This window comes from Patagioenas fasciata, chromosome 8 (assembly GCF_037038585.1).
Source record: "Patagioenas fasciata isolate bPatFas1 chromosome 8, bPatFas1.hap1, whole genome shotgun sequence".
NCBI classification, from domain to species: domain Eukaryota; kingdom Metazoa; phylum Chordata; class Aves; order Columbiformes; family Columbidae; genus Patagioenas; species Patagioenas fasciata.
Window position 1 is genome coordinate 17112342 of NC_092527.1, and position 288358 is coordinate 17400699.

The window sequence follows — 288358 nt, forward strand, 5'->3', positions numbered from 1 at the left end:
CTAGTGCGATACAGTTCTCTGAGGGAACTATTACTCTATATATTGAAATTGGGCTGTATCTGACCATTCTTTCTATTCAACTCTAAAGGGGAGTGATCATGGAGAGACTGTGAGCTGGTGGAGACTGAATGGAAGGAAAATGCTGGCTTTGAAGCCCACTCATCCACAGGAGTTCTCAGACCTACACTACAGCTGGGACTGATCAGTAGATGATGCTTTTTCTCTGGGTTTTTCATGTTGCTTCCTAGACAGCACTGACTTGAACTAATGCAAGCAGATACTTTCAAACCTAAATCTACATGCCTCAGGGTAGCAATTCAAAGTTTAATTTGTTGATGTACGTCAAGGAAGACATAACTCAAAAGGCTTCTATCTGTACAATGGTTCATACACATCTAACCCTGGGATTTCTTAATCTCTCAGTTAGAGGAGTGGGTCAGGAAACTAGAATTCTGTTATTGCTAACACTCCCTTAGTACAACATGTGCTGTGGGATCATTTTCTTCCTGTGTATTTGGTTTCCTCATCTATCAAACCAGCCATAGAATAACTTCTGTTGGAAGAGACCCTCAGGATCATCGAGTCCAACCATAATCTAACTGTAGCACTAAACCACGTCCCTAAGAACCTCATCTAAATGCCTTTTAAACACCTCCAGGGATGGTGATTGCACCACTGCCCAGGGCAGCCTGTTCCAATGCCTGACAAGCCTTTCCATGAAGAATTTTTTCCTAATATCCCACCTACACCTCCCCTGGCACAACTTGAGGCCACTTCCTCTTATCCTATCACTTGCTACTTGAGAGAAGAGACCAACACCCTCTGTGCTACAATCTCCTTTCAGGTAGCTGTAGACAGTGGTAAGGTCTCCCCTCAGCCTCCTTTTCTCCTAGCTAAACAGCCCTAATCTCCCCTAACCAGTCATCACAAGACTTGTGCTCCAGACCCCTCATCAGCTTTGTCACCCTCCTCTGCACTCTCTCTAGTATTTCAATGTCTTGCTTATGATGAGGGGCCAAAAACTGAACACAGGATTCAAGGTGCGGGTCTCACCAGCACTGAGTAGAGTGGCACAATCACTTCTCTAGTTCTGCTGGCCACACTATTCCTGATACAAGTCAGGATGCTGTTGGCCTTTTTGGTCACCTGGGCATACTGCTGCATATTCAGCTGGCTGTCAATCAACACCCCAGATCCTTTTCTGCCAGGTAGCTTTCCAGTCACTAGAGTCTATAATAATAATTTAGATTTTTAAGTGTACTTCTAATTTTTTTTAATTAGATTCTATAAAATATTTTGAAATTTCCACATATTTGTGTTTTCATGTGCATGCTTCCTAGTCTTGCTCTTGTAAGATGTTTCCTAAGTACATGAGACTGCAGTTAGGGAAATATGGGGGAACGGTGTGTTACACATCAGTTGAAATTAGGGTCACCTAAGCATTGCACATGAAGCATGTGTCTTCCTCATCAATTTGATCTCAGTGTGAAGGAATAAGAAATATTTGTGCAGGCTTTTCTGATGAAAAATCAGAACTGTTCTTAATCTGAATGTCATCTTAAAGAAGCACGCAGGAACCAATTCTGTCTTTCAGCCACAACTAAGCGTTGCAAAGCTACTCTGAAATCTCAGGGGAAAAAAACCAAACAAACAAACAAAACAAACAGTATGCAGCCACTGTTCAAAAGCTCAGCCCTACATACTACCTGGTTGAAAGGCTGAGATGCAACAAAGCATTAGAGAAGAAATGCAGAAGGACACAGCAAAGAAGATCTGCAGGTGAGGGCTAACTGACAGGTTTTTTGCTAAATGAATGGCAAAACCCATTAAGTATTAAAAAAGATGACCATACAGAATAGCAGATTAATGTACAGCTCTGAAACATGAGTCTTGATCCAGATTCACAGCTTAGCATGTATGCTGGATAAAACCTCAGAGCCTGACTTTTGCAAAGATTATTAAAGATTGTATTAATTCTTCTGATGCCTAGGAAGCAACTGTGACTGAGCCCTCCTGCGAAAGGCTCTTATCCAAGAATAGTTGGCAGGATCTAAAGGTGAATCTTGACAAGACCAGAGTTAGAGCACATTTATTTAGGAGTTTTAATCCCTTTTCTGGCATGCAGGACAGTCCCTTCCTCTACTACTCTATGGGTTCTTTTGCGTGCTGCCAGTGTTGTGACCCTTGATTCTCCCCTTCTGAGCAAAAGAAGCATCTGCCAAGATTCACACACACTTTCTGAACCTGGGAGCCCCTTCAGCTTATCCCAAGTACTAAACAAATATAATGTATCCAGAGTGAATGATGAGACATTGGTAAACATCACTTTAGTTCTGTAACTTGAGAGGTGAAAGGTGACTAATTAGGAAGAAAAACACAGAAGGAAGAACGAAGAGATAACAATAATGAGGCAGGGGAGAAAAGAAAGAAGCAGGTGTTTAGTGACTCCCATGAAGAACAGAAAGGTATGAAAGTAACTATTCAGGAATAGGCAGACTCTAATTGAGCCTTTTTCTGTGCCACTCTGCTATTGTAAATAGCTGAAGGCAAAGCATTCTGAAAGAAACAAGCATGGATTACAAAAGAAGAGGAAGCAATATTCATGAAGCATTTAATAATAAAAATTATCAACAGATTTCCTAATGCAATGCCTCATCTCAAATATTAGAAATGCTTTGAAGTCAGATGGCTGTTCTCTCTCTTCTTCCTCTCCAAAAATGTGGTCATCTAAAGGTACAATGTTATCCAACAGAAACATACTTCAAAAAATTTCAAATGTTGCCAAAGAGGGAGTTTGTTTTCTTTCATGTGATGACAAATAGTTTTGCTTTTGTAATTCTATTAAGAGGGCTCTACGGGTCCAAAATCAGGTATTAGGAGTTTTTGGTTGTGGAACAAAACAGGTACTCCCTCAAAATGGAGGAGGAAGGAACTGAAATTTGTGAGATGACACTGGGTATCAATCATACTCTAGGAATACCAGAGAATTACAAGGAAGTAATCTTTGACTAATGGTTGCACCAGTAAAACATACGCTGAACAATCTCCTGTAATGCACTGATTCATTCAGATGTCAGTCTGATGACAGGCTGACATCTACTAAATTCCTTTTGGTATCATAAAAGCTGTAGTAACTGAAGGTCTCTGTTTTGAGGACACTGGCTAAACCCAAGCTCAGTACACTGTAGTTTGTACACAAAGCTGCTGGAAGACACTATTTCTAGCTAAAAATGTTGTAAGAACTTTCAGCACAAATACTGATAAACTCCATATATATTGCTTAGGAATATTTCAAAAACTCGTGAAACAGCAGCCCTTCTTTTAGCTGAGAAACGGATGTCAAATAATACACCTACCACGGAAAAGGCCGCCATGTCAAGCATCCAAGGATAACTCCCTGAATGCTTTCCTAAGCTGTGGTCAAGCAAGCCAGTAGAAAAGTAGACATTTTGGTTAGAAGCACTCCTAATGTTCAGCAAAGCTTGTAAGATCGGTGTTTCTGTAAGGCACCCAGGTGCTGAGATGTGAGACCGGGACATCTTTCGATCTGCACAGTGCTGCCTCCATGGCTCTTGCTGTATGCTTGGCACATCTATCCCCTGCTCTCTGCATCTACCCCCTGTTCTGTAGGGGTGAGGAAGTGGTGCAACATTAAAGTATAGTTTGCTACCCCTTTATCTATCTTGTCATTCTAACAGGTAGAAGGAGGCAGGAGGACCTTTCTCCTTTACTCTGAGGGGGAAGGTCTAGCTGGCTCTCTTGCTAGATAGAATGGACCATCCAAAAAAGCTTCTTGAGATAGCATGGCCCCAGAGATGGACCTGATGTTTTGTATTTAGAGGTGGCCTCTGTATAATTAGATAATGGCATTTAAATTTAGCAGATGCATACAATTAAAGTGATAAAAGTGTGGAACGGGTAGTATAAGAGAAGTGGCAGTTCTAGCTTTTTCTCTTAAATGTTGTCCTCTTCAAGGAAATCTTTGTTATCTTATTCTGTCCTGGTAATGTTTCCTTTTCTGCTGTATTTGCATATCTCGCAGAACTATGGGAAAAGGTTCAGTCACACAGTTTAATTGCACTGTGTTTGTACCATCTTAATCTTAGGCCCCCAGGTTTCTTCTGACGTACTCATGGGGGATCAGGAAGAATTTTTTTTTTATTTTTTTTGATACACTATGTGGCTTTGGGGTATTATTTCTACTAACTTCTGCAGCATTGGGGTTTGGCTCCAGCTACAGGTAGGATTTTGGCAAGGAACACATAGTAATCTGCACTTGATGTATTATATTTTTCACACAAGAGAAAATCCGAATTCTGTGGAGAACATGTGTTACTAAGCTGACAGAAAGAGCAAAGAGCATGAAATTCAGATGTGTTTGGTTGGTGTTTTGCTAATCCACTTAGCATAAAGCCAGGCACAGATATGGAGCCAAATGGGAATTTTCTTTGCATCAGATCATGAGCAGGTATTAAGGTTTGTTTTCTACCCTCCTCTACAGAGTCAGCCATGATCTTTCACCAGGCTCACCCAGGAGCTTTATTTAGGAAAGTCACTGCTCTTACAGGAATTCTGTTAGCCCCCTGACTCCATTATTACTGCTCCACCTGTGCGAAATTACAGCACATTTAAGTAGGTCTGATGAATGGGCATGAGGAAGTATTGTGTCTCTTCAGCTGTGAGATGCTGCTTGGACCTGTGTACAAGAGTCATTGCTGGAATTTTTAATGAATGGCTTTGGAGCCAGGACCTCATGGGTCAGGAAGACCCTTTAAACTCTGTGCTCCTGAGCCAGTGTAGTCTGTGCACTGCTGAACCCCTCCAGCAAATGGAACAGGTAGGCAAGGGCCTCTTTTGTGAGCATTGGCAGAGCTTTTAAGTGTAACCTAGACACCAAGCAGATCTATGCTATCATGCCACTGATGCCTGAGTGCATTAGAGCAGTGAAAACTTAAGAGCCTGTGCAATGTCACATATGGAAACTTAAGCATCAACAACGTTATATCAAGGGTTTTTTGACAGTGATGCCTAAATATTGGAAAAAGGCCAGAAAGGAGAGCTCCACTTGCACATAGCCCTAAGTCTTGTTCTTTTAATGCCAAGAAAATGCCATATACTTCCATGGTGAGTGATTTCTACTTCATGAGAAATAGCAAAGCCGGAAAGAACAAAAAGTTGGCACCTTTGCTTTTGAGCGCAGCCTGTGCAATGTGAGCAGCCCCGCCAGGGGCAGGCAGGGAGGTAGAAGGCAGCAGAGCAGAGAAGGTGAGCTCTGCACCTGGCTTCCAGTTTTACAACATAAAGTTTAATGGATGAATGGTTTCAGCTTTTATGGTCAGATGCTTATTCATAACAATTTCTGCTGTTTTTCAAATTCTACTTGATCTTTGTGTTAGACTTGGTAGTGAGGCCTTCTTCAAGTTCAGAAAGTTTTTATTGGAGTAGTTCTGGTTCCTCTCTTTTATATGTGCTGGTTTTGTTCAACCAGCCTTTTGCACATGCTTTATCTTTTGACAAACTGACTCGCTTGGCTTTTGAATGCATTCAAATTCTGTGCAGTACGTCTTGCTCACATAAACCCAGAGAAAGCACACCATAATCTCCTCATGAACTACTATTTCACCAGAGCTCTGCTGTGAGCATGTATTAGAAAGCTGACAACGACCAAAGAGCTGTATTTCTGATCACACCAGAAAGATAATTGTGCTCAGCTTAAAACTTGAAGAGTTTTCAGTGTTTTTTGCTACTCGGTGAGAGTTGGAGACCCTCAGGTACTGTCCTTCTAGATCTGGTCAGAAACTTGCAAGGAGACTTGGAGCCTCCGGTGCAGACACCAGCGCCTTGCCGGGCACACAGCGCTGAGTGACCGTCGGGCAGCAAGGCGTTAACGGGCACGCGGCGCTGAGTGACCGTTGGGCAGCAAGGCGTTAACGGGCACGCGGCGCTGAGTGACCGTTGGGCAGCAAGGCGTTAACGGGCACGCGGGTCGCAAGACGCTGTGGGCTAATTAAATGCCGCTGGGGGCAACAGTCTTGTCTTTCCTCTCTCGGAGCCAGCGCGTTAGGGCTGTGGCGGCCGCGGAGCTTCTCGGTAATTACTGCGCGGGGCCGTCAGGCAGGGGCTCGGCGGGACGTGGGGGGCCGGGCCAGGGGGGTGGTGCGGGCCGCCGTTCGGGGCTGGCGGCAGCTAGCGGCTGCGGTGTGTGCACACAGGAGCAGCGGGGCGGTGCGGAGGTGCTGGTTCAGCCCGTACCGGCGGGCTGCAGACTCCTGTTGGCTGGTGTGGTGTGTTCGGCTGCGCGGCCGGCCGTGTTTGACAGGTTTCCGTATTCGTTAAGCCAAACAGCGGGTTTAATGAGAGGCAGCAATATGAAGTTTTGAATAAGGGTGAATGCGTAAGCGTGGCTTTGTGATGACTGGAAATTGTTAATGGTAACGTTTGAGGTGTTGCCTGGGAATTGTCCTCTGCACGTGGGTTGAATTAAAACCAACTTGTTGCTGTGGTTTCCTGCCCGGGATATCTTAGTTGGGACTCTTTAAAAAAAGTATTCTTTGGGTTTTTTGGGTTTTTTTTTTTTGTTTGTTTTTTTTTTTGTTTGTTTGTTTGTTTTTTTTGTTGTTATTTTTGCTTTTGATATCTCATGTTAGAACTGTACAGCAGTTTCCTTTAGCAAACTCCCTGTAGTTGCAGAGGCTAGGGCACGGGTGCCTGCCTGCTTTACTCCTCAGGTATATTATAAATATGGCTCTAAGTTTTTTCTTCGTGTTGGGTGCATTTTGTGGGCATTATGCACACTAGTGCAAGAAGAAAGTCTGGCTGACACTGTTGAGCAGGACGTGTATGAGAGTGGTGAGAGAAGAGTAGGGGACTTGAGGACCCAGGTAGTCCCTTGGCATCTGCTGTTTACTCACTGTAATTCTCTCTGCGGAGCCTGAGATTTTGATAGTCAAGCTAACAGGAGGCTTCCATGCTGCATAATTTCATTGTAAATGTTGCTTAGCGTAAATTCCAAATAGAAACTTTTTTGTTTTGTCGGGTGGTAGAAGTGATTTTTCGTTCTTTTATTTTTTTGAGCTTTTATTATAATGTGTGGCTACTTCAAAAATGTCTTTAAATTTTGAATAGGAAAGTAACATCTGGTTTGTTTTCAGTAGTGTTTTGAGCAGCAAATGCAAATAGAGCTTTGTATTTTAACAAAGCGCTCTTGGATTGTCATTGTAATGAAAGTTTCTTACGTCCCAATTATCCTAATATCAGGGATTTGCTGGATATTGTTTCAGCTGAAAAAGAAACTTGCTAAGCATTTCAGTGCAAAACTTATCCCTCAGGAAGACTTTCCTTTTTAATAGCAGTAGCTAATCTGCATCTTGCAGTTTCTTCTACTTATCATATTTTAAAGTCTCCAGGTAATATATAAAATCTCTTTATAGGTTTCCAGTGCAGATTGTATCAGACATGGACTATTTCTGATATACTGACATGTAGTTCTTCACACACACACAAGACTAAGTAAAAGCTGTATGGGAAAGAAATGCTGATCTGGGAGTATTAGGAGTGTCTTCAGCATTTTATTGGGGTGTATATGTGACTTGAGAGAAGGTTCTTCTGAGAATCTTCTTCATACCAACATTTCTTATTGGTTTTGTTTCTTGAATTTAATTTGTATGCCTGCTGTGGTTTGCTGTCCACTGTTTTGTTTGGGTTTTTAAGTCTGTGTTCTGTGTTGCATCGTTTGCTTCATGATTGAAAACAAAAAATGAAGTCTTTCTCCAACTGTTCTGTATCATTGTGCTAAACTTGGCTCAATATCAGTGAGAGAATGATGAATAAAGCATTATGGTTATTTAATTTTGTTAATGTCTCTTTATTATAACTTCAGCAAATAACAGTAAGGTATCAATTGGGTTGTATTCCTTTTTTTCTTGTCCTCATACTAAGCTGTTTTTTCTACTGAACTCAATGAGTGTGACTTAGAAACTGCTACCTAGAAATTAGTCCTAGAACATAAGTTTAGTGGGAAGAAGTGTGACTTTCTGAAGCAGATAAAGGACTTCACAGAAGAGACTTATTTGTTGTATTGCCTTGTGTAGAGCTCTTTTCCAGACTTTTTAAGAAAAATCTAAAATAACAGATATGATAAAGTCTCCTTCACACATAAGAGATAATAAAATGCAGAATATTCGGATTTGGAGTGGGAAAAGTGAAAACCAAAACAAAATAGTAGCAGGCCCAACGAGAACTCCTGTTTTAAAAGTTCGGGAAGTTTGCAATTTGGTTGAAAGTGTTAACTAGAGCTGTTCAGAACTTTATTTCTAAGGATTTCTCTTGAAACTTCTATATTGGATAACTGTTTTGTACTACAAAAGTGTCTAACTATCGTGCACATTATTTGACAGAAGAAAACAAAACCAAAATACTGCCTTCACTGTAAAGTTTTCATCTGTGCATATGAAACATTTTCTTTGTCCCTTGTAAGGACGAAAGATTTGGTTCTTCAAATAATTTACTCTTTCTCCTCTCTCTCATTAGGGAATAGAACTTCCCTAATGCTCTTTATAATGATCTGTAATTTGCATCCTCTAGAGAAGCATGGTGAAATAAAAGATGAGGAGGGCAATGGAATTGCCATAAATCAGACTTATTAAACAATTGGTTTTCTTGTGTGTTGTGGCATTGCAATATTGCGTTAGCAAGCTTCAGAGAAGGAAACGTGAAGAAAGTAAGTGTTGGAGTACTCAGAGCTGGTGTGACAGATGTGTTTCCATCAGTTTACTGTTTCTTTTGAGTTATGACCTACCTGGTGGTGTCTCATTTCTCTTCCCTGAATGAGTAATTCCTCAAAAGAACCTAGAAAGAACTATGAAAAGTACCTCTACTGAAAAACCTGGAAGTACTCATGGGGTGTTGCTGGTAAATAACCAGGGTGGAGGATCAGTTTGATATAGCATTTGTGAGTGTTTTCTAACCTTCTCTTTCCATATTATATTCTCATCTGCTGACACAAATCGATTAATATTTTGTTTCTGTATCAGTTTCTCCTCTACACACAGAGTTTTATATGATGTGGTCATTGAACTGGAGCACAATCCACTATTTAAATTATGAAAAGCTTTCCAGGTTGGTTCAGAACCCAAAATGATGGGATCAAAATCAAGTAGACCTGGCACTTCTGGCTATTGTTAAAGCTCGTTATCAGCTGGTTGCTGGCTCTGTCCTTTGACCTACTTTCGTTCCATTCTACTACTCTACGCTGAAGAGATTTTAGGTAGTTTAAGTGAAGCTGTTATTTAGCTGAGGTAGAAAGATACTCTGATAGTCATTAATAAAACCAAATCCACCTCACTGTGTAATGCTTACACTTGACTGTCTCCACAATACTGGGCTTTTAAATCCATTTTAATTTTCAAGTCTGTTTTGTTGATTGGGATCTAGGATTTTCTCCGCAGTACTCCAAAGTATTTTCTGTTGTGTAGGATACTTATGTAAGGAACTAAGTTTTACAGGATGGGCATCTTTGTATTTCTATTTATAAATTGATTTATTTTAAAACAGTTCTTTTCAAATTAATTGTGAATTTTGTGTAGCATCTCTGATTTTATTTAATTGACATGACATTAGTGTTGCCCCAGTCATGCAGTATTTGCATATAGATAATATCACTGAAATCTTGTTAGACTATAGTTTACTTCGCTGTAGAGAGAATTCAGCTGGTGTCATTATGCAAAAGGCATCCCAAAGGCTTGAGATTTGTTCTTAAGCTCTGCTAGGAGAGATGTAGCTATTTCAGCCAGAGACTTGAAGCAAGCAATAAAAAAGCCATAGTCATACCATTCTGCATAACTTCCACCAGACCTTTGAAGAGTACTGACTGTTTTCAGTAGAATTCCAATCCTACAGTTTCCTTGCTCCACATAGCTGCATTAGAAGTCTCTGTGTGGACAAGGACAGCTAATAGCCTGTTCAGCAGCATGTGTAATTGCATGAAGAACAGGTCTTACTACATTGTGTTTTGCTACATTAGCTGGAACTGTTGTTTTAACAACGTGCCGGGTAAAGCAATAAGAGAGAACTTGACCTAAACAGTGTGGAGTTCATGGTTGCCTTCTTCATTAGTAAACCAACGAAACACCACAGCTTGTTTCAAGAGGACTTACCTAGAGAAATATGTGGCATTGCTGGCATTTGGAAGAAATTTGTGTCAGATTTCCCAGCTTTCCTTTTCTTGCACATTTTCTAGTGCTTCTGCACAAGCCAGAAGGATTCCTCTTAATGTTTTAAGGTTTAAAAACCTGTTTCTTTTTTCTTCCTGTTGTGTCAATAGATAATAAGATGTGAAAACTTGTCTTTTGCTGAATAATCAGGAAAATGGTTACAACTGCATTTGAATCTGAAGAAAGCAGGTTTGGGGAAATGTAGAGTAGTACCATCAAATGCTTATCTAGTGTATCTTGTTTCTTTTTGAATACTTCATTCCTGCATATTCTATTTTTTTCCATATTAAAGGATAATCCCGTGTCCTTTCAATGCATCTTTCCAGAAGTTCTAAGCTGCGTGGTTGTACTCAGATGCATATGGTAGGAGATGGGGAATAACGTGAATAGGATGGAACATAGCTGTGTATGAGAAAAGCAGGTTTAACTGTTTGGATGAGAGCACAGTACTTCAAAGCTTTTCGAAAACACTGATGAGCTCTTCAGTGGTTGTAGATGTTCAGAGTGAGAATAACATTCACAGCCAGGTGTGTAATCTGAAATTTGAAGCTGTTTTTCTGTTATTAGACTTCATATTATCCTATGTAATTCATGGCCATAGGTTGAACTTTTTGTTGGAGAAAAATAGCCTCTACCATCACACACCAAATTCAATAGCCACACAGCATCAAAACAAGAATGCTGTTCTCTTCCTGAAAGCAAACAAGTTATGTTGCTGACCTCTGGAACACTTGTCTAGCTATTTTGAAGGACACAACAGAATTTCAGGTGTGAAACGGAATGACAGATGTCAGTGAGGTTTTTTTCATTTAAAATCAAATATAACTTTACCAGCTGCACAGTGGTCTCCAGAGACTTGGTCTCCAAAGGCTTGAGTTAGCTTCTGCATACTTACAGATTAAGCTGGGCACGTTTGAAATATATGCTTAGAAAGTTGTGCAAAAACTGACAGTATTTGACTTTGAGCCAGTTTAAGTTACCTCATGCCTAGGATTTTTCTGTGAATCTTCATTCTTGTCTCCTGAACTGTTCTTTTAGTTTTTCTCCATTTGTTCAACAGCTTAATGACAACACAGTTTGGCAGGAACAATTGCTACCATGTTCTTTTAGTTTTTCTCCATTTGTTCAACAGTTTAATGACAACACAGTTTGGCAGGAACAATTGCTACCATGTTTAGCCCACTACCTTCATAGGGTGTTTTCTTCTTTCTTATGGTAAGTAGCTGACATCAAGAACAATCTCTGAGCTCTCCTAGTTAGCATTCATTGTGCACTGAACAAATCTTGCTAAGACAGCCAGCTAACTTTCACATTTCAATATGAGTCTCTTTGATGTATGGCATACATTTTCCATGGCTACTTTCAATTACGTTTACCTATACACACAAGAAGACTTTGAGATCTGCATAAAGGAACACAGAATTTCTTAATTGATGGTTGCTTTTCAAAGACTATAAGGTTTATATGTTAGATTTTTTCATACCACTGATGAGCCAACCTTGTCTGTTTCATTTTTTTTATTGTTGTCTCTTCAAGTTTATTTTAATTTGTCCTCAGCTTCTTTCTGTTTCTTTGAGCAATGAAGACTGAAGTTCTAATGTTCTGTTACAGGAATGCTGCACAAGAGAAAAACAAGGTAGTCATAGTCACAGCTGGTCGTGGAGATTGCTGGAGTTAGTGGTTATGGAAGCATGAATATGTGATGGGAATATCAAGCTCAGAGTCACTAGACTCCTTTTTGGTGACTTGAAATGCACAAAGAGTAGAGCTCAAATTTTAAACATGGTTTATAACATTAGGGTCAGAGAAAAACAAAACACTGCAAACAAAACCAAAGCATTCTAGATTGTAAACCCTCATCTTAGTTGACCTGACTGCAGAGCTCCAACTGCAAATAAAGTAGGAGGGGAACTGGCAACCCTGAACCAAGAAAGTTGATTATTTTTGCATGGTACAGACGGAAAAAATGTAACACCAGCTGGTTAATTCCTGTAAAAAGAGGCAAGAGATGAGATTAAAACTGGCCATCAATTCTAGTATAGAAATATCAAAACATCTGTCAAATATTTGACACATACGAAACCAAACTTTGTTCACTCTGGCAGTGCTGGAGGAGCATCTGGGGAAAAAAAAAAAAAAGAGGCAGAACTGGAACAACTTCAAACAACCTGCTCCTGTAAGAGCATTGCTATGGTAACAAAGTTATCTTAACCTCACTCAGATCAATATGTTCCTCTTCCCATTAGACTAGCCAAAAAAGCATTAAAATGACCTGCAGGTAATAAAGATTCACAGTGCAAGTTTAGTATTTGTAGTACTGAACATATTTTGGTATTCTTTTTCAGATAGCTTACAACTCCTTATATTCTTAGAAATTCGGTCTCTAATACTAAATGACTAAGGAGTGAAGCTGAAAACTAAATGCAGTGTGGCAGTTTCCATGGAACTTGCCACTTTGGGAGTGAATATTGTAATGAATACTCAGGAAATCTTGGTGGTGGTTTATTTCTTCTGTGTAAAAGGCCCCATACATAGCCCAAGGTTTCCATCATGATGGGAAATTATAAAATGCTTAGCTAATCTGTTCATTTTCCATTTTATTTTTCTGACAAAGTATACCTCCTTTACCATAGTTGTATTTTAAATCTTATCTTGAAAGATTTTTGTTGTATTGGCAAAAGATGAAAGCATGAGAGTAGACCTCAGGAAGTCACATATATGATGGCAATCTTACTTACTAATTATGTATATTGGAAGTATAATTTAGCTTCACAGCTACAGCTCTGCTATCTTTAAATGGAGATGAAATTTGTTTGTCACATAAAATTGTTCTGAGAATTAATTGATTAATGTGGTATGTATGGACTGCTTTGAAAATTTTAGCATATAGGTGATGAACATTATTACCAAGTAGTTATTAATAATATACTGAGTTCTAATTAAAACAACTTTTGGGAGATAGAGGTAGTGTCTAATTCTCCGTTTTGATTTCAAGAATGCTACATTCATAAATCCAATATAATATGGTGAAGAAGCAGCTCTGGGAATAGCTGCTACTTTTATGGAATCCCTTCCATCACTATAACCTAATGATAAGTAAATTTTTGCATTTACTCTGGTAAGGGAGTTTTAACTAAGACTACAGGCAGACAGGCAGAGCTGTCAAATGAAGTAGGGGTCCTGCACGTCTCTGAACAGGTGATTAGTGGTATCTGGCAGCATCTTGAGTTGTCTTTTGTGGCTACAGAGGTAAACGGTGCTGAGTTGTGTAGTGGTTTTGTCATGTTTTTCACATCTGTATTAAATGAAGGACATTTATTAAAACGAAATGTCTTGGCAACTGTGTACATGAATGTGAACAGGTCATTGTGTTAGAGTAGGAAAAGCTCTGAGTGCTGATCATATATTGAGAGTTTAGTACCCAGGCTGGGGCTGAAGGCTGTGATTTATGACAGTGGATAAAGACTAAATGTCTATGGGATCTAAGGAGTTCTGTGCACTCAGTGTCTCAAAATCAGAGTATTAGAAATACACAGTTAAAATTATCTGCTGTAGACTGGGTGATTATTTAGTAACATACTATAGTGCAATTTCACCTGAATTAACAGCTCCTTCAACTTCAGTAGTGCTGCAATTAAGAAATGATAGCCAGTAAATACACTGTCTGAGTATCTTACCTCATATGTACCTACCAGCACAACAGGTAGTAAAGAGAATTTGTTAAATTTGCATCTGTTTGTTGGGAGGAATGTAACAAAACCCACAAGATGGAGGATTTGGAGGGTTAATTCATTAAGTGGTGTTATTCACATTCAAAACCACCTTATAAGTCAAATAGATACTGAAAAGGAAGATAACTGTTTATTTCCACTTTACCTTGTACCAGAGTGTGCCACTAAAATGTTACTGTTAAGTAGCAATCTCAGAAGATCTGAATGTGTGTCATGTGTCTTGCTGCTGCAGTAAACGATTGTAAAATACTGTCCCATGTTTCAGGGTAGCTCTAATTCATCATTGATGGTGCATCATTATTTTGATGGTAAATTTGTAATTTGTTAGACGTTTTTTCCTAGGTCTGAAATATTTTGCGAGCCTGACGGTGTCATGAATATTGTTAAATATTAATATATTGTGCTAATTCTTGAATGATCCCTTAAGTGATCATACTAACCTAACAACGTGTTTGTATTAGCCAATTTATTTTCAAGCATAAAGCTTAATAAAGGAGCTAATTTAACATTTACATTCTTATATTTAATCACTTGGTGTGTCCTAGTTTTCCTTCAAATAGTATTAAGTTGGTACAAAAGTAACTACAGTTTTGGACTGTGAATTTTAAATCATTATAACTAGGCTTTATTAATCAAAATAGGTACCATTACAATCAACACATTTTTGCCAATGAGAAATAAGTTTGTTGGAAAGCATTTTCTGCATCCTGCTGGTTGTGGAAGTGTTTTCCCTGTAAAAGGTTGTCGAGATCCTTGAAGTAGTAGTCAGTTGGCAAGAGGTCAGGTGAATATAGCGGATGAGGAAAAGCTTCATAGCCCAATTCATTCAACTTTAGAAGCGTTGGTTGTACGATGTGCGGTCAGGTGTTGTCATGGAGGAGAATTGAGTGCTTTATTTTGGCTGATGCGGGCTGCAGGCATTGCAGTTTTCGGTGCATCTCACAGAATCGCAGAATGTTAGGGATTGGAAGGGACCTCAAAAGATCATCTAGTGCAATCCCCCTGCCGGAGCAGGAACACTTATATTTGTAAACATTAGTAAGGTTACCCCTCAGTCTCCTCTTCTCCAAGCTAAAGAGACCCAGCTCCCTCAGCTCCCTCATAAGGGAGATGCTCCACTCCCTTAATCATCTGCGTTGCTCTGTGCTGGACCCTCTCCAGCAGTTCCTTGTCCTTCTGGAACTGAGGGGCCCAGAACTGGACACAATATTCCAGATGAGGTCTCACCAGGGCGGAGTAGAGGGGAAGGAGGACCTCTCTCGATCTACTGACCACCCCCCTTGTAATACACTCGAGGACGCCATTGGCCTTCCGGGCTCCAGGTAGACTACAAACTTCCCTAGTGCACAAGTTACCACACCTGCTGTTGCAGCACAGTGTGGGTGCTACTCACCCGCATCACAAGCCGATTGCCCCTTCCAGCACCTGGTGGGCCGTGACGCGTCGCTACCTTCCTGAAGGCTTTTTCAAGATGAGGGGCAGGGGTGTGATCGCCCTCGCCGCGGTAACACCTACTCCACGTGAGCTGCTCTAGCAAGGGCTGCTGGGAGCTTCCAGGTCTCTCGAGAATGAAAGTGCCCGATTGAGAGGAAAAAAAAACAAACAAACAAAAAAAGGCTTCTCTGTACCTCAAATATTTCGCTTAATCGGGAATCCTTGTGACACTCACCCTTTACATATTTATAAACATTAATGAGGTCACCCCTCAGTTTCCTTCAAGCTAAAGAGACACAGCTCCCTCAGCCTTTCCTTATAAAAGAGATGCTCCACTCCCTTGTCTAACATAATTTCCATAATATAAAGAGCAAGCAGTAAGTCAGTAGCAAAAAAAGTAAAGTGAGAGGAGTGCATTCAAATGATGTATAACATAACCACATTTATTTAAGAATACATTCCAATATCAAACGTCAGATTTCAACAGTGCAAAAACTGCCATTACTTCTGCATTAACCTTATAGTTCTGTTCTTTTGTCTTGCTGCTGTTTATAAAGGTCTAACATTAAGAATGATATTGGCAAAATTGTTTTTTAGCATAACATTTGCATGAATTTTATCCATGTAGCCAATGGATCCTGGCTGGATCCACCTGGATCATTATGATACAAGTCACTTTTCTGTGCTCATTTGCAAAATTCACTTTTAATGGAAGCATTTCAGTTCAGTTTAATTATCATTTTTTATTCAACACTTTCTGTAATATTTAGTTTCTTGCCAATATCTGAGGGGAAATGTTTAGTGACCTGCTACACCATTTGGACACCCACAAGTCTGGTGGGCCAGATGGGAAACACACAAGGGTGCTGAGGGAGCGCTAGCTCCATTTTCTATCAGCAATCTTGGCTAACTGGGGAGGTCCCAGTTGACTGAAAGTTGGCTAACATGATGCCCATCTACAAGAAGGGATGGAAGGAGGATCCGGGGAACTACAGACCTGTCAGTCTAACCTTGGTGCTGAGGAAGGTCATACAGCAAATCATCCTGACTGATACCACACGGCATGTACAAGACAACCAAGTGATCAGGCCCAGTCATCATGGGATTATGAAAGGCAAGTCCTGTTTGACCAACCTGATCTCCTATGACAAGGTGACCCACCTTGTAGATTAGGGAAAGATTGTGGATTTTGTGTACTTAGACTTCAGTAAAGCCCACAGCATTTTACTGGAGAAATTGGCAGCTCATAACCTGGGTGGGTGTACTCTTCGATGGACCAGGAATTGGTTGGATGGCCAGACTCAAAGAGTTGTGGTGAATGGAGCCAAATCCAGTTGGCAGCCAGTCATGGGTGGTGTTCCCCAGGGCCCAGTATTGGGACCAGCGTTGTTTAATCTCTTTATCAATGATCTAGATGAGGGGATTGAGTGCACCCTTAGTAAGTTTGCAGATGACACCAAATTGGGTGGGAGTGTGGATCTGCTGGAGGGTAGGAAGGCCATACAGAGGGGTCTGGACCGGCTGGATAGTTGGGCTGAGGCCATCAGTATGAGGTTCAACAAGGCCAAGTGCTGGGTCCTGCACTTGGGTCACAACAACCCCAGGCAGCGCTACAGGCGTGGGGAAGGGTGGCTGGAAAGCTACCTGGCAGAATAAGATCTGTGGGTGTTGACTGACAGCCAGCTGAGCATGAGCCAGTAGTGTGCCCAGGTGGCCAAAAAGACCAACAATATCCTGGCTTGTATTATAAATAGTGTGGCTAGCAGGACTAGAGAAGTGATCTGATTGTGCCACTGTAATCAGCACAGGTGAGGTTCCACCTTGAATCCTGTGTTCAGTTTTGGGCCCCTCATCCTAAGAAAGACATTAAGGTGCTGGAGGGAGTGCAGAGGAGGGCGATGAAGCTGATGAGGGGTCTGGAGCACAAGTCTTGTGATGACTGGTTGAGGGAGCTGGGGCTGTATAGCCTGGAGAAAAGGAGGCTGAGGGGAGACCTTACCGCTATCTACAACTACCTGAAAGGAGGTTGTAGCACAGAGGGTGTTGGTCTCTTCTCTCAAGTAGCAAGTGATAGGACAAGAAGAAATGCCCTCAAGTTGTGCCAGGGAAGGTTTATGTGGAATATTAGGAAAAAATTCTTCATGGAAAGGGTTGTCAGGCATTGGAACAGGCTGCCCTGGGCAGTGGTGCAATCACCATCCCTGGAGGTGTTTAAAAGGTGTTCAGACGAGGTTCTTAGGGACATACTTTAGTGCTAGAGTTAGGTTATGGTTGGACTTGATGATCCTGAGGGTCTCTTCCAGCAGAAATTATTTTGTGATTATAATCTAAACAGATGGTATGAATGTATGTGCAATGATGGGGAAACTTGTTAACATGTGGGTTGGTGGACAGAGTTCCAGCCAGTAGAGGATGAATCGCAATAGTACAACTTCACTCTCTCTCTGTGTTGTCCCCTTAAACTGAATTGTAGAAGAAACAAAGAATGTAGAAAAAATGGCTTCCATCTGCCAGAGACCTTTCCAAAATCTTGAGCTGAAAGTGATACATTCTTTTCTATGGAAAGGTGATTGTAGTAATGCATAATTAATCAGATATGTATTATGAAGTCATCATGTCTCAAAAGAAATTTGGTATATTTTCTCATGGATAAGACAGCTTTGAAATACTTCTTGTTATGTGGGTTAAAAACTAAACCCAAGAAGAAAAGTGCAGAGTGAGTAAATGACTTGAAGTTCCTTCATAACTAAAATAAATTGTGGAGAAAATGGAAAGAAGACCTATTTTCATTTTAGAGCATTTTTACCAGGAGATAATTCATTCCTCATGGGTAATTTTTTCTGAAAATAGCTCCAAAAAATGAGGGCACTGTGAAAGTTTTAGTTAGAAAAGGAATATGAAATTTTAAGTTAAGCATCTTTTTGGTGAAAGTCAAGCAGTCATAACTTAATTACTATTGGACAATGAGAAAGGCACTCAATCGGGGATCCCGTGTAGAACACAGACAGAAACAATTCAAGTTTGTTTTTGGCTTTGTCTGTCATCTAAAAACTTAACACCTGCAGCAATGTTAAAGGAACTGGCAGGATGAGTGAGGACAGAATTATCATGAATATCGTGCAGATTGTGGGAAATAAATTTTACCATACCATTGGTTCTGTTTTTAATGGCAAACTGCCCAAAACCAAAAATGAGTGAATAAAAGACATTTCCCTTTAATTCACTGAAAAATCAGCAGTCTGATTTATACTGCATGCTTCTGTTCCTGGTTGTTGCCGTCTGCCAATAAGGCCTCCTGTCTCTGTAATGCTAGTTCTTTAGAAAGCGTATGGCATGTTGGACTCTAAAGCAGATCCAGATTTGATAATTTTGTAAAACTGTACTGAAGATCAGGCATATAATTAAAACAAAGAATAATTCTTCCTGCTTTTAGAAGAATTTGATGTTTAAACATATCCTAATTTTTTATGTTATAAAGTTTACATCTCCCTCAAATGGATATTTTAATTTTAATTATGTAGTCACTGAAGGAAACTTAAAATTACTTACTAGTAGCTTCATAGTGTTAAATATGTTGTTTTCATCCCAGGTAGTTATACCAATGCTATATTACTATATCACTTAAAACTGACAGAACAGTACTGATGTTTTGTATGGGCCTTCTATCCAAAAGGGCCTTGTTGCATGATATGTTCTAATTCTGAAGCGAATCACTCGGATAAACATGAAGTTAGTTTGTTGGTGCCTTTCTGCAGGTTTCCTTGATCTCTGACTGTTCTTGGTCATTGTTCCATAAATATTTATTGTAAGAGGTTGTTGTAACATACAGATCATTAAATATGTTGGTACAGCACATTTTCACATATGAAAGGATACAACTTTCAGCACCCTGGCGAATGTTAGTGTACTGGTGGACCAGATCCACCAAAGCTGCAATAGGGAGATATAAATTATTAGTGAGTCCCCTACTCTCTGGGTTGTCCTTCAGAAAATTACTGTTATATAAACCTTCTTGATAGGAACTGCTGTAAACTGGTTAAAATCCCAAAGTCTTAGCTCCTTAGCTTATATAAGTCAGAGTTAGGGTTTGCCAAAATTGAGTGATTCCTTCTTCATAACACTTCTAGGAAAGTAAAGAAGACAACTTGAAGCAGCAGTTTTGTCAGCTAATCATGTAGCTGTGTTTTTGAAGGTCAGGATAGAGGAAAAGTGTCTGTAAGAAATGGTCATCTAGGTATGTTATCTGTATATCATGTGTCTTTTGTGTTGAAATAATTATTTTCTCCAGAGTAACTGTCCTTACCAGAAAATAAAGCTTTTAGGATGCCAAAAGTATTGCATGGTCTGGACAAATTCTGTTAGGTTACTCCTATTCTTTTGACCTGCTACTTGTCATGAGAACATATCAAAGTAGAACTTTCTTCCATTTGATGTAAAAATTAAATGTCATTGGTTGAAAATTTAATAATGTATGAGGAAAAAAAAGCCAAAACAACATCGTTTAGTTAACACAACTTTAATCAAGGCTGCACTAGATAACTCCGTCTAATGGGACCCAGGAGGCCACACATTCTTTTCTGGTTCCCTTTCACTAAAACACAATTAACTGAACAGAGAGCAAATATGTAGGTGTTTCAGGTTGCAGTATATACTGTTATCAGAAATAAAGGCTCAAAGCTAACCAATGACAATCTGTATATATGGTGAAGACTCAGTGGATTTTTACCAACTTCACTGCTGTTAATCTGTACAGTGTTATTTTCCCAACTGTATTTATGTGGGTACTGCTGCAAATGCACACTGCCTGATGGAAACAAAAATACCATGATGACGTTCTTTATCCACTAATGAAGGCTTTCCAAAACCTTCTTTCCAGAGGCTGAAAAATGCGGAGCATAGTAGTCTTTGACTTCTGGAATGTAAAAGTACTACACAAAGAATGTCTTGGAAGATATCTGTCGAGGTAATAAATTAGAATGTCTTAGGTAATATTCCTGTAGGGTCATTCCAATATTTTATTATATTGTAAGCTTTTTGAGCTTATACTTGATTCACTGTTTTTCTTAAGAAATATATTGTTGAAGTCTGTAAGAAACATCAGTCAGGGTCACTTGAACTATTCTCTGTTTCCATGAATTCTTTGGAAATAACACTGACTTTTAGAAACATTGGTTATTTATTGTCTTTTGAGAGAGATGCTTTTTAGAATAGCTTATAGCATATAATAAGCTATTGTGATTAGGGTATGATATTTGGGTTTTTTAATTTGAATAATAATTTGCCGCATAGAATAACATATATTTATATTCAAATTAGATACACAGTAGAACAGAAGTGATTTGGTCTAATTAAGCTGCAGAGGACTACTTTAGGAGAAAAGGTAGAGTAACAGTGGGTATTTTATACAAAACTTTCTAAACAGAAGCATCACTTCATGGGGTAAAAAGATCAAAACCAGTCCATAAAAACTATAGAGTCATGTAGAACATGGTTCTGAGGACAGGCTCACAAAGGCCTTGTTCATTTCAGTCCTTTAACTTGAAGTACACACAACTTTTCTGTAAACATAGCAACAATACTTGTTTTCATAATATAGTCTCTTACATTGTAGATTATGTGACCTACAAGTTACTGCAAGATGAAGTGCAAGCGCTTTTCTGGTTGCTATGCAGCAGCAGTACCTGGCAGTTGCAGAATGAAAGACAGCAGAACCCAAATCAAAGTCAGTCTCTGGATCTCAGCTTCAGAACTCTGACATGCTTGTAAATGCATTTGATCTGCTGAAATTTAAGCAGGAACAAGTAAATGATTTTGCTACAACATCTGTCCTAAATGCAGAGAATAAATTCTAGCATTGCTGTTATCCTTCAAAACTTACAGGAAAGATTTCCCCAAATTCTGTATTCCCTGCCCCTCTTGTTTGTCTTTTTCTTTTTTTTTCCTTCTATATTATATGAGCTTTGTACCAATAGTCTAATGCCTCTGCTGTGGTAGTTATCTGTCAGTTCTGTGCTTCTTGGACAAATCACTAAGCAAACCTGTTTCAGTTTGTCACTACCCTCAAAGACAGAGCTGGGCACAGCTGCCCAGACGTGCTTGTCCTAACACAATGCTGTCCTGGAGAAAAGGTTAAGCGGCCAAGATGGTGTCCTTCCGCTGTGAGGTTCTTTCAAGTGCTTCTGTCAGATTGAAGGACTGCACCAAGCTCTGGACTGAGTGTTTATGTCAGCCCCATACAGATATGGAGAGAGTTCTTGGGTTACTCGTCTTTACTTAAGTAAATGAAGAGTGATGTTCTTTCTCTTTCGTCATCTTTATTAGTTTAAGCCTTTTGAATATTGTTATTTATTTTCATGATTTTGCAACTGAATTTTTAAAGTAATTTTGCTGTTAAGATGACTAAGCTTAAAAGGCAGTTCAGCAGGTTTGCTTGTATATACAGAGTTCCATTCTCATGAGAAGTGGAACATTCTAGCTGTGCCTACAATCCCTGTGCTACCTAAGGAGAACTGGGTGCCTTTGTGTGTAGCTGTACAGGCTAGCCTGGGGATTTGCAATGTGGAGGAAGAGATTTCTGTTGGCTGGCTTTGGGCAGCAGTAGGGTAATAGATTGAGGACCTGAACTTCCTTAAGCAGTTTGTAATGAAGATATCATGTGAAATTATCAGCTATGTAGTGAAAAAGAGGATTAGAGCATGTGCTTTTTTGAAAAAGAGCATTATTGGCAAAACTAACCTTTCTATTCTCACAAATAACACAAATTTTTCAGTACAAGCTCACATAATGGTACTGTTAAAATGCAACTGGTGCTACTCCACAAGCTCACTGAAAATAAAATGTGCTGGTAAGTACAGGAGAGCCAAGCCTATAAATACCCCAGTGTAATTAAGGTCACTGTAGCGTTGCCATCAAGCTTATTTTAGATGTTCATATAAACCTCTACTGTACTGTTATGCCTTTTTCTTTCTAATGGAACCTATATTTATGATCTTGTAGTGTGCCTTCTGTTTAGCATTGTCAGCAAAAGGTAGTGCATGTGGCTCAGTGTGTTGCTGCCCTGTGGCTAGGTGCCTAGAAGACAGTAAAACAGGGAGTGATTAAACACTAGGTGTTGTGGTGATGAGTTTTTAAGCACTGACATTTTCTTCAGTGGTTTTGCAGTTAACATAGTGTATCAGAAGAAACTTGTACAGAGAGAGAACCTGGATACATTGCCTTGCTCAACTGAGTGGTATTCAGCAACAGTCCAAGAGGTTAGTCATCTGTGCTGATTTTTGAAAAGAACAGAAATGTAAGATGAGACAGATGAAAACCAATTATAACTTTCACCAGAATCAACTCAGTATCATTGGCAGATATTTAGCTTTCTTTTGCTAAAATGCTTCAGAAGGTGATTTCTACTGCTTGACATACTAATGGTTTGTTCCTTATTGGTGCTGAGCAGACAAGCTGGCAGAGCTTCTAGATGTCATAATAGAAGCAATGGTAAACTGTCCTGAAACAACTGATTGTCAGATCAGGCAGTGTCTGTTTGAAATGCTTGATTTAATAAAGTTTTAATTATCTATAAGTAACTGTGTGTAGCCTCAGTTTTAAATCACTTGGAATGTATTTGCATTTCAGTAGTCATAAGGCCTTCACACAGCTTCACAGCTTGAGCTAAGTAGTCCTGTGATAGTTAAGATGTTTTATAATGTTTTATAGCATTTCCATAAAACAATCTAAATTATTCTTCCTGGCTTTTCGTAGTCTGTCCCATTTAATGTGTGATTACTTTAAAGAATTGCTTGGAACCAGAAAGGCACCTTCTGACAGTTCTTAGCTTTCAGTTTGTCAAAAGTGATCAGTATGTCCTCATTTTGCCAAGTTGTAGCTTCAAAGATGGTTGGGCTATTCATTGCTGGCAGTAAAAATAATAATAATAAAAATCTGTCAGAGGCATCAGGAAATCATGAAAAGGAACAATTTATGTCTGTTGCATCTCTTAACCTAGAAGGAATGGCTTAGCTTTCTATATATTCCAAAAGGAAAAATTAAAAAAGCAAGTAGTTATTATGCAACTTCATTCTTACTTAAAAAGGTCCTTCATCTTGAAGTTGAGAGCTTTCACTAAATCAACTAAATTCAGAATGAGAAAAATGGGCAAGGCAATTGAAATAAGGCATAGTCTGCTAGCATTAAATCTGGGCTGAAACTCATCTCTGGTTTTGACATGGCAACCTGCACTACCTGTCCAGAAAACTTTGCCATGAACTGAAGATAAACTGCTTTCTGGAAGAAGAGTAAAATAATACGAAAGCTGGGTATGCTAAAAACAAAGGTCTCTGGTACATAGTAGTGATAGAAATGGATATAGGTGTAACAGAAATATGCAAGATATTCTAGCACTTCATGTCAACTGTTAAAGAAGAACAGATCAATATGGGAATGGCAAGAAGATGGTGAAAGTTGTGAAGTACTGTCGTACATTTGAAAAAGTCAGAACTTTGTTCCCTAATAGGTACATCTGTTTGGTTGACTTTATTCCTAAAAGATTCAGTTTTCCAAGGCTCAGGCCTGTTGGTTACCTTGGAATTGTTTTTCCAGAGTTCCCCATCTAAATGATGCGTTCACTCTGTTGTTAGTTATCTGAATTTCTCAGGCTGAGAGGCAGTAGTGGAAATGTAAATTTTATTGCTGTACTAAGTGGTTATCAGTTAACAGTGATAAAGATTCAAAAGCTGGTTAGAGCCTTGAATTTAATTAGTTTGGGATTAATTTGAACTTGGCAAATCCCTTTTTAACTGGAAAAAATGAATAAAGTTTTTCACAGTTATTTCTAGGACAGTGTCTTTGTTTTCTTTTAATCAGTATTATGCTTGGTATTTCCCAGTGGGTTTCTTTGACAAGATCTGGAGTATGTAGGTTTTTGAAAGATAGGTATCTGAACGTGTTGTTCTAAACTTTAAGAAGGTACCTTCTCTCTCTGAGGGACTAATTATGAGCCTTGTGCTATACCTAGCCTAATACTGTCATGGAGAGGAGGGGACATCAGTCAGGCAGGCTAGTGGAAGTTCTCTCTGTTTTAAGTTTGCACTTGAATTCCTTTGACCTTTGATGGAAGACCAAATTGTTCTTGCATGTACCATTGTGTCCAATGTTGTGCCCATTTTCTGTGGCTGTCACCCAGTATGTACTGCACAATGCTGATAATATGTTTTATAGAGGGAGGGCTGCATGGTGGTAGAAAATGCTACAAAACAGGGAATTGTTTGTCCAAGCATGATTCATATTCCCTTTGCTATTTTTTTCACCTTGATTTGCCAAAGTAGCTTGAAAAAGTGCAATACCTCAACTGTGATGAGAGGGGAGAGGAGCCATCCCTCTTCTCTGTCATAAGGATTGCTTTTAAATACTGTGGTATGTAGACTGTATGAATTCTTTAGCAATAAAATAGGAAATAAGGGGCACCTATGCAATTCTCTTGTGCAGCTGGGCTCATACCTTGTGACATGCTAAATTTGGGGAAGCAAAAAAATATATCTATTTACTACCAAAACTTAAAAGCCATGACACTGCACTGACAGAATATGATTCAGCAGAAGGGTCACTGTGAGGACCCTGTGAGAAGTGCAGGTTCCTCACTCCATAGTTAAGGTCTAGCACAGTGCTAGGTCATCGAGTGTGGGTCGCTTTTCGCAGTTGGGAACACAGCCATGAATATAACTAAATACTGGCCAATATTTTGGAAGCCTGAAATGTTTGAGAATTTGAAACATGAAACCTAGATGCTGTAAAAGAGCTGAGTTTTCTGAAGCATTAATATAGGATTTGAAATAAAGTGGTTTTGACCATTATAGCTCTACTGCTGACAATTTGTGGAACTGCTGTGCAGAAGCAACACGGAATATATTTTTCCTCTGGTCTTCCCACACCTGCATATTATTGGTTTAGAACAAGACTATCAAGCTCTTGCTGTATGCACTTTTAGTTTGCCCATAACGCTGTGTGTGTCCCTCAGATGTGTATATTTCATTGAGTTCTTGTGAATGAGAAAGTAATGTTTAGCAAGGTTTGTTTGCTGAGTTTATTACTTAAACCCACCATAAATTGCAGTTTTGTATTGGGGGGGGGAAGTTGCTCAAATGTCAGCTGCTCAGCGTGAAACTCCTGGGAGACAGGATTTACAGTCCTGACCTGAATGCATGCAAACACTCTGAATTCTGGATTGCCAAAGTGGTGTGTTGTCACTGTAAAACAGCGCTGTGCTATCAGTATGCCAACAGCAATGAAGATGTACTGCATGTGTCTCATGAATACTTAATTCTCATTCGAAGTTCAGATAGAAAGTTTCACATGCATCAGTCATGTTTGTTTTTCTTGGAGTTATCTCCTGGTTCCATATGCAAACATTTCAAAATAAGCTTCTAATGGTTAAACTGTATAAAAGAAATTAACATTGGAGACAAAACTCTTAGAGAGGTTAATGATATGTTCAGTGCGAACTCCTTTATTGATTGATTCTGAATGACATCACTTGAGGATTCAACAATTAAAGATCCACTTAGCTATTTTATTCTAAATTACTCTTGTATTCTCTTTCCCACCCCTCAGTAAACTCCAAAGTCATGTAAAATGGCAGAATTAATAGTTGATACTAGTAGACTTACTGCTTACATCTGTACAGCTAAATTAAATCTGCTTGAGCCCATTCTCAGGCAGTGAGGTCAACTGGCATGGGAAAAAACATGTCTGTATTATGAAACTGTTTTACCCTCCAGCACAAGGGACAGGTGGGAAACATTCAAGCTGTCATGTTTTTTCTGGGAATTATCCTTGTTATCTGCTGTCTCCAGAACCAGGGAATTTTGTTTATGGGAGTGCAATTTGCTACATGCCAAAACTGTTTGAGACTTAAAAATGTAACAGTCTAAACAAGTAAATTCCAATGCCCTATAACAGTGTGGTCTCTTTCCTGGCAATGCTTAATTTGCTAGTGTAAATGTACCTTTGGATAGGGTTCATTTCACCTTAACAAATAGTTAAATAGTTAAAAGCTAGAAATCTAAGATGTTGGGCAACAGCTAATAGAGAAATCACAAGATAATTCTTCCAATACTAACCTCTCTGTCTTGAGTTACCCACTAAACATATCAACATCCATAAAGCAGGAATGTGCACAAGCAGATTTCATTAACCTGTTTAAATTTCAGCACTACCTTGGAGGAGATATCTGTACAGGATGGCTAAGTGTTAGTTTGAAGTAAAGTCAGAAGCAGATAATAGAACTGTAGGGTGAGAATTTTATGTATGTAAGGTGATGTAGAGAAAAGCACAAAGGTAAAATGAGGAGCATAATTGTGGAGTGTTGGAGAAGGACCCTCTAATGAAAAGTAGGGGTGTGACAGATCCTGGAGGAGAAACAGCAATGGAGAAACAACGTAGAAGATTATAGTGGTGTTAAAGGAAGGTCAAAGTAAATGGAAGTGGACAGACCAGAGTTTTAAACAAGTGAAAAATCTTGAGTAGTCTGAGAGCCAGTTTAGTAAAATTTAGCCATTTAAAAGGGTCAATCCCTCCAATTTAAAAATTATGTATTTGGAGTACTTTGGAAAAAAATCTTAGCTAAGTGTCTGCTATGGTGCAAATACTTTGTAATTAAATTCTAGTCTGCTTGATTCATATTCTGACAGATATTAGAATCCTTGCCTCATTGCATAATTAGACAGTAAAATAAAAATGTTCCTTTCTAATAGATACATAAAGCAATAAGGATATTTTAAAATTCCTGTCAAATCACTCCATGTAAATTACCTAATCAGATACCATAGCTACATAATGTAATGTTAAAACCATCAGAATTACACTATTACAGAAATCAGCTAGCCCTGTTATAGATTACAGGGGTTTATAATTACAACGTTTCTTCATCAACCCACTCCACTTCATGCTGCCACATATCTTTGGAATAGTTACACACATTTATCTTTGTATAAGTTTCAATCTTCTTAAAAATGCATGTTTTTCAAATATTTTTTTCTAGATATCCTCTTTTTTTAATGAATGCTGATGTTGGCATGTTGGATGTATACTAGTTAGTGTAGTGGCAAAATGGAGGCTCTGCAGAGTACTTTTTATTCAGGAAAAACTAAGCAACCTCCTGTCTCATCACCACTATATCCATATGTGTAAATCCACAACAGTGGGCAGTGATGAAACTCACCCTAAATGGCAGACCATGAAAAACCTGAATGTTGAGAGCTGCTTCATCTTACAGATGCTCTGAGGCCTTGACCTATGCTATTGTCAAATGATGTAAGAATGCTGTGGTTATGCAAGTTTTTAAAGGAAATTAGATTATGTGTGGTAATCATTAGCAAGATACTCTTTAAACACTGAAGAATTTGATAAAATGGTACAGTGCATTTAGATCTGATCTGAATCACATCAGTATCAGTAAGAAATGGATGTATATAGGTTCTCTTCAAATAGGAATACTATGTCCCTGGTATTTCATCTCTTCCTCTGCAAGGAAGAAATTATACAGATGAAAGATCTTTGTGCAAGAAATAAAAGGGGATGAGCAAGACAGCTTTCTGGTACCAAGTGGAAGACAGTTCACACTTAAGTGAGTTTCTCCCAAAGATGCAATCATAGCAATGAGTTTGACTCCCTTAAGCTGAAGGTCTGCAAACCGCTCTTTAAAAACTCAGATGTTTAGGTATGTTCCTGAAAACACTAGTACATGTGGAAAGCTATGGCATAGCTGTACCATGGAAGCAGATGCTTGATTTGGCTCTGGGTAGCTCCACAAAACAAGAACCATGGCAGAATATGGTGCAAAGACATCCAAACAGATCATGTGTGCTGCACTACTGGAAGCACTATGACCTGATTAGCATGAAGGATTGTATAGCTATAGGCCTTACTTCATAGCACAGCTTGAAGATATAACAACATAGGCAGGCATTAGGTGAGCACGTTTTGCTTGTGACATTTTTGCAAATTTAGTATATTTGAAACTGAGTCTAATAATGGACTGGACTTCCTACGAATATAGAATATTGGAGACTTGTTTCTAATGGAAAAATTTACTATGAAATGAAAAAGTTTTTTGTATTTACCTCTTTAATTCTGAAACAGTAAATTTGATCAAATTTCTGAGAGATTTAACATGCTCAGAGTCAAGTCAGAAGTAGAGAACAAGTCTTTATGCCAGTTAGATTTCTTTGTCAGCTTCACATTCTTTTCTCAAATAAAAGGCTTTGTGCTATTTGAAAGAAATCAACTAAATTTATCCTCACTCTACAGTTTTCTCCTGTGTTCAGTTCCATTAAAATCCTTTCCATAATACAAGCCTCTTTCTAGATATGACTTCTTGTGGTTTACCCCAGATGGAAACATGCACCACACAGCCACTCACTAACTTTCTTCCCCACAAGATGAGAGGGAGAGAATTGGAAGGGTAAAAGTGAGAAAACTCTTGTGTTAAGTGCAGTTTACTAACTGAAATAAAATAATAATACTACTAATAATAATATAATGAAAAGGAAGATAACGAAGAGAGATAAACCCCAAGACAAGTTATGCAAATGCAAAAACTTGCGCACCACCAACTGACCAATGGCCGTCTAGTCCTTGAGCCAACTTTCTGCCTAATTTTATTGCTGAGCATGATGTCATATGGTGTGAAATATATCCTTTTGGTTAGTTGGGGTCAGCTGTTGGGGCTGTGTACCCTCCCAACTTCTTGCCCACCCCCAGGCCACTTGCTGGTGATGGGATGGGTGGTATGAGAAGCCAAAAAGGCCTTGGTTCTGTGCAAGCATTGCTTAGCAATAACAAAACCATTCCTGTGTTGTCAGCACTGTTTTCAGCACAGATCCAAAACATAGCCCCATACTAGCTATTGTGAAGAAAATCAACTCTACCTCAGCCAAAACCAGCACAGACAAGATCAAGTGTTTGTTTTTCTGCTTTTCTGTACATTAAATGCACAATAAAACAGAAATAATCCTGTTAATGATTTTAATCAAGGCAGAGATTCTAAACATCTCAAATCCCCTTTCCCTGCTATACCAAAGGTCCAGGATAATGAAAGTAAAATACAGAAAAAAGACTGATATTTTTAACATGTAGCAATTTCAGTTTACTATTAGCCAGATTCATCTTTATAGTGGCTGACTTGGGTTGGTATTTTTGCAAGTATGTAAATTAAAGTGTTGTTAAGACATGTTGATTGCAATGTCTAATGCTTTTAGTCCAAGGCTGGCAGGAAGTTATTTCAGCCAGCATCTGTCACTGTCATTTTCATATGAAGACCTAATACTGGAACACAATTAAAAACCCAAGTCTCTGATTGTTGCTTTGTCAGTACTGTTCTCTTTTTCTTCTAGCTTTCTTCTATGAAAGTGAAAATAAGGGGGACCTGTCAGAGTCCAGTACTGTCTGACTGGGTTCTTTTTAAGTTTTCCATGCAAGGAGTTTTTCCTTTACATTTCAAGTCCTAAGTGAAGTATTAAGATTTATCTTAATTGAGACAGCTCTAATTTGGGGAGGGATGAAAAATCTAAACTATGATAATTTGATAGGCACAAGAACAGGTGCCCATTTTTTCAGGGAGAGCATCTGTCTGAGAGCTTGTGCTGGTTTATTGTCAGGCTACTCTTGGAATGAAAAGAGAAGATTTGAAAACCTTCTGGAGCTAATGAACTAGTTTTATCAATAGCATTTACTAAAGTGATGTTACTCTAAGCAAGTTTTTTGTCTCCTAATCACTGAATACTTTCAGAAACAAATTAGATGCTTTATATCCTACATTTCAGATCTCTAAAAGGTGATCCACACTTCCCTGTTTCAGATGCTTCTGTAAACTAGGAAAGGAAAATAGTTATTATTAGGTGGGTATAAATTCATAGAAATCTTAAGTGAGGGGTAAAGCGCTCCTCCCTACCTCCCCTCCCCCCCCCAATAAGGAACATTACTTCATTTGTTTTGTTGACTTGAAAATTCCTTCACAGAAGAGGTTGTCCAGCATTGGAACAGGCTGCCCGCGGAAGTGGTTGAGTCGCCATCCCTGGATGAATTTAAAAGATGTGTAGATATGACACTTAGGAACGTGGTTTAGTGGTAGACTTGGCAGCACTAGGTTAACGGTTGGACTTGATGATCTTAAAGGTCTTTTCCCACCAAAATGTTTCTATGATTTAATGTTCAACTATCTAGTTTACTTATTTGATATATTGGGTGTTCTGTGGGATTTTGATTTAGCACAGTGATACAGCAATATACTGAAATCACCACACAAACACAATATCGCAAGGTGAATGTGATTCCTGTTACCAGTCCCTGTGTGCTCACTGTCATGATGCTGAGTGTTCACAATCATTGGGAAAGAATATGTGGGTTGAAGCCAGCTGAAGCCTATTGCTGTCTTTGAAGTTTGTTTCATTAGTAGTCCAGTTTTCAGAATTTATATTGAGCTGAGCCATATGTATGCTTCCCCACCCCCACTTATCCCAGGAAAGGCTGTTCTTACAACCTGGTGACCCACTGGTACAGCAGTATACCTAAAAACTAAGGTTACCCCTAGCCCTCCTTATGTTGAAACTATCAGCTTGCTCTATGGTAACTGATGGTCATTATGTTATTCCCTGAGCTCATTACTTTTGTCTATCTCCTCTGAGCTGCTTTCCGTTGTGGGGCTGTGTTAGTCGGTTGCGTTCCACCTCTTGGCTCAGACAAACATTACTGGTGTTACACAGTGAGCTTAATACGTTCATCATATGAGTGACGAGCAGTCTTACAAGACCAAATTCTGTAGTCTCAATAGTTTCAGAGAGACTTGAGTAGACTTCAGAGTAGTGTTTGACCCTTCGCTAATTACGCTGATTTTCAAAATACTTTGGCGATACACATAAATGAATCGTTGACCAGGATGGAAGCATTTAATGGGATACTGGTGCCCTAAGAAAGATTTCTGATCTAGAAGAATTAATCATAAAATCATAGAATTGTTTAGTCTGGAAACGACCTTTAAGATCATAAGAGTCCTACTGTTAACCTAGCACTGCCAAGTCTGCCACTAAACAATGTCAGTAAGTGCCACATCCACAGTGTTACCATAATGGATGTTTCTGATTTGATAGTGCTAGTATTTTTTTCTGTAGTGGATTATCTTCTCTGGAGGCTAATATAATGCATGAAAACCATGGTTCACTTCAAAGATTTTGGTAATCCTAAAGATCAAAGGTATCTGGAAAAAACACCTAGAAACCCTTAAATTCATATAACGGAACTATGGGATTTAGAAAACATTGAATTAAAGGCACATTTGAAAGCTTTATGTCTGTATTGCTTTACCATTCTTCCACTCTTCTGTTTTACACACTCTTGTTGAACAGAAACTGTTCTCAGTAACAAAACTCTGACTATCAGGATAAGCCAAAGGTCAGGACTGCTCTTCAGCTCTCTCTGGTCCACAGCATACATTTTGACTGTTCATTCTCAACTATCCTTCCATCCTGCCTAAAAAACCTTTACAGCTGACATGTACCAGTTAATAGCAACTCAGAAGGCAAAGAAGTGCTGGTCAGGAAAGGAATTAAATTCAAGATGCATTCAATTTCCAGCTAATTGGTTCTGGTTTTCTGCTGGTTTTATTTTTGATACTTTCATTTCCAATCACTAGTAGAGTCTGAAAAAGAACCCAGAAGAAAGTACCAGGGAAGGCTGGCAGAAAAACTGAGTCTGGTTCACCAGTGTTGTGAACATAACACTGACTCAGACTGAAATAACAGTTTAGCACCAAAATAAATATTCCCTCTTCTGTGGAAGATGTGAGGGAGGAAAAGGATATCTGGCTTACACAGGAGATGAATCTGTTTATACAATGCAATGCAAGTTTCCTTAGCTGAAGGTGACCTGGGGAAGAAAGATGCATCTGTGGCTTAGCCAAAATAAGGCTGACCAGAAAAATTCTCATAAGTCATTTTCTTCATAGGAATATAGGAAAGAACCACCTCAGTTGTAGTTCATTCCTTCAAAGTAACAAATTGCTGTGCAGCTTTGTTGGAACTTGCTGGTTTGCTGAAATTACATCATTTTGCTCAGAGCATTTTCATTTCAGCAAAGCTGAGATACGGCTCTGGTAGATTCCTGCTAGGTTTCTGCTGGCTCTCCTGCCTCAGCCTTTGGTAAGATGCCTGGCGGAGTGATAAGCAACAGAGAGCCTGACAAAGGAGGAGTTTCTGGTACCTCTCTTCATTGCTCCTTGGTAGGTGAAATCTGCAGGCTTTTTAAGACTCATAATTCCAAGGCAGCTTGGTAGGTGGACTGCCACTGACTGAGGATTTGCTTTCCTATTTAAACTGTGGGGGGATAAGAATATGACCAGCATTGAATGCTGATCACAGATTACAGCTTTTTAAATAGGTTTGCAGACAGATAGGCAGGAAAAAATAAGTCAAAAGTTTTCGTAACATGTGAAGGGCAAGCCTTTCATGTGAAAAGATGGGGTTTTTCTTTATTTGAGAAGAAAATAAATATATGCTGTTTTAATTGAATTAAAATATTTATTTGATATTGCTGTTGCTTAATAGCAAAATCCAAAAATAAAGTTGCAATATATTACCACAGTAATAAGACTATCTTACTGGGCTGCTGTATGTTTTTGTCAGTAACTGAAAATTAGATATTCTAAATCTTGTTATCACACATAGATTGGAAAATTCATATGTGAAGTAGATCAAATGAAATATAGAAGGTTTGTTCTTTGACGCTTGCCCTGTCTGATAGTTTTTATCACCAAATTGTCCAGTTTTGGCTGAATGTGTTGAAAGAGGGGGAAAAAGTAACAAACTGTTAAGGCTTATCCATTCATTAATAAATGTTAGCCTGACTTCAGAAATAACTGTGGCACCCTCAAATAGCTTGTCAGTGGTTATAGATGAGTCTAGGAGAAGTGGCAAAGTATTAATTGGGCTCTATTAATAGGGGTTATACCACCTAGTCTGATGCAGACTAACGTTTCTGATATCACAGCGACAATTCAGAATTAGATTTGGTCCTTTTGCAGAAAGATTACATCTGTTCTTTGAAAATACAACCCCCTACCACCACCACCTTACTCCCCTATTCATACACAGTGGCATTTTTTCTCTGTGGTCTCATGTATTTTTGCCTCTGGCATTTCCAGTGTCTGAGGTTCCATCTCCCAATAAGGACTGACGGAACAGATGGAATGTGGAGACTCTCTGCAACTCTCCTTTCTTGAGGTTGCATTAGCCTTACTCTCTTTCATTTCTCTCCTGAGTGATGGTTGAATTGAAATGTAAATGTATTCTGAACATTTTTTTCTAAAAGGGATTTGATTCAGGCAATTTTATATATACCTGAAAGATTTGCTTTAAGAGAATGAAATAAATTTGCAGTGCCGTCTTGCAAATATGTCTTCAAACCCTGTTAGCTTTCATCTCATTTTGATCAGCTACTTGCTGTTTTGTTAAGCACATGATTTCTGTTGATGTCTTGAGGTCAAGCAGGAAGTGGCTGTGAACATGGTCTTCAGGGTCACAGGGAAAATATTTCCTTTCAATATCATTCTGCAATTGTTATTCCATCTAGGATATGCATGATACAAACCCTTCTTGATCACTGTCCTAACTTTTTTCTTTCCTTTCACCTCCTAATGATTTCCAGGTCTGGCTTCTCAGCTTGCCCTGGAGGAGCTCTACTGTAATTTCCCATAATATTCCAACCATATATCTTTCAATTCAGTACAAATTGGCAGTGCTACTGCAGCCAACATGTATATATCTTCCCGTCTGCCTTGGGCTGCTCCTCCTTCTAGAATGTATTTCTACACCCGTTTCTGTCTATAGGAATCCATACTTTCTATAGACTTTTTTCTGGAAGTTAAGTAGTGCTGTCAGCTTCCTGATTAGAGCAGGTCTCACAGGCTGCAATTACTTCATGTTTCTTCTTAGATTCACATACTTGAGTTCCCCCTTTCTTGTTTATTATGTCTTGCATTCTCAGAGAAAGAATGGAAGGATGCCCACATGTTGTGTCACTGGCTTCTACATAATAATTCTTAACCCCATCTTTTTTCACTTGCTAGCCATGACCTCATTATTTCTTTCTGGTTCGATAACAGTTATCCATCAGTGGCTTTTTCCCTGAATAGTGTAGGTTTCCTTTTTATCCTTTAAAGCCGTTTTGTTTTATTTCAGATCCAATGTGTGTGGTAGCTACTGTGAATAGCTATTACACGTCCTCTTCCTTTATTGAAGTAGAGATTTCAATATAGGAAGTTTAAGATAAAAACAAACAAAAAACCCTACCAAAAAGCAGTTTGAGCTACATTTTCCTTAACCTGTGTTTGTAACAGGGTGGAAGATATTATGCAGGCATGTCCTTATAAGGGCTCTGATTGAAATAGGAAAGTTAAAGCCTCAAGCAGCATTGTTAAAGTTTACTTCTCGTACCTGACCTGCCATCTCATAAGCCAGCTGCCTTTCCAGCTCTGCACCAACAGGGATTTCAGTTGTTTCCACCACAGCCAAGAAGATCAAGCATGAAGACTAGGATCTAGCCCTGTTCTGTATTGTTCTTGGATTAGTTACTGCTCAGTGATTTTCATAATTTTCTCCATTCCCTTTGGAACTACTTCCCACTGTTAATGGTTCATTATAATTCTCTTGAAGGCCATGGAATCTATCAGGATCATTGTCGAGTTCAATTATTTATTTCACTGGTTGTTTCTGGACAGGCATTGCCAGCTTTCTTTTCATTAGTTTTCCCTGGTTTTAGTGTTGGCCTTTATACACAAAGCTCACCCTAGGGCTTATCCACTACTCATCTATTCTAATTCCCAACATATGTATGTGGAGGCTCTCACAAGGGACTAGGAGATAATGGTTTGTGATGGTAGAGCTAGCACAATAGACAGTTTTTCTATGCTCTCTTTGTGTTATTCCACTAGAATGAGAATATGTATTTTTTTTCTATACCATCTTTCTGAGCTGTTCCTTCCCACCCTGTCCATACACAGGGAGAAATCGTGCAACAAAAATAATTGCAAACATTTCTTCTCTGTGCAGCAGAGAGATCAGTGAGCTTGTGAATTTTCATGTGACACAGAGCAGCACGACAGGTGCTGTCATATATCTAAAAGTCATTGTCTGGGGTGATTACTTTTTTAGCCAACGGAAGAGTATGTGTATTTAATAAAATGCATTTTAAATATAATCTGAGTGCTATTGTGCTTTGTGGCAATTGCAACAGGAGTCTCCTTTGGTTCCCTAAGTTGATTTCTGCTGAAATGTTATAATAGATAGAAGCATAATTGCATAATCCATAAAATTGCATGTTGCCATCTCATATGCATTCAGATCTGATTAAAATAATCTCTTCTGCCATCCTGTTTGTATATTTGCAAAGGTCAAATGTGATATTAGGCTTGACTATTCAACTGCAGGATATAGAGGAGTTTTAATAACATCTGTAATGTGATATACATGGAAGCCTTTCTGTTTACAAAATGATGCCTACTGATCTAGAGGGTCACAGGCACATTTTTTTCTAATCTATTTAATTGCAAGTTGTGGTACAAAACCTAGTCAAGTCAGAGGGTAAAGTGTGAACCTGACTGGAAAACTTTGCTGTTGCCTTGATGATGCTCAATATTGAAATGCTATTAGTCTTCAGTCAATTATCTTTTTTTTTTTTTTTGATCTTTACACTCATGTTGCATTCAGAACACTTACTGCAATAGTTATTTATGGGGAAGCATGTATAATGTCCTTTCTCTTTCCCCTCTCTTTGAACAAGTAGAACATGGTTCACAATACATTAAGTGCAGTATATTTGAATGCTATAGCTGTTTTCAGTGGACCTGTGACCCAGCTACAACCGACTAATACCCTGCCGGAGTAGCACTTGGACACGTAAACCTGCCAGTATTCACAGAAATGCCAGAACACTTTGTGTGAGGTGTGTTTCAAGTAATTTTGACAAATACCTTTAATGCTCTGGAGAAGTCAGAAGGACTTTGAGAAGTGCTGTTATATAATCGTATTCTGTGTATTTCATGTGGACTTATGCGTGTAGATCACAGAATCACAGAATGTTAGGGATTGGAAGGGGCCTCAAAAGATCACGTAGTCCAATCTCCCTGCTGGAGCAGGAACACCTAAATGAGGCTACACAGGAATGTGTCCAGGCAGGTTTTGAATGTCTTCAGAGAAGGAGACTCCACAACCCCCCTGGGCAGCCTGTTCCAGTGTTCTGTTACCCTCACTGAGAAGAAGTTTCTTCTCAACTTTAAGTGGAACCTCTTGTGTTCCAGTTTGAACCCATTACCCTTTGACCTATCATTGGTTGTCACTGAGGAGAGCCTGGCTCCATCCTCATGACACTCCCTCTTTATATATTTGTAAACATTAATAAGGTCACCCCTCAGTCTCCTCCAAGCTAAAGACACCCAGCTCTCTCAACCTTTCCTCATAAGGGAGATGCTCCACTCCCTTAATCATCTTGGTTGCCCTGTGCTGGACTCTCTCCAGCAGTTCCCTGTCCTTCTTGAACAGAGGGGCCCAGAACTGGACACAATATTCCAGGTATGGTCTCACCAGGGCAGAGTAGAGGAGAAGGAGAACCTCTCTTGATCTACTGACCACCCACCTTCTAATCCAGCCCAGGATGCCATTGACCTTCCTGGCCATAAAGGGCACAGTGCTGGTTCATGGTCATCCTGCTGTCCATATGAAGGAACTGTATTGATGGTAGCATTGTGATACCACGTAAGTGTTCAGGATTTTGCTTTAAGTTATATTCCTGTTTTAATATGGAAACTGGAGAGACTGGAAATGTGCAGTCTGGCAAGACACCAAACATGTCAAACAACAGAGGTTTTGATTCAGATCTTGGCCTGAGGAGGTCTGAATTTCATTTTCAGATCCATAACAGATTCCCTATGTTATTTTAAACAAATTATTTTGTCATTCAGTGCTGGAGCTTGCTCTTTATAGAAAGAGGCAAAAATTATTGCAGTGCTGTTTGCAATTTTGTAATATCTCCTGTGGTATACACTCATACTTTTCTTTGAATCAGAAGCTCCTTTGGCACTGTTGCTCTTTGTACCTTTTTGTACCTTCTGAAAAGTCTGCTCAGAACCTTCCTAAATTAGGTCAAGGTTAATTGTTACTTTAGAAAGGATATTAAACACTTAAGCAGACTGACTTTTCTACTGAAGGTGAACTCTAAGGGACCCTTTGTAACACAAATCCAAAGGGCCTTTAGATTTGTTCTTAGTGTCTCTTATATAACTAGAATTGATTTGCAGCAACCAGCAGCTGGATAATCTATGTGAAATCAGTTGGTGTTTTCATCCTGTTTTCTCTGTCTTGCAGTTTCCTCCTCCTTTTAATCAATAATGTTGTGGTTATTAGCAGTCCCTAGAAAGGCCAAAAATACAACAATATTGAAAGTATGTGGGTGAGGTCATAAAGGCTGAATGATGGATTACATGGGTATTCCTAGGCAAGCTTTGATTGGCTTGTACCTTCAGACAACTCCTGTTATGATTATTCTACAAATGAGTATATGCACTGTTTGTTGGGGGGGTTATATTGTTTAAATAAATGTTTTTTAACAACAAAATTTTCATAATTTGATCTTGGTTCAATCAAAGTAAAACAAAATAGTTACCCTGAATTAATATGATACAACTGACAGATCAGACCCTTTCCTTCTCTTGTTATTATATCCCCTTGTAGTCAGAATGCTGTGGCCCTCTAGCAAAAAGAGTTCAGACAATGTGAAATAAATTCACTCTCACAATCAGTTCTTCCATTTCCACATCCAAAACTCATTAGAACTAAACAGAAGTATTCAAAATTAAATAAACTTTCCTACTTGGACAATGATTTGGACCCATTCCTCTCGTTATACAGCACCTTTTTACATCCTTCAGATGTTACATCTTGATTCTTTAAAAATGAATGAAATGGGAAAATTAAGTGTGTTTTTTGTTCTCCACCTCTGTTGGCAGATTATCTTTTGCATGGCTGCATCAGTGACAAACCAGAAGCTGTTCTTTCACAAGCCTGTGAGTCTCACCTGAAAGTATTTATGTCTGAACTTAGTTTTAGGTTACATTCAATTTGAGCCACATTTGTTTCCAGTATATTAAAAAAATGAGATAAATATCTATATTTTAGAAATCACTTGCACTGCGTGGAAAATATTTACACAATATACTGGTTGTCAATGAAGTCTAAACAATATGTACTCTTCAATGCAACCTACTGATATTACAGGTGTTAACTACCTACCTACGCCTATACATGGACATCTTCAGATGGCATTCTTGGATTGAGTATTCTGTGCAGGAGCTTTGTGATTAACCAAAAGCAGTCAGAGCTTTATTACCTACCCCTGCCTTCCCTGGTTGTCTCCTACCACTTTAAAACTTTTACTAGTGTTTTCTCTTGTATCTAAGATTCTGGATTATATAGACTCTGATCTGATTTGGCAGGGCAATTGCAGTTGTTCAGTGCACTGGTATGATGCAGGTTGAAGTGCTCTGTTTAATCTCATTACATTAGTAGTCATGGGACAAATTGGCAGAGGGCAGACAAACCAGGATGCAGCTGGGACAGTGTAGACACGTGCTCTAAACAGAGTTATTGTCTACCTACAGCAAGATGTTAGGGTCAATGCAGTAGTTCTGTGTCTTAAGAGAAGACATGACCTGTTTTTTGTTTTGTGACCTGGTCGATCATGCACATAGCCTCTCTAATTCTTAAGAATATTTGAGGATAACCCTGCAAAGAATTCAATACCTTCTCTTCTTGTAAGAGTAATTCCTTGGAAACTCAATGTCCATCTATTGCAGAAACCCATCATGACAACTGCTCCCATGCTTTTCCATTGCTCAGGACAGGGACAGTCTAGGCCCTTGACAAACTGTCCATCATTGATCATTAACTTTACGGGATTTTAGCTCAGTGCAGCAAACCATGTAAACACGTTAAATAATTATCCTTTGATTCCTCCAAGTTTGTGGGTTTTATTGCTTCTGTGGTTCCTAAGAGAAACTATCATGGTCCTTTGTTTTGAAGCTCTCACGTTTGTTTTGGTTTTGTTTTTTTCCTTGATTTTGTTTTCCTTTGTTCATGGATCGTAGAAGGGGTACTTGAGCTATCCTGAACCACTGATCTTTCCCTGTGCTGTTCTGCTATGTGGGAGCAAGTGATCCATGCTAACTTCAGTCCCAGTTTTGAATATTTATGAAGAGCAGCGGCTAATCTTTCCTATCTGTAATCTCATGATTCTTCAGGATGTTATTTCACTCTGCCTAGCTTTTCCATTATGCATTTACTCTCTCTACTTCAGTACATTTCCCTCTTACTACTCAGCTTTTTTTTTTTTTTGGTAGGAAATAATGATGCTTTCCTTGGTTTTGAAAGAAACTTATCTGTCTAATGTTCAAGCTTTTCAACTTTTATATGTCAGTGCTGTAAGCAATTTGCTGAAAAGCAAGGGGTTTTGGTTTTTTTTCCTGAATGCACGAGGTAGAAGCAAAGAGGAGTTGATATGTGTAAATTTTAGCCCTCTATGGATGCAAATAACAGTCCATAGAATGGGTTATTTTAGTCTTGGATAAGATTTTCTATAAGAAGTTGACTATTTCATGAAGAGATGTATCAGAAGTAGGTATTTAGATATATGTGTGTGTGCATATATATGTAGTAGCTATTTTTATTTAAAAGAAAAAGTATTAAACAGAGCACAAAAATCCAGAGTTGGCATTATATATAATGAGAAAAAGGTAGAAGAGAACAAGTTCTAGGGGTAGATCATAGTGCCTGTATACATGATGCAGCAGTTTAGGCCTGGAGATGCTTCTGCAACCACTGTTTGAAGCAGAAGCTTCTCTTCAGCTAGGGAAAAAATATGGGTTACTGTTTTGAAAACATCTGAAACTTTGATGCAGTACCTAAACTGATTCTGTTCTCATTAGCATAGCTTTTGAGCCTTCAACTTAATTGGCCTCAATTACTGTTATACAATGCCAATGTAGTGGCAGGTGGCAGTTGAAGCCTGAGAAGTCTAAATTGTAGTGAGAATGGATTTGCAAACTTGATTTTTCTTTTTTTTTTTTTAAACCCTTAAAATGTAGGGAGAGATTTGCTCTAAAGGAAAGAAAGGGGGGGGGGGGGGGGGGGGGGCGGGAAGACAACTCTGTGTTTCCTAAATGTTGAACTGCTACTAATTGAAAGGATAGAACTGGCTTAGAAATGTTCATGGGAACAAAAGGTGATCATTCAAATGGCAAGGTTATGACAAGTCTCTTATACCGTTTTCTTACAGATATTCTCCTCAAATGGGAAATGCCTGATGTTTAACAGCTGATCAAAGTGGATGTGCAGTCTCTGAATAAGATCTTACCGCTTCTGTAGGAGACAACTTCCTGAAATTGCTTCTAGAAGAGCAGCGGCTTCTTCCAAAAGGAAAGGTAAGCCTTTGTGATGTGAGACAGTATGTGCCTTCCCTGAAAGATGTGAAATACAGCAAGAGCCTGAGAAGTATTTATCAGACTGCAGAAACATCGCCCTCTTCTGGGAACAGAAATACCAAGTAAGTTGTTGAGGATGTTTTTCAAAAATGCAAACGAGGTGCTTTGAACTCTTTTATATTTATGACTGTATTACTCTGAGGCTGTTAAGAGTTTTAATTTTGTAGTTACCCCACCTGCTGTTTCGTTATTAAAACCTTAGGTCTGATTAATCAAAAATGTATTCTGCAGTCACGTCATACAAGTTCTATAGAATTTGTATGCATGAGTATACTGTAGAAGCTGTCCATGTCTGAAATAATCTGTAAAGTTTCTGATAGTGTCTTATGAGAAAGCAGTGTTGTGAAACAGGAGTATTGTACCTAGAGTCAAAACATGATGCTGCTCTGAGAAACTTCCTTTCATGGTATATTACACACGCACACGTTACATGCAAAGGGAGAATTCATGCAATGCTTATTTTCATTAACACTTAAAGATGCAGTATGCCAAAAGAGTATGGCTGACAAAATGGCAAAAATAGTGGAGCACCTTACTGAATACTTTGCTTACAACAGAAAAGCATGATGAGAAATTGTATTGCAGTTCATGTTTTCATGAAGATCTTCATTGGATATCTGAATAGTGAAGCCTTCACTCTTTCATGTAGTCTAGGGATAATTTAATTCTTCAGTCTATTCATAACTCCTGTTGTGGAAATTATTCTTTTCTGGCCTATGTTTGTAGAGAACCTAGAACTGGAATGTTGCTGTGTATCTGGACTTCTGTTCTTTGCTGCAGTTGTTTATAGCTTGCATAGGAGATCAGGCAGGTAAGTTCTGCTGGTCGTGTTAGTTATTTTCCCACACTGGTGCTGTCACATCCAGCAAGTATAATGAGAGAAAAAATAGTAAATTTGAGGACACTAGTGTCCAGAGTTGAAAAGGGACAGAAGGTAACAGCAGTGGGGCTCACGTGGAGGACAGTATTTGTGTTACTTTTGCAATACAAACAAATATTAGCAGTGATAGTGTCGGCAGGTAAATGCTTCAGAGTAGTTGTTTCAGTGCAGCTGAACACTAAATCACAGCTTTCCCTAGTCTATTAGACTCAAACAGAATGAAAACAGCTTGTCTAATGTCTGGAGCAATTCAGAGAAACAGTTAATATTAATTCACAAGGAATATATTGCAGGAGGTCTGTTAAGATTAAATTTACAAAGCATAATTTCTAATCAGATGAGGTACCTTTTAAAGAAATAAAATGGACTTGCTTTTGGGAGCCCAGTCCTTAGCTGACCTTTCTGGTTGCAAAGCAATTAGTTTCATACACGGTGCTTATGCAGTATAAAAAGCACTGTGGAATGGCAAAATGTGTAAAACTTAGTGGCAGTGAATGAAATTTCTAAAGAAAAAGAACTGCTAAAAATAGACGTGCACCTCACAAGATCTTATTCAAGTTTCATGTACTTAACTTTATGCTGAGGCAAGTGAATTGGATCCAGGTACACGTATGTCTGAAAGTTCTTCCTTGCCATGACTTGACCACGTGAGCATTCATGTATGTCCTTAACTTTCCTCTCCTTTGTAGTCTGATTGCTTTCATCAACTATCACTGGTCATTTCTGATGCATATGTTGTGCTTCTGCTAAAAAATGGAAATGTAGCTCTGTATTTGGAGCTTATCAGGGTCGTTGCTTCTTCCTTCCAAGAATCATGGACTGATACTTGCTTTATTGCTTCCTGTGAGATCTGGAAGACTCAGACCACTACAGCAGGGTGCAGCAAGAGTGGGCTGCTCTGCAAGAAAAAGTGACAGCAAAGGTAGGTGGGGCAACGGTTTCTCTTGAGCGAGAACAGCAGGTGTGGTTACAGTACCCAGGGCTAACAAGCACCCAGGGATCATCAGACAGACCTGTAGTGATAAGGCAAGTTTGAAGTCAAGTCAGCAAGGGAAGTCTGGAATCAGAGAGGTACAAAGCTGGGCAGAGTGTCACATACAGCATGACGAGGGCAAGGGTCTGAGCTTCAAAGCAGTTAATGAGTCAAGAGGAAGAGACCCGCCCTGCACATAGGGCTTCTCACAGCTACTTGTTGCACAGCTCTTTCTCAGAGCTTAGTGGTTTTCACAGCACTCTGATCCAAGGTTACATAGCTGGTGCCATAGCAGAGTTTTGGCAGCTAATCCCCTCTGAGAGAGCTTGCAAAGCCTGCTGGTACATTCAAGTTGCTGACATATGCTAACAGCCAGAGGATAGGAGGATTCTAGAACCATTATTGAGGCAGCCGCTAAAACCAGCCTTGTACTTTGTAATTATGCAGGGAAATTGGCTGGGTAGAAGTTGGACAGCTGAAAGAGTATTTGGTCTGAACAGGATTCCCTTCCCTAACAGTTCTGGGCTTGTAACTACTCTCATTTATGCACTGTTTAGCTCAAAGAAAGGGAGTGTCATTTTCTGAACATGTTTGATCTAGCCAGTTAAAGACTAATACCAAGCTCCTGGAACAAGTCATCCAGCTCCAGATGGTTACCCACATGTTCTGACAGTAGTACCATCAGAGGAGAATTCAATGTGACAATGTATCTGGCTTTTGACTATATTTCATTTCCCAGTGCTATCTTTGGCAGAAAATGTGGCGGGCTGGAACTTAGCTTTAGGTATCAGAAGCCCAGTGCTAAGTATTGGCAACATCATTTAGCATTTTCAGAGGAGACTAAAGTGGATATTAAGCTCCTTGAATTTTGTTGTACCATTGAGTTATGTGCATCTCACGTTCTCTGCATTTATCTCGTTTGCCCTCATAGGATGGCCAGTTACTCTAGAGAAGTCTTACCAAAAGAAAATGGAATATAGACTATTTCAGCCTTTGAAACTCAAATTCCCAGCCTCCTTTCACGTATGCTGGGAATGTGATGCTATAAAAGAGATTGAATCTGAAGCTTGTGGTAATAAGCTACTGAATGAGGTGCCTTGGAGGGATTTGATCTTTTAAATAGCATTTTAAAAAGACTCTAAGTAATGTAAAGGTATACCAGCTTGTTTTCAGGGGAGCATGTCATGATTCTCGTATGGTGCATAGTGTGTGCAGAAAAAGTGTGTTGCAATTTAGCATGGAAACATGCTAGATTCAACATCCTATGTTGACACCAAAGAAGCTGTTGTTCAACCTAGTACTAGTCATTTCTGTCATCTGCAAAGATCAGCTGTTGAGACCAAGAATGAGATGTTTTTAAGACTTGTTACCTCATGTGGTGTTTAAGGTTCCGAGCTTTGCCTGAGCAGGTGTGTGCATCAGAACAGGCAAAGAGTTGCTTTCATTTAAACTCTTTTCAGGAACATCACAGGAAAACTTTGCTATTCAGGATTACTTCAGTTGCAGGGACTGTAGGCATCAATAAGAACAAGGTTTTACCTCCCGCAGACGCTGCTATTCTTTTAAAGATCAGAAAAATAAGCAAGGCTATTTTAGCATTTATTAATAGCTAATTTGAGGTATAAAAACCTATTTCTGCTCATCCTTCTAAAAAAGGGTTTAACATAAAAGTATGTAAAAATTATCTGGAGAATGTTATGCTATTTTTTTTACTTATCCACCCAGTAAGCAATAGAGCTTTCAGTCTAGACTGTGGATGGTTTTGGGGTAATGCCATTTTGCCCTCCTGGCTAGACATAACCTCTTGTATTTGAACTCCCAAGAAATACAACTGTACCTAGGGAAAAAGAAAAAGCTGTTCTAGGAAATATGTTTCAAAGGAGCAGCCTGATTGCTGAGGCTCTTGTAGAGAGTGGATAGGTTTTCCTATTGTTTCTTCTGACCCCAGCTCCACTGTACACCACTCACTTTGCCTCCTGAGGTAATGAGTAAAAGAAAAGGAACGGAGGGATGAGTTAGTCTTTTTAATTCGAAATCCAGGTGTTTCTTTCTGTCAAGAAGACAGCAGGCTACCCTTGCTGTGCAGTTGATCAATAGCACATCTGCTGAAGGGGAAATGAAACCAGATTAAAATTCAAATAAAATTGTACCTTCCTATCTCGCTTCATCTAACTCTCAAAAGTCAGTCCTGTATTTGGAACTTGGGCAGATACTCATGCCTTTTAGCTTCATATATCAAATTTAGTTAAGTTAGGGGCCTGCATTTGCTATTTACTTAAAAGAAAGAGACTAGTTCCTAATTTATAATACTGTCATTTGTCTTGTGGAAGATCCATCATTTTTTTTAGTATTTAAGGCCAATGCTTAAAGTTAAGAAAGCTGTTATCATTCAACAGTGAGGGTACAGATCTTTAAAATCTCGAGTGTGTGTTTGAAACCTATCAGAAAACCAGCCTTGTCTTTTTGGGCCTGAAATACTTCAGAGTTTTGAGTACTGTGGAAAGGATGTGCTCAGTTTGCGTTTTTGTGAAGTGATATGAATTGTTATGTCCTGGTAAACGTAACAGCTACAACTAGGTTGTAGCTAGGTGTGTTGTATATAGTGTGAGAGACCAATAGGGTCATCCTCATAACTCCAAATGAAAGTGAGCTTTACAGAAAACCTTCACATCTGACTTGTCCAACAAAAGCAAAACAATTTCCTATAGTTAGGCTTTCTGGTTTTATTCTTAGTAATTAAAAGCAAGATGAGATAATCCATAAGTTTATCTGAAATGAAAATCAAAGACAGGTATTTTGGCCTCAAGGTCCTCACTGGTGGGACAAGCTCCATCTCTCTGAAGAAAACCTGCTCTGCATGTTTTACAAGATTTTTGATATGACCTGGAAATTACGACTTTGTAGTTTCAGTCTCCTCTGTGTTTTAAACCTTTGTGGAAGTGATATCCACAAAGGAAGAATACTTAACTGAAGTAATACTTCATATGGAGTTAAATAGACTTCAGTCAGCTGGTGCTGGAGCTTTGTTTTTCTCTGTGTAAGCTGTGAAAAAGTATCACCAATGATCTTGGTTTTGATAGACAGTATAAAACAAATGTGGTAGGGTAGTCAGAACCATAGAACTACTGGGAAGGGGGAAAACTGGCATGACAGTGAGTAGAAAATAATTGGCCAAGAATTAATGACAAAATTGCATGGAATGTAGGAACACAGGGTGTGAAACATTGTTCTCCTTTTTGTTTTTACCTATCTCAAGTATAGAATGTGTAATCTAACAACTTGGGTTAAATATAGTGATCTGGGGAAAAATATCAATATTCATTAAAAAGCAGTTGCAGAACAGTTAGGGTTGGAAGGGACTTCTAGAGGTGATATATTCCATCTTCACTGCTGAAAACAGGATCAAATTAATATCACCTTAGAAAATAATGAGTTGTTATTTCTTGGATTTCAAATTAAATCTATTGCATTTGCTTCTGGCTAAAAAGCTACAAACTACAAATGCAAACTATTAACACGGTTTTCCCTGTCTCACCAACTACTGCCTGAATCTCATCTGTGTTCAAGGGCTACATTTCTGTCACTTTCCAAAGTCAAAGGGAGACAGAGCTTGTACATCTTTCCAGTACTGGAACATTTCCAGTGTCTGTGAGTTGTGTGGTGGTTGGTAATTTTTGTTGTAAGTTGCTGGGAAATCATGTTTTCTGTGATAATTCAAGGGTCAACTTTGTCTTAGAAAATCAAGATAATAATAAAAATGTGTTTTTTCCTCATTTCCTTACCGCTGTATTGAAGTGGTAAGGAAATGGGTGACTATAAAGCCATGTTTTGCCCATGTTTAGTTTCCATATCAATCTTCTGCCACCGCTTCTGTGAGTATTTTGCATAGTAATGCAAAAAACTTTCCATTTATCAGGTCTCTGGCATAATGATACACAAAACAGTGTGATGCGACAGGACTATGAACTTATTCAAAGTCAGTATCAAAATTTCCAATTGTTCTTTATAGAAAGGGGGAGACAGTTCTTTTCTTCCAAAAGGCTTCATTATGCTGTTATACTAACGACACTCTTGCTCCTAGCAGCTACACCATACACACAGTTCCTATGGGTAAAATTCCTTGCTTCCCTCAAAACAGTTCTCATCCAAAACCAAGTTATGCACATATTTAAGATCAAATTTTGCATCTGAATTGTTCTTTAGAATGTTGTTTAGTGTGTTATCTGAAGTAGTTTAGAAATATTAATAACACTTTACAACTGCAAGTTAGACTATTCCTGGCCTCAGTTCGATTATCAGGGGTAGATCACTTGAGTAAAACACATATATTGAATTTTTTAAAGTACATTTTGGTTAGAAGTTGGATACAGAGGGCATTATGCATATGTATTAGAATTATTTTATGCAAAATCTTGAGAAATAGGAATAGCAGGTTCTCAATGTGTGAGGATCACAGCATCTGTTTCATTAAAACATGCATACAAAGGTCATGCCTGTTTCATCAGCCCCATGCTGGCAAAATATTAGTATTTAAAAGTCATTTATATTCTTTCAGTGATTTAGGATTAGCTACCATTTGGTAAGAAGCTGGATTGGTTTCAGATTCTGCGATGCTAGGTGGGATACACAGTGGATTCTGCTTCGCATCTTTGGCTCTACCTGCTCATCAGTACATCTCTCAGTGGGAAAGATGTTACAGCCTTGGAGAAATACCTCATCTGGCAATTCAGAGTACTTGCCTCTGCTTGAGGAAACTAAGAAGAATTTGGAGAATATCTGCTATAAGCCTCTAAGAAACCACTTCAAGCTTTTATCTTAGCACTAGGGTGTCATGAACTTCTTAGTCCCTGAAACTAGTGACACTTTTCCAGGTTTCCTTAGGGGAGGCTGCATCCTCTTAAAGGAACCTTGGAGTTTACAAGTATCCTGTTTGGCACATGGATGAATAATCAATTCTCAACCAGACAGGCTCTGCCTCAAGATTTCTGTATGTATATTCATATCTCCAACAACACACTAAAATATGTGAAACCTCCTGTCTTAATTTATGCAAAGGGCATGTGTCGATCAGTCTTAAAGCTTGCCAAAAACCTTTAGTGGGTTTAAAATTCATCAGAAATTCAAAGAATCCTAGGTCCTTATCAGATCAGGAAGGAGGGGAATGAGTGGAACTTGGTATATAAAGCATGTTCAGGTAATTCTGTGATTTTTTTTTTGTTTGTTTTGTTTTAAAAAATTGTTTATTTTTACACACACACACCCAAGTCTAGGAGAGTATTTTGTAACTGAACCTGTAATGGAATAATTTGCACAGTTTATCTTCAAGTATGGAATGATGCCAACTTGAAACCCAGAGATGCTTCTAGTGAAGCTAAATTGTCATTCCCTATTAACCTGCACTTGGTCCTTCCAGGAGCCTGAGAAACCTTCCTGTTCAACCTTTTTGTCTTGCTTTGGTAGGTGAGAGCTATCAAGGGCAGACTGGCTGCATCTTCTCTGTCCTTTTTGCCCTGTATCCCTTCTGGTAATTTCAGAGATCCTTTCAGCTTATCACTTTGTGTTCTTTATCTCCCATTGGCCCTTCTTGGAGTCTTGAGTTGTGTGTTTTAATGTTACATTTGCTCCTCTACTAAAGTAAGTATAAAAACTGTGTATTTTCCACCAGTCTGAGGGCTCACTGCACTCCTGCACCACTATTCTGCAACCATGCCAGTGCACCTATTTGTTTTTTCATTTTGTTAGTTACATCTATCAAATCATTCAGGTTAAAAAATCCAAAAGCAGAAATGGCCCAGGGAGGAGGAATTAATAGCTAGGGGTAAGGGGAAAGGGCAATTCTGAAGCTATTACTGCTGCCAAGAAAAAAGATACGTGAAACTGTTCCTTTAGTGTCAGGTGAAGGCAAAAATGTAGTAAAGAAGTTACAGGTTACAGTAGACTTTGATAGGTACAGTGTATCACTGCAGGAGTTCTCCCTGCTTTGCTGTCACTCACAGGCTATGAATGTGCCAGATACAGCTTGATGTATAGTATTTGATTTGATTCATTACTCAGCCCTCTAAACGCAGCCAGGCTCTGACTGGTATTCCTTTACTGAAAGATTACTTTCTGAAATATGGATGCAAATACAGGTATAAGAGGCAAGGCAAATCAAGCAGGTAGAGCAAATACAATAAGAAATGCTTGAATCTTCTGTCCTCTCCCAACAGTTTCATTGTCCTTTTGTCTTTGCAAACCCAAACATTTCTGTGTTGTAGGTTTCTGTGTGACATTACATACTTTTGTTACAGACCCAAATGTGTAGGTCTAGGCAAAAGTTGTTAGATAAGGTGGACAATAACCTAAAGTCAGGAAAAACTTGATGTGTTTAGTCAAGACTGTATTGTGTGTGTGCTTAGCCAAGGTGAGAAGTTTAAGTAGAAGAGAATCTACTGAAGTGGCAGCAGAATGTCTTGGCTGTGATTAATAAGTGTTGGAACAAATAGGAAGAACAACAGAAAGCTGCTGGTGACAAGCCTGACATGAAATGAAGAGAGCAGGGAGAGGTAATGCCATTGGAACTCCTGGCAGTATATATTTCCACAGGGGAAATAGAACACAGCTGTATAGATATTAATCTAATAAAAAGTAGAGCAAATGAGCATTCTAGACTACAGAAAAAACTACCTGCTGTTTAACACATGCCACCACCCCCAAATAAAACACCCCCTGCCCCCCCATCTATACTTCTAGTCTAATGACTAGATTAAAATGTACAGATATGCATAAATTCAAGATCTATTTGAATTCAGAACAGTTATTTACCTTCTTCGGAACTGTGATTTAGTACCAATGCTTCCCTCTCTGTAATACAGAAAGCAACAAAGTCCCACCAAAAAATTGGTGCCTTTTATTTTCAACAATATTAAAAGGAACCGAGCTAGGAAAAAAAAAACAAAAAAAAACACACACCAAAAAAAAAAAAAAAAAAAAACCAAAAACAAAAGAAACCACCAAACAACAGCAGACAAAACACACTAACCAAACCAAAACCACAAAAAAAACACCAAAAAAAAAAAAAAAAGCAAAGTACCAAAACAATGCAAACCCCAAACAAATGAGCAAGCAAAAACCAAAAAACACTGGTTTTCCAATAGTAAGAATTTAGCAGAGAGGAAGGAGTTTTCTTGAGGACCAATCACTTTAGGTTTATAACAGGGTACATCCATTAAATATGTGCCTCAGATAAAACTAGTCAGCTATGTTACTTCATTTCCCTGGACATATTTTGAAAAAGTATGCGATATTCCCTTCATTAAAAAAGGGGGAAGAAGCTGAAACAGAGTACGAGACATGTTTTTTGAGTGGTAATATTTAGGTATTTTTTTAGATTTCACCCTTTGAAATTGGTATGAATAATGCAAAAAGGCAATTCCCTGGCAGTTATTTTAGGTTCTGCTTTTATATTGCTTTAGAGTCGCTAATTATCTCCTGATACCATGGAGAACTGATGCAGAGAAACTTGCATTCCAATAACAGCTGATCAGCAATCTTAACTGTAAAAAATTTAAGTTCCAAGCTGTTACCGGTGTAAAATGGTGTAGATTTATTTATTTCAGTGGCTTTAAGCAAATTTGGCCATCTGATTTTTACAGATTATTGTATCTAAAGCTGTATGTTAGAGACCTTAAATGTTTCATCAATGGAAGATAACAATAAATGGTATCAGAGGGAATTGTTACATTTCTTTAAAAATTCTCAATTCTTTAATTACACCAGCTTATTTGTAACCAGCAAAGTCTTTGTAATACTAAGGAAAAACAAAAATCTTTTGGAGTGATTTTTGCCAAAAACAGGAAAAAAAATCTATCAAGAAAAAGAAGAAGAAAAAAATAAAGTCAGGAAAGCTCTGCTTTTAAGATTTCTTTATCTTTAAGGGAAGAAAATTCTGAAACAATAAAAATGAATACAAACAATCAAAAATTACTCAGAGAAAAAAGCTGAATCCTACTTCTTTGAGAACAAAAAGACAATGACTGAGGAAATAAAATGCTGCAATTGTTAGTGAGAGTGTTCAAGGAAACAGAAAGCTCCAGAGTTGTACTGTGCATACAAAAAAGAACAAAGGAGATTTCACACATCCCTTGAAGATTAAGGCAGTTATGGTGACATAGTGTCTTTCGGCATGGTTTGGTCTTTTGTTTAAAGTTCAGCAGGGGATACCCAGTTAGTTTTGACTCATCTGCAGAAGTCTTCAAGTGGTAAGTGGAGGTAGAACAACTGCATCAGGGTCTTGCTGACCAAATCAGGCTCAGGCCTCTGGAATAAATGGAAAGTGTGTTGGAGAAAGAGGTTTGGTTTGAGTTGGCAGTGAGATTACACTTGCCTTTACACAACTCTGCAGAAAAAAACAGCAAGGCTATAGATATACATTATTTTGTTCTGTTTGCTTTTAAAAGAATAGCTTTATGGGGTAGTGAACCGTCTTGATAAGGCCTAGTATAGAGTGTTCATCTAGGGAAGAAATCGTGGTCTGTGGGAAAAATGTAGTGTGAAAAAACAGAGGAAGGCAAAAAGATTCTACAGTGTGGTATAATTATAGTGCAACAGAAGAGTAACTGAAGAGTAGTGTTAAGTTAATGCAACCTAAAGCATTTCCTTGTGTCTTCCTTGTGTTTGTAATTCTAGAATATTTGAATAACAAGGATTCTTAGGGGTTAGATGGCATAAAAGCTTGTAGTAACTTTCTTTCCCATAACTCTGTTAATCCTCTAGGACAATACCTGTTGATTGCATTCCTGCTGGTAAAATATTAACTATATTTTTCAGTCTTGGCTGAAAATCTGAAGCTATTTAAGGTATATTTAAGCCAAGGGTGAAAACAGCCCAAAAATGCAAATCAAAGGATGAAATATCTGCCTGGAAGAAATACAAGGGGATATCAAGAGAAAACCAGTAAAACTGAGTTTTGTAGCCATTTGCATGCAGTAGAACAAATATACAACACTCCTGGTATCCTTCTTTGTGTTCTGTATAAATTAGGTATCACTGGGGTGATGATGTATGGTCACTTTAATCAAGCATGCTCCTGTGTTCCCACAGTGCATCTGTGCCCTCTCCTCTTCTGGCCCCTGTTGCAAGCAGGGGTAGAATTTTACTGGTGACCCAAAGTCAAGTGCTAGTTATTCTCTGCTGCCTCTTCTGGAGCTTCAAAATTACAACAACACAGTTATCCTGCACTACCAGGATTGTGGGAAGGATCAGAGCAGTAGAAATAGAGGCAATAAATGTATTTCCCATATCCTTATCTGTCTTCAGCACGTTGTTTCACAGTAGGCTTCTGTTGAATGAGTTGTTGCCTTAGCAATGCTGATGTAGAGAATGAAGAAGAAAACCTCTTAGGGAAGCAGTTGGCAGCAGTCTGGATTACACCTTCCACATGGAGGATAAGTAGGCTGATTGAAGCTGTCTGTCAAAGTTTGGCTGGAGCAGTTAGTTTCACCCAGCTTATTCCACTACAAGGCAGTGTCACATTTTAATGTGAATTAGTTTTTAAAGCTAAAGGCTGGGAAGACTTTGCTTCTCTCATATTTTCTGTACTGTACCTAGAGATAAATAGAAGTCGGTGTTAAGCAGTGGTAGAAAGTGAAGGATGGTGAACCACGTAACAATGCCTTACATGTTCACAGTACCTTTTAAGCAAGAAAATTTTAGAATGTGCTCTATATTGTGAATATAGAAATGTGTGTTAGCTGTTACGATGTTATAATGGTTCTTGATAGACACATAAATTTGTATTAGCTTCTATAGCAGAGTAGAACTAATATATGTAACATACTCATTAGATCATAAGCTTACTTATTTCAAGAATCATTTGTTATCTTGTAGAATACAGCTGTGTACAGTATGGGCTGTGAAGCAAGCTAGTGATAGGTGAATCCAGAGTTCGTTGAAGGGGATAACAGGGTTGATTCAGTTAAGTTTTGGCCACAGACCACCCACTTGTTCATACCTGATAGCAATAACAGTAATAAGTAGTTCTTGCTTTATCTGTTAATTGTGACATGAGCATATTAATGCAATACAACTTGCTCTTCATACACCAGATTAATTTTGCTAGTAGCTAATCTGATGAGCTAAAGCCCATGTTTTGGGTTGTGATAATCTATTAGTAGAAAAAAAGTGCTTGACTTCAGGGTACATGGAAAGCTATTCTTTAGGTTTAATTGTTTTGAAGCACTTCAGAAATATTGGCCGAGGAAAGCCAATATTAGCCTTGCATTGTGTAATCTTGCTTATATGTAGCATAGTCACTCAATTGTATGTTTATTTAACTCATGATTCAAAGAACAGACAGAAATGGATTGTAGTTCTATTGTCATTTGTATTTCTTATATAACCACTCAATAGAAGGGAAAAAAATTGCTTGCATGCTGGATGCTTACTGAGATATTTGCTAAAACAGATATACTGTGAGCTGCTATCCTAATAAGAGGATTGTTAGGGTCCAAACTGGAAGTATACCAGATTAATTTGTCTAAATCTAGACTCACCTAAATTTTGCACATCTTTCCTGAGGTACTGCTTTGCTTGTGAGAAGAGTGGTTGTGGGCTGCGGGCTGCGTTTTTAGTAAAACCATAATGAACAGGAGATGTGGAAAACAAAAAAAAATTTCCTCTCAAGATTAAAACATTTTCCTTAATGAAGATTCTGAGTTTATTTATGTTTGTACTAGAACAGTATTGAAAAACTATCCATAAAAGATGGAAAGGATGGCATTCAGCATCCTCTTGCTCAAGAGAGCAGTTAAAAAATAAATCATTCCTGTCACCATAGAATTTTCTAAAATCTTGTTTAGTTGTTGACTGTCACAGTGATAATTTTTGTGAAATGCATTTAAGGATATCAAGGAAAGCCTTTCTTATGTCTGTGTGGTCCCAATACAATCATACCTTGGTCTCTCTGGTGCCCAGCAACACTAACAGAAATGCAAATAAAAAATGTAGTAATTGAGTCCCTGGTCTTTCAGTCAACCAATAATAGAGATTTGGGGAAATTAATAGCTTAACTAGGCACAAGAATAGAAAGACTAATACCTATGGAATCTACACAGTATGGAACAAGATCTGGCTTGTTTCACTCCTTCCTTAAGGATGTTGTTGTTAGGCAATATTGATGAAATCAACAACATATTTTGAAAGTTGGAGCTTTCATATCTTTGTCCTAGGTATTCTAGTATTTTATAACTTAAAGATATGCAACAAGCCTAATAGCGTTTAGTTGCTCTCCCTACTGTTAATGATATTCTGGGCTGCAGTATGTCGAGGGAGGTGATTCCTCCCTTCTGCTTGCCACTGCTGCGGTCACAGCTAGAGTGCTGTGTCCAGTTCTGAGTTCCTCAGTACAAGAGAGACATGGAAATGGAGAGACCACAATGAAGGGACTGGAGCATGTCTCCTATGAGGAAAGGCTGAAAGAGCTGGGATTGCTGAGCCTGGAGAAGAGAAGGCTTAAGGGGGAATATCATGTATATAAATACCTGAAGGGAAGATGCAAAGAGGACAGAGCCAAACATTTTTTCAGCGACACCCGGTGTCAGGGTCAGAGGAAATGGGCACTGGCTGAAACACAGGAGGCTTGTCTGAACATCAGGAATGCTTTACTGTGCGAATGATCAAGCACTGGCATGGGTTGCCCGGAGAGGTGGTGGTCTCTTCATGCTTGGAAATATTCAAAAGCCATCAGGATGTGGTTCTGCATAGCCAGCTTTAGGTGGCCTTGTTTGAGTGGGGTGTTGGAGCAGATGACTCCAGAGGTCCCGTCTGACCTCAGCCAGTCTGTGATTCTGTGATTTACATTCAGTTTGCATGAGTCTCTCTAGAAAGCTCTGACTAACAGACAACATTTGTTGAATAAAAGCCAGTTAGAGCAATGGTTTTCCTGCAGGAGTTTCAAGATTGTAGGATTAGTTCTTATACAGCTTTTGATTCTCACATACATGATGTAATTATTCCTAATTTTCAACCACTGCAGTTGGATGAAAGATACAGGAAATGCACAAAATACTGTGATTCTCAAGGCCAAGAAGAATAAGCTAACCAGCCAAATAAAAATACTTGTATTATCTGTCATGGAAGGCAGAATAATGTAGAAGAAATTTATGTTAATGAAGTTGCAGGAAAAGCATAAAAATTATTCAGACACCAAAGGACTTGATAATAGACCAACATAAACAGAAGCATCTGTCTTTCTGAAGTACTGGCTGATTAAGAAAATTACTGCATGTGTTTAACTAAGCTTTTATACTAACCTTAGGTTAGTGGTTAGGATTAGAGGCTTTGTAAATTTTTTTGATGAAAAATTTTTAATTTCATCTTTGTAGAAAGGCGCTTAAACAAACACTTTAATTTTCACGTTTGGCTTGAATATGATTTCTAGAACTGAAAGCTGAAATGTGTAACTAATGGGGAGAAAAGACAGTACAAGAGCTGTTGGAGGGTTTCCTTGCCTCCTGCTGATCCACCTGCATGGAGAAGATTCTCTGAGCACCTAATTCATTGGGGTTTAGTGTCACTTGGCATTACTGGAGCAGCCATTGCATTGTGCAGAGGCCAATTTTTTTCAGAAGACAGCTCCTTTTCTGCAGCTCCCACTGTTTTCTAGAGCAAATACAGGTGTTTGGCAACTCTCCTCAAAGTGAATGAAGTCACTAGATTCTTGTAAGCTTTGCAGTACCACAAAATGGCCTAAGCTTGTCTATTTTTCAGAAGCAAGTGCAATAAAAGTTTTGGAGAATAAAGACTGCTGTATATGGACTCTAAAAGTTCATTTTGTGCCTGAAATGAGTAGAGTGCTATGAGGGCGTAGGAAAGAGTCCCTGTCGCAAAATCCAGTTGCTGGGACTGTATTGTAACATGTTTAGAAAGAAGTTATGCAGCATGTGCTGCCTTATTGTTGAGAAACCTGTGGTTTACCAGTGTAAGGCTATGAGCATTTACTTCTAGGGAAACATGTTGTTTGCCTCATGAGTACTGCAGCATGGCACACAAGAGGGAATAGCCCTTGAGAGCCCAGCAGGCTGCTGCCATAGAGTAAACTGAAGGAATATCACATTTATTTTTTGTTGTTGCTGTCATCTGACAACTAACAGAGCAGAAAAGAACTGGCTGAGTGAATTCCAATTTTAAGCAAATTAATCCCTTGCCATGGAGTTTTCTGATGGTAGGTAGAAGGAACGAAACAGACGTGTAGAGAAACTGCTACTAATGCTTCCAGAAACCAATATGTAGAAAAGACCCTTTGATTAATGTGATCCCTCTCACTTGATATCATTCTGGCCAGGAAATAGTACATAGTACAACGTATCTGTGGAGTTGGAGTACTATAACATAACCAGAGACTTGCTTTTAAGTTGTGTGCCATCAGAACTGCTTTTACATTCTTTCTGACTGCAACTGGATGTTTCCCACAAAACAATACTGTTCCTATAATGAGAAAGCTTAGTCTTCAGAGGCTTAATTGAGCAAGCTCACTTGAGAAATTCTTTTATATGCGTTTTATGAACTATGGCTTTTCTCTTCTTTACATTATGTTGAATAAATAAAGATCCATTAGGGAAAATCAATTTGTAAATTCCACAAAGTACGGCTTTGGTACTGAATATCCTTCTCTTCTGTCAGGGTTGTATTTGCAAGCAAAACAATTGAAAACCAATAGCAACTAAAGCCAGGCATAGATCCTTCCTAGGCCAGTGTTCAGGAGATGAAGTAAGTTACTTGGGCTTCTGGAAGTCTTAGAATTTCCTCTTTTTTGTTTTTTTCCTTTATAATGATTGCTGTTTTGCTTTGACAACAGTGTTTTCTGTAGATCAATTTAACAGGCACACAAAGGTGTGTTGGAAAAAGCTCCAACTCAGTATGGTCACCTCCTTAGCTGCTAATGAACCAGCATTTCACTCCTGTTAAGTTTAATGGGTAATTCTACAAGATGAAACTCATCCACAAAGAGCAGCAGATAGAACAATTACTGATAATTTAATAAAAGAAAGTTTTCAGCTCATTTTGTCATTTAAGTGAGATGTCTGTAACGCTAAGATACACATATATTTTACAGTTGCATTACTCATTTAGGCTTTGATTCATGTACATACCTTCATAGGTATGAGATATGTTTAAGAGCACTGTGTCCCTTGCAGGGCAAGGGTTATGCTGTAGTCCCCGTTACCATTTCCAAAAGAGCAGCAGGGAGGAAAATTTCTTTATTTGAACTATTCCTTTAAGGGATGAGGAATTTACTGAAATCTTGAAGGAGATTCAGGGCAACCCATGAAAACAAAGAATTACGTTTTGCCTAACAAAGAATTACTTTTTGCAGAACACCAGAGATCCTGGGCCCTGCATCTGCAATGCAGCCAAGGACTGATTTTTCTAGTCTATGCAATGGATTTTTCATATGTCTACGTGGTTGCTTCAGGCCAGAATATGTTCTTCCCTAAAATTTCTATAACATAACAGTTTGGATCATAGGTGAACAGCTGTTGTTAGTAACTCTCAAAGTGAGAAAGTCAGCAAAGTACACCATCAGAAATAATGTTTCAGGAATTATTCGAGAAAATGAAAAGAGGATCAAATTCTGTCAGCAGGAATTATTTCAAACACTTAAATGAATATTGCAATGACTTTTAAAAGAGAACACAAAAAATAGACAATTTAAAAAACAATTGTGGAAAGGGGTCTTTTTTTTGCATCTTCAGTCATTTTTGTCATCTGTGTGTGTATGTGATCTGCCTTTGTATAGATCTGTGTGTGTTTGGATATGTATTAGTGTGTTCACATACATGTGTCTGCATATGCACCCTTCTCTTTAAAGTTATGAACTTGTTTGCTGTGAAAACCCATACATCTGAAGCTGTGAACTGACTTTATAGGGGAAATGTCTTACACTAAAGGGTCATAATTTATAGGGAGACACCAATACTTAAACAGTTGTAGTGGTATTTTCAGGTGGAGCGTGTACAGATGCATCACAACAGTGATATACACAGGTACAATGCAAATGTATATAAATACAAATAAACATGTTAGAAACTTCCCAGTATTAGCTCAGACTAGTAGAGACTTCATGCCAGTTACAGGTTTGGCTTCTTTTCAGTAAGCAAAATTATAGGTTTTTATCAAGCCATTTCTCAGTGGCAGAATTCATTTGGAAGTTTAAAGATCGATCTCCCCTGAGCGTAAGCACAAATTTCATCATAGTAGCTTTTCCAGAAGTACCTCATTGCTTCTTGTTGCAGCAATCATTTAATTATTATTAATTTTTTTTTCGTTGTTGTTGTTTTTTTGTTTGTTTAAAGCAGCACTAACAGCTGTCACAAGCCAAAAGATTTTCCAATAGCTTGAGGTCCAGTAGTGTATTTCATTTTGTCTCTCTGGAACCCTGAAAGCATAGTGGTACCTACTGCCCAAAGAATGTATGACATTGAATGCTATCTTACTCCCTGTAGTAAAACCAGAGAGTGAAACACAGAATCCCAGTGAACAGTTAAGTAATGAAGAAGCACACTAGATTTGGTTTGGATTCTTTTACAGATTTGTAGTATGTTGAGAAAAAGTTTTTGTCCCTAAGCTAGCTACCTCATTTTATATGAATACCGACACTGAAAATCTCTGTTTTAATTATAAATTACCTGTGTTGGCAATGGGTCAAGAACTCTGATTTTCTATTACCCAATTTCTTGATAATCAATCAAGATGCTGTTGCTTGTGAGTCACTGTGGTTTTCTTCTTTATTTGTGTTCTGTGGCCCAGTTTAAGTGAATGCAGGGCTTAGCTAATTATAGGCTGAGAATCTAATTTTACTGTTTTCAGTGTACTGTAACTTAAAATTGACTATGCAAGCATTATGGTCATTGCAGCAGTATAGGACTAGAATAAAGTAAAGCAACAGCTCAGTTAGTATATGTATGTATCTGTATATAAACATTTTTTTCTTAAAAGTATGTATATATACAAATATTTATATTTTCATGTACATATAAAAATCGTATAATCTCAACATGTTTATCTTCCCGTCTTGCTTTTTTGTCCTTCAACTCTTGTTTTACTTGCTGATTTGTTGTGTCTTCTCTTGTAAAATGCAGGATTTTTGAGGATCGAAAGGTATCGCTTCATTTCTGGAGCTCTACCTGGCTGAAACTCTTAGATATCACTCCTCAAAAAGAGTTACACTGTGAGCACTGTACAGTGTGTGCAATTATGAAGATTGCTTAGACAGTAAAACTATGGAGTATATTCTCTCTCACAATTTAATGAATTTCTAATGACTATCCATAGTCATACAAGGAGATAATTTCCTTACTAAGATAATCTTCTTTTATGTCCTCACATTTTCTTTACATAAACATTTATTGCACTTTTCATGTCTCAGCCTGCTTCCACCTTTTTAAAAGGCCTCTTTAATTTTCATGTTCCTTTTTCTTAATCTTATGTGACATTCTGTACCTGAGCACTTTTGGCAATTCTTGAGCAAGCTTTCCCTGTCTGCAGAGAGTCTGTTTTGGCTCATCCTACTTCCACAGTGCAGCTGGGCATGCTAGATTGAATTTCTCTGCTTCATACTTGCCAGCTGCCAGACCTTAATCTATTTCCAAAACCAAGAATTATCAAACTCCTCAACTTTTTCTCTCATTACCGTAGCTGAGGCCCATATGGCAGATTTACATAGGAAGACAAAACAAAGCAATTTTGCAATTATCCTCAAAGCAAAGACTTCTGTGTTGCATCAGACAGTCCCACTGCACAGATTTTTGTGGAGCAGTCTTGTATGTCGTTCTGACAAAGTGGTAGACTAAACTGAATAGTGTCCTACAGCTAGTAATTTCACCTTTTGTAATTTAGACTGCAAGGCCTCCGGACTGAGTACTGTCTTTTCCTGTCTTGCTATATTTGAACAGTGCTGCTGCAGTAGGCTCCAAACATCAGAAGTTTGCTTCAGTCACTGTCATTATATTCATGATCCAGAAGCAGTCTTAGCTGCTTCCATGTATTAGAGGACCTCACAAACATTTTCAGCTCAGCTTGTTGAGTTTTCATTTACTCTGTTTTACAGTGAAAGAGTCAGGGATGAGAAAGCCTTGAAACTCAACTTATATAATGACTGTACTCTGTCCCTTAGAAGGACATCATATCCTTGATTTGAGGTGAGGCTGCATCAAACCAACAAGTTCTTCCACTGCTGAGAGATGAGAGTTGACAGATACCACTTTAAATGCATATGTTGTTATTACGCTAGACTGAGTTAAGGTAGCAAAGGTGACAGGAGTGTAGAATGGTTGAATTGTAATCTGGATTTCTGGGGAAACATATTAATTATAAAACTCTATTACTTTGCCACTTCCTTAACAGTACACAAATTTTGTTTTGAGGATGGCTTTTGCAGCAGCAGGAAATCAGAATTCTGAAGGTGTAACTGAGTAAGCACTGTTAATACTAGTCTAATGGCCAAAAGTACATTTCCCACCATCTGTCTCCCTGAAGCACTCTGGAAAAATTGTTTTAATACTTTGACCTCATCAATTAATAGAATGGGTAAGATTTTCCTCTGGATCCTCTTCAGTGTTACTGTAAATCTGAACTCGACATGAATCATATAGATGCTACTGATGGAACAGCCAGCAGAAAGGAATTGTCTTAGTGAAGCATATATTTTGCTGTTTATATCTAACACTTGTCAGTGGGTAGACGAGAGCAAAAGAAAGAGTGAAGTAAAAGTGAAATATACCTACAATATATCACTTTTCTTCAAATGCTTTGTTTTCCCTTTCACTTTACTATGGCATATGTCTTTTTGCTCTTTTACTGAATTATATCCAAATATTTTACTTTCAGAATTGGGAGTACAGGCCATTGATCCTTAAACAAGCTTGTTTCCTAGTCTTTCATGTCTGGTTGTAGGTTTGTTAAAGCAAACCCTATTAAGCAAGGTATTGACCCTTGTGAATTTGTGGGGGCAGGCCGGGGAAGTCAGTAGTGATTGCTGTTCTCTTTCTGTTGTTTCTTCTCTGCAATTCTGCCTTGGTAGTCACTCAGCAGGCACTTCCCGAGTGCTCAGTTGCTCATATAAGGCAAATAACAGGAAATAGTGTAACTAAATGACCAAATAGTACCTGATGTTGAAATTGTGAAGTGATTTATACTGTGGTTTTCATCTTGGTAAGCTGCCATCATTTCAGCTGTCAGTTGGCTCCTCAAATGGCTCTGAATGGGGTTATGAGTTGCGTTAGTTGATACAGAGAAACGTCCTACCTGCTGTGAAATAGCTTTGTGAGCCATTGTTTCTACTCAGCAGACCACCCTGTCACCAGCTAGATAAAAAAAAAAACGCTTGAGAAATGGTATTGGAGGGGGGAAAAATATACTATTTCCAGTATTTTATCTACAGGTGAACTGAGTAGCTGAGAGAATGACTTAGGTCCTCTTACATTTGCCAATAGTACAAAATACACTAGCTCTTCAGAAGATTCTGGAAAATCTTTGGATACTGTTTTAAATTTCTAATCCTTAGCGTATTGTGTATTAGTGGAAAAGTGCTTAAAGTCTATCTAAGCTTGCAGCAGAAATTTGCAGAGCCATAGATTTAACAGCAGATATCAGAAATTATACTGTGGGGTGAAGAGTTGCACCCACCTAAAGATACGAGGAAGAGGCTGTTAGATAAGGGGAAGCAGCACTGGGCTCAAGGACAAAGGTGGAAAAATATAGTATAAGTGTTAATTGTTGAAAATGTCATTAAAAAGATGGATTTTTCTGACTACAATGAGAAAAGTCCGTATAGCAAATCATTCTCATCCCCCTGTCTAAATGAGAAAAGCAAAAGTAAATAATTTACTGCCATTTCATGTGTGCATTCAGGGACAGAGGCAATTCTGTCAACATGAAATCTAGCTAAGATGGAAAACGGGCCTTCTACGATGTGCAACTCCAGTAGCTTCAAGTTAGAAACTTAATAGCATGTCTTTGGTAAGAAACATACACATTAAGAGGCAGGAAAGAGATTGCATGAAAAGGGACTGAGTCTCCTTTTCCCTCGTAGGTTGTTCAAGGAATAACAATGATCAGGCTAGCCAGGATGCCCTAGGAAATGTTGCCTTTTGGTTCATGCCACTGAAAGAGTTGGCCCTAGTTGCAGACTGCGGAAGGAGCTGGCATCCAGAGCTCCAGCAGTCCCTGGTCTTCTGCAGTCTTCTCAGATGCGTTAACATTTTATGCCTGTTTGGCCTGCAGCTGTGTCTGTGCTGATACTGTTTTGGCTCAGAGCAGGAGTGCAGTTTTGCAGAACATACCCTGCTTGTCCACTAGTTGCCTTCCTGTTCTTTCAGTTCAAAGAAGTTTTGATACATGACAAACTACTTTCTTTTGGAGAAAAAAGAGTTAGAAGCTCCTGCCCAGGTGGAGACTACATGCATCCCTGTGCCTACTGGGGGTCAGAAAGGTCCTAACCAGGGAATGTGTCATGCCACAAAGTACTCCAGCACGTGCTAGGCATTCACACACCAGCAGAATACTTTAGGGCTGTCAACAGCTCCTGTAACACCCTAAAGAGCTGCTTGTGCTACAGGAAGAGCTAAATGTACTTTAAAATCTGCTATCAGATACCAGCCCTGAGTTCTTTGTGATTCTGCTGCTTTTTGCCTTAGTTTCTCTGGTTTTGTGCATTTTCTCTGTTTCAACATCACAGACATTTTTTGCTTTATTACTTGCTGAAAGAAAATTTTCAGAATTAATGACTGGTTAAAAAAAATCTGTGCCTTTTTTTTCTTTTTGGCTACATTTTGGTCATGCTCTTTTGTCTTTTGTTTGTTTGTTTGCTTGTTTGTTTTTTCTTCTGGTTCTGTTTTTTCCTATTTTCCAATCTATGGTTTCAGCAGTCCTAAGCTAATTGTTTTCAGAAAAAGAAGGATGTAACATTCTGTATAAAATCTCTCATACTGACAGTGCCGTAACTCTAATTCTAGTGCTTGTGGGGTTGTTTTTTGTTTGTTTGTTTGTTTGTATTTTGCATGTGCACCCAGGAGTAAAATAAAACAAAACACAAACAACAAAACAACAAAACCAACCAACCAAACAAACCTCAAAAAAATCCACAAAAAACCCCCAAAATAACAAACACAAAACAACCCTCTATATTAGCAGTGTCATACTGCTTCTCCTAAGTCCAAATTAACCTTCAGTTTATCTGAAGCAGCAGGCAATGTGTCCTTGTTTGCAAGTTATACAAGTTTTATGTGAGCTGTACCATGACCTTACTAGCTAATAAAAATATGTATTTAAAAATAGGCAGAAAAGTCAGGAAGCAGAAGGAACTTAAGAGCGTCAGTGCTATTTGACATCACATGTCCTTTTGTCTCTCAGTTCTGGGTGTTCCCTACCCATCTGGTTGATACATAGTCTCTGTGTTGCTAGTCTCTTTTGTGTGAAAAGGCTAACGAAATGGATTTGGTTTTCTTATGGTCTGGTCTCAAAAGTCCTTGAGGTATATCCCTATCCCTATGTTTCTATTATTCTGTGAAATGTTGGCTGTAATAATCTTGTCTAGAACATCAGGACACAAAAGTGAGCTCCTGTGGCATGTGGGAAGCAGCAGTTCCTCTGGCTGACTATTCCCACTGTCTGGACACTCTGGAGCAATGAAGGAATGTAGGTTAAAATGGCTCAGCTGCCACCTCTCTCCTTCCAGTGGCCTTGGAACAGTGGGTGGTTGCTGTTCTGTAGGGAACTTGTATGTCACATTCCCTGGTTTTCAGTCAATGTGTAAAATAGCTTGTTACTCACTTTAAAGAATGCTTGTAGGGAATTTGAGTGCTGAAGAGGAAACATGTAGCAAGTTTTAAATTTCTAAAGAATTAGAGAGTAGGGCAGGTATTCTGTCAATTAGGATTTTCCAACTAATAACTTTTTCTGTGGAAGAAAATTGTTCATGACTGTTACTATTGGAGCATGTATTGGAGAAGGTCATCTCTAAAGAAGCAAACATCTTTTAATAAAAATCAAATTAATCACAGTGGCGTGGTCCTGAATGGGTGGATAGGAGATAAATAATGGACAGGAGATAAATAATACCTGTATAGTGTATGCTGTTGAATAGCTGCTCTATATGGCCAGTGCTTATTGCTAGGATTAAACTTACAGCCATCTATCTTGCAGTGTTGCAATAATAGTGAGCATGAAGGTATTTCCTTAATTTAAGGGCATTGAAACATTCTCTAATAAAGGACTTGGTATAAAAATATTACAGCACCAGGCTAGATAACGTTCAGTACAGTGCCTAGAAATGTGTTTTCTGTTGCTTGTAAACCCTCTAATCAGTTACATGATTTGATCCATTAAGGAGGCTGGACTTTTTGTGTGTGGATATGTAGTTGACTTTGTGACTAATGGCCAGTGTTCTTACAGAGTGATAAACCAGTTTGCTCCTTCACCACTCAAAAACACTCCTGACGGATAGCAACAAAATGGTATCAGATAGCAAGCAAGAACAGAGATTGTTCTAATAAGCTAACAGAGAGATCCATAATTCACATCCAAGGTCTTATTGTAGCTTGCCTTCTTCTCTAATAATGTGTAGGAGTCTGTCTACTGCTCCTGAATATCAAATACAGCAAAACAGGGAGAAACTCTTCTCATTGGCTTGTGTTGGGTGAAAGAGTTCCTCCTCTCCCAGACACATTTACAAGCTATGCACCAAGGGTAATGTGGGTTTACCTAGTTGATAGCAAGATGGAAAGTACTGTGCATCTGGAAACAAACAGGTATACCTGTTTGTCAGGAAAGAAACATCACCTTAACACAAATTACAGTACTTGCAATGTAATTCCATCCTAAATTGCTTTATATTGGCTTGTACAACAGCAGGCTCATAGAGAAATCATCTTGATGCAAGAAGTGAAAAAAATCCACCAAACAAACAAACAAACAAAACCCCCAAACAAACAAAAAACCAAACCAAACAACAAAACCCCAAACAAAACAACAGAAACCCAAACAAACAAAAATCCCAAACAAAACAACAGACAAAACCATCACCACCACATACCAACCCTCATCCCCCCAAAAAACAACAACAAAAAACCACCCCAAAACAAACAGCGAACCCAAACCAGCAAAACCCCCACCAAAGCAAAAAATCCTGACAAACTCAGGTCTCCAGGATGACTGCACTAAAGTGTCTGCAGAACAAAATCCTCCATTGTAAGGTCTAGAGAATTACTTAATTCTGCAGAAGATACAGTGTCTTCTGTAGCACTAGTCAGGGATCTTCCATGAGGAAGTAGTTATTAGGGTGCTGCTTGGCTTTACAGCACAGAATGGCATAATAGATGATCCTGGTAGACAAATCCCCACTTGCTAGTCTGCAATGATTAAAGATTTGTTTAATGTTTATGCTTTGAAGAATTTTTGGTAATGTATTGTCATTACATTAAAAGGATATTTTTTTTCCTTTTTACTATAGCTGTTCAGGTAGACTGAATAATGGAGCATGTACCCCAATACAGAAGAGAATATAGTACAGCAGCCAGTGTATTCTTAATAACAGGCATATAAATAAATATAAAAATAAATACAGAAAAAAAAAGTATGGAAGCATCTAAAATAAATGGTATGTGTGTTTTTCATATTTAAAGAGTGGTGTTTTTTCTATCTAGGTTGACAGTGATACATGTTCTTGAATCTGGATTTATTTTTACACTTATTTGTATGTATTGTGTTGTAACTTTTGTTTTACCTGTACTGATTTGTTTGTTTGTTTGTTTTGTTGCATTGTAAATATATAGGGAGCTATAAATGCCACAAGCATATCTGTTTATTAGATTGTCACTCAATTTGGAGTGGGAAGATACCTTTCTTGTAAGGTGAGTTTCCATTAAGAAAGAAATCAGTATCATATCTGGCTTAAAAATTCAGTTTTGCTAGCTTGTAGCTGTTTATCCACAAGAGTTTTGTTTCACCTTTTTTTTTTTTTTTTCCTTCTAGCTTTAATACCTTCTGAGAAGACAGTTCATGCTCCTTTGGCCTGTTTTAGCTCATCCCATTCTGGTGGGATTTTCATGTTTTTTTTAGTAGCTTAGGGCTCTTTTATTTGTTCCATCTCATTTCACAGGAGTACCATCTTATAGCAACTCCTAGAAGATGCCCCCTTTCTTCCAGTGCCAATATCAATGTCCATCCAAATTGCAGAAGATCTCAAGACTTTGCAGGTCAGCAAGTAGCTGGGTTACCAAGCTGTAAAGTCAGTAAAAACTGCCTGTTTGCAACAGCTTTTTCAGAGAAGCTGTCAACAAATGATAAGCATTGCTCTCTAGACAGACCATATTAAGGTTCCATGAGACTCGTGAGACTGTCCACTGATTCCTGATATTATATTTATTCTGTGATGCGTTTAAAACATTCATTTCAGAACTCTGTCTGTTGTAAGATCTCAGATCTTGATTGTTTCACTCCATTCACAAGGGAGGATGCAACAGTCTCTCAACAAAGGACAGGGTGTGAGATTGTCCTGATGTGCTAACCTAGTTTGTGGGACTGCAACAGCTCAAGGTGACTGGTGGTGTTCTTAAACTGTTTTTTATTTCCTTTCCAGGTTCTATCTTTGAGGAAATCTATTTTTGTTGTGCTGAAATTTACCACAGTGGGTCTCATATTGCAGTGCCAGGATTGCCATCTACCTTGTTTACTGGGCTCTATTGTACCTGCCATCAGGATTCTACTTCTACACATTGCATTCTGCTTTCCAGTGACATTTTGGTGTCTTTTACCTGGCTTCCATTTTTTTTTTTTCTTTTATCATCATCATGTTCCAAGGACATCTGAGCTTTTGCTTGTCTCAGCCACTCTGGTTTTATGTATTAATTGCCCTGTGTAAAAGTATCAAACTGATACCAGCTCATTGTCTGCCTCTAAAGAGGAAGATGTGATATTTCTGTAAGTTTTCTCTAAATTTTATTTCTCCTCTGTGTCAAGTATGATTTATTGACTGGTCAAGAGGCTATTTTAAGCACACAGAATACACATAATAGATGTTTGTACCAGAGGTTATTCTCACTGCTGTTGGGGTCATGGACACAACAACTAGAGAAAGCAGAGTGTAGTTATGACTCTGGGGCTTTTGTGCATTTGATTCAGTGTATGGGTTATAATGACCCAAAGGAGGTGAACAAAGTGTTGGAAGTTAAACCAAGGTCTCTGAATAGCTTAGTGTGTTGCCTTCCCACATGTAGTGCTCAAGTTCTCTGCATAAAATGTATACTGTGAAGTGAGAAAGAAATTAAGAATTAAGATTGGTATAGACTGCCCATGTAAAAATTTACTGGTTAAAATTAAAAAGGCAGAACACAAAACCTGGCTGTAGATACCCGGTCAGCATTATTTGTTGGGTCTCAAAAGCAAGGAGCATTGCCCAGAGCAGGTACCCTGAAATGGAATTCGACCCTCTAGAAAGTAGTGTGAAATGGAGAGTTGTCAGCATAGTCTAGTTGGAAGGAGGGGTCTTACAAGCCTTCTAAAGTAGGAAAGTATGTCCTACTCGGGGTATATATTTCTATGTGAGAGAATATGCATGCTTTCTTTTATTTGGGAAGGTGCTGAAAGGGAAGGCTGCTATGAAGTTCTTCTTTTGGTCACTATTCTTTCGGTCAAATTTTTTTCCTAGTTAGATAATGTGATGAGAAGGTAGGACAGGGACAGTATCTGTTACTGAAGGACAGGCTCATCCAAATCAGATTGTCTCAAACTGAAAATAAAACATAAATAAACAAAAACTAACAAGCAAAACCATTAAACAAAGCAATATTTGAATCTTTTCTGTGTTGTAGGTGACTTATAGAGAAGTGGTGGTTTGGTTTCATGGTCAGGGGAAGAATCATTGGATACAGCTTGTTAAACCGTTCTCATTTTTCCTTTCTATTAGCTAGCAAAAAATAATCTAAATGGCATTTAGACACCATACTATGCTGACTGTTTTGAATCAGTGGATTTGGTTTTGATATATTTTGAAAAACTGACATAATTTTTTAGGAATTTCTGACACTTCTACTTATTGGAGAAGGCTTGCTACATATTAAACTTGTTTTTGTTTCTGAGCCATGGGTAAAATGGAATATTGATTTGGCAAGCATTTCTATAAGCTGACATATGTTAAGCAGAGGATGCCAATGTACAAGTAGCCAGATTAATTAGTGCTGCTTCCTGGACACTATTGGAAACATTTTGTGTCCATCCTTTCACTTTGCCTTTCATACAAGCATCCACTTACTCCAGTCACTGGAACACACTGGAACCTTTTCTTGCAAAGTAAAGAAGGATGCATAAACAGAAAAGTAAAGTAAGATTGTGCCCAGAATTTTACTTTCAGCTTCTGCTTTTGAGATGTTATTGAGTGTATGAAACCAATGAATGACAGTATAGTCAATGAGGCAGTCAAAACAAGGCTTTGAAACTTGCCTGAGATGGCGTCAGTGGCAAAAGTTCATGGTGAAGGTGTTGGAGAAATATGTTTCAATAGCTGCATTTTTTTGGTCTCCTGAAACTCTGTGCTGAGTTAATGTTCAAGTTATTATTGGAAATTAATCATATGTATTTTTTTTCCACAAAAGACAATTATGAATTCATAATCGCTTATGTCTATTTACTTAAATGACATAGTCCAGGGTGAGAATTTTAATGATGAGAAGACAATCAGCATAGCAGACCCTGCGGTAAGTTTCCTCTACCCTGAAACTACAATGGTGGCACATTGCCACACACCCAAAGTTTTGGTCTACAGCATAGTCCTTTGCAGCAATACAAACCAATTACTCATTACTAGCTCTGTTATTTGTGAGAGAATTTTTTGGTTTCTGATTGTCCCTCAATGCAAGGGAAAGACAAACAAAACATCACAAAAACCCAACCAAACAAAAAACCAAAACCAAACAAAACACCACAAAAACCCAAACAAAAAAAAAAAAAAAACCCACCCAACTTTTTTTAAAAAGAAGTAATTCAACAACTAGAATTTCAGGTAATACTGAAGACCAGATTTGCAGAGTAACCTCTTTTGTTGGTTTCAATTTTTACTGCTTCCGGCAGATTTTAGAAGTTTATTTTCCTGCAGATAATTTTGGAATATTCAGCAATGTTTCAACAACACAAGTTTAAATGTCTTTTCTTTTAAATGTGCTATTAATTTTGCTTTTAATTGCTTTAAAGAAAATACTGAGGTTTAATGACCTTGACATGAAAATAAATTTTAAAAGTAGTTCTTATATATACTTTGCCAATTTATTTCTGCTTCAACTTTGGGAGTAAGCCATTTTAAGATACTGTTTGGATGCTCTCTGTGGTTTGGTGCTTTCTCTAGTAAGATCAAGACTAAGTTTTTTTCCATTCCTTCACTAAGGATTGTCATCACATAATGAGTTTTGGTCACAGCTATTTAGAGATTAAAGACTTTCCATCCAGTTTCTCAGTACTGAGTGAATCAGTTTGCTGCTAGACTTGTTTTTCCCTTTCTTCTTAGACTTTAATTGGTACTATATCTAAAGGTGTGCAGTCCCTGCACTTCTTAAAGTGCCATCTCTTTTTTCTCCAAAGTTTACATGTAGTTATGCTCTAAAAAGATGTGATCTGTCTATAAGTTTACACTGCGTTATTTTGTGCAAGCATACTCTTCTGTATACCACAATGAAAATTAGGCTTCTTTGAGACAAAATGAGAAGTTAGTATCTTCCTCTGGGCATTTTTGAAATTTGACTCACCAAACCTCCCCTCACTGAATCTCAATTAACCTCTGTTCAGCTTTTTATTAGATTTGTCTTTGTGCATTTAAGAGAGATGTTAAATTTGGAGTTAAATGGATTCTCTTAGGTGGTGTGCTCAGTCAGATGTTGTGTTTTAATGTCATTACAGACTAGCAGCTGTCTTGTGTGACAGGTTCACGAAGGAAGAGGGAAACGTTTTTTGGTAGTGACAGTTGAGAAATGCTTCTATCTCAGAACGTATTGCAGTCTTACAGCTTCTGGGACTTAATGGCCAAGCCATAGCTCTTACTACAGAATTCACCTTGACTTCTCAAGATATTAAGTACTAGATTCAGATGTGAAACATTATCCTGGCTATCCTGGCTTCTGACATTCATACTTGCATGAGATTACCTTATCTGAGTGGATTGAAGCAATCTAAATTTGTTTTCTTGTTTTGAGCTTTTGGGGTTTTTTGTGGGTTTGGATTTTTGTGGGTTTGTTTTAGGGAATTATTTGAGTTGGGGTTTTGCAGGGGTTTTTTGGTTTATTTTTAAGAAGTCTGCAGAGCACTCCTTACAGGGACTATAGGCAACCATAAGCTCCATAGTAGAGGATAAAATGGACCTCTCAGACATTGATCGCCTGGAAGCATTCTGCCTTCCTGACCACTTCTTCCTATTTTTTTGTCTTGGTTAACATTTTTACTCTTGGCACATTCTCACATTGAACAAAGGTGCAGATTTGGCACAAAAGGCGTGAATTTACAGTTGACAATCAGGAATGAGAAGAAAGACTCTTGCAATAGCTTATGTTTTCCAACTTTCCTTCCCCTGTTGCTCTAATATTTTTCTTAGACTGACCCTTCTAGTTTGTGGTAAGTGAATACTAATCTCATAATAAATTTAGGAAGCGTTAAATCTTAGGAATTAGGTTTATAGGACTAATTCAGGATTTAGTTCTCTCTCACATAGATTCTGGTCAGCCATAATCTCTAACCTCCCTAAGCTTTTTCCCGATTGATTCTGTGACTTAAAATAATAATCTTGTGGTAAGAGGCCCACAAGTGCCTAATTAGACTGTATGCTAGAAGAGTGTTCCATAGATAATTAAATATGTCTGCTTAATGCAATAGGAGTGACTTAAACATGTTAAGCCACTGAGAAATCATTTGAGCTGCCTACTGCACAGAAAAGAAATGCAAAGAAATCTTCTTTGTGGCCCATTAAAATTCTTCATGACTGTTATTTCTGATTTGCACTTAAATCTTCAAATTTGAAAGTTCTTTTTCTTCCATCAAACATATATTGTAGTTTCCTACATCAGCAATCCTTAAGGTCAACAGAAATGTGCAATTTTGTTCCAGCTACCAGTTAAAAAGTTTGCTGATGATCTGTTTCTGTAAGTTCATTCTCATAACAGAGGACACAAATATCTGAACACGGTGAATTTCCCAGAAACATGGTATTACCCCAGAGATGTGGTCACTTGCAGCCTCCTGGCCTTCGCTCTAGGGAAACAAACAAACAAAAAAAGGCAAATACCAAATGCATAGCAAAATGTTCATCATCCAATATAGACCCAAAGTGAAATAATGTATAATTTCCTTACGGCAGGTAAATGCAAACATAGATCACATAACAGAACTGTATGTCATCATGTGTAGAACAGAAGTTGCTACTAACCCTCTGTTTTATAGTTGTTGCAGCAATGTAGCATTGCAGGAATGACTTTCAGCTGTGTATGTTACGTTTTGGCTTTGCATCTTAGTGTGCAAATAGGATTTGTGCTCAGTGATACACCAACACACTGAAATTCAGAGAATCACAAGATTGTGTGTTTTGGAAGAAACGCACAGAGGGTTCCTATCCAATCTTCTGCTCAGTGCAGGTCCAGTGAGAGTGGTTTGCTCAGGGCCTTTGTCTAGTCAAGTTTTTACTTTCTCCAGGGATTTGGGGGTATGTCATTCTGGTTTCTTCAGCATTGTTGGTTTTTACGGGGAGAGTTTCTCTGAACAATTAAATCTGTGATAGGCAGACCTCCATAATCAGGGTCCTGTACCAAGTCTGCTCAAGTGTAACCCGTTAGGAAAACTGTTTTTCTTTAGAAGTGAGCCTGCTGTTTCTGCAGTGTGTTATGTTTGTAGGCATCCAGGGTGCAACAATGGAAAAGTTGTTACTCCTGGATACTTTTTTGGTGGCCAGACAAAAAGAGTAAATGTGTGCTAGGATACTGTGAGAAGCACTATCACCACCTTGTCTAGCGATCGCAGTGGGACTGAGCAGATGGTGCAGCTCAGCTCTCTGCTCAGCAACAGGCACTTTTGAGCCTCTGCATGAAAGTTACCCTCCTTGCTACCCTGTTTGTGCCCAAATGTTTCATATTAAGGCATTACCAGGTTTACATCTTGCATTATATTCACACTACTGATAGCACACGTTAGCTGACAAAAACTATCCTATATTACAGCAAACTTAATTGATGATATAACAAATGCTTGATTTAAACTGACAAATTTTGTTGCTTGCTTTTTTCCTGGTTTTGCTGGTGCATGGATATATGTGATTCTACCTTCTTAAAAGTTTCTCTCAGTCTGCTTCTGATTTTCACCTCTTGAACCTGCATTGCTTGCTATTTGTGACATGAAAATCAGTTGCCATGGAAATGATTGCAGCAGGAATAGAGGATCTTTTAAACATGGGACAGAAAAAAGATTGCATATATAAGCAGATGGCCTTAGCAATGAGCTAGGAAGAAAAATCACCTAAAATCCAAGGTGTAAGGAACATGGGGCATTGTTTCAAAAAAGTCTGTCTATATTGTCATTTGTATACTGGAATCATCTTAAGCCCTTGCTGATTTTCTGGAGTGCAGGGTCTGCATGTAGGTGTTTACCTGACATCCTAATTTATATGGAAGTGTATCCTTAGTGTCTGGGGGGGCTGAGTACCAGCTTTAGGGACACACAAGGTAGAATGAGTTACAGCAAGTGAGCACAGGCCCCTGTGTGAAACAGGTGGAAGAAGAAAGGTTCAGTGGGTTCCTTTGCTGGTCCAAAAGATGATGGAGCCCATATTTTGCAGTTGCTGTGCAACTATAGCATCTATCTGGTGAGTGCAGCAACAGTAGCCTGGAGGGCTGGTTCTGCTTAGCTATATTTGCATTATTTTTTTTGTTGTTGTCCTAATAAAGATCTGACCTGAGATATTGTAAGGCTAATTATTTTGATTTGGATAAGAACAAAATAAAATATTTGGTGGGAGCGTCAGGCTTACACTGGGATGGCTTTCAGTCACAGCACTGACACAAAGATTCTCCTAGATCCATTGGAAAAATCAAATACAATTTTCATTATGGAGGATTACAGTCTTTCTGTCTACATATCTATATTCATAGTGATGGGAAGCTGACAGTCTCTTCACACATGATGTTAGGGAGAATACTCAGTAGATTCAGCTAAGATGTGATTGGTGACAGGGAAGTTTTCAAGTCAAAGTAAACTAAATTTAGCAGAATCTAGGCAACAGTATTGTCTGTTGCTCTTTGCCTAGTTATAGTACAAGACTGAAAATTTTTAAAGGGTATTTATAGAAGTGCATTTTGTTTGTCACTATGAAAACAAGAAAGGGAAATGGGATTTGAGTGTTTGCACAGTGACTATGTTGAAAAGCACAATCATTTATTGCTAATAATCAGAACATCTAGTTCTCTGCAAGGTATCCAAAAGGACCTTGTGCCCTCTGGTTTGAGTTCTTACTAGAGATAAACCTTGTTTCACCGTATCTTTTGAATAGTTACTGGCTTTGACCCTTTCTCATGCAGTTATCACCTATAATGGTCACTGCAAAGCTTCAAAGTATATGCCAGGTAAAATCTCCACCCATAACCTAGAAGGATGGGCTTTTGTGAAACAATACAGAATATACTACATTATCATTACAGAGCTGCTGTCCTGTCTTGATGTGGCATTGGCCTTTGCTGGCAAAGTATAAATCTAAGCTAATATCTCAGAAAGATTTTTCATGCACAGTCATTGGAAAGAAGAATATTTTTAAAAAATTTTTAAAAAGCCTAATGTTTAGTTCAGATCATTCTTTTGTTTGCTTTCTATGAATATTTTAGTGTATGAAAAATGTCTGTACAGAGCATGAGATTTATATAGATGCAGAATATTTGCCAAAATCACATTATGAATTTATACAGATGAGTATTTAATCAGAAGACCCAAATTTTAATCGTCATACTTATAAATATTAAAAAAGAAATACAGTGCACAATCCAAATAAAATTACAGTACTTGATTTTTGCTTTATGTACTAGGATGAAGGGCGCATCGATAATCCGATCACAAAAGATTGTTTGTTGGAATGGTTCTGCAAACAATTAAATTATGAAATATTATGAAAAATTATAATATTTTAAAATGCTGAAGGCCAACTATGAATAGAAATATAATTCAATACAAATTATTTGTTCTAGTTTGGAACTTCTACGGCAATGGTTGATGTCAGCAGAGTTAATGAATGTGTTATCCTTAGCAACCGTTGCTCCAAATTTACGATGAACTTGAGCCCATCTGCCACGTCATCATCTCTGTTCATTGCTTGGCAGTAGGTTTTGTGGCTTTGTTTGTGAAAATATATTTTTGTTTATTTTTAAATAAATTTTTGTAACAACACAACTAATCAATTAAAAACTCAAATCTTAGTCTTCAGCAAGGCTCTGTCACAGGTGGGCTAAATGTTACTTTTTCTTTCAACAAGTTTTTTGTTAATTGTGCGCTCTTTTGTGTGTCTGGTGTCTTCAAAGGGATGGGTTGTGCTTGAGTTTTTTTGTACTTTCACCAGGTGCTATGAAGAGAAAAATTAATGAGAAGTCCATCTTTTGATACCAACAAGACAAACAGATAGGATCATAGTAGTTAGGAGTGGTGAAAATACATTCTTCCATTGCAAAGGTAAACATTTTCTATTGCTTATATTTTAAGCATTATCACACTTTTATTGTTGTCCAAACAAGTCTTATAATGAATCTGTCATGCTTAAGTATCTTGTAGTCAAAACTCAATTTTTCTCTACCTTTTTTTAACAAACTGTTTACATGTGCTTTTCAAAAGAAGTATGTAAGTGTGGAGTTTGTCTTATTTCTCAACATGCAGCTGATATTTTTGGGGAACAGTTAAAAGCAGTCCTTAAAGAGAAAGATTCCACATGCTTCTGTGCTTAATTATGCAACTACAGTATCACAGAAATCACAATATTCATGGTGACTTCATTGTTTTTATCTTATTTATGCACTTTCTAACTCTCTTTTGTGAACTGTAAAGAGCGGCTTTCCTACCAGTGTCTGCATCTAGCAATCAAGTCTCTAGTGCTGGTTTTCATACCATCAAATCTGTAAATTTCTGAATCCCTTGAGTTGTGGGTTTATATTTTAGCACGAGAAAACTGAACATGTGATCAATATATTGTAGGGGAGTGTACATAGGGTAAATCAGGTTCCATGATTGCATTCCTTCCTGGGTGGGTGACTTACATGGCATTCCCAGATGGTGCCCTACAACTTTTGCAGGCATTAATTGACAGAAATGTACAGATTTTGGTATGCAAAACACTTTGTCTGTGTGACAAGGTTGAGATGAATGTACAGTACCCTGCAGGATAGAGTATTAAATGTTTCTCAGCATTCAACTGTGAATAACGTTTCTAGTTTAGTGGAAGGAAATTCAGTATCTTTCCATTTTGTAGAAGGAAGAAAAAATTCCTAGATCTGAAAAAAAGGAGATTTTAATGTCTAAAAAGGTAGAGCAAAATCTCAAAAACTGCAAAGAGGATCTTACTTTGGATGTTGGAGGGTATTTATTTTTAAAAAATCATAGACAATATAGTTATCACAACATACAGCATATATTTTTACTTGTCCCTTTTTCTGCATGGCAGTAACACAATGCCCTAAACAAGAGATTGTATTATGACACAACCTTTTGTAGAGGAAAGCTTTTTGCAAACTAAAATGGACATTTCCGACGGCCATGAGAATGTTTTATTTTACTTTATTTAATGCAGTATCTAGTCTTCATGCCTACCTTGTTCACAGCAAATATAATATGTTCCTTTCTGTCTTCATTAGAGAGCACCTAAAAGCAATGACCATAAGTTTTCTGCGTTCTGCTTCACCAGAATGGTCAGCTCGCACCTTCACAACAAATCCCAGCTGGAAAGGGACCTTTTTTCATTGATATCTAGACTGCCTGGCAAACAAGACCTCTGAGCACTGTGAGCTTTTGGTTTTTGTTTTTATCCCTAAATGCATTTGATATGATTATTCAAGGTACTTTTCTGTCCTTGCCTAGACTACAAACCATTAATTCTACCATTTAGATACCTTCCTGTTTCCAGAATTTGCCCAGGCTGAAACAAGCATAATTTTCTTCTGGATATTGGCTACAACTAAGTGTGCCCTACAGTACTTTCAGCCCTACAGGTTGCATAAATCTGGAATTGGAAGCTCCATTCACAGCAGCTGGCTGTGGATAGTTTAGATTTATTTGGAGATTCAGTACCAATGAAGGAGAAGCCTTTTCTTCTGAAGTATTTTAAAGGGTCATAAAACTTTTGCCTATGTACAAAAAGAATGGAAACCTATTTTCTGTGATTCTTCTAGATGCCTAAGCAAGTAAGAGGCAATAATATTCAGGTAAAAATTTATTCATGCTTCTCGCTGTGAGGTGATTGCTGCCTTCTTCCTAAAGGTTTGCAATTGATTTGTACAGCACTGGTTTTCATCATTACCAGTTGTATTTTGGAAAGTGACGATAAAAGGAATTTCTATCTTGCACCATTTACAAGACAGGGTTTTACCCAGCATGAGTCCAAAGCAAAACTAGAAGGAAGGTCAGAATTTATTATAGAGGAAAGGCTACCATTTAAATGACTCTTGTGTGGTATATCACCAAGCATTGGTTGCTAATGTAGCCGGACACTTCCCATCAACAGACTACCACTACATTCCTGTGTTAGCATCCTGCATTCAGTGATGCTTATTCTTTTCTCTGTCACAGGTAAGCTTTTGGTGTTTAGCAGCCTTCATGCAAACTTTGCTAGCTGTCACCAGTTGGTTTGACTGCTCCTGTTTGCCTCAGCACAGATGAGAAGCACTTGCTATCACAACAGCTGCAAGAGCATTTTAAGAAGTTGTTCCCTGCTGTTTTCTACTGTTTGTTGCTGTTTCTGAGCTGAACACATGCCTGATTATATGCTAACTTGAACCAAATCTCAACCAGTAATGGCATTTGCTAGGCTGAAGAACTGGACTTGGGGATTAAACATGTATTAGGATCAGGGCTTGAAAGAGAAGCGACAGTGTTACCAAACTAAAAAAATTCAGTCCCTTGCAAAAGTAATATAAACCTGACAGAAATCATGAAAATCAAGGTTAACACATGAATTTTTTTAAAGGGCATACGCATTGGAGTGTATTTGCATAAAACCTCAGCCTTTTTCTCAAAGGTTTTCTCCTTTGTCTTTTTCAAAATGACAAAGGAAATGACTTTGTATTAATTTTTTTTATCTATGTGATTGCATTTGATGGTATTGGGCAAGCATTTTATAAAATGCTTTCACATTCAGATCTTAAAAATTCAAAGAAGAAAAATCCAAAGCTGAGGAGCTCAACAGAAAGCAGCAAGCTTTCCAATACTTTGAGCATGACATTCTCAACTGCTAAAAGAGAAAGACTCACTAAACCAGTAAAACCTATCTCCGTTATCACATAGCTAATATGTAAAGCAAAACTGTGCTAAAATGTTTCACAGCCTACAAGTATGTGATATAACTCTGATACTGTGCATTTTGAAGAAAAATGAAAACATAGACAAAAGTCTCAAGAATTTTGTTTCAGTATTTGGAAATGAGTACCAGTTTACTATTAAGTATTTTGGAAGCCTGAAGAGCAGTTTATGAATTTAAAATGGATTTGATAATTTAAACAAAAAACACAGTAGCTGCTTTTTATAACACCTCATGTTTTATATATAAATGTTGCTTGTATTTCATAAACCTGCATGAGTTTCAGTGAGACTTAGGAATTGGGCTACTAAATCACAAAAGTGTTGCAAAATTATGATTTAAAAAATCTAAACAGCCTTGTGCCTTGGACTTATTAAAACCTTTTGTGTCTGAATGTTTCAGGCTTGCAAACTGAACTACATAGTCTCCTTGCTTTGTGAAGTCTAGGGATGTCCTTCCTGTTTCTGAACACAGTGGGACTGGGATGTGAGTCTGTGAGGTTCATAGGACTGGACCAATGCTTGCTTCTTGGTTAAATCAAAACTGGACCATTTAAATAATGAATAACAAATAATAAAAGTGGTAAGGCTGGCAGAAGACTCCATCCTTAGGATTTTACAATATATGAAAAGAGAATTGGAAATTAAACTGCAAATTTGCCACTGGAGAGGAAGGTAGAGGGGAAGGGAAGTCAGGCAGCTCAGCGATCAGCAGGAGCTAGGAGTGAGCACGAATGCTCAGGGATAGGTGTTTTGTTTTTATCATGATGCAGGAGGTGCTGCTGTATTTGTGTGAGATAATGACTTCTACTGAATTCCTGGTGGGAAACCCTGTTACAAATATATTAATAGCTGCTTGTGCAGAAAGTGGTGTATACCTCTGCCATACTGCTGCCCATACCTCACCCAATAGAACCTTACTTTGGCTTTTGTGTAACAAGATACAGACAAGCTAGCAAGCTGGATTTTCTTTTCTCTTTTCTTCTCCTTTCCTTTCCTCTTCTCTCTTTTTTTTTTTTTTTTGGTGAGGAGAGGAAAAGCATTCTGATTGCTTTCCCCTGTTTTTGTCTAGTGTGTTCTGCCATCAGAACTGTGAGAGTGACTCTGACTCTCAGTCCACTCACAGAAGAAATACTTCTCTAGGCCAGTCTCTCCCTCACCCTGTGACAATCTGTGTGCAGGGGTGAGAAAGCAATTCATTCTCTGTTCCTGTTCTGACTGGTCAAAGCTCTTGACAAGATATCAGTGCTTACTGAGATAGCAGTTCTTAGCCTTTTTGTGATTTGAATATCTTACTTGGAAAAGAGCCCTAAGCTTGTTGAAATAACTTCACACAGACTCTGAAAGAGCCTTGAGATTTTAAGACCAATCAGTAAACTGCACTGGCTTTGAAATATGGCCTTTTATTCTCTTACCTCTAGTCAAATGCAAGATGTGGTGTCCAAGCATCTCTGACACTGTTCAGCTGTATTTTGGGTTTGCTTTGGTGCTTTTACAGGGCAGATATAGACTTAGCTCTGCCTGCAATAGTAATATATGTCCCTGAAATTCAGTAGCATGATATGAAAGGCATGGTGTATCCACTGCTTCCTATGAATTTTTAGAAAACCAAAAAAATTTTAGGACTATTTTAGGAGCTGTAGGATAAGCTCTTTGTTGAGCAAACTACTGAAGAGCTGGAGAGGCCAGTGGTACATTCTGTGCTGTGCAGAAGGGTAGTTATTAGGTTTCTATCCTGATACCTGAAGTCTGCATATCCATCAATATTCTTCCATTTTCTTCTACTTTACCGCTACCAGAGTGCAATAGCAAAACCTAACATTTTGAAGTTTCACCAGATTTCAGTGGCTCCAGTGATTCCGCCCTTCCTCCCTTCCTCCCTCCCTTCCTTCCCTCCCTTCCTTTTGCTAGCAGTGGATCTTGAATTAATGAAAAATCCTTGGCCAAATATCTGCTCTGCTAGTCAAAGATGGCAGCTGTGCAGGAGTTGTCATCAGCAGACTCATTTGGTATTTCCTTGCTCTGTGGAGGATTATTCTGTGAGCTGAGGACCTACATGGTTCAAAATGAATATAGCTAATTGTAGTTTCAACTTTTCAACCATTCCAGAAAAGTCTAAGAAGGGAGTACAGTGGGAAAAATTGCTGCAAACATATTCAAGTATGTAAAAGGATGACAGTGACTTCATGGACCACTTACTACTGTATCAAGATGTAACTCTTGACACAAGATGAGTGGAAACTTCTCAAAGTATCTTAAGTTGAAGTATGATCTATAATCTCTAATGCTTTATGATATATGAACATAATGTGTGCTCTGGGATATAACAGTAAATAACATATTTCCTATATTCTTGAAGTGTAGTAGTGCAGGCCTTACAGAGGATCTTGCAACAGCTTCAGCTCCTGCTATTGCTCAGCTGGTTTCCACAGTGCTGCTGAAGCAGTTGGAGTGCACTGTGAGTAGATGAATCAAGGAAATAACAAGAATAATTTTGTTATTTCTCCTGCTAAAAAGACCTCATTAACATCTCCTCCGGGGTGGGGGGGAGGGAATCCAAACAATCACTTTTCCTGAGCATGACGAGTCATTTTACATTCTCCATCATTTAGGGAACCATGGTATCTGTAGGGCCTATTGGTAGCCTATATTAAACAGCAACAGAATTGCATTTATTTCCTTGGTTAGACACTCCAATGAGTTCAATTCTTCAGGCAGAAATGTCTTTTACTCTAAATATTTTTTCTGTTCCCAGTCTAAATGCATTATGCAAATAATTCACTTCATAAAAACATAATAAATGGTTGAGTAGAATTTTTCTAAACAACCCCAAACATGGTAGTTCAGGGTGCTAGTGTAATTTTAAGAGCTTAAGAAGAATCAGCTACAGTATAACAGGATCTGAGTTTTATGCAAATAAAACTCTTTATGCCCATTACTAGAGCATGACAAAGTAGAAAGACCTCTGCACTTATGGGCAATATGACAAGTACTTTATGATAACTCTTGGAATTTTCTCCTAGCATTTTCTTGCAGTATCGTGTGGTCTCCGAAAGGCAGAGTTTTATGTTGCTGAGAACAGCTCTCAATGTATTAATAAGATATTGAACAAATCACTTGTGCAAAACAAGTGTTCTTCTGAGATTTTGTTGTATGGCCTTTTAGCTCTTCAGCAGTACAACATAGTCTTGACATTAACCATATATATTGAAGTGCAATCCTTCATAATCTAACATAAATGTGAAAGATGGGAAAGTTCTTTGACTGTATGATTAAAGTGATCTTAAACTTTGCAGCCAACAAAAAAAATCTTGCTGTGGTTCAAACTGTAGAGTCCCCCATTCGTTTTCTTACTGGACCATCCAGTTGAATATGAGTTTTCTAAAGGTCTGTTCAGATGCCCCAATAACATGAATGCCTCAGTCTTCAAGTGTATTTGTTGTCTTATCACTGAAGTTTTTGCATTCTAGAGACAGTGTCCTAAGGCATAGAAAAGCTGAGTGATTTTCTAAGTCTGCAAAAGAGCAGATATGGTCCTTCACCCCAGAAAGCCAAGGGAATACCTTGACTGTTGTATCCTTCATTTCTAGGAGGTCTGGCTTGTAAGCTTGTGTATTCATGCTTTTGATAATTCAGTTCATTCCAATTAAATTAAGGAAAATACAAAACAGCTTCAGGCTAAGGTGCACCTGGAGTTTATTCACAAAAAGGCTCCATTATAGTGACTCTCAGGACAGACCAGAATCTGCAATCAGATTTGTAGAGAAGTTGCCTGAGACCCATCCCAAAGCCCAGTCACTTGGTTGGGTCATTTGGATTGATTGCTAAATTGGAAGAACACCCAACATTCAAACTGGAAAAACTTGGTTCCCATTTCTTCTCTGCTGTAGTTTTCATTCATGTTCTGATTTAAAATCAGAGTGATGAGATATTTCTTAATATCACACTTTTTAATGCATCTGTGTATTTATGTATATGTATAAACTTACATATATGGAAAGCAATTAAAGTGCTCACTGAAAGCACTATCTCATAAGCATTAAACTTCTAAACACTAATCTTACCTACCTCTAAAAATAAGCAGTTGCTAGGCTAATTTCCATGACCAAACTGATTAATCTTTGCTCTATGAACTTGAACATGTATTATTTGATCTCTGTCCTACATGGTTGCTGTACTCTTTTGTCTCAGTAGACATGAGTTTCAGTGCATTGGCATTGCAGTGACCAGTGAAGGACTCCTTTGTGTCAGTGCAGCTCTTAAAACTTTTCCATAAAAATTATTATTTATCCTTTGTGTGAGAAGTAAAAAGTCCATCCACCTCATTTAATGCAAGCATACGGCACACAATGAGAAAGTCAGTAGGTAAAGATGTCTTATTTTTATGGTAGTGCTGTTGTTGCTGTGTCAAAGGTTACAAAGAATAAAATCCCTGGATTTTAGGGAAAGGACACACTAAAACCTGCTCATTTCTGCTAACAATATTATTTACTCTATTAAATAATAAAAGGTATGCAAACCTACTTTCTCTTTTGTTTACCTCTCTTGCCAGATAAGTCCCAATAACCACAATCAGTAGTAGCAGGAGAGAGAAATGTTCTATAGAAACAGGAATAAATAATGTGTTCTTGTACATTTCCAGGATGTTATGGTGTCCCCTAGGAGAAAAGAAAAAGTCCAGCTGTGCTTCTGTCAGCCACAGAAAGGTTAGCAGTTTACATATATTTGAACTCATTGCAGGCATTTCTATTATTAATCTAATCTTGGCTTAGTTCACTCAGTACAAGTCAAAGCTTATTCTCCTCTGCTCTAATAGGTTACTTTTGGGGTTGCTATGCCAGTCATTTATGCTTAAATGAGGCTATGTTCAAGAGAAGACAAGCATGCTCTTCAGAAATAGAAGCAACTGGGACGGTGATGTACAATACTAAGCACCTGTTGGGTGTAACTTTCCCATCTGGAATGACCTCATGAACATTACCCAGCAGTTAAGATTGCAAAGCAATTTGATTCAGGTTTTGTGTGCAATACGTAAAAATGTGATGGTACTTCCTTGAAGGCATCATGCAGCCAGTAGCTGACCTGTCTCCTAGTCCTTATTCACCAGTGAGAGGGATTTGTCAGCAATACCTTCATAAACAACTTGGAAATCTCTCCTGATTTTATTTATTTATGCTGACCTAAATACAGGGCAATTGTAGAAATTTATGGACAAAGTACTTCAAGGGAAATTGTCAGCAAACTACCATCTGTGTGGTAGGACATCCAATAAGCAATGTGTCTCATCAAGTAGTCTTCATGAGAATATGTGAATGCCACTAAATGGCCTTTGTGGGCTCAGTATAGTTTTCCTCAGTGAAATAAGCTGTAAGCCGAAGTACTTAGATACACTTTTACTACTGCAGTAAGCAGAAACCCAGATATTGTATGCAATTAAATAGAAATAGCTAGGTTAGTAAAATGTGCAGATTGTGCTAGCAAGTGTTCAGGATATATAAGGTGTGTTCTGTTATTCTATATGACCTAGTAGGGCATAGCAAACATGTTTGGCTTTATAGAAGAGCTTATAAAAAGAAACAAACAAGCAAAACACACAAACCACACAACAACAACAACAAAACAAACAAACAAAAACATCCAACCAAACAAAAACACAAAAAACAAACCAACACCACACTATCACACTGTAATCAAATTTGTACAAATTTGTTTCTAGAGCTAGTAGCTTTTGAGACAAACTCAAAACAGGTCAAGGCCTTTTAACTTAGACAATGCAATCTAGAACACCAAAAGTCTGCTTAGTATTTGTACAAAGTTGTTTTTTCACATGTTTCAGTAACTCAGTTTAACACTTAATTAACTTAGATCTCGAAAGATTTACATCCAACTCTTGGCATTGGAAAAACTTCCCTGCACAAACAGTGAACCATATGACAGGAAACCTGCCTTTTACGTCACCTGTTCATGTAGAAGGTGGTGTGTAATTGTCACCCAGAGGCTGTTTGACCTTCATGAATTAAATTGTGTTTCCCTAGATTAGAAAACTGTGTCATAAGTAACAATGTCACCCAAAAGCCATATACACTGTAGAGACAATGATCCATCTTTTCCTCTCCTGCTTACTCAGTCACTCCTATGGGAAGTTGAAGTTCTGCTGTTGACCAACTTGAATCTGAGTTACATCTATTCTCTATTGCTGCATTTCTAGTCCCAGCACTAGACTTCAAAGTAATGATCCTGGCACTTCTATGGGGACAAACCAAAGGAATGGTGAAAAGAGTCTTAAAGAACCAACTGATAAAGTACTCTAGCATCTGGTCCACTTTGATTACATATACTTGTTTTTACAGACTCATGAGTGCTACTTGTTCTGTAAAATATAAACATTGAGACCAATTTGTTTGGAGATCATCTTGCTTTAGTTTCCTCAAAATATCATCTAACCAGTGTAACGAATATGCATTCTGGGAAAAGATACAGAAAAATTGCCCTGGTTTATCAATGTGAGTTATTTCCTTAAAAACACTGTCTAACTAAGAACTACACATGTACAGGGAAAATGTTTTCTCTTCTTAAGAGATGGACTAAAAAGAGGTCAGGAAAAGGATGAGAGACAGATGCTTGATAGTAAGCAGAATTAAAAAAAAAAAAAAAAAACGGAATTACCCACAGAATCAGTAGGCAATAAAGCACTGTAGGCTTTAAGACTGAGGATTTAGTTATTTACATTAATATATGCAGAACCAAAATAGACTTATTAGCTCAAACGAGCATCCCCTCAAATCATATATCCTGTCACTTACAGTAACCTGGACCTATACTGGATTCAGGGGTGTGCAATGCTGTGGTGGGATTAGAATAACTTGCCAGCAGAAATGCTTCCACCTAAGGCTGCTGGATATGAAGTCCCTGACTCTGTGCAGAACTGTCTTCTAACTCTTACTAACACAGCTGTGCAGATACATGTTGAGGAGGCTGCAGAGTGGGGAAGAGGTTAATGATTCGGAAGTTTAAAATTTGGGAGGGGAAAGTAATTAAATACTATAAATGGGTTATTTTTATAACCCAGGATTTTGGAGAATGAACAGTAAAAAAAAAAAAAAAGGTTTATTCCTCTCTACTTTTTTTTTTTTAATTTGACTCTTATCAGGCCATCGTAAATGTACAAAGACACCCTCTGTTCCTATTTACTATGAAAATACAGAATAGAACCATAATATTTTTTTTTTCTGAGAAAGATTGTAATTTAAGCCACAACATTATACCTCTTCACAAAGAAAAATACCTTTTTTTAAATAGTAAAGTGAATCATTAGTATAGATCATGAATACATATCTAGTTTTGTGATGAAACTTTTCAGAACTGTAAGAAAAGCATAATTAAATTTGAAACAACCTCTTGACATTATTTGTTGCTGAGAGATTATACACTTAACTAGTCTGGCCTGGGGTACTGTACCTTGGTATCTTACTTGCTGAATGTGCTAATGCTGTTCACTAAAACCAAAGGATCAGCTTTGACAAAATATGAATTCTTTCTGTCACCTACATTATGTAGTTGGGTTTCTAAGTGACTGACATTCCTACTGTGCTTCCTAATACAAAATATTTATAAGTAAATCTGGTAGAATTTCATGTTAGTTGCAGCTCCCAGCAATTTCACTTATGAGATGATGGGTTTAGTTGCATTGTAGACATTCAGCCTACAGTTTGACAACTTCTGCAGGGCATATTCCTAGTTTAAATTTCCAGCATGATGTAAATAAAAATGATTCAGCATATTGCTTAAATAAGATAGGATGAAATACATTGTTGCATTATATAATTTCTTACAACCATTTAATTGAGAATCTCTAGTGTTTTGAAACAGAGACTAAAAATTTGGCAGGAAGCTAATCTACTGTCATGGCTATGCCTGCACTTGGCTTGATGACAAGGCTGAAAAACATGTACATATACTCAGCAGAGACTTGTCAGAATTTGCTGAGTTCTCTTAGGATGTGTCCTTTCATGTGGGGCTACCGGGGCTTTTTTGAATGTCCCTGTAAGTGCTGGTCCTGCCAGCCAGGGCTGCTCTTGGGCCAGGCACTGGAATAGAGGGCCAACCGAGCAGAAGTGATGGTAATGTGGCCACCTTGTGCAGCCAATGGCAGGCAGTTTGTCTTGGATGAGACAGACCATCTGGGTAAAAGAAGAGCAGAAAACTTGTGGACTTAGACTGGGAATGGTGCAACAGCAGAGAGAAGCTGGGAGAGCTACAGGTGTAAGAGAAAACAAAACCTTTTTTCTGTCTTCCTCTTTTTGTTCCACATGAAGAATACACCCCTCTCCCTGGTATCAAGTGCCCCATCAACTAAAGATATGCTTTTGATCTAAAAAAAACCCTTTTAGAGATGACCAATGTATATCTAACCATAGTTCTATCTGATGAAAGTGGTTTTTTCCATTTAAACAAACCACAAAACCCTAAGTATATTAAACTTTTTTGGGGGTGTACTCACAGGAGGCCATCTTCACTTTTACAATTTTCTTGTAACAGTTTCATGGCAATGCACTTGTTTCATTGCAATGTCATCCTTTTGTTCTGAATTGGCATTACACTGACAAACTTATACTACCATGAACTGACACTGGAAGCAGCTTTTATTGTTATTGTGGCATATGGGAAAGGAAAGGTGAAAAAGTTGCAATAAAATAACGAGTAGTTTTGTTGTTTGCCTCAGGTAGTACAACAAAATGCAAGCCTGATGACGTGTAAATAACAGTCTCCTTGAACAAGAGCAATTACATTGTACTCTCCCTCCTTTGAACACATCTAGTGCTATGCCTGTAATTAGCAGTTTCTTGAAATGGCAGTGTATGTTTGCAATAAACATGCATTAATCAACCCTGCAGAACAATTTTTTAGGTGTTCATTATTATAACTGTTTCTGGGAGAAATTGTCAGACTACCTGACTTTCTGTAGCCATAATTGTGAGGATGTCTTGTGAGTAACACCCACATGCTTAATACTACTCAAAGAGCTGGAATGTTTCTGTTTTCCCTAAGATCCTGTTTATTTTATTCATTCAGATACAGCCTCATGGAGGCAGTGGATTTGAAAGAAAAGGGTATATTATTTCAGAGATCAGGGCATTTAAATCTGAGGGTTTGTTCTGACTGAATCTCCAGGTTTTGGGGAGAGACAGAAGAGTTCTCTGCTGGCTTACTGCCCAAAACACTGTGCCAGGGAGACTGTTCCAGTTCATCACCCTGAATTGCTTCAGCTCTTTTTTTTTTTTTTTTCAGTTTCACATACAGTAGAGAAATATGCATATATGTTTATAAGTTCACAGATGACTTGAGAAATTTCCGTTACTATCCTATTGAGATGAGACAGTTATTCTATTCTGTTTTGGCTTTTTTTCTGGAGCATCCATTTCATACTATTCCTCCATTACTTGAACTCAATGTTACCCATGATCATGTAGATAAGTACTATCTTTTAAATTAGCATTAGCGCTTTTACCTGCAGAACCCCTGGAGCAAATGCATGAGGAGGGGACTTTGAAGGACTTGATGAGCTGTACCAGCTGGGTCTGCTCCTCCTCTTCATTTGTATTTTGCTGCTTTTCTACCTTCCCTACCTTATTTGTGTAGCTGTCATTGCAATAGCTGATAATCAGTTTGATAGCATGCAAGAAATTGACCTCAATCTTGACTGCTGATGATGTACCACAGTGATATAAATGGAGACAATAACACTAGATTATAACTGAGATTCAATGTCTTTATAAATGACTTAGATTCAGGACTTGACGGAATACTTAGTAAGTTTGCCAATGACACAAAATTGGGAGGAGCTGTCAACACTCTGGAGAGCAGAGAGGCCCTGCAGAGGGATCTGGACAAATTGAAGAACTGAGCAGTCACCAACCATATGAAGTTCAACAAGGGCAAGTGCCAGATTTTGCAGCTGGGACACAGAACCCTGGCTATAGAAACAGAAGGGGGCGAGATGCTGGGAAGCAACTCTGCAGGGGGGAGGGACCTGGGGATTCTGGTTGATGGCAAATTGAACATGAGCCAGTGGTGTGCCCTAGCAGCCGAGAAGGCCAAGCATGTCCAGGGGTGTATCAAGCACAACATTGCCAGCTGGGTGAGGGAAGTGATTGTCCTGTTCTACTCTGCATTGGTGCGGCCTCACCTGGAGCACTGTGTGCAGTTCTGGGTACCACAGGGTAAAAAAGATATTAAGCTACTGGAGAGTATCCAGAAGAGGGCTACAAAATTGGTGAAAGGTTTGGGGAGGAAGCCATATGACGATCAACTAAAGTCGCTTGATTTGTTCAGCCTGGAGAAGAGGAGAAAAAGGGGAGACGTCATCATGACCTACAGCTTCCTCACAAGGGGAGGGGCAGGCGCTGAACTCTTCTATTTAGCGACCAGTTACAGAATCCAAGGGAATGGCAGGAAGAAGTGCCAGGTGAGGTTTAGGTTGGACATTCGGAAAAGGTTCTTCACCCAGAGGGTGGTGGAGCACTGGAACAGGCTCCCTAGGGAGGTGTCACAGCCCCAAGCCTGGCAGTGTTCAAGAAGCGATTGGACAACGCCCTCAGACACGTGGTGTGAACTGTGGAGTTGTCATATGTGGGGACAGGAGTTGGACTTGATGCTTGGGGGTCCCTTCCAACTCAGGACATTCTATGATTCATTCCGTTAAAACTGAGATAATTAAACTTACACATACATGTATTCTGGACTACTCACTTTTGGAGACAAGAGAACCAAACACTGAGGTTGAATCTATGGACTATGACTATGTCATTTGCATTAACCTGACAAGCCTGACTTGGTCTAATTCTTTTGCCATTCCCTACTGTATGACTGGTCAAACTCTTGAATGTTCCTTTGATTTATCTGTGTATATTCAGGCATGATGGCACTGGAAAGAGGTACCTGGTGAGTGTATGATACTCCAGAATAAGACCTTTATATGCTGTGGCTCTAGATGAAAGAGAGAAATGTGTTTCCTGTAAGAGAAGTATCTTAGACTTTTAGCATCCCTGCTGCCCTTGATAGAGATGAGTGATGCCCACTAAGTAGGGAAACAGATTCCTCACAATGGCAGACAGAGGGGTGTTTATTTGTTTGTTTGATTGTTTTTCTGTGTGCTTTTGCTCTGTTACAATCAAGTGTAACTTTTTTTTGCACTTCATAAAACACAGCTCTGCCCACCTCCTTTGCTGGCTGAGAAAGTCTTACTGTGAGAAAAAGCAGAGCCTAGAGTGGCAAATGATGCATGAACTGACACATCCTTACATTCTGCTGTGCTTTCATTTGTGATACAACACTCAGTTCATGTGCAGCCATCAAAACACATGAAAACCAGACAAAAACACTGTAAAGCACTGTATTTTTTTATCTTCCTCTTAGTCTATACTTATCTCCACAAAACTTAAAAGCTATGTAATTATGTAATGTGAGAATAATTAATCATATATATAATTCCTGCCACCAAAAATAGCAGTGTTTTTAAAATAACACCTTCATGGAACCACTTTATCAAAATACAGGTTTTGTTGATCTTGGCTCTTTTACAATCTTAATTTGAATTTGGGGTTTTGTGTCTGAAAACCATTGCAGATGAAATGCTTTTGGGCAAAGAAACATGCTTGATCAACACTAATGCATGTGATTGCATGTGATTACAGATGTGAAATATGGTTTCAAGCTTACCACAAGATATTTTAAAGGGATGTTTTCATGGTGTGTTGCTCTGTCCCAGTAAACAAAGTGTGTTTGAAGTTTCTTCAGGAGAGCCATGAAAATCACATGAGCTTTTGGAATTTTCTTTTCCATGACCATAATAATGTTAAGGATGTTCTCTATTAGAAGTGTGCATTAGCATTGAACTCTTACTGAACAGCAGCCAAACTATATACTCTCCTCTGACAAAATTATTCTCTAAGGGAAGATTCTGTTACCCTACTCAGGTCAGAGAAGTTCACTATCTTTGAGAAAATTATGAGGAGTTAGATTATATTATATTCTCTGAATTAATTTCTAAGTCAAATTCTGCCCAGATCTCACTTGTTTGTTTTTGTGTTGTTGTTCTTGTTGGTTTTTTTTAATTTGTTTTCTTTTCTCCACAGTTCTGAGGTTTCTGTGTAAAAACATAAATATTCAGATTATGATGCCTCAAAGTCAGATTGAGACTATGATTTGACATGCAGCTACTCTATATTGTAGCAGCATTTCCAGAGGACAAATCTGTGGGAGAAGCAATGCTGATCCCATTGTAAAATTCTGATCCTTTATAAGCCTTCACATGAGTTTTCTATATTTGCATTCCTCCAAAACAGCTTTAGTTCTAATACTGTGTTTTGTTTTTTTTTCATGAAGTGTGAAATTCGTATTGCTGAAATAAAATAATCCTGATAAATAAATTGAATAGCTTAGGAGACTGTATGTACCACTGATGCCACCTATATTTCCAGATGGGCTTTTCAAGCTCCAAGTGCAACCTTTTCAAATAGACTGATTTATATTAAAAAGGAGTACACTATATTCCTAGTTTTGGTGTGACTGGAACATCTGTGAGTCTTCAGTGTGACTGTGAAGATATGCTAAGTAAAATATGCACAACTTAACAACCGCTGTGGATTGTTTTAACTGGATTTCTTTCGGATTTGCTTTAGCTTGGGGAGAAAAATAGCCTGTAAATGTGATAGAGAGTGAAAGTGTTAACTTGAGGTTTGTGGAAAATGAGGTAGATAGCTGGGATTAGTTTGCTGGTCTGAGGCTTGAAAATTAAGGTTCCAGCTGACTAGTCAAGTTACATATATTAATAGCTAAACAACCACTGCACTGAAAACTTCACATATTGAAACTCTTTGCAGGCACTGAAACTGTAGAGAAATTGCAATTGTAAGGTAGTGAAGTTGAAATTAATTTGTAATTTAAGTAATAAAAAAGTTTGAGATTCAAGAATTACCAATTGCTACCTCGATGAGATTTTCTCTAGTAAATAGATAAGAGGTTCCCGTCGTTTATCAATGAGGATTTCCCCATCAGAACTCTCAAAAGCATAGCACCTGGGGACTACTTTAATAAGGCAAGTGTTGGTTGCAAAAGATAATGTGTAACAAGGTCATCAGTAGCTTGGAGTCAGGTTACAGAATTTTCAGATCAACGATCTACCTTGGCAATGAAGAAGACTGCTCTTGTATTCAGATTCTGTTTAGAAGGAGACCTCTAATGAAATGTATCTTCTGGGAAACTCCCATGCATGTTGACGGCAATATTCTAGGTGGAGATCTTAGTACTTTCATGGAATTCAGTATTGGCCATAAGGTACGGACAAGTGGAACTGGGAGGAATGCCATTCCTGTCATCAGTTAATGTCTAAGAGCTTTGGCTTTACACTGTAGCATTCTCTTATTTCTTTCTATATCACAAGTGCATATTAAGATTGTATGAACAAAGTGATTGGGAAGCACTGTTTCCATACAGTCTTCTAATGGCAGAGGTTTTACATAGGGGTATGACAATAGGTGGGCAGTTCAGTAACAGACAGTATTCTCAAAATTCATAGCAAAGGGGCACATTACAGAAAGCTGAACCTTGGCAAGTCTTTCTAAATCAAGGAGAAACATCATTTTTGTGGATCTTAAAATCTAGAAACAGTATTTTGCTTCTTGAAAAGTAATACTTTTGAGCTTTCAATGTTTGATGTCAGCTAAGCAGCTTTAGGAGAAATTGTGTTACAGCCTATTTCAATAATAATATCAATGTTTCATGCAAACGAATACTGGTAATTGTTTAAAGGATTTTCACTTCAACTGCTAATACAAATGTGTGTATTCTACTGACTGCCCTTAGTGTTGAGTTCCCCTTACCGAATTGATCTTTGTTTTTTTCGTATTGCTTTACTAGACTTGAACTTTGTTGATTTAATTTTTCCTTCCCTAGGATTCTAAATGTTAATTTGGAGCAAACTGTATTCAAAGCATGCATTTGAGAAGGGAGATGATCAACAGCAGAATTCCATTGCTAGAGAGGGTCTCTAGCTACACCCAAAAATATCTCATTTTTATGTCAATAGAAACCGTGTGAATTAACATTCATTAGTTTAACTGAGATCTTTAAAATCTCAGTTACTGCTGACCCAACAAATTTATACAATATATCTCTACCAATGGCTTTTCTGTTTCCATAATGTTGCTCATGCAGTTTTGTAGGACAGTCTTTGTGTTGACTGAGAATTCAGTAATGTTGTCTCTATGCTGCTCTGTGGATGTAGTTCTAGAAATCTGTAGTTGCAATATTCCATCATCTGCCTATTGTGTTAGGTAGCCTCGTTAAGATTAAGCAAAGATGAGAGTTCACTGAGAGAGTGACTTAACGTTAACTTGGATCCTTTTCCAGTTGTCTGTAGTGTTGGATATTCTCTGTCATGCACAGATTTGTATAGAGAATATAGTGCTTTTAGCTGACAATACACTGAATCTTCTCCATATAGTGCTGTCAAGATGTGTCAAATCTTTTCTGGAATGACACTTTCTGGAGGAATGTTTCATTTGTGGTTTTAGTGATCTTCATTTGCTACAGTCCTGATTGTTTATCCTCATTTGTTGTACTTGGACACTGGCACTTCAATCTCACACTTTCTCAAATGCAAACCTTGGAAAAAGTTCTCCAACTCTTTTTCAGCTTAAATGCACAGTAGCATCTGTGCTTCCTCTCACCCCCTTGCTATTGGTATTTCTCATGCCCAAACTGGAACACAAGAGGTTCCACTTAAATTTGAGAAGAAACATCTTCTCAGTAAGGGTATTAGAACACTGGAACAGGCTGCCCATGGGGGTTGTGGAGTCTCCTACTCTGGAGACATTCAAAACCTGCCTGGACACCTTCCTGTGTAGCCTCATCTAGGTGTTCCTGCTCCAACAGGGGGATTGGACTGGATGATCTTTGGACATCCCTTCCAATCCCTAACATTCTGTGATTCTGTGATTTGTCTATGCTTTCTGCGTCCATTTACATGTCCCTGTGTTCCACATATGAAATAACCTTCAGTTGATGGAAACCACAATGTTCTTTAAGGAACATATGAAGTCTTTCTTAATCCATTAAACACTCAGCCTACAATGTCAACATCCCACACTGCTTTTCTGGTCTTTCATGCTTTTATTTAAGATGTGTGGTGACACAGCAGGTGATGCTTTTTCAGTACCTGTTGCTTATAGGAAAAACATTGTGAATGCTTACAATATTATAGCAAAGAATCTGGGTTCCTTTGCTGAAACAGTCAAAGACGTGGATCTTCTATCAGTATTGACATTGGTATTTTTCTAATTTGAATTGGATTTAGATCATCTGTGCAGCTGCTTTTTTAATTTCTTCTAAGTTATATGTGGACACAAAGACTCTTACAATCTCTTGGATACATATTTTAGTGCCATGAAATTCTTTAGCTGAGGTGAGCTCCTGGGAGGAAAGCAACAGACAATTAATACATGACCCTAAGTTATAGTGTGTCTGGGAAGACTAAAGACTAATTGAGCTAAGCCATCGCTTGACTGTTTATTTTCATAACCTAATTGTTCATTTCACAATGACTGTTAGGCAATGTGATTTATATAAGCTGTGGGAGCAATCAAGCTGAAAGAAGATGGTAATGGATTACATGAGGGTATTCTAGTTCTCCATCCACTTATTTTGCTGTAGTTTTGAAAAGCTCTGCAGCTGAGCTGTGTAATGTCCTTAAATTACTTTGGTAGCCAGCAGGTATATCAAGGTTAATCTCTTGACAGGCATATGGCCATTGCTGGTAGCATTTAAAACAATAAAATATCTAAATAGATTTTGGTTTCTTGTTTGTTATTTGGTTCTTTCCTCTGTATCATCCTGTGTCATCTTCAGATCTAAACAATGTATAAATGCTCACTTGCCGCTTGCAGGTCAGGTCTCATTCTTTAGACAAGGAGACTCCTTCCCAGAACACTCTTTCTCTCTTGCTTATTATTTCAGCTCTGTAATATGTCAATGACGCCATTCAAGATCCATTACTGCACCATTTTCCCCTTTTCAGAAGGCATAAAAGCCCCTTGTCGTTGGCCTTATTTCCTGTCTGTCCTTAAAGCAATGTGATGCTTTTCTGTAAATGAACCAAGGTAAGGCTGATTGAATGAGAAATTCTTCCATGTACTTGCCCGCATTAGACTTTAAAATTGCAGGGCAGAATTAAACTAGATATGCAGTGATGCTCTATAAGATATTTAAAGTCCAGTTCTGCTGGCAGCTGGCCTAGATAGTCATAGTATTAGATTGCTTCAGCAAACTGGAAAAGCATGACCTTGACATCCTTGCTTCTGTTAGTTTGAAATAAAGGTGGTACTAGTCACTTGCAAGTGGAAAAAATATTTTACAAAGCTACAAGGGATTAACATATTGTGAATTTTGGAGCCTACATGTGCTTGTTTTGACGTAGGTGGACTTAAAAAATCTCCAGAGGAAAAGGCATTTTCTTTGGTTGAGTTTATTTGTGAGCATTGTATGCTGAGCAAGTCTGCTTACAATCAGCTGAAAGATGCTTCACACATTTATTTTTTAATTATTTTCTACATAAAAATAAGCCAAGGGCTGCATTAATATATTTAGTATGTGCTGCTCAAAATACAAAATGAGTGCATAGCGATAAAGCTAAGCTCACTCACATTAAGATAAATAGCCCACATGCAGAAGAAGAAGGCTGTATCATTGGTAACTTATTTCATTTACATATCTGTAGTGACCGTGGGGTCTCACTTTGTTAAATGATCACAAACCAGTACATAGATGTGCCTTGACCACAATGAATAAATCCAGGTCTCTAAAGTCCTTCCTTCCTTTTAAAACCTTTTCAATAAGCTCCTCATGGTACAGTGGATAAATGTGACCCCACACTTGGTCTTGACATTCTAATAATAGCCTGAAGTAGAATCCTAAATGATGTGTGTGTTGCTTGTACTGCTTTGTAGTTACTTTTCCAGGTTTACAGTTTCTGTAACACATTGATGCATACACCCAAAAGCATTGACCAAGGGTAAGTTTTTATAATTTTATGTTCTAGGTGATGAATTCGACTCAATGGGGTCTGCAATGCTTAATAATCGCATACACCATCAGGAAATGAATGTCAAATAAGGTGCTGTGAATTTTAGAGCAGCCAATAAATTAATTTCTACGGTTTTCTCCTCACAAAACAGTTTATACAAGTAAGATCCAAATCCTTCACCCTTTACTCATGAAACTATAGAGAAGTTTAATATTGCAAAATACGGTTTCATGAACCAGAAGCAGAGGATGTTGGTAAAGATTACTCAAATAAATTAAAAGGTGTCAGCATTGGTACCTCTGGTATAATTCTTCCAGTGGGATCAGAGAGTGTCTTTTCTAAGTAAGATTCCACTGAAGAATATGAAATCACAATGATCTGAACACTGTCACTGCAGGGTCTAGAGAGGAAAAGTACTCCATCCTATTCTTCAAAGCAAAAGCTGATTCTTGGGAACTTTTCATGCATTTTCTGATGATGTCAAATAAAATAATAATGTATTTTATTTGTACAGTACCATCCCAAGACTCCTCTGCACAGACTGTCAAAACCCCTGTCTAGAACAGCCTACACAATGCACAGATAAGCCAGTATCAGAGAGGCAGTATCAGAACACCCAGACTTTGCCATGTCCAGACAGCATCACCAGTATTTGGGGTTACTGCAGAAGGTCCAGTCTAGAGCCACCTTAAGGTTGTTCTGCTTTGCTACCCTGGCCCTACTTCTGTTTCTTCTTTCTTTTGTTTCCACCCAAGGTCAGATGAAGTTGAATGTTTTCTTTTCAGTAAAGTTAACATAGGCGTGTCAAAGCCAAAGAAAATCATGAATGTAAGAAGAAAAAGAATTGTTCTGAGCCACAAAAAAATAATATGTTTACTACCAACAGCAACAGAAATATTAACAAATACTCGCTACTCATCAACATAGGAAATGTGATTGGAGTTTGTATGTAAAGCCGCATTGCTGCTGCCCAAAGAGGGAAAAAAAAAAGAAACAAAACCAAAAAAAATAACACACCAAAGGTGGTAACAAATGAGTTTTCTAGTTTCTTCTTTTGTTTTGTTATTTTCTAAAAAAACCCCATGCTTATTTGTAGACAGTGTTTCAAAAACAAAAGCTGTTGGTAAGAGCTTAATGAGAATGTGCTGGAAATAGGAAACTGAACAAATGTGAATTCGTGTGCCTTACATTGCTTTGGGGGCTATCTCTATGGAATCTCCATCATATCTTAAAATGCAGTCTAGTTCCTTCCCTACATCTGCAGTTGAGTAGTGGATTAAATATTTCATAGTTGAATAGAAGATGCCATTAGGTCCATGCTGTGTTTCTGCTACTCTATATGTGTAACCAAGTTTGCTGTAATTAGTGGCCCTTGTACTTTAATTATCACTAAGGAGCTACACGTACACACACTCACCTCTGTTATTAACTAGACAGGTCTACATGTGCGTTATGTCAGAAAAGCAAGTGAAATATGCTCCCAGGGCAATGCTCAAATAGTTCATCCCTATTAACTCTGACTTCTCTGTAAACTGTGGCTTTAGTTCTAGGTATAATACAGATGGGCAGAAACAACAGGCTATTTTAGGTGCAGAGTTAACCCTGTAAAAACTTCATTTCCTTTTAGTTGTGCAAAGCTTGAAAGAGTTCTCATGGATGGAGGCCAAAGCCTAATCATGAAAGCTTTAAGGCACATCCTTAAGGTCACTGTCATTTAAGTGTGGGTTGGTTTGTTTGGTGATTTTTTTTTTTTGGTTTGGTTTGGGTTTTGTTGGGGTGGGGGGGGGGGTGTGTGTTTGTTTTACAAAGAGCTTTTTTGTAGCACTTACACATTTATTTTTGCTACCTCATCACCTTGTGAAAGATAATTTGTGTGACTGCTCCTGAATTCTTATGTTCTGCTAGATAAAGTCTTCCTTTCAAAGTCAGTAATTGAATACTTCTCTGGCACCGGTCTGTCTGCCTGTCCTATTCCCCATCTGTCCTAGTCTGTCCTTGACATTTGCAGAATGGTCCCTGTACTCACCCGTCTTTTTGTAGAACTGCATGTGAATCAGCGTTATACCGAGTAGCATGCTCTTCGACCAGTAGTAATAAAATCATGTCGAGAAAGGCACTCTACAGTAAAGGTGTTGGAATTCCAGTTTGTACAGAGAAAATAATTACTACTGGGACACTGAGAAAGATAGACAGACATACATTTACACTTCTTCTCTCCCATTTTTTATGCTCTTTGTTTTGGAATTTCTTCTGGTAATCAACAGGTCATGGCTTCATCTTTCTTTTTCAATCTCTTTCTGATTTTACGACAAAATAATGTCATGTGAATTATTTTGCAAGGTATAAAAATTATAGCTAGACTTATAAACATCAGAGACTAAATGATTTGGATTAAACATCTTTAAACATAGCTGAAGTCTGCATGTCAGTGTTTCAGAGCAACTCCAAATTAAGAACTGTTCAGTATCACTTACATGGGTTTCTACTCTATTGCAAAAGATTCTTTGCTAAGAAGAAACAGCTGGCCAAGAAAACCACCAGGAAAGCCCCTAAGAAAGCCCAAGGCTTGCTATTTGTTTTAAAATTTATTAATTAGTTCTGAAATTGCAGGGTTTGTTCTTGAAGAGATTGCAGGGAAAATCCAGAACACAAAGGGTAAAACTATAGACTATAGGTTATTTATACACAGTCTATACAGTCTACAAGTCCTGGTTCTTTGAACCACAAGGTAGGACCTGCCTTTTCCTTCCTGTCTGCAGTGTGTATGTGTCTGGTGCTAATGTCTTTTTGTTCTACCCTGGATATCTTCAGCAAGGAGTTGCTCCCAAGTGCAGGAGCTGGCTAACACACATGCTGTGTGAAGATCAGAGAATTGGGACTGGCACAAAAATGGAGAATGAGCCTACATTTTTACAACCAGATGTTAAGTATTAGCCATCTTTTTACCATAATCACAGCTCTAGGGTGTCTGAACAAGTTTCAGGCAGAAGGAACTGATCTAATAAGGAGAAAAAGTGAAGAGGGAAACACACAAGGAAAGGGAAACCAAAGGAAAGATTAAGCCAACAGACGGAACTCAATGGCAGAATGACCCAGAATCTCTGCAACAGGGAGCAGGAAAGGATGTCATACAGGGAGTTTATTGCTGATACTGAAGTTGCTTCAGTAATACATGATTAACCCAAAGTAGTATCAAAATGAACCACTCCTATACAAATATTAAAACTGGAGGTAGGCATCTTCAGCCTTTCTCTGTTATGAGGAAAAAAAAAAAAAAACTGCTAAAAAAAAAAACTGAGGAAAGGAAGAGAGGGCTTGGATAAACATGAAAGATTTAAAAAATGGAAATCAGTCTACTTGGAGGAGTATAAAATAGAAATAGGTTAGGAATTTTCTATGAGATTATTCTGAACATCTCTGAAAAAAAAAAGCAGTCAATACCAAACAATTCCCTATTTTTACTTTCTTATTTACAAGATAAAATGGTGCAGTCATTTTTAAGTCAATCTATTTTTAATGGTGCAGCTTTTTAAGTCAATCTATTTATGAATTTAATATGTATTTTCTCCTTTCTAATGAAGACTTCTCTTTGGGAAGGACCTTCAAGGGAATAATTCTTCTGGTGGGGGAAGGTCCAACAAAAATGATAATTACAAGCTGCTAGATTACAATCCCAGTCTGTTAACTGCAATTCTTTTTGTGCAGAATTATTCCATAAATAACTGGGTTTGTAATTCTGAACTGATAAATGTTTAGACATTTTGTGAAAGGAACTGCCTTCATATTTGTGGAGAGAAACACTACATTGTCTTAGAGAAAAACTGAATGAATGTAGGTTGTCCTTACTTGCCTTAACAGCATGATTTGCTTGTCTGAGTAGCAGTTTCTCTACTGGTTTAATGGAGGGAGAACTATTTGTTTAATCAGGGAATACAGTTAACATCACCCATCTTGAAAGAGAGCATCTCATTTCTGCAGTCAGTGCCTCTTCACAACTCCATCTTAAAAAGCTCTTGAAATTTATATGGGGATGTTGCTACTGCTGGTTTTTTAGTGCTTATAGGAAACAATTCTGATGATAATATTGTACAAAGTAATTTTTAAGATTAAGAAAAATCCCAAGCTATTACTTCCACTGTAATATTTGTGCCACTCTGTCTACAGATTAACATGTGACAAAGCATGATGATGTTTTTCTCTTTATCTGATTCCCCTATCGAAAGAATATCTGCTTCTTTCACCTCTTCCCTCCACTTTTACACTACCTCTGGCTAGGTTGGCAGAGGCAACAGGAATCTCACCTTCAGTGAAAATGTGTTCTTTGCACCGTTTTGTATGATATTATCCCAGATGAGACTGAGAAAGAATTTATGCAACATGGATTTCTTCACTTGAAAGTCCCTGGGAATCATTCCAGTATTTTTTAGGAAGTTTAAATTTTTTCACTGGAGGATAAACCCAAGGCCCTCTAGTGTCACTGAAAAGATCGCCAGTGATTATGACAGACTATGGAACTTTAATTATATTGCAACAAAAATAGAGCCTTTAGTGTACAAATTACAGTAAGACTGAAGACTTGGTTGTCCATGAATGCCTATAGATTATGATTTAACTGATGAATGGGTCATCATATCTGAAGAAACAATTTGATGTGGTTTTCTGACACATCGTAGCTGTTGCACAACACCTTACAGCCACCATAAAAGCTCTTTTGTAGGGCCAAACCACAGCTAAAATTGTACCTTTCTTTCCTCCCCAGGGATAGCTAGCAGAATCTGTTCATAAACTAATGCATCTCTTTTGTGTTCACTGCCATTAAGAAAAAAATAGATCAGATGCAATTCGATCAAAAAGCATGCCTCTCTCAGAACAGCATTTTTTAACTTCATAACTTCTACATCCTTAGGCTCGTACGTAGATGTACTGATGCCTTTTGTAGCTGCACAGTCTTTCTGTTCTCACTTGCAGTTAACCCTCACCCCTTCAAAATGCAGAATGCTTGACCAAATGCTTGTAAACAGATGGGAAACTCTGAAACAGTAGGTACAAACTCAAAGGTCTCAATGTAACACAGTCTGATATGCCAGCCATGAATATGGAGATACTGTGATGGACACGTGTACGTAAGGTTTTCTTACTGAACCCGATATATATCTTATAGGTGCTTATCTCTGAGAACTGTAGCTTTCTAAAAATGGTACTGAGTTTTTATCTGTCACTTCAAGGATGTGTTTATTATGAGCCCAAGCTGAACACCCTTGGGCTCGCTGCTTTTAAGGCAGCAAACAGCTTGGCCTTGACATGGATCTTTTCCTCCTTGCTGAAGCAAGGAGGCAGGACAGCCATGTATCTGCCAGTGCCTGTTGTTACAGCAAGTGTTTGCTTTCCTGCAGCATGTCATTAAATGTCCTGAAATGAAATCTTAGAATTGTGGCTGTCTGACTTACTTCTGAAAGTTTATGATTTCCAAGCCTCTCTATAGGTTTCAGCTGATGAAATGAAACCTGAAAAAAACCAACAAAAAATAGTTGTCAAAGCTCCACATACCCACCATGATATTTTGTTATATTTTGTTTATTAAAGTGCACTAGATAGAGATGGGTTTTTAACCTCAATATTTATTTTTTCATCTGTCGTGAAATGGGGATTGCATATGCTTTGATAAATGGATAGTAAAGCTGTATGGTGTTTGATTTGTCCACTGATTGTTAAATACTATGTACTTTTTTGAAATGCTGCTCTGTAACTCACACTGGCATCTTCCACAGAACCCAAATGTCATACATCATCTGGAGGAGCAGCAGTTTTTGGAGCATTAATTTTCCTTGTTCTTCAAAAATGGAAGAACACATGCCAACACAAAATCATAATAAAAGTTCTGGTTCTTTGTCATACTGAGAAAATGCTGTGTTTGGGAAAATCTGTCTGCAATTTATTTATTGAAATGTAGAGAACTGTTCAGGGAAGAGACATTTTTTGGCTGTTACCCTGCCCTAAACACAGGGTCAGGCTTTAGGCAGGGAAATGTAGTGATATGATTGCGATGTATTGTAAATAGAGCAATCTAAGTTGCAGTGCTTAGTCACTGCTCATGAAATGCAATCGCTGGAGGCCATGTCAAATAAGTTCCCAGCAGTGAGTCTCTTCTGCCTTGCATGATGCTATAGATCCTATAATTCCTCAACACGGAGCAAGAGAACCACAATTCTGCTATAAGTGTATCTTTTGTACTTGGAATGAGTTGGGGCAATACTTTTGTTCTTCAGTGACTATGATAACCCGATATTAGTTTGAAACTTTCCATTACTATTGGAAGCCTTTGGATCAGAATAAGACAAGGTGCATTTTAGAGACATTCCTGCTTAGCTCTGTTTTTTTGAGATTCATCCAGTATGTTACTAAGCAGGGACAGCAGAAACAGAAAAGAAGAAAAGAAGAAAAAATCTTATCCAGGCAACATGCTGTGGACTACTTTGCATGATCAATTCAGATGTCAACTGATTTGAATTAGAGATGTAAGGAAATGAGAGTGCCTGTAGCTCTTTTCAGTTAGGAAATGCATGAATACTTGCATGGAAACTATTTTCCCATCACCTTATCCTGAACTTAAATATGATGCTACAACCCTCAGTAGAGAAAAGAACCCAAAATACCAGTTTTTTATTCAGCAGTTGGTGCAGAAACCACAGTTCGTAGCACCTGATACTATAAAGGCACATGTAGGAAGGCTGGAGATGAAAGCAGATTAACTGAGAGGTAACGATAGCAAAAGCAATAGGAAAAAATGTCACTAGTGTTTAATTCTAATTCCAGCATGCTTTTGTGGAAACATTTGTAGGAAAGTGAACTGAGAAGCAGCTGTGCTCTGGATGCAGAGTCTGGAAGCCAGCCATTAGTTCTGTGGAAAGTGATTATGCTCAAGTGTCACATCCTTTGTTAGGTTGGTTCCCGGCAGGTAGTCAAAATCACATGAGCTGATTTTAGTGCTTACAACATGTTTCCCCCTACTGCTTTTGTCCACTAACCAGGGATTGCCAGTACATGAGGAGAATGAGCTGCTCTGGAGGTTTCTGCATTATCGCTTGTTTGGGAACAAGGAGCTGCAGCTGAGTGCAAGTGAGCTTGGGACCTCATGTGGAGCCTTTGACGTGACTCCTCTCCTGTGCTGTTGAGCTGGGACCTTGTGGGGAGGAAATTGCTGGTTTGGGGAATCGTATTCTACACTCAGCAATTCTTCTCTTGTGTCCCAAACACTCTGCTGTTCTCCCTCAGCAGCGGAGGTAGATGCTGGTTGTTCTGGCTTTGCCTGTGGCTTGGTACCTCAGGCAGCTGTATCTTTTTGTTTAGACTTGTGTTGCCTTGGACTAAGCAGTCCTTGGGGGAGTGGGATTTCATAGATGTCCATGTACTTACAGGTTGTAAAAATTATTTTAAAAGATAAAAAATGTTTAAAAAATGTAGTTTGACCAAAAGCAACAGGAGTAACCACAACCAGTGTGGAAAAAAAATGCATAAAAAATCTAGGAAAGAAGCTGAAAGCCAGATCTCTGACCAGTAGAAAATGTGTTGCTGCACTGAAGTCTGATTTGCCCCAGCTGAGAGAGAAGTCTGCAAAGAAGGTCTGAGGAAATGAGAGAAGGTAATCTCTCATAAACGCTATACTGTATGTATGCTATATGCCATATAATTCTCACAAGAATGGAAAGAAGGGTGTAAAAACAAACTACCGTCCAGTATTTTTCCTCTCTATTGAGTTTTGAGAGTTTGGTTTGGAAACTGTTGAGTAATTTTTATGTAAAGTAGCAATCCTAGTGGTAAAGGTAAGGTGCAAAGCATAAAGTATATGTGGATGTATATCCTCAATATTAGACTCCCAATCCATCAAAGCTTTGAAAAATGATTTATACAACATGCACTACATAATGAGCAACCGCTTCCTAAAGTGATTTCAGCTGTAACTTAAATGGCATATAACTTCCTTTAAGGCTAGTCAGTGTTGATGGTACTGAGAACTTTCTTGTAGCAAGCCATTAAAGCTCCTACTCCTAGGCAGTATGGTACTTAAATTTTAAAATTATTAAATGTAGACAACTTTCAGCATACTGACCTAGTTAAGTATTTGAACACTATAATTTAGATTTTAAAACTGGAAGAGAAAGGCCCTGAGCTAAATCCATTCTCTAAGTCTAGAGATGTTTGAATTTGGCATTTTTGTCCCAAGCCTTGGCGTTAAGTTTGCTAATACTGTGACATACCCTTAAATGCTTTTCCTTACTCTAGACTGGATAGCAGATGTTTAGGAAAAGCACTAAAGAAATATGTTGCAATTGTTTGAAACTGAAGTGGTATCCTGGGCCACTTAATCTTGTGACATCTGCCACGAACTGAACACAGAGAAAGGTGCATTACTTTTTAATTAGAACCTGACATCTTAAAATGCTTCTCCTAGTCAGCGAAGACTGAAATACAAGTTGCGTATACAAACTGTATGTGAAAAATCCTGTTTACTATTCAGAATATTCTAAAATGTGTGAAGTTGCTGTTCCTGTGTGTCTCTAAAGCTATGGATTGAAATTGTTGCATGCATCTTTGAACTGCAGCAGCTATTTAAACATTTATATAACAGTATTGCAAAGTGTATGTCTATACAGGCAGCCTCTTTAGCTTGGAGATATCATTAAATAGGCAGATGAGTACAGGAATTCTTTAAGTCTTCATTTATAAGTTCTTAAAGGACTTCTTCCAAAAGTGATAAAATAGTGCTAGTGTTGGGTACTCTAACCTAGAGTATGAAAGGAAGGTATGAAAGTGCAGTGATCTTGTGTGTGATGGGAAGACATTGTTTTGTTGTTTACTCGAGAAAGCACTGAAGTACATTGAAACCGTATTTCTGAAAGTACTGTGAAACTGGGCACTGTGTGCTGAAATTCATCAAGGAGCAGAGCCATTTGTTTGAATTCTGGGTGGGTACAAGACAGTCCCTGCCCCAGTGGTTCACAAATAAGCTAGAGGTAGGCTGGCTTTTTCTGCACTCATTAGTATTATAATAATAAATGATAGAGAGACTGCAGCAGCAACAGAAATTTTTTTTTTCTTGTTTTTCTTGATCATTTAATGAAGTGTTTGAAGGTTTTGAAGCATTTAGTGTCATTCTGTCAACAGCAAGACACTACTGAATCTATATAAAGATTCCCATTGAAATTACTTCCATGTAAAGACTAATAACAACATTTTAAGTTCCTGGTATTTCAAGAAAAACTTGCTGCATCAATAATCAGGTTAATTTCACAGGCAAAAAGTGTTAGCAAAGAAGTTTACCTAATCTTGGCATGTTTGTTTGTTTGTTTGTTTTCCACAGTAAGAAGCATTTTAGGCTTCTTAAAAGAATTTGAGAGGCTGATAGACTGATTGCATTTAAAAGCAGAAAAGTGGGTTACATCTTGGCCTGAGTGGATTGAGGTCCATAGAGGGCACACTGAGCTGGAATGAAAGACAGCAGTGTGCACAATAAGCACCTGTAGTTCATTTCTACTTCCCTTCAAGTTTGTCATGGTATTTTAGCAAGAGACTAGCTACATAGATTAGAGAGCCTTCAGAACAGTGGATTGTAAATGGAATCTGAGAGCTAAGCTATGTGCTCTGACATACTGCCAGTGTCAGGGAGCAGGAATCGTAGTGGTAGTACTGGAATTCCTGCATCATCAGTAGAGTTTCCGTGGTTTCAGGCAATTCCAGTTGCATGTTTCAAAAAAAATACAATTCCTGGCTAACATTCTGTTCTTCTGAATCTCACTCAAGATTACGACAGCTGTTGGAGTGAAGGTGAATTCACAAGAGTATCATATTTTTATGCCCTTGTTGTCCTGGAGGTTAAATTAAGGGATGCTGAGGCCAGTGCATTCAGTGCTAGGCATCTTTTAGTCTTATATTAGCCATCTGTTTATTTGTAAAGCTAAATTATTTTTTTCCCCCACAAATTACAAGTGCAAATAAGGAAACAAAAAGCTACTGATGATCTAGAGTGTGATGGTATCTAGGCTCTGCTGCAGAACTCATTTCATGCACCAACAAGCAAATATTTCAGACTGCTTGACATTGAGGCTGGATCATGTTTAATGATGTCAGCCATCTTGGCATCACAAACTGTTGGGCAAAACTGATTGGATGTGCACAAGCTTCTAATTGTTATCAGGTCTGAAATCAACACCTCATATAAAGAAATTAATGTCATTCGGATTTTGCTTGCTCCCTGTAATGAAGGTTATGCTGAGATACGGGTATGGACTTTTACATAATGATGGCTTAGGATTTTATGTTTGTGAATGTATCAGTTTTAATATGGGCTGAACTAATATGAAATTAAAATTGAGTAGTGTAAATATTTGGTAGCTATGATGAAGTTAAAGCTCTCTTTTAAAATCATTGTTTCTTTATTCCTGAAGAAACAAATGAGCTGGAGTACTTCTGGTAGCAGCTCTTGGTGTCATTTGTGTCACCTGCCGCAAATGTGACAGTGTGTGCATGGTGGCTGCAGAAGGAGAGGAGCTCTGCTTTCACTAAAGTTATCTCAGGAATTTAGCAGAGGGATAAAATCATGTGTTTCAGTGCTCATTTCTGTTGACAGTCTAAGTACGCTTCAGGCATATCACCTTAACAATTTATTAATTTCAGTTCATAATTTCATAACCACTGAACACTTTTTCCAGATAACATATATATGTCTTTCTGGTGAACTAAGTAGAGCAGTTGTTGTGGGTTTTGGGAGGTTCATTTGGGGTTTTTTGGTGGTTTTTAATTTTTTGTTGTGTTGTTTTTGGTTGGTTTTTTTTTCCTTCCCCCTACAACTTTTTGTTCCACTTTGAGCCCACTGGGCAAATCCAAGAAGGGTTTTAGAGAAACATAAATTCTCAGATTAAGGCCTTGGATTCACTGGAAATCCTCTACACCCTTTGGCGAGCAAATCCATTACGTCCTGGGGAAAAGAAAATAAGGAAAAAAAAAGTATGTAGTGTAATTGACTGTTTATAACACTACTTTCCAGCCATTGGATCTTGTTATCCTTTTCTGTGTGTTAGCTGCTGGAGTTGGATACCTTCTCCACAAACAAGTAACTAGAAAATGTGAAAATTCATCATCCTAAAACTTCTGATAAGCAGAATGACAAAACTTATATAAAACAAATTTTGCAGCTATGCTGTATTTTGTAAGGTTCAATTTTTCAACGACTTTGCAGAGGTGTAAATACAGAACACTGGGCATGATCATCCAGTATTAATAACATATCCTTTTAAACTCTATTCTGTATTTCTGTATTCTTGGAAATTGTATTGATGAAACTCAGAATGGACCATGTAGGCTCTGCTGCAGTCCTGGCAATCAGGCAAATCCTCTGCACTGGAATTTGCTGAGTACAAAGGAGGATGTATTGGGCAAAAGCAATTGTTTCAAACCTCTGTGTCAGCCAGTAGATCCACATTTTCTCTACTTAAGCATTTATTTTGTTCTTGTTGAATATCTCTGTGTTTTACAGTTTTGTGTTATGAGGCAGTGCCTATCAGTTTGGTGTCCTGCACAGGACCCATTTTCTGTTTAAGACTGCCTCTTATTTATTATTAATTTGAGTGATGAGTTTGTAAATGGCCTTGAAGGAAAATATGCCGTATATACCATTAGTCATCTGTTGGGCTTTCATGTATAATACATATTAAGAAGCTCTAAATAATGGCATTTGGTGCTGTGTAGTAGCCCACCTTGTTTTGCCTGTTGACAATAAAAACATAGCAAGGGCAAAGGTTGCCAGATGCCCCTGTTCAGAAGTCTGCTATATACCACTGCTGTGATACTCCTTGCTAAGCATGAGGCCTGCTGGACCAGGGGAGCTAGGCTCAGCTCTTTATTCACTCATAGATTTTCTTTGTAGTGATGGGCAAGTCATTTTGATGGTCTGCGTCTTATTTTGGAATATTATAAGATGAGGGTAATTGCAACCTTGTTTCCTACCCATACTGGACAGCATCTCTTTTCCATGTCTGTCGTAATGTTTCACCCTTTTGTTTTAATGTTTTGCTCATTTGCTTCTAATATTTCACAAGGGGAATGGGAAGAAAGAGAATCAGAAAACTGCATGGACTTTGTTGCCACCCACCCAAAAAGTCTAGGGAAAATAAAATTAAAATCCTGCCTTGTGAGAATGCAATGGTTGGACAGGAGGTCGTTTCCTACTGTCCTCCTTTTTGTTCTTTTTTTTTTTTTTTTTTTCCACCTGACTGCGAAAACAAAAAAACAAACAAAATGCAGAAAACACGTATTTCAGTTTAAAACTGCTTTTTTCTTTTGGAGGATATTGCTGAAGGTACAGTCTCAGGCCAAGAAAACTTCCTTTCATACCATCTTTTGTTTGATTGGTGGTAGATTTACTTGGTATAATCTTGCTATCTCTTTCCTTGGGCATCTGGACACCATTCTAATATGAGTTGTAAATAACATAGTAGATCTCCCTTAGTGAAAAGATAGATTTCCAGCCTCTCTGAGTGTCTAGACCTGTGTAAATGGCTACAGCTCTCTTCCAACAACAGAACAAAACACATCTGTGGATCCCTGAGAAATACAGTTTTGTATGCCACTCTTTCAAATGTGTACATACAAAATCATTTGTATCCTGAAGCTCAAATCATGAGAAAAGTGACAATCAGGTAAATCTTTGAAATCATGGCAGATGGCTGTATATAGCTTTATATAATTTCAATTTATCAATGATTTTTGAATGATCTCAAATGTCAGCATCTATACTAAATTACATATTGCATCTGTTCTGCAGGAACAAGTGAGATCAGGATGGAAATGGTATTAAGCATCCTTCCATCTGCCTAAACCAAGGGGTGCATTTAATGAGGTCTCTTTTCTTCTGCGTTTCTGTTGTGCCAAATACAACTGAGCATGGTATGGAGAATTTTTTCAGGAGATGATGCAAATTTTAAACAGTGGTCAATAGTGATGATTTTTTTCAGTTAAGATCAGAAAGGATGAAGCTTATTTCCGCATAAGTTTTTGGAGTTTCTTTTGTTTCATTTTGTTGCACATTACAGTGTAGAATACTGCATAGGATTTCTATTATTGCCGGTTAGAAGAGAAGTTGTAGATACTTTAATTTTAAATTGATACTTCAATTTTAAAATAGTCAACCTCCAAATGGGCCTGTTCAAACCAGAATGCTTTTTACGTTTTTGTAATATTGCGTAGGATATTGTATATAGATTCATGAAATAACTCCACACATGTCCACACAGTACATTACATCCCATGAACCTGTTGTTTGCACTACTGTAGTGCTCTGGAGGGCCTTTGAGGCTGTGACACTGCTGGTCAATGTCTGTCATTCCAGAAAAGGAGGATAAACAGGTTTTCCTCAACTTCTGTCTCTCTAGTTACTTATGTGAATAGAGTACTACAGAATAGTATAAGAAGCAGCTTACTTGTTTTTCTCATGTGCAGTTTGTGCTGACTGGTAAATGTGCCTCCCAGTTCTGTTCTTCACTCTAACTTGGAAGGCTAATGGCAGTGGCAGGCTTTCTGCACTGTCACTGATTGTAGCACAGGGATGTTCGTCCTTCTCCTCTGAACCACCCAGAGCAGCAACTGAATTGGAAAAAGCACTCAACCAAAGAGTAAGAAGAGTTACTCAAGGAGCTTACCAGCAGCAACTAGAGGAGTCCGAGCTTGTTCGATGGGGCACACTGTCCTGGGCAACGGAAAGAAAAAGAGCTGCCAGGCAGTTGCACCTGCCCTTCAGTATGCTCTAGAAAGCTAGTACAGGCTGAGCACTTGTGTGTTAGAAAGACCTGCTATGCTAATGTTTCTGTGATACCCAGCTGGGTTATCTGTAACAGGGAACTTGGAGCTTGTCTGTTCAGGTCTGGTACATCCCTGCTGCAGGAGGGTGTGAACTGGCAGTTTAATAGCCAACAGCAGAAGTTGGCATTTCTTAATTATAGTCTGTTCTTGCTCCCCATACTCTATCATACATATACCTTCAAAAATGCTTATTACTTTTCCCCTGGAAAGGGGAAATATATTTGATGTATATGATAATATAAACAAACTTGCATTTGATTACATCAACAAATCTTTGACACTCTGAGAAGTATTATGGCTGTTGTTTGAAAGGTCACAGAATCACAGAATAGTTTGGGTTGAAAGGGACCTTCAAAGGTCATCTAGTACAGCCCCTCTCTGCACTGAGCAGGGACATCTTCAACTAGATCAGGTTTCTCAGAGCCCCGTCCAGCCTGGCCTTGAATGTCTCTAGGAATGAGGCATCTACCACCTCTCTGGGCAACTTGTGCCAGTAATTTACCACCCTCATTGTAAAAAATTTTTTACTCATGTCTAAACTGAATCTCCTCTCTCCTTCAGTTTAAAGCCATTACCCCTTGTCCTGTCATAACACACCCTTCTAAAAAGTCTGTCCCCATCCTTCTTATAGGCTCCTTTTAAGTACTGAAAGGCCACAATAAGCTCTCCCCAAAGCCTTCTCTTCTTCAGGCTGAACAACCCCAACTCTCTCAGCCCATCTTCATAGGACAGGATGTTCCATCCCTCTGATCATCTCGGTGTCCCTGCTCTGGCCTCTCTCCAACAGGTTCATGTCTTTCCTGTACTGAGGGCTCCAGAGGTAGGCACAGCACTGCAAGTGGGGACTCACCAGAGCAGAGGGGCAGAATCACCTCCCTCAGCCTGCTGGCCATGTTCCTTTCAATGCAGCCTAAGATATTATTTGCCTTCTGGGCTGCAAGTGCACATTGCCGGCTCATGTCCAATCTTTCATCCACCAGTACCCCTAAGTCCTTCTCTGAAGGGCTGCTCTCAATCCCTTCATCCTCCAGCTTGTATCGATACTGAGGGTTGCATACCAGCAGGTCTTACATACCAGTGATTCTACAGTATATGTATCATGTAACTCATGAGTAGGAGAGTCCAGGGGCTGTTTCATGGTGTTCTGATTTTTTTAAACTATTGCTTTCATTAAAATACTGTTATTTTTTCCTTCATTATTTTTTTTCTTTTTCAAATTCCGTGCTTTGAAAAGGATTGTACTCTTCCTTCCTTTTTTCATCCTGATAAGAATAGAAGAGTAGGTTGAAATCCTGAATCTTAACCTGAGAAGATTTGGAGAGATTTTAGGGTGCATAAGATAGCATAGAATGCACCCAGGCCCTTAATTTGGATGAAAATAGGGTGTGAAATTGGAGTGCAGCAGTATTTTGTTATATTTTGATTGGATTTGCTTGTTTGGTGGCTTGATTGTTTGGTTGTTTTTTTGTTTGCTTGGTTTTAATTTTAGGAGTCTGAACTAATATGAAATTATATTTGTTTGGAGATTATTTTTCATTTAATTATTACAGGTAGAAAATAGATTAAATTGTGAATTTCAGTGTAGTCTGAAACACCTTATTCTATAAAGCTGTCTTAAAGAGCATAAATAATTCAAGCCTGCACTTATACCATTTCTTACCATAGGTGTGTTGTCTGTCTCATCTCAGAAACACAGGAGATTTCATTTTTTCAGATCCTTTAGAGGCAGACATTTTTTTCTCGGTACTGTCAGATATTGTCAGTAGATCTCCCTTAACTAATAAAGTGGTCATTTAATCAATTTTCAGGCAGTAGTTTTGCATTTTAAAGGCCCTTCTCAGGAAAGGGCTAAGTGCTCCTTTAAGGCAGTGAGATAGCTTTCCTTAGTGCTGTTCAAAGGCGTCTTCTAGCAAATTGTTGCAGCCAAATTTCTAAACTTCCTGATAAAAATCAAGCATTTCACAGTTTGCATTAAATATTCTCCTTGAGGAAGAATTTTCGTCTGGAAGAGAAGGAATTGCTCTGAACTCTTAACTTGGCCTAGTTTTGGACCAACAAGTAGCATGACTGATACTTTCTGTTCAGAACTGAACTACTTGAGATTTTGCTTTGAACTTGAGCTTGGGGATTTTTTACAGCAACTTGCATGGTTTATTGCTCTGGTGGCGTAAGAAAGCTTTTCAATACAGAATTTCTCTACTTAATACCAAAACTGAGGTGATGATATTGTTCTATATGGTTCTGTAAGGTTTGAAGTAGGAGGTGAGTTTCCCGGTGCTGCAGCGGCCTGCAGTAACTGCTCCCTAGTCTATGTGTGGCTGCGGGCAGCTGCAGTGCACCTCAGATGGTTCTGTCGCATGGCAGAATCGGATGCTGAGGCAGGCTAAGCCAGATCTGTTCTCCAGAAATACTACACCCCTTCTTTCTGTATTCTTCTTTTAGCAAATGTCTACCTAAAAATGGCATCACTTGGTTCCCAAGTGATTTTATATTTCTCACTGGGGTTTGGGTTTGGGTTTTTTTGGTTGATTTTTTCCTAGTTTGGTTGATTTTATCTTTTGTCTGAATCTATCCTTTTTGCTGGTAAGGCTTCCTGGCTGGGACTGATGACAGCATTTTAGGTTATAGCAATTGCTGCTGTCTATTTTAATTTTACATTTACTGTCTCTTGTCATGTGCATTCATCTCTGCATATTTCTGTCTCTCAGTTCTTCATCTGCTAAGCTGTACAATTTGTTTCACATCTGCCTGCCTTCTCTCACCTATGTGTTCTTGTCATCTCTTCTTGCTCAGCTCATTGCAACAGCAGCATCCTGTGTCATCTGGGTATATTTTCTTCTGCTTTTTCTGTGTTCTTGCATGTCTTTGTTTTTCTATCAACTCGTCTTTCCCCATCTAGCTTAATGGTTTACCCAACAGCTGTGAGTTTCAAGTACTCTGCTGACACTAGGAACCTGAAATGGGTAGATCATGAGTCAATGGACTGTGTACTTTGGAGGCACTAACAAAGCATGAGAAGCAGTAATATACCAAGAGGAGCAAGAGGTTGTGGTGGCTCCATAATTTGTTGCCAACAATATAGTTTTATTTATTATTGGGGATGATTGGCAGTGGCTACGGCAATAAATTGGGGAGTGAGTGAGCTACTAGAAAAGGCCTAAGCTCAATGGATCCATCATGAATTCAGGTGCCAGCACTGGGAATGCACTAACTTTTTCCAGTCAACAGAGAGACCTGTGGCATTTATTTGAAAGCTCCAGGTGTCTGTATTAACTTTAGTACTGTGCTAGACTGATGAGCTGAAAATCAAAGGCAATGCATTGCAAGTTGATAGTCAGAACTACCTCATAAAATGCATATACAAATTAATTCTCACTAGGCAGTTTGTTTGCAATCTTCCATCATAGTTCTTCACAGGAAAAAGAGAGGCACAGTCTGTTATGTAGCATTGACCTTGTATCTCCTGTAAACAATGCAATGCATTTCTTAATGCCATGAGAAAATGAATAGTATAGTTTATTCTCCCTGCTCTCCATTTCCCCCAAACAGACATGTTTGATAAAAGACAAATTTTGTGGCCCAACCCCTTTGTTGTTGAGCTTTTAAAGAAGAGTGCAGGTGTATTCTGGATGATTTTGTGGGCAACATCCGCTTCTAACATTTGTCAGTCAGAAGAAAGACATCAGACATTTTTGATTAGTGGTCAGGGAACACGCCAAGCAATCTTAAGGGAAAGATAAATAAATCCTGTTTTTATGTATGAAAGACTTCTCCCTGTGGAGTTAATAGCAACGCAGAGGTTGAATTACATGCTATGCAATTGAGGCAAGATTAACAATTATTTAAAAGCAATGGTCTTGTATATGGAAGACTGACTCATTTGCACTTTCCAGCAGCTGTTGTGGATTTTCACTTTTTGAAAGATTAAATTAGCTTTGCATTATCCTGTGTTTCCATTATGTTTTCTAGCTCTGTGACAGATGTTAGCTTACAGCATCAACATGCAGTTAGGAAGAGAAATCTTATTTTGTATTTCTTTCTGCATCCTGAGTCTGACACTGTCGTATTTTTTGTTAATATCATGGATAATGAAATAAAAAGTGCACTTAATACATCTGCAAATGGTAATAAGCTCTAGGGGAAGGCCTTGAGCACTATGAAAGCGTACAAGATAATCTTGGCCACTTGATGGAATCACATGAAATAAATGGGATTGAAAATGGCTGAATGCAGACTGAAGCTCTTCAATAAGAGGATTTGTCTGCCCAAACACAGGACAGGGAGTTAGCCAGGCAAAAACTGCAGACAAGGAGCAAGTATGTTCTAAACTGTATAGAAGTCAATGGCCTCATGTTGTTACCAAATACGTTGACCCAGATATCATTGTGGGATATAAAATGTTGTGCCCTATTAAAAACAAGTCTGAGATATGCAGATCCTTTGCATGTCACCCAGCCCTAAGGATATCTACACTCATGTACTATGTCTGGTTTTGAGCTTAGAAAATTCTGGACCCAGTAGAGTGGGACCAGAGGAAAGCAATGAGAATGGTCCAAGATATGTGAGCACTGAGAAACATTTTAGTGAGTAGGATATAATTAGTTAATTGAAGAAAACACTGAGGAATGCCATAATAATGGTGTTCAAAGGCCGAAAAGTTTGCCCCAGAAAGGCAAGAACTGTTGGGAAATAAGACAGTAGGCAACCAGCTTGAATTGGAAAAACTCTTTAGTGTGCACCAATGGCTAAAGAGGTTTTGGAATTTCCATCACTGTTGTTTTTAAGTAAGTAAATCGTATGCTGAACACACTTTAGCGCCAGATAACTGATTTCCTTTCCATCCAAATATTTTGGTTGCAGAATGGTAGAACAGAGCATTCACATAGAGAGCATAGCACTTCTAGACATTCATTGCACTTTAGAGTGACTTTCAGGATTTAACATGGCTGAAGGTCATCAGTATTGTTGTTCTAAAAACAAACTGGAAATATTCATACTTCAGTTATGCAGTTTACAGTGATCTTGTGCTTCAATAATAATTTGTTGTTTTAAATGTGTATTTACATTACTTACAAATGTAAGTATTTAAAGCATTTTGGCATGTGTTGGGAGACTGGTTTCGTGGTTTGCTTTTTGTGGTGTACAAACATTGATTTTAGTCATCACCAGAGCTGTTTTTTCAAAAGTTGCTCTTTAGTAGTATCTGATGTTAACGATCAGTTATCAGGCTAGCAATATCTGATATCAAGTTAGCATTTACTAACAAGATATAGTAACAATTGTATAGAACCTGTCTATGTGACTGGAATTTTCAGGAGTTCAATGCACTCTCAAATACCAAAATGATTTATTTTCTTTGTTTCTGTAACAATCTTGATGATGAGTTTGTCTCTAAATCAGGTTTCTGTGGTATGTTGTTGTTTTGTTTTGGTGGGACTTCTTGTGGTTTGATATATCCAGATCTATTGCTAAGGGGTTTTAGAAATCTTCCTTCTAGTGCCTTGCTGCCATGTGGGAACAGCTTTTGCCTTTGATCCAGAGCAACATCTAGTCTCTGTGTCTTGAAATGTTTGGATCTTCATTCTCTGAAGAGCTGATCCCAAAGAAGTAACAGTTTATATGCATAATACTTTCTCTTTGCACAATATTCAACACAAGTTTCCTTGGGTTTCAGACCTGGACTAGGATTGTTACACTCACAGATTTATTTTTTAAATCAGAAAGGAAATATTTGACTGTATAGTTCGATCTCCATCATGTGCCTTGCAGTTTTGCCCAGCTAATTTTATAATGAGCAAAGTAATTTCCTGGAAGAATACTGTTCTCTACTTCAGGTGCCAACACATCACTTTCTGTTTTGATTTTTTCCACTGGTTATTTGCTTTGTTTTAGTCTATGCTTAGTGTGTTTGGTAGGCTCTATAGAGTGTTACTCAGGAAGAAATCAGAGAAGTCTCACTTGGTTTCCTGTGTGTGCCTATGGAAATAAACTTCCATAGCATCCCAGAGAAGTTTGCTATTAGCTTACTTAGGGTTTTTTTCCACTTATATCTGCAAAAATTTGGCATCAATTCTGTTGCATACTCCCTTCAATTTCATGTGATTGTATGTTATTTCTGTAAATTGTGTCTATGTGACAATTTCAAAGATAGTTTTTCAGTTCCAAATTGATGATAGTTGTAATATGATCAAGTAGGTAGAAGTGGGTGCAGTCAGGTCACATGCTTTACAAATAAGCATATGTGTGAGTGCAGGCTTTATATGCGAATGAAATAACAGTAATCTGTTCATCCTCTCTCAACTGTCCTTCAAAATGCAATAACTTCTGGTTGGTTTTGAGGTTCTTAGCTCATATTTTTACCAGTGTATTGCTTAGCAGCCTCAAATTTCACATACTCTTAAGTACAGTGTAAAAACAAAGGGGAAGTTTTTACCTGGTTCCTTTTTATGTGGGAATTTGGAATGATCATTGTTCAATACCTGGCATATAAAGAGAGAATGGATTTGTATATTAAAGCATGAGAGATAACTTAAGATAAATGTTAATTACATTATTGCTCAGCCACTTTGCAGAGTAAGATTTCATTACAAAGTGAGTTCCTGTTCACCGTAAGAGAAACAGCCAGTAACTGTGATTTATAAAGCCATCAAAACTATGGAAATGCTCACTTTAATCAGAACTGTAATTATGAGGAAATCTGCTGCAGGAAAATTTACTCACAGAATAAAGATTAAAAGGATGTGAGTGTCGTCTGTCAAAGTGCAACAATTAAATTTTCTTTCCAAGCTTGTGAGAACCTTGTGGAAGAAAAAAGGAAAGTGAAATTCTGTCTTTTCATTACAGTGGAGAAAGTAAACTGCAACTGTTAGTGTAATTTCCTCAGATAATGGTAGCAACTGTCTACCAACAGACATATAGACATGCAATGATTGGATTTAATCTGCTCTCTGAGTTTGGAATTGGCTATCAATACCGCTGCCTGCAATTAACACTTTCATACTAAATAACTCTCTTTGCTTGAACATAACAAAATTGCTAATCTGAAGAGGCATTTCTCTTATTCCCAGGGCTTCTGTATCCCCTGCAGCTGCCATGTGGATACTTGCAATACTTCATGTACGCATCTTTCTAACAATTGCTTTACAGCTGCCTCTTCCTCTCCTTTCATGGGATAAAGCTGAGTTGTTTTCACCCTATTGTGAGCAACCTGGCAGAGCTGGCTGCTCAATGGAAAAGGGTAGCATGTATAAGGTGACTATGGGACCTGAAGGGAAAACTGATTATTTTAAATTTTTTTTTTTAAATCTTAAATTTAAAGTTTGACTCAGATAGCAGTTTCCTGCCAAGGTTTTGCTCACTGCCCTGTACTGGTCCACAGTAAATATGTATATCAGTGTCCAAGGGGAACAGCTGGAACATGAAAGTATCCTGTGTATTCCTACATTACAGTCAGTAGTACTTTGACAGTTTAAATTCACTTGATTGCTTTAATACTGGAGAGTAATAAGATGAAGCTGCCATCAAAACAATAATTGAATTTTTCTTGACTTTGGATCTGAATATTTTGGAATAGATTTTTGGGGAATGAAACAGCTGTTTCAAACTTTTTCAGGTGTTTAGAAGGCTTGAAAAGAATAGTGAGTTTTGAGAATATGAGATTCATAATTCAGTTATTAAAATGGAATTATAATGCAATTTATCGCATGACTGTAATTTATTACACTTGATATCTGATGAATATGTGTATATATTGTCCCTGGCCAGCTGCACAAATCTGATGTCCTGAAAGTAACTGAAGATGAGTTCAGGAAGTCTGTGTGTACCTCCGTGTGGTACAGTGCAGTACAGTGTTCAATGTGAATGAGGTGCATCAACCTCATTTCTCATAAGGTGTAGTATCAGACATACAACCAATTCAAATTGACAAAAACCGTGCATCAGCTCCATGGTGTGCCTGAGATAGTTGATGCAGTTGTTTACAGTTCATTAATTGGGTTGTATTAAATGCTGCCTTACAAATCTCTGATTTACATTTTACTGAACAGTGTGGAAACCTTTGTAACCTTACTGCTTCCTCATCAGCACCTTCACACTAGTTAGTACCAAGCAGGATACTCTCCTTCTGGCCTGAGACAGTCAGCACTACGGAGAGATGTGAGAATACATGTGAATGTTGCAGTACTTTTTTTCTCCTCTGTCTACTGTGGGAACAGGGAAAGGCTAATCTATCTTAAGCAAGTCAGAAGTTAAACATAGAATCAGAAGACTAGACCCAGAAGTGTCATCTAGTTATCCTGTCAGTAGGAAGAAAGCATTATCCTATGAGGCAAAATTAATCACATTTAGAACCTTATGAAATTGCATTGCCACACTTGTTGCTGCAGCTGAATCACAAGGGCACGTGGAAATGGCACAGTGCAGAATAGTCACCGTGTTAGCTTGAGGCCTAGTCTGATCTAATTAACCCTGCTCAGAGGCAAGGTTAATGAGCCTGGGTACAGTCCGGCACAGGAGGTTTTTTCCAACTTGCTTGTAGCTGCCCTAAGGCTGTATTGTAGGAGTGCAGCATAAACATGCAAGTTATTAAAATACTGATGTAATGTGACTTCAGGATGCTTGTGTGGTTTAATACAATGTTATCTCTTAATGAAATGGCACTTGCTCTTCTGGGCTGAGTAACTGTCTTAGAGCTATAACTGTGAGGAGTACTTCTCTAGAGCATGGGAGCGAGGAACACCAATAAGGCAAATGACACATAAAGACCAAAGAAAAGGTAGAGTGGAGAGCTAGATTGTGGAGGTTGGAGTGAGATCATCTTTCTTGCTGTCCCATCACAGGCTACATTGGATACTGATTTCACTATAAAACTTCTGAACAACTTGCTTTTGATAACAAATGTCTCCTTTCCTGCCCTAATCCCAGTCTCTTACAGAAACACAGCCAACCTCTAACAATTTTCTCCATAAGACAAGAGCACGAGATTCATGATCCCAGGGGTTCCTTTTGTTCTTTTCTGTGCAATTGCAGAGCCTTTTACAGGACCAGTAGTGCAGGAACATCTATGCATCACATATTTCTGGTTACAATCCACAAATTATTTCCCAAAACCAGGAAACCTGTAGAGACACAAAGTGTAAATCATATTGACATTGTGAAGTGACCAACAGATAATCTTCTCCCAAGAAACCTTTGCTTCCTTCCATTCAAAAAAACCCAAATATTACTGAGCTGTCTCACAGCTTTTGTTTCTAATTCTAAATAGTTAATGGATAAAAAAAGTAAAAAATAAGGTATTTTCCCCTGTACAGATGTATTTAATGAAAATCACAATAATTATGAAGACAACATACAATTTATAAATAAAATAATAGTAATTCTATTAAAAGTAGAACAAAACGGATAGTCTTTCTTCTAAATTGATTTGAGACTGTCATCTTGGGTGGTCTGTTCAAAATGAATGCAATTATTTCATATTAATTGGGATAGACAGGTAATTAACACAGGAGAAGGAAATTAAATGTTTGTTTATGGAATAGTAAGTTGTGGTCTTTCAGACCAGTAGAAAATAAATGTCATAGAACAGTTTAGCCATAACTTTCCAGTGAATCATTTTTATGATTAATTTCTGTCTCTTTTTGTGTGTGGTTGGATTTCTTGTGTGTAGATTACCAATGATCAGTTTTCCCTGTTAGTGCATTTACATTGGAAGGGTAAATAATTTGTGGCCTCCTTTCTCTCCCAAACTGATGCCCTAATATTGACCATTTTTTCTTACAGAATTGCTTACCTACATCTTGTCATCCCAAGTTTCTTACCTTGCATTGGGTGTCTTACACCAGTTTCCTGGAATTAGATTTTTTTTTTTTAATTCATTATACAATATGATACTTCAAGTTGCAGATATGAATTTCAAATTCGCATTTCATACATATTTGAAGTAGTGAAATGCTGTTATTGAAAAGTTTGCAGAAAGTATATATAAAAATGGATACTGAGCAGTCCAAATATAATTTCTAGTCTGTATATTTGCTATCAATTTGTTCCACCACATGCTCTCATCTATGTCATGTACTTATCTCAGATTAAATGTTTAGGAAAATTTGTTAGAAAATGAGTTTGCTACTAAAATGTCACCTCAACCTCACTTTTGGCTCAGCTATATTGGAAACTGGGAGTAGTGTTAATCATACTTAATGACATGTCATCTGAAAAGCTAAATGATCTGGAGATGACTGGCAAAGAGGAAGATATCATTAGTCTCATTTGCAGATGTGGGAAACTGAGGCCTAAAAAAAAAAAAAAAAAATATTCACCCAAAGCCTCCGGAAGTCAGAATTACAATAAGGTACAATAAAGGTCGTTCAAGATCCATTTCTTGCCTTACCTTTAGGAGCCACTGCTTAGTAAGTGGAGTCTGTGGCTAACACGCCATGGTTCCAAGTAACCCTTTAATAAAGGGAAAGGAATTATCATTATTCAAAGCAGTATTTTCCACTAGTGAAAACATTCTCTTAGCTTTATTAATCTTAGTGCTACTTTCATAAGGCTTTCCTGCTTTCAGCTAATTTATTTTTCGAACATTCAGCAGACCCACTAAATATTATTTTAATGTTTAAATGAAATTCATGAAATAAAAGTAGGAAACCCAAAGTCCAAGGCTGCTAAATCAATAGACAAAAAATGAGAAAATCTTGACAAAATTTGTTTTCATGGTGTTTCTGGATGAATTTTGTGAGCCAGACCAAATCTAATTGAAAAACATAAGGTTCATCTTGCTGACAAAAGGCAAGGCTGTTCTCGTAGTGTTGTTTCCTGCTTGATTATTATTTTCCCCAAATATCAATATATACAAAAGGCTTCATAACAAAATTGCCTTCTTATTTATAAATGTGAACATTAATTAATGCTGGTCCTTAATTTATGAATTCAAAATTCAGCAAGTTATTAGTAACACTATCAAGTAAATTGATATTAATCTCAGGTTTCTGATAGACACATGATATCTATATTCCTACAAGTGTTTTTCTCTATAATGTTCTCTAGGCGTAACAGTCTACTGTTCTCTGACATCTGTGTTCGTAAATTCAGTGAATGAAGCTTTACATTTCAGTCTGCATGGGAACCCATGTAAGCTACAGTGACCAGACTAACTTGTTTAAGTCATGTAATGTTTTCAGGTTGCGTTCTCAGCGTTGCTGCTCTCGTGGAAGTCGGGATTAACTTCAGTATTGCCTGCTTATTCAGAGGGACAGAAAAATATCCTATTTCATTCAGGAGTTTTTGTTGAAGAGAGAGATCATTTGTAATTCCCTGGATCATACAAGTACAATCATCTTTGGTGTACTGAGTATCACCTGCCACCCAGAGCAGTCTCACTGTCTCTCTGTACCAAGAACCTCCACAGTATGGCTGCAGAGTTTAGTCCTCTAAGCTTAGTGATTTCCCCCATTTATGATGTTAGATGCCTCCTTTTGATTTTATCTTGCACATTTTTTCCTCTCTAAAAAGAGCAGTGTTTTCTGTAGAAAGCATTATTTCTTCTTTTGTATCTGATCTCTTCACATCCTGATGCTTCTTGTCTATTCTCAAATCAGTTTAAATTATTCCATCCCAAGAGTCAGCGAAGAGATCCTTCAAGTATAGATTGCTTTTTAGTTAAATGAAGAAAGTATTGTGTTGCTCTTTCCACAAGAGGATTAAAATAGGCTTGTTGCAACAGCCTTTTCTTTCTTTCTTTCTTTTAAATGTATGTGTGTTTTGTATTCTTTAAAAAAACAGTGGAAGCTTTAGATGAAAGAGATGCATGCATAAGTTCAAAGCCTCTCCTGCTTGATCAGTATTCCCACAAGAAACACGAATGAGAAAAGGTGGATGGGGAAAGCCCGGCTGGACTCATCAGCTTGGCTAAAAGGAAATAATGGGGGGGAGGGAAGTTTGTTTACTTGCTTTCATTTTCATTCCATTCTAGGCACAAAACAAGCAAACTGAGCTCTTTAAAAACAGTATGCTCTAGCTCCCACACACCATCTTTTCATGATCAGATTCTTGGTAATTTTGTGTGAAACTTTTTTCTATGAGCATTTTCAAGGAGAAAAAAATGCTGAAAGAGCACCTAGGAGAAAACTCTGCAGTTTCATGAAAGATAATTTTCTACCTGATTGCATAAATAAGAGCAAAAATTGGTGTGTTGAACTTCTTGTATTTGTTAGTATTTAGGCCATGATGCAGATAATTGTTTTTCCTTAGGGTCAGACTTGTATGTGAGCTCTTCAAAGTATTACTTCGCTGTGTGTATGTTCGTTATATTATCATAAAATTGTATCCAAAAGGAATTGAAATAAACTGCAGTGGCTTTCACCAGAGACTTCAGGATTTAAGAATATGATCTAGGTTACGTCCTTTGCAGCTTTCTTCATCCAATGAGGTTGATTAATGAAGCCATCGAAAATTGAAAGGCAGATATAGTTTTCCTGTGTTTTAGGGAACAGGACAATCTTTAGTTGAGATGAACCTGCTTTATCTGTGATTACCTACCTCAGGTTTTCAAGATCTGACAGTTCTCATACCAGCCTGTTAGAGATACAGTAGTGGACTAACTAGGTTGATTGCTGGCTTTTGAGTGGCTCTGGGTGTTCCAATATTCCTTATTTCAGAATATTTTCATAAAGTAAAGTAAGTAACAGTTGCTTCAGCCCTGGGTGACTGAGCATAGCACCATAGGAGCAGACTCCACAATCACAACAATGCACAGCTTAGAAAAGGAACCCCATCAGAAAATGGTTCAGTGCTTGTAAGAATTACTGTATGATGAGTTTTTCATTGCTTGTTTGTAGAGGTATAATCTAATTCCCTCAAATGTAATTTCCATCCACTTTCAGTACAACAAAGAGTATGGCATCATGTTAGTTCTGTCATTTGCTACTATTAAATCAGGGGTTTGTTAGCAGCTGTAAGTCAGAATTGGTAATTGAGATTGATTAAGTGATTCAAGTAAAACAGCAGTCTATAATTGAAAAATTGTCTGATGTACAGCTGGGATTTTTTTTAACCATATTTGGTCTTAATAATTGTTGAGCTTCACAGAATGAAGGTGAGAACTAAGAGATCTCCCTCATATAGCAGCATAGTAGATTACATAAAATGCACTTACTGAAATTTGCCCATTTCTAGTTGATAATAAGTGCACCTCTCATACTTTTTGAGAATCACCGTATCATCTTTGCCACCTTCTTCTTGGAAGGAAGAGAAATTACTAGTCTACTTTGCCAAACTGCAAAGCACAGATGGAATTGGTAGGATGGGTAATGCATCTTGTACTTGTGTGTCTATCAAAAGCAATAACAAACAGCTGCTGGGTTTATTTAGTCTCCCAATGATCAGCTGCTGCCAGATAAAAAAGGAAGATTTTTAGACCAGTCTTCTGGGGCAAAGTCCTGTCCTGTTCTGGCTGGGAAGCAAATTCCAGTAACCACAGTTAAGAATTGCCATTCACAGCATCTGCTTATTGGCTCAAAACTTCAGTACAGAGGAATTTTAGTTTGAAAATACACAAACTACAAGTTAGGCAGTCAGTACTCACTGACACCCCTTCGTAGTTTTTGAAGGCTTAGTCTCTCACAGTGTTCTTTATTATGTGAACTCATACAAGCTGTCAAAAAATGAGATAACTGGTACAATTTGAATGACATGTCATATTACTAAAACCAAAATACTTAGTGAATATGTAAGGGGTGGGGGCTTTGTTGGTGATTTAGGGAGGGAGGCTCATGGTTATGCAGAAATTTCATGTTCAGCTCTGCTGATCAGGAATAGAGTTTCAATCCCAGCATCTGCCCTACTGCAGATCAGAGTTGTTAGATGATCCACACACAAGCACTCCTTTTCTGAATCATTAAGCTCAAATTTCAGACCACAAATGAATGTTCTTACATACTTTCCATTTAATGAAAAATGTTTTAGAAGTTTTATTTTCATATCAATTGCGAATAAAGGCAAATTTCAAGACTTTGAAAATTGCCATAGAATGCAGTTGTATCCACCATCAATAATATATGTTGAATTGCACTCAGGCCTCTTACCTTCTATATAAACTTTTGAGGGAAATTTCCATTGCATATTTATTTTATTTAGGCAATAAAGTCTAGGAGCTTTACATTCGAATGTCCCAGCTAATGAAATGAAGAGCTGTATGGAACAGTGAAGCACTGGCACCTGCCATGTGCTACTAACCATCTCTCTTCAAGGGAACCCACGGGCCTCATTTAGCTTGTGAGGTATAGCCAAAAGTACAATGAACTCATCTAATGTGGGAGGGCTACAGAGTTCATGGTAAACCTGGTTCAGTCAGAACTGAGTACGTAAACATTGCACAGTTGTGTTGCTTCTTTACTACCTGTTCCCCTTCATGAAATTGCTGGATTCTGCACTCACAGATGAAAGACGGACTGATCCTCTGCTAAACATCAGAAACAGCAAGGGACCTCTGTCACTCTACTTCCATCGTTCCTAAGGTCTGTCTACAGTCTACCAACTTTTAACCTCCTTGCTGAGACTTCTTGACTACAGCCAACCTCTTTGAAAGCTTCCCTGGATAAGTGAAATCCAATGTGCACTATAAGAAACAGTGGCAATTTACTCCCATTTCACACATGTACACACGTCTCACAAGTAAAAGGGATCTAGAAAAGACCCTTGAAAGTGGAGAGTCCAGTGTCTATATGAACGAGTTGGCCTTTGAGACATAAGATCAGAGATTGCTTTGTTATGTTATCCCACTAACTTTTTTTCAAACGAGATCTGGGAGGATCACTAGTGTTAGTTACCACCTCCTAGTTTTGTGTTCTTTTTGCCTGTAGGACTGTAGATTAAAGGAGACTCTGTTGATTTTGAACGAAACTGAGCCTGTCTGTTGTCTTGCTTGGCCTGTCTTTTCCCTTTGTATGGTGCATTTACACTGTGAGATGGGACTTCCACTGCCATTTGAAAGCTGTGCTCCCACCAGACTTTGTGTCTGATACAACTTCATGCATCTGCTTTACGTTCATGGATACCTAAGGCTTAAACAGAGAGTATTTGTCTATACCAGAATAAAACTGGCATATGACTGTATGGGGGAGCTGCCAAACCACGGGTGATCTGAATCTTTCTGTTCAGATGAAGAGCTGAAAACAACACTGCTGCTTGTGGACAAAGTCCAGTCCATAAACTACATCACAGGAAAGAAAGCTGAATACATGATCTCCTTCTGCTCTGCATGCTCTCTGCCCACATCAGTGAGGTTGTATAAACTTAAAGCAAAGTCTGATATTAACTTCTGTGTAGTTTTATTATGGAAGGTAACTGGAAGTTTGTAAGGCTGACAATGTAATATTTTCCTATAGAAAGTGTTTTAAGACAGAGGTTGTGAATATGCATAATTATATGAATAACCTGAGGCTGAGTGGTAGATTCAGTTTTAAAGGACTTAAGTGGGGGTTCTGACATAGCTATCAAAAACTTTGGCCTATGTTATGTCCTATGTTTTTAAGCAGAGTTGTCTTTTGAAATTGGTGGTGGGATGTGACACCTAGGTTTTGATCAATGCATGAAAAGTTACTGCATTTAGAAGAAAATTCACATGGGTAGCTATTCTGACATCCTGTTCAGAAGGAGCAATTCCTTTTTATTTTTTACTCCCTGTTTTTAAGTTAGGATGCCCATCTTTGTCAACCTGTGCTAGGGTAGTTATGAAGTGCTGTATGCTAAGATCCTGGGGAGGGAGCACTAATTCAGGTATTGACAAAAGGTAAAATGCTGCTGATGAAATCTCATGTATGAGATTCAACTTGAAGTGCTACATTGTTCTGTCCTGTCCAGATTTACAGTCATCATTGTCAAAACAAACATCAGCATCTCACAGAAAAGAAAAAACAAACAAACAAAAAAGGAGAGGACAGCTTCCATAAGCAGAAAAGTAAACATCAAAGCCAAATATTTTGCCTCATTAGTCCTCATTAGGATTAGGGAGGCAGCTAATATGTGAATTGGACTGAATAATTAGAGCATAACAGATCTTCTTAACAATATGTGCTTCCCAGTAAGACAAGGACCACTGACAAGAGGCAGGCTCAGCCTGTAACTCCAGACACCCATTTCTCTATTTCTATGGGAATATTTTCTAACATCAAGTGTGAAGGGAAACCAAAAGTTCAGGAAATGTTTGTAAATCAGGGGATTCAAGTGAGTGAAGTGTTTAACAGGGAACAGCTTAACACAGTACATTGTGTAAACACAAAAAAATAATGTTACTTCACCCTTCCTTTCACTGCTTGCTCTGCATTTCTTGATGAGTGTTTTGACTGATCTTTTTTGCAGACTTGGCCATGGTTGTGAGTAACAGGTCACAAGTAGTAATACAGTGATGTTTAATTTAGCCTCAGAATTTGCGCACACATCTGTCCAAGTCTATAGCATCCCTACATTTCTTAAAATGAGTTTATAACAGACCATTGTGCCAGTCTAGATAGGACTCGATATGGCAAATGCCAATAAGAACTTGCATTATGTCAAAATTAGGATTTGAACTAATGCTTCCAGAGTTTAACATAATGTACCACTGAGCTCTCTTGAGATTTGTGTGGCTTACAAATGCTGTCATGTACATGACCACAGTAGGACATGTTGTGAATTGGATTAATGCTTGTTCCCATGGAGCTGTACAGAAAACAGCAAGTATCATTTTGCTCAAGCATTTTAGCAGTCTGGATTACAGCCTTGTTCCATTGTGAGAGCGATTTGTTAAAGAAGAGGCTTCCCTCCATATAGAGTATCCATGATTCTTCGCTGCTTTTTAGAAGTTTTGGAGTATGCATTCAGGATGTACTCTGAATAAAGGGTTGTTTGCATGGGTTTGATTTCCTTATGGATCAGGGACTCGTGCTGTTTTGGGACTCCCATTTTCTTAACTGTGCTTGTAAAAGTTCCTCAAGTGGAACACAGTTGAGATACTGGCTGATCCTACATTTTAGCTCCATGACATTAGCTGTGTAATGGGATTATAGAGCTATAGACATTCCTAACTACAGCCATAATGCTAGCAGGGACTTGAAGAGCATACCAGGTCTCAAACTGGAACAAAGAAGCTGAAAGCCAGGAAGTAAATCTGTGACAGAAGTCCTTGATCTTTTTGTAGTCCAGACACTTACTAGACCCTGAGGTCTGTTGAGATCAGTGATGAGAGAGTTTGCAAAAGCAAAGGTTGTGACTGTGAAAGTCTAATTATAAGCACTGATAAATGTATATTCAGTGCCACATGTGGTTTTTTTTACAGAAGCCAGTTCAGTAAAGCTCAGAAATAATCTTTCTTTGTGCACAGAGAGGACAGAAAGACTCTTGCTTTTGTTTTGTCTGTTATGACTACTTGTTAGTTCACATAGGGCTTGCTATAACCCAGTTTATATAGAGGAACAGTGAAAAAGAATGTTATGTAGGTAAATGGCTGGTGTTTGCTTATCGCTTCTTTGCCATAGTTGAAACGCAAAGAAAAACTATTAAAATCATACAAGATTTGAGAACTTATTCCCTGAAGTCACTTCCTTAGAAAGTTAGCTACTTGAATGACAGACTTACCAGTTTCAGGAAGAGTAATTTTTCTAGTGATGTGAAATCAGTTGTTTATGGTAAAGGAAGAGAAGATTTCTAACTTCTTTTTGTAAAGGCTTCATGCTAGCACATTATTTATTGGTGCTGAGAACAGAGGAAGTGCAAGAGTGTGTTTTTCTCAGAGATATCACGAGAAAGAAATTCCTTTCTAAAAGGGTTACCTTAGAACAAGTGTGATGATTAAGACCATTGAACTTAAAATCAGGCAATGATCAAAGTTGTGTGTGTTTAATGTGTACATGTTAACTGCATGTAGTGGCACTAATTTGTTCTCATGGATTAGTTTTATATTGGTAGCTTTTCACTAGAGAACATGGTTACAAATATATTTCACCATTGTGACTGGTGCTTGCTGCTGCATTTTGCTTTGAAGTATTTTCACAAAGGGAAGTCACTGTACAGTAATGCAAGTCATGGGACATCTTTCAACATCTCTGAGTCTACTGCCCTGTGATCAGTAGGTAACTTTCTCACCTGACTGTTCAAAGGGTGAGATTGTTGACAGATGCACCCTCAGATCTACATAGTCTTGCCCTTAGAATAGGGGAAAAAAATTCTTGGAGGAGGGAGTAATGTGTTATCTGCAAAGGATCCACAACCACTAACCATTCATAATGCTTGAGTAACCTTCTTTGATACTGAACTATAAATGAGAGGTAGCAGACTCTGCACATCTGCAAATTCCAGAGACACTTTTTTGCTTGTATAAGTAGTCTGAGGCCTTCCCTCCTTTCCTCCCTTCCCTCCTCTCCTCCCTTCTCTCCTTTCCTCCTTCCTTCCTTCATTTTCAGTTGCTTCTTCTGTGAATCACTGGCTTTGGTGCATAAGGACCATTCCCAAATAACATCTAATGTTCCTTAGCTAGAATTATGTATTTCTTCCTTAGATGATTTTCGTCAGATGAAAGATGAAATGGATGCATTACATTGGCAATGAAAATCTTGCGTTTTAAAACATTTTGATGAAGCAAAAAGAACAGTTAATGTCCATATTAATGAATGATGGCCCTTGTCTCAAATACAAAGGTACTTTCTTCAGGTTTACACCTGGCTTACTTATATTTATATCTTTTTATACTTTTAATATTGTGTCAATTGTGCCTAATTAGAAGTTGTTGTTTAAAATTCAAATCACAGAGACACTTTGGGCTCATGCTTATCAGGGTTTCATTTTCAATGTTTCCCTGTTTTCTCTAGGCCATAACCAAGTAAAACGCTAGTCTTGCCAAAATTTACACACGTAACATCATTTTTTGTGTTCCAGATCATCAACATATTGTATTTTCATGTTTTTCCATCTTTGCAAGTATTTCCTTATTGCCTTGTCAAATTGCTAGGTGGCCTGAGTAAGCGCATCCAGCTCCATACATTACTTTTTATGCTGTTCAGTGGGACAACATATGGTCTAAGTTTAAACACTAGATTTATGGCCAAAGTAGGTGTCTTCCATGAAGAGAATTTGGAGTTGTGCATACCTTACCTCACAGGGGAAAATTGGCACCAAGGATGAGTTATTTCATCTGTGTATGGAGTGAGGGGTTTTGAATGAAATTGCTCAATTACATTTTGTGTGGAAAACTGAATAGGACTTTGGGGCAGCCACAGAGTTGCAGCTGATGAACTGCTCAGAGGCAGCTGCGCAGAGTGTGGGGGATTTCTGCTACCACCAATACTAAAAGAATACAGTTAGGTTTGGGAGGTTTCAGGTCTTGTAAAAGTACTTCTTGCAGAGGCTGCTGCTGGTTTTCGCAGAGGGAAAGCAGTGATTTCTATAAGCAGCCAATCTTAACATAAATACTGGCAGTTTTCATTGTACTAATTGGTATATTAAGCTTGTTTTGCTGAACCATGTGCAAGAGTTTAAGTTCACCCAAGATTTTTCAAGCACATATGAAAACCAGCAAAGTATATAAAAGTATAATTCTAGTGTATAACTTGAGTTGACTATAAACTTTACAATATCTTGCTACTGTGGCAATGACTCAATTCAGAGATCATGACAAATAATTTGTAAGAGAAATAACAATCTATGACTACATCTGGGCAAGCTCAGCTTGAGGAATGGTGTGATTTTGGGTTACAACCACGTTTTCTCCTGCAGTCTGTGGACAAGCAGGCTTGGGATACAGACACTGACTGAAGGATTTATGGACATCTGCTTCTGTTACTTCTGTAGTCCTTGCCAATATCACTACTACTGTGCTGTATCTCCCTGGTATATTTGCCTAACATGGCATACTGGGGTTTTAAGTCAGAGTAGAAGTATTTGCTATAGCTTTGCTCCAGCTCTACTGTACTACCGTAAATTGATATAATTACTGTTTGTTTCTTTGTTTTGGTTTGTTTGTTTGTTTGTTTTCCAGTTGCTGTAGAGTATTTTCTTTTGTTCCTACAGCAGCCTGAAAGATACAGGATACCTTGCTTTGCTTGTTAATTTATCGATACAGGCATGGATGCAGAGGGGTAGCTACTTATCTGATTTCTGCTATTGACATTTTATATATTGCCTACTTTTAGAGAAGACTACAGATTCAGTGTAAAGCACATGAGCAAAAACATCTTTCTGTGAGTTGTTAAGAAGCAATCGTTCATCATCTGTTACTTTCATTCTAAAGACTATGAGAGAGATTTGTTAGAGTCTAAACATCATTGCCCAGTAGTTAATAGCTGAGATAAAATTTCAGCTCCATGATTTGCAACGTACTGAGGCTTTTGGGGATGACATGTTTAGCAAAGTGGATGATCTGAACAGTACAGTTGTTGTCAAAATAAATAAATAAATAAATAAATAAATAAATAGAAATCCAAACACAACCTGCTTTTAAGCACCTTCTGTTGCTGGTGACTTTATAAAGCTTGAGGATGCTTAAGTATAATTCTTGAAACAATAGAGCCACTCTTATTACCATGAGCAACACCACTCATTTCAAGTATCCTCATTGATTACAGTGGATTTATTCACAGAGTCAGGGTCACGGAGCCTGTCCTTTATCATCCTGTTTCTTTCCTTCATCCATCTCCCACTGTCCACTACATTTAGAATCATAGAACAGCTGAAGTTTGAAGGCACCTCTAGAGCCTACCTACTCCAACCTCTTTACTCAAAGTAGGGTCAGCTACAGCAAGTTGCTCAAGACCATAGTCATTCCTCCCCCAGTGCTGGACTTTGCATTTCCCTTTGTTGAATTTCACAGAATCACAGGATGGTTTAGGGTTGGAATGGACCTCTGGAGATCATCAAGTCCAACTCACCTGCTAAAGCAGGTTCACCTAGAGTCGATTGCACAGGAATGTGTACAGATGGGTTTGAAATGCCTTCAGAGAAGGAGAGTCATCATCCTCTCTGGGCAGCCTGTTCCAGTGCTCTGGCACCCTGAAAGTAAAGATGATTTTCCCCATATTCAGTTAGAACCTCCTGTGCTTCAGTCTGTGCACATTGCCCCTCATCCTCTTGTTGGGCACCGCTGAAAGGAGTCTGGTCCCATCCTTTTGACATCCACCCTTGAGATGTTTATAAACTTTGATGAGATCCCCTCTCAGCCTTCTCTTCTGCAGGCTGAACAGACCCAGCTCTCTCAGCCTTTCCTCATAAAAAAGATGCTCCGTACCCCTAATCATCTTTGTAGCTCTCCACTGGACTTCCTCAGTAATTCCTTGCCCTTAAACTGGGGAGCCCAGAACTGGACATAGTGCTCCAGATGCGCCCTCACCAGGGCAGAGCAGAGCAGGAAGATAGCATCCCTCAACCTGCTGGTCACACTTTCCTTAATGCACCCCAGGATACAGTTGGCCTTCTTGGCCACAAGGGCACATTGTTGACTCATGCTCAATCTGTTGTTGACCAGAACTCCCAAGTCCTTCTCTGCAGTGCTGCCTTCCAGCAGGTCCACCCCTAATCTGTACTGGTGCTTGGGGTTATTGCTCCCCAGGTACAGGACCTTACACTTGCCCTTGTTGGACTTCATTAGGTTCTTCTCTGCCCAGTCCTCCAGCCTGTCCAGGTCTCGCTGGATGGCAGCACAGCCTTCTGGTGTGTCAGCCCTCCCTCCCAGTTTGCTATCATCAGCAAACTCGCTGAGGGTGCACTCAGTCTCTTCATCCAGGTCACTGATGAACAGGTTGAACAGGACTGGATCTAATATAGACCCCTGGAGAACCCCACTAACTTATGGAAGAACATGACGAAAGCCTTGCTTAACCCCAGACAGACAGAATCAGACACTGAGCCAATCATTGGCTATCACCTTATCAGCCTCATGATTTACCCCTTCAAAAATCCTTGCTGACTGCTCTAAATCACTTTCTTAGTCTTAATATGTTTGGAAATAGTTTTCAGGATTATTTGATCTATCTCCTTCCCAGGGACTAATGTGAGGTTGACCACCCTATAATTCCCTAGATCTTTCTCTTTGCCGTTCTTGAAGATCGGAGTGACATTTGATTTCTTCCCATCCTGAGGAGCTTTCCCTGATTACCATGACCTTTCAAAGATAATTGAAAGTGTCCTTGTAATGACACCAACCAGCACCTTTAGCACTGAGGGATGCATCTCATCCTAAACACCTCCTAACCTTTTCTGGTTCTTACTTGCAAGTAACATCAATTAATTAAAAGTGTATCAAAATGGCAACAATTGTTTCTCAAACATCTTTTTGCCCTTAAAGACATAGCTACCTTGATCTGCTCATCCATTGCCAAGTGGTATGTTGTCAGATATACAGTTTAAAATCTTTGACAAACATAACAGAAAGAGTCAACTATTTCTCTTACAGCAAGGAGGGTGGGGAGGCTGCATTTCTAATTTATGACGATAATTATCCTACTGTCATTATTCTGTCTAATGCTTCAGCACAGATTTATAATGCTGATATCATGTGCCTCCTAGGCTGTCTCTCTGAGAAGCAGATAAAATTATTTTTACAAGACTGCAGGGAAGAGCTAATTCAAGCAGGTTAATCAAGATTTATGGGCATTTACCCTAATCAGCTTTTCTGACCACCCTCCTATTAGGATACCACAAAATTTTTGTGTCTACTTGCAAGTCTAGTTTTGTTTCTCATTGTGAGATGTGCAGAACTTTTCAATTCAAAGACTACTGACTCAAGAGTTGGTAAAACTGATTCAAAATGTAGCTGCTTAGGAAAGGTAGATAGCTATTTCTAACAGCTTACCAAGGCCACCAAGTGTAGTATACAGCCCATTTGTGGCTAATATTAGGGATGCCACTGAGCATTCAGGTGGTGCTTCACATTTTTAGTGAATATCAATCTGTCTAGTCTTTATTATAATTCCAAATCTGGCCTATTGTAGTAACTAACTGTAAATGTAAGGAAATGGAAGCAAAGAACTGAAATTGTCTGATAACAAAGCAGAAATTGGGGCTGCCCAATCTTTTTCCTGTTTTCTTTCAAGCAAGCAATTTTAAAAACTGATGTAAAAAAAAATAAGCCTTTAATAATCATTACACACTGAACAGTTGCAGGAGTACATGAAGTGCTTCTATGATCTGAATAATGATTTTCCCCCTGCAATTAATGATGGTTTTATTGCCTCATGTCCATGAGGGATGTTATCTTCTTTAACTTTTTTTTGGTTACTCCCTCCAAGAGTGACAGTTAGAAGGAAGTAAATACTCATTAAATCGAAGATGTAGGTCTGATGTGCTTGAGTATCTACATATCTTCTGAGAGCACTGGACTTCCCTTGTCTAGGAGGTTCATGAGGTACGAAGCAAATCTATTGAAGAGTCCTACCCCTGCCTCTTTTAATCCTTCAAGTATATAACAACCCATATACCTTTTTTAAGGACTCAGCTTTCAAATACTCACTGTAGGAAAAAACGCTTTTAAAAAAACTAGGGGTAATTACAACATACAAATGTAAATCAGGAGGACACAAGAAGGCATTTGTTGCTTTAAATAAGGGATCTAATAAGGGTAAGGATTTTGGCAAATGGTTTATATCATCAGCAAACTACAGGTTTCCTCAAACATATCTAGAATCTATCCTAGAGAAGCCAAGCTCAATTTGAAGAATAATTTATTTGTAATCTTCCTTTAGTTCAGAGTCTCTTGTGCAAACAATGACACTTATGTGAACATGAAACAATGGTACATCTCAGGTGCAATAAGCATTTTTAATGTTCTGGAGAATAGTGGAGAATCTTTGATGTCAGAGTTCTGTGAGCCTTTGGAAATAAAGCACAGTCCCAGCTAGTTTCACTGTGTCTTGTGCTTTGTGGCAGAAAGGCTGGAATCTTCCTTTCCAATAAAGACTGAAGTTTTTATATGTTCACACCTCCTTCCTGCTGATGATGTCTGGAGCTTAAATACCAAAGAGGGTATCTGGAGTTTGGCTGTCTGGAAATAAGTCAACCCATGTTGCTGAGCAGCAGAACTGATCATCCCTTTAAACTTCTCAGCTGATGCTTACAGCATCACTTTTTTCAACATGAACTGTACCGCTTCCCTTAACCTTCTTCTAAGAGCTTAGTTATTTAATGAAAGAAGAAATCTTATTTAATTAATAAAATATTTTACTAGCTGGAACAACTTTTAAAACATCAATAATTATCAACTTACCTATCAGGAAAACAGGTTGAGTGTCATGGTTTGACCCCAGCTGGCAGCTAAGCACCACCCAGCCGCTGGCTCGCTCTTGCCAGTGAGTTGTGGGAAAGAATCAGAATACTGAAAGTGAAAAAAAGTGTGGAATGAGATAAAGACAGTTTAATAGGTAAAGCAAAAGCTGCATGCGCAAGCAAAGCAAACCAAGGGATTCACCACTTCCCATGAGCAGGCAGGTGTTCAGCCATCTCCAGGAAAGCTGGGCTCAATCACATGTAATGGTACTTGGGAAGACAAACACCATCACTCTGAATGTCCCCCACTTCCTCCTTCTTTCCCCAGCTTTGTAAGCAGAGCCTGGCGTCATATGGTGTGGAATATCCCTTTGGTCAGTTGGGGTCAGCTGTCCTGGCTGTGTCTCCTCCCAGCCTCTTGTGCATCCCCAGCCCACTCACTGGTGGGGTCAGGAGCAGAAAAAGCCTTGGCTCTGTGCAAGCTCTGCTCTGCAGTAACTGGAACATCCCTGTGTTATCAGCACTGTTTCCAGCACAAATCCAAAACACAGCCCCATACTAACTACTAAGAAGAAAATTAACTCTATCCCAGCCAAAACCAGCACAGTGAGTAAGCTTCTTGAAGCCAAATTAATTAAAAGCAAAAAGAATAATGAAGTATGTGCAGCAACATCTGCAGAAAGTGATTTGCACTGCCAGAGCATTTGCTAGTGGTTTTTGAGGCTGTCCCTTTTTCACCTCTTCATTTTCAGTTCTTATCCTGTGATGACATTTTGTTTGTTTCCAAAAAGCATAATTGTTTTTTGGTGTTTGAATATACCCTCTAAAAATGCTTAACAGAAACTCATGACTCCCACTCACAGCTGAGGCAAGGATGAAATGTTTGGATTGATAGCACTTTTTTAGTACAAATTTATTTCTTTCTTTTTTTTTTTTTTTTTCCCAATGTACAATGATAAAAGCAATCCAAGCTTTTGTAGCTTATGCAGGCAGGATTTCTTACCTCTGCATACTGCATTAAACAGAAAAAGGGAGAGAGAATTAGTAGATAGTTATGTCCAAGTAAAGTCCACTTGCAGAACGTGGACTTACTTCAGTAATGCTTTTTGTATATGAAGTTTTCATTTACATAAAATGTTAATGTATCACCCATCTCTGCTCATTGTCATACAAGTTATTGGTGACTTATGAAAAATGAAGCATTTTTTTTACCTTGTAAGCCATATAAGCAAACAGTCTTTACTGGCAGAAGCTCACATTTGTCCCTGATAGAAAACCTTTTCCTTCACTGTTCTTTGTAGTTAATAGCTTTCTCTTACTAACAGATAACAGACCAGCATGCCACAGTCCAAGGACTGCCTTACAACAATCTAAATATTCATTCATAGGGAGAAAGGAAGGAAAATAGACATTGGCAGGTATTCAGAATATAGCTGATGCCCAAAGCATAGATTTGCAGCTCAAGAAAAATTAGTGTCTCTCATTAAAAAAAATGTGAATTTTTAAAAACCTGAGGTTAAAGGCTGTTCAATGCTAGAATTGTGCTTCAACCCATCAAAAAGAAACAAATCATCTGGAACTTGTGGTGACAGATTCATGCTCACAATATTTATAACATAGTTGTGACTGATGCATGAATGTAGACAGATCAGTTTGTAGATTTGCCAATGCTATTTCTCTGTTATCGGTTTTGTATTTGTGTTCATTATTGCTGAGCCTGATGTGTCATGAGGTGTGTTCCCAAGCACATAGTGTCATTCTGTTCACAGATTTATCTGGGAAATTGGCTACAAATTATTAGCAATCTTATTAACTTTCATTCTCAATTGGAGTAGTTCTTAAAAACCACTATAGAGGAAGCCTGCCTCCAGCTAGCAATAAATGAATCACATGTAAGGCACATAACAGAGCAGCTTTGAATATGCTTAGTGTAGTAGCCAGCTAACATAATTCCAGGCATCAGTGGAGCCGTTCTACCTCCTAACTCTCTCAAGTCAAAAGCAGTCGTGAGGTTACACATCGGTAGGCATGTAATTACCTGTGTTACATGAAATCCTGCTTCTGCTGAAGTCAGTGGCAAAATTCCCATTGATTTCTCTGGAAAGAAGTAACCTTGTTTCATACACCCAGTCTAGGTGTTTTATGTGTAGATATCCTGTCTTAGGTCATCCTAATATTTTAGCTGTGCACACACTCATGAGGACTACAGTGGCTAGTTTCAAGATTCCTAAGGCAGGATGGATGCATTAAACAATTGTGGTTTTCCGTTTTGCTATGGCACTCTATCTAGTAAATCTGATCAAGGCCCAAAAATGTTTTCGCTTGTAGGTGAGGAAAAGGCTTTCATGTTGCTTGACCCAAAGATTACTGAAGGCTCTTGATCTCCCCGTCAGCCCTTAGTAACCCACTGATTTGATATTTTGTGCATCCATGATCTTTGCAAATCTTCTCCAGCATAGAAATTATCTGTAAAATATGTTTGAGAAATATTTTAAATTGTATGCAGTGGTCTCATAATTATGAAATCACATACTGAAAGAAAAATAAACTGAGAGCTTTCTCAACTGTACATGGGAAATTATCACTTGTTGCTGCAGATGTTTTGACCAAGGAATGCCTGAGGTTTAAAAAAATAGTCTTAAAATCAGTTCTTTTTAAGAGTTTAAATTAATTTTTAGGTGAAATGTGTTTTCCAGTATGAGGTAGAAACTATGCTACAGGTAACTCTTGTTTGCTTAGAAAACAACTTTCTGGAATATTATTATTCATTTTGACTAGAGAAACACATCCAAGTTCAGTGTTAGGTTAACAATTGGACTTAATGATCTTGAGCCTTCTGTGATTCTAAGTGTAATGAAACACCTTTATGTGATTATAAGCAGAATGGTTCTGGACTAGGGTATAACAGAAAGAACTTCTCTTCCGCTTTCTAGAATGCAGTTAGTGATCCAAATATAAAAAAATACATTTTTAAAAAACACTTTTGTGCAACATAGAAATTTTCTTAGGGTATGAATTTTCCATGGTACCTTATAATTGTTAACCATAGACCAGTCAAGGAAGGTGCCTTTGAGGATTCAGGTGTGCTGGCCACTGATCTGTGTTTGGGCTAGTGTCACTGCTAGTGGAATAAAGCTTTTGTTGTGTGTTAATATGATGTTGCCATAGCAAGGGTCTGACTGAAATGTGGCAGTGGCACGGAAAAGGCAGCATTTGTCAAAACTGACACAAAGCTTCACCGTGAGATATTTTTTCCTCCATGTTTTCTTCTGCTGGACAGTGAAATTGCCCTCAAAAGTGACTGTCTAAAAATGGCACCTTGTATTTATAGTCTCTCAATAACTGCCAGGTCAGCTCTGCTTGTATACTATAGATCCTGCAAATTCAGCCTGGAATCTTCCTGGCCAAAGGATTGTACTGACTCGGGCATTAATGCCTATAGAGATTTTTTGAGTCTGTCTGTGCTAGCTTTATATTTCCATTAATATTCAAACTAGAATAGGCTCAGCTTTTCAAAGTTGGAAAGGAATTGAATTTTAGCCGCATGGTTCTAAGGGCAAGTATCTCAACAAAGGGTCAAAAGTTGGTGAGTTTACCAACACTTTTGCATTACAGGGGCCATCATTGTCCCTGTTTATTTATATCGGTCAAACCTGAAGCTGAATTGCTACCCCATTATTTAGAAAACACTTCCTGTACTGGATGGTAGACCTGCCTATACAGACAATGGCCTCAAATGTAACTTTGTGGTGTTCTCTGGATTTATATCCTGCAGTGAGCCTACAGGAGTGAGTTCCTTAGTATGATGGGCCCAATAGACAATAAAAGGTATACACAAGGAGACATACAAAAAAGTTTAGAGCTTTATGAGACAGCTTCAAGTGCAGATAAATGAGCTAAAGGCTGTAAGGAGTACAGAAGAGCATCTGCAAACTGAGAAAGACAATCCAAGTAAGAATTTTGATCTATCAAAAGAAAAAAAAAAGAAAAAGTCTCATGAAGAACAGGTGAACAAAATGTATTTTGTGCCTCCTTTCTTTTTAGTATTGAAAAACATGGAAAAAATTTTTGGATGCCTGACAGAAATTTTCTTTATAAGGAAATACACCACAAAACGCTTCTACTACTGGTTTAATTAAAGAACTTCTGGCTTTCTTTAATTTATTATTTGTCTATTGCTGGAGTTTCTGGGATACCGTTTTGGGTTTTTTGCTGGGTTTGGATTTTTTTTTTCTTTTTTCCCCACAGAAGGTAGACCTGTGTGAATTTAGCTGTACATTAATTGTAACAATCAAAAATTAACAGTTAAACCAAAAGGAGACAAAAGTTTATAGTGGTGTTCAGTAAATACACTGAGCAGGGGAGCTGTCATCTTTCTGGATGCCAGCTGTGTCTGGTAGCGATAATGTGTGTTTCAAATAGCATAACATGGATTGGGAGTGTTAAAGATGAAGTAAAAAGCATCAGTGACTTAGCCCTAAGTTCTGGTGTGATATCAGTGGTGATCCATGAACATAATTTCATTCAAAATTAGCACTGACCCTGAAAAAAAATACATTCTGTAATCCAAGCATGTTAGTGTTTAAGCTGGTGGAAAGTCTGGAATCAGTGCCACAGCAGCCCATAATATTTTTAGATACAGTGCTGATCATATTTACTGCAGAGAAGTTATTTTGTTATCGTCCTTCTTTAATAGTCTTAGCCTATGTCAGAAAGAAAAAATAAATAGAACAGATTTTTTTTTTTAAAAAAGGCCCTAACTGAAATGAGATCTGCTACCAAAAATGAGATACACCAAAGTGTCTGATATGCTGGAGTTTGAATTATTGTGGGCTTATTGGAAAGTAACACAATTATAACAGAAGTTTCCTGAACACAGCACTTAATTTCTTCTATTAGCAATGATGATTCATCTTCACCTAAACCATAGTTTCTTCATTTATAAATAATCAAGGTTATCACGTGCTAAAATGAACAAGAAAAATGTCAAGTTTGACATCCCAGTTCATTCAAATGAACATGAAGCAATATATAGAGCACTTTTCAATTGCTTATAAGAAGAATAATGTAAGGATTAAGAAAAAAAAAAAAAGCAGCAATCGTGCAGTATTACGAGGTAAATGATGCTAGATTTAGTGATGGTCTTTTTTTTCCAGAGTTTTTCACAAACTCCTACTGTTGTTTAAACAAAAGAGATTTTGAGCATGGTGTTCTCGGTTACCAGGAGAGATATGTGGAAATGTGTCCTGGACAACGGCTAGAGCAGTGATCTCCTAAGTGGGGTGCACTCACAACAGTCCATTGGGGTGTGGGACAAAAATATTTTTTGTACCATTAATAAAATATTTTAACAGTGCTTATTTAATCTTTATCCCATTCACTTTTCATGTGTATTTTTGTGTATGTTTTAAGAATGTACATAATATATTCATCCAATTGTATGTGTATATTATTTATAAAGAGAGAGAGATAAGGGGTACATACTCAGAAAGTTTTTCCTGATAGTAGTGTGTAATCAAAAACAGTTTGGAGACTACTAGGCTGGAGAAGAATTATCGACGTGACATTTCCACACTAGATATAATTATTGGTCATACAATTGACTGGTGCTATTGATCGTGCTTGGTTGCATGAGAGAAAGGTGCAAATGGAATTAAACCAGCCCCAACACCTGTAGAGTTTATAGAAAGGCTCCTGTTGATTTTTAGAAGATATGGTTAAAAAAAAATGTTAGAGAGGTGATAGAAAGGTTGGGATGCAAGAAAGTGATTTTCAACTCAGAAAAATGGAGTAAAAGAGTTTTAGGAAGAATCATCTAAATAATCAACAGTTGCACTAAAGAAACCTGTAAACCCGTTGCGCAGATGGAGAGTTATTAGATAAGGGAGGGTGGATGGACAGTTGAAAAAAAGCAGCACAAATGGCTGGAAAGATTTTGAGTAGTACTGTTGAGGCATGTATTATGGAATAGAAATTAATCATTCAAGTGGACTTGGCTCCACTATGGCAGTGTCTGGAAAACTGCATTTTCTTAGGACATTGCTTTATCAGAAAGATGAGAACACCAGAATGGAAGGGGCTTAAGAACAGTAAACTACTGTGGGAAAGATCACAGTTACAAGATTACTTATAAAAATTGAGATAGTTATTAAAATGCAACTGTCTTGCTTGGATATGTAAAAAAAGGAGGAGAGAATGGACAAGGCCATATGGCTTAAAAAATTCTAGTGTCTCAATGAAGAGAAGGAGAAATGAGAGAATGTTAAGCAAAGTAAAATAATTATTGCTTCTAGATAAAATTCTTGATGATAACATGGTAATGATAAATAACTTAAATTTCAGTAAAGTTCATGGCACTAAGTGTTTTCCAAGCACATAAAAAGACATTTCAGAGTTTAATATCTTGAAGCTGGACAAGAGCAGAAGTAGCACAGGTTTCCAAGATCAACAGAGAGTCTGAATAGGACACAGAAGTTTAAATAGTTAGGTGGTATCTGGCCTCCTCCCAAGCCATTTCAAAGTGAGTAAGTTCTTGGATTTCAAATACTCAGGTGCATCTCCTGTCATTTTATGGGAAAGTGCAGGTTAGTGATGGCAGACTTGTCTTGGCACTGGATCATTCTATATTTGTGATTATGACGTTCTAGGAGGAAAAATATGGAAAATACACAGTGAAGTTATTTAAATGATGACTCCATGTCATGCAAAGATGACAAAAAGCAATTTGTTCTTTCTTACGAGCGTGCAGACATAGTGTTATTTTGGGTTATGACAGTCTGTAGCTGGTGAAGCAGCCTGTAAACACTTCAGTATAGTGAGGTCAGGAAAGAGGTTGTTATCCCTGGACTTGGTATGAATAAGGTGAAGTACCTTTGTAAGTGTTTGGCAGGACTGGCACAATTATTTTCTTCTAGCACATTGTTTTCCAGCTAACTTGACGTTCAGATCCAAGGTCTCTTACTAAAGTAAATGATTTGTCTTTCCTTATCCTTGAGGAATCCATTGCTATTTTTCAAAGAGCAGTTGATTCCTGATGTGTTTTTCAGCATGAAGGACAACTGATTTAAAATATAAAGTGAAGCAGCATTATAAAATGAAGTAATTGCTTTCTAGTGTGTTTAACTCATGCAATTTCTGACTATTGCATGACTCTTAACAGAGTTGCATGAGAAGAGTTGTATATGGTTTGAAGGCTCTATTGTTTTGTTATGTATTAGACAAATCCAGACAATAATCAAACCTGATTTGCTTCTGCCAGCAATTTCTTTTTATTCCTTGAAATAAAAGATGCCTCCCTACACTGCTACATACTACAAACCAAATCAGCTTATCTTCTGCAGTTCCTGTGCCAACCCACTAAAAACATGCAGCAATGTATATTTCAAAAAACTGGTGCTCTAACAATAGCAATCTACAGATGTAAGTTGTCTCATCTCATTCTATTGCAAAGCTTGCCCACGTGTTAACAGTCTTCTATATTCATAACATCCTTAACACGTGACTTTTTAGGACTTAAAATGACAAGATTCACAGTGACATGATTCTGATCTCAGGATGCAGATCTCAACTACAGGAAATTCTGTTTAAATATAAGAAATAACTTTCTGGTGCAGGGATGATCAAACACTAGAACAGGCTGCCCAGAGAGGTAGAGTCTTCATCCTTGGAGATACTCAAAACCTGACTGGACACAGTTCTGAGCAACCTCCTGTAGGAGGCTTTGCTTTGAGAGGGACAGTTTGCCTAGATGATTTCCACAGGTCCCTGCAAACCTCAGCTGTTCTGCGATTCTGTGAAAAAGCCAGTAATCCCCAGCAAACAAATATTATGTACTACCAGTCATGACATTTGTAGTTTCTGTATGATTATGGTATAGGGTCCTATATCCCACTTAAATCAGTTGCCTAGGGCCATCTGAAAACCTGACTTTATATTGAAAATGGTGAATCCCTGTATTCACTCTAGATGACTACTAATATTTTGTCTTTTCTAGCAGTTTCCTCAGAGAAGGGAGGAGTCATGCTTATTAATTGAACTCCTTGAAAGCTGCTTCTCTCAAATTGTTTGGTTTGGAGTTTGTGGTGTTTGGTTTGTTGTTGTTTTGGTTTTCTGTGTCTTTTTTTTAATCCTACGTGTTCTTCTTTCAGACTGTCATGATGGCAAAGATCCAAGTCCCACAGTCTTATCCAGCAAGTTTTCTGCTTGAAATTAATGAGTTTGATCTTTGACTTTTACTGGAGCCTCCTGGACATTTCACTGTATGTTTTCCTCTTTTACCGTTGTGCAGTCCAGCTGTATCCTATTTAAAAGCAGCTAAGCAATAGTCGGAAGACGATCACATTGTATACGTTCAGTCTTTCATTCTTGACTTGGCGGAAGATAAAAATCAATAAAGAACATCCACGAAGGGTTTTTTGGATGAAAGAGCAGTGCAAAGGCAGAGTGGTATAACGCAGATACGCTAAACTTCAGTTCAGTGTATTACAGTCTTTTCCTGTGCCTCTCAGGATCTCATAAATAGTAAGAACAGGAGAGCTGGCAGTTGTATTCTAAAGAATTAAGTAATTATGCATTTATTTTATGTAATGCAATTAAAACCAGTTTCAGATTATTTTTTTTGTCTTGCAGTGTACTGAAAAAGATGCAGAATGGCAATGCTAGGAAAACTATTGCTTGCTTAAGAGCATGTGCTTGAACTGAATTCCCACTGCAAGTCTTCATGCAGGATCCAGGTGCTTCCTTTCCCAGTGCTTGGGGGCAGTTTCCCATGACCAGAAGACATTCAAAAAGAAATCCTTTTGATATCACCCACATCCCCTCTGTCCGTCTTGATGTGTAAAGGAGGTTTCCAGACATTCAGTCTTAGATGCCAAGGCCCACATTGTCACAAGTAAACTGGTTGGAATTACATTATCTTAGAAGAGAAGGTCTTGTGCATTTCAAAATTGTTGAAGTTCCTAAGATCCTTAGATTCCTTGCAGACTGTAGATATGGCCTCCCTTATGGCCACAAAAGAACCGAAATCACAAAATGTGCAAGTGAATGGGACACATCAGATTGAGTGTGTGAGGAAAATACTCTACCTGACTGAGAAACATTTTTGCTGCACTGTGAGCTCAGTGCATATTCCAGTGCTCGATACGGGTAATGCTCTGCCTTTCAAAGCATGTGGCTCATAAGCAGTGCAGACTTTGCTTTCTCTCTCCATTTGCATCCCTGTTTTCTTATCTGCTTGTAACTAACCTACCTGCTCTACAGATTCAGCTGATAGCAGATGAATTCTTCTTCTGTGATTTAAGTGACAGTGTTTTCAGATAATATTTAAGTTGATCTCTTGCTTATATTAGCTTCAAAGGATAATAACATCAGGGTGGGAATCTTGTACTTTGATTAACTAAAAATTTCCTGGTATTAACTTATTAAACCTGACTTCTCAAAGGTTGACTGCTGAGTTGAATATGCATCTTGGGGCATATACTTACTTTTAGGCCTGATATTTCAAGCCTCTGTGCTTGAAAAATGCAGGATCTGGCTCTTCATTTTTGCAAGAATGGGTTAGACCATGAGGATATCAGAGGCTGTTCTAATTGCAAATATACTGCAAGTTAATAAGTCAGAATAAATATTAATCTGTAGTTTGGCTCCAGTAGAGTGATGCAACTGTTGCAAAGGGCTCAAACTGCGTAAGACTGATATATGGTAGTTGAATGCAATACATCTGGTCTTTTTGTTGCTGTGTCTTTTCTGTTTCCTAAACTTTTCAGTTTCTTTGTCTTCTGTGAAGTAAACTACTGTAGCATTATTTGAATAAAATTTCTGGCCTAGGTTTTCAAATGTGCAGTGCTTTCACACCTTACCAGTAAAATCAGTGCAGACTGTTATTATTTAATTGACAACAATTTGATCAGTTTGACAACCATACCTCAGAAATCCCCCTACCATTGCATAAGATGACAAATCACTACAATTAAAAACTTTATCTCTTCTGTTAATGTAATTATACCCTCCTAAAGCAATACTTATTCATCTTTAAGCTGATTTTTTTTTTTTTTAAGTGAACTGTACATGATCACTTACCAGGAACTTTTGAAATCATGAGACAGTTGGAATAGGGCAGAAGTTGTAGATATATTTATGTTGTTGCAGTTTTTTATCAGAAATGGAAGCTGAGTAGAAAAACATAAATCATTGTTTACTAAGGGTCAGGCTGACAGAAATGAGCTGTTGTACATGTTGCCTGAGAGCAGCTGGTGTGCCAGCCAGGAAGGAGGCATTAGCTGGCCAACTGTTTTGAACTAGGTATTACACATGCTGGGTTTTGTCTGGCACAGATGTCATGGAGATGCATGACAAATCTGGATTTCCTGTAGCAGGTGATGGAAAGGGAGAAAAAAATATAGACACAGAGACTTTATTTGTCCTACTGCATACAGAATAAATTGCCTAATGTTTTTATCTTGATTTGATCCTGAGAAATAAGGAACAATGCTCTTATTTTACAGGTTGGAAGTTTAGGCACAGATGGATAAAGTTACCACGTCAGACTTCACTGGTTATGTGCGACAAAGCAGGAGACTGAACTCCAGTCTCCAGGGTCCCAGATTACTGTCAGAACCACTTAACAGAGCTCTCAATATTTCTGATGGAAGCAAGCTTTCAGCCACAGGCTAGAGTCTCAGTTGGGTGGTAATTCTGTCTAGTTCTCTTCAAGTCCCATGTTTTTTTCAATTCCACGAAAGTGTTATGCTTTTTGTAGTGGTATTGTTCAGATCTGGGCTGATAGCTCAAAAACATTGTTGAAAATTGTCTTTCTGGAAACTAGTTGCGTTTTTAAATGGGGACTGTTAACTCCCTCTAAAGAATCGGTTTGTCCACTTAACCTATTGCTAGTGAACCATGGATACTCCATTGTCTGCTGGAGACATATGAGCCAGTTAATGGAAAAGGTCAGTTGGCACTTATTAACATTAAAATCCCATTTAAATCTGCTGATCCCCTTGAGGGTGCTTTGATTCTCACAGCACACTGGGTTTTATACTGCTTTTCAGTGTTTGTAACCACGGGTGTTTAATTGCTACTTTTGAAAGCTAGCAACAGCACTAAAAGGATGAGTTAGGTGTCCTGGTGCATATAAAGTGTTGCTGCCACATCTAAACTGCTGTTGAACCTCACACCTTACTCCTCATGCTCTTTTAACCCACAGCAAGGCTCTAAGAAGGCAGAAGAGGCAGAAGAGAAGACAAATGCTTTTGATGTGGCCGCAGCACAGCGTTCCTGGCTTCTTGTCCGTCTTTCAAATGGACAGAGCTCCATCACAAACTACCTTCAGATTCCCTGCATGGCATTTGTGGTGGTCAACTATTAAGATAGACAGCTAAGGCTCAGTTATTGAAGGAAATCTGATCTGCATTATTCTGTCAGCAAACAGTATTTAAAGGGCATAGCCACAGTATTCCTGTTTGGCGTTGGGGGTTTTTTGTTTATTTGGGGTTTTTTTCCAGATTTTTTTTTTTTTTTTTTAAGACAGTTACTGAGATGGACAGAAAGAAATAATGATGGGACATATTTGTGAACTCTTTGGGTTAATCAAGCATGCAATTTAGACTGAGGGCTCTGTTCATTATTCATATGTATTCAGGTGGTCTGTATAGCTGAAGGAATGTTTTTGGAGAGGTGTTTTTCATCATGCAGATATGGTTCTGTGCTGGCCATATTCATCCATGATTTCTGTGAACCGAAAAAATTATGTTTTCTCTCTGGTAAACACACATTCTGTGTATTCCTAACAGAAAATAATAATTACTATAAGAGATCTGTTTGCTGCTTAGCTGACCTTAGTTGACATTACAAATCAGTAATTCACAGGCAGACATTTTTGTCATCTTTCTCAGAATATGAATTCTCCACCTTAAATGAGCAATTCTATTTTAGTCCAGTGTAACCTGCATAGGCATGCAAATACTGCACTCAGCACCACAATACGTCTTCCTGAAGAACACCTGGCACAGTCGGTAATATCTTATAGAATCACAGAATGTCTTCAGTTGGAAGGGACCCACAAGGATCATTGAGTCCAACTCCTGTCCCTGCCTGTGACAACCCCACACTTCACACCATGTGTCTGAGAGCATTGTTCAGTCTCTTCTTTAATAATGTCAGGCTTGGGGCCGTGACACCTCCCTAGGGAGCCTGTTCCAGTGCTCCACCACCCTCTGCGTGAAGAACCTTTTCCTAATGTCCAGCTTCAACCTCCCCTGGCACATTTTCCTGTCATTCTCTCAGGTTCTGTCATTGATTGCTAAAGAGATTAGTTCAGCTCCTGCCCTTCCTCCTCCCCTTGTGAGGAAGCTGTAGGCCATGACGAGGTCTCCCCTTTTTCTCCTCTTCTCCAGGCTGAATAAACTAAGTGACTTTAGCAGCTCCTCATATGGCTTTCCCTCCAAAACCTTCACTACCTTCATAGCCCTCTTCTGGATACTTTCCAGCAGCTTAATATCCTTTTTATTCCTGCGACACCCAGAACTGCACACAGTGCTCCAGGTGAGGCCACACCAGTGCAGAGCAGAGCGGGACAATCACCTCCCTTGCCCGGTTGGCAATGCTGTGCTTGATGCACCCAGGACACAGCTGGCCCTCTTGGCTGCCAGGGCACACTGTTGGTTCGTGTTCAACTTGCCATCAACCAGAACCCCCAGATCCCTCTCCCTAGAGCTGCTTTCCAGCATCTCATCCGCCAGTCTGTATGCACAGCCAGGGTTGTTGTGTCCCAGGTGCAAAAGCCGGCACTTGCCCTTGTTGAACTATCTGCTATTTCTGGTTTGTTCACTCATGTTTTCTGCACACAGGTAGAGGAGGTCAGCTTTGTTTTAGTAGATTCCAGGGTATCTTCTTTGTTTAAGCATATATTCTATTAAAAAAGGTAAAAAATCTCTTTTTCCTGGGCATTAAAGTTGATAAAGTTTGTAATTATGTTTTGGATTTCTTTTAAGTTTCATCATCTGTCCTGAAGTGTCCCCAGGAGAGCTCTGACTCCCTTGCTGATAAACATCTGGTAAAGAAATATATTATTACCTACACCACCTGTCCCTTGTAGGCTCGCTTAGTGACTGCATGCTCTGCTGTGAAGCTACAGAAGAGTTTTAGATTGCTAAGCCCATGCTGTTGAATGAGCTGAAGCTACGGACCTCAGCAGGTGCTGAGGTGATGGTGTTTCCCAAGGGAAGGTGGTCTTGCAGAAACCCTTTCCAAAGAGACTTGCCACACTGTTCTGTAGCAGCTGGTGGCTTTTAAGGGATCAGCCTCTACACACTGCACTGTTGCATGTACATTGCATTGGCAGTTTATTTTTACCTCTGTTGCTGGATGACAGTTTCTTGCATTAATGCTTACTTGACTGTTCAATGTGGAACATTTAAACTTGTGTCTGATGCTATGCATTAATAACAGCATATTGATATAATTAACTAGATGACTTCTTGGAATAAAGCACTGTCTTTCTTCTTACTTCACCGGACTGTCATACTAATGTGTACACTAATGTCATATTAATGAAAAAAATAATAAAAATCTTCATTCAGTTTCCAGTAGAGAGGAAACTTTAGGTTTTTGTCATTTTCATCTGCCATGAGAAAGAAAAATAAAAATATTTAGAATTTCAAATGTAAAATAGTCTATTAGAGGGAGACCCAATAGCATGACTATCTTGTCTGATAAGTGTGCATGTTTGTATTTTTTTTAATCTATTTTCCTCCTTTTGTTTCTTTTTAATTTCTCTGAATGCCTAAATCACTGTTCTTTTCTCGGCAATCCTCATACGTTCTTCTTTGAGTCTAGTAGCTGGTTGAACTTTCAAATTGCCTAGCATGATACTGCTTGCTCTTTAAGACTCAGGAGTTTGTTAAAAATCCCTAAGCTTAATAAAGCAAAACTGTATTGTTTCATGTTTCTCATTCTTACTGATTTGTTACAATAATCTGTCGTATATAGAGAATCAGACTAGAAACTGGTAGACTTTGTCTTTGCACATCTGTAAAGTTTAGCAGCACTGTATAGAAATGCTCCTTTGCTTATTTCTACGCCATAAATCCATGAACTGAAAAAGTAATTCAGAAGAAAAGAAGAAACATTGTATTTTAGGCAAATAAAAGAAATTATCGTCTTTAACCTGATATATGTATCAGACCAGTTCTAATTTTCTTTCAAACATGTTCAACAGAGCACTCATACAGAATCTAAAAGCATAGTGATGAAACATAAATCTTTGATTTTACTTTATTTCATTCTGTGTTTTTTCTAAGAGTGCTTTGGTTTATTTCCGAATGAGGAATGAGGGTCTTAATCACAATTAGCGTAGTTGAGAGTGTTGTATTAAATGCTAATCTGAGGGCTACTGTTTTGTATATTCTAAGAAATAAAACCCAGACAACTAGGTGATAGAACTAGGCACAATTTCTGGAGTTTGCTTTGCTGAAATTACAGGTTGATGTTATCTGAATTTGCAAATTGATTTGAATTTCAGCTGTGTGGGATGTTTACAATGAAACTTGAAGCTGAAAATATATTTGGCTTGAGTATTTGAAAGAAATACTCAGTCTGTGTGCATACATTTCAAATGAACCTGGACTGAATCATGCATTTGCATTGAAATGTGAAGCATTTACCTACATCTTAAAATGAAGGCAAGTTCAGCCACATTTAATAAATTTCACTTGGAGTTTTGAGACACATTTGAGCCTAATTCAGGAAACAAATCTCAGCTGACATAAGCTGGTATTGTTCCACTGAAATACATACATGGATGCTCTTTGCGTTGAAAGATTGGGACTATACTCATTTGTACCAGCTGAGAAAAAATGGTCCAGTGTATTGAAAACGGCATTCACGAAAACACATGTGAACATGTTTACATGTAAAGATCTGAAAAATTTTTCTATGGTAAAATCTTGTATGTTTTCCTCACCACAGAAGCTTAATGTGCTTTTTAATTTTTTTTTTTTTCCATTTGTGACTGAATGTATTAGAAGAAATATCCTCCCAAGGATGCCATAGTACAGCTTGACCTTCACAGCCTGAAACAATGTCTTCAGGTTCCTTTCTGGAAGAGCCCTAGCACATGGACTGCCTGAAGTCAGCCAGCTGTGCTGACCCTTCTAGATGGACTGGAAGAGGCAAGCTGATGGTACACTGTGCTGGGGAGGGACTGCTAGTTGGACCTAGCAGCCAAATGAGCTGAAGTTCCCATTCCTGAGCAGAGGCCAACTATTAAAAGCGGGCTTATAACAGTATGATCAGTGGTGCCAGTGTCTTCTCAGCAGCTATTTAAAAGCAATTCTTTGTAAATGTGCAGTCTCATGCCTTCATTTGCAGGCTGGCTGCAATGCTGTGCTGAGGGGAGTGTTAGTAACTGATGAAAATCGTCTGGCATTATATGCTGGACCTGAGATGTCCTGCATCATGTGTTACACCCAAATAGAGCGCCCCTGAATCAGAAGTACTTTTTTCAAGACATTTATTTTCCTAACTCCCTCTAAGCTGTATCATCATTCTCCTGGCATGGTGACTAGACACAGAAAACCAAGAAGCCTTTGGGAGAAGTAAATCCAAGACAGCGATTTCAAGGATTTCAAAGCCAACCAAGAATAAGTCTACTTTATAGCCTGTGCACATGCTTACATTCATCTTACAGTTAGACCGGAGGGAATAATTAGCAACTAAAGGAGAGATTAAATTAGATAATTTTTCATATAAAGGCTGTCATGACAGAAAGTCCTGTTTTGCTGTCCAGAGACAATGTGGCAGTCTGAGGCAGTACTGTTAGGAATAGAAGGTGAGACACAGCTTCAGCTACTTTAGCAATATATGCAATATATTTCCCTCAATTTATTTTGAGAAACAAATCACTTAATAAGTTGTTTCTTTGTGGAATCATTCAAAGAACTCACAAAAGGCCAGAAATAAAATTGTTAATTAAGGTTTCAGTAACAATTTCTATTAGGGGACCATTTGCAAATGGTAATTTAGTAGTTAATAAATGACAAGTAGATGTTAAAAACTTATTAGTGAAGCTTATGAGCAACAAGAGTAAATCTCTTTCATGAAGTCTTATAAATATTACTAGTCAAACTGGGGAGGTTTTGTGATTGAGCTCACAGACATTTTTTTGTCTAAGTTTTGCTACTGTGTTTGAACATTGCCTTTGAACATTACATCTAGTTCATTCCAAAATGAAGCAAATGGTCTAAGCTAATAGCTAATAAAAGCTACTCCAAAAAGAGAAAAGTGTCCCTCAGAGATTTCTAACATGAGTTTAACTCACAAAGAGCTAGAAAATCTAAAAGCTGAGGCTGCTTTTGGCCAAGGAGTTCAGATCCTGACTGACTTATAAAATATTGTCTCATTGAAAGTGTCATTAGGGCTTAAGTGTTTCTATTCCTTCTAGGTCCTCCTTGCACTCCTTCTCCTTGGACTTTATGCTATCTTAACAGCAAATTCCTAGCAGCTTTACTTCGCAGAAAATGATGTTGCTAAGGCAATGCACTATAATCATCTCTGTGTAGTGAAGACTCCATTTGAACCACCGGCAAACTCATGAAAGAGAAAATCGAATGGAGACTTCAGCCAACAGGCTGGCTATGCTACCAGCTGTAGAGAAGAGTCTGAAACATCTGAAGACAGTTCCTCCTTTACTTAGAATGTGAATTACACCCTGATGAACCTTCTCAGCCTCCACTAATACTGACACTATTCAAAATATCAGGAGCAGGATAAAATTCCTCTTGTCTCTATTCTGTACCATGCATTCCCGTAATACTTTTTCTTTCTTCTGTGGGGATATGGGGCATTTTTGGGGTACTGGATGAATCTATCTGACTGGCTAGTGTATGGAAATCCCTATCTGGACAGCTATAAATGACCATATGTTTGGATTTTATTGTGGACTTTGGAAAGGTTGTTTATGAATTCTTTTTATGATGCCACATGTCAATTTTATAGTCATAGTGAGACACCCCAGGCTGTACTTTGTTGCCTCATGATCATAATCTTTCTTCAGTTGAGGACTCTTATCTATCCACTTTGGGTCTCTTATTCCACCCTAGATGTGGATTGTGACCAAACAGCAAGCCTCTTGGTGTCCAGATCCTCCATACCCTATTGTACTTGTCATCAAGCTTCTTAGAAAGCACCTGCAAAATTTGCCAATGTACAAAACCAAAATCAAATTGTAGTTGTCATATCATTAGCCTGTGTCCCAAAACAATTCAAAGTACTAATAGAAATGTAGACAGTTCAAATTGATGGAAATTTAATCTGGGTGATTTTTGAATTACTTTCCTAGCAAGCAAGACTGAAATAAGCCAAGACGTGTTTCTTCCATCTGAATGAATATGATATTCCCTGCAGGATAGTTTTGACTTTTGAGCAGTTTCATTCCCAATTTATATGTCATTCTCCAGAAACAAATGTTGGGCCAAAATTGACAATTGTTTTGGTTTTAAACTGTCATGTTTCCAGCAAGCAGCCTATCTCATGTATTTTAAAGTGATATTTGCTGAATGCTGCCTAAGTCCATATCTTCATCTGCTAAGGTTTGCTTTTATTTTTAATTAATAAGAAGTAAATTCACATTTCTTTTCAGAAATGTCTGACCTTAAGGTAGGTTGGTGCTGAACTGAGATGCACTGATGGGTATCTGCCATAGAATTATAGCTTTCTAAAACCAAGTACATGATCTGCTTTCAGAATCACTTGATCACTGAGGTTTGTATTCAGTTGGGGTTTCTCTGGAAGGGTGCATTGGTATCACAAAAATACAGAATACCTGACTTGGGAATGCTGAAACATGTGGGTAGGAAATCCCAACCCATATTCCACACAATTTTAGACAGAGGAATGGTTAGTTCGAATGGATTTAGATATAGATATAGATATATTTTTTTTAATATATATATATATAAATAAAAATAAATCCTCACAATATTTGTTGTACTCTAAAAGGCAGTTGTGTTGATTCTAAACCTCCTGTAACTCTAAATCCAACCTGCCCTGCATGCTGGCAAAGGGATTCAGTTTGAAAATCTCTGTTTTTATAATTCTATCAGTAGAAGATTGAATTAACATCACAAGTCTGACAGAGCTTCTTGGATTGAAAGAACTAAGCCAAATAGGAGTTTTATCAATTTACTTTGGAAAATGGAAACAGTAATTATTTATGGGGTCGTGCAGTATTTCATGACATGCAATTTCATTTCCAGCAGGTCACATAATTATTTTACTGGGGATGGAATTTGCAAATTCAGGGTATGAATCCAAGCCCCTTCCTACCAAAAACCTTGGATAATTGATAAGCATAAACTTTGATTTCTCCCTTTCTGTTCCTTTCTCTCACAAGTTTTAATGAATTATAGATATGTTCATGCACATTCACAAGTGTAAGAGGGTACATATTTTCTTCAGCCATTTTCATTATGACTTTCATTGAAATGACCTCTATACTATAGGTTTTCAAAGGGAATAAAACAGAATAAAATTTCTGTAGATATATTAGAATGATGTGATCTTTCTGGCATAGATTGCCGCTCTTTTCTGCAGGTAAAATACTTCAAACAACACTGAAAAAAGAGAACCTGGGCTGGGAGTTATTCTTGTGGGGTTTTTTAATATTTTTTTTCCATCTCAGGGATTCTGATCTCAGCTAGAGTTTCTGATCCCTTCTGACATCAGTCATATTTATTAGAAAGATGACATTGGTTAGATGTGAAATCAGTGTGTGAAAATGTTATCTAGGAATGAAAACAAGATCACCAAACAATGCTCTGCTGAACCTTGCAGAAATAATTTCATACAACTGAGTTTTTTTCTTACATAAAATTATAGCTGGCATGATTTAAATGACTCTGCCCTTTCTTCCATTTGTAGTAAGTGTGACCTGCCTTAACTTATGCAGTATCTTGTACCAAGGTAAAAACAAACAAACAAAAAAGACCAAGAATGTTATCTTTCTAAAGGTCATTTCTCTTATGATTAATGTGTTGTTTTGAACACAAATATCACTTAGCAATTATAATGTAGATGCAACTACCAAATTTTTAAGAGAGAAAGGGCTTGCTTATGTATTTATTTAGAATTATGCTATCCAGAGCCATTTAGAGAATTAATGTTTCCCATAGGTATCTGCAGTTCATTCACAAATCAGACCAAAAAATTGAAAAAGCCATGAGTTCTTTTATATTTCCATGCTGCAACCTGTGATTTCAACCTGACATTTCCAGTCTGCCTTAGATGAGTGGCTTCTGTGGTAGTTTTCATTCCATTGTTAAATACATGGTTAATAATGTGGAAGGTGCAGGGGGAATGCTCACAGAATATGGATGAGGGCAGAAGGAACTTTATGTCTTTGGTGATCATAATTACTTTATTTTTTTTTCCTTTTTTTAAATTTTTTTCCCTTGTACAGCCTGAGAGAGCTGCACAGACTGTCCTGAAATGACAACTGTCTGTCACTGTCATCCATCAAGAGGCGATCAAGGATTCACTGTGACAGACATCTGTGGCTTAAAAGTAATGTACCTTAAACTTCATAGCACTGAATTAAACACTGGCTATAAGGTTAGATACTTAAGACCAATGTGGAATGTAAGGTTTTGCTTCCAGCTTATTTTACAGGTAGTTTATTTACTCTCTCTGTTATCTGTACTAATGACATAAATTAATCTGCTTACTCTCTCGAGATCATATGAATTGCCTGTACTGAAACTACAGTGGGTGTTACCTGGCACAATAGCAGACTGCATTGATGTAAATGTTACTGATATTAGTAGCCAAAGGAGCACAGGCTTGAAACTCAGGCATTATGGCTCTGTGCCTGCTTCTGGGTGACCTTACGTAAAATGTTTGTTTACTCTCTGCCTCAGAGTCCTCTCCCCTAGCTGGAGTAGAGATCTGGTGTACTCCAGCTGCATAGCTGCAATAAAGATCCAGTGCATCATCTGGAGACCTGTGGTTTAAAAGCTTGATTCTCTTACTCTTTCCTATAATAGTTTCACTAGCTATCATGTATCAGTAGTTTTTCAGTCATATATTTAAAAATCAGAGTAAGTAGACTTGGGCTGGAAGAATGAATATGTTTCCTTTAATACTATAATACTAGTACTTAGGATGGTGCACTGCATGTTTTTGCAAAGGCTGGATGTGAAATACCATTTGTTGACTTCTCATCTCTATAATTAAAGCAAGCCCATTTATCAGAAAGGCTCTCACGAGGCTTAGCTGCTCTCCTACATATTCAGTGTTTTACATCCATTAAAAATATATTCTAACTTTACCTATTAGAGTAAATTTCTTAAAAGTCTTTAGGAATTATCCTATTGTCAATTTATAGAGGGGAAATTAGGGTGCATTTTATTTAATTCAATACCTATCCAAATACCTATGTATTTTCTAACTTAATTTATCTGTAAATATAAACATTTCTAGCCTCTACCAGAGGTTGTGAAGCTATGCTTTTTTCCTGCAGATTGTTTTGATAATGAACTCCTTCCTTATGACCCTTAGCAAAGAAACATAAGGGGCTTGCCCATATACATCCAATTGCAGACTGAATTTTAAGATGGCTTTCTTAACTTATTAAGGAATTAGGTTCTCCATTTGTGGTGGGCCCTACATATTATACTCTGTGAGCAAGAATGCAGTCCAAAGTCATGCTGATGCACCATATTGCTAAACAAACTACCTCTGTGTAACTTTGATGTCAGAGGTATGGCTCTGCTTCTGTTTGCCCTTTCCTTTTTGAGAAACAGCCACTGTAGGAAGTATGAATTTGTCAGTAAGAATTCTAACTTGGGGTAAGTAAATGAGCAAAAGTCTAGCTTTAGTATGAAAATGGATGGAAAAGGTTTCTTCTATTCTGAAAAGCTGATCTTCTGTATTAACATGTTTATTTGCAAATACTTAGTATTGTTATGCTACTTTCTCAATCAGGAATGCCTAAGATGAGTTTTAAAGCAATCAAGAATACCAAGGATGACTTTAAAAGTGTGAAGTGTGCTGATGGAAGATACCTGGAACACCTACTCAGCAGATGGCAGAGAAAGTGTTAACACTCTCCCATCCACTGTGAAAGACCTCAGCTGGACCCACTGATTGCTAAGATTGTCAGCCCAGCAGCCCCAGCGACTTGGGAAATATCTTCCGTGTTATAAGAAGACACTCTTCAAAGAGAAAGGTTTGCTACTATGTAAGTGTGAATCATTAGGGTTGATTAGAAGAAGGGAGAAAAAACTTTTCCTAGTACTCTTTCATAGCTTTTTTTCAGATGTAGCCTTAGCTACCTGTAGCCTTTCTAAACGTTATCTTTGCCACTCTTCTGAGGGGTGACTGGTTTGTTTGTTTTATAAGACTTCTGAAAGTGCCAAAGTAGAGGATGCTTTCACCTTTGAGTATAATTCAAATTCTTTATGGAAAGTGTCTCAATTCTCCTTTAACTCTGTTTTAACTTCCTCAGACTGCAATTCTAGGTCTTGGTAGAGAATGCAACCTCATATTCTCTGTCTTGTCCTCTTATCCGTTTTGTTTGAAACTCCACTGGCCTGTGAGATAAAATGGAAGGAACTGGATTTTAGCCCAAAGAAAAGACAGCTGAAACAGGCAGCAGACTTTAAATATTTTAAAAGTTTCTGCAAAAAAGGGAGGGGAACAAGCTGTTCTTCTGTTCAAGTTGTGAGATAAAAAGTAATATGCTTAAACTGGAACAAAAGCTGATTTAGGACGAAGTTTGTAGAAAGAATGCTCCAATGACAAAGATCATTAAGAACTACAATAGACTGCATATAGAAGCTGGGGAAACTTACTCACTGGAGCTTTTGAAAGAGTGGTTACAGAGCGATCTGTCAGAAATGATGTAGTTGATTTGGGACAAGTGGGGCACCAAATGATCCATTAGAGTCTGTCTTACCCCTTTCTAGGATTTAACAGTAAAGAAAGGGGAAAGACTACACCAAGTATCCACAGCAGGGTGACATTCATATTCCAGTTAAAGACAGGGTGATTCACTTAACCAAATCTAGCTCCATATCATGGCAATAACGGTTGGCACCCTGTGAGCCACGTGCAGTCATGTGCTAGAGGTAAAGAAAACTTGCACAGCACTAACCAGGACTGGACTCCAGAGAAACTGAGCCCAAGATATCAAAATGTACACGGCAATACTTCTTATGTAACACACCTTGGGAAAGTGGTTGGTGCAAGGTGTTAAGGAAAGGAGGCCTACAAATGACCAGCCTCTGCATTTCCACCAGGCTAGCGAATCTCAAAGGGCACGATGGGATTGCTGTGCTTGAACACACTGAGTCATATTTGCTGAGGAGTATGTGAAGGGAATATTCAAGTGTTGAAAATACAGCTCTAATAAAAAACTTTCTCACACGCTACACAGCGTTAGTCAAGCAGGTCAAGTGTTCTCTGCCACCTTACCAGCAGGCACTTGCAGTGGATACATGCTGATTGCTAAATCATTGGCTTTAAAGTAACAAGAGGGTTTTTAGAGTATTTGTCGAAGAGATGTGCATGGGCTTGATTTACAATATTGTCAGTTTGGAAAGATTTGGAAGTATGCATATTCGTATTCAGCTGAGGGATGGGATAGAAATTCTTATCTGAGATCATACGGTTTCTTTTTTTATATATTTGATGGCATTTGAGTAACAAAATTACCTGATGGGGTATTGGGTTAATCTAGTTTGTTTACCCTATAAGTAGCAAACAAGTTTTAACTGGAGGTGAAGTTAGTTTGTAGAATCTGCATAAGTCACACAATGTTAATTTAAAAAGTTAATTTAGTTCATTTCACTAGCAAATATTCTGCCTCCAGGAATTATCCTTTCTGTGAAAACTGTTCTGGCTGTTTTATATTGTCTATTAACATGATGCTTTGAGGATATTTTCTGTGAGAATGTTCTGACTTAGCGCTGTGCCCACCTGCAATGATATAACTAGCAAAGCAAATTGCATTATCCTCTCAGTAAGCATTTTAGTTCTTTATTGTTTTAACCTGAGTTCCTGTAAATCAACCAGAGCAATCAGTTTTAATGACTGCTCTAAGAGAAAAACAAACAACAGTGGAAAAGCTCTGTTTTTTTCAGTTAATTCCAGAAAAGAGAAGAGGCACTGCATTTTCCTTCATCAAAACCCCTGATGCATAACCAATTCTCATTGCTTGCCCTGTGCTAGAGGTTATGAGCTTCCTGAGCACATACCAAAGCTGAGCTGTTTTTCAGTGTTTGCCCTGAGCAGTCACTCAACAATTTGCTCAAAGGACTGCACCAACAGCAGGGGACAAGATGGCCATGGTCTGAAATACTCCGATTCTAATTGTAACGTATTTAGTGATCCCCAAATAAGTTTGCATCAGTAAAGGGCTGAGTTTGTTTGCACTGAAACTCAGTGCATGATTTCTCAGCTTAATTCAATTGAACCATCATTTCTGCTAACCACTGCTATAAAAATGAATTTATCGGAGATGTTTTGTTTTCAAAAGGAAAGAAAAATTGGAAAACTGTAAGGACTGAATATAAAAGCAAGATGATTAACTGACATCTTCTGATTGCTAGGCTGCTGCTTCTTCCTGTTCTGGGTACTTCCCCCAACAATAGTGTTCACAGCCCTAAACAGAAATGGCATAACCAATGGATTGTTTCGATCTGCTAGCGTGTATTCTTTTCTCAGCAGACAGAATGTCTTGATTCTTGATCTGTGAAGATTATAAGTTGCAGCCATAGAATCATAAAATAGTTAAGGCTGGAAGGGACATAATCACAAAAGTCTTATAGGTGTTCTAAAAGTAATTCATAAAAATAATTGCATTCTAAATCTGGTAGCTTATTTAACTGTTAGATGACTCTTAAGAAAATATTTTGGAGGCTTCAGGTCAGGAGCCCTGTTTTTAGGGAGAGGAGGGAAAAGTGCATTAAAATCTCAGCCACAAAACTGGAAATAAGAAAGGAAGAAAAGAATGAGAAAGGAGATAAGGGTTTGAGGACCTTTGTCCACCTGGGAAGGAATAAGGTACAGGGAAAATGCACTATTCTTTCCAACTCTACCAGTTGGTCCAATAATACAGTACTTCCTCCCATGAGCTGTGCCTTCCTTGTGTCCTGAGAACAGCTGTGTTGTGATGCTACTACCTCAAAGACATGTTTTTGTAAACATGGACAGCATTGTTAACAGTGTGAGATTAACAGCCTTATTCAGTAATAGCAATCGGTGTATACTGTTGTTACATAGCAGAAACAATCTTGTAAAGCCCATTTCCTTTCAGACTTTGCTCTCCCTGCTTCCTAAGCCTTCTCTCTCACTGTAATACTCCAAACAACTCTCTGTCACTAGAGAGAAAGCATTTCCACAGAAAGTTGTAGTGTATGCTTCTGTTAATTGGTAAGCGATCATCTGCCAAATAAGTTCTGATGACCAAAGCATGCCTGCCTTGCCCTCAGCAGGGCACTGCTTTGAATCTCCTGTCTGTTCATTTATGGATCTTTACAAAACCTACAGGAACAGCAGTGACCAGGCAGAGGTGACAGACAAGTGAATGAATAAGCTTGTTTTCCAGAGGACATCTGACTAAAAAGTTTTTTAAGAAAAGCATTTCTTGCTAAAACTTTATTGTCAGCACTTGATCACAGTTCCTAAATGAAATTTGTGTTGTCTACCAATATAATCTTTATATAATTCTGGAACAATTCCACTGGTGGTTAATCAAAACAAATTTCAATGTTATTAATCGTGATCAGACTGGTTATGGATAATAGCATTTTTTCCCCAGATGATTGTTTAATTAAGATATAAAGGTACCAAATCAGATCTCTGGGAAAGCTAAGAATTGTCTAGGGAAGCAGAACCGTAACTGCTATTGTATACTTTCATCTATATTAGAGGTTCGTCTTTGCAGTTTAATCTCTTCAGGAAGACAGGATCACAGCACTTTACATTGAGGAGTGTGGCCAATATAAGAAGAGTTTAAGTACTGGTGATCAGCTACGTGGCTAAGTTTCCTTCCCATCACACATTTCTGCATGAGTCCACCATTAGCAAGGAGTGAAGTACCAGTCCACAAAAAATGGTAGGCTCTTCAGTGTCTGTACTTCGTTTGTATGATGACTGATATACTTTTAATTAGTTTTGTTGACTTGATTAATTAAAATTGTCATAAATGAATTAAATTATTTAGGAACTTTAAAAGAATATTTGAGATAAAAGGAAATGTGGGAAAAGATAACAAAAATTTATTTGTATCTAACAGTTTCTTTTATATCATGGTACTCAATATGTTTTTTAAATATTTATGTTATTTTCTTCAGAAAGGAAATGACTCTGAGAAGGGAGACTCCTTATAGAGGAAAGGAGACTCCTCTTCCCTTGGAGCTATTGAACATGCCATGGGCAGAGCAGCTTCCAGAGCACAAGGGCAGACAGGCAGGGGAGCCCAGCAACTGGAGCATCTGTGGCACAGTGGAGAACGCTGAGAAGGAACAGAGACAGCCAGACAGTGCAAGGAGGCAGAGAGTCTTTTTCTGGTGCATAGAGACGACTGTGCAGTCTGCAAAAACCCAGAAAGTGACCAAGTTGGATCTAAACCAAACCTAAGAGGATTTATCCACCAAAATCACAGTAAAATCTTCGTTTAAAAGTGCTCTTATATTTCCTGGGTTTAATTCTAAAAGTTTGCTTTTCTATTTGTACTTACAAAAGAACTAGGTTTTATTTTTGAAAGCCATTCGCACATTTCAAGAGGGTATAGGATGATTTAGTGATGAGACTTTCATGACTTTTGCAGGGTCTTGTCATGCACCTTACCAGACTTTCCTGTGGAAGTACTTTCTCAGTTCTTCAGTTAACTCTTTTACCATCGATGCTCTTTCAACTAGTAGACTTGGCATCTGCTGTCTGCACAGCAGTGGCTTCTGCTAAAGTGCTAACTACAGTTCTAGTGAAATCGTGCAAGGCATACTGGTTAACCAAGGTATTTTCTGTTTTCTTCACTGGTTGGGAGTCAAATTTTGCTCTCCTCAAGTAATGCTTGGAATTATCATCTTTTATTAATAATACTGCCATGTTTCTGTGTCACAGTAGCAGAATCAGTCCTTTTCTTCTTTAATCTATTTGCCTCTTTTTTCTTTACAACTTTTGAAATACTTTTTTGATGGAATTGTGGACAAGCTTCTTTCCAAACCATTCAAGCTAGTACCAGTATACTGTATCATACTGAGTTTAAAAGCATGTGTTTCATATAAACAATTCCATGAATTGCCCTCTTTTCAATATCTTTATATTTTAAATGGGTGCCTGGGAAACCATAATCCTCCGTATATGGATGTATTAATTTACTAATGCCTTTGTAATGGCTGATGCAGCCTCAGAAAGTTCACGTAAAAAAAAGTAGTTATCTCAGATAAGCAATAAATTCTAACCTACCTCAATAAAAGCGACTGGCCAAATAACGTAATTACAGCAAAGATGAGTAACTGATGGTTAGTCATCTTCAATTTACATTCTCTTTCATCTTTAGAGGATAGGAACCTGCTCTGTTCAACTGGCTTATTTTAAGAGCGCTTAATCAGCAAAATTATATAGCACGAACTATAGAAAGGGATTGAAAAGAAAACTTGGTTTTAAGAATTGCTTTTGTTTTTACTGTGCTAGAGCCCATTTAGATTCAATTTACACTCTGCTCCCTTCAGATATTATGGAACTTTTACTTTCATGACTATGGACAACATCTCTGTCAAAATCCACATCACAGATATTTAGGCCTGTGGATGCATTTTATGGTACCTTCCCATGAATTGACTGTAGAAAGAGGATGGCCTCCACAATTTGGGGTCAGCTAGACATGTTCCCACTATTAAAGCTGTCAAGCCAGTATTCATAAAGGTATCCAGTGTTCTATTTACAGCTCTGTCTTTCTGAAGTGAAGACATCCCTGATTATTCTATTGGATGTTCACTATTGAAATGGCCTTAGGATAAAAGAAAATATACTTCCATATGGCTCCATGAGCTTCTATTATTTAACTTGTAAAGACATGGAAAAAAAGTCCTAGCTCTAGCCTATTCAACTCCTAATGTCTTTTAATAGGAAAAATACTTATAATTGAGAAGATACTTAGAGATCTAGCTCTTTTGCAGTTAAGTAGTTCCACTAGAATTCTTACTTGGCCTGTAAAATATATATAATGTAAAATAAAATACAGGGTATAGCAGAATATAAGAAAACATTTTGATGGAAACACAAAGTTTGTCAGCATCAAGATTGGTAAATAGAATAGAATTGATTATTCCATGTACTGTATCTTGTTTGGACCAAATGTTGTTCATGAACATATAATTGGACTGGTGTTTTAGGTGGTGGTGTTTTGCAAATACACAGCTTCAAACTAACAGGTAGGGAAACACCAAGTGCATTCAGTGGTGTGTGTGAATATGTCCACAGAACTTGTTTAGTGTCTCTACTCTCTTATATAGTAGCTAGGACATAAAATTTGAAGGGTTGATACATTTAAATGTGAGAACTGTCTAACTTAGTCCTTAGGAGGACTAACTAAGACAAGAAGGCTACTCAGCATGAGTTTCAAGTTGATTATGACAGATATTGGCATTCTGTCTAAAAACATCTTTGAAGTGAAACATTTTAACAGTAGACTGAAATCTGTCATTGTTAGCTGAGCTTGTGTAATAGTCCCTAGACAGCCTTTAGAACAAAATGGTTTAATTGCAGAAGGTACAGTTTCCTGAAAACTAAATTTTTTTTACTGTAAAAGACTGGACAATCCAAACAATGGTGGAAAATGCAATCCAGCCTCTCTTGGTTTACTAAATAGCAGTTTGCAGTTAAGCAACAGCTCCAAATAGGAAACTCATTTGATCGCCATGTGTGATTTACAGCTCTTGGTTCTCTTCCTTTTCATTCAGTCTGTCCGGAATTAGCTATTTAGTAGTCATGGTTCATAAGTAGGGATGGGTGGTAGTCAAAACTCAGATGCCCTGAGAAAAATACTTTTCTCCTTTGAAATAGTCTAGCTCCAGGCAAGATACTTGAAGACCTATACTAGAGATTGAAGAACTTGGATATGAGGGCTGAAAGAACCATCAGACACAGGGAACTCTTATAGTATCTGCAGTGTTAACTCTAGAAAGAAGCATATGTATGTGGAGACCCATTAGATAGGCATGGCTGAGCTTTTCATGGTGGCATCTTAGAGTGTGCAATGACTAATGCATCTTAATGTCACGATAGCAGGGAGGCATCACCTTGAGGTGCATACATGTGGTTCTTTTGCTCACTGCCTGAGTAGATGGGAATTTTGCTTGCATGTAATATAGATGGATTTGTTAAAGCTTGCCTGGGTCAATACATTATCAGTCGTATTTCACACAAGATCACTTGTTTAATAGACCAGAACTCTTCTCCAGACCGTAGAACCAGAAAAGAATGATGGGTTTCTGTTAGCAAACTATTTGTAGGGACAAATGTAAATATTTTACCCATCTGTGTGAGATATTTTAGGAAAAAAGAAACAGAAGACCTTGGGACAATATTTTTTTTCACTTTCCATTAAGATGACAAAACCATAATCTATTGCTATTTCTTGTTTTTTCTTACTATTTATAAAGCTAATACTTTTTCACATTTTTCTGCTTTCCAACAAATCACCTGCAGTAGTTGTTAATTGTGAAGCAACTCAGAATGTTAAGCACAGGAGAGAGAAAGTGAGGAGGAGGTAAATCCAGAGGTCCTGTTGCAAGCTCAAAACAGCAAATGCTTTATCTGTTGGGCTTAAATTTATTCACAAATGATGGATTATGGGGATAACATGAGATCCAAAAGATGGTGCTTAAGGATTTGCTATTCTATGGAGGAGATACGCATACATCTGGTATGTCAGGTGATTTTTGCTTGCATTGTTGTTTTTTAATATTACTGTTGTACAATGGAAAGGGGCAGCTAATCAGAGATGTTCAAAGACCTATTTTACCTCAAAGACCAATAAGTTTCTTGCCCTGTACCATCCATAAAAACACCTGTCTTCCCTTAACATCAACTGTTCTGTAGCTTTCTCTGTCCTGTGCTTCATTTAGTGGACAATCCTTTTGGTCAGGGATTCAATTTGCTGTAATGATGAGGGCCTAATGACTGAGGAATAAGCCAGCATCGCAGTGTGGGAAGTTACCTTCAAGTGTGAAAGAACGGAAATGAGCAAAAATTTCCTGATAGAAAGATTGGATGGGTTGTATAGTTTCAGAGAAAGGCATGGCCCTGTAAATTACAAAATAATTCATTATATGATCTGTTTTTTACTTTAATCTGAGGTGAAATTTCTTTCAGTTCTAGCATAAAGAGGGACAACTGTGTGGAACTCAGTGCTTATTGCAGTTATGTGGTTCATTCTGTACTGTGTTGCATAAAATAAAACCAGATGCACATCACACTGCCCTTTGTTAACTCTGGGGATCCAAACCTGTTCTGGCATTGAGGAAACTGTGGTGGTCTGCTAAAGCTGAAAGTCAGGTCCTGTCTGCATCTAACTAGCACATTGTGACTTAAACCATGGATTCTAGAGTGCTCAGCACTGGTTTTGGTAAAAAATATTTCTTAATATGATGTACAGTTTCCACTGTAGTTCCAGCAGCACCAGCAGTGTGTCCCATTTACTTGGTTACCATGAGTATCATGGGAAGTGACAGTTTGCTTAAACAAAACAGAATCACATTATGAAAGCTTAGGGAGCCACAGTCTCTAGGAAGGTGTGGCTGAGGTTTATATCTGTAGTAGAAATAATCTCTCGTGGTGTCATTACTGCTCTTCGGTTACCTCACTTAATTTTGTTTCCATATCTGTAGAATACTGTCATGTTTTCCTCCATGAGTTATATTTATTCTGATGAATGTTTTCAACAGAAAGATTCACAGCATTTGTCATCCACCCAATAGGTATTTTTAAGTAGAGCTTTATTTCTCATTTAAAAAAAATAATAAAAATGCCCATTAGTTAGATAAGGTCTAGAACGATTTCTTGTAATCATGACTGTTACATGAAGACTGCTGGTATTTTTAGTTGTTGGAAGGTTATTTTTCTTAGCTGCTGGAAAGTGTGTAATGAAAGACAAAGACAAAACTGCTTCCACCAAGCAGCGTGATGATAATCCGTGTAGCTGTAGGTATGACCTGTATTTGAATGTGAATGAATTGACAGCTATAGTTGAAGAAATGGAAGAACTGAAAACTGTAGAAGAGGCAGGAAGGAAAGTCTGTTGTGGTGTGCTCGTGTATATATCCTTGTGATGAAAGAGTGTACCAAAAACTTATTGCAGTCTGATGATTTTGACAACCACCAACTCTTCTTCCGGAGGCATTCCCAGATTTCTTTGCTGGTATCCCTGCTATTTGAGAACAGCATTCCTCTGTGGTACATCTGCATTTGCCAAGATTCCCCTGCTCCACCTTTTATCCTTCTGATCTAGAAATTCAGTACATCAGTGACATAACAGCCTGGCAGCAGCATGTTACTCTCCTGTACAACCACCATGTCTTTGCCCAGTCTATTTGACACTATCAAGAAGTCCTTTAAAGATCTCAGCCCTGTACGTATGTGTGTGAATATATTCCAAGCAATCCCCTGCCCTCATTGCCCTCCAGTATCTATTCCACTTGGCTAAAAGACCAGATCCATTCACCCCTGTTCTGCACTCTGGTGTCACTTTTCTTGCCTTTACCATCTCACAGAATTTGAGCATTCAATTCTAGCTTGGGAAAGAACCATGAGGAACACTTGCTGTGGCATCCCTGGCTCTGGTCCTGCTGGTCTGCTACATGTCACAGGCAGCAGGGTGCCAGCCTGGGCCCTGCCATGTCCAGAGCTAGTCAATCTGTCCATCAGATATCTCTTCTGCTCCCATCCTAGCTATTCCTTTGCTGGTGAGAAAAAAGAAATGCAGAGCCTCTAAGCCAAAGGAAGGACATAAAGCAGAGGTACAATTAAAGGAAGATGGGATTAAGGTAGAGAACTAGAGCGCTTAATGTTTCATTCATGCTATAGGGCAAGGCATAAAACATAGATCAGTCCTTGTGTTGTCCAGACAAATTTGTCTTCCTTTAAAATATAGCCCCTTTGTAGATATAAACTTGTTTAATCAATGTTCTTTAATGAAAATATAGCTAACTTAAGTGCTAGTTGAGCGAGCACTTTCTTAACAGTGCCGTTGCTTGAAGAAATCCATTTTAGTCTGTAGCACAGATAAAGTACAGTCCCCTGTGGAGATTTATGTGGAACTTTTACCCGTTAGTTTGCTACACGGTTGCTTATTTCCCCATTCATTAATCCCTTAGCTGGAGCATCAGATCTACCACACAGAAGTAGCTTTGGCTTTATAGAAATAATCAGAATGCATGTATAATAAGTGTTTGTTTGTAAATAGGATTTGTTTGCTAGTCATTGGTCACTCTTGTCCTTTACACTATTGTTTTCAAAATCAGTGTCATGTAAAGTTAGAAATGTAAGTTATTTTGAATGAATTCTTCACAGTATGACACCACTTGTAGGCTGGACGTTGCTACAGGCAAATACTTAATCAGAGCTTAATCAACAAACTGGAAGAATCAAAATTAGTTGATCAAAACAAAATATAAATGTATTCTCTAATTGATTAGAGTAGCTTGGGAGGTTCTGCAAATTAAAAGATTTGCCCAGCTGGAATGAAAATCAACCTTTCTTCCTATTTTCCAGCCAGAAATAATATTTAATAGCAGTTCAACAATCTCTGCTCCTGAGGAAAAGTAGAAAGGAGATGAAAGGAATAAAAATGGCTCATAGAAAATACCTGATAATATGAAAAGTCCTACTTTGAATGTACCAATTTAATCAGGACTTGGAGGGGGAGAGAGCAGGTGACAATAGGGGAAGTCTTGCAATGGAACATTTTTTCACAATGTATTTTTTGTCTCTCACAGGAAAAAAAGAAAAAAAACCCACACCTGTTAATTTTTATACGTATATATATTTTTAAGGAGAAACAATAGTAGGGAAAACAAACAACTAAAACAAAAGCCCACCAGCTCTCTGCAATAAGTGTGTTCCTTCAACCTAAATCTAGCTTTCATTATGTCCTATGGGTAGGAGTTGTCATAGCACATCACTTAATCCCATGAGAAAGGAGGACCCCTGTGCATTGCAAGTGTATGATGCAAGGAGGGAGACCGGCCATCTTGGGGGATGGAATGTCTCTAGCAGGTGTGCAGTGTCTCAGATATAACTTTTCAAAACGAAAATATTTTGATTCTGGGCCAAGATATATCAGAATTCAACTTTTTTTCTTTTTTTCCTATCTGTAAGTTTGTTCAGAAAAATGAGATTTCAATCGACTGGTTTTAGCACTACAAGTAAAAAGTATAAAGCAAATATGAAACAGATCGGAGTTGCTGTGTATCAGACTGGTGCTGCAGAGGGAACATAACGTATTGGATCCACAAATCAACACATCTGAAGTCTATCTGTATTTCTATTCCAGTTATGTTCATCTGTTTGTCAGCTCATACAGGAGGAGAGGTGTTGACATATAAAATCTGCAGTGACTGATTTGAGACTGACCTTAATATAAGTTAAACGATCCTTTAATTATTTTAAACTGTTTTAAGAAACTTCTATTTCCCAGTTACTGCTGTCACTATAGAAAGCATGAGAAGTCGTCAGAAAGCTGATGCCTCAAAATTAGCTCAGCTTAGGAACTGAGAGGCAATTTCTAAATCATGAGGTTAAAATACTGCTAGCTGGTGTTATTTGCAAAGACCTGCATGTATGCCCATTGAAGTGCAGTAAATATCTTGCCATCTGACTGTTTAGTCAGATAAAAGTCACAGGAAAAGGATGCATGGAATGCTTTGTCATCAGCCATTTGAGAAGAAAAGAATAAGATTTTATCTGGGAAAAGTAATTAAAGGCATGTTTATAAATAACTTATTCCATACTTAGGGGGGTGGAGAGTGTTGTTGGAGACCTTTGCCCTTCCAATTATATTTGATATAAAATAATTATTTTTTTTTTAAGAGCACATTCAGTAAAATGGAATGAAAATGAAAGAACTGTCAAGCATACAGTTGTAATGGTGCAGTGTGAAAAGCTTGGGACTTGAAAAAAGATGGTATATTGAGAGAGACATCTAATTTCTGAGTTCTGCAGTTTAATTTTGGCTGCACGTTGCACTCTTAATAATACAGGAAAGAGAGGAAGAAAATAAATCTGAGAGAATTTATCGAACAAAAGTTTGTGCATTTCAGAAATAAGAAGCTAAGATTTAGTAGCATACAGACAGGGAAACTGGCTTTTCTCCTTTAGAGGTAAGGCAACTTCTCACTCAAATTATTAGTCTAATTTTCTGCTTTCCATGTCTCAAAGATGTATGATGAGTGATACACCTGTAATGGAGCAGCCTAGTAAAAGGAGGCTGCAATTTTTCACAATTGTGTCATTTTTCAAGTAGCAGGCAAGTGAATACTGTACAGCATCAGCTGCTGGGCATACTACAGAACATGGCATACTGCAAAAGAAATCAGCTAGCCTTCTGCTTAAAAATGCCAGGACCATTGCTAGATAGAAAAATAAAAAGTAGAATACATTTGATGCAAAAATATGGCATGGAAAGAAATAAGAATTATCTATTAAATGAGAAAAAAAAAAAATTACTGCTTTCATATCAGAATACCCAGCAACTTTGGAATATTATTCTTCTTGTCGGCTCAGCTGCCTCAAATTAAGTACATACCATATGTGATATTATAAAGATCCTCAAAAATTAACTAAGCATAATTATTTTGGGGAGGAAGACATAGTGTTAAGTATATTTTAGATTTTCTCGTTTCTCTTTGCATCCCACCCTCTTTGCTCTAAATGGCTTTCTTTTAAATGACTAAATCTAGATTTCCTGGCAACATGGATGTTTTATAAATCAACTGCCTCTTTCTAGCAACTGTAGGGACAGTTAATGATTTACAACTCAAAATCTAATGTAGAGAAAACCTCACAACCCAGACTGGCTGTTACATCATCCTTGAGAGAACTCATTTGCAGTGAAAGCTGTGCCACTGAGGATATTTTCTAAAACTTGGATCACACTTTCTATTGACAGCTCAATGTTCTAGCTCGGAAAAAGTGCAACACTTGACACCCCATCAGCCCTTTACTGAAGTTTCAGCTTTGAGTTCTACAGCTGCGATATTTGCAGATCAGTCACACAAAAGAAGTTTTTTAAAAAATAAATTGGTATACAAAGCTGCACAGCTGCCTTAACTCGCCCAAAATAGTCAGTTTTGTTAATTTTAAAATGTCATAGCAACCGTCATGGGCTTATGCTTTTCCAAGTGCATAGAAGTGAAATAGATCTCCTAACAGTTTGTATGCCTCAACTACAAAAAAACAATGCACGCGAAGGTACAAAGGTACAAATGTATAAGTAAATGGGTCAAGGAAATTACAGGAATGTAGGTTGTAATGCATTTGAAGGTTGAATGTAGGGTATTTATTTTCCCTTTTTATTTTGCCACTGCTAGTTGTATCCTTTCTGTCACACACTGATTTTCTTCTCGGGCTGTCTCTGCGTCGCAGCCCTCAGACTGCTATGTAAAGAGACAGTTCATTCAGAGGGTATCTAAATGAAACACATAAGCAGGTTGAGAGTGCAGCTGAATTAAGATCATTTGAAATTAAGAAGCTCTTATAGAAATAGATCTAATCAACATGTCTCGCTTGAGCAGAGGTTGGAATGCTGAACTATAAGAGTCAGAAACATTTACATTTTAATGACATTAAGAAGGACATGGGGCAAGACCCTTGAATTTCTCTACTACAGTCTTTGTCTTCAGGATGGTAGTAGCTTAAGGATGTTAGAAGTTGTTCATATCTACTGACTACAGTGATCATACTATAAAGCATCAGTCATGGATTAGAACACATTTGTGATAGAAGCTGAGCAAATGCAGAAAACAAAACAAACAATCCCAAAGCCCAAAATAGAGACCCCTGATCTGTCTTCAAACAGCAAATTCGTAGTTACATTGAACAGTTGTATACCAGCAGCCAAAGGATAATCAACAGTACAACAACATCCTTCAGCATGATTGTCTCGAGAGCTTTGGAAAGGCAAGGCATTGAATTCTGACTAGGTAGCAGAAATGAAGAATTGTGATGAGTAAATTGGGTAAGGCTGAGCACAACAGAACGCTACACAGACATATCCCACACACTTGGCTACGGCTGTTTTCATTACCATTGCTTTTTTAGATACTCTAAGCTTACCCACAGATGTTTAAAAAATGTGATTAGACATTCTGTGCTAGGCAGAGAAAAAGAAAAAAAGAGCTGTACCAGCCTTGTCTTTCTCTTTTAGGTTTCATGCAGCATTCATAAGGGAGCCTCTTGAAAAAGAATTAAAGTTCAGTGAAAGTGCATTCTGAAAAAGCTTGTGATGAATTCTGAAGCCACCTGTTGCTTCACAGTAGCTAAAAAATACATACTATTACAAGGAAAGTAATCATGATTGTATTATGATGGCATCTTCTTCCAAAAGGGTGCTGTATGTCTGTGTCCTGTCTAAGAAAAGAGCTGCCCTCCCAAGCCTGCCAATAGGTAAATAATTTGCCTAGGTTGCGCAGCAAATCTGCGAGACAGCGGAATTTTCTTGTAGTGCTGTGCTTCAGAAATACCCTGAGAATGATGGGCAAGGGTTTCATGAGATTCCAGTTGGTGATGCTTGAAAACAAACAAACAAACAAAAAAAACCCACAGATGTTGAAACAATTCCATCTGTATTTGGCACCAGCCAAATTTATTTCTTCACAGCTACCTTGGAGCTTGACAGTGTGTTAAAATGAATAATTAAATAGAGTCCATGTTTCCAAGAGGCTTTAGAGTATGAGCAGAGGCCAATATTAAAGTGCAATAATAAAGCAGTAAGAGTAGACAAATATAGGGAGCTTAAGAGCTTCATAAAGGCAGAGGCATTTTGTAGGTGGCATTTTCTTTAGCATTGTGAACTTTGTTGTATTACCATGGCATGCTGCTGGAATAAGAAACCTTAAGTCTCCTGATCTGCAGTTTTGATCTTTTGAAGCTTCTGAAAATAAAAATTCAAGTGGTTATTGCATACAAATTCTCCTTAGCTTGTGTGAAATTCGTGTCTGTACAACAAGCATTTGCATCACTTCTCGTGGATGGCAGCTTTTCAGTGCTGTAGGGAGCAATGGCACTGAGGAATAGACTAGAAAGAGGTGGCAGAATATCCTGCTGGAGACACCATGGGGTTTGTATAGTGGCAGATACTGGCCCTCTAAATGGGTGGATTTTGTGAAAAGGAACAGTCCTTGCAAACTAGCAAGCTGGCCTTGAGATTCGTGAAAGCATCGTAGTATCAAAGGGGTGGAAGCTGACAAATAGGGGAGAGAACACTGCTGATGTTTTTCCTTCAAAGCACTTAAGACTGGCTGTAGTGCTCAGTCCTTTGTCAGCCTAATGTCCCAAGTAATGAGGCAGGGCCAGACACAGCTCCTTTCTCCTCTCATCCATTAGGAAAAATAGGACTGATAGAAGAGCAGTGGAGAGGATGACTCTGCCCTCATTACACAGTGACATCTGGAAGAGAAAGGACAAAGTTAGGGGACTGATTGAATGAAGCTGATAGATGGCTGCAAGGTTTAGGACAATTTCAGTCTTTCATAGGCACTCTCTGCAGTATGTAATGATAAAATCTTGAGCAGTTGTACTGTCTAGTATGGTGTTTTCACATTCTTCATAAATTTTGTTGTAAGTTGCAAAATAATTAATGTTCACTTAAAAACCTATCTCCTGCAGTCAATTTACTAGTTTGGAATTTCAACTTGCTTTGTTCTGGTGTTTATTCAAGGTTCTAATGACAGAGTGGCAATGAAAGTGTTGAAAAAAATATTTACAATCACTCAAACTAGAATTAAATAGAAGGTGAAAAAGAGTCAGATATCTAGATCATGAAGTTTTGTGAAAATCAGAAAACTCATTACATGATGTTTTGGTAGACTTTTCATAATATATATTTCAATAGATATTTGACAACCATATATGGATGCAACTATATTTCTCCTTTCCTATATCATGTCTTTAAGACCAAGGGGACGTCTGCAGTGCTGTGAAACTTCTAAGTTGTGTAAGAAGCGCATTGTGTATTGTGATGGTAAGAAGCACTAGAGTGGGGCACTGGAAACCTCAATTCAAACTTTGGCTTGAATTTCAAAGAAAGGAAGTAAATACTTCATCTTTGATCATAAAGTTTTCACTGAAGCCCATGATGGAAGTATCCATCACCATAGTTGATGCAATTGCAGTGGTCTTCCATGATTGAGGACCACAGAACCAAAATAGAAGGGTTGTTGATGGTAAAAGAAGAAATGTATTTTCTCAAACTCAGCACATAAAAACTTTCACAACAGCAGAGATTTCTTCAGGTTGGGATCAGGCCATGTTTTCAGAGAAGTAAGTAAAACCTTGGACTGAAGCTCATCATGGACCACAGAGTCCATGAAATGAGCCGTTGGAATAATTGTCACTGTTCCAGGTCCAGTTTGGCACCCACTGTGGCTGCACCTGCTGATGCCATGTTTTTGACAGGTACAAATCACCAGGCGTCAAGGAGAAAACCATGAAACAGGCAACAGCTGGCACCAACTGTCTGAAGTAATTAGCTAGCCCAGAACCTGAGGCAGTGGTACCTAAAAAGAAGCAGGTGGACTGCCAGGGAAGCCTGTATGGTTTTTGTTTGTTTGTTTTTTCCCTCCAGAGTGCAGTAACAGCCAAACATTGCAGAGACATTTTGCAAAGCACTTGCTAAAGAGAACCTCTCAAGGGTGTGACAAAACCATCGCTCTCTCATCTTGTTTTACACATATCTTTCAAAGATCTATGATCTTTCACAGAGATTTTCCACTTGTATTTTGAAATTGAATGTATTTTGCATCTTATATGAATGTGCTGAGCATAAACAGAGAAAGAGTTCTTGTGTGGTGTTGAGCAGTGTGAGCTTTAGTTTGGCCATTTGTATAATTAGGTGGCTTTTTAGTGTGTATTCTGTATAGGCTAATTAGAAGAGTCTGGCCTGCAGCCAGGCTATTTCTTCCTTAAAGATTTGGTTGCTCTACAGCATTGTTGGAACAGATTTGTCTTTCTGGTTCAAACCGGGAATGAATTAATACCACAGGTGGCAGAATGTGAGCACAGAACATTACCTGCTTTGTTGATAAAGACAGACTGAAAGTGCTAAATGGATGATATTGGCACTTGTGAAAAGTCAGTTCTGTTCCTCACTGATTATCAGAGACATTTCAGCAATATGTCCAGCAAAACTGCAATCACAGTAATTGCATAACAATTGCAATCACAGGCTTGTTTGGCCCTTCTGGAAGCAGAATAGCTATTTGTTATACAGCTGTGGACAGGTTTGCAAATGCCCTGGCAGTATTAAGTTTGTTAGTGAACTGTGTGGCTGGCTGAAAAACCGTCTAGGGATCAGGAGTAACATACGGACAGGAACACATCGGATCTGCTTTAGCAGAGCTTGACACAACACTGAGGGGTATCAAAACAAATTCCAGTATCTCGAAGGCAGAGTGGGAGCAAGGAAGCTTTCAAAACTGAAGTCTTTGGAGCTATGTTTTCCTTCCCATTCCTTTTCCTAGTTTCTGCTTTTATTCCCCACAGGTACGTCATATTTATTACCTCTCTTCTATGCACTTCTCTGTAATAGTGAATAAGAAATTTCAGGTTTTATTGCTGTAGTTGGAGACTATTATCACATACATGTTACAGACCAGTGGGTAATAATGTCCAGACTTAAGAATACTCAGGTAAAAATTTACTGTTCCTTGAAAGGCAGGATTTTCACCAACTATGCAAAACGTAAAATGGTCAGAGCAGGAGTCTAATGTCTTCTGTAACTATTCCCCTATTACAAGGCATATTCTGCTCTTTTTTCAGACCTTTGATCACCATCTAGCACTTTTGCTCACTGTTTCTTGCAATTGGTGATGGTTTTCTTTCTGTTCCATGTAGTTCCAGATGCTGACCACATGAATTCTAATCCTCAGACTAGGACATGTAATTGGTTTGCTGGAACATGTAGACATATAAAGGCCAAATCCTGAGTTCAATTTGTGCAGCTGAATGGGGCTCATAAATTGCAGAGAGCTGCAAAACCTGACCCTGCATCATGTGAGGAGACTAAACAGACACTGGGCAGGGAAGGATATGCAGTGATATTACCAGTGTGCAGGTAACGAAGAGCCCTGCCCTCACTTGAAAATTGGAACAGAGCGGCAGACAAAGAAAAAAAATTGTGCATGCAGGCTCCTCAGCCACTGCCAGGATGTAAATTCCAGCTAGACCCTTCCACTCTGCATGGCAGCAGATGCTGCTCTTACCCAGTTAGCAGATGCCATCCCTCCCATGCCTGTTGGGACTCTGATCAGGCACATTGGCTGTTGTCTCCTTCCTATCCACATCCTTCTGTGCTTTTCTGCCTTTGCTCCTCGTATGTTGTGCTTGTTCTCATTTGCACTCTCAGGGATTTTTTTGGCCTTATTTATTTTTTCTTCATTAACCATGTTCCTCTTTGGAGATCTTCAGGGCTAAGTCAAATATGGGCTTGGCACTTACCTGAGAGTTGGAGCAAAGCAGCCATCTGGGCTGCAAGCCCTGCTCTGAGTCTGCAGGGTTGTGTGTGGTTTTAGTGAGAGGTGGTGTTAGAAGATGAGTGGGCAGGAGTCACCTGCTGGTTTTAATTACAGTCATGGATGCACAGTTTGGATGTTCAGAGTGAAGCTGCTTTCTTCTCTGCTATTTTTTCTCTGCATTTTTACCCCATTTGAATGATACTAGAATTGTCCCTTGCAAGCCCATCAATTGCCCTGGGAAAACCTGTCCCAAAGCCTTCTCAACATCTAACTGGCAGATCGGAGGTCTAAGAAAGAGTTGGGGTCGTTGTCCTCTTTTCACTCCTCTGTGACCTGAGAAGGAGCACGTCTTTGTGGCAGTGGGGAACAGCTGCTTGGCTCAGTGGGCTTCCAGCCCTCCCCTCTGCACATCTATGCTGGCTTTGAAAGGACAGAGCTGCACGAATATGCACTTCTCTTTGTACACCAAGTCAGCAAGGAGATGATGTCATGTAAAGAGGTAAGGTGACCAAGTCCTGCATCTCTGTCGCTGAAGAAGGGGAAGGATGGGGCAGCCACATAACTGCCACATGACTACTTTTGAATTAGAGGATTGTGGTAAAATTTGGGGATGATGGACCAGGAGAGGAAGTCTATGCATTCAAAAAAAAATGTAGGCCCTCGGTGTATAGCTCATGGTTTTTCATAGACTTCTGGTGTCATCAGTCTTGCCCAGAAAGCTACACGATTGCCCACAGGTGGAATTAAGTACTTCTTCCAGGTTTCACATACAGCACATTGAGGGGACAGGAAAGATGCAGAAGATAACAAGTGAAAGTTCACATGGGAGTGAGACTACCAGTCCCTAACAAAGTGTCATCATAAACCACTAAATGGGGTGATTCTTGCTTCAGTGCCAACGGGCAGCATGGCTCAACATCACCCTCCTAGTTCTCAGAAAATGGAGTGGAAAAATATAGCAGTAGATGAGATAGCGGAAACTGAGGAGTTGGAGTGCGAGGGGTGCAGCTAGAGCGAGAGAGGAGGCGGACGCAGAGCCAGCGGGGACAGGAAGAGATTGTGCAGGCAGTAAGAGCTGAAACCTAATCTTTAGTGAGTCTGCAACATGTAGGAACATCAGCAACTTCAGCAGGGGCTAGTGCCCTACTCCTCAAGAGAAAAATAAATACAATACACGCAGGCTGTCCTTGTGTTATCATGAGGGAATCTTGACGCAGATGTGTCTTTATGTTGTTTCCTGCTTCAGGTCAAGGGTCTGGTGCTCTTGGATATAACTGTTAATTGACAGCAGTTTCTCAAGACACTTTATGATTCCAGAAGGACTGAGAAGGTGATCTGTTGCATGTGGGGAAAAATACATGGTTCCTCAGCCTGCTTTGGGTAGACATCAGTATTCAGCATTTTGGGAGGGACAAAATGCCATATGTTCCTATTTCCAGGGAACTTCAAGACAGCTTCTACAATTCATTATATTTTTCACATTATCACAAATTAAGGCATGTTTCAACGACTGATGCTTGGCCCTTTGATCAGCTAATCTTATGAAGGAAGCAGAATGAATTTATATCTCTGAATAGATAGAACAAGTTATATTTCATTTCTGGCTGTTGTTCCAATAATGACTGCAATGATTTGGGGAGTCCAGACTTTCATTTTTAACCCTAAACAATGAAAAGCCCTTAAACCACTAGCCGAGGGTAGAAGCAAGGATGTGTGGTATTAAAAAAGCAAGCCTCAGAGGATAAACTGCATAGGGAATTGTGATTCATACTGCAAAACAAATTGGAGCTTGTCTTGTGCAAGGAATCATCAAGAAGCAACAAGCAGTTAAGGATGAACCCAGAGCATGCCTGCCATTTTAATGACAGGAACCAATCCTCAGTAGGCATGCTTGTTTGTTTGTTACAGTGAGCCTGACAACTTCATTTTGGATGCTGCCAGCTGAAGAGCATTGTTGTCTTCCTCTCTGACTCTAGCATGATCACGTAAGATGGTGATCTTGCATGAAGCTTAATATTTCAGGCAATGTGCATCCTGTTTGGAATAACATTAACAGACCATTTTGGCACGTGCAGGTGCACTAACAGATTCTAAAGACACACAGAACTCCAAAGAAAAGGTGTTCCTTCAAATGAGATTCCATCCATTGATGTGAGCCAGCTAGCTCCTCCCCTTTGCATTTAATCCCAAGATCTGTCTGGGTTTTTTGGTCTGCCTCCTACATACAGGCAAGGTGATGGTGTGGTGCTGGGTGGTATGTGTGGTATGAGGATTGTTCCAGAATCAGACTCAGCTGCTCTTTAATTTTATAATTATAATTCACAGCTGTGCAGCTTAACTGGAGAAAGAGAAGACAAGTCTAGCTTTTTTTCTCCTACTAGTTTTGTCTAGTTGCCTTGTTAATGTCACTCATGTATCCCCATTTGCTGAGACCATGAGCAAGTAATATTCCAAAATATGGAAACTTTAATGTACCTCTAATACTGTGATCAGTCCTCCAAAGTCCTGTCACCCTTGCTGTGACAATGCTGATCTCACAGCTTGAAGTTCCCACAGTGCATAAGCTGATTTGCCGCAGGAGGTGTGAGTGTCCCAGAACTGTGTTCTTGAACTGATCTGAATTTCCTGAGGTCATGTCTTTCCTCGTTGTCTCTGATGTAAACCCTTGGCAGGTAGGCTGGTATTAATGATCTAGGAGAGAAGATTCTCTACATCCCTTTTCATTAAGAGAGAACTTCCTGCTCTTTGTAAAAATGCATTTTATTGGTTGTGGAAATTCTGCAGTTTAATGAAGCAAATGTTCCTCCTGAGAATGACAGTTTTGCTAGTGGTGCTGTTTATTTTTATAATGATTTATGTCCTTGAGGTTTCATAGGTTGGAATAAACTAGGCAAAGTAGGAAGCCAAAAAGCATCTAATGTTTAACATCTGTCAGGCATTCGGCTGACATAGTGAAAAGGGAATGTGAAGTTACTGTTACTTTTTTAGAAACTGGAGGTCTTCAAATTGAGATAGCCCAAGTGAAAAATCTCAAAATTACTTGAAAACTGGCTTCAGTGGTTTGGCTTCTTCATGTTTGTGGGTCTTTTTGTGATTCTTTCCTCCCTGCCTCAAATACTGTAGGGACATTTAGGCTTTCTTTTGATGATCAGCTAAAAATTAAGAAAGAATTTACCCAGTCTTTGCCTTTAGGACTTGCTACAAAATACAGAGCCCTCATCTATCATCCTGTGGAGTGCTAAGGCCACAGAAGCCCCCATGCCATGGGAAAGGTGGGAGTGGAAGAGAGTCAGGTGTGTGGCTGGGGCACTGCCCCTGCCACGGCATGTGGGTGAGATGCTCTCCTGGGACAGGGGAAAGCTGGATGCTCAATGATTTATGTATTTTTTCCTCTGGTCCTTGTCACTGGAAGCATTGCATTGTACCAAGATAGTGTGTACCACAGCAGAGGGAGCAAGAGGCTAAAGGTCTCTTCACCATCCAGTAAGTGTCTGATTGCAGGGTGACAGACAAAACTTCCGTAACTCTCCATGAAGACATTAGCATTAAGGATAGCCTGACTTGGTAATCTTTACCTTTCTCTTACAAACAACTTCTTGTTATATTGACCAGAAAAACAAAATAGCAAAGACTGGTAACTGTGCTAGTGAATGATGGTAGAGACTGCAGATAAACCATCGAATCATTTCAGTTGGAAAAGATCCTCAGGATCATTGAGTCCAACCATAACCTAACCTATCTCTAGCACTAAACCATGTCCCTAAGACCCTCATCTAAATGCCTTTTAAATACCTCCAGGGATGGTGATTCGACCCCTTCCTTGGGCAGCCTGAAGTGAGGAGTGTCTGCTTGGCCTGTGGTCACCTGTGTGGCCTGTGCAAAGCCTAGGAGGGGTTAAACAGCTGCTAATGACATCCCAAAAAATCAACCACTTGAACTAGCTTGCAGGGAAATATCACTGATACTGAAACAGGAATATCCTCACCACCATCCCAGCTGGGACTTATGAGCTCCCATGCAGCATCTTCCCAGAGCTCCTTCCTGGGGTGCCTGTCTGCCTTCATCCTCGTTGTCCCTTCAAAATGGATGGGCTGAGGAGAGACCACAGCCGGTTGAGGTGAGGATTTCACTGCTCAACCACCTGGGGACACCAACCTATTTCAGACTGGGGACGTGTCTGCATCTCCTACCATGCCTGTGGCTGAGGTCTCTAAGAGCTCAAACACCCTCTTCTCTACATGGTTTTCACAGAGGAACAGTAATACCAAGTGACAACTTGAATAATGGGTAGAAAACCATTTTCTGCTGTGTTTTTTCTTGCTGGTGAGTGGGTCAGTGTTCATTGTGTGTATGTCAGTAGTGTACAGCAGTCAGTAACTAGTGCAGTGGACAAGGCTGGTTCTGCTAGGATGCTCCGTACCATGGGAGACTGTTCTGTAGTTCGCAGGCTTATACCTGGTTGTTGGCCATGACAGGCCCTCATGCATGTATAAATGTGCTTTGGGACCCGCTCTGTATGCCTTGTTGACCAAGACTGTTAGCTATTACTGTGGCAGATACAATAGCTGAAAAGAATATGAATGAGCAGCTGTGGAGAAGTAGCATTATTTCAGAAAAAGATTCATATTGAGCAATGTTTCAATGGGGGGTGCTTTCTCCAGACAGAAAATTCCAGTAACAGAGAGAACTTGGTTTTACTCAGTGATTTTTTTCTCGCTCTCTCCCTTTGTGTCAGAGCTCATTTGTTTCATATAGATTAAAAGAAAAAAGCTTTGAAACCAGCAGAAATGATTTACAGTTTAGTTCTTTAGAATAGAAAAATCAATCAAAATATTTTAAAAATAGAAGACAATAACTGGAGCTGCTCATCAGGATTTAGGACTAACTGTGGGCTTGATTAAGGACTCTGAAATTAGCTTTTATTTTATTTTTTATGTAGGCATGTGCAAAGCACAACACGATAATTATCAAGCTGAATTGTCGCTGAAAAATGACTTAACTGGATCTTTGTAGTAGATTAAAACAGAGTGTCGTTTCCTGCTGTAAATCTCTTCAGCGAATGATCACTTTATCTCAGGGCTTGTAGCTCCTATTTTCAGGCTATGTCTCCACTTCAGATATTTTGCAAGGCATGAGTTATGTATGGACTTCTGCTTCAGTAGGAATGGTCAGATTTACAAAGTTGATTAATTGGTTCTACATTTATTCTTTGTTAGCCCTTTTACATTTCTCTGTGGATTTAAAACCTGTTGAAAACTGATATCAGCAAGTAGTAGGCTCAGTGCTGTCCTGAACTGCTCCTTCTCATTGTCTTCCTTGAAATCTTTATCGCCTATGAGCAAGGGGTTCCAGACAAGACATGGAACTTAATTGCATTTACCTGCCTTAAGTTTTCCCCTCTTCTTTCTGTGGCTCTAGAACATGTCATTGTTAGAAAACCACCAAAGAGACTCTCTGTGGGCAGTATGGTTTGCACCTTGTCACTATCCCAGAAAATCCTAGTTTAGTTAATGGTCAACGCTGCTGTGATTATAAGAAACTAGACCAAACCATGTGATTTGCTTTTCAATCTAAAACATTCAGCATTGCTCCCAAATTTCAATAAATGTGTAGGTCTCTGTGCATCATGATAAATAAGAACAGCAGGTGATTTCTAAGGTAAGTTTTGTGCAGAACACCCCATAAGGCACCAGAAAGGTACTCAAGAGACTGGGTCCCTGTTCCAGTTACTCATAATCCTGGGCTGTAATGAAGTCACTTGGCTCTCAGCTGCTCAAATGCAAAACTGAAAATACATTAATAGATCATCTAAATGCGGCATCTGTTCCAAATGTAGCTGGTTCCCCTCCTGTCCTCCTGCAAAACGGTGGTACTTCTTTATTCAAATTACCTTATTTTGTATAGGGCAATGGTATAGTTATGAGAAGAAAGCAAAAGTTAACTGTTTAAAAAAAAAGTAGAAGAGTGTTTCACAACATGGTGAATTGGTAGGGCTTTGTGAAAGACCCAAATTAGCTCTCATTTTGCTGGCTTTAAGTGAATATTAAATAATACATAGATAAACATTTCAGAATTAGTTAAAAATTTGCTTCGAATGAAATAATTTATAAACTTAAACTAATATTTGTGTTACCTCGAAAACAAGAAATGCTTTTAAAATAGAAAAATAATTAAACCTTTTAATTTGGAGGCATCAAATGTCTTCATTTTGAAGTGCTTTTTTCCCAGGAGAGTTTTTTCCAGAAACAGTCTGATCAAACATTAGGAAAGCTTTTCAGTCAATCCAGATGCCTGGTCTCCATAGAAAAAAAAAAAATCTGAAAATGTTTTCCCAGCTCACGTAGTTGAAACATTCAGAACTTTTGTTATCCTACTGTGACCCCCAAGTCCTGGATGGCTCAGTCTCCTTTTAATTTAGGTTTGAGCTCCTTCTAAATAGAAACTACCAAACCTAGGGCTGTTTCCTGAACCATAAAGTACATTAGCCATCAAAGGGAATGGAAACTTTCCTCCCTTTGCTGAAGAATTAATAAGCAAAGTGCAACAATGGTTACAATTTAAGAGGCAGGAGCACAGCCCTGGTTGCCTGGAAACAGGCGGATGCCTTTGGGAAGCCACACCAGGCTTGCTCAGGAGAGCAGCCTCTTACACAACCTGACACCCATTTCATCCCTTTTTAAAACATGACTTTTCTTATTGCTTTTTATCAAGACTTTAATGAGTTCCAAAGTTCATTTAGCCTTTACCATTATTTCAGTGTGAGAATATATCACGTGATATCCACAAATTAGGGATGGACCTGAATAAGGGTCCCACATCCAAACTTAGAAAAAATGAGCCAGCACTCAGATTTCATGACTGCTCTTGTACTGCTAACCAAACTGCTCAGGAGTGTCCAAATGTGGTTCAGCCTGTACAACTACAGCGAGCAGATTTTACCAGAAGCCATATAAGAAGTTGGGCTCAGTTTAAAACCTGTCTTTCATCGTAACCAATCTGATTTAAAGCAGTTTGCGTGAAACAAGCTATGTTACACATCTTCAGTGAAACAAAGATCAAATCCTGACCTGTTGTTGGAAAACCAAAATTAATCATTTTATTAACATTGCCAATGCTTTTAATTTTCACACATGCTTTCCATGCAACTTTGGCAGCAAAACCATATAAATAATATCACCTGCAGTAAAAAGACCTGAGGAATTCATGTAAATACAAAATGTCTAATGAGTGTGACATTATAATTAAACCAAAGCTGTAACAGGCTGGGTTAGTAGAAAGCTCATATGGTTTTATAAACAATCCAGTCAGCCTGGGACTGTGACCCTGGACTGGTCCAGCACCAGCTCCATCCAGACCAGTTACCAGCTCCAGAGGTGCCAAGCTGATCTACACTGTTCACCTGTGACCTTTTGTAGGCACGCCGAGCTCTAGGGACACAAACCTTCACCCCCACATTGAGTGAGACCCATGTATGCATTGAAGTTCTGGGGTCAGCTTCACAACACAGAGCCCCACCTTCAGGCTGTGAGAACCACATATCCCTTGTTTCAGAATCACAGGCCTTTGAATGTGATGACTAAGTCGAAGAAAGTATCCAGAATTTGACGCGATGTTTGGGTAAGAAACCCCAAATCCAGCGGTGTCTCTGAAATGTGTCTGCTGTCAACCAATACTCATGCAAGCTGCAAGTGACAGTGGAAAATGACTTCCTTTCTGAGTTGTTTTTTTGCAGAATGCTAAATGTTTCCAGGTTCCTAGTAGAAAAAGTAAGTAGACACAGTAAGAACAGACTTTGTCAGAGTCACCAGGCATAGAAGGAGTTAGTTATGTTGCTCAAAAATGAGTAAAAAAAATGATGACTGCTTTAGAGAGCAGAAGATACCAGCCTTCTACCTTAAATACTCACTATTTGATTGCTTGAACCTTTCATTACCCCAGTTCTTTCCTCCGTTAAGGTGGAGATAATGCCTTTTTCATAGGACTATTGTGACAGCTAGCGCTTTACCAATTACTTTGATGTCTTTGAAGGAAAAAAATACTCTATCTGCCTAAATTTAGACTGATAGAGCATTGTGAATCCAGTGCAGGTGGCTTTGCCCAGGTTCCTGTAGAGCCTTTTATTGCAGGAGGTATGGCTCTTTTATCAAACACGGTTTTCCTTTTTTCATAGCCTCCCAAAGCACCATGATGTCCCCCAAGATGTGACACTTCTGCTAAGAATTGTTTATCCTTGCATAACTCCTGTGTGTTCTGAGAAATAGGAATTCTTCATGAGTGTCTTTGTGTCTGGTAATTTTATCAGTTCTTAACAGGTTGCAGAGAAAGAAATGGCAGTAAATTGGATGTCTTACCTTGAAAAGCTTTCAAAAAGAAAACGTGACATGGTGAAAAGATGTCTGCAGGGTAAGGTTTTTTTTCTTCTTGGGTTACAGGAACACAAACAGGTCAGTATGACAGAGAGCTATGTTAGTATTCATGAGCCAACTTTCCCTTTGCCTTGAGAGCTGGCTGTAATGGCTTGAGAAACATACTCCACTGGGGTGGCTAAATGGCAGATTGTATCCAGCGTCAGAGGCTGGGGGAATGGTGACAGGTCCTGAATAGCAATTGAGCAGGAGGTGATGATTGCTGCAATTTGCCAGTGGCTGTGAAGTGCCCGAGATAGACAGCAAAACCTTCCCTTCTTTTGCGTGTTTATCTCACTGCATAGGAATACTGCATGATAGCTCAGACAAGTGCATAATTTCCTCAGAGCATCAAGTCACATGGCACTAGACTTTGTGGCAAACATAGGAACCCCTCTAATTAAAGCAAAAATATCCCAGAACCTTAAAATGGTTCTTGTCAAATAAATAAATTCAACTTTGCATTATCAGCCCAAAGGAGGAAGGGGAGGTGGGGTGAGAGGGGATCCCATGAGTATAGCCAGTTTTCAGAAATTGTCTATTTGTGTAAAAGCTGCATATTGAAATTGGGCAGACATCCAGCTGTGGTTAGATTATATAATTTTCCTTATTTGAAAAAAAACCAATGGGTTAAACACCTCCATTTCATTATTTTTCCTAGCTCTTCAGCAGTGTGGGCCAATACTCCAGCTGGCATAAGTCAGCATCATTAGGTTTATGAGTATAACAGCACCTGAGGCACAAGAGCTTGGTAGGGATGGGTCGATTTATGTTTAGCCTTACATTCATGGTTACTATTCCCTGAGTTGTTTTTTGTGGTGTCTGAGAGATCTCTTCCTCAACACCAAAGATATAAGCGTGTCACATCTAATATGAACAAACTGCTTACCATTTCTGTAGTTCCTTATATCTGAGGCACTCACAGCAAATTTCTTGTTGCCAGAACTTGGCACATTATGGCTTACGTGCCATTGTTTACGCTTGCTGAGGCAAGCATCTCCTGTCAGTGCTGGCAGCGGCAGCTATGAAGGCAGCATCGATCTCAGCCTGCTTTGTGCACTGTTTGTGCCCAAATCAAACCTTCCAGCCTGCAGGAAGGCAGGTCTTGCTGTTCTTAATTGACATATCAAGCAACCAAGGATAAGAAGAGCCACCTAGCCTACCTGATCCCATTTGCAGCCTAACTATGGATATATATTCAGCTTAAGAGCTCTATTTTCTCCTGCTTTGCTGATGAAATACATTTAGTGACTAGCACAGCTATAAAGGAGGCAAATACTCCAAGAAAGAAGCAGGCACATACACACTAGTTTATATATACAAACCATGAACTGGGCAACTACAGTTTTGTCTTGTTTAGATGGAGCACAGTTGGAGATCTTGAGAGAATCCAGTGGATTCAGGGTCTTGCAATCCCTCTGCTGTTGGGTGAGGAACAGAGGGACTGTACAGAACAGCCCCTGGGCCACAGCAGCCTGGTCCTTCCTGAGCAGCTCTCCTTACCAAACAGAGGGTGGGGATGTTATCCCAGCTGACACTGGGGTGCCCTGCTGGTCATAAGCATCCTTCCAGTTAAATGTGTTATCATGACATATATTTTGCAAGCAGATGATTAAAGCTTTTTTTGTTGTTATTATTAATTAGTATTAGGCTGTACAGACATAGCAGTGTGAAGAGCCCTTGTTGCTCCAAATCTAGAGGTAGTTACTGAAAGTAAACTTTATAAGAGAAAAATCACTCTGTCTGCTCCCAGCTACCCTGTAACGCCTTTGCCCATGTTACAGCTGTGGCTGATGCACAGGAAAATGCCACATGACAGCCAGGGGCTGCCTGGGTCTGAGCAAACAGGCACCAGGTCCTTTGTGGGGTTACCCTGACAGGGACAGCTGCAGGAGCACAACTGCCGTCACTGCTGGAAGAAGTAAGCCAATTGCTCTGACCATGATGATGTTTTGTAATACAACTAAGATCTAATTTAAATGCAACTAAGCTCTCATTGTTTTCCCTCCTCAGTTAATTGTACTGCTCTGCATCTTTGTTAAATTTCCCTGGCATCAGCACATATAAGCAGATGATTAAAAATTTTCATTGATTTACGTGATAACACAGATGACTGACCTTGTGCCATACTACAGAACTTGTCAAAATACTGCTTCTGTAAGAGAGTCTTTTGCTCCTGCTGTTTCTGTGAAGAGTCCTGGCTTAGTCCTTAGGGAGTTTTGGGGCTACACTGTCCGCACTGACCAGAATGTCACCTGGATCTGACACTACTACAAAGCCTTGAGAAAAGGAGCCATATATTTTGCTCTGTCTTGTAAGCAGAGCAGCATGTTACTCCTTGCATACTCATGCCTGGGGACAGTCAGATAAAACTGTTAGAGGTAACATCCCATCTCCTTCCCTGGTCCCCAGGGGCAACAAGCCCCCTTAGAAGCAAATGGAATGGACAGACCTTATTCCTTAGTATCAGCTCTGACAAAAAGCCCACTGCCTATCATGCAGAGCAGGGGACACCCCTTTGTGCGGTGGGCATTCCTGTACTTGTGTCGTGGAGCTGTGGAAGTAGTAGTTGTTATTATAATAGTATTGGCTTTGAGATTTACTGCTTAAGCATTTAGGAATAGTAAACTGATCACTTGAAATCACGCATCTTCTAAGGAAATTTCATTCTGAATTCAAAGTGTTATGGTTGTACCCTTAGGAGCAGTACTGCTTGGGATTACTGAGGACATAAAGTAAGTGGGGTTTTTTCGATCCTATCCACTAAGCAAGCACCTTTAAATCACTCTTCTGCAGCTGTGGTAGTGTACTGGTAATTGTGCAACTCGTGATACTCAGTCATTGTCTCTCTGGGCCTCTAGTAAGCGGTAGGGCAAATGAAGAAAGTCGCCCTGTTTTCAATTCCTTCGATATAGGTCAGTTTGTTGACCATCAGACAATTCAAATTCTCACCTACCCGAGTCATTTCTGATTGATCAAAGAGCAGTGATCTGTAAGGTATTTGAATTTAAGGTCTCAAATGTTACTTCTGCATTCTTTTGTAGTACATGCATTCTGTACCTTTATGTAAGTGTTCAAACATACAGATCATCTAAGTATGCAAATACAGTTGTATTTGCTTTTGAGACAGGAGTAGACAATATATTGGTCCCATAATCCTGCAGCATTTGTAGTCACAACTGTAGGTAACGCAAATGCTTTCACTACTCTTTCAAAACTGGGTTTCAAGTGTTTTAGAACAGGATAGAATATTTCAGCTGGAAGAGGCCTACAATGATTATCTAGTCCAACTGTCTGACCAATGTGGGGCTCACGAAAAGTTAAAGCATGTTGCTAAGGGCATTGTTCAAATGCTTCTTAACACTGACAGGTTTGGGGCATCTACCACCTACCTCTTGGTAAAGAAATGCTCCCAAGTGTCCAGTCTAAACCTCTCCTGGCATAGCTTTGAACCATTCTAACATGTCCTGTCACTTGATACCAGAGAGAAAAGATTAGCACCTCCTTCTCCACTAACCCTCCTCAGGAATCTGTAGAGAGCAATGAGGTCACCTCTCAGACTCCTTTCCTCCAAACTAGACAAACACAAAGTCCTCAGCTGCTCCTCATAGGACATTCCTACCAACCCTTTCATCAGCTTTGTTGCCCTCCTCTGGATGCATTCAAGGACCTTCACATCCTTCTTCAACTGTGAGGCCCAGAACTGCACCTAATACTCAAATTGAGGCTACACCAACACTAAATACAGGGTTATATTCACCTGTTTTAATCGGCTGATTATGCTGTGTTTGATGGACCCCTGCCAGGGCACACTGCTGGCTTCTGTTGAGCTGCTGTCGACCAGCGCTCCCAGATTTCTCTCTGCAGGGCTGCTCTCCAGCCACACTTCTCCCAGTTTAGATTTGTGCCTGTGATTACTCTGTCCTTGGTGCAGAATCCGGTATTTGGACTTGTTAAATTTCATCCCATTACTCATTGCCCAATCTATCTAGATCCGTCTGCAAGGCATCTTGAAACTGCTAATGCAGCATTTTCAAAAACAAGCATGAGATTCTGCAGCCTAGTGCTCTTAAGGCCTCTGTCAAGAAAGCACAGTCGAGATACAATGTCTTATACTGTAATGCAAAATTTAGAATTGTGGGACTTGTGGTGATGGGACTTCCTTAAGGAGAATGGCATTGTCTAGGTCAGGTTTCAGCCTCGGTGGAAGTGGAGAAAGCTGGTGTGCCCAGGAAAAGACATGCACATTGGCTGTCTGCTGAATGGGAATTTGGTAAAACACAGCTGCTGCTCTTCCATTCCAGTATAACTGCAAGGCTGATAGCTGAGAATCATGGGCATCATTTTGTGACAAGCAATGGGTGTAGATACATGTCTATTAATGTGCATATATGAAATGGGGGTAAAATGCATCATGTATTAACTACTGTGAGGTCTCCATTGTTCTTCTGTAATATTCTTTATCCATACTGTAGACCAAGGGTAGAGAGGCCCTTTCTATCATTGAGTTCTACAAACACGGCTTCTCAGTGTTCAGGTGATGACTATCAATCATTCTGACTTAAATTAGCTCTCAAGTCCATGCAAGGCAAATCTCTCCAGTCTTCTTCCTTGTTACCACTGTTGATGAGCACCAGTCAGAAGTTTCACTTTCTTTGGTAATGTCATTCTGGATGTTTGTTTCAAGCTTTTATGAGGCAGCAGCTCTCATGGAAAATGACAGGTGATACAGTTTTATTGTACAGATACTGTATGATGCTGAACTGGAATTCTAGAAACAAGTGTTCTGCACAAGCTTTTCACAGTACTCTCAGAATAAAAATAGATAAAGCTAGAGCCTGTGATGTACTAATATTTGGTGCTGAAGAAATATACCTATTTATTAGGTATTCAGTACAGGAAACTGTCTGCCTTTAGCATTGCTGCTAAATACAGCCATGTGTTCAGCAGCTGCAGAAGTCAAAGTCGTATTTACAAGCAGGTAACCAAGCAGAAGAGCACAGTGCCATAGCTAGTTCACTGGGTGTAACCTCTGGTCTGTAACTGGCAAAATTCCAATGTTTTTGCAAATAAGTAGATTTGGGTAGCATAGAGACTGCAGACCTCACAACTGGCATGAGTTCAGCGGCTTGTGGCCCTCCTGATACAGCAACAACATTAACAAGGATACGTAGCTACATGCACAGTGAATCTAGGGCTATTTGTGTCAGCATTCATGGCAGGAACCTCTGGCACAAGTAATTTCACATATCTATTTCTCATTTGCAGCACTAGGACGTACTTGCACAAAATGTCCAATTTCATGTAGTGTTTACATTGAATTTCTCTTGCAGGACATCCAGCATGATTTCCAATATACTGTGTGGGAGCACTGTGGGAACAAAGTTTTCCCTGTTTGGAGTCTGTTGAATATGTGTCTGCAGTATTGTAATTTTCCATAGGCTGCACTTCAAACCCCCATCTGGAATGGCTGCACAGCTTTAACAGTGCTTGCTATACCCTGACTTAGCATTTGCCCTTCTACCATTGCTGACTCAGTTGACTAGCAATGGTTCTAGCCTCTGTAGAGTCTAGTCTGTTTCAGGCAGTAAACTCTGTCTAATGTGAGGGGTGATTGTTTTTCTCTCTAAGCTGATCTCAAATAATTTTGTCTGCCATGTTTCCAGACCCACATGTGACCATCAGCTCTCTTGAAACTACAGTGTAATGAATCATCAGCTTGGGAAAGTATACATAGTATGCACTTGCCTTTGGCTCCACTTAAGTTTGTGCTTTCCTCAGGAGCATCCCTGACACTAATTGTGAACATACAGTATCCAGACATGCTTGGTCAAGCAATAGAAGGGTTAATAGTCTTATTCACAGTTCGCAGGAGGACAGTGGCTTTACTAGGGACTGTAGCAAAGTACAGATGGGCAGTGGAGACTGAGAAATTTACTCAGGTACAAAAGAGCAACAGAAGTAAAGGCTAGGCATGCCTATGGTTGGCGGTAATATATGCACATGTATGTGGAGAAATTAGCCCATAGCGATGGCAGAACCACTGGTATTTTTCTTTATCTCAGAAGAGCTGAGCAGAGAAAATGCTACACTTCACCAGTCTGTTGGTGGGAAATTTTACTTCAAACACAGAGAGGCTGAAAACCCATCAAAGTCACCGAAAGCTGTTATCAAGAGGAGGGAAAATGGCAATCCATTCCTTTGAAATTTGTATGGGTTGGCCCATGGTGGCTTTGGGCAAAGAAAGAGCATGGGTGGGAGCAGGAGCAACTCAGTATCACCGTTCTCCAAACTATAGGAAGCCAAATTCATTTCTGTGGGATGAGCTACCTCTCAGTGGCTGAGTAAGGGCAGCTCTGCCAGAATGGAGCCCCTGAGCTCTCCATCTGCAGAGAAGTACTTTTACTGATGATGCTAAAAAGATGTCCAGATGCTGTTCTTGTTTTGTATTTTCAGGCTGCTGCCAAGCCAACTGGGAAGTCATATTGTACAGATGAGGCAAGTCATCTCTTGTATAAATTTGTGTATAATGCATAGCCCATGCCTTTGTTTTCCAGCAAACTTTCTTTTAAAGGTCAGACCAGAAATTTGGGAAGGTATTTGATCTCTCTGAGGGACAAAATACAGCCTCATCTCCATTATGACACCCAGATGCTTACATAGTGTTTAGCTGGATCCTATTGGAGAAGCAATGTTCAGCAGGAGAGAGTTTAAAAGTAATTAGTAACAGGGGAAGTCAAAAAGGTAGTTTGAGTACCAGTAGCAAGTAGTGCATAATCATGATTAGCTGGAGAGATAATATGTAAGTGGAGAAAAGAACTGTTAATTTATCAAGATAAACAATAAGATAGTTAAGATTAAGGGGAATAGAGAAAGAGATAATTAAAATCCAGTATTGTTAAATACAAAACTACACTTTGTGGCAGCTAGATATTTATTTTTTAATAGAGCCCAACTGAGCAATTGAAGGAATGCAAGGCATTGGTAAAGAGCTCCTAAAAGAACAGTGAAGTATCGATGTCAAGGTATCCTTTAGGACACATTTCCTCCACATATAAACAAAATTGTTTTGCTTCTATTTTACCATCAGCATAGAAAATTGCAGTATGTCTGTATTTTTCTGCATTTTTATAACCTTTAACAGGACGCAAACTGAGGATGAGAATGTGATGCTGGTGTAAGTCAGAAGTAAGGAATTTTTAGTGCATTCGGTCTAACTGGTGTGAAACCCATACCAGTGTACAATACGATTGATATATAAAAGGCATATAAAATGAGGTATAGAAAAGCAACAAATGCTATTCTGCTACAAGAAGGCAAGCAAAGGAGCTGGGTAATAGAGAGGACATGAAAAATGAAACCAGGTCCTCTCTCCTGGATCCCAGTTTGTCCTTTTTTTTATTATTCTTTTTTCCCCTAGCATTTTACTATGAAGTAGAACTACATTACTCATAACATATTGTGTGGGTCAAAATTTTGGTGAGGTAGAAAGCAAGCAAATTTGGGCTTCCTTTATACATATACCCTTTCTACCCTGATTCATAGCAAAAGTTTATTTGTGGCTATAAATATTGTTGGAAAATGAGTTTGGAGCCATAATCAGTCTCCAGATGTGCAATATATATTCATACAGTTACCTAGGGATCAGTGTGCTTCCCATGATTTATAGATGTCTGAGTATATTTTAAGTGATTGTGTATTTACAATTTTGGCATGGCTTTGTATTGCATATAAGTTTTAAGGACTAGTTTATTTCCAAACAGTGTGATTCATAATGAGGCACAAACAATAAGGACAACTAGAGAAAGAAATTAAGCTTTGTATGTTTAGCATGGTTGTACAGGAAGGAATTTGCTCTTGAGTGTCTTGTACAATTGTTTTTGTATTTTTAGAGATTTGATGAGACACCAATGTTTTCAACAGTTCTCAGGTCAAAAAGGAGAGTGAGGTACTTCACCAAAAGAAGGGATCAGAATAGCGTTCACTGGATTTGATTGATTGACATATTTGCAATGACCTTACCCTTCACTTCCATCTACAATGAAGTGAGACCGTAGTGGAAACAGGGCACATGGTGATGTAACAGGGCTGCTGGTTCCTTTTGTCAGTTTGTTTAATGACTGATGGTTACTGATATTGAATACAAGAGTGGGGGTTTGGATCCTTTTCTTTCTTATCCAAATATGCCATTTTGACAGAGGTCGAATAGTGTATATAATACAGCAACGTCTGGTTCCCTGTTTAGGTGTTTGCCTATCTTGGGCACTTTGTGTGAGGTCTCAGCTAGAAGGAGAGCTATTTCCAGGCACTTCTACCCCCAGGAGACTTGGGATGTTGGCATTTTTCACTAGAGCCAGAAATACTTCAAGTATCAACCGAATTATTTCCTGTATTCCAACAAGCTTTTTATGCCAAAGATTATATTGCAGCTTATGTTTAACAGACTTCTTTTCAATTGTTGGTTTAGGAACTGTTTTGCATGTACACCGAGAGCATCTTTGGTCTTATACTCTCAAAATGGGCTGAAAAATAGGAGAATTATCACCCTCATTTCATGGCCGAAGAAAGATGACTTGAGTGAAATTAGATGGTTTATCCCAGATTATTCTGCCAGTCAGTGGCACAATGGAGAATGGTAATTTTCTGTCCTACTCTCAATGTTGTGCTGTGATGACAGACAATGGGACTCCAAATATTCATTGTAGTCTCAGAGATGCCATCCTTCTGTCTCTCTTGAGAATGTGTGGTTGGGTTTCAGATTTGCCCCCCAAAAAAAGGGATATTGCCAATTGCAAGAGAGTGAACTGGGTGAAGAAGATGCGTGAAGAGATCCATGGACATCGCAGAGTACTTCCAGCAAAGCAACCAATATCGATGCAAATACCTGATTTCTGTAGGTTGTTCTTCTGTAGGGTGTTTTTGAAATTTAAAAAGGGGAAAACACATCCACAATGAGACCAAATGTCAGGGGAGTCTCACAGGTGTATGTGCCGTGACAATGTTCATGGCTAACTAGAGAAGGAGAAGGACAAGATGATTTAGAACAAAAAGAAAACTCCCCAGTATCTGCTTCATTGTTTGTTTAAGTGCCAGCAGCCATGCATCATTTGACTGCAACCACTTTGTAAAGGGGAGTGGTATAAAAAAATTATGTCCTTCCTAACAGTGTATCTATTCTCTTTGTATCTGGCAGCCTGCCCTAGTAATGCTTCCAAGACAGAACTTTAATGGGAAGCGGAAAACTATCCAGAATTTGATTTATGTACATTTCTAAAGGTTAGAGTTAAAAAAAAATATATCAGGGGGCATATGTTATTATATTTTTTTTAATGCTGTGGATCCCACTGAAAAGAAAATAATTTTTCCCTGGGAGACAAATTCTTCCCAAATCCTGTTTCACTGCAGCAAGCATTGCCATAGCAGGACTGAAAATGATTAAATCTACAGCAGGTGACGAGTTTGAGAAAGAATAGTAGTTTTATTATTTAAAAATTAATAATGGAGGTCTTTTCTGCTTTAGATGCTAATATGCGTCAGCAGCGAGGTAAAAGATGTCTTGGAAAGTGCTTTTTCCATAGATGAAATGTATTGTAAGAAAACATGTTTTCCCATGTTGCAAGAGTAAGTGAAAGACAGGCACAGTGATGCTGCTTACATTTATATATCACCTTTCATTCTGAAAGAGTAACGGCTGTTTACAGATTACTCTGGATAGAGGAGTCACTTCATCCACCACAGAAATGCAGTCACCCCCAGGAGAGGGATGTAGCAGGTGTACAACAGCGTGAATGAAATCATCATTGCCAGATGAAACATACTGGGAAATTATATGCAGGCAAGGATCTTGTGTGCAGGCTAAAAGCAAGCAAGCCTGGAGTTTAAATTAAAGACAAATTGCATCCAGATTGTGCTCACCTTTTCCAGCCTATGCTTAAACATGGTCCTGGTTAAACACAGAACTTGGATCATTGATTTTGTTTTAGCTCATGTGCATGGGGTTGTTTCACCACTTCTGTGCACCACATAGTGTTTCCCCTCACAAAGGAGAAGCAACAGGCTCTAAAGATGAGACCACAACTGAAACAGATCCTAAAAGTGAAGCACTGGAGTTCAGGAACCAATCAGAGACCATGTAACTGGAGAGGTGATCCATCTGCTACTCTAAGATGTACTTCTTTCACTGATTTTCTTCCCTCTTTCACTTCCCATTGTATTTCCTCCTTAAATGGGTTCTTACTCCATTTCATGCAGAGATGGCAGAGATTATTTTTCTAGTGTTGAGTCACCTAAATGTGATGTCTGGGTATCCTACTCAGGTAGGACTCAAAGCCAGGTGAACCATCATGAAAAAGATCTGATCCCTGATCAACAGAAGCATCACAAGAGATGTTTTGAGTATTCATTGTGTGGGAGATTTGAGGGATTTTATTAAGGTTGTTGTGTGGATGGGTTTCTATTAGATGGAAATTTATTTCTGAACTAGCCAGGCTCAAAGGAATTTCAAGGTCAGCTCGAAGACTGAAAAACAGCACCCTGAAAAACAGCAGTGAGACTCAGGCGCGTGGACAGCCCGTGAACGTGGACAATATCCAATCAGCTAATGCATACTTGGAGCGTGGACGCGTGATCAGGAAATAACTGCATCTATAAGGAGGCTTGTTTCTGTAATAAATGGCTTCACTTGAATTCGTATTGAATTGTGTGGAGTCCATGAGTTTTTGCCCTCACATGATTGTGCTGGATTGCTTAGACTGAAATTTTGCTGGCCATGTTTTCTGTTGCTCAGGCCATCAATATGTAGTTTTGCTGCTGCTTCAGCAAGGATCAGGCATAAAATATTTGGAGCAGGATGTAGGTTTCAGCTGGAAATAACAGATGTTTCTTACAATAAAAGGCATCTAAGACTTTTTAGAATTATTTATGTAGATTATATCACTTAGTATATTCCAAGCAATCACATTAAAATTCTGCAATTGTAAAATGCCTGGCTAATTGCAAAGACAATTTATTCTCACATGGCCTCTGATTGGCTGGGGCTACTGAGGGCTGATCTGCCAAGTCTGCACTGGAGGTGAGTAGCAGGGTTTGGCTGTACCCATCTTTGATCCCAGCACCGAGGACTGCAGGAATCTGACACAGTAACTTGCTGCTCCTGCTTTTTATCTGCTTAGGAGGTGTTACTATTCTTCTACATGCTGGAACACTAACAAACAGATGAACAAGCTACATCTCTGAGGAGGTCTGTTCTGGAAAGGACTGTACTCTAATAGCAATGATGTGCTAAACTTGACATCTTTTTCTGTAATCAGTGTCCATATCTTCTAACTTAGTTGCCAGTTCCAGTAATGACAAACTAATTTGCACTGATGTCCAAACTTTGGAGATCTTGAAGTGCACATGTATTGAAATTCTTAACAAAAACCCATGTTATAAATGACTTTTTAAAGTAATATAGGGAATAAATGGTACCATCAGGAACAGATCGAAACACTGACTCATTTGTTACTTTCCTGGTGTGCTCTGAGCTGACACATACCTGCAACCTCAATGACCTGTTCCATACCCTAACTGTTGTGTGCGTCCTTCAGGGAGCTGCATATTTAGTTTCTCTGAACTCCACTCTAGTACCCATAAAATGTAATCAAATTCAAGATAATATCTATCAGGAGAGAATGAAATGAAAATTACAGCTAGGTACTCAATTTACAGCAATTTGTGATGTTGCTGCTGTGCTGACTGTCTTCCAATATGTGGCTCTTGTTCCAAGAAATTAAGCTTTGTTTGTTATTTTTCTATTGTAGCTCTAGTAGGAATAAGTACATCACCTCCAGATAAGCAGTTTTTAAACAGTTCAAGAATATTTATTTTCTTTTTTTTTTTTTTTGATCCAGCTCTGGAAAGGTAGAATGCATGCAGCAAATAGGTAGAAGTGTTAAAGCTTCCTCCCAAAGTTCTTGCCTTTTTTAACTGCAGTTGGATGCTTCCTTGCTTTGGCATAACTATGACAAATGATCCATAAAATGTCTCTTTGTTCACCTTATTCACATCACTACCTGCACTGAAAATTACCTCTGAGGCGGGAGAGAGAAGGAGGAAAAGGAGCCACAGCTCTTTTCAGCAGTAGACACAGCATCAGTTGTGGTGTGGCTGTCACCATCACAAGTGACTGATTTGGAGCTAATAGAAGGGCAGAATTCCTTCCCTCCTCTTTCCCAGGAATTCTGGGCCCAATCATGGTGATAAAATATCCACTCTAAAGAGGAAAACTTTTAGTTTTTTCATGACAAACTGCGCCAAAATGTGGTTGGCAGCTTAATGTCTTCCGCAGTCGTAATATCTGGGATATATTTCTGTGCTTTCAGTGATGAAGTGATGTGATGCAACTCACAGCATGCAGCAATTCCAACATGTATCAGGGGTGGAAGGTAAACTGCTTTCATTTTGGGAAGGTTACCTGGTGTTTTCAGTTCAGTTTATAGTCAGGAGTTTCCATGGCTGTTATAGAAATGTCCTTACTTTCAATTCCTCCCATATAGAGCTACAGAAATTCCGTCATGCAGCATTTCTCATCTGTTCATATATGTGGGTTTGGTTTGGTTTTCTCAACAGCAGTGCTTCAGCATCTCACAGACTGAAGTGAATTTTTACCCTACCAACTCCAGTGAGACGATTTTGGATTTATTCAAATTCTGAAATCTGAGTTTTTGGGAACAACAGAAATCTGGGTAGTAGTTTGAATGCTTGCTTGAGTCTCTCCAGGTCCAATGACCTTAAAACAAACCTCATAACAAGGAGGTAAATTACTGAATCTATGCTCATGTAAAAACAGCATTTGTTATTACAGGTTGTTATCTATTATTCATATGATTTTAATTCTTTAAAAAATGCACTCTCCAATTTCTTCTGCTCTTCCTCATTAACCCAATGATGAATCCTTTTCCATTTTTACCAAATGAAAGTTCCATTTGGCCAAAATTACCATTGAGGAATAGAAGACTAAGTCCAGAAAAGAATGAAGATCAGGAAAGTGACAATGAAAAGCACAGGATATATCTTAATATTGATGGCACTTGTTTACTTGTTAATTATCACTGATGGGCTCAGCCTTGGCCAACAGCAGGTCCATCTTGGAGCCAGCTGGCGTAGGCTCTGTCAGACATGGGGGAAGCTTCTAGGAGCTTCTCGCAGAAGTCACCTCTGTAGCTCCCCCCACTGCCAAAACCTTACCATGCAAACCCAGTACAAACTGAAAACTCAGTAATTCTCTGAAGCTAATTTCCAGAACACAAGCATTGCTGGTTCCTAGGGTCTATCTTTAATTGAGTTGAATGTGACTGCTAATTTAAAGATTCTACTTTTCCCACTGGGCCAGGGGTGACAGAGAGGCCTCCTCATTTTTGCTTTGTGGCAAAATCTTTTTTATTACTTCTGCTGTCATGAGATGTGATTCTGGTTGTGCTGCTCTGATTAATATAGAGCCTCTTCAGAAACAAAGCAAATCTTTTTCATACGAAGCTCCCCCTCTCTCTTTTTCTTACTTGTTAGTCCTATTTGTGCCTTGTCCCTTTGGATTCTGGGACACAACAGGAGAGGTCTGTGGGCTGAGGTTTTCTGTTTGTGTGACTGGGAGTTGAATTTCACCTCTCTTCTACAAATATATGAGTGAGATTATTTACAATCCCATCTGCCTGCTTCAGTTACTTTTCACCCCTTTGGAAAGCTTCAGTGGTGTTTTATGTATTCTCAAAAACCTTTCAGCACTAGAGGCAAAATATCTCATGTTGTGCAGTAAGTTTTCTCTTGATCATGTATGCATATAGTCCTTTGATTTTTCTTAATCCTCCCTTCCTCATAGCTGTTGCTATCGGGTGCTTAGGTACAGTGTAAAATCTCTTTTCAGATTAACGTAATGCTACTGAAAGATACTGGGTGGGCAATGTACAGAGCAGCAACCTCTATTCATAAAATGAGGTCATGAACCTGGTGTAGTTGCAAATCGAATTGCTGTGAAGTAGCTTAAGGCGTTTGGGGTGGCTAAACCACTGATCACCAGGGACTGGTCTTGAGACATATTCGATCTTTTTGTCACTCTTTCCAATGGCAAAAGAGTTGCTGATTTTGATTTTGGTTTGTGCTGTTTTAATGAAAAAATCTTAACGTTGGAACATGGAAGCTACTTTGATAGCAGGCTAATCTGGTCATTGCCTAACAGACCCCAGCTCTGTGGTAAGAAATGGGGAAAAGTTATTGTCTTCTAACACTGAACAAGGAATCTTGCTGCAAAATGCATTTCTCTGTGGTTCACCTGCCATTACTGGCAGACTTGAATAAAAATGATCCATCTTCTCCATTTGGATTGTCAATGGTTAGTTTTTGTTTTCTGGCATTTTTCACTGCACCTAGTGTATGCCAGTAGCCAGCACAGAAGATCCTGAAATGTGCTGCGACTCTACAAAGCAGGGAGAACTACCACCAATTTGCAAAGTATGTGCTTACTTCTTTCCTGGATCACGTTAAAATAATCTTTATGTTTATAATTTTTATAGCACTTAGCAGAGGTCAGCCCCAAGCTGAAGAACCTTTAGCAAGCTCATACCATGAAGGAGGAGGTAAAAATGGTAGGAAGAGCATGCAAATGGCATTAAGTCCAATCAACTATCACACTCAGAACTGTCTTTTCATCTTTGGTTTCCTGCAGGTGGAGGCTGTTGTCAGTAAACATGAAAAATGTACTAAACTTGAGTGTAGCAAATTGTGGGGTTTTTAATTTGTGAGGAAGAGAATGAGAGAAGGATCACAGATTTCTCTTTTCAAGTGCATGGACAGTACTGCAGTGCTAAAACTGTGAATCAGCTCTAGGGAAACAGGAGGGAACTCTCCACTGGCACACTTTGGCCCAGTGTCACTGCACATTTGTAGCCTGTAATCAAATACTCAACAGGGTATTATATATGTTAACTTTCATGATGCGCTACCTTTCTTAGGCAATAAACCATTTCTCAGTCGTGTGACTTTGTCTCCAAGGCAGCTAAAACTGGAAATTTACACAGTGATTCTGCAGAGGGAAGTAAATCAAAGACAGAGAAGAAAAACTCAAGATTTCTCTGGCAGCTTGACAAAAGGCATGTTAAGACTAAAACTAAACTTAAAAATATCTCACTGCCCCCACTTGGTTCACAGGTGCTGGCAAAATGTAACCTCTTTCCCTGTTTCTCATAGCTTAGGTTTTGCTGACAGTTCCCTCATTTCTGGTTGACCAAAGTATTGATCCTCCTTGTTTTGTATCACAGAAACACTGTTTTCATGCAGGCAGTAAAATAATTAGCAATGTTTGCATCTCACAATGTGAAATTGGTCCTTGCAACATTCTTACAGTTAAATTTCACTTTGGTTAACTCTGCAAAGACATTAGTTCTCCAAAACCCAGCGTTCATCTTATCAATATCTTGTAGAGAGCCTCGAGGGATCCTACTGGAGTTCAAGATGGGATTGGCCTCATTCTTTTACCTGAGCAATTAATAATTAATTTGGTAGAACATACTGTGTGTCCCTTCTGCCCTCAAGATAGAAGTCAATATTTCTTTAAATCAGAAGAATGTGCTGGCTTCAGGCTGGTTTTCAAAATACCGGTTGCAGTGGTAACAGAGCTCTGTTACTCAGGCCCTGGCTCCAGGGGCACACAGGATTTTTTTCTCGTTGAATGGGACAGGAGATGAGCGATGTCCCCACAAGTCAGTTCTGGAGCAAAATGTGTGCTGGCTGCCTGGACAGATGAGGTGTGGACGTGTGCAGAGCATTTGCAGCACGCTGCGAAACTGCAGAACCACATGTCCTGAACTCAGAAGTTAGCTGATTTTGGAAGAGAATATTGCTTTGAAAAAAAGTGTTCATTTTTTGCAGCACATCTCTGATCTGTTTTCTGAGGAAAAAATAAAGGCAATTGCATAAGGTTGGTGGGGATACAGTCTATCTTTTCAATCTTTATGAGAGATTATTATTTTTTTGTTGTTTACTTTTTTCAAAGAAAAATATTTCAAAATAGTGCCTCTGTTTTGCAGTGGGAAGCTCAAGATTAGACACGTGAGAAGAAGCATACCCAGTAGCCAAGTGCCTGCCTAGTAAGATTAATGTGTTGGTTCATGCTGCAGAGAAGTGTAGGAGCCCTTGGGAAGCGCTGAGATACCACAGCACGTTCCTCGCTGCTACCACAACAGGCCGAGGTTGGGGCACCTGGAGTGTAGCAGCTGGGTGAGGCTTAAGGGACTCCAGGCAACCAGCATTGACTTAGATTTTATGCCATATGTTTTGTGACATACTACTTTGCACAGATAAACCCAAGCATCAGTGAAGTGCAAAAGCTGGCTGTAAGCATTCAACTGCAGCTCAGGACGTCTGCTTTGAGATCTTCAAGGATGTAAACATGCTGTATATTCATGGCGCTGTCAGGCACAGCGGCGATAGTGCTCAGTGATACTCCCGATTTTGACAATGCCTCCCTTTTGAAAACATGGGTCTCGAATAATTTGCCAAAGCATCCAGCTTGGTGAAAGTCTGCTGGGTAGGAGGGAGCGGGAGGACTGCAGTCTCAAACCTGACAACAAGCAATTAGGGTCCAGAGAGAGGAGCTTCAAACCAAAGGTGAAAAAACATTGTAGTGTTGTATTACGTGACTAATAAAGGAGACAAACATCATCAAACACCCACAGTACATTTATAGGCTTTATTTTAAGTTTCGTAAAGTGGATTAGAGACATTTGTATTCATTAAGGAGATTAAAACCCTTTTGCTAGAACTCAAGTGTTTTATTTTAAAAGTTTGAGTTTTATAGGTGGTGAAAGAACCATAAACAGAACAATGAAATGGTCAGAGAAAAGAAGAATATCAGTTGTGTAAACTGCTTTAAAAAGAGCAAGAACATTTCTTTTTCTTAAATCCCTATTTAATGGATTAATGTATTATTAAAAAGATAAATTATATACATGGATGGGAAATAGCCTTGGGACTAGGTGTTCTCTCTTGTCTTTCTGTCCTGCTTAATATAATTTGTCTCCTAGTAGCATTTAGAGGTACTGACTGGGATTGAGGCCTCCGTGAGTACCGTAAAGAGGCAGTCCCAGCTTGAAGAAGCATCACTTTGAGTGGAGAAGTGTAAGAGAGGGTGGGGAGAAAGGGCAATATGGCCCCCTGTTTAAAAGGTAACATGAAGGTTACAGGCATGGCTAATGTGAAGTTACAGAGCTTGAAGCCACCCCTTTTGTTTTGATGGCTAGTATGAGTGGGATTACTAGGAGTGGCCTTATTGTCTTATTATTTATCCCCTTTCCAGGTTGTGTTTTCTCTCCTCTTTAGTTTCTTCCACTGTATCCTGCTCTTGCTCTGCAGTTTCTCATTCCCTAGTTCTCCTTCCCTCCTCTCTCCTCAGTTTCCTGTCTGTAGCACTTAACTCCCTGTACTTTCCCTTCAGAAGTTGTCGGCCTTTTTCTGTTCCACTATGTCCTTGTCATCTACCCACTCCTGTGGCACCTATTTGGTATTATCTGGCAGTTTTGAAAAAGGGCTTATGAAATAAATTACATTTATAATCTGAGCCTGCGAATACTTTGCTAAAGATCTTACCTGTCAAAAATAAACTAATCAGGAAGATGCAGTAGGGATTAATTGTGTTGGGAAACCTGGGAAATTTTTTCCATTTTTGGCACCTGGTTGGACCTTTCAAGTGAGCTAGCAAGTGCCTTTCCAGCAGGCATGGGAAACTGTCGTTTAAAATAGACTTGCTTTAGAAACAGGGTACTTTTTTCTCTGGTTGGGGGGGTTGGTTTTTATTTAAATGAGAGCAAAAGAGGTATGTGACTACAGCCACGTTATTGCTTTGAGAAGCATTTGTTGTAAAAGTTGCAAAACTTTTTGTAATGCTTGTTGCAGCAGGGTTAGACCATGCACTGTTTTTAACAGCATCCACGAGTTATGCCATACGACAATATCCTTCTCTGTGAATCAAGTCATTGAGCAACTACCTTGCTTAGAAGCTACTTTTGGGGAGCAGAGCTCAGGTAAGATGCAGATCTGAAATTACATGATGGACATAATGAAATTACTTTTGTAATTATTATGAAATTATTATGAAAAAATGACATTATGAAATTACATGACCCATGAGCCCTGCAAGTGTAGATCTGACAAGCCTAACAGAAGGTAGCTACAACATAGCTCTGTGATTACTTCCCACCAGTGCTTCTTGGTATAGGATTTCATCCTCATTTCAGTGTTGAAACTGTTTCCTTTCACAGGTGTTAAAAAGAGAAGCCAGGATATATTGCAGGTGCCCTTGAAAAGCAATTTGTAAATTTTTAACTGGGTAATATTATTAATCATGGAGAAAGAAATGATGCATGTGAGATTTCTAGCGCATTTTCCTTCTCTGTAGTGCAGGCTCCCTCTGAACAAATCACTGAATGTCTTAGTCCCTGAATTAACCATCCTTCAAAATGAGAATTAAGTATTCCCTTTCCCATTTTGTGTGCCTTGCGTACTTAAGTTGTAAACTTGCTGAAAACCACTCTGGCTCTTGTCACTCCCTCATCTTCTATCTCACTTCTGTAATGAAAAGGGGAAACTGGATAAGAATACAAAAATCATATGCTCTGAAAGTTATTCTTTCTTTGTTTCACTTTTAATTGTCATGTTAAAATGGTCTCCATGACCATTCTTCCTGATGGCTATGTATTTAAAATAAAAGCATAGATTCTCACGGCGTTCTCCAGTAAGGAGGAAAGACTTCAGGCCAAATATATCCTGAAATAAAATCAGGGATTTGCCTGTTGTTCATCCTGCTGTTTTTGCAAAGTAGGTTTCTTTATGCCATTTTTTTATGATTATTCCCAGGGATCTTCTGTTGCGGTCACAAACATATGCCAGCTCAATGGTCCTCCAGTTTATTTTTCTCTTCCTGCAAGGTAACCATTCATCCATGGAATAATTTCTTTAAATGAGGCATTTTAATCCAAATTGCCAGTTAGTACCTGCAGGGCCAGCTTCCCTCCTGATCAGATCTGGAAATTAAGGGAAGCTTTGACTGCTTCTATAAAGTTTTGTTTGCAGAAATTCTGCAAGATTTTTGAACCACAGTGCAAAATTGGTAGGGCAAGCTCTGAAGCTTTGGACAAAATAAAAATAAATTTTTTTAAAAGAGTCAGATTAATTTTGCGTTCAGGTCTGTCAGGTTGCTTGGGTCTGGGTTCAGATTCTGAAGGATACTGTAAGTAAAAATGAGTCTGGGTTCTCACTGCACTGTATTTGTTCATTAATGTAGAATGACCAGTGTTACTCTCTTTCCTGCCTTTTCCTCTTAAACTAACTGGCTGATGGTTGTCTATGGTACAGTAAAACTGAATGAGCATCCCACTTCTTCAAATCTGTGTGCAGCTACTGTGGTTTCTGTGTGTCTGTGTATTTTGTTTGAAAACCTCAGCCAGACATTCATATTATCACCTGAACAGCTTCCCATATCAGAGCATGTGAGGAATTTGAGGGGAAAGTTCCCTCTGTGTATTTATGTGGCTTTGACTTACTTGTAAATACTAATGGATCCCAAGTTCACTTAACTAAGTGTATTACAAAGAAAAGTCATATAAGTCTTTTATTACATCTTTCACTGGAGCTGCAACTGAATCAATAGGATCCTCTTCAAAAATTAGAAAGAAAGGCAGCCATTAGAGGTCAGTGTGATGATTCTTCTAAATGGTGGCGGTTGTCCCTGTGCAATATCGAATGAGAAGGAAAGTGCATGGACATGAGCCACGTTCAAATAAACAAACTAGGTAAGTCCATGTCCTGTGGCTCTGTTGGATCTTGTAGCTTCTCTAGTCTGTGAGTAGGAGAAAGCTCCTGAACTTTAATGGAAGCATTTTTAAGGTCAAAACCTTGCACTCCTAGCAAAAAAATCTGTCTCTCCCTTCCTCTTGCTAATTCACACTCTGTACAGCCTCTTCTATCTGCCAGCAGATGCAATTTAGCAGTCAGATGGATAATACTGAGTACAATTAAACAAGAAAAACAACACCTGTAATTAAAAAGTCTGTAAGTTACTAAATAGTGCTGTACAATTAAAACTGTCAGTAATTGTCATTGTTCTCTAGTCACTCATTCATGGCTTTTTCCATTTAGTTTTATTACAAAAAGAAAAATAAAACTACCTGTTGATAAGCACTGTGTAGTCTAAGGACTTGGCACACCACTAGACTGAAGGGGTTTAAAGCTGTTTGTATTTTCTTATAAATAAGCACAAACCATGTCACAATGCCGTTCCATTTATTCGACTCAACCTTTAAGCAATCTGTCCATAATTGCACAAGAAAATGTTCAAAGCAATTTGCCAGGCACCTGTCTGGGACAGTAAGTATCCTGAATAAAATATGATTGTTATTCTCTGAGCATGAATAATAGAGAAAGCACTGAGTGTTCTTGCTTTTAAAGTAAAATATAATTGTTTCTGAAATATGTGCATTTGAAAAAACTCTGGGTGCTTTAACTGATTATAATTTATTATTATGTTTTGACTTTGGAACAATGCAATTACGTAGTGCAAATATGGGGAAGGGATGGGTTAGAGGGAGATTGTAATTACACTCAAAATTGAAAAGTCTCATCATATGTTTTCTGTCCCCCCAATTAATTAGCTGTGGTTGTAAAAATTGTGCATTCTAAAACGGCATTTTAGCTCAGAATGGCTAAAAGATTATTGCAGTTTTGCACGATGCAGAAGTGCCACTAAAGCCATCCAAATTTTTAGAGAGATTTCAGCAGGTTCTAACTTTGATTCAGTTTTTTCCCCCTCCACAGACATAAATTAAGTTAAAGTCCTTGTGCAGATGACTGACGCTGACCACTGTGATATGTATGATTCATTTAGTCTAAATTAAAATCTGCTGTCCCTTGTGGGTGTCTTATCCATCAGCTGTAGCTGATGATGGCTAACAAGAGAGCTCTTAATCTTATCCTTTTAAGCCTTCCTTACCACTGTGTTTTACTGTGAAAAATAGCATTGTCTTGCCTTTTATTTAAGCCTTAATTCGACATAATTTTAAGCTGGATATTTATAGAACCTGCAGGTATTTATTTTCTAAGATCTTTAAGATACGGCCCTCTGTGTGCATCTTAACAACTGAAATGCTTTCTTCTAGGTTCTGTCACTCTCTTTGTATCTTTGATTGCTGAAAAGCTGTTTCCTTTGTTCTCAACAAATATTATTATTCCCCAAACTGCTGCTGCAAAGTTTTTCTGTCCTATCCATTGTCTGACTGTTATTTATTCCTCTTTGCATCCTGGTTCCATCTTCCCTACTTTGTAATTCATACATGGCTTTCAGAGATCCTCTCTACACCCCTCCACTGCTTAGAGTCCCATTCCTGCTTCAGACTAATCATGAGTAACTCAGTCCAAATACTAGATTTCCAAGCAAGTATATCCACATCTCCCGCCATCAACAGGCTTTGGGAGGGATCTCTCATAAGTTTCTGCTGATTTACCTCATTATTTGCCCTCGTGTACTTCTTTCAGCACAGCAACTGTATATTGGAAATGGCAAGATCCATTTTCACCTGGGGGCAAACCACACATTTGCCTCCAGAGGAGGCATGTACACAGGCAGTTCCCATGGTTCAGTCAATCTGCTGGAAATTGCCCCATCAGCTTTTCTCACACTAACTTGTTCATATAGCCACACTATCGAGCTTCACCTGTCAGCCTCACATTTGCTTTGAACTAGGCTCGTTTCTCTGATTCTCCCTCAGTTCACATATACATGGCAGTGGAGTATTGAGACTCAAAAGAGCTTTCTGTGCAGTTAATTATTTCACCATAATGTTTCTTTTAATTTTTATCATAAAATATTTTCCTTCTTAAAGGGAAAGGTTACAAAGTAAAACCAAATGCTTTCAATTGCTGAAGCAAGGAGTCTGCAGTGATGCTTCTGCTGAACAAAATGGAGAATAAGCAAGCATGTTTTATTCTATCATATATTAAAATTAAGAGAATGAGGGCCTCATTTGCTTAAAAGTTGTCTATTAGTATTCACCTGGTGGCAAGCAGCCTTAATCTCACACCATTAATGAAAACAGTAGCTCATTAAATAGTAATTCTTTTTAATAGTGACAGGAGACTGGGTTTGAGTAGTGCTGCTCTAAATTCCATGTAAATTGTTCATGATGATCACCAATAACAGAATTCCTTGTACCTCTCCCCACTCCTAAGAGCTTTTGTTCCATATTTAATCACTTATGAACGCCAGATGGAAAGAGCCTTGCAGAAAAGGGAAAGTGGTTTCGCTGTCAGATTTCTGATGTCAGAAAACAGAAAAGCAGCTGTTGGATACAGAGCCAGTGAAGTAATTCTTGAAGAGGGGAGAAGCGTTCTGAGAGAGACACAAGAGCTTTGGGGGCCGGCGAGTGTTCTTAGGTCTATGGACAGTATTGTAGTGGTCTTGAAACAACATGAGGCTTTTTAATTTCTCTGCTTTGGCAGCTGCTGCTTGGCCTGTCATTAACAGACGTACTAAGCCAACATCCTGTTCATTATCTCCCTCTGGCCATTGCTATGCCCTCCCTTTCTCCAGATGATTTAATCATTAACTCCACCTTGTAGCTGCGTAGGCTCGTTGTCAGCACTACGTGAGTGTTCACATGTTGAAGACTTCAAGTGACGGACAGGGTGCTCTTATGCTCATTTCAAGTCCACAGCTAAAGTTTCCATTCTGTTTCTAATGTTATAAAATGTTCTTTGCTGTTATTATAGTCCTCATCTGGTCCGCTACTTTGCATGGCACAAATCAGTACATTTAATTTAGTTGAGTTGCTTGCGGGTCTTCTGATGAACAGCTGCAGGCTATGTGGCCCTGTTCCTTATTTAACATTATTCTGTTATTTCCTGCACCATTTCCTCTGTTATCGATGTCATTGGGCCAGGCATTGTGTGTTTCAGGTGTGCATGTGGGAAGATTGCTTCATGCTACTCCTTAGACACGGTTAATTCAATTCCTGCCAGATTTTCTAGTCCCCTTGACATTGCTATATATAGTTCCTCAGTAATAATATTATCAATTATTTAAATTTTAATTAGTGCTTGCATTAATTACACAATCCTTTACTGCAGAGGGAAAAAAATCTTAGTTTCCACAGTTATGTGATCATGGTTTGTCCTCAGAGACCTAAGTTTTATTTAGCATCAAATGGCATCATTGCTAATACTCATGAAATAGCATCATCCTATGGGTATGCTTCCGTGGGTACTTGCTGTCTGAAGACAGAGCTTCTCTGAGAAGTTAGCAAAGGTTTATGTCACTTGACTGGCCTCCAGTGGACGGGAGCTGATGCACTCCTAACCTGGATCAAGACAGTTTTGTCCTCTTTGTGCCAATCACAACACTGATGCTACTGGGATCCCTGGCAGCAAATTTGGTGGGTGTTTATGCTATAAGAAGCATAGCTGATATCCAATTCCTTACACATACCCAATTCTCTTGCCCAGACAGCTGAAAGGACTGGGCAGAGAAGGGCTGTGGGAAGGTCCTGGGGGTTTGTGTTCTTACTTCCTTAGGAAAGATCCTCAGAAATATCTTTCCATACAGGAAACCAGGACCTGAACTAACGATCCTGAGTGCAAGACCTGATTTCTGGTTTAACCAGCCAGATGTCAAATAGAAAACTTGGCTGAGAAAGGTTTGTGAGAAGATCAGAAGAAGGTTAGCATGACATTCCAGTAATGACCCTCGTTAGCTCCTCTGTGATTCACTCTCTGTTGCAGATTGCAAATAGCTTTTTGCAGTTAAGATCTGCATAAGAATTCATAGTTCTGCTGTGTTATTAGCTATTGCAGTTGCTTTGGGTGACAAAATCCTCTTCTGTGTTTAGCACTCGCTATTACAAGAGGTAGATTAGTACCCTGTCATGTACAGCAGGAAATACTGTTGCCAAATGCAATGTATACATTTTCACTAAGGGTACTATTAATGTTCCTGTATGGTATAAAAACTAGGTTTGCTACGGCTTGCGTGCTGTGGGCAGTTCTTTCTGTGACTATATCAAGCCAGTGGTTTTTGTTTGGTGAGGATTCAACCAGTGTTAGGGTTTTTTGGTCAAAATGGGATGTAATAAGGATTTTGATTTCTTCCTTTCTTTCTGCCACCATGTTCTTTACTAACCCCAAGGATTTTGATGCTCACTGTTTTTTCTTTTGTGTGCTGCTTTGCTGTATGAAAATGGAGTCTGTCTGTAGATAAAGCATCAGGGAGAATTAATGTTGATTCATATTTTCTCTCCACGGAGTGCGGAGGGTAAAACGTTACCCATAGAGGGCTAAATCCTGCTGGAAGAAAGGATTTTGTCCCTTCAGTCCAGAGAAGCAGAGCAATTCATTCTACCCCAGTTGCCCTCGTGCCTACAATGTACTATTTCACAGTAGCAAGCACTTGTCAGTAATTAAGACTGAGAACAGCTTTTTGGTGTAACTGAAGATGAAAAATTAAAAATCATTTCAATTACAGCTACTCTGTTGGTTTGGGGACTAATACGAAGGATGGATTTACAGGGACAAGAGTAAAGGAGCTCTAGCTCTTCCCTTCTATTCCTTGTCATTACTCGCCTTCCCCACTTCACCCCTGCCCAGCCACACAGCACAAGCAGCACTTGTCAGTGTTACCAGTGCATCCCCTGTGGGTGACTGATTGTGGCAATTCACACAAAGTCTCTCATCACGTCTCTGTGATGCTGTGTAACGGCATGCCTCGCCCATGGAGCTGTACACTTCCATTACCCATGTACTAACAGTATTTATAAGAAAATAAAAATGAATTTTCTTTTCATTTCATGATGATAGCCATAGGGCATCTTTCCTGGAAGCCAGAACCTGCAACTACAAACAATAAGAGTAATTTTTATGGCTAATTACAAACAGTGAAACACAAAACCAAGCACAAACATAGATACAGGGAAAAATATGTCACCAGTAGGACTATCTTCTGACACAGTGCCCCATAGAAAGGAATGAAATGCATTCAGGATGTATATGTTTGGTATTGTGGATTGGTTTGTTTGTTTGTGTTTGTTTTGGTTTTGGGGGGGGCTTTTTGGTCTCTATAGTAAAAAAAAAAAAAAAAAAGGGAATTTTCAGAAGATCCTGTTGCACATGCTAACAGAATTTTGTACTTTAATTTCGCTGGATAAATCTGCTACCTTGGTTTGGTCAGAGCAACCAAAATAGCAACAACCAAACTTTGAAGGCTGAAAAAATAATGGTTTGGGCAAAATAGCTTTCACTGGAAATCTAAACTTTCCATGGAAGCACATGCTTTTCAGTACGACAAAATAAAAAATTTATATCAAAGTCCCACCTTTCTTCTAAATGTGGTTTCCGTAGAAGATGTTAAACAAATTCTGGTTTAGCTGCCCAGAGCTATTGATGGTCATAATCACAAAGGGAATAAGAGTACGAAGGAATAATCAAAGCATCATAAAATAGCTTTTAAAGATAATTTTTCTGCTAAAAATCTCCATTTCCTGATTCTGCCTCTACTTGAGGTCAGTAGCTGAATTCCTACTAATTTGAATGGGAATTGCAGCCTACCTGATTTGTGATTAAAATGTAGCCATAATACAATTATGGTTGTTATTCCCTTTCTTGTGAGCTAGCAATGGATGCTGTTGTGACCCATTACAAGTCCTTTCTTGGTATATGAGATTTAAACAAAATGTCAAGTGGTACCCTACCAGTTTGAGGATGGTGACTCCACAGCACTCACATAGATTTAAAGTGCACTAAATGCTTCAGAGGGGTTGTAGCACTCTCTCTCTTAGCCTGCCTGCAGTAGGGCATGGATTTTTAGAAAGAATTACATAGGGTTCATATTTACATGCAATAAAAACATGCATTTTAGAAGCATGGCATTAGATGTTTCTTGTGGTCATGGTTTACGTTATTTTGAGGGAAATACATGACATGCTGTGATGCACAAAGCACCGTACACAAACATTAAATATCGCATGAACACCAAGGGGAACGTAAAATATTGACTCTGCACAAATGGATAGCTCAGAGCAGGGGAATGCAGAGGTCTTCACCTGTAAGTCACCGATTAAAAACCCTGCACAGATTAGGTGTAACTTTACAGAAGTTCATTGGCTGAACTGATTTTTTCCTGCAGCTTCTGCTGGACAAAGGGTTATATTACATAAGCCACAGTTGTTTGTGGCACCCATAAGACAGATCATTGTTTCCATAGAATAGCCAAAGTTTAAAAATACTTGGAGACTGTGAACTTTCTGAGCATGTCTAGCACAGAGTCAGAGTTTTGAGAACTGCACAGAAGTTTTTATTCTCTCTGCCAAAAGCAGCAGTTTTCCTTCTCCAGGAAGGCTGGGTTGGCACTTCTTACAGGGAGTATGAGTCAGTGATGTGACTGCACAGCCCACCCCCAAACACTTTTCTCTCTTGGCCACCTGATCTTCTTTTCCCAGGGCAGCACATACCACCTGGAGCTTCCTGCTCAGTGCCTCATCCTGGGGAAGCCTTTCTGAACCAGTCTCACTCCTGGTCCTGCTTTGCTCTTCTCCCACCATTTTGCTTTAGGTTTTATAGCTATTCCTGCCTGCAGAAGAGTGTCTACTGATGTGCTGCTTAAGCTGAGGAGTTGTAAAGCAGACATTCTTATGACCCCGAGTGAGAGACCCAGAAAAACACCAGTTCCGTAATGACTGCTCTTTGCAGCTTCCAAATGGACTCATGATTTTTTGTTCCTCATTTGTCTGATGAATTCCTTACTCATCTCTTCAGCACAAAAGCACAAGTTCTGCTCTGACTGATACCATCTTTGGTGACTTCATCAGAGGATCTCTTTGATTAGAATATATCCTTATCTAGAGCTGAATCTGTCTTCAAGAACACATCTGGTTTATTGCAGTTCTTCTGTGGATGCTATTTTGTAATAAACAAAGCTCTCTTTTCTCCAGATCTCAACTCCAGTAACAAATATAGCTGTCATATATATCCTTATTGTGGCTTCATAAAGCCTGCCCTTTAAGCTGTAATGGAAAGGTTACAGTGCTGGTATCTAATAGAATAAACTGCTATCATCTATGAGACCTATGAATTTTGGAAAGTTATGAAAATCTGTGCTAATTTATCTCCTACTTGATAAGGGAGAAGCCAACACTAACAAGTACAGTTGCTTCTCTGAAGGTCCCAGTGTAGCAGGAACATGTAGGATTTAATGTCCCTAAGATGCTGACAACTGGTTTCTAAAAACCTCTATGAAATCAGTGTTTGTCCTTGGGTATAAATAAATCTGAAGCTGTTCATCCATGGGCGAGATAGTGAAATCAGAAGAAAATTGGTATGAAACATGGGTAGTAGGAAACTTCTGGCTCCCAACTCCTCCTGTCTCTTGGTGACTGACGGGCAGGAGCAATGCACAGTCCTACCCCTTCAAAGCTGTTGAAGCTCTTAGTTGTCACTGAGGTGTGGGAGCTGGGGCCTTACACCTCTTACTGGGGCAAAGCACTGCCCTCTGCTACATGCTTTCAAAAGGAGCAGATTGTTTTCTGCAGTGCCACAAGGCTTGTAGATGAGCAGAACATCCCATTGCCATCAAAGCAGCAGCAGCAGGATGTCTTGCGTTTGCTCTGTGTTGGTGTATCCGTGGGTGCCTGTGGTAGTACTAATTTCCACTAAGAGGTGAGGCTAGCAGTAGCTAATTAGGGCATTTAGCTTCCTGCCCTAAAAAAGGAGCCCTGCTTTCCAGGAGCTTGTGGGCAAGCCCAGCACTGGAAGGAGCTCACGTAGCACCTCAGGGCTAAACCTCTTCCTCCCATCCCTTGGCATGGGAGCAGCAAAAAACTCCTTTGCTCTCCAGACTGGGAGGGGGGGGAGGTGTCACGGATGTTGGTGAAAACACAGGTGAAGGTGATTCAAGTGCCCTTACACAGCTGAATAAGGGGATTGCACTGCTGTACTTTCTGTGTGAATCCACATCTTGCATGCCTATGGGAAGTAATCACATATTGAAAAGCCATGAAGGAAAGGGAAAGCACATCAGACATAAGTGACATGTGGATTTTTCCAGCCCAGCAAACTGGGTTTTGTAGGGAACTAAAAGTCATCACCAAAACAGCTGGCTTATTTACCCTGCCACACTCATAAGCAAGAGAGGCTATTCCAAGGGATGGCTGCAAAACTGCTTTCTTAGAAGCTGCAAAACTGCTACACCTGTGGTTTGTTTCTGCTTTGTGGCTGAAAGTCACATTTGTTTAATGACTGGGGGGAGAGCTGGGGAAGGTAATGGCAAAAACACATTTGATTTCTCTTTTTTAACAGAGCCTGGGCAGGCAGAAATGGACACCTCTGCTCTTGATTGTAGAGCAGATACGCAGTGGCACTTTGGCATCTAGTACATCCGTTGCTTGCCTAAATTTACAAGCAAATGAAATTCTAAGAGCACTACAAGGAATTCTGAGTGGATCCCATTCCTCTGCTGTAAGGTCATTATGCAGTACAAAATTGGGCAGTCTCAGCGAGCAGCTGATGTCGCCAGCACACATAAGCCCTAAATATTGCACAAGCTGGAAGAAATTGCCCCGTTATTTCCCAGATTGTGTGTGGCAGTGAAACAACAACAACAAAAATGTAATAAAATGTAGAACTTGGAGAGCATAGTCTGACTTGCAAATATAGCTTGTTGCTGGGGTATAGAAGCCCCCACTGAACAGAAAGCTGCAGCTCTGTGCCTTTGCTGTGTGCTGCTCTGTAAAGCTGGCAGAGCTGTGCTGAGGGGCTGCAGCCGTTCTGCTTGAGAGGAGATGCTCGCAAACACCTCCCTGCTCAACAGGGTAATGGGAGCTTATAGGCAGCATCTGACTTTAAGTGGGGTGGGAAGAAAGTGTGGGTACTCATTTGGATGTCTTAAAATGTATTGTTGAAGAGAGTTGGCAAAAGGAGAGTCTCTAGAGAGATGAATAAAGGGAAAGATGTTACTCACTGGGGTTTAGAGAACAGAGAATGGCAGGAATTAATTCACTACTCCTGCAATGAGCTCTCCTTAAGGTGTGAACTGTGACTACTTGGATTTCTCTGCAATATCAGGAGTAGAAATGATAAGCTTCAGGCAGTAATTCAAATTGATTATCACATTCTTGCTTCTTCACACTAGCAGCTTGGTTTTGACATCAGCATTGCAGAGCTGCTGGGAGGCAGCAGGTGCCCAGGCCCCTTGCATTGGCTCTCGGTGGAGGAGGAGTGAGGCCACATGCTAAGTGGGCAGTTTAATTGTCGTTGTTTTGATTACAGATACTCACCTGTGTTAAAATGAGGTGGTCAGAGAACACCTGGGAAGTCTGGCATTTATCAAGGGGTTTCACCTGCAGCAAAACCTGACTCCCAGCAGAAACTCATACTTACAAGGGTGAAACCACCAGCAGTGGTGCTTTAGGTACTCTTTTGCCTTGTGTAGTTTGTTTGTCCTGAGATACCTCTGTGGAAAAGCCCTTCTCAGCATGGAACCAAAACCATCCGCATCTGTCTTCCCAAAAGGTACAGAATTGCTTCAGTGCTACGGCAAGTGTGAAACCCAGTGTGTGGTGTGGCTGGTTTTTCTATTTTTTTTTTTAACAGATCACTTCTAAAACTGAAAACAATATGTGAACCCTACTTTTTTAAATACATAATTTTAAGTATGTTAAGGAAATTTCTTGTGTTCTTCCTCAATTATATCTGAAAGCAGAGATAGTCCCTATTTGCTTCCTGTGTCCTAAAAATGCTTTAAAGTGAACTTTGCTGTTTGTTTTGCTGAAAAAAAAATACTGCAGCTCTTCCCTTTGGTCATGTTTTCTTTATTCACTAGTTTGTGCTCTGGGAGTGTTCAAGTTCACTTGAGGCTACCTAAATCTGAGAAAATTTGTTGTGTGTCTGTCTGAATAACAGATGCTTTTTCAGAAAACATCAAGGAATATTTTCAAACCTTTTCCACATGGAAAAATGTGTCAGTGTTTTTCTTTGAAACAAAAAGCCAAAGTTCATGCAGCCTGAAACACAGTATTTCTTTAGATAGTGTACTTTAACTATGTTTACTTTATTTCAAATGAAACTGCCGAAAACTTTGAAGAAGTTAAAATCAGAAATTCAGTAGGTTTCATTTTGAAAATATCTTTTCATATCTTCACTACATTTGCTAATGGCATTGAATGTATTTTTTTACCAATGAAATGTTTAGAGTATTTTATTAAGCCTTGTGTTTCAGAATTTTATGAACTTTGTAGCTAACATTTCTTAGTAGATGGAGCCATAGATCATTAACTCCTTTGGACAGAGATTAATTTCATTTTGTATTTGGATTGAGTTGGTTGTTCCCATTAAAATGGGAAAATGCTTTTAGCAGCAGCTTTTACATGCTCACAACCTCCCAACCACCTGGAAGGGGCATCCTCATCAAAAATAAATTGGTTTTGCAATACTTTAGTTTCTTCTTAAAAAAAAAAGATTATTCAGCATTTAACAGTCATGAAATCCATAATCCTATATATGCACCAAAATTAGGGTTTAAAAATTATTGCAGTGTTTTTTGCAACTGCACATCTTTCCCCCTGCCCCCCCCCCCCCCCCCCCAAAAAAAAGGAATAAAATAATTATCATATTTATTAAACATCTGTTTTTGAATACTTCTGACATGTATTCATGAAGATGCTGATGCATGTTTCACACAAAACCTCTAACAAAATTATACTGTTTTGACTATCAGAAAGTATTGAGGTAAAAATTCTTTTATCTTCAAAAACTTTCAGCTTTACGTAAGAAAAAAAAAATGCGGGAATAGTTGCTGTAATGCTTTTATTTCCGAATTATTTCTTTTATACTGTAGTTGATCTGTAATAGTGTGCCTACATGTTAAAGGTGGGGAAGATTTAATGATACATAAAAACTTAGGTAGGATGATAAGGACAGAAAGATTGATAACCATGGTCGTTGCTCCTTTGAATTGTTGGGCTTAACGGACTTCATTTTTTGAACAAAGGATGGCAGGCAAATAATAGAAGAGTGACACAATGTCCAAACAGTTTCCCTGTGCTGGCCAGATAAGCTAGAAATGCTGGTAATGCAATCTATGGGGGTTTTAATTGACTTTTCATGAATAAAAAGGCAATTAGAAAAGGGAGCAGAGACTTTTTTTAAGAATAATGACTGTCAGAACTTCAAAGAGCTACCGCACTTTTCAACTTTGAAGGAAAGTAACACAACAAAAACAGAAAATTAGGGAATTTAATGCTTTCTCTGGTTTAACGATATTTCATGGTTCCTAGACCGTTTTAATAATTATATAACGCTTACCATTGTACGTTGAGCTGAGCTATGGATGTTAATAATGTTTTAACCCTACTGGAATGTACATCACTGAAATGTTTCGTTTGACTTGGGAACCTGTACTTCATTTGTATAAAAGGGAATGTATCTCCTGGAAGCAAAACCTGTGAGGATCTACATGAGCAAAGTATGTGGCTTGTGCTTCAAAACACTTCAATAAGCATATCTCATTCAACGTGATCTGTTTTTCTAACCCAGCTGGGCTATTATGTACATGAAGGAAAATAGGGTGAATGCCTATGTTTTTTATATTTCAGCATGTGGAGGTTTTTTTAAGGCAGGACAACAGATGGAATTCCCTATCTTCAGGGCAGATGGACCCTGAGAAGTCAGGGAGTGCTGATGTGTAAGCTTGCTAGTGGCCAGAACGTGCTTTGCACTCTCTGAGGGGCCCCTTTCCTTGCAAGGTAATTGGAAAGGAGTTGTTTGTGCTTATGTTTTTTGCTTCTGAGGGGCAGGAGAAGAGAGGTGAGTTGAGGGCACATGTTGGGGGATGGCAGCTCAGCTCTGATTAGATTAATATTTCAAAACAGCTGTGTAATTTTAATATCACATCAGTGGGTCTACACACTGTGAGGGTCTGACAACATAGCAGTGAATAAAGAAGCTGCTATAGACTTTTTCCAGAATATCTTCATATAAATATCCTCAGACATTAGAGCAAGCTTTGTTTCTGTTGTTGTTATGTACCACTTACATGAAGACTTGAGCACAGTCATAAGAGAGGTACCAGCCAGGAAAAAGGACGCCTCGGGCCCTCTGACTGTTGGAGAAGAGGAGCAGCAGCTACAAGAACAAAAGCTGCCTGGAGAAGGAAAAACTGAAGATGGGGTGTTTGGGGGTGGGGGAGGAAGGTGCTGCTGTGCTCTCTGCTGCAATGGGCAGTCCTCCATAGGTGCCAGATGTGTGTGCTGAAAGGGTGACTTAGAGGTGCCCAGGTCAGCAATCAGGATCATGACATGCTTTGCTTAACTGCAGCTGATCCTAAGACCCAGGGGCTCTTAAAGTTGTGCATTTGTGTCTTGGCAGGGGAGAGCAGGTTGGCACTTACCTCAAAATGTCCCAGATGGTCAGTTCAGGTACAGAAGCCCCAAGCAAAGGTGGCATTTGTGATTTTCTTCGCTAAGGCTCATTTTAGACAATATCATTGACTTTCATTCAGAGCCTTGCTGATGACCGCAATAAATAATAACTCCTTATAATTGGATATTTTCAGCTACGTACATTTTATTTATACATAATTTATTTTCTGACATTGTGAGATTAAACTGAGATTACAATGTGAATCAAGAATGTCATGGGTTGTTCTTTATCATATTCAAAATATAACAGGAAGACATTTTTATTTTTAATCTCCTTTGGAGTTGGTAATTTTTAAGTAAAATAGATGTTCTTTTACGTGCACACTAAAGAGCTATTTTTCTCTTTGTTTTAACTTCCAGAACTTGTGAGCAGTCACCTCTTTGTTCCTTTCTACTTTCCTTTCCGCTTCTAAGTTCTTAGTGCCCACGAAAACTGCCAAAGACTATTGCATATCAGAGCACAACCTGGGCAACGTGTAAGCTTTCTGCATCTTGCTTGGGGGGTGTTTTGGTTTGGTTTTGCCACTGTATTTCTGGTAGAACAAGGGGAATTATTGTCAATGAATCATTTATCTGACAAATTTTGCTTTTTTTTCGTGTTGGTCCAGAAATTGCCCAAGTAATTTTGAATTCTCTTGGAAGCTAATGCAAGTTACTTTTTAAGCTATTCACTGAATGAGATATGTGAATAGCACTTTGTCTGAAGATTGTACTTGATAAGTCAAAATCTGAGATGTATAGTTTAAATAGTCAGTCTAAACTACCGGACTTAAAATGGTCTAAAAATGACACACCTACTTGGACATATTAAAATTAATGATTTCGGTACTAAAAATGCATAAATGTCTGAAGCAAAACTTGAGAAACTAACACACAAACTGACGCTTGATGCTGTTTTACCATTTCACTCTGAATTATTGCGAAAACAAAATCTGTTTTCTTCTTAGAGTTGAAACGTAACATTTTAATGGGTTACATTTTCATTGGGGGTTTTGCATATTTTGATTTGTTCAGTTAACATTGCTGAGAAAAGGACCATTCTGTCCATTTTCCTCAAGTGCCACTGGGGACCACCACAAATCCTTGAGCTGCACAAGACACTGTGTGTTGGAAGCAATGACAGGGTTTTTCACTCTCAAGGAGGATTCAGGGAGATCTTCCTCTGACCTCTCCTGCACAGTATAGTTTATGGCCTCCAACACACAACACAGGGTCACAGTTCCTTTTGGACCTGTTGCACTCTTCCTACTCGGGTCTCATAATCTGAAATGGAGTGATTTCCATGAAGATGTGTAGTATTGTGACTGTAAGTTCTGTTTTGGCTGGACAAATGGGACAGCACATGTGTCTCTAACACCTGTTCAGGGCAGAAGTATTTGGCAAGTGCTAAAGTGGATGCAACTGGTGCCACTTTTATATTACACTTTATAATTACAAACCTCCTTAAGCTCTCATATCTTTGTCTTCAAAGTGCTGTGCGAATAACTAATCAAATGAATTAATCATTAATCCACCCGATATAAAGAGAAATGTTACTTCAAAGTGACAGGGCATTTCCTAGTTGCTCTTTCATTACAGGGGAGGAGGAGAAGACTAAATGGAGAGGTGTGTAATTAGAAGGACCTCTGTTTGCTTGGCTGAAGGAAAGCCCTGGTGTTTATGATGCTTCAGGGCCTATAAAGACATTTCCTCAGCATTCTCTTGCAAAATGGAGTCATCTGTCATGTTTCTGCAAGGCAGCCAAGTCTGAAATGCTTGGTGGGGGACATGGCTGCTGGACTCCTTCCAATAGACAGAGCAGGGAATTTGAAACTGTACGTTAAACAGCTTTCTTAGCCTTACATTGATTTCTCGGGTTCTTTTGCATTTGCTTGATTTGTGTTTCATAGTTCCAGGTTTCCTCAGAAGCCTGGGAATATCTGTAGACCAGCTTGTTGCAGTCTGGACATGTTGTATGCTGTTTGCATCCAATAAATGAGTGCAAAAGTGAGGATCTCTGCAAATAGGAAAATGCAAATGTACAGTTTCATGTGGCACTACATTGAGCTGCCTGTAGCTTTTGTAAAATGTATGAATTTGCTTTTCTTTGAGTTTCATGTATTTGTCATCAGGGGCCTGACACATCATACCTGTCTCTTGTATCCCCCTTTCAATTCAGCTGCTAGGCTCTGAATCTCTTGCCAGCTGGCATGCCATATGTAAAAAAAGTGGTGACTTTAAAGTAAGAGCAAAGTGCTCTTGCTGGCATTTGTTACCTACGAGTAAGGACTAAAGCAGGACACTTAGGGTTAGTGCATACAGTGTAAATTTTTTATGCTCTTTGAGTGTACATTAAATTCTATGTCTATTTTTGGTAGTGCATATTTACTTTAATTTGTGTGTATATGTATACTTGCAAGCACACAGACATTGAATTACCCTTTTTTTCTATGGTGTCATTATACCAATGGGAGTGATCTTGGACTAACAAAGGTGCATAAGTAATTCAGAGAAGGGAAAGGAGATGAAAATAGCATGCCATCGCTGAAGAAATGGTTATCCCAATTGGTAATGCTATTGATATCAGTGATGTTACTTACAGAGGGAAAGAATCCAGCTTGAAATGGGAAAGAAAATTTCCATTACATGCTCACTAGGAGCTATTATAAACAATAATGCAAAGGGAAGAGGATTTCAGATGTGTTGACACTGTCTAGCTAAGTCATTAAGGTCTCTAGAAAAGCAGTACCCAAATGTGTAAGAATCCTTTTGTTATATGTTTCCATTAAAGTTGGGGAGGTTTAATCCTAAAAATGGTTTTAAAAAACATTTTATACATTCAATGAGAAAAGAGTTATCAAAGTCATGTCCAATGATACTGAGGCAGGACAAGGAACTTAGTGATGGCAACAGGGGGACAGAGATCAGCAAGGACTACTTCTGTTCTTCCCTCTCTTGCTCCTGACACAGGGACACTGGGGTTGAAGCCTGAGGGGCTGCTCGGGCTGGATGGCAGTGGTCCAGCCAGCCATCACCAATGTGGCCACTGGAGAGAGGCAGCAGCAGGGCTCAGGGATTGCTACAGTTTTTAACAGCCAGCCTAGGAACTTGTTTGACAGCCACTGGCACTGAATCAGCAAAGCTAACTCAGACCTGAATTAACTATTTTATTTTTAAATCCATAAACATGAATGCAACTACACTTGGGACAAGACAGGGTAATTACTACATGAGACTAGTACTGCATAGTGGTCCCGAAAAAGAAAAATGCTGTAATCTGAGACAACAAAACACACTATGTTTAAGGAAGCAATGAACAGTTAAATAAACATTTTCATTTTGCTCAATGCCTCAGAGATCTGACTCCTGCAGATCTTTGTACTGCCCAAATTGATGTGATGCTCTCTAAATGGCTGATGGCTCCTGTTAAAAAATGTCTCTGTTAAATAACTGATGTTGGAGTATATGAGTCTCCCCTTCATACAGAAATGAATTGCTGCAATATGCGAAGTACTGCCTGATCAAGCTAAGCAGTAAAGCATGGGGACAGGTGACATGTTTGAAGTGTTGGTCCAGATGAGTGACTGAGTCAGCTTGCTTGAGATATGTCTGCAGGGACACATTCCTATAGATTCTTTGAATGCAAAACCCTTGGAAAGTTATACTTCATTTGCTCTGATTTCCTCTTCCCTGGCATTTCAGTGTTATTCCTTTTTACTTTTGCTATTATTCTGACCTGCCATCCACAGATTTTCTGAACCTTGAGCAGTAACTGTGACTTTTCTGTGAGAACTCTGAAACTCATTAACAGAAGGACTTGCCTTTAAGCAAATGTCACATCACATTAGTGTAATTCTCAGGCACTAGCTAGCTCTCAGCTTGGCCCATTCATTTGAGTAGAGCTCAAAATACCTCCTTGCTGCATCATAGATATGTTCTGATGATGCTGATTACTTTTGTCTGCATCTGTTTTGATTGATAGCTCAGGCAATTATTAAAATTCTGCACACAGCAGGAGCTTTACTCAGCTCTTGTCAGCATAAGAGGACAGTGGTGAGGAGGAAGGGAATTTGTAAGCACTATCCCAGGGAAAATAGCCTACAGGGTCTGAAAGTATTAACAAGAAGTGTTACTATAATTAGATGCTGTGCATGTGTGCGGTAAATACATATTGCATTATGCTCTTCTTGGGGTGCAGCATTGGGGTCTCACAGTAATCAAGATGAAGATATCTAAGGTGTACTAGCAGCAGTCCACAGCATTACTTATATCTGCCTTTACAAGTGAAAGGAAAGGTAAAATAGAGCTTTGGTATTCTCTTTATATAGCTGCTGGATCCTTTGTAATGGCTCTTCCTGGGCTACCTGTTAATCCAACATTTATTACAAGGACTGCAGAAATAGCCCAGAATATTAGTTTGCAGTGCTGTGTAACCTTACCCTTAGAGCTCGTCAGGATACACCTTAAAATGCTAGAAGAGCAGGAGGGGGTGAAGGGAGTTTTTAGACCTCCTCAGCATACCAGCAGGTACATTGGTCCAACATTGCTTGACATGCTTTGTAGCCTGTGTGTCTGCCTGCACAACCTCTTCCTCCTCCTTCTCCTCCCAGTTTACATTGGAGGCTGTATCCATCCCTGATGCCAGCAGTCTGGCAAATATCTGTTCAATTATAGTATCAAACAAATATTCAAGTCACTGTAGCAGAAAACTGGAAAACAAATCCTTATTAGGGTCAGTGTAGGATTCTAAGAGTCTGAGTTTCAAAGCATGCTAATATCTTTCAATATCTAGATGCTCTTTTGGCCCAGGAGCACTACTGAAAATGTCCTCAAGTTCCTAGTGCATGGGAACACTGAGGAAAAAAAATAAAAAGCTGCTAAATAGGTAGATGGAAAATGTAGCTCTTGATACTGAACTGCATGCAATAGATTAAGTAGTGAGTGTGTTTTCTTGGCTATGGCAGGCATGCACAGTGAACATACAGGAAATGAAAGCAGCAGGGTGATCTTTTCTAGGGGATTTGAGCAATTATGGAATATTAAGATTATTCCTAAAAGAAAGCTTAGTTTTGTCTTAAGATTTTTCACTGATTGGACTGAGCTCTGCTACTTTTTATGAGAATTATGGTCCTCATTGTGTCATTGAAGGCACGTAGTTACCTGACAATTGAATGCAGCAAGTTCTACCTGCTTACTGACTGGTTTGGTCATGGAGACAAGGTCTGTGTTCCTCAGGGAGCAGAAAGTCTGATCTCTTGAGTACGGAAAACTGTGGAGAAGGGAAGAGACTAATCATTGATGACAATGAAAAGAGATGTACCTCATGGAGGCTTCCTGAGATGTGGCTGAGGAGCTTGCTCCCAGCACAGCTCAGCAACTCTGGAGTGAGCCAGACAGCTCTGTGTGTGTAATTCACACAGCTCCAGGGCCTCACATCGAGCCTCTGCCTCCTTCTAGGTTTCACAGTTTCCTTAAGGCAAAACTGGGCTTGAGGGTTACAAAAGGGCTCGGCACAGACTCTGCCTCTGGTTTGCCATGAGAGGTAAACCACTGAGACTGGAGTTTATGTTGCTTGCTAACTCAAATCCCAGCAGCTCTGGGAAAAGCAGTTTCATTTGTGATCTCATTTGAACCTGTGAAGCTCACTGACAAGGATTCTGCTAAAATCAGTATCCGGTTTCATGGAGTGCAATGTGATTTAAATCTGTTAACAGTTTGGTCTACACTGGGGCTGATTTGCTCAGTTACTTTTGGAAATCTCTTGGCCAAATACAGTGAATACATAACAAAGAGAGCAGATCTCCTTTCATTTTAGCTTATGTAGCAAATGGGTGATAGAAATTATTTTTTCTACACCATTTGTTTGCTCTTTTTTCATGTATAACTTTGCACAAATCTCGCTGGTGTTAGTGATACTGTTGAACAGACAGAACAATATCATTTTTCTCTGTAAAATCCAGGAGTTGTATTTTAGGGGCACAAGAAGGGCATGCCCAAAGAAGGGTCATGTCTGAGGTGTTGAGGGACCTCTACTGTTACTAACTGGATTATACCTGGTGGACTGTCAGCCCAAAGTTAATGAAAGGGCAATGAGGACCTCCTCACAAACAGGCTTACTGGGGGAGAAGGGGTGGAAGTATTTGCCACTGGTCTTAATTGTAGGGGTCTCAGGTGACAATTTGAATGAGTCGCTGATGTGCTGCTCCCCTAGGGAAATAGGTACAGTCCATTATCAATTTCCCCTGACATTCACTACACTCATAGGGTTTCTGGTGTCAGTTATTTGTTACCAGGCAAAAAGAATTTGATTTTCATACTCCTCAAGTGAGACAGAGTTGGAGAAATGAATAAGACAAACAAGGTCATCTCCCATGCATAGTTTTGTTAGTTAGATTCCATTTCACTCACACAAAAACAGCTGGTTTTCTTATTTTGTTACAATTTTTATTTGCCTCAAAGTAATATGTTGGGGTTTTGTTGTGGTTTTTTTTTTTTTTTGTTTGGGTTTGTTGTTTTTTTTTGGTTGGGTTTGGGGTTTTTTAAGTCAGTGTAAGAGACAGTTAATAGAGATGAAGCATGAAAAATGCACAGTTCCTTTCAGAGGGAGGATTGGTGACTTCTGTTGGGCTTCCAGCTCCATGGTTAGGTATAGATATGGGGCTTTTTTGGCATTAATACCATTGCTAAATAGCTGTTACTGGTGCTTTTCCAAAATGGCATTCTTATATGCCAGAGTAGAATTCTTTATGCTTTTACTGTGCAATGATTAATGATAACATTGTATCACTGTATGAAAAAGTCTTTGGGATGGCTGCCTAGCTCTGCTTAGATGTGACCATCTCAAAGGAAAATCATCATGTAGCAGCTCTCTTGAAGAACCTGGTACTTTTTAGTGAAGTATGAAGCACCAAAGTATTAATTTAAAATAAATCTGAATTACCTTTTCCTGAAAGAACCTAGAAGAAAGTGGATTTTTAGCTCCTTGATGTGTTTTTTTTTAATCTTTTCAATTCTTAATGTGTTATTATTAAGTGCCGTAAGATTCTACTGCCACAGAAGTGTGTGGGGCAGTTACCTGAAGATAAAATTTCTACTAGGATGCACTGGCTAACTAGAGATGAGCGGTGTCACTACACACCTAAGCAGTGTAAATCATATGTCCGGGAAGGACTTGTATTACTTTCCAAATAGTACAGAAAAAAAGTCGCAGAAAATAATTTCTGTTATCTACTGCATAGCTGTCCTCTAAAAAACACCTTGAAACTGAACTTTTTAAGTCCATTCTCAGCTTGCAGAGGTCCATGTAGGACAGGAAGAACAGCCCATAGCGGAGGTAAATGGAACAACATCTAGAGATTCCCATCTGCGATCAGAGCTGGGCACACACGTAGAAAGAGAGGGAGAGAGTGGGATTCTCTTGGCTGGGTGGTGTTATGCTGAGAGATGGGGAGACTGGCTCCAAATTTTGTGCAAGGACTACTTAAATAGCTCAAAAAGCAAGATCAAAGAAATACAATTCTTCTCATTGCAAGCCCATGTATAGTCTGTTCATGCCATCAGACTTCTCTTAAGGTTAATCCTTTTTTTCTTGGTGGCCTATGGAAAATGGTGGGAGGAAGGCAAGAAGAAGGAAAACAGGCACAAGAGCTAGCATGAGAAAGGAGAGGAAGCAGCTGATGATAGACTGCCCCTCTCCTCCTGCAGAGAGTGGATTTCACAGAGCTACGAAGCTGTTGGGAAAGCAAGAATGAAGCATCTGTCCCTTTGTGGAAGATGGTCAGGATCACTAAATCTCATTCAAATAAGGAAGATAGGTTCTCTGTCAAGACAGAATAATAACTTTGTGGTGACTTATGGGGACCTAGCAACCAGAATAACATTCTTGAACACCAGCCCCTCTAGCTATAGTGAAAACTTGTGGTATTCTGTGTATGCTGACCAATGTTTTTCAAATGTGTCCCTTTGGCTGAGTCTAGACAGTGCTCATGCAGAAACCAGTATGAATTTAAGGGTGTCGTGTTTGCCTACTTTTGTAATGCAGACAGGACTTCGGTTTATTCTTTTGATATACATTAGAGGCAAAGAATTAGTGGAGGAAAGAAGGTGTATGTAGAAATTACAATGTAACTGAAAGAGAAGCGCTGTATGGGAATAAACCTGTATTGATTTGGTATCATGGAAAAGGAGATGTCGTGTTACCAGTAGGGAAGAGCTAATGGGATCTATAGGGAGCAAACTGATGGAGACTTTTTATGCATAGGGCTACTCTGAAAACAGATTTACTTACGAAATAATATGAGTCTACTTGCAAAATTTAGATCGATAGCAGACGCTATGTTTAATTACCAATGCTCTGCTTTTATCTGGGATCTTTTCCCACCTCTGCCCATGCTCCCAGACTACTCTAAACCCTTGTTTCGTTGTTGGCATTATGTTTCATTTTCAACATTGTCACAGGCTTTCCAGACACCTTTTGCATAAGAAAATAACCTTACTTAAAAGGTACTGAAAAGAATAAATGTGGCCCAAATAAATTTTAACATAGAAATTTCATGCTTCTCTGTGTGAACCACTTTTTCAGGTGAACAAAGGGATGTTAAGGCCATGCATCTCCTCTGGAGACTGTGAGCCAAGATGCTTTTAAACCTGCACAAAGCACTCCTGAAATATCCTTGACATGCAACATAGTGATGATTTAGAATGAAATAGCTGCCCTCTGCAATGTTTTTGCATGAGAAGTAAAACAGGATAATGATTCCTCCTGAAATGTCAGGAAGATATTTGGAAGGAAAGGTCTCCCTTCAGGTGGGATATCTCACTTCATGAGGTTTATTTTATGACAACCTCAGATTTATACTCCAGTAGGTAAGATCAGTGTAGATGAAGATGTACAGCTGAGAGTTCTATGGGAGCTTATGTGCTCATTTTGAACTTCTAATTTTTCTTCTTTCAAGCTCTGTTTGTCAAACAGAGTTTAAATAAGAATTCATAACATCAAATAACAGATGGCAAACACTAGGATATTAAAAGCAAAAAGCCCAATTGCATTTCAGTTCATATTTCCTTGGAGAACCTTTAATTTTCTGGCTCAGTAAGACACTGCCTGACCCATCCCTTGTACAGATCCATGAAATGTAATCAAGGCAGGGCTTGGCATGTCTAGTTGTTCTCTGACTATGCTGGGATAAGTGTTCATATAGGATCACTCTCTCTTGATCAAAAAAGTATTATTTGCTACTCTCACTTTCTAAAAAGACCAAGAGTTGTCAAGGACAATAGTTCACAAAGCAAGAAGAGGATTTTTTTCTATGTGTTGTTAAGTCTTTTCTGTACCTTACACAACATGAATGGTATCTGGAATAGTGAACAGTGGGATTTAAGTGACAGTATTCTCCAGGGAAATGCAAAGTGACATGTGGAACAGTTGGATTTGGTACCTCAGTTCCTCAGGCTGTCTATTCACTTGCCACTACTAGGAAACTGTCTTCAGCCTTCCAAATAAACAAATTACTTTGATCCAAAAAGTGCCAGATAGTATTAGGCTTTTCTTTAGGAATTAATCTACATAAAAGGAAGGCTACCCCTCTAGGCAAGGAAGTTTTCTGTCTATAAATTACTACTCCTTATTCCATGTGGAGCACTACAAAATTAATATATTGCTGATAGCTTTATATTTTCATTTGCCTACACAGCAGTTACATTCCAGTGACTTCCCCAAATTGGATATTAATGATTCACACTCTGCAATTTTTGTATCCATAAAGTGAAGCTGCATAGTCTGAAAAACTGGAGACCATACCTAGGCACTCCTGAGATCTTCCTCCTGATTTACTGGTGGGTCCTCAGTTCAGCCTGATTTAATGGCTGTCAGTATATAAAGCAAGCTGTATTGTAGTATCAGCCTAAAGGAGATGTCCACTAAGAGCCCTGGGAGCAGCAATGGTGGAGGAGCTTCCTGGAGAGGAGCAAGCTGAGCTTTGTGTCTGGAGGCTCCATGAGGCATTAACTCTTTCCGTAACATCCTGTGGTGATGAGCAGGAGCCATACTGTGCTGGGGTGAGAGCTGGACGCAGTCACACCAGGACCAGGACATGCTTCATTCTGGCAAAACTCCAGCAGTTACTTCTACGTGCCAGCACTGTGGTGGTGGTGGTGACAGTATGTCAGCACTGCAGAAGCAATAGTACAAGTGTTTAACTTTGTTAGCCCATTCTCCTAGTTTCCTAGGGAAATGTTACCCATTTCTGCTGATGTGACCTGTGGTCTTCTCATTATTTCCCTGTCTTGTTGGACACAGAGACTTAGCCTGGCCTCTCAAGGTTTGCAACACCCTGTTCTTGCAACTGGAGCCATTGTCTCAATGCTGATAAGAACTCCCTGCTTTGGGATTACTACTTAGAGCAATGGACCAGCCTTCTGCTTTTTCTTCTTGAAAATTTTAAGTAGTGCCTGTAAATACTGGGATAAAAATGCTGATGATCCCTTCAGGGATCCTGTACTTCAGTACAGGAAAGATCTTATTTGTAGATCTGTTTATTCTGGTTGGTCAACTAAAAGTAGATGGTGGTTCTCTTACAGTCTCTTTATTCATTGCAGTGAACTAGTTTTGATTAAATATCTAATTGTGAAGGACATGAGGAATGCATGAAAGGTACTTTGCTGCCCAAGCTCTGCAGTTCTCCTTAATGTTTTCATCCATTTTCCAGTGTAACAGTCCAACAGACTATCAGCTGTTCTGGTGTAGGTCTTTCTGTCAGGCACTCTGGTAGGGCTCTGGAGCCAGAGGCTGCGCTAGTACACGTCTCTGGAAGGTGGGCAGAAAGCTGAGCAAGACATGGGCTCTTGGCTTCTCGTCCCCCGGGAGGCTGCCCTACACCACCAGACTGTTAGCCCTTCTCTGTATGGGAAAAGTCTTTTCATGTCCAGTACAGCAACTGGCTAATTGAGACCTTGCATCTCAATGACTTGCTGTTTAGCCTCCATTAAAGTGGGCATAACCTGTTTTTTCTACTGAGGAGCAGAGGTAGATCCTTTAGTTTGAGCTAAGAAGCCAAAGTGCTTCACAAGTCCCACCCACCCTGCCCCTTCTCCCCAACAACAACAACAACAGAAAAAAAAAGCTTATTGAAATGCTGGGTGAGAACTATTTGTATTCTCTGTGTTCTGGGAAGCTGAGCAACAGAGCTGCTGAGAAATAGTAGAGCAAATATCAAAAAACTGTAATTGCCTTTTTTTCCCAGTGTGGTTAATGAGTTTGCTGGTGCTGAAATGACAAGAGATTTGTGGGAGGTACCTGCTCACTTCCGATGTGCGGTTGATCAGAGGGGAACTTTCTCACTGTCAGAGTCACTTTCTTCTGTTTTCTGATGAACCCTCTAGACTTGTTTTCCCTGCTATCAGTGTTAAACTCTGCTTTCCTTTTCTGTTCTCCAAGTGCAAATTGTGTTTCCTCTTGGATTTAAGTAATGTGCAAAATACTGCTTTTTCTTTTTTTTTTCCTTTATCTTTTCCTTTTTTTTCTTAAGAGGTTTTATCTGCAGCATTTCCCCTCTTGACTCAAATGAGGTCTGTTTTCTGCTTTTGGGTGTCTGTACTTCCAGGGTATCCACAGCTAACAAAAATCATACCTCCTAGCACTAAGACTCAGCTCATGCCTAGCAGGGCAGTGTTTGAATTGAGAAGGATATTTACACACTGCTGTATTCCCTTGCCTTACTCCACATGCCACAAGAAATCAGGCATGGAGATGAAGCACCAGCCTTGAACTGCTGATAGTACTGCTACATATACAGCCATAGAAGCAAACAGCCCTCGCAGATAGCTGTGCTATTAGTTTGTGAGCCTTGGTCATACACGGGCTTGGGATTGTGCCTTTGGTCCTTACCAGCCCCCCAGTCCCCTGTTCTTCTCCCTTAGCTCAGCACCGTGCCAAATTAGACAGAAATTATCTCTCTGCTTGCACAGCTTGTGCTGAAACCTCAGTGCAGGACCATCCAGATTATCACTGGAACAAAAGAGAATCTGATAATAATCCCTGCTATTAGTCTATTTAAAATGGGTCAAAAAGACCACCTAATTGCCATAACTGCCTTCTGGCACTGTCTGTGCAACAAACCTTTTGGCTGCATGTGTAAGCATGTGCTCAACAATGGGCATTCCTATCACTAATAACTGAGCTCAAAGATTAATACTCCCATTTTGCATAGCTGCCATCTGCTGCAGCTAGTGTCCAGTCACTGAGGAATCTTGGTCACTGATCTTGCATGCAGCACCACGGTTGTCTCTGCTTTTCTGTACTGCCTTGCTGGAGTGACTTGCTGTGACTGAAATGGCCTGAATAAACTGAAATACTCACAGAAAGAGTCTAGTAGGTGAACACAGACATTAACTAATTCATTTAGCCCCTTCCTTGAGGCAGGATAAAATAAAAAGCCAAATAGCTATTCTGTGGATGAACATACCATATAAAAACTAAGTACAAATTCTGAATAATGGCATTAATCGGGATGTTTTCAGCTTGATGCTGTCACCTGCAGCCATGGTGTGTCTGATACTACTTTGCTGATAGTGCCATTGAAACGAGTGAGGCCATTATTTCCCTGAGTTCTTTGTGCTCCTGGCGTTTGTGATGAGAAGACAGGATGGTGCTGTTCAAGTTGAGCCCAAAAGAGCTCATATTACATCTAGCACTTTCTCATGCACATTTTTGTTTGCACCTCTTTTTGGGTGTGGGGAGAGACAAGTCAGTACATATCCTGTTATGGGAATTCTGAGCTGTTCCCATGTCCAACAGAACTGAAATGCAGCTTTTAGCAGACTGCCATAAATTATATATTGTCATTTTAATTACCGCTTGGGGACGTTTAAGCTCCGAATCCTCATGGGCATGAGGGCCGCCTCATATCAGTCCTCCAGCCTGCTGTCAGGAGCTCTCTGGCTGCCCTCTGGGGCTGGTGCAGGACTTATGGATTTGCAGAAGTGACACACAGGGACTTTGCAGCACAGGGCAGGTCTGGGGGCGGGGGGTGACTCTGGACAGGGATGTTTGAAATGGGTTGGTGGTCTGGACCACCCAATGCTCTGGACTGGGTGTTTTGAGTGGCAGTTAGGTATGCAGTATACTAATCTCTGGGAGCCAGATGGAGTGGATTTAATGTCAGAAGGCATTTTCCAGGGATCAAAGCAGTTTATAGAAATAATTTATTTTTACCTTGAAATGAAAAGAAATATGATAAATGTTAAAATAGCCCCTAATTCATAAGCTTCACATCCCTGGGGTATGATTAGCACCAGATAACTGGGTCTCCCTGCTGTGCCCTGTTGCCTAGTTACGCTACACAAGTACACTGTGCTTTCATTTTCTGTCGTATGTGAGCAGAAGCAGCATGATTTAAAAGTTAAAAAAAGTGAAAGGCTCTGAGAGTACTCTCAGCTATATTCCAAAATTCTTGGATTCCAGCAATGCCACATATACCATGCTTGCTGTGGATGGAAAGAAGCTAATTCTTATCGTGGGTGTAAATCAGCAGACACTCAATTAGCTGCAGTTCCTGGAATAAAGCAGTGCAAATACAATCAGAATCATGCCCAAAAGATTGCTCCCTCAGGGGAAGTAATTTATTTTCATCAAAAGAGTAAGAGAGATTAGCATCACAGTGGTATGATAAATTTAAAAGCCCCTGGAAGAGCTATTGTTGCTCTTAAGTAAATATTGATTTAAAAAAAAAATAGCTAATTACATATTTATCCTCTAAAACAGAACCGGCTGGATGGTGCTCTTCTTGGGGAGTGCATTGTGTCTTTCTTTTTACCTGCTCTGTTAATGAGGGTTTGCTTGTATGAAGTAAAAGCATGCTGGGTCCCACAAGAGCTGCTGGGTCTGGTATAGCTCAGAAATGTAGGGGAAGCTCTGCACAGAAAGATGTGAGGGCCCGTAAAGGAGAGAGGCAAGAGCAGCCATGTTTCCTGAGTATGCATGAGTTGCAGGGGTAAGGTTTGTGTTCACTCAGCAGATCTGCTGACTGTATGAAGTAGTAGTTCATGTCTTTCACAGCTCTTTGTTAGTATCAGAACACTTATCTTTCTGTTTTATTTGTCCTGCTAATGGATTCTTAAATACAGGTGCATAAAGGTCTCATAGGAATGAAGATAAAACAGTTTTGTAGAAATTCTGGAACACCTGACTCCAAATACTTGTCTGTCTGATGAAAGTAGTGGCCTTGGGAGACTGCAAATACTTTTTTTTCCCCACAGTGGCTACAAAGCCTGGAACACCAGCTTCTATTAATCCTTCCATTTCATGGCTAGGTCTTCAGCAAAACAAAAATTGAGGACAAGGAGGCAGTAATAAATATATTGGTTAATTCTTTCAGACTGAAGTGGGTCAAAGATCTCCAGATTCTTCTCCTGTATTACTTTGGTTATTTGTTGACTTCAACTTTTTTTGTTTGAAAGAGGGCATGGGGAGAAGATGTGTCCAGTAATACTTACAGCAATACTTTTTTTGTGGCAATTTAACAAGTGTGCATGAGAGCTTCATTTCCCAGTTCCAGTGGGGAGGTGAGGGAATCGCTGGTGTAGTAAGGCAGAGAACTGGCAAAAGTGGGGGCGACCATGAATTGGTAGTATGATTTCTAGGTCTTGTATGGTGAACAAAAGATGCAGTTTTCTGGCAAAGAGCTCTCCTGAATGCTCTCCTTCCTCATTAGGTCTTAAAGGCTGTGTTAATTGGCAGTTGTTCTCTTCAGAGTTGTGAGTACCCCTGATGCTGCAGGTGTCACATGAACTGGGTGGGAATCTCTTCTCCACAATGACTAGGGTAAGCAAATTCAGGGAAATAGAGGCAGGCAATTATTATCATTTTCTTTCACCTGACCTTTGACACCTGGTAGCTCTAAAGTGGTAATTCCAAAGCAGCAGGTTTGCAAACTTTATCACTTTTATTTTCCAATATTTCTATGTGAAGATATGTTCCTGCTTCGGGTATGTTCTGCTTATTTTCATCAACATTTTACACTGTGATCCCTGCTTTTAACATTCTTTTATTTAGACAGGCAGCCAGCCTTCCTGTATCAAGAGATATGTAATTTACTGAGAAAACAGTTCCTTTCCTGGCTGCTTATTAATACAAAAGAAGATTTACTTTTATCCTAGGGAATCAGTTGTTCTTCCCCTGTTACCTATAATAGTTAAGGTATTGCATATTTAGCTAGAAATGCACAAGGACAAGAGGCCTCATTTTCACTTAAAATATCTCCAAGGCACTCATCAGCAGGCTTCTTGGCTGAGAGCTTTTGCCTGGATTTCAGCTGACAAGCCAATAAACATGCAGATATGTGGGAATGCAGTGGGCTGACTTGGTCCAAGTGGTTTTTATGTATTCATCACATTAGATAGGGACAAAGGAGTCTTTCTATTAAGATTTTTTTTTTTTTTTTTCTCCGATTTGATGTGAACACATCCAGCCAGTAAGGAAATGGCCAGCCATGTAAAATCATCAAATGAAGGGAGAGAAGGAAAATGCATGAAAGTACAGATTTAGGGTTGTTTTTTTTTTCATTCTCCTGAAGTGGAAATCTATATATTTCTTTCTTACTACTTTATTAAGCAGAAAGTCACTGTGCCAAAACTTAATGTGGTAGAAAGCATGGGTGCTGGAGCATTTAGTATGTCATTAAAAAGCATAACAAATAAAGAGCCTATAATAAATAAAAAACTTATCTAGGCATTAAAGACAACTCTTTCGAAGTACATGCCTCAGAATAAGGCCTCTGTGCCTTCCCACCTTGCTACAGAGAGCTTGGGGATGTGCTCAGGGCACATCTAGCAGCTGCCGCCCAGGCTTGCAAGAGCCTCCCCGCTGCTGCCTGGTTACTTGCTCCCTTGGCTGAGCACCCAGGGGTGAAGGGCACTTGCTCTGCTGCTGCTTAGAGGAGCTGTAGAGCCTGTGGAAGGGAGTTCCACCAGTGCAGTGCTCCCTCCCTGAAGGCTTGTGACAGCCCAGAGCTCTTTCATCTGCATGCATCTCCAACTCCCTACAGATGACCAAAAAAAGAAAAAAAGAGGAGGGAGGATCAGACTAACATCTTATCACAGCTGTAATTACTACCCAGGAGAGATGAAAAGGCAGCATTTTTAAGCTAAGTATCCCCTGGGATAGTACACATGCTATCCAGCAAGCTTGTGGTTTGCCTTCCTGAGAAAAAGACCTTTAGTGGGAAAATCTGCCCAGTCAGAAACACCTGCACCATGTGAGAGTGCTTACAGCAGGAGGGATCACTGCTGTCATGTTTTTTTCTGAGTAGCATCAATGCAGTTTGAGATAGTTTAAAATCAATATGGATGATAATTAAATATTCTTTTTTTAAAATGAAAAATTGATTTTCACCAGGAGGATATTTCAACAAGGTCAATAGGGGGGCGGTGATGGCTAAATCAGCTTTTGTTCACAGTTTACAAAATCTCTATCACAATAACTTAGATTTGTAAGCATTTGTAAATCTAATTTCCTCCAAGGGAAAAGTATTCAAAACCTTCTCCCAGAGAGAGAAGGTTGGCTCTACTGCTAATATCAATAAGCACTGATTGATTTCAAGGGAGCTCTGCTGATTTACACCTGCCAAAAGTCTGGCTCAGGAGATCACTTTGAGACACCTCTAGTTGTAACCTTTTCTGCTTGCTGCCTCTGTCACCCTCTCTGCCCTGCACAGGCAGCAAAAACCCTGTGGTGCCTTTGCTAATTGAAAAGCTGTGCCCAATGGCCCTTGGCTAAAACGTCCCCTCTGCTCCATTGGTCTTTGGCTGAAGTATACCACCCCACCGTTCTGCTGCCCATCTGCCACATACCCCTTCAGCAGTGATCAGCAGATAGAGGCTGTCCAGCCCTAAAGCCCCGGCATGAGTAACGTATGTGGCTTACTATGTGTAAGACTGCACTTGTAGTTTCTCTGTTTTCTGACCCACCTGAGCAGGAAAAGTGCCACAAACCATAGATCTGATTTGATGAGGTGGGTAGGAATGAATACCTGTGCATGGCTCCCAGATTCCTGTGCAATTTTAAGGGCTATAGTAGACCAATCGCTTACTGGGTCTGGATGGCAAGGCCATGTGGCTGGATGAAGAACCTGGTTGGGAAGATGGCTGTCTTTTCAGGGTGGTTTCTAAGCTTTGTTTTCTTCTAAGGAGACAGGATCTGCTGGGATGCGTCCATTTCCAGTGATAAACCCTCAGCACAACCTGAGGGTCAGAAAGAGTCTCCCCGAGCCAGTCCTGCTGTTGGCAATAGGTTGCTGAGAGCTTACTTCTTTTGCTATCCAACTGCTTGAGATTAGTGGGGTGTATGGCATTTCTTAATGTGGAAATCTGGACCTAAGTTCTGGTAACTCTTGCAGCAGTGAAACTGTAGTTCTCTGTTTCCCTGAGACACTTGCACAGACCTACAGCTGTGGTATAAGTAAGGTATATGTTCATCTAACTTCATTTACAAGTCAGTGAGGATAAGGTGAGACAACCCAGGTCCAGATTCTCATGAGTAAGCCTAAACCCTGCCTTTCCTGCCTTTCCCATTTCCAGTTTTATCACAAAACTCACTGGTTTATGTTTTCCTAAAAACAGTCGTACTGCTGTCACAGTCAAAGTGAATTTCAGTTTTCAAGAACTTCCTCTCACCTAATCTAGAACCAGCTCTAGAAGGAGACAGATCTTTTTATCCTGGAAAGTTTAAGAAACTGAGGATTAGTAATAAGAGAGTTGTTGGTATCAGCTTCAGAGAATACTATGATTTTTTAAGAACTCTGAGTGGAGCAGATTGATTTGGAAGTGTTAAGGATTAGCAGTGTCACATTCATACTGTCTCTGTACCCATTTTGCAAGTGGAGATGGCAATGGTGGACATGTGAGCATATTTTTCCTCTGGAAGGTGTGACAGGAGAAAACTCTGTATGAAACATTTCTAAAACTGCAGTGGTTGTAACACAAGAAATGCAGATCCAGAAGGAAAGGTTGAGCCCTCTCAGCTTTTTTTTTTAGCTAGTTTGAATCTGTTGACAATAGGAGATGAGTATAAATAAACCTGGTGTAAACAGGGAAGCAGAGTGGGAATTGCCTCTGAAGGAGGAGCTTGGCAGAAATCCCAGCCACAGACTATTTGAACTGATTGACTGTGTAGCTGAAACCGGAATTAACACTAATAATGAACACTAGGTGAGGAAGCTGTTCTCAGGGACTGCACTGACTAACCTGCATTTTAAACCTACAGTGTACTTCTGCAAAGCTTTCTGTCTTTGGTGTCTTGATAATTTCTTCCTCACCTAACATAGTCTGAAAAATGTTTAACCTTGCTTCCCCAAACACATGCACATGTGCACTTGAAAATTGAAAAGAGCCTCTTGAAGTTTTTTCTCCCGAACTAGATGTGCTCAGCTTTCTGAAGCACTTAGTGGCCACTTGAGAATTTAAACTCTTACATGTGGAAGTGGCTTTTCAGCTCTGCCAGCAGAGGGGTTTGCACCCTCTTGTCACTGGGCGCATCCTCCCCAGCTTGAGTAATATTCATAGAAGGCAACCTCTTTGTGGCATAGGCACTCATTTGATTTCAGCGGTTGCTCACATGCAACAAAGCCAAGTGCGTCTCCTGAGGAATTCTGTTGATTTTTAGCAGATTTATGCTGGTGTAAATCAGGAGCCAAGTGACAGAAGAACCCCATATGTTCTCCTGGAGTGCTGATTGCAGGGGAAAGGAGCTGGATCAGAAGGAAATGATTGCACCCAGATTGTTTTCAATGTGTTAATGACTAGCTTAAGGCAGCAAATAAAAACTGAATCAGAGGTGATTTACATTTATGCTGAAATCTAAACAGGTCTGGCCCTAAGCATTTGCATTTGTCCTTGTCTAACACTGTGGCTGACTTCGGGGCTCTTGAACTGGAAGGCATTGCTGAAAGTGAAGTGAAAACTGACTTGTATAAGACAGTGTCAAGACTCAGATACAACAAAAGGGAGAGGAGGAGGGCATAGGTTTGGGAAGAATTGGGAGGCAGAGGAAGAATGTTATGTTTGCATGGAAAAGTATTGCTGTTCATGGGAAATACTACTTTTTTGACTACATCTGGCCCCAGTTCCCTGATTAGTAATAGATACTCTGACAGATCTATCTCACTGAAGTCAAGAATTCTTGGGCTGTTCTCCCAGGACTCAGGTCTCTTATGTGTTGTATCTACTCCAGAGCTTTAGCTGAGCAGGAGAGGGGGGAAAAGGACTAAGACTGCAGTTATGACTGAAAGAATTTTTGCAACCTGTCCTGAGCTGTTGGTGGGGGGGTTTCGGTGTGGTTTTTTTGTTTGTTGTTTTGTTTGTGGTTTTGGTTTTTGTTTGTTTGTGGGGTTTTGTTGGTTTTGTTTGGGAGTTTTTGATTGTTTTTGTTTGGTTTGTTTGTTTGTTTAATTTCCCCAGCTCAAAGTCCATCCCCAAACAGAAGGCTGGTTCTATAGTAAAAGCAGCATCACGGTAGCTGGCCCTACGCGTAGCCAAAACCAACTGTCATCTAGGGCATCATGTTGTTAGTAGAAGGGAAAAGACCACAACCTGGAGCCCCATAAAGTAGCTATTTGCAGCTATTAAGGGAGAAGCTGAGGTGCTGAGGGTAGCCATTGGTATATATTAATAGGAGAGAAGAGCTCCCTTTCACTCCATAAGTAGGACCATTGCACCTCATCTTTCTCTGGTGGCAAGAGCAGCCTACCAGACTCTCTGTGGCTGTTTCTGGCTCTTCATCTCAGCTTTCTCACTTACACTGCTGAAAAGCCTTTGGCTGGGTCTGGCGACTAATGTAAGCACCACAATCATTTCACCAGCAGGCTGGCTCTTGATTCACCATGCTTGGATATATCAATGTCCTTCAGGATTGTGACGCTTAGAAATGTCATGTAGCCAGACCTTCTGAACAGGGAAAGATGGCTGAAGCCCTTTCTATGTAGGCAGCGATGCTATAGCAAAATGAGCATATTAAATGGATATATGCTTTATACATTGTATAGCCCTCTAATATTCAAATTCCCATAAAATAGTGAAGTCTGTTCTTCCTCACCCACTCAGTGATGTGGTGTAGGTGTTTTGGTGACACGCTGCATTCATAGCACTATTTCACAGCTTCTTGTTAATGCATGCCACAGTAGGAATCTCATTCACGGATGACACTGATCTTATCACAAATATTGATTCATCACCCTAAGCTGGGAGCATTAGTAATGAGTCTTTCCTGCACAGTTCTCTGATTGAGCTGATATGTGATACCAGTGGAATCAGCTGGTTTTGGCTGTTGTAGGGTGGGTGGTCTCAATGGAGTGGGTTTCTTTTTCAACTGAGGCATCTCTGTAGTTCTGTGAGGACTTGATGTGTTGGTTTGGAGTAGGTGTTCTGCACCAAAGGGATTCTTAATTTCTTTTTCCAGCAGTTTGCACTGAAATCTAAGTGTCTCTTTATTATGAAACAGCAGATCAAAGGGTGGGGACGGAGGGAGATGAACTGTTGATATTTGCTGTTTTCAACTTGAATGACCCTTCCAAATGAAATCTGTCATTAATAAATTCCTTTTTCAACAGGTAGCCTTGGACGCCAGAGTTTGGGGTGTAGTAGAACAAACAGTAAAGGAGAAAGGAAAGCTAGCTGGTGAAAGCTGTTTGCTTTTGTGTTCATGAGCGTGTTTGCGTTCTGTTTGGGGAGTGTGGGGGGAGCAAGGGCTTGAACTTCTGTTGAACTGGGAAATTCACAGTAATCATGAGGCATTTTAGATGCTTAAGCTTTGTGATTTCTAGATTTCCAAGGTTCATTTAGAAAACTGAAGGCTGTTTCAGGGAAGGGTGCCAGTTCCCTCATTGTACAAATCAGACCTGCCTGACCAGGGGCCAGGGGCACTCACTAGCCTTCAAGAATCCCATTTCCCAGCAATTCTTTACAATCTGAGCATTTTCCTCTGTCAACAGATTGTTACTTGTCCTCAGGCTTTTGCAGAAGGACTGAGTTCTTCATGCCATTTCTGTTCATTTGCATACTACTTTCAACTTTAACATATTGTCACCTTTGTGACCAGGTGAGCAAGGTCTTGTGACAATAGTCTGTTGTCTTCAGTATTATTTAAAAAAATTAGTCATGCAGCAGCCCCTGTCAGAAAACTGGAGGACACAAACTCAGGTGTAAGAGACAAGGTGTTGTAAGGGACAGCACCATCTGCTTTGTTGACAGTCACTTGTGCAGAAAGGACAAGGCACTGATTAATTTGTCAAGGAGTCATCTTAAGAGCTGTGAAAAGAAGGCATATATGTGTATTCACAATGTACAAGGTGGGGAGGCAATAAGATGGTTGTCAAGGCAAAAGAGGATTATCAGAGCTTTTAAAGTGGAGATTTGGACATTTCCTTTGGAGAATGGGACAGAGGCATCAAGTGACACATCTGTGCAAGACAGTGATGAAAGCTATAAGTTGTTGGTGAGCAGCAGAACACAAGTGTAGGTAGTTATTTATGGTGCACAATAAGATCTGAAAGTGCAGCCTGGTTGCTAACTCTGTTTTGGGGTTGTGAGGGTTTTTTGTCCTGTGGGGGTGTTTTTTGCTGTTTGTTTGTGGGGTTTTTCAATGGTTTGATTTGTGGGGGCTGGGGTTTGTGGTTTTGATTTTTTGTTGTTTGTTTGCTTTCCACTGAAACATATGAGGAAAAAGTGCTGTGGTAATTCCTGCTAATTGGCAGTGTTGCTTCCAGGCTCACAGTATAAAGGGCTAAAAGAGTAGAAAGGATGAGTGAGTGCTAGGGGGATGCAATGGAGGGAAAAGACATAGCAGTGGTAAATGGGAGAGCTTTCACAGCTGCAGTCTACTCTGGGCTTTTTCCTCAGGCTCCATGTTCCCCTAAAGTCATGCTATAAAATATAGGCAAGTTATATAATTAAGCAAATGAAAATCAGTCTAGAGGCACTTTGGGACTTTCAGCCAGGCTAAAAGACGAAGAGAGGAAGTGCTTCTCAAAGGAAAGCTGCAGAAATTGTGTCTGTATTTGCAGAGAAAACAACTGGTGCCAGTACTTTAGATCAAAAGAGAAGTATGACCAGAAATGGATAGGAAAGATTCCAAAATTTAAGGAGACTTTTTTGGAGGGACAAGAGTTTCAAGCAGATCATTAATGATCTCATAACTTTTACTAATAATCTAGAAAATGCCTCTGAAAGAGGCCTGAGAGATAATGACTGGTGTAACCTATTGGGCAATTCAAAGTTGCCTATTTATCATATTGGTTATCTAGGGATCAGCAAAAAAAAAACCACAGGAGAGGATCACTGACTCACAACAACTCAGTTCTGAGTAGTTCAGGTCTTACTACTGATGGACTGTGTATGGCAAGGGTTTGTTGCTGAAATAAGTCTCATTTGGCATGTCATATTTTCAGTCCTCTAGAGAAGCTTCTAAAGGGGGACAAAAAAGGATGGACGAATGTTCTCTCATCCTCAGCACTGCATATTTTGCAATGGAGAGAGTAATACCACAAGTGCTATTCCTTCCTCTCACAGAAACATACATATGCAGAAAAGGAGCATAGAAGTGTATGTATATCTCCATTTTTAAGAACTCCAGACTCAGACCATCTCCACAGAGCTTTTTCAGGACAGTTAGAGTTCATTCAGAGTGAAGGTAAGAAAAATTTCAGCACTTGTTGACTAAAGGCTTCCTTCCAAAGCATACAGAGCTCTCAAGACAGGATGCTTTGAACTGGATGTGTACTTTTCTTAGATCTAATTTAGTTCACTTATGTGTGAGGAAGATGAGGAAGGCAAAAAGTATTCAGGCTCTCGAGCTACAGCTCTGGAATGCTCACACGTTCATTGCCAATTTGAGTCAGCAGTATGGATAGTAAGCAGAAACATTAATCACAGAACAGGTTAAATTAAAGGAAACTTCCAGTTTTGCTGCCAATTGTAAGGGCGCTGGATGCTTAATGAAATGGAGAATTCCATTTTGAACTTGTCGCAAGCGACCCAACAGAGCAATGCTGCCTGCTCTTCCATGGACAGGCAAAGAGGGTCTGAGGCACAGACCTCTTTCACTTCCTCGTAAAGTCTTTACTAATCTCCTGGTTACCGTAAAGTTTTGTATCAGTCATAAATTCTCACTCAGACTTCTTCTGAAGTACTGTCCAGCAGCAGGACTGACATTGGATCTGTGCAGGCAAACATATGCCAAAGTATAATTGCAGGACTGGGGATTTACATTAATCAAAAGGCTGTTCCCAAATCTGTAGAAACCATAGAAAGACTCCCAGTGATCTCAGTGTCTTTGGATTAAGCCTTCATTCCTGCTATTCAGCTGACACATATTGGAGAGATTTCTAGCTGCCCAGCTGGGTAGATTGTAAGATATTAGTGTCCACCTCCTTCAGTGCTGTAGCTGGATGAATGTCACTTGGGAAGATAAAATTTCATAATTACTGTGAGTCCTGGTTATGAAAAAATCATCTTATGATAAACTTTTTTCCTGCTAATTTTTCACTTGTACAGTTGTTTACAGCTCTGCAAAGCCACTATGAAAATCAGTTTCTAGTGCCTTGTACATTTGTTCCTTGCTTCCTCTGAACCACTGCAAGGGAGGGTACAAGATGGAGGATCTGGAAGACTTGGAGCTACCAGTGAATCTGAAGGAAACACAGAACAGTCTTCTTGCTTCAAACCTTACTCTGGCTTGGGTGGCCTGTGGACAGACCTCACTGGCCTTGAGATCAGGCTCTGCCTGGTTAATTGCAACAGAAAGTCCTTCCCTGTTACAGAATAGTTTTTATTCTGAATTATAGTAGCTGGTTTGTATTCACTTTCTCTTTGTTCTTAAGCATCAGCAAATAGCCTGAAGGGAGCTAATTTCATGAGCATTACTTCTGAAAATAATTTCTCTTTTGACTACTTCTCCATTCTCACTTTCCTCTCTACTGCTGACTCAAGAAGGTTTCCTCTTCAGATTGTGTAAAAACAAGCGAGATTGGTTTCTTCAATCCTCTTTTCCTTTCACTCTTCATATTCCCTGCAGCTTTTGCTTTTCCTCCCACTGTCCCTTTTCTCTTTACAAAGGAAAAAAGATAATACATGAATTTTAAAAAATCTGTGATATAAAAAAATAGGAGTTAAAAAGCATCCTGAATTTTGTGGAGGGGATGGGGGGACCAGTGTGCTGGGACAGCTACTTAGAAAAGTATACTGTTCACCTGGGAAGCACGGTAGTGATGAATAACAGGTACAGGTATTTCTGTGGTTGCTTAGCTCTAGGCAGAACCTGCATTTTGAGAGTAGGAAAAAAGTTGTTTGCAGACATGAAGGAGAAAGAGTCATACTCCAAAGCTATGCCAACAGAGAAATATATGGCTGCCCTGCCAGAGTTCTGGCAGGCACCAGTGGTCCCCAGGGCTCTTACCGGCTCTGTAAAACAGAACTATTCATTTTCTCTTCCTCTGAAGAGGTATTTCAGAAAATTCCGTGTGTCTTCCTGGACCCTACACCAGTCATAGAAAAGTGCCTTCTGTCCTTCACATAGTGTGCCAAACATGCCCAGCAACTGCTACAGGGGAAGAAGGACATTAAGCTACATAACAGGAGTAAAAGTGAGATTTCCAGGCAATATTTTAGAGGCATTTTAAAATACTTGTGGAGAGTGGATTTCATTATAAGTTCATTTCTCTATCTGGGTTGTTTGGTTTTGGTTGATTTTGTTGTTGTTGTGTGTGTTTGTTTAGTCTGAGTTTGGTTTTGCTGTTGTTGTTTGTTTGGCTTTGTTTGGTTTATGGTTATTTTTCTTAATTTTTTCTTATTGTTTTCTTGTGCTCAATCAAATTCTGGCTGGCAAAATGCCTCATGAGACATCCTAGGCAGTTCACCCTGTGTTTTACTTGCTGTTAAAATATATGGGTCTAGCCTGTGCAGCTGCTTGCTGTCAGGTCCATTACATCCTGAGCATCTATGCCCTCAAGTGATTTTTGCTAAGGCCTCTTCTCATTCATTGTTGGAGATGACAGATTCTGTAGAAAGAGCAGCTGATCTTCCTGGAGGTGGGAGTGGAACTGTCTGATTGATTGTCCATAGAGGATAGGTAGGCACTGAGCTGGTCTGCAGTGAAGTCCTGCCTAGGAAGATACAATAGGCAGTTGGGTTTTGTCCCTCTTTGGAGCTTTTTATTCACATTCCTGGGTAACGTGTGCTTTGTTTTGCCTTTGTACCAGAAAACACACTGACAGTGGCCAGGGATTTTTTTAATTTTTTTTTTCTTTGTTTCTTATGTGTTTTTAGAAATTAGAGAGGAGAATAACATACCAGGTTGCACACTCTGTATTCTTCAGACAAAGCCAGTTTGTCCTGTGTAAAAAAAGCTTAGTGTGTTTTACTGTGTCCACTATTAAATCATCTAGAAGTGTCATCACAAACAATTGCACCTTGATGCTTTCTGTAGGCTCAAACAGGGAAATAAAAGGGTAGACTTTTGACACACACTTCTCCTAAATACATTGGTATATCTCCACAGCATCAGGAAATTATAGCTGCATTGCAAACAGTCGGTTGATGTGAGACCACAACCAGGGAGTGAGCATGACAATGCGAATGGCACATCCCTGTGACTGCTGCAATTTGCTGCTCAGTCTCCTGGCTCAGAGCCCACGTGGCACCCTGCAGCCCTGGGGCTGCTAACCAGGCAGTGTCACAGGCAGGCTGCCAACATGATGTATTTCTCGCTGGAAAAGGCTGACAGGGGCTGCTGCAAAGTTCTGTACTTGTGCCTGGATTTAATATACCAAGCTTCCCCCAGCAGGGAAAGAAGTTGGCATGACTACAACAGCTAGTGGCTTACTCTGAATAGCTGGTATCTCTTACCTTAGACATGTAGTGGGATCCAGTAAGGACATCTGTGGTTGCACTGTTATCCTTGATGTCAGGATCAGTGGTGACCTTATGATGAGCGGAAGAAGGATGCCTGGGCTAGCCCTGCAAGGGCTTCGTCTTTCTTATGATCTCTATGGAAGGCTGATTATTTAGGCTTGCCTGGAGCAGCACGTGGTGTAACTTGACTTTTAATGCCAGTATTAAAGTAGAAGTCTGTCCACATGGCAGGAGATTTAAATGACAGGTGCATGTACTTCTGTGAAAACATTGCCTTATTTCCCCAACCCTTAGCTAAGTGGGCCTTGTCAGGTGAACAGTCAAAAAGAATGGCAAGAGAACTGCTGTCACAAGCTAGCATTTACAAAGCATGCCTGAATTCGTACACAGTTCATCGGGGTACCTGATAATTTAAGATCATTGTTCAATTTAAAATGGCAAAGAATTTGGACAAAGTTTAATAAGAGTCTGGCACCTACAGATAGGGATGCACAAATGTGAATGCAGGTTCTGACATTAAGGAAAAAATAGTGTTTAGCTCAACTGAGCACTAGGGCTATGTATTTCCCTGCCTCCCAATTCTTTACAGCATTAAGGCTTTTAGGTGCAGTGCAAACAGCTGCCTTGTCACAGAAGAGTACTCTGAATGCTGCCTTTGTGATAACAAGGCAAGTTACATGGCAGAACCTGGAGCAACACAATGTTGTATTGCATTCTCTGCAGAGACTCCAGCTGACAGAAGCTGTGTTTGTAAGCTTAGAGGTCCCCTTGTTGCAAAAGAGCCACATGTAAAAGAACAAACAATTAACACCCAGAATGGATCATTGTGAATTCTTCCTTCTTGTAGGAAGGACCTCATGAGCCAGCAGAGTAACTCTGATCTTCGCTCCGGCACTAGCAGAGGGGGGCTGCCGGATCAAAAGCATTTCAGATGCAGTGTGCATTTACTTTCACCTGGGCTGGAATGGCTCTTCAGCACAACGTGGAGTCAGGTGCAATTTAGAGCCTCTACACCAGAAAACTGGAAATTCCCCTTTCTAACTTGGCGCTGAGTGCAGCTTTCCAGATGGCTTTGGTGCAGCAGCATGTTAGACCAGGTCCAGCTCTGCCTCTGCACCTTCTCTGCAGCAGATCTATGAGCCCGACTTACTGTTCTGGTAGAGTGTTTTTTGTGTGTATGTGTTGTGGGTGGTTTGTTGTGTTTGTGTTTTTTTTTTTTGTTTCTCCCCCCGCCTTGGATCATCTGACATCCTGCATTATTCTGTGTAGCTGTTTCTAAATGTATGTTCTTTCGCTAAATGTTTTTCAGTAAATCTGTTAGTCCCTCTTCTGTTTTGGCAGCTTCAAGTGGTCTGACTCCCTTACTCCTCAAAATAATAATAATTGCAAATAAAGTTCATATTGTTTACTTTCCTTTATAGCTGTGTGTTGCATCTACCTTGTAATCCAATAATAGCCTTCTGCTTACATCTAGGTTAGTGGCAGCTCTTAGCTTGAATACTTAGGCCACCTCTAATGCAGTAACAAATTGCTGATTATCAAAGGAGTAGTAGCACTTATTTAGACTCCCACACACACTGAATCTAGATTAAGGTATGTAAGAAGGAAAATGCAGGTGAGAGCGATGGCTGGCTCCTTAATCGGTGTGCTATTAAGCAAGAGAGTACAACCCATCCAGCACCCATTACTGGGAAAAAAAATTAAATGAGGGACGTAATATTTAATACGACAAATGTGATTAAATAGACATCTGGAAAAAAGCTAATGTTATAGCCTGTCAGCTTCTAAAATAATCGAAGGACGAATGAAAAGTGTGTTTCTCTTAGTGACTATAGTAAGGGATGAAAAGTTGCTTTTTGTTTCTGACACTTGTCCTTTATGGAGATTTCTGTCTGTCCATTGCCTGTTACGCTGTGCACTGTAAAATGACTCTAGTCACACTTAGCTCCTTTACCATACCAGCTGAAATGAACCTCTCTATGGAGTACTTTGGGATTTTTTTTTCTCTGTTTTTCCTTCCAAATGAAGAATGGTGTTGCTTTTTTTTAGTGCTATATCCTAGATTTTTCCTTGAGGATGTGTTAAATTGAAGTTCATATTTAAGAAGTCCTTCTGCTTTCTATCTCTAAGTTCATTTCTTATAATGACTCCTCTAAAGCAGTGATTCTGTTCCTTTGATTTTTATTCCATGTCTTAGATTTTTTTTCTTAAACTTTATTCTTAGAATGAAGAAATCATGTAAGGATCTCTGTTCTTATAAAAACATATTAGTCTCATGCAGAACATCTGAAGAACATAACTGCAGAATATATAGATGCTAGCAAAAAAAACACCAAACTTGCAAAATAAACTGTGTGGACTGGTGGTTGATGTGGGAATTAGGATAAAGGATAATTTATGTTCTTTGAATGGTTAGGTTAAGTGTGAGTTTGGGGGTTTTGTTTGGCATTAGTTTTGGAGACATTCCTTTTTGGTTCTAACTTGCCACAGAAAACTATTAATTCTTCTGGGTTGTGGTTGTTTTGTTGTTTTGATTTGTTTTTCTGTCTGAAAGAGCAGAATGAGGCACTTCTATTTATTTACAATCTCCTAAACTGAAATACATACCTTGGTGTTCTTAGCAGGTTGCATAAAAGATCCATATATGAAATGTTCCCAGATTGGTTAGGAGCTGGATAAGACTTAGGCAGAGGAGAGCTGGCCCAAATCCATTTTAAGTTACATACCGGTCTGAGTTATGCTTCATCTCTGCCTGCCTTTTCCTGCCTGCAGCTGTAGTCCATTGAAGCTGTTGTCTAGGATACAGGCAGACTTACTCTATTCAGCTCGTGTTGTAAATGCAGAAAGAAAGGATGGTCTTGGGGCTAAAGCATGACTGTAATGGGAGACCTCCTGTGTAGCATTTAACAAGTTGCTTATTGTTATGAGTCGCCCTTATCTTACAGGTGGGAAGGCACACCTAGTTAGGAGGCACCCTGAAAATACAATTATAGAGATAACAGTAGGCGAGAGAGAGAAAGATGACATACTGATGCATGCATCCGGCAACTACATTCTTCTTTGAGTTGTGTATCAGTGTTGCAGGACTGAGAGCAGGGATGAAATCTTCCAATTAATTTGCTTACTTCACTCAGGTTTAAAACTTGCTCTTCAAGCTCCTTTCCTGCCCTCCTGGCTAGTCCTAGGGACCAGAGAAGCTGCAAATGGTCTCCATACACAGTCCTGGGCCAGAGGACACAAGATCTAGGTCTATGGCTGTCCATCATTAATGGGTGAGAATGCGAAAAGCCCAATGGTCCTATATGGTGTGTCATTGAGCAGCTTTCCCTGGCAGGAACAACACAGCCAGCATGCTAGGAACTGGAAAGTCCGTGGTTTTCTGCTCATGGCCTTCTTGAGTTTCCCTGTGAGGTGATTATGGTGGGGAAGCAGGAAGTCACTGTTTCCTGCTTGCTTCTGTCAAAGAGCATCATCGAGGTTCTGCTAAGACAGCTTGCACCAGGAGACCCTTCACCAAAGAAAATGAAATCTCCTGTATCACAGAACCTCATAAAGTTACCAAAAAGGTGCTACTGCAGGTGATTGACTTTCTATGACAGCACAGATGGAAGCATGAGGTATGTCCCAAAAGTTGGTGTGTTCAGGCTAGGTATGTAGGGGCTTATGCAAGCCAGCCTTTCTTTCCCTTTTATGCAGTCTTTTTCTATGGAATGGAAAATAAACTTCAGATCACAGCCATTAGCTGGTGTCTTTGGAAAGCAGTGCTCTGCATGTCAAGAGTGGGCATAGAGGAAGGCTCTGGTACAACTTGCTCTCTCTGAGTTACTGGGCTTTAGTCAGCATCCTGCATGGGGGAAACAGTGGGGAAAACTCTGTATTATTTTTCTCCACTGCTCTAAAGAGAGGCAGGGAAAAAAATACACGCACACACACACACACACACACACACACACACAAAAAAAAATTCCCAGTAATCACAATTCATAAATTCTTCTTCATGTGAATGGCCCTTAGGTAGATGCATCCACCCAGGGAGGTATATGACAGCTTCCAGGCACAAACTGCTGCACTCTATGTGGCCTGCAAATTGCTGTGTACGCTATCTAACACTTTGCTCATGGGCTGGGCTGGTTAACAGGAAAAAGCTCTTGACTGAAAACAGGCCATTTTTCTCTTTCAAAGCAGGTCTATTTTCTCATCACCATGTTTTGTAGCAATGCAGCGATACACAGTTTGCCACACCAGCATAATTTTCCTTAGCTGTTTAATAACCATGCTCTGAACCAGAACTGCAGAGTATCTCATTATTCTGCTCCAAAGGTAGGATAGGAAGGGTAAATGTGAAGAAAAACATCTGTTGCTGAGTATGTCATAAGTGAGGTTATACTGCCAACTGCAGTCAGTATGCTTGCAGCAGCTGTGGAAGAGGAATGAAATGAGAGGAAAGAAAAATCGAGATGGGAAAACATTATCGACTTTTTCTGCAGCAGTGAGTTTAACCTGAGTTTAATATCATTTGAATTTAAAATATTCAGGAGCTGCTGGTTGCTAATCCATTTGCAAAGCTGTATGAAAGCTCTTATCTGGTATCTTCGGAGTGTGTGCGAAATCGGAAAGAGTTAATGCTGGATAAGTCTCTGCTGTTGTTCCGCCGTGCCTCAGAAAGAAGAGACATAGACTCACAGGTCTGTGAAGGGAGTCAGACCATTTTGAAATGTTACGAAGACAGCATCCGAGGTGAGCTTTGCTGTTGTGCTGAGGCTGAAATGTCCTTCCAAGTGTGAAGATACCTAAAGCTTAGAGAAGAACACTGTGGAGGAAAACATCTTGGAAAGATACATAAGCTGTGGATCAGCTTTCTTAGTTACTACAAAATCTGGAGAATTTGGGTTTTGTTCTTCCAGTGCTCTGTCTGTTGTGATCTGGTCATCCAGGTCCGGGTGTGCAGAATCAGCAAGTCAGAGGGGCCTTGGGGTAAGGCTGTCAGGTAGCACTGCCATCGGCTGGCACTGCTGACATCCACTGGCAAGGACCAACAAATCCTGAGGCAGAGAAAATCAGTAGGCACTACTGATATGTTTGGCTTTTGCTTTTTTGTCTCTCATTTCTCACAGTTTTCTCAGGGGTACAGGTCTGGCCTTAACCTGCTTGCTGTGAAAAATCCAGGGAAGTTCTTGGACAATGACACCAGGTCTTTCCAGCTTCTCTACATATGTCGCATTTAATTTAAAATAAATTTCTAATGGGAGTATTTGACAAAAGATTTTTTCATTGGCAGACATGCTATGTCTTGCTTTCTGGAAGCTAGTACCACAGGAGAGCCTGAAAATCACTTTCTTGTGATGGGACTGCCTTCACTGAGTTTGCATTGATTTTTCTATCATTTTCAGCAATGACTTAGAGGACATTTCATTCCTGCTGCTCCAGCATCTGAAAAGATAAAGCAGTCTGCTTGTGGTGTCACAATGCCTATTTCAGCGTGGCCAGAGTTAGTTGAAAAAACTATTTCAAAGGTGCTCTAAGGATGACTTTCCACTGCCTCTTTAAAAAAAAAACCCACCAATGCCCTTTAACCATGGGGTTGTACAGCACAAAAGCAGTGCAGCGAGGGCAGAACAAACTTGTCCAAGAAGCACAAGCTCGGTGGAAAACCCGATATGATTCTGCCTATGTTTATTTGACCTGAGGAAATCTTTTGTCATGAGGTGCATTATGTTTTGGCTGCTAGCTGCTTTTTTTTTAACATCACCAAATAGAGCTGAAGTGTAAACAAGGGTGCTTTTCATGAAACAATATTCATCAGGTCCAGAACATTAATGCTTTTGTAACACCTGTTAGAGTATCTAAGATGGAAAGTCTTGCATCAAATGAGATCAGCCTCTTTCAAAAGGCTTCTTTTTTTTTTTTAAGCTTTTGGAAGACTCCTGAGACACCAGTGCAGAAGTCTGCCCCTTTTAATAAATGAGAGACCAAATTTTGTTTGTCTGTTTCAGAGAAGATGCTTCTAGCAGATGCTGTTTATTGAAACAAAAGCTTGATGGGTTTTGCTAATGATGGCGTATCCTAGAAAATGTTTATGTTCTGGGAATATTCAGAGTTGTGATCTTTTGAGTTATTGATGGAGTCTAGTACCCATTATGGCAAACTTATTCTTTCTTTTGAGTTATATATTAAACGTTTTCTCTGTCATTAGTTTTTCTGTCTTCAAAATGAGAATTAGCATTGCAGGATATTATGGTATGGGTGAAAAGATGAATCATTACTCTTCAGAAGGTAATTAACCTCCAAAGGCAGCTGCCAGAGAGCTGCCTTTGTAACATCAGCTGTGCTCTGTTTCAGTTGGAGACTTCTGCTGTCCTCTTCCAGCTCTCTGAGGTGTGCTGTTTATCAGCACAGCTCAGTGAGAGCAGGAAAGTGGAGACCTTCAGCACAGCACCTGCGAAAGACACAGGATTTCAAATCTCCGGCTTTCAGCAGAGCAACTCTCTGTGATTTTTTCTCTCCTCATCAGGATGTGAAGCAGGGCTGTGACCTTGGCTGTGAACTTCAGCAGGTGGTGGCAACCTTGAGTGGTGCTGATTAATTGTGCTTGCTCAGTGTAGAGGGGGCTGCTCACTAATCCAAGCCTGCCTAAAGTAAAAGGGAGTAAAACCCCTGAGGAGAGGGTCCTTAGACTGATAGGACCTGCTGCTCTGTGTTAGGGAAAGACGGCTTTGCAAAAGGCTTTCTGAGTTTGTGGGGGAGAGAAGGGAGAAAGAGCATCCCTCTCGCTGCCAGGTCAGGTTTGAATCCTGATATGATTGTACTGTAGCATTGATAGAGAAATATTTAGCCTGTCTACAGGCAGCTGTTTGCTAGCAAACAAGAAACATTGTTTCAAACAGAGATGATTAACACTGACAGAAAAATTTAGGAACTAGGCAGAAAGCCTTATTCTGCCTTGATCACAACTACCCATTATGTCAGTAGGTTCTGATTTTTCAGACTAATGGTAGGTGTACACTTGTACAAGCATGCAACTGTGCACTGATCTCGCCCTCAGGGGACTGTGGATTTATTTCTAATGCTGTCAGATTTATTTACAAAAGGTAGAGTACATTTACAAATGCTCCATTGTGCTCTGTTGTTTGAAATGGAGTGAAACCTGGTTCTAAAGGATATGGCAAAATGAGAAGGATGTTTTTAAGGCTTTGCCTTCCCAAATCAAGTGGCTGTTAATTGAAATTGTTCATGAGTTTCTATGAGCATACATGGAAAAAGGAAATCACAGAATTTCATACAGACTGTCCTGTAAAGAACATATTTCTTGTTGCAATCCTGGTGGAGTGCTCAACTTTGTGAGATAATGATAGCAATAACAATTATTGTCATCTTTTGTTACTGTTGTAATGCATGTTTGCTTATTATGACAGTTTGCATCTGTCATCCTTCAGTGACCAAACTGTAGTTTAGCTAGTTTAGCTTTTCCACCAAAAAAGCTAGAAAGATGGTGGAGATGATCAAGAGGCATCTCAAAAAGGAAAGACTTCTGCCATGCCTCCTGGACATCTAACTGGCAACTAGTAAATGCTTCCTGATTTTTTCCTGGATACTTTCTTGTGTCATTGCCTAGCTAGGTTTGTACATACAATCTCTAACTCTGGAGAGAATCCTCTTGCTAGTTCAGGACAGATTCTTACAAAGACTGAGGCCTTTCCTCCCTTTTTCTATGTGTCTGCTGCAGCATATGTATCCGGATGTGGTGCCAAAGCTGTACATCTTTTTGCCTTCCCTATCCATAGCATGGTTGCATCTTTCTGCACGTGGGCATGCAAATCTCTGCAGAAAAAGCGGGACTTATTTTACAAAAATTTCTGGTTATATAGGAGGTACATTGTCCTCAGCAGATAGTGAGCTCTTTTTAAAACTGGGCACTTCAGTAAGATATCCAAATGCCACACTGAGACAATTAAGTTAACATTCTTATAAAGACACTAGGAATGCACCTAAACAGCACTTGAAGCTTTCAGGTATGGGCAGCTGCTGTTGCATGAAAGCAATTGTTTCTAAAAATAAAATGAACTGAATCTGTTAGTGCTTTTTCTTTTATTGTATATATTTTATTAAAACATTAAATGATGCATCTCTCAAAGTGCAATGCTTACTTGGATTCATGGGTTATAGCCTCCCACAGTCAATGGGAACCCCTGCACTGGTCTTGGCAAGCTCTGGACAGGTGTAGGCAGAGAAAGCTGGGTTTGTCTCCAGAACACTGAGCAAGCTGCACCCCTCCTCTGTTATCAAGAGCTAAACCCATGCAGTCATTCTCCTTAGGTTCTTGTTCTACTTCAAGTAGGAAGCAGATTTCATATGTACATCCTTACATCCCTATGCAATCCTTCCATGATACTAATGCTTTATGAACAACCTTCCTTTGCCAGAACAGTGGCTTCCTAGAGCTTTGACTCTGAGAGTTTTTGCAGGGCAAATGTTTCCTCCCAACAAATGGTATTGTATCTCCTGACAAACGTGAACTTGTGTGGGTTTGTTTCTCTTTGCTACTTCTGTTGCTTGAAGTATTCTCAGGGAGGTCAACTGACCTTTATCGAGCCCTGGCCATTGGCAAGATGATAACCACAATGAATGTACTTCAAGCAGCCAGTGCTCCAGCATGAGTGTTTTAACCTCTGACCCTCCCCCAGTACAAATAGTGTAAGACAGAGAAGGTCCTTGACTCCTTTTCCTAGGGGAAAGCAGCTTACAACTGGTGTACCAGATAGTGTGTAAAATATCATATGTGCAATCCAGCTAGGTAAACACCAGCAGAATAATGGCTCCAGCCTTTCATTTAGTTGAACACAACAGGTCTTGCTGCTTGTTTTGGTTTTTTCCCTGTACATAGGACCTGTATTGCTGTTTGGGCAGGTGCAAAGGTTACTAATCTGGTATTGTCTAGGTTTGTTATGATCTCACTTGCCCTGGCCTCTAACGGAGAAGTACCTCAACAAAATCGTAAGTGTATGGAATAGTAAAATGAAGGCAAATATGGGGCTTCAGGCATGTAACACATACTTTTTACTTCCTGTAGTACTGGACAACCATGTCGTGCTTTGTGCTGACCAGAGTTTTTTAATAGCACTCACCTTGTGATTCCTCCATGTCACAACGGCAGTGTTTTCCCACTTAAGTACTGATGAAATACCTGAGGCAGTTTGTATCTAATACACCTTGTGGTGAGAACTGACTAAAAGGTGGCAACATGCTAGTGTGGGCCTTGAGTGAATACAGTGAGGCACAGGGTAAATGAAGTGCTTTGTCACTACACTTGTATTTTTTTAATCCTTTACTCTTTTTTCCCAAGCCGAAGAAAATGGCCCATCTTAAGCCGAGTATAATATAAATATTCATGTTACTGAAGTAACCCTTTGTTCACCTTAGGGTTGTTGCCACATGGCTCTCAAGTTGGCTGAGCTCACAGTGTGTCACAGGCAAACATCAATGAGAAATCACAATTCTTCGTTGTGTTTGAGACAACAAAAATGGGGACATCCCCTCTGGAGGGGAAAGGCTTTTTAAGTTTTCATAATGTATTAAGTGTGGCCTTTCACTCTCTTAGTGAAAGTGTGGCTTTCTGCTCATTATGTGAGGTGTTTATTGCATTCTCCGTAAGGTTTTTGTTTGTCTCCTTGAGGAGAAACACTTGAAGTTTTGAGATGGACTAGGTTCTGGTTTAGTTTTGTCTAACATCTTTTAGAAGAATTACCTCTTTCTCTTTTAACACTGAAACTTGGATCTTATGATGTATCTTTTATATAGGGAGAGACCAGCCATAACCACTGAAGTATCTCGATTTTTCCCATTTGTACAGTACATACAAATGTACTTCTGTTTCATGCTAAATTCATAACTGACCTAAAGTGAACTTGAGCTTCCGTTGCACGTTGTCACTGAGTTTAATGGCAGAAAGAGTGATCTGCATCAATTGTTTGGGGCTAAGGCTCTCTGACTCCCCTTCCTTCCCTCCCTCCCTCCCTGGTTCAGCCGGTGTTTTGCAGCATTCCTGTGACACCGGGTGTCATGTGAGCTGCTGCTCTCCGAGATCTCAAGGGGCAAATTCTAATTCCGCTGTGGGATTTTCACTTGCTTTGAAAACTGAAACAGTGTTGCTGCTTCTGTACAGAAGGTGTTCTTAAGTAATATATTTTTTTATAAGAAAATTAGGTCTGTAACTACAGTCTTAGGGGGTTTTTTTGCTCATATGCTGTTGTTACACAGGTGTAACACTAAGTGCCCTGTCCAGAAGCTATGGACCAAGTCAGCCCATAAGCAGATATGGTCCCTGGGAAAGGGGAGAGGGGAGACAGCAGTGCACCTGAACTGGAGACTCTGGAGAAGTGACTTGTGTCTCATTTCCTCACCTAGGATACTCCTCAGAATTTACTGAAGCCTTTGTCCTGCAAATAAACTAAGGCAAAATGCTTTAGGCAAGAAATGGAAATAAATAATTGAGGCTGAAACTTATTAGAAAACCAGCACTTCTTTGGCTGGAGGTTTGATTTCAAATAAAGATGTTATCAGCATCACAAAAATGACTTCTAATATGCCTTCTGCAAGGCAGCCATTTTGTCTAATGCAGGAAGGATAAAGCCAGATAAATTGTGCGGTAAGAGCTGTAGCTAATCAAAGAAATGGAGAATATAGAATTCAATTAAACATAAGTCACAGTAAATATGTCTGAGAAAGACCTACAGTAATCACCTGGTGGAGGCCCTACCCTGATGATTAAATGTGTGTTGTCAAACTTAGTTGCTAAAGCAGACTTTCAAAAATATATATTACAGATGGTATTTATTATATATTATATATATAATCATTTGAAATACTCGTAATTTTCTGAGTATAAGAAAGTATTTATTCCTTGGTTCCTAATTCAGTGCTCATCCTGAATTAGAGATTTGAACTATATTTGTTATTATCAATTGCTAAATTATAGAAGCCTACTTTTTCTTCTGTACCACAGATCTAGATAAATACAAAATTAGAAGTTAGTTGAACTCATGTGAGAATAAATAAAAGAAAGATAAGAGAGAAACTCGAGGAGATGGAAGTATGTCAGGGTGTTACCACATATTGCCTGGGCACTTAGACTGCAAAGTGATACAGACCTAAAACGCCAAAGACTGATGTATCTGACATTATCTCACCATCTAAATGCTTGGTAAAATTGCAAGAAAAACGAAACAATAGAGGAAAGGGGTTTTTCTTCTTTTTATACCTCCACCTATGATAGTTACCCTTAAGATAGCCTGTCACATCTTTTGATAAAAGGTCCATCTTCAGTTTTAAATGGGAGCTATCTATGCTGAAGCATACATTCAAAAGCACTTTCTATAAACAGCCTCTTGGGAGCCTTTAGCTCCCTGCTAATACAACAACAAAAAAGTCGGCTGCAGAGTCAGGCTGTCCTTGCTGAAGGAGGCAGGCGGGGAGCCGGGCAGAAGCTGCGTGTCGGCGTGTGTGGCTCCCAGCCCGGCCCCACGCTGCTCTGACCCCCGGCAGGTCACTTCCATTTATCCCGTGTGGGCGCCAAGGTAGATTGTTTCATTTACACACAGGGGGGAGTTCACAGACGTTCTGCACAGGCAAAAATGATTGAAGCCAGTGAGGAGCCAGGCACCGATTCCTCCCCTCTCCTTGAAAATCTGGGGCAGCTCTGTGGAAATAAATGAAGCTGCACTCTGCTCTCACAAGCAATTTTAGTGATATGTCAGATAAATTTATGTGCTTAGAAGACAAAGAAGCAAGAATTCAAGCCAGCTTCTCACCAGGTGTAGCATGGTGCAATGCCTTGCACTTCCAGAGAACTGTGTGCATCTACTCCACATGAGGATCTGTCCTCAAATCTGCTGGGAAAAGACAAGCATCTGTTCCACGACCTTCTGCAGCAGCAGCTACAGGACTTTGGATGAGACAGAAGTCTGTAATGAGCCCAAGACTGTCTTTTCCCTCCCCCAGCCTCTCCTTTTAGCATAGAGTGCTGTCAGGAATACTTGCTTGCAGAAAATGTGTTTTTTTCAGTGGTGAAAACCCTCTGAATTCTGCTGAAGGACACTGGTTTTCCTTACCACACATGCACATTGTCCAGTAAAGATGGATTTAAAAAAAAAAAAAAAATAGTAATAATAATGAAGTTCCATCCAGGGTGAATTTATTACATCATTCAACCAGGAGGGAATGAGAAAGTCTGCATCATGCTGGTTGCTTTTCTGCACTGAAGGATCTCGCTGGGTCTGCAGCACAGCAGAGAGGCAGTGACGGACAGAGGTGTGAGCACAGGGGAAAAAGGGTCTCTCTGTGTGTGGGTGAAAGCTGCATGATATGATGAGAAACAGTGAGCAGCAAGGACCTCTCCTTTGAGACAGAAAGACTTTAAAGCATTTTTCTGAAAGGGAATGCCTAGTATAGACTTGGGCGGAGGGGGGTGGAAGCCCACCAAAAAGAAAAACCATTAGAATAAACCCTGCTGCAATGCTGAATTCAATACTGCCACCCAGAGTACCTCTTTGCATAATATCTGATACTCTGTGTGGATCTGGAGACTAGGAAGATTAAAGCAGACGATCTTTCTGCATGTAAAGCAGCCAGAGACAGCATGATGGATCATTACTGAATACATTTCTGGCCATGCATAATTGTGTTCTGATCTTCCTTGTTTAAGTACTATGACCATCTCTCTGCCAGATTATATTACTTAAGAGCCAAAAATATTCTTCTCTGTATTTTGTCCATAGCTATCTCTGGGGTCACTTGCATTAGAAGCATGCTACTGCCAGCTATAGTAAAATGTTAAAATGGCATCAAAACATCCTGCAGTGGACCAGCAAGGTGAATCAGATAATTGGCTGCATGCAGACTCTGGAAAATAAGTGTCTGTTCAGATGTTTGAGAGGCATGTGGCTTGTTTCTCTGTAACCCTTTGTGGTTATTTCTGTATTGTCTAATGCAATGGTGAATGCTAGTGCAAAACGAGGGGGGAAGGGGTGTGATTCTTGTGTCATGTAGTTTTCCCATCATTTCTGTTTCACATTTTATCAGGAAAATATTAGATGTGTATTTACAGAACAAGGTCTAAATAATCCTTAACATGTAGTGTGTGGCTATGCAAGGATGTAATGCAAAAACCTTATGAATGACAGAGAAGAAGGAAAAAAATATCTCTTGCTTACAAATGAAAATTAAAATCCAAGGGGCTGTGTGCTGTGGTGCAATGACAACAGCTCTGGGAGTTTCTGCAGTCCTAAGTCACAACTGCTGAGTCACAGGCAGGTGATCTTGGTGTGTGCAGCTGTGCTGTCAGCTCCTGGGGACAAGCTGTGTGGTGATACGGTTTGTACCACCGCCCCCTGTGTTGGTTAGAAGAGATCTGATGCGGGCTTGTCAGTGTAGATCATTACCTGCCTTTATCTGTGGGGTGTCAGCTACTCAGTATAGTCCATAATTTATCCCCACATTAAACAAGCCTTTTATTAGAACTGGCACCTATGAACCACCTAGGAGCCTTTTGCTTTTTAATAAATACAACTGAGAAATGCAGAAACACCCAGAAAATGTCCCTGCTTCCTTCTCTTTCCTCCCCTAGCTCAGGAAAGAAAAACTGGAAATTTAAGGAAATATTAAAAAAAAAAATCTGAACATAAAAGTTTGATTTGTCAGAAATAAATAATGAAAGAGATTTTGAAGCAGGGTTTAATATGGTGATATTACTGGTTCACTTAAATCCCAGAAGCATTACAACAGAGCCTTTCTTTCAGCACTTATCACGTTTGCAGTTATTCTTCATATATATATATATATATATGTATATATATATACACATACACAAGTACAGATATATCTGCAAACATTGTTTTCAATTTATGTGGGTCCTTAATATTGTGCTGTGCTAATTACGTTGTAATAAACAAACATACACACATCATATTTGCTTTCCAAGCTTTTTCCTCTAGAAATGTGAAGGTTTTTTATCTACATTATGACATTAATTCTCTATTTACATACTGTTACTGAGCCCTTTGGATATAACCTTCAATAATATTGATGCTTTCTATTTTCAACATTTTAATTTCTATCCTTAAGAGATGTCAACAGGCAAAAAGTGCACTTTACTGCCTTATTATGCATCTCAGCTTCATCTCTAATACTAAGAGTATTTGTCATTTATTCAAAACTAAGGTATTTGTGCCATAAATAAACCTCATGGTATTTTTAATGTGATAAATGATACAAATAATACATTTTTCACTCTCAAAGATGTGAATATGGTTACATTTGGATCAGCATATAGCTAGTATAGATGTATATAATATTTTTTTGCATGCTTTCATTTTTTTTCAAGATGTCTGGAATTGTCTTATTCCAATTTGCGCAGGACTCTACAAAATGACGTTAATAGAAAGCAACTGGTTGCTTCTGGGTAGCAAAAGATCACCTTTCCCTGACCTCAGAATATTTGCTTGTCATATGAGTCGCAGAGAAGAGAACAATTTGGCTCAGTTCTTGCTTCAGCTCCCGTCTCTCCAAACTGTTCACCAAGTTCCTCTCCATCCCTCAGTTGCAATGCAGTATGTTCAGAATTGCTAGAAATTTCATGGCATAAATCACTGCTGTGCTGAGCAGTGGCCTGGCTGCATGGCTCTGGCTCTGCTCATCTGGAAGGTGGGGCCCTGAAGAATAACTATAGGCAGTTTTCACAACACAGGCTTTCCAGAGTTGCTCTTCAGACTGTAGCTGTGCTTATGCCAGACCATTTTGTGTGAGGAGAGCCCAGCCTCATGTCCTGTGCTGCACCTGCGCCTTTCTATCGAGTGGTCAGTTGGTACCTCCTGCTGAGGAGAGTCAGCCAAGTCAGCCCAACTAGTCAAAAGGAAATCTGCCAGCACAACACAGTTAGTTGTATCTGTGAAATCAAGCACTTGTGATGGTTGTTCCTTTTGGACCCAATTCTTAAAATGATTCTCACATGCAGTTGCTTGCTGAGAGGTCCCATGTTCCCACTTGCAGCCCGAACTGCAAGGGCTAGCACCCTGAGTCCTGTTAAAAATACCCAAATACGTGCAACTGTCCTGTAGTTGCAAGTATTTTCCTCTGGGTGACTAGTAGTGCAGAGCAGCTTCTCTTTCAGGAGCTGTGCAGTCTGCTCCTGCAGCTGGATGAAGCTGGGGAGGGGTGGCAGAGATTGCAAAGCCTCGAGAGGGACTGAGCACCACTACAGCAATGTCTGTGTTGAGACGGCAGAAGCATAAGGAGACAGAGTGTGTTTCCATCAAGAGGGTTCAGGACAGATGGATTACTTACTTGTTTTTTTCTCTGTACCTCTTTCCATCCCCTTACTAGGTGTGTGTTCCCCACACGTTGCGTGAACCTCAGTTGGAAGCAGGAGGTTCAGACATGGGGGAAAAAATGGAAATGGCAGACTTCTTGCATTTAGAAATGTCTGCATTTCCTCCAACAGTATAGTCTTTTTCCTTTTTCTGATGGCAGCATCCCACTGATGCCTCTCTGGGCTGTTTCATGACTGCTTTTAGAAAGTTAATGTGTGTCCTGGTGGATTGCGTGCAAAGAATATCTTAAAACCCCACAACTTACTGCTCTGTCAATGCAATATTGTGCTTAGGCAGGTGGTTGTTCCATTTCTTAAAGATTCAGGAGGCGTCTAGCAACTGAAAGCTGCGTTTTGGTGCCTTTAAATTTCAAAGGTTAACACAGTAGCTGAGAATTGCACAGGATATCTGTGAGAGCCTGCGGAGTCCTGTCTAGAGCTCTTCTCACAGGAATGGAGGAAGAAACATGCAAGACTCTAAACCAAGCTCAAAGCAGTGATGAAACCCTCTGCACCCCTCAGTTTGAATCCAGAGGTTTGATCTCAGAGCATTCTCTGTGCTAGCATGTGTTCTCTGGTGTTTTCCATCAGCAACATCTATAGCTAAATTGAGATTTCTGTCTGTATTTTACACTGTAGGGATTTCTGGAAAAATGACTGGTTTAATACCGGAGAATAACAATAGAGCTACATTAGAGTTTTTAACTAAGAATCATGGATTGCCCAAATCGCTGTTTCCCTCAGAAATGATGGTGTCTACAAGAGACAGCAGTCTGCCACAGCTTTTAGATGACTGACTTAGTGTTTAATGGAAGCCAACAATAAGACTCCTCTTGTTGCAGAAGTGTTCACCTGTAATTATTATAGATATGTCATATGAACGTATTTCCAGCAGCACATAAATCTCAATCTGATAGGAATAAATTGTAGCTACCCGGAAGTTGGAATCAATTTCCAGTTTCGGTGAAACTGGAAAATTTTCCACGAAACTTCTCAACTGAGAAAAATCTTGAGAGATTTTCGTGGCCCTAAAATGTTTCCTTTTGGGGTTTGTGGGGTTTTCATCATTTTCATTTTTTCTCTTTTCAGTCAGTCCCCTCTTAGGCATAGTCCATTTTTCCTCTAGAGATTTTTGTTTTAAGACAATACAATGAGGAATTAGTTCATGCAAGTCAGCCCCAAGCACAACCAAAAAGCCTTGAAAGTGATGAAATGGGTTTGTGTCATCTGTGAATGCATTGATATTCATCCCTATTATCCTTCACATTTTCAATTCAAGCAGCACATAATTTATCAGCTCTGTTGTCAAATGCTGCACATAATTGTGTTCAGCAGAAAGCTTGGTGGGAGGGAGAGGAGAAGAATGGAAAAGTAGATAACCATTCACTTCTTCCCAGGAGAAGCACAGAGCAGCGCTTGCCTTGAATGTGGTGGCCATCTACTCTTTTCAAAAACTCCCACATCACCGTGTTGTGGAGCAGCATATACAATGTAAGAATGTAGTTCAGCAGGGGCAACACAGGTAAATGTCTTATTAGAACAATGTGGAGCATGAGATTGCAAACATTTTGAGGGTTTGCCAAGCTGAACAGTTGCATGGCAGCCCCACAGCTCACTGCCATCACTCTGAAAGTGAAGTCACTTGGATATGGGCTGTCACTGCATTGCAGCATCTCATTCTAGTATCAGTATTATTCTACTTTTAAAAAGGTTTACTCCTTTTAGCATCCTTCAAAAGATCATGGATGTAACATGGTTAACAGATGGTACCACCTTGATAGGGGATGTCAGATGCAAATGATGATGGAAAAAACTACTGACATGCTTTAAATTCTGTTGGAGAACATGGATTTGTAAATGTTCCTTGGCCGTTCTGCCTTTAACATCCATAGAGTCACAGCAGGAGACCTGACAATCAGATTCCTTAATGTGTACTTCACACAGCTGCTGAGTCACACAGTTACTACACATCCCCACACCTATAAAGTATGGCTGTGAAGGTCAGAAGAGGCAAAGGGGACAGACAGCCTGTGGCTGGATAAGGGGCGCCATTTTATTCCCCAGGTTAAGGCAATTGCAGCCTGTGTGATAGCTGGTTCTTCTGTGGCTTCTCCCTTTCTCCTGTTCTCATCATGACCTGTGATGTGTTCGCTTCCACTTACAGAACAGTCCCTTGAAAAGTTTTCTTGCATGTGTCTTTGTCAGAGACACCTGGGTGGATTCTCATGCAACTTCTTTGCATATCTTAGGCCTCAAAAGCAGCTTGAAAACATCTAAATCTTCTTGTTAGCTGTTATCTTGTAGTCTGGAGGAGCCACAAGGTAGGGAGTGTGGTGAGACGTGACAGACACCTAGTGGATTTCACTGCATCTGGTAAACCTGGTCAAGAGATAGCACTCTTTTTTCCTGTTTAATTAGAGCAGCACTGCTGTGGGAAGGAACAGGCTCAGTGCCTGCAGTGTGGGGCAGCCCAAGTGTAATAGGGAAAGAAATCCTTTTTCTCTCCCTGTCTGTTCTTACAATCAGGAATGGAGATCTGTGAATTGCAACAAAACTGTGTGTGTTCTCTCAAGGTGCTTAGCTCATGGGAAAAATGAATGTTGTGACCTGGAACCTCGGCACCATACAAACTTCCACATTAAGCCTAGTCTTTCAGTGTTATGTGTTTAATGGGCGAGTTTTCTTTGGTTTGATTTCCCCACAGAAAGAATGTTGGTCCTTCTCTGATATGCAGAGAGGTACTGTGGTGTTACTTCATTGGTAGAAACTTGCAGAGCTTTGCCTTTTTCCCCATTGAATGTTGAGTCTGTGCTGCGTATGTTAGTTGGCATTGCCTTCCTGAATAGGATGAAACAAGGCCACTACCGACTTGGTCATAGGGATAGGAAGGCTCTATCAAGGTAAATCTAGCAATAAGCACTAACTCCTACCGGCTGCATAGCTCTTCTCCATGGCCTCTCTCAACCAGCCTGGTAGAGAAAAGCTTCTCCCAGTGTGATGAAAACATGCCCCAGGCACTGACTGTCTGCAAAGGAAAAGTCTTTTGCTGTAGTTCCATACTTGAGAAAGAAAAAAAAAAAAGGCAATGAGAGACGCTCTGCTTTGGTGTGTCAAACGCTTCAGCCTGATAACAGTGAGGAGTGCCTGTCTTAGGAAGAACAGGGCATGTGAGGGATTTGAGTAAAAAGCGTTGCCAGACTGGTAGTTTGATGTGAGCCCTCACCATGCCAGAATAGCAGCTTGTCTCCTGATAATAGATTAGCAGAAATTTCTGTGCCTTTCTGGAATATTAACAGCAGTTTGCCTCTGTTTTGTTACATAAATAGATTAAGCTTTAGCTGTGCTCCTATCAGACAGATTTTCTTTGCCTTTTTTTTTTTTAAATAATCATCAGATATTCTCATCAGTTTTGTCCTACCAGCAAGGCTTTGGAAAAAAAAAAAAAACCTGAAGAGCTGACGGAACAGTTGCTTTTCTTTCAGCATCTGTAGCTGTTTAATATTTTGCTTGTCTGTCTCTTCAGGTGCACAGGGGAGACAGAACTGCGCTCTCCAGTCTGTATCAAGACAAGCAGAACTTGAGCAACTGGGGAGAAAAGGACAAACTGCCACAGTAATGCCAAAATTTCTGGCTCATGTTCTTGAGCTCTGCTGTTTATGTGTCAAAAATTGAAAGTATAACTGGGTGAATAAACTTCAGGCTGTAAAATTCATATCTGTTTGAGTTTCAGCCAGCTCTTCACTGGGGATTTTGTGGGTCTAGTTTTAATTCGTCCTTCCATTTGACATAGGAATTGTGTAATTCATGCAGTCCTGGAAGCATGGAACCAGGTAGCTCTCTTTATTACAGCTATTTTATTTATTAATTTATTTAAGTGCTGTACTGACCTGTTACCCTCCTTACAGAATCAGAATTTTACAAATATTTAAAGCAAACTGACATGTGAAGGAGCTTGCTTTATATTTCTGGAGGATTTGTACTTACTACCTAAAAGCTAAATGGACTTACCATTTTTTAAATCTGAAAGTCCTGATACTGTCTGTTGCAATACGAACCTCTGCTATGGTGAGGTCAAATACAGATGACCTCACTGACAGAGCTTGCTTTAAGCAATTTTTGCAAATAGTCACCGCTTCTTTCATGCTTTTTGTATTAGGTTTCTGTTTAAGAATCTCACCTAAAGTCAGATCTCTGCAGTGCCGCTACAGTACTTGCCTCACAAGCTGAATCCTATGTTGGATTTAGTATTTGCTATTACTTTTAGCTTAATACTTACCTCTTGGGAAACTCTTCAGGCATAGCCACTAATGGATCCAAGAAATATTTCATGCTTGAGCCAGGAACTTATTTATCTCACTTGGGTGGATCCATAGAGTGGAAAGATGGAGAAGGAAGCTGCAGCGCAGGGTACTGACAGCATGTCTTGTTGGTATGCACTGAGAATTATACTGAAACCATGTACCTACTTGTACATTGAGAATTCATTCTTTAATTTGCTCAAACTATAGCTGTCCTGTGTGTAGTGAAACTCTAGATCAGGATGAAAACAACTCCTCCTTGGGCAGCAGTGAAGGAGGTTATCTGAGCTTGACTTGAGCCTGGAATTTTTTTGAGGTTGCTAGCTGGGGTTAAGCCATAACAGGGTAGCAGGTGAAGTTTCTTGTAATTTTTTTCATGTTAATCAGATGACTTCTCTGCAGTAATTAAATGTTGCTCAGTTGCTGCCTTTTTTTTTTTTTTCAAACTTACAGCCATCAGCCCTATTTCTTCCCCTCTTCTCCTTTCCCCCAGTAGTGGATCAGAATTTGCTGTAGTGCATCCTGACAGCCTTAGTGCCATGTCCTTTAAATAAGTTCTGTGGATAAACAGAGACTTTGAAAAAAGATGACAGACCCCAAAGAGGATGAAAAATCAGCCTTTTTCCCCAGGGAAGTGTTGCTTACATCCTTGATATAGAGGCTGTGTTACTTCACTTTACTCCTGAATTATTTTTGTGCTCTCTTATTTTCCCTTCTCAAAATACTTGAGGATCTTACCAGGCACAATATCAGCACCCAAACCACAAAGGACCCAAAAAGGCATTCCCCTATGTGCCAAGATAGCAGAGTAAAATACTGCAGTATTCTGTAAGAGTCCACTTTGTACCGCTGGATTACAAGAAAGTGTCACATAGAGAATTTACTCCTATTTTCTGACCTAGAAAGACAGATAAATAATGTAAGATTGCTATTAAAACAAAAACAACAAAAAAACACTAGCTCAAGATTTATTCTTTAAAAGAAACAAATGCTATTAATTCCTTCCTGTCTTTCTAGTTCCTTCTTCTTGCCCAGCTCTCTAGCAATCACTTCTAAATTTTAAATTTCCATTTCTGCCAACTTGGCACACCATATAGAAACAAACCTTTTCAATAATATATGTGCTGTGCCTGCTCTGAAAGCATATTTTGGCACGGGCTTTTCTAACTCAAACTGGTATCTGCTTATTTCAACACAGCCTGTGAGAAGCTGCCATCCAAGGTCCCAGAGAGCAGTGTTACGCAGGTAACTGCTTCATGCAAGAATTTAGAGCCCATCAAGGAGCCAAAGAAGCTGCCCTGGAAATTCAAATCCTGTGTGCAAAGAGCAAAGCTCCTCTCGTTACTGCAGTCCCAGTGAGGTTCAGCGCTGTTGCTCCTCAGGGACTTCTCCTGCGGATTCAGGAACTCGTTACATCTCAGACCAAGCTCGGTGCTTATTGTCTCTGCTGATGCTGATTAGCACTGAGGGCAGGTTTTGACACTGAGGACTGTTAGGAGCCAGACTGAGAACATTTCATTCTGTGTGGAGGTTTTATTTTGGAGGGACAACAGGTTCCTACCAGCTTCTGCCAAGACAGAAACAGACTGTAGGCCTAAACCATTGGTAGCTGATGATTCTATAACTAGAGCTTCCTCACTTCACTTTTACACGGTGCATCTTTACAGATATAAGCCTGGAGGGGCAAGTTGTTAATATTTTCTCTGATCTACTGAAACATAGAAGATGGATGTGCCACAATTGTCTTGGGTTTAAGTAATCTGAAATTATTATGCACTTAGTAGTTCTAACAGGAATGAATACAAAATGTCGCTAAATTTAGTCCACCCTTAGAAACCTACCAAACACAACATGCTTTAGGATATTCAATTACTGGATCACGTACGCTAACAACAATACACTGCAACCTTATTAGTCATGCCAAAGCAGCACCTTTAGTGTTAGTCATGGGTATAAAGCTTTAAGAACCTATTTTAGAAAGTAATTTTAGAAAATATCTGTGTCACAAACATAAAATTAAGCTCCCCAGTATATTGATATTTGTGCCCATGTAATTCTGTGAATAATTTTCTAGAAAGACACGTGACAGGGTTGTTATTTTTTAATAATTTGACACTAGGAGACACAATGGGCAACATTTTTTAAAGTTTAAAAAAAAAAAAAAAGTCTGTTCTTCCTTCATTCTCTTGGTTTTGTTTAAGAAAGCCGACCAAAGTTAAGAATTGCTGATGTGTGAAACGCTGGCAGTTTAAATGTACATTTTTCTTCTATTTTGGAGAAATACAAGTAAAAGGGAAACAACAAAAAGGCAGGGTTTTTTTAGTAAAGCTTACTTTAGAACGTGCATTCTTTCTTATTTTGAGATCTTTTTTCAATTTTATGGATTGCTTTTTCTAGTTTGTGACACTAATTGTGTACTAACACAAACTGATGATATGCCAAATGACACATTTTTATTTATGAAGCATTATGGATAGACATTGGTAAAGCACTTCCCATCTTCTAGATCATTTTTTTTCTTTGTACAGTGGCAAAGCATCTTGATGTTTCATGAGACAGAATTGTAACAATTTTTCAGTATTTTTGCATAAAGTGATGCAAGCTGCATCACAAAATAGCTTTCCATAGAAAATTCAGAAAAAGTGGTAGAAAGCAGTGCAATGTTTCAACTTCTGATTAAAAAGGCAGCATTTTATCTTTAAGAAAATAACAGCAAAATTGAAAACTGATGGTGGTCGTACATTAACAGCAATGCCTGTAGGTCAGGTTTTTTGACTGTTTGTTTCTTGATGTCCTTACTCTGTCAAATTGTCCCATTTGAATATTTAGCTCGGCTACTTTGATTTAGCTTCCTCTATTCAGCTCACGTATCTGTCTGCACTACCTAACCTTGACACATAATGAGGAATTCTTTATAGATAATAGGATCTCTTTTAGTTTTGTAGCTACTGTAAACCTGTTATGTTGCATACATTTGTCAATAAACTACAATAATGTGATTTATTTCAATGCCTCTAAAGCCACCTTCACAAATGGAATTAGTTATAGAGCTAGGTTGGTCTGTTTTGCAGAATTGTTCCTCTCAGGTGCTGTTCTTATTTTGGTAAGTTTGAGGAACAAAAAGCTAATGAAGTACTTGTAGCAGTCCCTCTATGTGTGGCTATAATTGGAAAATATTAGTGGTTCATTTTCTCCCTGTTGTGTTTTAGCTCCTCCACAGATGTCTTCTCTTGTTGGATACCTGCCTCAAAATGCCGTTTCTCCATTTTATCACCAAATTTTTGGATGATATTCACAATATGCTTAGTAAATTTTAAGCTGCAGGAGTGTATCCCTCATCTATGGACAATAAAATGGGATAAGCTCACTGCACGTTTAAAAGGTGTCTTGTGGAGGAACTCAGTACAGTTGGAACATGTACAAAGTGCACATGGAAGAATGGGATGAGTGTATGGGAAACAAAACGTAGCAAAAATTAATTTTGGTATCTTGGCTTATTTTTCCTAAGCATGCTGACATCTATCTCTACAATAATGTTGGCCCCACTTAAAATGAATTCTGTTGTTAACTATACTGTCGTACAGTGAGTCTCCTGCTTATCACGGCTGTCGCATTACTGAAGCTTCTTGGCATATGAAGCTGTCAGCTTGCTGTATGGAGCCAGTCACATGTCAAGCAGCTGCCATGCCATATTCATAACCTGTCTTGGATCAGTCTGAAGGCTACATGCCTAAAGGGACACTCAGAAAGTCTTGAAGTATCCAGCTTTTTGTATCAGCAAGGAGTTTTTGTTGCTTATAGGTAGCACCTTGGTATGTGTATTTTAGGGCTTAAGAGGCAAAGGTCTTCCTTTCTTTTCTAACATATATCAAGTTTGCAGCAAAATCTGAATTTCTCCAGGTGTGCATATGCAGTGCTCATCCAATCTTTGTCCATCTGTGTGGAAGTTGTTAACATTATATATACATTACTAGACATGGGCTGGAAGCAACAAGATAAGTTGTATTTTATGAGTGCTCCCAGAAGCACTACCCTTATTTGCATAATTACCTGTGGCATCTGCTGGGAGAGGTATGTTATGAAATTGAGTGAGCCAGTCATTTGCATACACCTATTTCTCTGTTTTCCCCCTTTTGTCAGCTGACCGTGGCATGCTAGAGAGCCTCTTCCTCATCTAAAGGAGAATGCTAACCCTGCTTGCTGCTGAATCAGAGCACCCAATGAGTGCCATCTATTGGGAAAGGACAGGAAGCAGATGGAGGAGTCCCATGGCTTGTAACTTCATGTGCCCGTGTGTGCATAAGGATGCATATGCGTAAGAGAGAGCCTGTATAGCACAACTTGGTGTATGTCTGTACATGCAAGAGAGAGGGAGAAACAGGCTGGTTGTACACTGCAAGCCTCCTGTTGGCATCCTGCAGTATTAGGAAGAATTCTACCTATTCAATCAAGCATATAACTAATTAATGTTGAGGAAGGGCATCCTGCCTAATGAGAGTTTCCCTGCTGACCCTGCAGGATGTTACTTATGCTTCTCATCAAATCTGCATTGATTTACTCCACAAAATATCACTAACAACTTTTTTTTTTTTTTTGCCTCATGCTTCAGCTGCCTTCCTTTATTTTCCCAATACTGCCTTTTCTTGCCTCTCTCCATAAATGCAGTGCCAGCCAACACCTATCCCTTCTAGTCTTCTAAAGAAAGCATTAGTCCAAACTGGGCACACCTAGTACATACGTACTCATGGAGACAGGAGAACAAGATTCAGATGAGTGAGGAGGAAATGGCAGTGAGGATGCTGAGATAGACTTCTCTGGGTAAGTGGTCTTGCCACAACTGAAGAGCTTTCAGAACAGTTTAGATTAATTTTCACCAAAAATGCTATGAGGTGTAGTTAGCCTGCTTTGGGGCAGCAGCTTAAACCTGGTAATCTTTCAAGATCCTTTGCATCGTTGTTATTCATCAATTCTAGCACTATAAATACTGCAGGCTCAACTCACTGCCTTCTACTGTCTCCAGTTAGGACTTTTGGGGAAGGGATGGGACTGGGAGGAGTGAATATAAAAGGAATTAATTTAGCTAAGTGAATTTTGTAGCAGCACCTGTTGGTACCTCCAAGCAGCAGATAAGGAGCAGCTGTACCTTCACTTGAGAAACCTGCTTCTGCTTCTCTGCAAGCCCTTAAGCGATCAGGGTCCTCCAGGTCTGAGCTGTTCCTGTCTCGTGTTACGGACATGTTTCACCAGTGGCTTTGCAGTGGGAGAGCCAGGAAGACAACTAAGGGCACACAGGTCTCATACCATCTCATCTGCCATTCAGGTAAAGGATTGAGGCCCTTTGTGTTCTTCCTGTGCCCCTTAAATAATTAAGGATTTCTAACGTTGCTAAGTTGTGTTAACTACAAACCAGCTGCAGGAATCTCTTCAGGACAGGTAGTAATTTCAGGCTCTAGCACTTCAGTCTGCTTGCTGTATGTGCTGTATATACTGTATGCAGAACACCACTCAGAGCTGGTGAATGCTACCATACAATAAGAAAGTGTGATACATTCCCCATGTCAAATTGCAACTTGGGTAATTAAAGTCTTTCCACCTATATTTCTCTTCTTATTCCAACTGAGGTATTTTTCCATTACTTTTCTAAGGATTTATGTAGAGTTAAAGAGGAACTGAGCAGTGGGAGCATGAGCCATCTGTATCACTTCATTTGAATGGTAAAGTGCTTTGAGATCTTTGGGAAATGAAAAGTGTTTAATACTAAATCACAGCCTCAAAGTGTTTCATTAACTTCTTTCACTAAGAGCAGCCATTATTTTATACACTATAGGTCTGAAAAAAGAGAAGATGCAGGTAATTAAAGGTGAGCCTAGGCCACAAAGCCCTGCACCTGATCAAAACTTGTACAATATTGATGCCTCTCCAGGTTTACATTTTTGCTTTTGTTTGTTTCTGGATAATTTTTGAGTTGGATGTTTTTCCCAAGTTTTGCCAACCCATTTCTAAAGCCACTGCTGTTAGTAATGAGCAGAAAAAACACTTTTGGCACTTACTTGTCTGTTTGTTTTGTTTGTTTGTTTGTTTGTAATGGGCCCAAGTGTCTACAAAGGGAGTAGGAGTCAAAACTAAACCTCAAATCTGAGGAATTACAAGAGAAGAAATTTGCAGTATTCTAGTATAAAATAAGGCCTTCAAAATGGTGCTGTCTCATTTTTAAAGCCCCACTTTATAAAGAAGCATGTAGCTTAGGGAAGTAGTTAGCGGAGAGCAGTTAGCTTTGCCCCCGCAGACCACATCAGGTGGCACCACAAGGGACAGAGCAGGGACAGGTGCTGACCCACCTGCACTGCAGCCCCTCAGCACCGCTCCCTGCTCAGGGCCTCCATGTCTGCTTAGGACTCTGCTCCACGCTTCAGTGTTTCCCCCACTGGTGAGTCTCAGGGTAAGTGCTGGAGAGTTTCTAGAGTTGAACTGAATAGCTGCTGTTGCTGCTTTCTGCCAAGACCTTAACCTTTTTTCAAGCAGTTGTGCACAACGCTAATGAGTCTCTGCAAATAGAAGTCTGTATTAAATTGGCACTGGAGTTTGTGCCCTGGGGTTTGTTCAGACATTAAATGCAGCTGAAGGGAAACTCAGAGTTTTATTCTAAAATGTTAAGTACCCAGTTTCCTCTCTTCTTCGGCAGGTGTCACAGCAAGTCATACCTCCTAAATGACCCTGTTAGTTTGAGTTAGAGGTGCTTAGTGTTATGACTCAACCATTACAAGCTGTATCTTGATAATTCCTATCTCATCTTCCTTCCATTCTGAGGCCAGCTGATGGATGCAGTGATGGGGCTGAGTGAAATGCTGAAAGCAGCTCTCTCAGCATGCCATGAGCTCTACAGGAGCTAGCCTTTTATCTACCAGGATTGCAAGCTAAACTAATAGGTCATGCACATATTCACTGTAATGTGCACGTACTTCACATATATAAGCTTGTTACGTCCGTGATCTCGGTCTTTTTGGTATTTGTGAAAATAGGCTCAAGTTACTGAGCAAGCTGCCTAATATGATGGTTTTCTTTGAGCATTCTTCGTACCAAAGGTTTGTTGTTTAATAAACACTTAAACCTGAAGTCTTGAATAGCATTTCAAGCCATTCTTGCCATGTCATCTCATTATAGCTTTGCTTACTTCCCAGACAGAATATCCAAATACCCATAACATGTCTTTAGAATGAAAAGAGAAATTACCAGACTTTTATTGCTGATTTTCTCCTCTGCTCCCTCCTAGACAAAAATCCACTCTCAAATAATTTCTCTCATCTGTTTGTTATCAGCTGGGCTTACAAAGTAAAACCATAGAGATCAGAAATAATTACGAAAGCTTAAGGGAAATCTGAAATGTGCATGTTCTCTGGAAGAAAGACAAAGCACATTTTCCAGATCACTGACACAAGTGAGCATATTCCATATAGGTTTTGTTAAAAGATATATTTAAGAAAAAAGAACCCTTTATCTTGTCAATTTGATGGAAAGAATCTGAAAGTGGGACACAAGACAGTGATGTCGATTATTAAATGTAGAATAATTTAAAAGACTGCAGTATGGAAAACCAAAATGTGACAGGCCTGATCCTCTGTTGCCCTCTGGCTTTTGAAGGCACTTGTGGTTGTGTGGAAAGTGCCACCACAGAGTCCTGAGAGGACAGGCTCTGCTGGTGAAGTGGGCTGAGGTAAATGTTCCCAAGGGTAGAGCAGAGGGAGGCACGGGTCTTCCAGCCTTGGGGTGGAGGTGGAAGGATCTGCTTCTGGACATGTGAGACTTGTTCAGTACTACCTCTGCACACTGGGGGCTTTCTGGCAGGAAGCTGCCAGATCTTGGCTTCTCCCACCTTCCCTAGCAAGATGAGGTGAAGGAACATGGTAATCCTGAGAGCAGAGGTGCTGGGACAGTAGGGACTCCATTGCTCTGCACTGTGCTGGCAGGCACTGGAGCTGCTGAAGATGGAGCCAACACATTGGCCATCAACCTTCGGACTTCTTAGGCTATATGTTTGGGACCCATCTAGCAGATGGGCTTCCTCAGTAACTAGTACATACAGCATACCTTGTAGAGAAGGTGTTGGCTGGGAGAGGGGGGCTGGAGATCTTCAGATGCCTGATTTCTGGCTGCTGAGGGGACCCCCTGAATAAGCCAGAGGTGTGGAGTCAGCCCTGGCTTCTACTGTTTGCTAGGCTGGGCTGAGCTGACTAGCAGCTGTGTCCCATGTCTTTGGTGGATGTCTGCATGCATACCTGAGTGGAGAGGACAGGAGTCTTGCAGTGGCACACAAACAGGTTGCAGTGTTTGCTGAGTGTGTCCACATGGCTGGCTGGGTGACGAACAAGTGTTGCCTTCATCTTTTTCAAGGACACAGAAGACTTTTGGGTTTGTGGAAACACAGAATCATAAAACCATCAGTATAAAGCAGGACAGTTTAATTTTCTGAAACACAACTAGATAGGTGGAGAGATTAAATTATGGTCCATTTATTCTCTCACTATCTCAGTTCCAGTATTTTAAAATATCTCTAAGTGACATAAAAGTGGGTTTAGACTTTCAGTAAAATATTGATACAATTTTTCATTTCATGCTGTTTCAAGATTTCCACATCAACAGGTTGGGTTGATTTTTTTGTGGTTTTTTTGTTGGGTTTTTTTTTTTTTTTTTTTTTTTTTGTTTTTGTTTTTTTGTAGTGTATGCAGACTTAAGTAGAAGTTGGATTTGTTAACCAAGACTTATTCCAAGTGAATAGGATTTGGCAGTGGTACGTGTTTGAACTTACTTGTTTTTCAAAGTTGCTTTTGTTTGTTTGTTTTACGTTGTGCTTCCTCTGAGGTTAAACTGCCACATAGCACAGTCCAGTCTCTTTCACTGGTTGGGAAAGACAGTAGAAAGTTTGCCCTGAAGACCATTAGGGGTTAGATTTCTTCGCCCAGATTTTGATTTGCTGAGTTCCGCTTGTGTACGGAAGGCAGGACCTTTACCACACTTGGCAGACAAAGGGTATTTGCATTAACTGCTCAAAGCAAGCAGTTATCTGATAACACTGATAAATGACTCCCTTCTGGGAAAGGGAGCATGTATTATTTAAAAGGAGTTACCTGAACTGAATTATAAAGTGGGTAATGACACCCCTACTTTCGTGCGAGTGGAACAGAAGGGCACACTGCATCTCAAGTTTGCTGTATGGGATTTATACTGTAAAGAACTCAGCTTCCCTATAGTGTGTTACAATAATTGGAAGAATATTTCTATGCTTCTTGCAAATGGTTGTAAGGGCTACACTTGGGAAGGGGGATAAGATGCACATTAGTAATGTTTTTATCATGTGTTGTTTATTTTGTATATTTAGGAGTATGACTTTTAGAAGCTCAGTAAAGAAGATTGTTGCAAGAGAAATTGTAAACAGAACTGTATTTTGGTAATTTCTCAAAGCAATCACCATACCAATCCCAGGTTAAGTTTTCCTTTGGTGTGATGTTGGCATATGGTCACATCTGAGTCCAAATACAAGTTTGTATCTTCCCCAAAGTTCAGAGACATGTCTGAAATTTGCTTTTCATCATTCCTCACTATTTACATTGGAGCTATACTGCCAAGAGACTATGGCTAGTAGAGGGGCAAGATGGACCATCGGTCTGACTCCACGTGGTAGTTGCTAGATCTGAGCATAAAGAGCACTAACATTCCAAATAACTCTGAAATTCATCCTCTCCTGCTGATGGCAGATGTTGACCAAAACCTAAATTCTAGACTCTTGTGAAATTCAGATCTACATCTCAATCATGTGATGAGACATGCTATGCAATCAGGTTCAGACTGCTCTTACGTTTGTGGCACATTCCAGATGCATATTTTTGGGATCATGACTTGGCAACCAGTGCTATCTAACAGTCTATATGAGAATAGGATTCAAAGCTTTTTCATTATTTATATGTTTACAATAGCAGTTATTCTTCTTTAATAAAATACAATATTCTGTATTGCTTCTGGCTTCACCTGTACAGACATTGAGACTCAACAGGTTAGTAAAAGAGTCTGGGGGAAGGTGGGGTTATTTAGTTTCATAGTGGCACGTTATGTAGTTTTCTGTCTTTGAGGTCACTGGGTATGATGTAAAAACACAGGGTCTGTGAGAGCATCAGGCACTCTTTATCCCATTCTAAGGTCTTATTTGTATTGTGTTTGTTTTGTTTTGTTTTTCCTGGTTTTGCTAAAGAATTAGTCATCCAGTTGAGAAAGTTCATTTAAAAGCTCAAACCTCCCTAAGAGAGTATTCAGCTTCTCAGATGAACAAAATGCTGCTTATCTTCTGTCATTAAATATTTTGGAGTATTATCAGTCCGAGCAGGATGATGGTCCTTTCCTTCTGGACAAAACCCAGATCTGACATAACAAAATTCCTCAAGGAATTCAAACAGTTAACAAGATTTCATCTTGAATTGTGCCCTACAGAGAGTTTTATTATCAGCAGAGACAAACATAATTCTTGTGCAGTACTAGTCCCTGATTCTGAGAGGGCTTACGCATATGATTAGAATTCAGTGAAGCAGCTTGTGTATAAATTGAAGCAAGAATTTGTTGCAGGACTGAAACTATTGTGAATAAGATGCATAGTACTCCAGGGATCTTTTGATTAAAGGTGTTGTTATCCATATCATTTATATCAGATACATTGCTTTTACATGAATGCTGTGGTTGTAGTCATTTTCTAATGTTTGCGAAATAAAAAGATACAAACCCTGGATGGCCTGAAAAGAGGATGAACATATCACAGGCACTACATGTAGATTCTTTCCTAGCACAGCTGGCTGACAGGTATTTCACAGAGTTAAAGGTCATACATTCCTTTGTGTGTCAGGCCATAGTCTGCACATAGATCAGATATCTTTGACGTTGGCATTCACACACACACCATTTAAAAGTTCTTCCCGCTGTCTGTTGCAGAGCTCAGAATTAGCTGGCTAGCTAAAATCACACAACCTGATTTTTTTTCTTTTGTGCTGCCCACCACCACTGGCTATTATTAGATTCCAACAGACTTGTCCAAACGTTGATAAGCACCAAATGATTTGTGACCAGAGCAGGAACACTGTGAATAGGCTTGAACAACGTAGTCTAAATAAAAAAAGCATCTACTGCTTTCCCTGGGAGGTAGTGCAAAAATAACCATTTATTTTCTCTCTGTGCGTTACAGTGATGGAAAGGAGAGCTGCTTGCAGCTCTCTTCTCACTGGAACGTTCCAACTCCTCATCCTTCTGAGAGCCCAAGACTGAGTCCAGTCCTGGGACGTCTCACTTGCCTCGACCTGTGATCCCTGTTATATTCTGCAAGTGAACATCACAATTAGTAAGGTCATCAAAGCTTAAGCTTCTTAGCATTCCTTGAAAAGCATCCCAGAGTTCTTTCCTTTATGGTAGCAGTATTAGAAATGTGCCATTTCTTCAGACAAAGGCTGGAGTCCTGAGCCTGCTCAGGACTGCAAGTTTTGCATTTGATTTCAGTTGAATGAGGATCTCACTCAAATTGGTCTACACATATGGTCTCTTTGTTCATCATTTTCCCTGTAAACCAACTGAAACACCCACCACCTGAATGACACAAGGTGTCTTCTTTCTGGAGCTTGTTGCATTTTGTACACATTTCTCTGCTTTCCTCCACATTCATACTTGGACACCACCCTGTTGCCTTCCCACTCAGTAGTTTTATACAGGGGTAAAGAGAAACTGTGTTTAGCGTGACCTAGGAAGAGCAGTGGCTGGGTGCAACCAATGTCTAAGTGATGAAGAACTTGGCTAGAGACTGAGAGCTGGATGCATCTCAGAGCTAATGGTGTACGCTCTTGCATAGTCAAGGGATAAAAGTAGCTATTTATACAGCATAACCCATCTGTGCTTGTTCAATTTCTATCTTAGGAGAAGATAAATCTAGAAACGTTTATTTCTCTCATTGGCTGAAAAGGGAACCTAGCTAAAGAGTTCAGCTACAGATACTTGTTTTGTAGACCTGTAATTTGGATGGGCAAATCCCAGCTCGTGTGCTGAGCAGGAATAAAGCCGTTTCTGTCAATCAGCGTCTCTTTGAAAATGCTGTTGAATTTTTCCCCTCTCGCATCAATGCTAGAGTATCATGATGTGTCAGTATTGGGCTGTAGTAGCAAGCATGATACGAAGTGCAAAATCTCATAACCTTACAAACGTGAACAATGTTATGGACAGAACATCTACATAATTATATTAAAAATAGTTACTACTATACATGTTCATTGACCTAGTTTTTCTTAATTTACCCTCTAGCATAACTGTGTATATGTAACTGAAACAGTAAACTCTAGGAGCTTTATCTGTGATTTTAGTATGGGATATATCAGTTTGGTCCTATGAACTTGCAGCACTCGTCATGAGTCTCAGTGAAAGCCAATAAAACATGGTTTGGATCCAAGTTAGGAAAAAAAAAGGTATCTTTGAAGTGCAGTGATCTCTGTCTGTAAAAGTGTGTTGGGATAGTTTTGACTGCAACAAGGAGAATTTAAAAAACATTCTGAAGCAAAAATCTTCCTACCCCCATGCACTGTATTTTAAAGGTCAAAAGGAACTCTGAGAGCGGCAGAAGTGTGCCTCTGTGCTGCACTGCAATTGGAACATGTCCTCATTAGAAGGAAAAGCGATCCACCCACAGTAGGATGTCAACAATTTTCCTCCTTCCCACATACTCTTCTTTGAACAGAGAAGGGTTTTCTTTATTGTCAGAGTCCCTCAGGATCCTAGTTTATGAGAAACCTCATGCAAGTTTAAAACCTATTTGAATCTTTTCTTGCTGCTGATACTCACACAAGGCAGGTTTCTTCAATTATTTAATCTTAGCTTTTTACCAGTAATGACTGGCTTTGTTTTTTCTTGAGCTGTTTGGTTTCATTGCCCCGCTAAACCCCTGGTATTGCGAAGTTTGGGTTTTGTGGTGTGTGGTGGTTTGGTTTTTTAAAAAAAATTTATTTTTTTGTTTGTTTTTTCTGAGGGTCACATTCCTGATAGCTCAGCAATTTGAAAAAAAAAAAAACCAAAAACAAAAACAAACACTTATAAGTTCACCTTCTTCCTCAGATACTGAATGAGTAAAAGAAAATCTATAAAGACATTTAATTCTGGTACCTAATGGCATGCCAGGACCAGACTGACTGCACACCTGGTAAAGCAACAGCCATAACAAGGGGAAGGGAATGATGGGCTTCAAGAAATGAAGGTTCTTCTAAATGTTCTTGTTGCAGAACATCACAAAATAACAGGGACCAGTAATGAAAGAGTTTCATTTTTATTAGGAAACTGAAAGCCAAGTTCATTGCACAGTCACATGACTGCCATTGAGGGCTTAAATACTCCATTTACTGTTGAATCTTGCTATAAATAAGCAGATGGTGGTGATTTTGGGTCCAAATTGTTGTTTTTACATGCAAGATGTCTGTGGATAGCAGGAGGAAAGGTTGAATAGCTTTAAATTAAACAATAAAAGCATGCTGTATTTTAAAAAGATAGTCACAAAAGCAAGAACACTATCAGTATGAAGAGCCTTGAAGCCTCAAGTTCTGGCAATGTTTTAAAGACAAGTGAGATAATGCATAGTTAAGATTACTCAAATACAGTAAATAGGAAAATCGGTGGAGTCTTGTTGATTTATAGCAATAGAGTTTTGCTCCCATGATTTTATTTTCAAGTTAATACTTCAAATACATTACTTCTTTTTAATATAATAAGGTCTAGCCATAAGCCTATTTTGGATGGCTCTAGTTGCACCACTTGCACCTGGAGTTTTGTATTTTTAATTTTACTTTTAGCTTTTCAGTCAAACTGATGAAGACCTGCCTACATTGATTTACACCCTCAGAAGCATTTTTCCCATAAGATCACTAGTGCTTTGTGTTGTAATATGATCTACTTCCCCCCCCCCCCCCCCCCCCCCCCCCCCATTATAGCACATAAAAGCAGCTACCATTGGAAAAACTCAGGACAGTGATGCTCAGCTGATTGACTTCAGTCCTGAGCAGCAGTGTCTACACTAGAAGGGCTTCATGCCAACGAAAAATCATGTTAGATTCAGGCCTTTTTCTTCTCATGTAAATGTCTCCTACATGCATTTACTTCCAGATACTGCATTTTCTAGAAGCATTCAATATGCAGTATTTGAGGCAATAGCACACGGAGCATTTGCCCTGCAGTTTTACTGAGTCCCCTTGCCACAAGCATAACCCCAGCAGCTGCACCATGACCCTTCCAGGACCTCTCAAAACATTGCAAGAATTGTCCCCGTGTGACACCAAAAGTAGATTGGTTCTCCTGGCTTCAGGAGACTCCAATCCAGAGCCTTTCCCAGGGAACTGCCAGGCTTTCTTACATTACAGACTCTTCAGTCAACAAAACTCTTGTATATAAATGCTCTTGGTGGGAGCTGCCCCAGCAACACGCAGCACCACCTGGCCCCTGCTGCTCTGGGGCCACTCAGGCAAAGGACCACAGCTCCTGCGCTGTGGGCAAGGTCTCCTTGTCGGTGTTCGTGGCAGCTGCAGGTCCAGCTCTCTGTGTTCGTGGCAGAGACTGCATCACACTGCTGGTTATGAGGAGCTCTTTCAGTTCCTTCGTCTTTTCAGGATTCCCAATGTACCAGCCTGACCTACCCATTCTATCCTAATAGCAGCTGTTCTTCTCAGCACTGCTCTTGTATTTTCACAAAGTCATAACAGTAAACTTGAACGTTGTTGACTTTAGGTACAATTAAGACCATCAGGAAGGTTGCTTTGTAAACTTAAGCCAGAAATGCACTGGTGTTAGCTTCATTTCTAGCCTCGTGTACAGCCTGCTTGAACTTGTCTGTTGGAGGTAGCCCTGTGTGCATTGGGTGAACACTGAGGGCTGAGCAGGAGTGAACTTGTGGCCCCATTCAGTTGTCCTGGGAGGACAAACTGCCTCTCCAAGAGGGACGAGATGGGGGAAGGCAGCCACTCAGCTCAGACAGGGTAACTCTGCATGCTGTCATAGAGGAAGGCTGCTCCTGGCAGCTTATGTTCTCAGACAGAGGATAAAACTACTTTGCCTGCCAGAGAAGTCCTCCGAAGCCTTGTGACCCCTTGAGAAGGAATGGTGTTCCCTGCAGCTGCTGGTTTCATTTGGGTAGTTAAATTCCAAATGAAAGTAAACTACTGGAGGGTAGAAAAGCTGGAGTTTGTCCAGGTAAATATTGGCATGTAATAATTGCAAGTGAGCTTGTGTTTCCTTCTCTAGGAATGGTTCACAAATTTCATGTGCAGGCTTTGCTTTACCCACAGATTAAATGCAGCTGTCTCAGGGGAGATATGGAGGTTATTTAGTAGTGCACAGCAATGACACAAAACAACTTAGGGCAGGAAGAAGGGAAGAGCACCATATTAAATTAAAACTGCACAAAGCAGAATTTAGGGAGATAGAATGTAATTACCCAACTTGGACTGTGGCCAAGGTACTGATGCTCACACCTTTATTATTAAAAAAAAAAAAAAAAAAAGCCACAGTGACTATCAAAATCAGAAAGAGATGAGACCTTGTTTTCAGCCTCTCTTCTGAAAGATGGTACCTCAAGTAGCACAGTGCCCATTAGTGCTACGCCATGGTGTTGATTCAGTACTGCTAAGAAGGAAGAAGGCCACCTACTGAAAAATACACATAATTAAAGCTAAAAAGTGAGCTTCTTTCATTGTGAAATAGAGTTCTCATAGCACTGTTTCCCCAGGAATTACACCATCAAAAAAAGAAAAAAATAGTTTGCACTTCAACTCCAAGGAGTTTTGCAAAGGTCAGCCACTAAAGCCAGCTGAATGCATTATTTAGTGACTTGACCATCTTATTACTGAATATTTCATTGGGTTCGTTTTTACAATCAGCTATTTCTGTTTCATGCTAAAAGGAAGTATCACTAAATCCCCATTTCTACTGTGGTAGATAGTGAGACAGAAGCTGCCAAAGGAAGCAGGTATGACTAGCTGTCCTTGATTTTTAGCAGCTTCTAATTCCCTTGGGTTCCTTTGGTAACTCCCACCCTCAAATGAGTTTCTCAGTGTTACTCTAGAAGACTGTAATAGAAATCAGGATCCTTGTTGCTGCCAAAATAAATTTTAGTAGCTTCCTGCAGAATTACTCCATGTTATACCATGAGGTCCTGAAGATACAGTATCAAGTACTTAGAAGGTTCTTTGTTCTTACAGGAATAGGGAAAGTGAGAAAGTGAGCTGAAGGCAGAGGTGCTCTGATGGGAACATGGTTTCTACATCTCCTGTACAAACTAGAGACATGCAGACTGGAAACGACCCACGTGTTTTTCACAGTCATGATTTTTGCCACAGAACCAGATTCAACCTGTATGTAATCTGCCCTTTTCAGAATGGGCATCTTCATAAAGGAAAATCCTGCAATTTCCTCTCAATCAGAAGTTCCATACTTAATTGAAGAAATAATTTCAGACCTTATGCACTATGTTGTGCACAAGTTCTTTCCGGGCTAAAATTCAGTAAACCTGTATAAGGTGGTTACTCAAATATGCTTTTGATCTTTGCCAGTCAATTGTGGTGTTTTGCTGAAAGGATATATCAAGAGTTTTCGGAAGATAGATCTGTTTTATAAAACAGATGCAGAAGGTATAGATAGCTTATGTAAAAGCTGCACGTTGGCAATTACTTCATGTTCTAAAATATGGGCACCATGTATCTGAACTTTCTACGATTCCGATATTCTAAACATGCAAAATGTCCTGAGTTGGAAGGGACCCACAAGGATTATTGACTCCAACTCCTGTCCCTGCGTATGACAACCCCTAAATTTATATTAGTTTCTACTAGGATATCTCAACCTTCCCAGGAGCATGCCAAATGATTTCTAAGGTCCAAATTGCAGAGTAGAGATTGCCTTTTAAAAATATATACTATTAAGTACTTGTGAAATTATCTAGTTAAGTCTTCGTGGGTACCAGCTTCTACTGCTTTTCCATATAATACACCCTTCAGAGCCTGCGCATTCACCAATGTGATTTTACTGTATCTGTAGTAAGTTGGAACATTTTAGGTGAATAAATTACATAGCAGCATTATTATGTGGAGGTTGTATTTGCTCCACAGTTACAGTTGAGACTTTCCATCATAAACCCAAGGTACATACCCCCTTTTGTATTATCAAAAAAGCTTTTTCCATTTCAAGTTATGTGAAGTGGTCTCTGACTAGTTAAATCTTTTTTTCGCCAAATTTTAATGATTTCTGGCAAAGTCCTTTACAAGAGATAGGACTCAGAAATCATTTATGTTTTTAAATGCTCTTCCAATGTTTTCCCCTCATACCTTTATCTATTTGAAGAAAAGTAAAAAGTTGTAGGAGTTGAGACAGAAGAATAAGAGTTTCTCTCTTCCCTGGGCTGTATCTTATATGCAGAAATCTACAGTGAGCTGAAAGAACTTCTAAATATAACAAATTCATCCAGTATATATCTACAGTGTCTGAGGAGAAAATTCTGCAATTGAAGCATTTTTTTGCACACACAGATTTGCATGGGTCCTGCATAAGCAGACACCATTAAGAATGCTTCTTTGAACAACCACTGTAAGGTTTTTCTCTCTGCAAGACAATGATTTCTTTACTTTTAGTAGCTCTCATCTTACCAGTGCTGAGTATTTTCAGAGTCCTTACCTATGGTGTCGCCACGAAAAGAAACATAAACTGTTAATCAGTCTTGCTCTACATACAGACAGTCTTTCTTTATTAATGAACAGATGATGCTAGAGTGCCTTTCTGTTAATCATATAGTAATTTTGCTAATTCCAGCCTTCTTAGTGATTATACTACAAACCACAAAAAGATGTACTTTACATTTCCTGTTAAAGCATACTGCATGTAATCTTCATTAAGATCCCATATGCCACCAATTATGCAAGCATCATTAAACAATGAGCGAATACATCCACATTTGTAACTCTCCTTGGCCTATACCATGCCATTACAGCGTGTGTATAAAAAGAAAAATAATAATGTGATGCTGTAGCATCACCATCAGTACTGTCGGCAGGCATATGCAAAGCGAGTAGAGATCCATTTTGCATGTTGTCATTGCTCCATTTGGAGCTGGGATGTGCAGGGAAGGGTTTTCTGGCAGTCAAAGACAACAAGGAAGCATCAGTTCTCTGCTCAGAGTGGGGATAACTTAGCTGGCTTGTCATCCACAGTGGGGACCCATCCCCGTCCTCCACAGTGCCTCTGCTGTGGAGCTATTCTGCCATTCCTGAAGAGGATGCAGTAAGCTCCACACCTGTTGGCCTTTTTCATCCTGTATTAGCACATGAAGGGTTGCTGGTCCCAAAAGAATCTTATCCTTGGTTTAGCACAAAAACTCAGAGGGGGACCAAGCTTTGACTCATCGCCCTCCACTCGTGCTTGCCCCTGAACTACTGAAGCAATACTTCTATGAAGCTCCTATACGAAAAGATGGTGACCAAAAAAATGGTCTAACACTAGTGTATTGGGATTGCTGTAAAAGATTTTTCACGTTTAGGAATTTTATTTTTCATCAAATTCTTTCACAAAACTACTCAATGAAAAAATGCCACATTTTATTCAACAGGCATATCATGGATAAGTAATGAAGGTACAACCTTTTTCAAACTTATGAATAATTGGGTTGTTTTAAAATTTAACTTTAGCAGTTAATTTTGTGATCCATCTCAAAATGAAAACATATTTTCCAATATTATGAATTTTTTAGCTTTTAAATTGCACATCATCTAGCCTCAATGTCCTTTTTTCTTAGTATGTTTGGGTCTGAAATACTTTTGAACAAAAGTGAAAAACCCAGGTTGAAGCATGAGAATAAAGCCAAGAAGTATGTTCTGTTGATGATCTTTCAAAAGAGAGCACACAGATCACCCCCCAGCTTCTTGACGAAAAATGTCAAACTAACCCTTGGAGAACTCCTGCCCATCAGAAAGAGTACTATAGTACTATCTCTTTACTATTTACTTACCCTCACCATTCTTATCACCACCCCAGGATTACCAAGGTTACTCCCTACCTCAAAAATAATCCAGATTCAGCTAAAAACCTCACTTCCATAAAGAGGAAAACACTAGCTTTTATATGAGGCTTGAGATTTTGCTATTATTATTGATTTAATACCCTCCATTTTCAGATACTGTGGTGTTGAGAGAAAAAAAAAATAAAATAAAATCACAAACAAAAAAATAACAAAACCAAAACAAAAACCAAACCAAACCAATGAAGAGGCCAGACACTAGGTAGTACCCAGTATTTGATCTGATTTTTTTCAGTCTGTGGTAAGTGTGATACGGGAAGATAACAGCACTGACTTCAGCTCAACCCTCTGTCATGGGGTGGAGAATCAGAGCCATGGAAGTGTTATCAGCTGTAGTAAGCACTACAATATTCACCAAGAGAAGAAATTCTTCCTAGTCTACTGTTTGGTATTTTGTTTCTTTTTGTATCTAGCAAAAATGTAAAGGCCTTCTGTTTCCCCAAAATGAATTATTCTAAAGAAAACATCTATTTACTGCTTACTTTTTAACTGGATGTTATTCCCAAGTGCTGTGTAATCATTAAGTGAGCTTTAATTTAACAAGTGTGCTGCTCTTAGCACATTTTTACTTATGTAGTAGTAAATTAACTATAACAGATTATAACTGTTCGCCAACATTTAGCAATAAGTGAGACTTCCATAAATATGTTTAAAATTAAGGCAAGGTGTTTTAGTGGCACTTGCTCACCACTCATTCTCATTTATGATCACTGGTGAAACAATATCCACTTTAAAGAAAGTAAGATTATTTTTCATTTGGAGATTAAAAATGCCAGTTCATTTACTCTGTGGTTACTGGGAACTGCACCACATGAGTTATGTCTCACCTGGCCACCTCTGGTTGATGAGCAATGCTTTGATAATGGGATGGGAACACTTCAGTGGCCTAAGTGAATTTGCTGTATCAATGAGGCATCACTGCATTTTCAAAGTGATTTCCTTCAGTGCCTCATAGTTTCACAGATTTATATCACAAATTTTGATTTGGTAGCAATCAGTAGCTGGTTTCCGCACAGGGGCCAAATCCCAGAAACAGAGTAACCAGACCCAGAGCCTGATATTTAGAGGACCTCTCACCTTTTATATCCACAGAATTCTGAGTTCTGACATTAACCCAGGCGTCTATGCTCATGTCTAAAGGGAGAAACTCCATCTGAAAGACTGTCCTTATGTGACACTTTGTCTGCTGTCTATATAGATAGGGAATGACCATGATTAATCAGAATAGCTACTAAAGCAATTTCTTGAGAACAGTGATGATATTTAACTTGAATATTGTTTTCTCCAGGGCTTTACCCTGATCCTTTAAGATGGTGCACTTCAAAGGAAAAAAATTGATCTGGCACTTACATTTATGCTAGGCTGACATTGTTGGTTCGCTGCCAAAAAGGCATATCACAGAGGCAACAGCTGAGGGATCGCAGCCATTGAACCTTGATCCTAGCCTTGTAAGAAATCACTTCAATTGTGACATGGAATATCTCTGTCTGTTTTGTCCTTAAAATGAGACAAATGCCATCGCAAGTCAAATTAAATCAGAACTTTCTTATATAGGCACATGACTTCAGAATCAAACTTCGGAATCAAAGTGATGCCATCAGCTTCTTTCACATTATAACCAAAATTTGCCTAAGGCTGTTAAAACAGACTGGTCTGGCATCACCCTGTAATTGCCCACAGCATATCACAGGCTTCTTTATATAGGCTATTCTTCTTCTGAAATTTATGTTATTGGGCTTTAGGTTCTTTTTAAGGGCAAAAATAAACATGGCCTGAAAAATAACTCATTCTCCTGCCGTCAGCATAAAGAACTTGTGCTTACATTTTCGTACAGTTAAATTTGCATCTGAAAACTGTTTAACCATAATGGCCTCTTGTCAGTATTCTCACTCAGAAATGTTCTTGTGATTCCTTGGCATGTCTGTCTTTCCCAGTTCATGGGGCTTTTGGTCTCTAGCAGAAACCAGCAGAGAACAAACTAGCTAAAAGAGGTTAATGGAACTTGAGTTGCATTGGGATGTTAATTATGCATAAAGTGTCTGCTCCTTTTTTTTTTTTCCAATAAGTCCATATGTTCTTCCAAATATACAGAACAATGGCATTAGGTAGGTAATAATCGTTGATTTCTCTCAGTAGCCTTAACTGAACCATGAGATAGAATTGCTCCTCTGGAAGCAAACTGCATGTTTTAGCTTGGCAAAAAGGAATACATTCATCCAGCCAGGCCACTGCAGGAACAGAACAGGAATTTGACCAATATTTTCAGCAGTACTGCTTTTTTAACATGTAGAAACTTTTCCTTTATACACATAATCAAAACAACGTCTCCGGTGTGGAATCCGGGAATTTTTTTGAGGGAGGGAGTTTTGTCAGTAGAAAATACGATAAATGTTGCTGTATTTGGAGTCTGGATTTCTGTCTGGGTGATTTGTACGTACAACAGCTTTACTGCGTCCACTCTTCTTCATAACGGTTTATTTTTGTCAATCCATGTTATTCAGATTTTTATTATGACGGTTCTTATGCTATTCTAAAAGCTGAAATACTTGTAATTCATCTTATTTTTTTCAAATTTAAACATTTTTCATTCATAAGCAGTACTCCCTAGAGCCTGTAGAGAAAGACCCATGTAAGCAAGTCTAATATGAGTTATTTTATTACTGCAGATATCCATAACCTAATCTTGCTCTCAGTTCAGATTATGTCCCTGTTTATTGTCTTGCCTCAGTGTGTTAAGCTGTGATCAGACTTTCAGTGTGGAGATCTCAAGGAAACAGCTGTGTGCATGATGTTTATGTGGCTGTGCTTAAAAAAGCGCAAGTTCTTTAACACAGGATAATGCCCATGCTATGGGGAGACTTCCCTCAGTAGTGTTGCTTGTTTTACAATATTTTAAAAACCTATGTTTCCCTCTCAGTCTTTTCATTGATAGCCAGATGTCAGGCAGTGCTGGGAGCAGACAGCCAAGAGTAATTACAGGTTTCCTGGTGGTAGCCTGTGTTATGACACTGATTGAAAAAATACTTGAAATTTTCATCAGATATGTAACATTAAAAGCAAGCCAGATAAACTATGAAAAGAAAAATGGAAAGTGGCTGAGTTGTTTAACACCTTAACTAAAAGGACAAAACCAGAAGTACATCAAAGAAGCCTAAAAAGCAAATCTGTTTGCTGTTTTTTCATCAAATATTAACTGGATTCTGAAGAGCTTTCATAATCCAGATGAAAATATTTGGCTTATTTGTCAGAATGCGGAGGTTTACATTGAAGTGACAGTTTTGTATGGCATCATCATGGAGTGGTATACATCAGAGACACTGAAACCAGTGAACTGGTACATTTGGCTGTGACACTGGAAGCCCTGTTAGCACATGTTCAACTCTTCACACTGGGTTTCCACAGCACTTCATTGAGAATGGGGCCTTTGGCTGGAAACTCATTTTGCCAGGGTCTTTGATTCCTTGTATGCACTAGGTGGCTTCTATCAGTTTACAAATAAAGAAAAATTAAAATTGGTTTATGAACTGGTATTATAAGAGTTCTGCTTCAGCTGGGTCTAAACGTTTTCATTTATTCCACACCCCTGTTGCCCTTTGAGATTCTTAACTATTGTTTTCTTGTACATTAATAATTTCCTTACAAAATTGTTCCCAAGAGAATGAGTTTGAAATAAGTATGAATTAATTTGCAACTTTTACTGTACTAATAAACTTCCCAAGAAGAAAATTTTACTTCATCTAGGTGGAAACCAATCACGTGACATCAAAGATAACTGAATTTCTAGGAGGTGGTTTTGTTTTGTTTTTTTCAAGAAGTCGCAGAAGAACAATGCCCTGCATGCTAAAAGTAATTAAAAGGCACAAACAGCAATTTTAGAAAAAGCCCTGGGTCATTTTTTGCTGCAGTATAGAGTTCTGAGGCATTCAGCAAAATGAGTATTTGTTGTATTTAAACAAAATGAATACCAATTCTTGGAGGTTGAAAGGTTTCATGCTGTAAGTGTAGATTTCATGCTTTTATTGAAAAATATTTTTAAATTGTTTTAGGTCTTTTTCATCATCGAATGTAAATAAATAAGTCATGCTATAGTCTCTAAAACATGGATCAAGAAATGTCTTTTTATGTACAATTTATTCAAAAAGAATCTTCAGTGAACAAAATGTTCTTACTCATTTATGACTGTACAATGTCAGGTCCTTGTTCACCAAAACACTCATTTATATTTGAGCACTTGAATAACCCAAGCACTGCTCTTGAGTACCTAAAGCAACAGTTCTGAGCACGTGCTTTAAGTTAAATACATAAGAGTGCTGTTCCAAGTAGTATCACAGTTACTCACTAGCTTAAGCGATTTACTGAACTGGGGATTTCACATCCAAGTTTATATGCCCTAATGTATTTTAATCTTGGTTAAATTTGGAAATAGAAATGAATGCTTTAGCCCTCAATTTCCAAATAAGACATAAAATACATAATTAATGGAAAAGACCTGATATCAAACTTTGGATTTTTGAAGATTATTTTTGTAGTTGGTAGAGTTTGGCCACTGGCTGTCTAGGCCAGAATGAATCTCACAGTATGTTCTGGAAGAAAATGCTCTTTAGTGTCAAAATCCCTGTTTAATGTCTGAAAAATGTAAGCCGACTTATTGTGAGGAAAATAAAGGGAGGAATTGCAACTGCCTTTAAGCAGGAGTTCATCACATTTCACAGCTGGCATGGGAAAGAGAAGAGAAGGGGGAAGAGACTGATGAAGGTCTGGGAGCAAGGAAGGGTAAAACATAGCAGGCTTGGAAGCAGACCAAGGAGTGTTAGAATTATGACTAAGGGGAAGCCTGGGGCAAAGTCAGAGTTGGCAAGAAAAGGCCTGGGCACCTGCAGTGTCCATGGAAAGACCCAGAGTAAGCATGAGGCACTGGCTGTGCCAGCTCCAACAAGGCAGTACTGCTAACGGTGGCTGTAGCAAAGGAACCTCTGTCCCTTTCCTGAGGAAACAGATGCAAATTGGAGACAGGAGTTCATCAGGATTATTGGTATAGCCATACAGAATCCACCTACAAAAATGGTGAATACAACATGGGTGATGTTTCCTCTTAGGTAACATAAACCAGATATCCTTTCTACAAACCAGGGCCTAAATATGAATGATCAAAACAATGGATGCAGGAATTTCTCAGTAGAAGATCTGACCATTTACATTTTTCCCCCTTAGGGCTTTGAAGAGCAAAAGCTACTTTATCACCATAGCTTGATACTATGTTCCTTCCTTTAATATACCCAAGAAGGAAAAAATTCTCTTGACTGAAATAAAACCCAAGAGAACCTGTTCCTTGCATAAAGCTACACTTATGGGCATGTTTCCACAAATTCTATCTGAAATACTTTTTCTTTGGGAAGTTTGAAGTCTGCAGAGTACTCTTGCTTTATGTAAACAGACATGGAAGTTCCCAAAGCACAAAAGCTGCAGTCTAAATTTCAATACAATGCTTTTTAAAACTAACGAGGTGCAAACTTTGTAACATAAATAAGACACTAACCTCAGTCTCAGCACAGTTCAGTACCACTGTAATGAAGCAACTGCCTGCTTGAAGTGTTTTGAGATCTGGCTGAATAAACCAAGAGCCCCAAAATTCTTACACCTATAGAAAATATTGATACTACTACACTTTTGGCACATCCCAGCCTGTTCTTACAGCTCAGATTCCTGCATGGAAGGAACTATATCCAAATACTTTATTCTTCCATAGTAAAATAATATTCTGTTTAACGGCATCTTTTTCTTGCCAGGCTTTGAGAACGACATCAGTACTGTCTTCTCATAATTCCCTCACACTGCACTGTTTTAATTATATCTAATCTAAAGTAAGAACATGATGCTTAATGAATATGTGTTTATCACGTGAAGAACAAGAACAGAATAAGTCCAAAAGTCCCTTGTAATCTGCTGGGAGAGATATCTGGAGTGTTAGAGTCCGCACAGCCAGAAAACCTGTAGAATATTTTTCTTCAGCTCTAATTTGAAAAACTTCAACAGCAGAGTTTACCCTAAGGAGAAATTGTGCTAACCATAGATTCATTTATTTATTTTCTGCCAATGAACACAGCCATGTGAACAACTGACAAGAGATGCCTTTTTCTGCAGAAGGATGCCAGAGCTGCAGAGTTAAAAGCCTGAGCTTGAAAATTGAGACTGACCCTATTTATTAACACAATAATGGGCTGGTTTTGTGCCTTATGAGGTTTTCCAGGGTTGCACTGGGCTAAACATGAGAGTTTTTTTACTGTCTCATTTCAGGTGACTGGCAAGGCAGAACGTATGGCTGAAAATATGTCATGTGGTATCTCCTGGAAGATGACTGCATTGCTTGTGATCCTCACTTTCATGGTAAGATAACAAAACCCCTTAAGAAGCCATTTATCTGTAAGAACAGACTGGCTTTTATATGATGTTTCTCATCCAAGACTTGAGGAGGGGGGACCTTGGACTAGTCTCTTTGGGAGTTAAGCAGGCAGAGCCACTTTCCGCCTTGGTCACGGCAGCTGGAAACCACTGTCCATCATGCCCTGGCAGCAGCCATCGATGGGAAATTTCCCTCCTGGGAACTGGCAAGGCTGGGAAGCAGGCAAGGGGCCCAGAGCCAGCCCCACTGCCTGCTGTGCCAACTTCACACATCCCCTCAGGGTGCTCCAGTCCCATCACAATGGTGTTCTGAGCTTACAAAATTTCTAATTGAACATTAATCTTTTAAAACCAAACTGTGCTCATCCTGCCTAGAGCAGTAGAAGATTTCCAGCAAATGTGAAACATACTGCAGGTGAAGACGTGGCCTATTGAAATTTAAATTGTAGGCAGTTTTTGTTAATACAAGTTTTTCTGTTTATGCTTCTGATTTCTGAGCAATTGTTCACCTGTTTTCAAAAAACAATACTTTTTTTTTTTTGTATTTTGGTTCTATGGAAATATCACCTTTTTTACATACCACGTGGATAAAATGTTTATTGTTTTCCAAACACCTCTTTTTGGTGTATACGAGTTCCAAAATCCTAAGTGCTTCAGATATTTCAGGAATTATCATGATGTTAATCCTTCATAAGCTCATAGAATAGCTGAAGTTGGCAGGGGCTGCTAGAGATCACCCAGGCCAATCTCCTGCACAGGCAGGTTCCTCAGGACTGTGTCCAGTCAGCTTTTGAAAATCTCCACAGATGCGAATTCCAAAACGCTCTAAGCAACCTCTCCCACAGTTCAATCACCCTTATAGTAAAAAAGATTATAATTTTTTAAATTCTTATGTATATACAAATGTCTTGTACTTCAGTTTGTGTCCACTGCCTCTTGTCCTGGCACTGGAAATTGCTGAGAAGAGTCTGGCTTCTTCTCCATTACTCTCTACCATCACATATTTATACACATTGATAAGATCCAGAGGGAATGGTCCCACTTCTCTCAGCCTGTCCTCATGTGAAAGATGCTCCAGTCACTTCATCATCTCTGTGGCCCTTTGCTGGACTCTCTCCAGTATGCCAATTTCTTGTACTGGGGAGCCCAACACTGGGCACAGGACTCCAGATGTGGCCTCACCAGTGCCAAGCAGAGGGAAAGGATCAGGATCATCTCCCTTGGCTTACTCACAAGGCCCTACCTAACACAGCCCATGACACTGCTGGCCACCTTTGCTGCCGGGGCAAACTGGAGGTTCATGTCCAGCTTGTGTCCACCAGAATCCCCAGGGCTTTTTCTGCCGATAGACCTTCCCCATCCTGTGTCAGTAGATGGGATCATTCTTCCCCAGGTGCCAGGCTTTGCACTCCCGGTCACTGAACTGCGCGACATCCCTGTCTGCCCAAATCTCCAGCCAGCTGACATCCCTCTCAATGGCAGCACAACCATCTGATGCATCACCCACCCCTCCCAGTTCTGTATCATCTGCAAACCTGAGGACACACTCTGTCCCATCATTAACGAAGACACTGAACAGCATCGGACCCAGATCTAGCTGTTGGATGCACAGTGCATTTGAACATACTCCCATGAAGGAACAGTGCATCAGAGTTAAAAAGCAAATTTTTATGTGTGCATTTGGCTGACAGTTCACCAATGAGCCTCCCTGCCATGCTGTTACCCATACTCTTGTCAGCATGAGCTTGAACTCCTGCAAAAGCACAGCCAGCTGCTGGGAGGCTCTGCAGCAATAGCAGGTGGCACAGGGACTGAAGCGATTGCTGTCCTCTCTGAGAGGAACAGTCATGTTACGGTGGTGCCAGCAGGCAGGATCCAACCTGCTGGTTTAACTAAAAACTCTTAGATGGTTTGGGGCTTGATTACATAAGAGGCCACTCTTTTCCAACTCATGCACCAATTTTAATAGCTAGAGTGTTTACATGTGTTCACCATCTAGTAGAAAAGGGGTGTCTGCTAGCAGGCAAGTTTCTGTGAAAAAGCCTCAACAGCTGAATCTGCTGCAGTGTGGGCCCTCTGTGGATTTGGGTTGCTTCTGGCAAAACTATCTATTTAAGAAACCCTTTGGGACAGAGCTGGATTCAGGATCTTATTTGAAAGTCCCAGGGGATGTTTTTATATGATTACTTGCTGTAGTAAAAGAGATGAATTTGATTCCTTGTGTAAATTATTACTATTAATAACTGAATTATAAAGTCAAATATTAATTATTATAATGAATTCTTTAGTACCTCACAATTATAGAGAGTTACAAACTCTGAAACAAACACTACAAGTCTCTAAATAAACAACATATTCGTGGCCTGAAACTGCCATTTTTTTCTTCCGTTGTAGGAGACCTCAAGGCAACAGGCTTCAAAGCTCTGGATCTTCATTTACTCCAAAAGGAAGTAAACCGGTGTCAGAGTAAGTAAGAATCAGATCTTGAATCCCATTAGATGTGGCCCCCTCCAATGCAGCTGACACACTTCTGTTTTGAGTTCTGTTTCATTCTTCTTCAAGACCCTATGTGCCAGTGCTTTTAGATCTCTCCCGCATCTGATGTCTTTCACGACTTTCATTTTGCGAACTAGCAGTTCACTGTGTTTCCTTTCTTATAGTTTAAGCAAGGAGGCTCCAAGATATAGAAAAGCTAATCTCACAATCCTCAAAATGTATCCATAACTCTCCTTCTATTTCTGTACTAAATGCTATATTTGACACCTTTTTTTGTTACATGTCTTTGATGCTGCTCAAGGCTCTCACAGTCTGTTTTACTTGGCTGTGAAGATTCATTCCCATATGTAGCATCAAGGAGAAAAGAAACCACAGAGCTGTAGCTAGAGTGGGGCTGGAAAGGGGCTGCCAAAGCAAACACAGCGCTGCCAAAAGAGTTCTCTGAAGAATGCAGTGTTTCTCAATGGTGCCTGGCTCATAACTCAAACTAGGGTTAGAATTCGCATCAGCATTGACAGAACAGGAAAGCCTGATATGCAGCTGGGAAAAGGGCTAGAAATTGAGAAATAGGGCTGCCAAAAGAATTCTTTTCCTGGCAACATGAAGGCTTTGGATTAAGCCATATCATGAGCCTTTGGGTCAGCCTAGGTTTAGGGTCGGGGCTAACGGAATGGAAATACTGGAGCTCCAGCTGGAGTTGAGCTGCCAAAGGAAGCAAAACGGCTGCAAAAAGAATATCCCCCTCAGGAACTGATAGTCCACGGATGTGCTGCTGTCTTTCCTAGGGCTCAGTCCAAGGTTAGGGTTAGGCTTCAAAAAAGCCTCAGAGCTCCAGTTGGATTGCGGCTGGAAAGAAGCTGACGATTAGTTTGTCCAAAAGGGGAATGTTTAGCCACTGGAAGGGCTGGACTGCCCTGGTAAGGTCAGGGCTAGCCCTGGAGAAAGGCTAGCATCAAGGCCACAAGTGTCTATTGCTGTGATTTGTCTACACAGTGCTGTATTTTGTGCTTATTGTGCATGCAGGCACCTGCTTTTAAAGCAGGCAATATAACCACAGAGAGGTGTAACCCCAAGGAGAAGTTAACAAAAGGGGGAGATACACCTTGCAGTTCAGACCAGACCACTGGCCTTAAAGGGAAGAAAAAGAGGTCTTGAACTTCCTAACATCCTAACCAGGGTAAGACTTAATGTGCAGTGAGTGGCAAAGGTGACAAAAAGGCCATGATTAGGGCCAAGGCATGGAGGCAGAGGCCACGGGAACCAGCAGCTGTCCATCACACCTTCAGCCACTACTGGGGGGCTGCCGTGGTCCAGCCACTGTCACTGCAGCCCCCGTGAGTGCACTCGCTGCTGAACCCTGCTCCCTGCCGAGCCTCTGCTCGCTGCCAGGACCAGCTCTGCGTCAGCAAAGGAGCTGCTGACAAAATGGAGGGGGACGCCGCAAAGCAAAAGACGGGTGTCTGCACTCTGTGAGGTGAAAGTGACTTTGGAGGCCTCGCTCGGCTATTTTCACACAGCTCGTGCCACCTGCTGGCAAGCGGCAGCAGCAGTCTCGCAGGCCCCGCACCTAGCTCGGCCCGGCTGCCCTCGGCAAGGCAACCCGCAACCGGGCACCTCTCTGTGCGCGGAGGGCGCTGTGGCTCAGATCTGCTGGGGCTTCGGGACCGTTATCTGCGGAGGTCAGGCCGGCCCGCTGCCATCTGCAGCTCGCCCCTGCCGGCGGGGCCCGGGCTGTGCG

The 288358-nt window shown here is 39.4% G+C and overlaps 1 long non-coding RNA gene across 2 annotated transcripts; it reads left to right on the forward strand.

Annotated features, from left to right (window-relative positions):
* The first annotated feature begins 5885 nt into the window (after nucleotides 1–5885).
* Nucleotides 5886–153704, forward strand: LOC139828493 (uncharacterized). Of its 2 annotated transcripts, XR_011740169.1 has the most exons (6): nucleotides 5886–6090; nucleotides 40733–40877; nucleotides 74388–74497; nucleotides 75670–75815; nucleotides 151930–152033; nucleotides 153453–153704. It is a non-coding gene; the product is annotated as an uncharacterized lncRNA (long non-coding RNA). The 2 variants fall into 2 exon arrangements; XR_011740170.1 differs by lacking the exons at nucleotides 74388–74497; nucleotides 75670–75815.
* Nucleotides 153705–288358: the final 134654 nt, after the last annotated feature.